The sequence below is a fragment of the Liolophura sinensis genome, chromosome 1 (genome assembly GCF_032854445.1).
Source record: "Liolophura sinensis isolate JHLJ2023 chromosome 1, CUHK_Ljap_v2, whole genome shotgun sequence".
Taxonomy (NCBI): domain Eukaryota; kingdom Metazoa; phylum Mollusca; class Polyplacophora; order Chitonida; family Chitonidae; genus Liolophura; species Liolophura sinensis.
In genome coordinates, this window is record NC_088295.1 from 9589628 (window position 1) to 9840849 (window position 251222).

General features: G+C 38.9%; 10 protein-coding genes and 1 long non-coding RNA gene across 13 annotated transcripts; 6 read left to right on the forward strand and 5 right to left on the reverse strand.

Moving 5' to 3' along the window:
• Nucleotides 1-3778: 3778 nt before the first annotated feature.
• Nucleotides 3779-11948, forward strand: LOC135462105 (ubiquitin-conjugating enzyme E2 2). Its single transcript, XM_064739465.1, has 6 exons — nucleotides 3779-3887; nucleotides 6595-6658; nucleotides 8322-8353; nucleotides 8855-8932; nucleotides 9770-9875; nucleotides 10760-11948. Exons 1-6 carry the CDS (start codon nucleotides 3864-3866, stop codon nucleotides 10897-10899), a joined length of 444 nt encoding a protein of 147 aa, XP_064595535.1. The 5' UTR covers nucleotides 3779-3863; the 3' UTR covers nucleotides 10900-11948.
• A 4769-nt stretch (nucleotides 11949-16717) lies between these two features.
• LOC135472729 (follistatin-related protein 5-like) lies at nucleotides 16718-64191 on the forward strand. The gene is made up of 16 exons (XM_064752382.1): nucleotides 16718-16853; nucleotides 23656-23777; nucleotides 30102-30747; nucleotides 46872-47090; nucleotides 47615-48229; nucleotides 49249-49452; nucleotides 49927-50087; nucleotides 52871-52988; nucleotides 54367-54525; nucleotides 56145-56285; nucleotides 56706-56989; nucleotides 57826-58011; nucleotides 58969-59149; nucleotides 59495-59695; nucleotides 60192-60356; nucleotides 60683-64191. Exons 2-16 carry the CDS (start codon nucleotides 23694-23696, stop codon nucleotides 60886-60888), a joined length of 3570 nt encoding a protein of 1189 aa, XP_064608452.1. The 5' UTR covers nucleotides 16718-16853; nucleotides 23656-23693; the 3' UTR covers nucleotides 60889-64191.
• Nucleotides 64192-65862: 1671 nt separating this feature from the next.
• On the reverse strand, nucleotides 65863-84818 carry LOC135466837 (kelch-like protein 2). Its single transcript, XM_064744563.1, has 12 exons — nucleotides 84734-84818; nucleotides 83761-83927; nucleotides 83237-83465; nucleotides 82493-82668; nucleotides 80964-81060; nucleotides 80187-80453; nucleotides 76736-76853; nucleotides 76026-76223; nucleotides 74369-74470; nucleotides 70255-70383; nucleotides 69837-69977; nucleotides 65863-69332 (listed from the first exon to the last, which is right to left on the reverse strand). The coding sequence occupies exons 2-12, from the start codon at nucleotides 83880-83882 to the stop codon at nucleotides 69157-69159; spliced, it is 1755 nt and encodes a 584-aa protein (XP_064600633.1). The 5' UTR covers nucleotides 83883-83927; nucleotides 84734-84818; the 3' UTR covers nucleotides 65863-69156.
• Nucleotides 84819-84889: 71 nt separating this feature from the next.
• Nucleotides 84890-104522, forward strand: LOC135466826 (uncharacterized). 2 transcript variants are annotated; one of them, XM_064744541.1, is made up of 13 exons: nucleotides 84890-84976; nucleotides 91693-91833; nucleotides 92896-92998; nucleotides 93450-93527; nucleotides 94055-94166; nucleotides 94634-94706; nucleotides 95168-95241; nucleotides 95366-95438; nucleotides 95859-95936; nucleotides 96791-99484; nucleotides 99829-101171; nucleotides 102091-102203; nucleotides 103345-104522. In XM_064744541.1, exons 1-12 carry the CDS (start codon nucleotides 84962-84964, stop codon nucleotides 102200-102202), a joined length of 4896 nt encoding a protein of 1631 aa, XP_064600611.1. In that variant the 5' UTR covers nucleotides 84890-84961; the 3' UTR covers nucleotide 102203; nucleotides 103345-104522. The 2 variants fall into 2 exon arrangements, with proteins under 2 accessions (XP_064600611.1, XP_064600619.1); XM_064744549.1 differs by lacking the exon at nucleotides 102091-102203.
• Nucleotides 104523-128071: 23549 nt separating this feature from the next.
• Nucleotides 128072-135891, forward strand: LOC135472324 (ubiquitin-conjugating enzyme E2 D1-like). Its single transcript, XM_064751787.1, has 6 exons — nucleotides 128072-128210; nucleotides 130184-130247; nucleotides 130764-130795; nucleotides 131435-131512; nucleotides 132902-133007; nucleotides 134348-135891. Exons 1-6 carry the CDS (start codon nucleotides 128187-128189, stop codon nucleotides 134485-134487), a joined length of 444 nt encoding a protein of 147 aa, XP_064607857.1. The 5' UTR covers nucleotides 128072-128186; the 3' UTR covers nucleotides 134488-135891.
• A 6948-nt stretch (nucleotides 135892-142839) lies between these two features.
• LOC135482022 (uncharacterized) lies at nucleotides 142840-149632 on the reverse strand. The gene is made up of 4 exons (XM_064761877.1): nucleotides 149611-149632; nucleotides 149099-149259; nucleotides 147850-147955; nucleotides 142840-145260 (listed from the first exon to the last, which is right to left on the reverse strand). Exons 1-4 carry the CDS (start codon nucleotides 149630-149632, stop codon nucleotides 145121-145123), a joined length of 429 nt encoding a protein of 142 aa, XP_064617947.1. The 3' UTR covers nucleotides 142840-145120.
• Nucleotides 149633-150500: 868 nt separating this feature from the next.
• LOC135481909 (uncharacterized) lies at nucleotides 150501-154404 on the reverse strand. Its single transcript, XR_010446197.1, has 3 exons — nucleotides 154330-154404; nucleotides 153139-153202; nucleotides 150501-150528 (listed from the first exon to the last, which is right to left on the reverse strand). It is a non-coding gene; the product is annotated as an uncharacterized LOC135481909 (long non-coding RNA).
• A 9626-nt stretch (nucleotides 154405-164030) lies between these two features.
• Nucleotides 164031-169575, reverse strand: LOC135481851 (coiled-coil domain-containing protein 137-like). Its single transcript, XM_064761589.1, has 7 exons — nucleotides 169421-169575; nucleotides 167925-168064; nucleotides 167569-167723; nucleotides 167213-167283; nucleotides 166493-166578; nucleotides 165627-165712; nucleotides 164031-165066 (listed from the first exon to the last, which is right to left on the reverse strand). The coding sequence occupies exons 1-7, from the start codon at nucleotides 169567-169569 to the stop codon at nucleotides 164863-164865; spliced, it is 891 nt and encodes a 296-aa protein (XP_064617659.1). The 5' UTR covers nucleotides 169570-169575; the 3' UTR covers nucleotides 164031-164862.
• Nucleotides 169576-170458: 883 nt separating this feature from the next.
• Nucleotides 170459-170836, forward strand: LOC135482113 (oxidoreductase-like domain-containing protein 1). Its single transcript, XM_064761994.1, has one exon. The coding sequence runs from the start codon at nucleotides 170459-170461 to the stop codon at nucleotides 170834-170836; it is 378 nt and encodes a 125-aa protein (XP_064618064.1).
• Nucleotides 170837-172738: 1902 nt separating this feature from the next.
• LOC135482144 (IQ domain-containing protein K-like) lies at nucleotides 172739-176919 on the forward strand. Its single transcript, XM_064761996.1, has 7 exons — nucleotides 172739-172931; nucleotides 173326-173580; nucleotides 173800-173897; nucleotides 174297-174349; nucleotides 174656-174733; nucleotides 175667-175751; nucleotides 176292-176919. The coding sequence occupies exons 1-7, from the start codon at nucleotides 172877-172879 to the stop codon at nucleotides 176577-176579; spliced, it is 912 nt and encodes a 303-aa protein (XP_064618066.1). The 5' UTR covers nucleotides 172739-172876; the 3' UTR covers nucleotides 176580-176919.
• A 345-nt stretch (nucleotides 176920-177264) lies between these two features.
• On the reverse strand, nucleotides 177265-239616 carry LOC135470184 (protein bicaudal C homolog 1-B-like). 2 transcript variants are annotated; one of them, XM_064748991.1, is made up of 21 exons: nucleotides 239407-239616; nucleotides 230299-230345; nucleotides 218294-218363; nucleotides 207172-207251; nucleotides 204208-204369; nucleotides 198056-198109; nucleotides 195499-195741; nucleotides 191702-191914; nucleotides 191433-191490; nucleotides 190836-190909; nucleotides 190349-190514; nucleotides 186789-186935; nucleotides 186317-186469; nucleotides 185852-185953; nucleotides 185330-185522; nucleotides 184813-185000; nucleotides 184352-184506; nucleotides 183881-183995; nucleotides 183506-183648; nucleotides 182549-182648; nucleotides 177265-182184 (listed from the first exon to the last, which is right to left on the reverse strand). In XM_064748991.1, the coding sequence occupies exons 1-21, from the start codon at nucleotides 239591-239593 to the stop codon at nucleotides 182060-182062; spliced, it is 2775 nt and encodes a 924-aa protein (XP_064605061.1). In that variant the 5' UTR covers nucleotides 239594-239616; the 3' UTR covers nucleotides 177265-182059. The 2 variants fall into 2 exon arrangements, with proteins under 2 accessions (XP_064605061.1, XP_064605068.1); XM_064748998.1 differs by having other exon boundaries at nucleotides 177266-182184; nucleotides 185351-185522.
• Between the last annotated feature and the right edge of the window lie 11606 nt (nucleotides 239617-251222).

Below are 251222 nucleotides of genomic sequence, written 5' to 3' on the forward strand. Positions count from 1 at the left end.
GGTACGTATGTTGTGTGGTACAGTCCAGATCTGTGTACTAAAGTACTAAGTTAACAAAAACAGTGATAGGATGAGTTGAACATCATTAAATTGTCCCTGTCTCGGATTGCCTCGTGTTGTGTTTTCGATTTATATTCAACCACGTTTTGAATAATTCGTCATTATCTCTAAAGAAAGAAGTTGCAGACATGGATATAACTGCCTATTCGATGACTGGGAAATTGAAATCATTCGTTTAACATCATGTCTTCTCATCAAAAGTAATCTGAAATAAATGAGTCACTGATAATGAAAACAAAAACTACACTGGCCTGTGTTAGGTAATTGTTCCAGTACCACTCTCCTCTGTAGGAAGACTTCACTGCTTTGTGCTTTTACCTCCGCAGAGTCGGCGTAGTGTTTCCTAATTCAGTCCTCCATGTGTTAAATCTCACCCTTCATTTCAGTCCTCCACTGACTTAGTGATTGAGGTTTAACACTACATTGGAAATATTTCAGCCAAGCAGTGAGGATCCTCCACCGAAAACTAGAGAAATGGCCATTTCTAACACAATTGTGGGAAGATAACAGTGCCAAACGATTGCTTGATTGTTGAAGTTCCACGCCTGAGGGTTAAGTGCGAGCCTCAAATGTCTATAATTCCACAAAAAAGCTCCTTGCAGAAGGCAGAAAAGTTAACATCCTGGTCACACATTTTTGAAATCACCAGGTGAATTACGTTCCAGTGAACGTGCATTAAACTTTTTTTGTTGTCGTTCGTAATTGACGTCTAAAAGCAAGGGTTTGTGGAAGTGGACCTAACTGTCAATGGGACCAGCCTGTCACAAGGAAACACCAGCCTGTCACAAGGAAACACCAGCCGGTCACAAGGAAACATCAGCCTGTCACAAGGAAACATCAGCCTGTCACAAGGAAACACCAGTCTGTCACAAGGAAACACCAGCCTGTCATAAGGAAACACCCCACTGTGGTGTGACAGAAACAGTCTTATACACTATGTTAAAATCCAAGCAAATGAATGGACGGAAAACATGAATAAAAATAAGATATGTGGCAGTGGGTCCCGGTGCCATTAGACCATAGGCAGTTAGGTTTGGGGTTCGCGTTGCTGTTTTCAGTGATCACTAAAAGAAAACACAGAGTCTCTTTGAACTGGTGGGAAAAGTTGAACCAAAACAGACAGGCCATAAATGATATGACGTTATTCACCATGCATTATCTCTCACCAACTGGAAAAAAAGCAAAGATCTTGGCTGAGGGGGTTAGCGCCGCAATGTCCAAGGAGCCTCTCATCAATGCAGTTGCTGGCTTCCTCTCCGGGTGTATGTGGGAAGGTCAGTCAGCAACGTGCGGATGGTCGTAGGTTTCCCGCGGGCTCTGCCCGGTTTCCTCCCGCCATAATGCTGGCCGCCGTCATAAAAGTGAAATCTTCTTGAGTACGGCGCAATACACCAATCAAATTAATTCATTTACAAACGAGGATATTTTGGCCAGATTTCCATGTCGAGGGAAAGGATAGGAACTTTCATGCATGGGGTATAACGACGGATTATTTTATTCGATTGGTGTTTAAAGTCGTGCTCGAGAATTTTTAACTTATGACGTTGGTCAGTTTATAGGGGGCGGCTAAATCACCGACCTTTGTTACGTATCTGGTAAACCTTCTGACTTACAAAGCCGCCGCCGAAATGGCAAGAACTGGGTCTGAACGTGCCATGCATCTCCTTGCTCTGGACCTGCATGACTGTCTCAGCCAACCAGTGCATGAGGGAGGTATATCGGTTTCAAAACTATCCATGCACGCAGACGCATATAGAATGGTCTTCGTATGTAGAATCAAATATTTTTCGTATGGCTTGAACAAAACAATAAAGTGATGATAATAAACGTGTTAAAAGTGAAAATCCAGACATGTAATCCTAATGGTACACAGGACACCGATGCCAATGTCAGATGTACAGAGTGAAAAAAGTTATATTACAAGCGTGATACTAAAGGGTCTCCTGCTTATCTTTTGAAATATCTCAATAGAATTTTTGGTGCAATTTGGTAGAAAGCTCCATCAAATCCCAATGTATGCGCAGAGTAAATCCTTGAGCCATTATACCGTTTTCGACGGTTTCCTTATACCCCATGCTTGCATCTGAGAATACTCACAGTCTTCCTGATCCTCTATGTCCATTCACCGATTCACAGGGAATACCTACTGTAAATATCCTGGTCACGGCACCCACAAGGTTGTCACTTTTGAGGTACATAAATACCATGGCTCAGAGTATATTATATGGGGATCTCCGGTAATGGCATATATGGGATATACAGAAGGCAAGAAATATTACCGTGTACAAAGAAAATTAATTTCCTCCAAACGGCTGAGAACGCATCTCCGGATTGCCGAGCTTCTGGGGCCTAGGTGCCTCCTGAACCCTCCTCTGATGTGCTGTAATGGTGTCCCCCACCCCCCACTAGATCCGCTCTTACACATATATGCATATATGCTGGAAAATAACTTCATGAGTAATCTCATAAGCATTTTGACGTACGTTAAGTCAATAAAACTCGCTATAAGGTGAAAATATGAGCTCTGTATAGGTTATCTCGAGTGCCATCAAGGTCTATATATATATATATATATATATATATATATATATATATATATATAGGGCAGACTGGAATTAAACACGCACCACTGGTCATAGACCGTCACCTACACGATATATGGTTTGATTTATTTATTTATTTATTTGATTGGTGTTTTACGCTGTACACAAGAATATTTCACTTATACGACGGCGGCCAGCATTATGATGGGTGGAAACCGGGCAGAGCCCGGGGGAAACCCACGACCATCCGCAGGTTGCTGGCAGACCTTCCCACGTACGGCCGGAGAGGAAGCCAGCATGAGCTGGACTTGAACTCACAGCGACCGCATTGGTGAGACTCCTGGGTCATTACGCTGCGCTAGCGTGCTAACCGACTGAGCCACGGAGGCCCCCCACACGATATATGGAGTTTAAACTTCGCGCCCATTACTGCAGTTTGTCACGCCTTGTATCACATGCAAGGGGTCTAGAACTGGTATCTTTTCTCGAAGTTTCTTGGTACAATGAGGTTTTTCCCTACGTCATGCCAAGTAAAATGCGATTGAACCTGACCGGTGGCTAGCTATAGTTAACACTCCCTTGGTTACACATGGTTAGGTTGGTGTAGGCGTATTCACCACGAAGTGTGCGACCTAAATATACACTATAACACAGCTGAACAATGCACAAGCACAAAAAAGGATAATTTATATTTATCCCCGCTTTTCCCGCCCGGCATTCCTTCAGAACAATTCAAGTCTATCACGGGCACTACATGTAGGCTCCTTCCTAACTGCAGGCCTAGGCTATAGTTACGTCATTAATCGACAATCGTACACTTTAACCGCCTTCGATTTCATTGTACAGTCATACTGGTGCCACGAAATAGCCTACCTATAGAATATTTTAAACAAAATACCTGGTTGTTAAAACAGTTCTAAAACTGTTTTAACTCATCTGTAGATAGAGCCTATTACAGGGCTACACGTGGATTTCATGTTGATTTATTTAGCTTGTTAACTTCGTTTTTCTTAATGATTGTCTGTCCTAAATCACACACATAAGAATCAATTTCACTCCCACGTCACATTGACACTATCTCGCGGTCGCTGTGAGCTCATGTATTTGTCAAATTGCAGTACCGTAATTCTCCGCTAGAAGGCGCTGCTATGGCATTGACTCATACCGCGCATGCTCATAAACTTTCCGCTTTGACGAAGGGAGAGACGGAAGAAGGGAAGGAAAGATACGACTATATTTCGGGTTTATAACATCACAAACATGGCTATGAAAAGAATAACAAAGGTTTGTATATCTTTGTAACTTCAGCATCGCTGGGACATAGATAGTGATAATCTGAACACGTCTGTAAGGGCAGAAACCAATACATTTTTGTGAACGGTAAAGCCGACATGCCCGGACTTTGGCTCCATATTTTCGTCTGGTTATTACCACGAGCGGAGAAAGCAACTGCTTTATGGTGCAATTGTATATTCTGGCGCTACATAGTTATGCCAATAGATCAGGGACATAAAAAATACTCTTATGGGTGAGTATAAGACCGACAATGTAGTTCTTTCGATATCAGTTTTTAAAAAATAGACAGTCACACATTGTCGTCTTTCAAGGAAGGGCTAGGTCACGTGACTTATGATATGAAGCGTTGAAGATGTCTTAGACCAGTTATCTGCTTTCTGTGTAACTATTAAACCTCACATAGATAATAAAAACAAAGGACCAAGAAATATGGAATGTGTAATCCGGATTTGCGATTTTCAGTCTGGTCATACAACATGTGAAAGAACAAGAGATTAAACATTGAAACCTGTTACGGTAAAACATTGTTTATTTGGCCAGGTGAGGAGACAGGCTGGCCAAAAGACTGAAATGACAGATCAGATGCATATAAATACCAGAATAAATAAGGGTCGGCTATATATGAGTAACCATAATACAGAATACAAAGTACCTATTGCATAGACATCCTTCAAGGATATGGAATCTTTCGAAAAACACATTTAAAGCTATGAAGAGATACGTTATATCAAGAATTTTCAAGATTATAACTTGGACTGAAGAGAGCGCACTTATGGGTTTGATTGTGAATTCTTGCTACAGGAGCCACATTGTTTGAGTGGTGTGACCAATTGTTAAATCTGGGATACACTGATAAACGATTCAATATGGCTTTTGACAATAGCAGTAGTGGTCCACCTATCCAACAAATTGAGCTAAATCAGGACAGCTGAAGTGTACTGTTTTGGAGTGACTTTCCCTGAAGGATGTCCTTACTGTGGTTTCATTGTTACCACCACATATACATGTGTATGCATAAATGTAATTCTTGTAATTGGGCCTCTGTTGCCAAGGTGGTTAGCATTCCAGTATCGCACAATGACCCATGAACCTCTCGCCATTGCGGTCGCTGTGAGTTCAAGTCCAGCTCATGCTGGTTTCCTCTCTGGATGTATGTGGGAAGGTATGGCAGCAACGTGTGGATGTTTCCCATGGGCTCTGCCCAGTTTCCTCCAACGTCGTATACCTGAAATGTTCTAGAGGACATCGTAAAACACCAATCAAATAAATACATAAGTCAATAGTTGACTAAAAAAATGCAGAGAAAGAAAGAGGGTAGGGAAGAGATAGTGGTCACCTTAATGTGTGTGACCATAACACGAGAACTACAGCAGGAGATCCATAAGGGAAGTGGTTTCAGAAAAAGCATGTGTCTTTGTGACCAAAGCTGGCCACGCAATCGAGGGCAAGCACTTCTGGTCATGCTCCTCTTTCTGTTCCTGGAAGTAAACCGTAATAATACGGTAAACTCTCTGGAGGTAATTTTTATGAAGCCCACTTCTCTGTTTGTCTCTCATTTCAGTCTTTAGATCAGCTCATTCAGTAGTGTGTTAAAAGTTATGTGACGTTTCATCAAAATGGACAGTGTGTTATTGTGATATTCATTACTACATTAAATCCAGTATATTCTCCCAATCAGTCTGTTGGAAAATGTGGGAGCATACTTTTCCACTCCAGGTGTGACAATCTGGCTTAAATAAAACTTATTCAGGCATTTCTGACTGTGAACATTCGTTTATGTATTTTAGTCACTGTATTGTATTCAATCTTCTAATGGCCTTGTAATGTGATTGATGCCAAGTCTGCTTTAAATAATGCGTAAAGATATACTTTTCCTGAGAAAGTGAAAGTGATTTTGGCTGTAAAGCTGGATATACCCTTTTACAGGAACATCCGGTAAATGCGAACTAGGGTGGTAAGTTAGACATTGTAAACTGCGGATCCTCAGAATACATCTGGTTAAATGAAAAGAATATACAAGTACTAAATAAGGAGAATGGAATCCTGTTACTAGAGACATCTGTAGTATACATACATGCCTGTCTTAAACTTTTTTCCCTGAGCAGAATGTCCCAAGTTCAGTGTTCGCCTAAAAATTCACAAAAACAAAATTGGGCTTCACAGCATCATTAAATAAAAACTCTGCTTCACTGACCATGACAATGTTGCGCTGGTAGTTCAGTTTGTAACCCTGTATGTGTTGGTTTATGGCTGGCATTGCCCTTCCAAATTCCATAGTGAAATATAGTTGCCTGTGTACTAAATGTGGTTATGGTTCGACTAGTTTACTCTGCTGTCTTGAAATGGCATCTACATGTTCGTATTATCAGATTTGAACGTTAAATATCATATGGGTAATACCAAAATGGTACTTGCTGCTGCCTCACGTGGTGCTCAGCACTGAGGTTGGATCAAGGGAAAATGACTGGTTAGCCAAGGTGTCGGTATAATGTAACTGGGTGAGGTGTCATGTCTGGTGTCTTTGACATGATACTTCAGTGGTAGTAGCACTGCCACAAGAAGACACAGTATATGTAGACACACCTAATGACTGCTCATTGTCACATAACTGAAAAATTAAGTACAGCCCAAAGCATTCTTTCGATCGAAAGCAAATGGTTGTATGGACTAATTTCTGATCTTGTCTTTTACCAAGGAGTTGCAAGACCTTGGTAGGGATCCTCCTGCACAGTGCTCAGCTGGCCCAGTAGGGGATGACCGTAAGTACATTTTATATTGTGAAGTGCTAACAGTGGTGTAGTCAGAGGAATTTGGTGACTGTTTTAATTCACTTGTCCTAGCAGGCTTTTAGCTAGAAATTGAAAACAGGGTGCCCACATCATTTCCAATATATGTCAGAGCCCATGGGGTGACCAGGATGGTTGGATATTGATTCTAAGCATTTTTCTACCCCTTATTTGTTGAACATAAATTTGCTGTACTTATTGTGTAGAGGAAGGACATGGCACAGCTGTATTTTTTAGCACCGCCACAGTGGCCCTTCAGCCCAACCACCTGATCTTTTCTCTTTAAAATGGGCAGCACACATGACCAAACGGGCGAGAATGTTTGAACTTCAAGTTACAATGACAGCGGCTAAATCATCGATGGGGGCCTCTGTGACTCAGTTGGTTAGCGCGCTAGCACATCGTAATGACCCAGGAGTCTCTCACTAATGTGGTCGTTGTGAGTTTAAGTCCAGCTCATACTGGCTTCCTCTTCGGCCGTATGTGGGAAGGTCTGCCAGCAACCTGCGGATGGCCGTGGGTTTCCCCCGGTCTCTGCCCGGTTTCCACTCACCATAATGCTGGCCGCCGTCGTATAAGTGAAATATTCTTGAGTACGGCGTAAAACACCACTCAAATAAATAAATCATCGATATACAAAATTTTAATGTACATATCTTCCAATCAGCACGTCACATGAGAAACCTGCAATGTTAGTTTGTGGCATAAGTTATGTCAAAGTCAAGATCTGAACTGACTGCCACTGCAGAGGAGCATGTGTGTAACTCACCTTGTTCCCAGGTTACTTTAACGTGGTCATGATTACATGGCTGTTGTTATACCTTGAATAAAACTTCCCGCAACAGGTGAAGGCAAGAACAGGTGTAAACATACACACAACTATTATCTGCTTTAACTTTTATTGTAGTTGTTGTCAACAGTTTATATGCATTTTGACGATCTACAGCCAGTTGAAAGAAATAAATTCATTGTTATCACACTAAGCCCATAGCAATAACACTTCAGGAGCATTCAAAAGCATGTTTTCCGCTCATTGTGCGGACTCGTCTAGGTAAATTTCTACCTCTCAAAATTTGAAATCACCTACCCAAATGATAATCAGATAGGTCTCTAGATCTAACTGTATAGACTAGCATATGAATTAACTTCCAAAGATCTGGTAAACTGGATAGTCTTCAAAACAGTTGAAGTAATCGAACAATTAAGAATAATGCTTTCTTGCTCAAAAACTTTCTTATATATTATATAAAAAGAGTCCACGTACATCTGGCTAACTCTATTGCCCCGAATTAGAGTTAAATAGAAAATTGGTGTGATTGGGACTCAGTTTCCAGCCAAAAGTTTCCAGCATCTTTGACATCTGGACACCTTGATGTAACCAGATTACCTCAAAAAGGCACACTCCCTTTCACTAGACTAGCTCTCTCTGGTAGTAGTACTTGTTTGTGTAAAATAATTTGAATGGAGGAATTTCCATTACATTTCTTCTAGAGAGGGTGCTTTCTAATTCTGATGACTGTTTTACAGAAATAAATTGAAGTATTAACTGACGACACGAACAGTGAATACATAAACTGATTATTTTTGACAGGTTTCATGGAATTTAACTTCCTTGTTTTCTTTGTTTACATTTCAGTTTTCCACTGGCAAGCCACAATCATGGGTCCAGTAAGTAGTACTTGAGTAGTAAAGTTCAGGTTATTAAGTACTGAAGCTAAATTGTCAGTGTAAGGAGAAAATGCACTTGCGATACAGGATTGAGGGCACATTATAGGAACTGCTTGTTCCCCAGGCCTACAGGTGTTCTACAAATGGGTCTAGTGTCCGTAGCATGATTTTTGGACATTTAGGCTTTGGTGGGACCATCTGTCCCATTTAAAAAATCCTGATGCAAGGAGTCACAATGAATATTCATGTACATATATGAAAGAGGCCATCATGCTGAAAGGACATTGGAAATGTAGCTGATAGATTTTAATGGTCGTTTATGGTGCATTCATTTTATAGTTTGATGTGTGTGTGGGGGGAAATATTACTACCTTTGTACTAATCTTCACAATGATATTGGTGCCAGAATAGGTATGTTCACGAAAAGCAAGTAATACAAATAAATTTGGTGTTGATACTGCCGTATGTATTTGTTTTTCATATATATTTTTCTTCTTTCAGCCTGATAGTCCATATCAAGGGGGTGTATTTTTCCTTACAATTCATTTTCCAACGGATTACCCATTTAAACCTCCAAAGGTACATGTATATCATAAGTATAAAGAACTCAATGTATTTGATGCATACAAATATTTACATTTGATTTCCAGTCCAAGAATACAGTTGTGTTGGTTTAATAAATGATCGTGTACATTTTTATCTGTATTAGCAATCAACGGAACTGTCTTCTGGAGCCCGTGCTGGCTCAGTAAGCTAGTTGTTCTCAGTGAAGTCAATCGCCCTCTGAGTAATGAGGTGGTAAGCTTAAATACAGTGACAACAGCTTAAAGTTAAAAAGGTTTGTCAGGTACATGTTGAAGGGGGATTGACTGCAGGAACTCTAGTTTCCACCATTTATAAACCTTACCATTATCATGTAATTAAAGTTTTTGAGAAGACCATTTAAAACCACTCAAGCAAATAAGTGGCTTTAAGATATATATAGGTCATCCAAGCCAGACATAACTATTTGGTCAATATATCTATAAATGCTGGACCAAATGTAACAAAATTAGGTATAAGCCTTAATTCCATAGGCCTTAAGAATTGGTTAACTGCAAAGGAGGACAATTTATGAGAACTTCTTTTACTTAAGTAAGTATTTCTAATTTGGTTGTGTCCATTCCTTTATCTCTTTAGAGTGCAAGTCCATCAGTGGGAGACATGTAATATGCTTTTGGATGCAAAGTTTTCTAGTTGTAAGAATTGTTAAAAGTGCTTGACTTCTACTCTTCAAGTTTTGTTAACATGAACTATGAGAAAGTGGTCCTTTAGTCCTCACTTTGCATTGAAGTTAGTGATATCTGTAAGCTATGGTTCCACTTGTGCACATTACCAACATTCTCTTTAACAACCTATGTGTTTGTCTTTGAACAGGTCGCCTTTACAACAAGAATATACCACCCAAACATCAACAGCAATGGCAGTATCTGTTTAGATATATTGAGATCACAATGGTCTCCTGCATTAACTATTTCAAAAGGTAACCTCAGGCACATTTCAGTACTGTCATGATTATCAATGTGTCTTCCGTGACGTAAAACCCTTTGTCAAGTGTCTTGATGAAAATACAATCGGTATTGCCTTTTTTTGGTTTTGTACATTTATCAGATGTGTTAGACTATGTGATGCGAATGCCAATTTACATTTAAAGTGGGAACACATAACCAGAATGTTTAGGACAGAATTAATTAGATGAATTGTGTGCTTTCATTAAAAAGGCATTTATACCCTTTGTTTTATTGTCTTTCTTAGCCTGCTGGAATCCTGTGGTGTGGGTTCAAACCCAGCCTTGGGAGAAGAATGTGTAGATTCCCCAATACTTTCACTGTTTGTAGGTGCAAGTGTGGCCATTTGTGCAGTGTAACATTTGTTGACAGTTGTCTTGCACCAATATGGTGCGAATATCTGTGCCTAAAGCTCAGTGGTTTACACTGGGCACATGTGTTTCCTCTACTCATAAAACTGACCTCTATCATACAGGCAAAGAATTCTTGAGTATTCTCACACAACAGTGAAATAGATAAAGGAACACTATAGAATAAAGAAATCCCATTCAGTCTGACATATTTTGTGATGGCAGATGATGGCAGATCTGCCCCACCAGCCCTTGATCAGTGTTGTTCATGTAAACTTCCATCTTGGTTTTCTTGTCAAGTGCATGGTGAGCTGTAGTGGTTTCCTGTAGCCTTTTGCCACATTTTTTCTTATGCATGATGAAATGTTCTTATTGAGTATTGTGTAAAACATCAATCATATAAGCAAGTTAGTGAAAGTGTTGGTTTATTTTAAAGTTTTATGAATTTAAGAAGAGACTTAAGGTGTACTTGTAAAATATTCAAAGTGCGTTGATATTTCTGCTTGCAGTGCTACTCTCAATATGCTCTCTGTTAACGGACCCCAACCCAGAAGATCCATTGGTTCCTGAAATAGCCAGAATCTACAAAGCAGATCGACAAAGGTACATTCAGACAGCAAAGGACTGGACCACAAAATATGCTATGTGACAGGATTTTTACTTTAAAAGCTGTCATATTTTCAAGGAAGAAACTGACTGTACCAGGTTGGGTGTGATATCAAACAGGGGAGACAACTGGTCAGTGAGGGATATTGGTCAGGATGGTGGTTTCCCCTTTCATTACAATGTCGCATCAAGACTGACAATATAAACATTTAGGATGAAGCTTGATGAACTAATTTGGACAGCACTGTATATGGTTGGCCTTGGCCCGTAGTGACTACTCTCAGTCCAGTAAGGGATTGCATTCTATAGCCTATCATAAAGTACATTGTACTCTTTCCTTGGAAACAGTGTGGGCAAAATTTGTGTTAATCAAGGTATTTCGTTAACTTGAAAAAAAAAACAAATATTCGTGTATTAAAGCTTATTGTGTACTGTAAATATTGAAGGCCAAGAAAGTTACTTAAACATTGGCCAGAGACTGTTTTAGAGAGAAAACGAAAACACATTGTTAGCCATTTTTTCCCATCCTTTGCTGCCCAAGCTTAATATCCTTTCCCTGATTTTCTTGTAATCTGCATGCTGTACCTAAAAATAGTTGGGAGGGTTTTCAAGATAAACCTGGTCTTTCTACTTTTCTGATACGTCCGACTGTCAATGGGTTTGAGTTTCTGGCATATGCCATATCCTCAACTACATTGGCTTCAAATTGTAGCAGCCTGCTATTTCACACACCATACAGTGCTCAATATTCCTACAAATAGGTTTCAAGTGCTTATTTTTGAGAAGTGTGATTTTTTTTCTCTCTGAAACTTTGTCTTTTAAAAAGATTATTCCATGGTAGTTTTGTGCTTCAAATGACAATGTAATAGGTAGCTTTCCCATCATCATGTGAGGCTCTGGTTGGATATTATTTGCAACAATTTCCAAATGCTAAACATTTTATTTCTACTCTTCTGTCAGTCCTATTTTTAAAGTCACTGTTGTACAGGTTATGTAGCATACACATTTTAAGTCTTTCCATCTCTCCCAATGACGAAATTGTGCATAGTTTGAAAAACAATATAAATCGTCATTATTTCTACTCATGGATTATCAACGTCTTTGTCTTGTTCATTCGTCATGTCTTTTAGCAGTAATAGGGTGTTACTTTGTGTCAGTCAGTGAATATCAGGTATTACTTGGATTTAGGGGATTAGGAGGATAGGATATACATTAGTGGGATTATAGGAAAAAAACATTTGTAACATTCATACAAGGTTACATTTAAACCAGATTAGCTGCATTTATACAAGGTGTTGTACTCATTTGCATTATAAGTGCCCATGTTGAAGCATGGATAAGCTGGAACATGCTATAGGTGTCCTGGAAGGAGAACCCCAGGACATGAATTGTTCTAAAGATCAAGGTGACACCAGTCTCTGTTTAAAGTCGTATCTTTCACATGCTCCCTGTCCTGACTTGTCAGATACTGCATCTGAAGTAAAACCTGCTTCATTCAGCCCATTTGATGCCACCTCTTTGTTTGGACAAGTCAAACCATCGTACCATTTGGTTCAAAATGCTGAAGAAAGAATATACTTGGACACAGAACTTGCCAGGTGGTAGTATAAGTTTCACTGCAGATCTAGTGCCATTGTGGGAATTGGGTATAACTTAACCTTACATATGAGTTGATCAGCAATGGAAACCATTCATGTAGTGTAAAAATCCCACTTCTCAGCACATATTGTGTCCAGTTACATGAGTGACTCGTGAACATGGCTCATCTGATAACCTGCCAAATACACATCAGTGAGGAATAGAGGGGCCTATTAGACTCGTTAAATGCCACAATGTAAGATTTACATTCTGGGTAAATGGGATGTTCATATCGCATGGACTCCAGACTTCAAGCTTCAAACATGTAATGCCAGCAAATTCAGAAAATCTGTATAGAATGATAAATTTCAAAACATGTTGCATGGATGAAGCCTTGTTTCAAACTTTATCGAAGGGGCCCCAAAATAAATGATGTGCAAAATTGTATCAAAATCTGACCTTGAATACTTACATAGACTATTTCGTGCATGGGGACCAATTACCAGTAATCTATCAATTAAATTCTTAAATAGGATATCAGAAAAACTTATACATGGGTTGTTCTGCTTTTCTAATTAATGAGAGGTTCAACAAAATGTACCTACATATATGTAAAGAAATTTTAGACTCGTGCAGCCCCATGCATGATGTTCATGTTCTCCTTTCAACACATGCTTTTCCTGGCATCATTTCTGTATCATCAGAAATGTAGTAGAAAGAGTTTAAAGTGTAAGAAACTGATAACTAAGGACATTCTGGTTCAACTTGGCCTGTCGGCGCCAAGGAATTTAAAGTCACAGAACCTGAGATGACAAAAAAAGCCCAGAAGCATTTTCCAAAGTAGCCACAATGCCACTTGAATCAGCTTATATTCAACATTCTGACTTTCTTGCAAGTTCATCAGCAAATATGGTCAACTTCAATTGAAGCAATACAATAGGAACATTCCTTGCATGAAAGTACAGGTATAGTGCTGGTTTACCTGAACTCGTGTTAACGTCAAGTATTGTGTGGCACATCAAGTATTGTGTGGCACATCAAGCGTTGTGTGACACATCAAGCATCAGATGACACATCAAGCATCAGGTGACACATCAAGCATCAGGTGACACACCAAGCGTTGTGTGGCACATCAAGCATTGTGTGACACATCAAGCGTTGTGTGGCACATCAAGCATTGTGTGGCACATCAAGTGTGTGACACATCAAGCATTGTGTGGCACATCAAGCATCAGGTGACACATCAAGCCTCAGGTGATGCATCAAGCGTTGTGTGACGCATCATGCATTGAGTGGCACATCAAGCATCAGGTGACACATCAAGCATCAGTGACACATCAAGCATCAGGTGACACATCAAGCATCAGGTGACATCAAGAATTGTCTGACACATCAAGCTTCTGAGTAATTAAAATTCCAGCGAAAGACAGAGACAATTTGATACACTGAAAACAATGATCTGCTAAACTTAACAGAAAGCCAGTTGTCCGAGTGATGCCGGAATATATTCTGTTGTAATACCACATTGTGTCATATTCAACAAAATACAATGTTAGTCTAATCGTCATGTTGAATTAATAGAATATGTGTGCTGTATTTAACAAAATAATCTGTTATGATAACAGAATACATTCTAGCATCACTTAGATAACAGAATATCTGTCAAATTTAACAGATTAATTTTTTGAACCAATATAGTACAGTTCGTCTATATAATGGCTTGTTATACAGCAGGTGTGACATAAGGACATAACAAGCCATGTACTACTGGTACATTTGACTCGTAGCCGTATAGCCTACGTGGGTTCAATGGTAGTCGAGGCATCGCCGCGTAAATGTGAAAGATTTCACAAGCTTTTGACCCACTGGCCCTGTGGTTTCACGTGGGTCGAAAGCCTGTGAACGTGTTACTTTGGAACGATTTTGAATGAGGTAAAGTCTTTAAACCTTGCAACCGACCGTGAGTAACTGCTGATAGCAGCTACATTGTGTATTGTATGTTCTTTAGTCTTAAAGACATAAATGTTTGTATTTGAATGACACGTCGACAGTTATCCAGGAATTTGTATGAATGCTTGCTTGGGGTTTTACGTCGAACTTAACAATTTTTCAGGCATATGACGAGGAGTGGTCATTAGGTGTGTGAACATATACTGTGTCGTCTTGTGGCAGGGAGGGTAGAGTCGCCAACGAGCTGCCAGCACTAAAGTATTATGCCGAAGACACCTTGCAGGCCTGACACCCCACATAGTCACATTATGCTGACACCGGGACAAACAGTCCTAATCTCTCGGTGCTGAGCGCCAAGCGTGGCAGCAAAAAGTACCCCTTCTAAAGTCTGGGGAATGACCCGACCCGGGTTTGACAGTTATCTGTCGGGAGGACTACGACATCTGTAACTATACGTTGTGATAGGCTTATATGCATATTTTCAAACACTATAATTATACTGCTATGAATGTCCGTTAAATAAACAGAACTAAATATAGAGTTTCCCAGGCCTATGAATGTCCACAGTCTAATGATCGGTTCAGTTGCACAGCTACATGTTAGCTTGCAGAGCCCGACTGTTTTGCCCGCCACACCCTGGCAATGGCGATGAACATAAAACACATGTATATGCATGCACAGGTTGGGTGTGTGTGGTGAAAGGTGTGTGCATGTGGGGTGTGATTATGGGGGGTCGGTAGGGAGGGTGGGTTGTGATAGCGACAAGGAAAGTTGTATTAAGGGGTCTTCCAGCATATGATTAGTAGAATAAACCTAACCTTCACATATAGGCCTTCTTTAAAATCTTTGAAATCGTATCGAAAATTCATTGCCCGTGAACGCATCTTGCTTTAAGGGATGTAACTCTATAAGAGTAAAGTTTTTACTAGGTTCCGGGGAGTTAATTCCCCCTGTTTAATCACATTGGGCCACATGTTTATACGCGCACGCTGTATTATAACTTTAAATTATGCTGTATTTCTTGTAAGGATTTCAATCTATACTTCATTTATACACAGCTTATTCCTTCAACTTTCCCGTCATTGTGGTATCTAAACATTCTGCCAACCAGCTTGCATTCAAGTTTTAAGGCCATCTCACTGCGCGCTTGCCGCAACATTAACTACAAAGTGAGAAATAAACTTGATTCATCTAAGGAAAGAGTACCGTAAGAAATTTGTATACAAAAATGAGAATTAAAAGAATACGGTTTTAATTTTCCAATGCGACTAGTACGCTTAAATCAAACCAACATATTCTTAGATATACCTTGTCAGACAAAACTTAATAAAAGGGTTGTAATAGTTTTCAGCTGGCCAAGGAAAAATATTTAAACAAAAGCAAACAGAAAGCGATGCATGTGGCAGGGGGAAAACTACTTTAAGATGAAATCAGTTAGGCTCTTTTTCTAAAATTGAACACCATGCCACACACAAGCATTTATTTCTAACTACTTCGCGATGAACATGTCGCTGAGACGGATTAAGCTACACCTGTTTAAATTCCTTCAGGGTAAACTGGCGACATAATATGTAAATGTGTTGGACAGTTCATATTTAGGGAGCCAGGCCAACTACTTCTGTTTGAATTTACATTCGCTTATACTGAAACGTCAGGAAGTATTGCCCATGCAGCTTCCATATCATAATTACAATACGTTACCTGCCAAAGCAGATGGCTCAAAAAGCCAATTATGTCGTAACATATTAATTTAAATGCATTAATACCAGATAGTGCGTATAGGTGCTTGGCAAGTCATGCAGGTATCCGTTGTGCTGTGAATCCGTAGCCTACGATGTAATGGTTTATGCCATGACATTGATTGAATTTGCATCGACCAGTGCCATTAAATTATCGTACGCTATTCTAGTTTCCAGCTGCGAATGATTGTTCTGTACTATGTTTTATTCTTTCTCGATATATAAATAAAGCCAGAATGGACTATAATCTACTATACGATATACAGCATCCTTTATTTATTAAGAATGAATTATGAAGGAACCGAGAGCATTCTATTTGCCAAGTAGGTAAGACCAGCCCATTTCACCTAGAGTCAATTATAATTCACATGACAGCGACGAGGTGTTTATTTGGAATAATACATTTTTGAGAGCGTCATTATTTGATGGATAATTAGGAGTGGATGCTTTCTGTCCAAGGGGTAGGAAACCGAAAGATCAATTGATGATTCACCGTATAAATTACAAGCTATTCACCCCTACGAGAGAAATAGGTCGTCCCGAAGCGCCACAGTCTTTCTCGCACCGACTAGTTCTCGGCTAAAGCTGGGGTTGAGGGAACCAGAGAAGGAAGAGCCGTCCGAGTTGACAGCGCCTGTCAGATTTTGCTGCAAGTGGCAGCAAAGCCATGTAAGCAGAAACTTCCGATCTCTCCGATTGGTATGAGGATTGCTTCCTGAATAATATCTTGGTGAGTATGCTTGCGATAATTTATGTTTAGCGAAGGGGTCGTTGTTGTTGTGCCATTGTGTGTGTAGAGTGCGGTATGGTGACTCCTTCGCGCGCCCATGTCGCGTCCAGTCAGTTTACAGTGGCGGTCCTCAGACCGATCGAGCAAAATCGGCAGCATTTAGTCTGGCGCCAGCATTATTAACGCTTCAACTCACGGAATGACTGGTACCAAACGCACCTGCTACTGTCTGCTGAGTGGGAGTGTTAGTCCAGCTTGATTTGATGATAGCTTTTGTTTAGACTTTTACTCATTCCTGTCATGGACTCGGAATTGTCTGAGGATCACGGCCAACTGTCAACTGAAAACGCGCATGCTGCTAAGCAAAACAGTGAAATGGGTAGATGTATTGGCAGAGTGGTTCAGACTGTAGACTTTCATACCCTAGGGCCATGAGGATGTGAGTTCAGTCCCCACCAATATCTGTGAATTTGGCTTCTCCACTCACTGTTCATGGAGACTTGGTGACATTAAGCTGTGGACAATGCACCTGTGCGATGTCTAGCATTCATTTTACATCAAGGCAGTGTGCATATACAGGTATGTACATCAGGAAAGATCATCAGTAACGTGCCAAAAGTCAGTGGTTTTACTCTAGGCACTCTGGTTTTCTCTACTCAATAAATGTCACTGCCATCATGAATGTTGAAAATTCTTTAGTATGGCTTTCAAGAACAATCGGAATATACATAAATGATGCAGTCCTAGTTAAATGATTACAGTGCTATTATAGGTGTAATATTTATAAGTTTTAATAAAGATACAACAAAGTGGACCTGTCTCTTGTTTGCTGGAGCTGCGTTGTTAATTATAGGAGGTGTAATGTTTTGGTTGCTGTCATTTGTCATTTACCTAGGGGCTGATTTATGACTCTTCAATGAACGGATGTTACATCCTCTAGGTGCATGTGATCAATACAGAAGCCTGAAGCACATGTATACGACTCGATATAATAGATATACAAACATTTTAAACAGGTATGCTCACTCAAATTACACCTTGTTTTGTCCATGTGTTCCATTATTCCATATAATTAGGTTGATGTTTTCCTGATATACCATAGTACAGTATAGATTCATGGCTCAACTGGTCTAACTTTAGGGGTAAACCTATACCCCCAGCAGACATGCACACTTTCTGCACTTGCTTTACATCTCTGCCCCCACTAAATTAGTTTACGAATGGTTGAGACTGAGTTTTTGTTTTTGCCAACATCACTTCACCCTCAGAACAGTCGGCTTGACCCCTGTGACCACAGCCTTCACAGTATTTCTGAATTTTCGCTTGTGGCGACAGTGTTGTAAAGCCAGCTTCAGGGGCAGTATGTAGGATAAATGGTACAAGTTCAACAATGTGGTCAATTTTTCAAAGCACAAAATTCGCTTGAAGGCTTAGAAGTCAAGTTCATACAGGCTTTATGACGATATGGATCTCAAAAGTACAGAAATGCAAGTGCTGAACATTATGAGCTTTACAAAGGAAAGACAAACGTATAGTCAGAAAGGAAGTTCAGATCTTCATGTATGATCTGGCCTTTAAATTCACACTTCCTAAGTTGGAGTGAAATTTGATAGAAATGTAATCGAGGTATATTCTCATTGTCATTCCACTTTAGGTAATGTCAAACACTTTCTATTGTAGTTGAATATAATCTAGATTTCGAACCAGTCCTTCATCAGTGCAGTGCTCAGCTTTTTAGCTTGAACATTTGAATCATTTCATTGTCTATTTAAGACAGAATAATTTGAAATGAGCAATATATCTCGGTGTGTCTTGAAAGTTCAAAATATAATGCAGTCATGTAAGGCTTGTACTGAATTTAGCATCCATGCAAACCTGAGGTATTAAATGAGTAATACACACAGCATGTTTCACCCTTACCAGAACAACATTCAGGAAAGTGTTCCCAGCTCTATAAGCCAGCTCCCATAATAACCACACAAGTCCACAACATCTCCCACAGACGCCTTCTGCTTAATGAACAATTATTGATATAATCCTTGCGTAAGTAGCAGCCAGTTTTAAGTAGGTAAGCTCTTGGGATTTGAAAGATCATTAATATGTACGTTCCAGGCTAGGGATGAATTTCCCTGTGGTATCCTATCCCGGTTTCTGCATAATTTCCTGTCATTAGTGCATGAACTGTGGCTGATTAAGTGGAACGGGGGATACATAGTGCCTGTACATACACTGGACAAGGTGTACACTTTATCTAGTGCTTATACAGCCATTCTGACAAAAACATTACTTCAGCAAGTCACAATGGCTAGGTGGTTTTTGTTTTTAATTTTTAAGTTGTACCAAAAGAAAAAAAAATGTACATGATTTGGTTCAAAATAAAACAAAAATAAAATGCACTATAGAATTTGTCAATTCAAAGAAGACATAGTGAGCATAGGCTTTAGTAATAAAGTAAAAATGGTATTATAATAGACGTAATTGTTAAGTAAGCATTTAATTGTTACATTTTGGGGGGAAGAATGTGTACAAGTGTGTAGAAATGTATTTACCTAGTCTAATATTGGAACTACATGTACTTTACGTCGATAAAAAGTGAACAGGTATTCCTAGATCAAATCTAAATCTCATTGTTTCATGGCGAGTCTGTTGGGAGAGATACATGTAGTTTTATTATTACCTTGGGCTGAAGACATTTGAGCGGTCAGCTGCTTTTTTGTATGACCGCCCCCTCTAATGGCTGTCTTCGGCAAAATGCACCTGCACTGATATGTGAAACAGTTCTGTTATCCACAAATTAATCTAAATTTTTATTGAAGTATGAAACTTCAATTATGTATATTCAGATCAGTCAGAAGATTTGGGCCCTGAATTTGCTGATCGGCTATTATGTACATGTCGTTGTGTTTTGGGTTTCAGCTCAGTTATGCACATGTAAAAGTATGGAATATTGCCATGATCATGAAGGTGTATAATATCCGAGTGGTGACTGGAGATCTTGGTCTGAAGGCAGACCTGAGATGATCATTAATTTGTCACTGGTGTCAGTGAGGTGTGTTTGTGTACATTTACAAAGGTCATTGTGTCCATTTTTTGATGACCAGTTAACTAGCATGTGCTGTAGACCTCATCCAGTGACCACAGCATGGCTGATACATGTACATACCACTTTCCCAAATCTGTCGGCTGTCAAGTAAATTTAACTTGAAAGTCGACTGTAAATTGCCTCCACCATGTGTATCTTTTTCCCATGCGATTAGCACATCTTTTGGTCAATATATTTGCCCCATTAATTGAAATACATGCATTATTACCTGTATAACATGTCAGAAGAGTCAATGGTATATGGCCTCTCCTTGACATGTACATTGTAATGTACCCATCTCTCTTATTTACATTTATTAATATCGTCTTCTGTTTATCTGTAATTTGTCAACATTTTATACAATGATGTGATATTACTTTGGATATCCCTATGAAAGTGAAAAAAAAATTTCAACACAAAGAAATGAGAAATGGTCTAGCAATTTTAGAGCAACATTTGAACCTGGACAAACTGTTTATACGAATACCTGCTGACATGAATTCATATTTAAGCTTGCTTTGCATAACTGCTGGATAAACGTCAAACAGTTACCAGAAAAAACTAATTCATGTCAACCTGAAGTATGTTGTTATAAATATGTAGCCTGTGAATGCTAATTTTTGACTGCACAGACATATACTGCTAAAGGCATTGTTCTGTTATAGCCTGCAGGATGCATAAGGAGACAGATTGTCAGTGTGGCCATTTGCAACAATAATGCTTTGTTAAATCTTTAATTAAATGAATGGCCTGCTACATGTGCTAGTTTGGGTGAGCCTGTACTTCACAGTTTAAATCTGACAGGTACAAATTAGATCTTCATGATGTAGTTAGCTGTGATCCACCATTCATTAGGACGTGGTCAGTCTAAGTTTTGTGATAGTACTTCCATTCTTGTACTGTTAAACAGGTGCTAAGTATATTTCACAGCCATTCCACTAGGATAAATTTAATTACCAGGTAAAATGATACAGACTTTATGATGATTGACGTAATAACAATTAGAGCTAAGTGTATGTTAAGAGATACGAGACATTTTCAGTGGAAGTACGTCTATTTCATTGTGGAATAAATAAAACAATGGGCATGATTGCCCCACATTTCTGGCGTGAGCACAGGTCAGTTCCAGTCACCCTCTGCTGTTAACCAGCAGTGCTTGTGGACCATATGACTTTACAAGCATGCAGAAATAGGGACATGTTACAGAAAAACATAAAGAGTGCACTGCCTGGACTGACTTGTTTTAGGCTGTTAATGCTTCAGATGTGAAATGCACTGTACAATACACGTAAAATCAAACAAAGACAGTATGATCTAGGAGGATGGAAATTACATTGCCTGGCACCCAGGGTTACCACCATTTTTCTTGGTGAGCCAAGCAATTCAGTTTGAACTAAACTTCAGCAACAACTAATCAGAAATTGTGTAAGAAGTGAATACTTTCAGGCAAATGCTAGTTATACTTGTGTTACTTGTTATGAGAGAAATACATCGAGGATGTTCTCACAAACTACATCATAGAGCATGTTTTTTTTTCTTCAGTACAGCATGTTAATTAGCAAATCTGCTTCAATTCTGTGTGCTCGCTCAGAGCTCGGTAGATCCAGGATCAATCCTGGATTGAGTCACACCTAAGACCTTAAAAGGAGAAGTTGTAACATCCTTGTTTGGCATTCAGCATGAAGGGGATTGTGGAACGACTGGTTGACCTGTATCTGTATAATGGCTTGGGCGGGCGGCTTACTTGCCTTCGGTGCCCTCAGTGAAGCAGCACTAGATAAAAGATGGGTGGAAATCCGTCTTGCAGCAAGGAGGTACATTACATACACCCTAAGGATTCCTTCGTCGTCATATGACTGAAATATTGTTGAGTACAACAGTAAACCCCAAGCACTCACTCACTCACACACTCAGTCACTCACTCACTCCTGCATCCTTCCAAGATTCTTACTAATTGTGAACCAAAACTTGATTGCTGTAGTTTGCGTGAAGTTTAGCTGTGACATGTGACACAATTTGCTTTATTCTGACAGATTCTTCCACCTTAGTTTTGTGATGTTTCATTTATTTTTTATCAGAAAAGCTTATGTGTTGGCATTGAAGTGTCATTTTAAGACCATAAAATGGTTTTAAAAGAGTATTTTTACAGGACAAACTTTAAGTGAAATAAAGTATTTTGAGGCATTACTCAGTCACCTAAAATGTTGTGTAATAACGCTTGTGGAACTGAATTTTATTAGTTGAATTGCATTCGCGTGTAAATTCTATTGATATTATTATATTATGAATATGAAGTTGCACAATATTTAGTTCGTTTTTTGTCATTTCGTTGCATATATGTATAAAGGCATTGCTTCAGAATGAAAATATAGCATTTGTATCAGTATTACATGTATAACTCATTCTAAATGCAGTTTTATAAAGTGATGTGTGTAAAGGTTTGTTTAGGTGGAGAGGGAGGTAGTCTGTGTGTTGACATAAACATGTATCAGTATACTGGGCTGACATTTGTTCTGTAGTCTGTTTGCTAGTGAACATCAGCTATGAAATGTACATCCACACTGCTAATCCCACTCTCCCCAAGTAGGCATATCTGCCAACAGGCGGGGGTGAATTCTTAAATAATCAACATATCAGCTGTGTGCCAAGTCTTGAAAGCACAGAAATATCAAATGTCAATTTGTCATTTAAACAGACTGATGGGATGTGCAAAATTTGCCTGTCAAAACTTTTATATAATGATAACCATACAAATAGCCTGGCTTTTGTTGAAGGTTTATTGAAACATTGCGACTGATTCTTTTATGCCAATATTTCCTGTATATGTGTTGTGCAAAGAGAAAGGGCATCTCAGACGCTATTTAAATTTGCTATGAAGGTATATTGAATGTGCTCAGTGGAACATTGAAGTGAGTGTCCGGTTTTCTTTGTGTGCTCTTCTTCTGTGTCTAGTTGTCCCTTGACGTCCACTTCCTGAAGAGGTCTTGTATGTGTCAATGAACAGCTCGCATTACCTTTAATGGAGGTGGACTCCATTTAAACTAAATTTTATAGACATAAATTATAAATTTTATAAGAATTCAAGATATCATTTGAGCACATCTGTGGAGCTCCATGTGGAGAACAGACAAGATATAATATTTTCGTGAATATACATTGAGTGGGCGTATAAAATCAATGTTTCATTTTGTGACGGCATTCCTCTCGTTTCACTTGAAATGTATGCGAAGTGTGGGTTATAATTAATGGGTGTCTGTAAATGTTTGTGGCCTGTATTCCCTTAATCCTGCGCTTTAAGCAATTCCCCACCTGTCATTGGTCTGGCCTATCAAAGACATAGAATCAAATCATATCTGTAGTGTAGTTTTAGTGCATCATCGACATGGCAGTGGAAGATTACTTTATAGCATTTCCAAGAAGTATCAGCAGAGATATTTTGTAAGTGACCATTATGGTTTTACATACCGTGAATACACATTTATATGATGTATCTCCTTAAAGGCATACAGAATTGTTTCTGATTGGCTGGTGTGAGAGATAGGCAAGTCTGGGCTATCTCCACGGTCAGCCAATCAGCATTGATTGTAAATGACCAACTTTTTAGATTCGTCATTACTACATTGCACGTGCTGCTTGTTTATGTGTTCATGCTGTATAACATGGAAACAGGGTACTGAGTGCAGCTGTGGAGTTAACTGTGGGATTATTGTGTGATTTCAGGTTTAGCCTATAGTCCCGATTCGCCCACCACTGTCAGTATGCAGCTCCTGGGCCAGCTTGCAGCTCCTCTAGTCCTAGGACTTGTCTGCCTGTCCTTCACCACAGCCCGCCCACATGGAAAAGTAAGTACTTTCATGGCATAGCTAAATGACTACATGAAATATTTGTCATTCTGTTTCTGGAATGGAAATACAATGTATACAAGACTTTCTTCTTTCTACTAGAAACATCAAAGCCATTCTATACATCTGTTTAAATTCTTACTTCAAATATTTGGTATTGTCTGTTCTTTGGCTATTTGGCTGCAGTTTTAATTCTATAGGTTATTCAGGCCTTTGGAAGGCACACTGGCTTACTTCAGGCACCCCAGTTTGTTTCATCCATGAATGTGACCATGAACATAGATGTGCTCAGTACACAATTAAACACCAATTAGATTTGTAAATAGATATTTTGTCTTTTCTTGTCTGTGATCAAAATTTTGACAGTGCACGTGAATGTTGATGATTATGTGTTTGCTTGAGAAGAAACCAAATGGAAAGCTCTGTAAATACTGGTTGGATCAAAATTTTTCTTTAATTTTATGAAATTGTTTGCTTTTGTTTCAATTCCTTGTAAATCTTGACAGAAATGAAAAGTTATGATGTGGATTTTCCATACATCTGCATCTAACCGTAGGTAGCAGTCAGGTACTAATCTGTCATGTCGTGTGAGATCTAACTTTGTGGCTGGACACATACACTATCCATCTGTTATACCAGAAGATATTTCTTTGATTGATAGAAAGTGTCAAAATTAGTGTCGTAGGGAGATGTATTTTACCGGCCATTTGGCGGTTTTGTTTGTCTGACACTTTGCTTGATATCCACGTCTGAATTTTGTATTTTGAATCAGTCCTAATGAGCGCAGCTCGATCATACAGATTGTGGCCGTAACACAGTTGAAGCAGATAACATGACCACTGATATTTTGTTCAAATTTACCCTGTGCCTCCACTTTGTGCACTATGTAAACACACCGTGGCAAATAGTTCAATTGATTTTTGGTGGGTAAACTTCTTGCGCTTGCTCTACTGCGGTGACTATCTGGTGATCGGTCATCGCACCATCAGGAAGTTTTATCATTCTGTCTCGGGCCGTGTATTATTTTTGCTCTTCTCCAATGATTGCCTATGAAGTTTGCGGAATTGGCTGTTAGAGTGGAGCAGGGTCTGAACATATCCCAGACACATAATAATCTAGCAGAGGCTCAGTTTGCCTTGTCATGTCTCTATCAGATGTCTCTTGTAAACCATATCTGTTGCAAGATCAGCTCAATCTATTATTGATGGTCACTCAGATGACGAACTAAGTCAACAGTTGAATAATGAGCCGTGTAACAAGAAATGTCAGTCTGGACTGGGCCGTTTATCCTGACTGCTGAACACTGGCATTAATCCACTGGTAGAAGCGGACTTCATCCATCAGCTACCCCCTCCCCCATGTACCCAGCACCCATGGGGCAGCCATGATCTGCTGAGGGGCTTACTACTGGCACACCAGAACACTGCTCCTTGACATGATGAAAGTCGTTCAGACTCTAATGAGGCACAAAGGCGGAACAATCTTCACAAGGATGTTCAGGAGATGCAGCTCATAATCGACATGTCTCTTCTCAAATGTCCTTGCTGAACTAATTTTCTTCCGAGTCGTAATCGGTTAGGCAGTTAATATAAGTGTCTCAGATCTGTTGCTATGGCATTCAGATGATAAATGTATGCTATAATTTTGCTTTCATTCTTGGTATGTGTGGAAAAAATTGCTCAAGTAAACTCCTTTTTGTCCTTAGAACAGATGTGAATATTTTAACACCAGTCTTGTGTTCAAAATGAACCTTTTGAAGAGGGTGGGTGTTAAGCACTAAACAAAGAAATGAAAACGCTACCTATTTTTCTGCAGTTCAAAGGGCATGTAAAGTTTGATATAAAACTTTCATGAAAATTCAGCAACCTGTCTGCCAGAAAATTGATATGAAACTCAGTGGAATTTTATAAGAAACCTTGTACAGTTTTTATCTGTTGATTTATTTATTTTGTGTGTGTTGTGAAAAGTGTACATATGGGGATGCATTTGTTTATTTTTTTTATTTGATTGGTTTTTTACGTTGGCTCAGGAATTATTTAACTTACAGAACAGCAGACAGTATTATGATGGGAGGAAACTGGGCAGAGCCCGGGGGAAACCCACAACCATCCGCAGGTTGCTGAAGACCATCCCACATACATGTGAAGAGGATAACCTGCATGAGCAGATGCAGTTGTGTCATTAAGCGTATATTTTCTCTTATTTGTCTTCAGATGATTAGTTGTACTGTTTACCGCTGGCTACAGTTGTATTACTTCCTCGGAATAACCAGCTTGAGATGAAATATATAAATATGGATCCAAATTAGGGAAGAGCAGAATATGGATGCAGTTGATAACTAGCCAACAGCTGAAAGCATTATGGCACGATACACATTTTCTGTGCATGTACTTACAAGTCTGTGTCTTTCTATGAATAAGAGGGAACCTAATGGGACTTCAGCAAGTTGTACAACGTGTACTGTACTGTCTTGGAGAGGCATGATCTCAGTCACCAGCCCATAATTAAATCTGTTCATGTTCACCGTTCTTATTGGATCAACCCCCCTAATGGCAAAAACCTCTCCTGCCTTTGATAGAAAATGTTCTCTCTTTGGAGGCCAACATATCTGGAAGAATTGAATATGTGGTGAGGATTGGGTGTAGATGTGGAACTAATGTCCATCAGGCTATGTAGGAAGGTGCCTACATGTCTTCTAGACTGTAGGAAATCCTTTTGTCTCATTTTCCAGCAAGCTTTTTAGCCGCACATGCACATGTTCGTTGGTCACATGCTTTATTTATAGCCTACAGATAAGCCGCTATTGATTTTCGCAACTCAGCACTCGTTTTATGTAGATGTGGGATTCCGAAGAGGAGAGCTTATCAGTGGTCGACACTGCAGGCCTGCTGCGAACTGACGGCAGCCAACGCCTAGAGGCTAAAATGCAAATCACATGGATAAATCGAAATTACTAGATTATTTTTTTTTTTTTTGCCCCCGTTTGGGTTCCCTATCATATTTGGCCTCACATACACGCGCATGTGTTATGGAGGATTTGTTTAACAAAAAGTCTGTTTGACAGAAAAAACAGAACATCAGTGCCGAAAATAAATGATATAATTATCACAAACTTTATTGTCCCTTGCAACAGCTTTTGTTCAGTTTTACAGAAAATCTGTGTACAAGAATGTTTTTCCCCCCGCATTGAGATCCAATAATCTATGCTGTTTTAATATTCTCTTGATCTGGTCACCAACCGGCGCCAGTCCTGAAACGCTGCTGTGTTTTTTGTGTTTGCGAAGCCCTTAGTGGCCCACTCAGATTTCGGGAGAGTGATTTTGACTTCCGACTATCCATTCTATAGATTCTAGCCATGGATTGGCTAGAAAATATTGGTTCCTTAAAAGAGTTGAACGTTTGGAGCTAGCTTTAGCTGCTCCAGGTCATTGCTGGGTTACTTCTGCAGGCTAGAATATCTGACTCTTAAGCTACCTGGGTTATCGATCCCTTCCCCACCATCAGAGATTGGCTATAGGTATTCCATCCATCCATGTACATCATAGGCCTGCCAGACTGAGATCAATATAACAGATTAAACAATAAATCTGGGATACAAAGGCAGCCCAAACACAATCCCCATGTAGACTGTGGCATTGGTATTGATATGCATGAAGCTGGAGATTTGTCATCTTCATGAAGAGACAATAAAACTAGTCTATGCTTTCTCACACTGTTATCAGACTTAATATTACAACATTGCCTGCACATTCCTAAAGAATCTCATGTTCCCGTATCCATGGTAACTGTAACAACATGTTGTGTTGGGAGTTGAGGATCCTTAATGGGTGTGCGACAATTTGATCTGTATTTGTAGCGTGCTAGCTAATGGTTTGGCAGAACTGAAATTGAAGTACCTGTTTATGTGTTGGCTTATGGTAAAGGGAGCCTGCATGAGAATTTTAGAACTAGCAGTGTCCAGTTGTGCTGTCGTGTTATTAAGTCTCCTAGGAAGATTTAGATTTCATCCTGATTGGAGGAGCCGTCTAAACTGTTCTGTAATTGGTCCCTTGTTTAGAGCCAGTAAATGACCTTTGATTGCCAGTTGAAAGTAATTCATGTGACAAGTGAGATCTCTGCCATTCTTTCTGTAATATTGTCTTGTGTCCTGACCAAAGTTAAGAACACAAGTCAATGGTGTGGTTTTGTTGCTGCCCTGATTATGGCTCTTGTAGCCAACTGAAGCCTTGATGACATGAAACAAAGCTGTGATTGGATAGGTGCTCTGAATTCAGATTACTACCTCAAGTGGCAGCCTGTACATGGCTGAAGTCTCTACATGCACACTGGAGTGAACATGTACTGTTGTCAATAATTATTCTTCAATACATACATGTACACACTGCAGGTCTCTCATGCATGTATATATACAAGTTTAGGTGCATGCTTGGTATTAAATCTGAAAACTTTCGGCCAAAAAGTTTCAAATGCGCTGTTTCAAACACAGCTTTAAGTGAGGAGATTTGGGCTGGTGGTTTTCCACATCGGGCACTCATTTTTCCCCCAACCATTAATCTGACCACAGGCCATGGTCATGTTCTACATCCAGTGACAAAAACTTATACATGACATCCTAGTTTTAAATGTTTCCGTTCCACATTTTGCCCGGGAAAACAGTTCATGTGTGAGAATCTGCTTTTGGTAACTTTGTTTTTCTATGCTAATTTATTTAGGATTTTTGCATGCTTTTATTGAATTTAACCATAACTTTAAAAAAAATGCTTGTAATATCGAGCAATCACTCATACATTGATGTTGTACATAATGTTATTTTTATGCAGGTTAGGTAGTACTTTGTGATGGCTTTTTTGTATCGCCTGTCATGGGTCTAGTGTATGCTGAGTTTTGTTTTTTTCTCCTCTCCAGGGTAAAGCACCATCATATATCATAACAAGATAACCTGTATTAACAGTATTGATGTTAGGTAATTGCTCTTTTGCTTCATGTATCAATATTTCACAAGCGTGATGCACACAACACTTGCAGTGTATTGAACTATGCGTCATTCTTTATCAGTCAGCTCGCATCAATAATTCAGCGCCTAACAAACATGTATACATCAACACATCATCACACAAATATGTGTGCTTGGTGTGTCCGTGAGACACTATTTTCTCCAAACATGACTGCAGTTCTACCGAAGTGGAGTATTAAAGGCATAATCATTTATCCATTCCTTCAGACTTGCCCTGATAAGTTCAGGCCCCCCCCCCCCCCCCCCCACTCTGACGTTGTAGTCACATATTTCAGGTTACAAGTGAGGTACAAACAGCACAAATCCAATCAAATTTTTGCTATTACTTCAGAATAGCCCAAATAAAACTTTGCATTTCACAAAATATCAGCCTCATCTGTACGTTTGTTAACGTTGAAAAGGGGTTATGATGTTCCTAAAATTTATGAAGCATTTAACCTTTAGAATAATTTCAACACCAGAAATAGTACAGGTGGGAAAGGCAATAATATGTGATGTTCTTGGTGGAAAAAAAAATACAAAAAAATCTGGTTAGCTAGTATGGATTTTTTGCCAAAACTCTCTGGTATAGCGTCTTTAACTTCATTTGTTTCTGTCTTTGAATATACAGGGCCTTTTTGGTCGTTCACGTCAGTGTTCATGCATTCATGTCTACTTTCAATCCATAGTGATTTATAGCCAAGTATATGTACATACTGCATGTGGAAAAAGAAACCACTTCACAGGGTTAAAGTGACAGCAGGTTTGTGTTCTTCTGAAGTGGGCTTCAGAGTCTAAAATAGTCAAATCACTGTTTTAAAATGAAATATTATAAACAACTCTATTCCACCTAATGTTTGGTATGTACAAATCCACTTTCAGAATCACATGGTTTTAAAATGATGATGCCAGCTTTTAGGTTCTTTTGATAAGAAAGTAATCAAACCAAAAATGTTGGCCTTGTAAGGTGGATGAATCAATCAACATCTGGCAAAAGGGCTGTTGAAACGTGTTGAACTTTAGGTGAAATAGTCATTGGAATTCGTATGTGATGTAGGTACACGTACTGTTGCTCAAGCGGTGTACATGTTGTTGTAGTTCTACATTGGGATCTGCTCTTATTTGGTGTGTACAAATACATCTATCACCAGTAGTATGCTAGTTGATATAATCTTTTTAACTCTGCACATGAAGATTTACAGATAGCTTCAATAATTCTCTCAGATCTTTCAAAGTAAGTTAATTTTGAAGGAGGAATTTTTTATTGAGAGTTAAGGAAAAACAAACTTCTGTAAAATATACTTATCTGTGATTTATTGTGTTTTTTTCAGAAATACAGACATCATGTGAAGTCACGAGACCATCTAGAGGATGATTGGTACAAACCTGATCATTCCAAGTCTCCTTATAAAAAAGAACCCTGGAAACCTTCTCAGTGGATGTCGTGGGATCCTGTCAAAGAGGACTCGGACAAATATCACAAATCCCATGACTATAAGGGCAAGTTTGATGTACCTGATGTTAAAGATGCTGAAGCCAAGGAAGATTGGAAATCCGAGCTAGATCCAATAGATAAGGCTCCAAGCTACCACACCAAGGGTTTGGAGGAAAACTTTGATAAAGGTGAAGAGTATACGAGTCCAGACAAGGTTGCATCCCCTGACAGTAAAGAAAATCATAAAGATCCATTTTATGAAGAACACTTTAAAAAACCCTCTTCCCTAGTGAAAAAACCTCCTCCTCCACCCACTGTAGAGGAGACTAAAAAAGACTCAAAGACATATCACTGGGATACGGAAAAACCCTCACAAAGCGATTTTACCAGTGAAGACAAAAAGAAAATCTTTGATAAATCTGAGATGAAAGACGATGGGAAGAAGTTTGACTCTTGGCCAATTGGTGATGATACGGACAAACTTCCACAACCCACTACAGCAGCAACCAAACTACACCCTCTTAAACTAAGCAAACCTTTAGGTAAGTGTTTGGTCATGTCCATGTAACCTTCACATGAATGCAGGTACACTTTGCAGGAAAAACAAAACACAAACTCTTACAGTTGTTTAACATAAAGCTCAGACTGGGTAAGCGTCCCAACAACAGTATGCAGGGTTAAGGGTGAATAGCAAAGCTTTCCAGCTATTCTGCCTGGTGTAAAGCTCGCAGGTAAGTGTCCAACTATGCAAAGGAAAAAAGATCTAAAGCTAGCAAAATAGAAAAAAACAGCTGCAGCTTTATTGAATGTTCATAGCAATAATACTTTGGTTACTTCATTGATAACTTATGGAACACCGTCATATTAGTCAAAAATTCTTGAGCATGTCTTCAAACATCTGTCAAATAAATGAGAAAATTGATGGAAGCATTTGGTCCATACATTAATGTAAATAAATTTTGAATCACTTTGTGACATTGTAACATTACACGAATGAATGAGATTACATTACACACACTGGATTGTCCCTATTATACATATATGGTTTTTTACTAAAACCTTAAATCTACATTGTCACACTAATACAAGAAATAATGATAAGATGGATCAGTTGATTACATGTAGAGGAATTGTTGATAGAAATGAAGAAGGTACATTTTTGTTGTTACCAGTTTCATAATATACTGGTAACACCATATATTTCATAGTATGATGTTAAAATTCACACCTGAATTTTTGCACATGAGGTAAATGGAGCAGTGATTAAGATTTCTTAATTTGTCTAGGAGCTAGTGCATGCAGACATTTTTCAGTGCATCTTGATGATTCAATCAGGAGCACTGTGTACATATAAATTTTTTCGCTAAATTCGTCCACTTTATTTGATTGTGGTTTAATGCCATGCTCATGAATTTTTTCACAGGTGTGTACATGTATATCTACCTATAACAGGATAGTACCCTGATTCTGATAGGATTGACCTTAAACTACATGGACGTAGATCACTTTGAACTCAGGAATTGATCTGTTCCCTTGTTCACCTCGCCTCCACCTCTCCGCATTCAAATGCCTTCCATGTTAAGGGCCAGTCTGGTCCCCTGAATGAAAAGGCTGTTTTCCAACTCTGAGAGATTTGATTTCAACCAAACACATCGTTAGACCGTAACTTGCTGCTTGAATCTCAGCGTTAAAGCTAGTTCCACTTTTGTCAGGTGTCGTTATGTCAACTATCCCAGGAAATCAAACCTTGTGCTGAGCTACCATTCCATCATGTCTGCTGGCCATGGTCATTTATGAATGTGCCTTTCCCAAGTGCGTACAATATTTGGGCAAACTTCAACCTGGGGACCATGCTAGAGGAGTTATGTTTGTTGGGTACTGACTGGATGAATTGATGCATGGTTGTGCAACGGTCAGGGTGTGAAATACATGCACTTGCTGGAATGGTTCTGGGAAGTCATTTTTAGTAGATGGATTGCACGTATAAACATGGAAATTCTCTAATGATGAATGCTGAAAATAGTTCTGTTTTTGGGAGCGTGCAAATGTCACAATGAATCTGTTTTTAATGAATGGATTATAAACATACAATGCTGAATGCACTTGTTAAAATAGTTCTGTTTTTGGGAGTGTGCAAATGTCATAATGAATCTGTTTTTAATGAATGGATTATAAACATACAATGCTGAATGCACTTGTTAAAATAGTTCTGTTTTTGGGAGTGTGCAAATGTCATGGTGAATTTGTTTTTAGTTGACTGGTAGATGTAGTATAAACCTTCAATGCTGAATACATGCACTTGCATATACGGATGAAATGTACTGCACATTGCAGTCTCGAGCAGGAATCAGATTTAAAAGTGAAAGCCTCTTTATCTAATTGCTCACAGTTGTAATGATATTTTCCAAATCTGCTTTTCCTGAAGTTTTGCTCACTTTGTAATTTAGATAACTACAGAGAATCTTATACCCAGAAAAATGCTCCTTGATTTATGGCGATGTGTATTGTCCTTTGATGTCTGCATGCCTGCAGGCATGGCTGAGATGGCTCAGACTGTAATAAACAGAATTTTCAGGCTACCAGATGGTTTGAGACCTGGCAGTGAACAATGACAACCATCAAGAAAATCATCAAGTTCTTCACACACTACTCTCCTTCAGACAGTTTCATAAGCTGCAAACTAAAATTTCACTCAAGCTCCATATGTTGCCTGAGTCTGAGAGGCCTGTTGATCTTTGGAAGGTTTGATTTGAAGGTAGGGCACTATTCTACTAAAAAATATGTCAGGAACAAAAATGCAACTTTTTGGGAAAAGTTTGAGGTCAGTTTGTCCTTAGATTTACACATACCACAGTATGTGTACATGTATGATGAAGTGATGCTTGTATGCTTAATAGAATATGGCTTACATACTAGAAAGATGAAGCAAATCGCATATAGATTTAGAATTGAGTTGCAGATCTGGCAGATTTCTCATTAGAGCTGGATTCCAAGAGCAAATGTGATCAAGCATAGGTATATGTGATGTGTGGTGGGCTGAACACAAAGTATATAAGTATTTAACAAAGTACAAGTATGCACTGGTATAGACTTGTAAATGGAATAGTTCGTGAAAAGTAGTATTTTCACAAAATAACACAAAGTCTAACATAGGCTGATTTATAAGGAGGTATAATATTCTTACACAATGGACTCAACATCTGACAGACATGTAGAAGTGGATTTCACATTCTCACACACATCTGTGTGCAATGGACTCAACATCTGACAAGACATGTAGAAGTGGATTTCACATTCTCACACACATCTGTGTGCAATGGACTCAACATCTGACAAGACATGTAGAAGTGGATTTCACATTCTCACACACATCTGTGTGCAATGGACTCAACATCTGACACACATGTAGAAGTGGATTTCACATTCTCACACACATCTGTGTGCAATGGACTCAACATCTGACAAGACATGTAGAAGTGGATTTCACATTCTCACACACATCTGTGTGCAATGGACTCAACATCTGACAAGACATGTAGAAGTGGATTTCACATTCTCACACACATCTGTGTGCAATGGACTCAACATCTGACAAGACATGTAGAAGTGGATTTCACATTCTTACACACATCTGTGTGCAATGGACTCAACATCTGACAAGACATGTAGAAGTAGATTTCACATTCTCACACACATCTGTGTGCAATGGACTCAACATCTGACAAGACATGTAGAAGTGGATTTCACATTCTCACACACATCTGTGTGCAATGGACTCAACATCTGACAAGACATGTAGAAGTAGATTTCACATTCTCACACATCTGTGTGCAATGGACTCAACATCTGACAAGACATGTAGAAGTGGATTTCACATTCTCACACACATCTGTGTGCAATGGACTCAACATCTGACAAGACATGTAGAAGTGGATTTCACATTCTCACACACATCTGTGTGCAATGGACTCAACATCTGACAAGACATGTAGAAGTGGATTTCACATTCTTACACAGAACTGTGTGCAATGGCCTCAACATCTGACAGGCATAGAAGCGGTTTTCATATTCTCACAGTCAGAACTGATGCAGTGGACTTGGCATCTCAAAGATGTACATGTATCAGTACATGTAGCTATAGTGGGTGTAGCAATTGTGTGCACAAAGTACCTGTAGTAATAGTGGGTGTAGTAATTGCACAAAGTACATGTATGCAATGCACTTGACATTCGTCATACCCACTAGTGGATGCAGTGATTTCACAGAGTTAGGCCTTGAAATGGGACAGATCAAGAGGTAGATGGAGTTTTTGTGAATATTAAACAGAATGAATATCTGATGGACATGTTTGTAAACCACTGTGCATATAGTACTCCTGTGAGGTATGCTAGCGCAGACAGTTACCCAGGAGCCACCCATTGATGCGGTTGCTGTGAGTTTAGGCCTAGCTCATGCTGGCTTTCTCTCTGGTTATAATGGGAAAGTCCTCCAGCAACCTGCAGATGGTCATGGGTTTCCCCTGGACTCCTTCCACAGTAGTATAAGTGAAATATTCTAAAGTATGGCATAAAACATCAATGAAATAAATAAGTAAATAAATAGGACTTCCACAGAGTATGCAATAAACCAAACATAGAATCTGCTTAGACATGGCTTCTTTATTACCAGAATTAGTTAAATTGTAAATATGAGGGCCTTCTGTAGATTGGGACTGTTGCCCCGGACATGAAGTGGTAACCTTGAGCAACTGTTGAGTGTGATTGTGTACCGTTACCTGACCTGATTAGCTGTCTACCCAATGATCTTTATTACGCACGCTTGAGGTGCCCTCAGGACATTAGACACACTCCGCCTAGTAATAAGTAGAGAGGTGAAATGTCAGCTGGAGCGTATCTGTTCAACTCTGATCATCCACACAAACCTGACACTTCCTGACAATATTGACCTCAGTCTCATGGTGAAGAAGGTCTGATAAGAAGTGTTGTACCCTTATAATTGGAATAGGGGAGCCAGCGTCTACAGGTGGCTGGGGGTTAATTATCAGGCAAACAGACAAAATACAGTACATATATATACATTTATACTGTATATCACAGATAAGAATACTTTGACACATTGTGTATACATGTACTTGTAACTTAACTGATGTATACATGTATGTCAGTTTAATAGGGTACACACATGTACAAGTGTGCTATGTGTAAAGTACATATATGCTAATCAACCGTACATGTACTTTTGTTGGTTCCACACAAAAGCCTATTTAACCTTTTATTTTATTGAAATCTTTTCATGGTACTTTGAAAAGTGAGCAAGGAATACATCAAATCTTCGATTAAGTTTGATGTAAAAGTATAATAATGAGTGTGCGGAAAAGTATCAGATGAGATGGATAACAGAGGGATTCGTTAAGTTGAGGTCACCCCTCCTGAAAACCTGGATATGTTAGTCGCCTGGCTGAATCCGTGAAACGGTTAGCAGTGTTCGGCAGCAATCAGGGGGAAGAATGATACCTAAATGGCCACCTTTGTTGCTGAGGGCACTCGCTTTGTCAGCCAGTCGCTTTGCACATATCCCCGACATTGCCTCAGGCAGTGCACTTCTGCCATTTGTTGAGAGTCCTTGGAGTAGCATTGAACACAAACATGCAGTGGCTGTGTCTTGCGTGTTGTAACCGGCCATGGTGTAGTCATGGTAGTGGTGTGATTGGTGCAGGCTGAGCCAGCCAGCTAGCTTAACAAGCCTGTGTATGAGTCAGCTAGCCTGAGAGCCTGTCCGCCAGTGTGTCTACTCAGCCACTCCCCAGGGGTAGGTGATTTCCTGGTCACACTGAACATACCTGTTGATAGAGGTTATAGTTTGATCTTCCTTCACAGTCTAAAGATTGCTTTTGTTGCATTATTAATAAACAGGGAAGGGTAGGGTTTACAGCCTTATTTCCACTTATGTGGGTGTTACATTGAAGGCTGTGCAGTGTTTATAGATCTTGGTGTATATATTGACTGAACATATGGTCACCAATAACACGATTAATATTTTTATCACAGCGTACAATTTTCATGGGCAAAAGAATGCTTTCATTCATGTCTAAAGTTGTAAATTTTTTGTTATACATTACAGTATAGTGTCATATCATGAATAATACAACTTAAACCTCAATTACTGTAGGTCATGCACAATGAGTTAATATTCATCAATTTTCTCTCATTCCCTGACAACACTGCAATAGATAATTTTAAAAAGAAAAGTGGCATATTCTGTTCATGCAATTGACATTCCTTGATGTCTAACAGATAGGGTTACAGTAATATCTGTCTAAACTCTGTGTTGTGCATACTCATATTGTGCTCAATAGATATAGGTTGAGTGAGTTCATTTAACACCCCATATAACAACGGTACATGATAACTTTTACCTTGAGGTATTGATATAGATGAGGACCTTTGTTTGAGAAACAATGTCAGTTGTCATATACATACAAGATACAGGTAAACTCACGGACTTTTTATTACCTTTATCACATAAGACAATGTTGTCAGTAATGAGGGCCACTGTGTAACAAACATTGGGAGAAAGGTGTGTGTAACAGGAGTGTGATGTGTCTGATGAGATTCTAATTGTCTCTTGTTGATCTCGATGTTTCATACAAATGCCTATTATTCCCTCTGTCGTCATGAGGTTTACTCTCTAAAACATACGCTTTTTTCTGTGTTTTGTATTTCTGTGTTCTGTTTTTCTGTGTTTGTGTTCTATATTTCTGTGTTCTGTATTTCTTTGCTCTGTACTTCTGTGTTGTTCTGTACTACTGTATTGTTCTGTGTTTCTGTGTTCTGTATTTCTGCTCTTTGACTCAAAGAACTAAAATAAGTGTTAAGATGCATATACATACATGTACAGGGTGAAATTAAAGTCGTATTAAAGATGCATATACATACATGTACAGGGTGAAATTAAAGTCACATTAAAGATGCATATACATACATGTACAGCGTGAAATTAAAGTCACATTAAAGATGCATATACATGTACAGCGTGAAATTAAAGTCACATTAAAGATGCATATATATACATGTACAGGGTGAAATTAAAGTCACATTAAAGATGCATATACATGTACAGCGTGAAATTAAAGTCACATTAAAGATGCATATACATACATGTACAGCGTGAAATTAAAGTCACATTAAAGATGCATATACATACATGTACAGCGTGAAATTAAAGTCACATTAAAGATGCATATACATACATGTACAGGGTGAAATTAAAGTCACATTAAAGATGCATATACATGTACAATGTGAAATTAAAGTCACATTAAAGATGCATATACATGTACAGGGTGAAATTTAAGTCACATTAAAGATGCATATACATACATGTACAGCGTGAAATTAAAGTCACATTAAAGATGCATATACATACATGTACAGGGTGAAATTAAAGTCACATTAAAGATGCATATACATACATGTACAATGTGAAATTAAAGTCACATTAAAGATGCATATACATACATGTACAGGGTGAAATTTAAGTCACATTAAAGATGCATATACATACATGTACAGCGTGAAATTAAAGTCACATTAAAGATGCATATACATACATGTACAGGGTGAAATTAAAGTCACATTAAAGATGCATATACATACATGTACAATGTGAAATTAAAGTCACATTAAAGATGCATATACACGTACAGCGTGAAATTAAAGTCACATTGTGTTTATAATTAATGAAACAAAATTGATGGATCAGGTCAAATGTGATGTATGTTAACATAAGGTCAGACATTAATACGCAGACACTAATCAACATTAATACCTGTAATATCAGCGTCTTCATGGTTGACCAAGTGGTTTTCAGTTCTCTGAAGTACCAAAAGTTATCAGGTACAGATACACTGCTTCGGAGAGCATATGGTGGAACAAAGACAGGATGGTTCACCTGTTCAGGTTACTCTGCATGAAGATGACATGTAAGCATATTGAATATACTTTGTAGATGCCTGAAAAACATACATGTAACCATTGACTTTGTAAAGAGCTTTATAGAGAAATTAACAGATTAGAACAAGGAAAGTTTATATTTTGACTTGTCGAACAGACCCATGCATATACATGCATGTTTATTGCAGACCCATGTATGTTTATTGCAGACTCATGCATGTACATGCATGTTTATTGCACACCCATGCATGTTAATTGCACACCCATGCATGTGCATGTATGTTTATTGCAGACCAATGCATGTGTATGTATGTTTATTGCAGACCCATGCATGTGCATGTTTGTTTATTGCAGACCCATGCATGTGCATGCATGTTTATTGCAGACCCATGCGTGTATGGATGTTTAAACTGCTGAAGTGTTGCTAATAAATTAGTAACAATTCACTGGGTCAGAAGACTGCTCCTGCATGCACATGTTGACTACAGGTTAGGTTTCCAACTCGAAAGTCATTAAATTTACACATAGGTACCTGGCTTTGTTGTCGTTCTCATGAATATTTCAAGATGGAATATTCGTTTGCGAGTGAATTGAGCATAAGTATGTACAGAAGTGAACATTCATCCCAGCCTAGAGACCTGCATACATTGCACGTGGTTTGTTGAATATCTACATATACTGTAGTTTTTCAACCTATTCGCATGCCTGCAAGGTGTTTATTCAAGCATTTTCTGAAGACAATATTAGGTGTAGGCTGATAAAATAATACTTTTTGAGAAGCCCTGAAACTGGTCAAACCAATCAGTGTAGTTAAAAATGTGCATAAATTGCACTGAAAGTTGCTTTTTTAAAAGTGAAAAGGTTGAGGAATTAGGGTACCAGAAAGCTGAAATCATGTCACCTTTGTCGACTATATATGTGCATTTATATTTCTGCTCATTGTAAACAAAGTAGACCTGACTATGATGATATGTTGGAGAAAGCATTGCTCTGTCTCTAGAGAGATAGCCATGTAGACGGTGTTTTGGGTTCATTCAGTCTGGGGAGATGCTGACCTTTAACTGTTGAGTACAGCTGTGAACAGTAGATGCTGAGAACTGGTTTGGCTGTAACAGCTGATTGTGTCTGTACAGGTCTCGCGCCTGAATACATCCATTATTATCCACAGGCCTGATGCCTTCGTGCTCTGGAAACCAGCCATGTACATTGCCTGGATAAGAAAATGTTTACTTTATTTTGCAATGTACATGTAGGTCTGTAAGCACGTTTAGCTTGATTAACTTGGGATTTTATGTTTGAGGATGAGGTACATGCAGTAAGCACGTATACATGCGCATGTCAAACACAATCACAGAAAGCAAGAAATTTGATCTGCGAAAACCCAAATTTTTTGTTTTACAATAATTATTCTAGATTTTAATTTTATTATGGACAATTGAAACATGTACATGTAGGGTGAGAAACTGGTAATATTAAATGTCTGGCCCGGGGATCGATCACGAAGCGATCTTACTGTTATGTCAAAATTTCAATCATTAATCTTAGTATATTCTTTTTTGTAATTTTAGCTGAAATTTGTTTCACAATAATTTACTCAGAATTTATATTGCCAAGCAATATTTGGATCTTGTTACGTAAGAAATAACAATGTTCAAGTGACTTGAAATTTTGACTTAAGTCTAAGATCGCTTCGTGATCCCGAGGCCTGAGGTTTAAACATAATGTAAGGGTTAAGGTATTGAGAGCTGAAGTTTCACTCGTATGGTATTTCAGTGGAGGAGCTGCGCAGGCGCACGTTGATTATACATGTACTGTGCACTACGTACATGAAGATAAACATGTAGATATTCAGGAACTCCGGTCAAAGCTTTCTTTTTTCAGGGAATTGATAGAGCATGGATTTTTATTTCTGTGTCAACGTTTTAATGACTTTATGAATAGAGGTATAATTATGGGATTGTAGCTTGGTGAGTTTGGATCTTGATAGATAAAAGACGAATTAGATCAACAAAGAAAAGAGCCAGATTTTGATACACACATATATTCATTCAACATTGTAAAACCTTCATCATCCTCTCCAGTGGGTGTGAAAAGCCATAAGAAATGAATGTCCTACACATACATACATGTACATGTAGATACATAGGATGTACACGTGTACATGTAGATACACAGTATGTACACTTGTACATGTAGATGCACAGTATGTACACATGTACATGTAGAAACACAGTATGTACATGTAGATGCACAGTATGTACATGTAGATACACAGTATGTACACTTGTACATGTAGATGCACAGTATGTACACATGTACATGTAGAAACACAGTATGTACATGTAGATACACAGTATGTACACTTGTACATGTAGATGCACAGTATGTACACATGTACATGTAGAAACACAGTATGTACATGTAGATGCACAGTATGTACACATGTACATGTAGAAACACAGTATGTACATGTAGATACACAGTATGTACATGTAGATACACACTATGTACACTTGTACATGTAGATGCACAGTATGGACACATGTACATGTAGAAACACAGTATGTACATGTAGATACACAGTATGTACACTTGTACATGTAGATACATAGTATGTACACATGTACGTGTAGAAACACAGTATGTACATGTAGATGCACAGTATGTACACATGTACATGTAGAAACACAGTATGTACATGTAGATGCACAGTATGTACAAATGTACATATAACTTTAGATGGCATCTTACTGACAGATACATGTACAATTTATTTATTTATCTATTTATTTGATTGAGTGTTTTACTCAAGAATATTTGACTTACATGACAGCGGCCAGCATTATTGTGGGAGGAAAAGGGCAGAGCCCAGGCGGAAACTATGATCATCCGCAAGTTGCTGTCAGACCTTCCCTGGTACAGCCAGAGAGGAAGCCAGCATGAGCTGGACTTGAACTCACAGTGACCGCATAGGTGAGAGGCTCTTAGGTCATTATGCTGCACTAGCGCGCTAACCGACTGAGCCACATAGGGACCAGATACATGTTCAAGTGGAGAAGGCTCCGTCTAGTAGTATATATGTAATTACAAGTACAAAAGCCTTTTTAGACATTTACATAGAGGTTTGAAAGTTAATTATTTATATATGTACATCTATGTACAGATTTATGTTCAGCTGAAGGTTGCATGTTACAAAAGGGACTTTGTTGAACTTAATGTAGCATCATGAGCTGTGCCAAATAGAAGAAAAGAGAAAAAAAAATTGTAACAATGAGATGTTTTGATTCCCTGGGGCTGGGGCAGCTGCTGGGCTGGTAGGAAAATTAGGTTGAATTTGTGAATGGGGTACAGACCTGTGTTATGTTTAATGGGACAGGCAGGTGGGTAGAGAGAGGCCCCAGGGCAAGTGGGACACCCACCACCAGGTAGCAGCATTGGGCATTAACTTAGTAATTACCAAATAAACTCCTTCATTTCTACCAAGTCAGTAAAACCGATCTTTATCAACATTTGTGTTGGGAAGGATATTTATTAGCATTTAATTTCTGAAATGTACATGTGAAGATAAAAATATGAAAAAATTCTTTATATGGACAGGTATGTAAATGCAATTTTCTGGTAATTTGATGAAAAGCAAAGGGATTTACTTGAATTCCGGCATCCTTTATACAGAACAATTATACTAGATGAATTTAGTCATAATTTAGTTCATGTTAGCCTTTGAGTAATAATCCTATACATATTGTCATGGATGCATATAGAGTCTGTTTCATGAACTTGTGTGTGTTAAAGTATGTAAGCAAATTTTACTTACTGGTTTACATATGTGTTATAGTCATTATTTCTCAGCTTGAAACAAGAATCAAAACAAATGTTGTTTGCAAACCTGTTATGGCACAGAACTGAACAGAAAGGCCCTCTTACAGCACTAAATACTAGAGTTTTTGTACCTTGTGTAGTAACCTTACAGCACTAAATACTAGTGTTTTTGTATAAGGTGTGCAGTAACCTTACATCACTAAATACTAGTGTTTTTGTATACCTTGTGCGGTAACCTTACATCACTAAATAGTGGTGTTTTTGTATACTTTGTGCAGTAACCTTACAGCACTAAAAACTAGTGTTTTTGTATACCTTGTGCAGTAACCTTACAGCACTAAATTCTGGTGTTTTTGTATACCTTGTGCAGTAACCTTACATCACTAAATACTGGTGTTTTTGTATACCTTGTTTTTGTATACCTTGTACAGTAACCTTACAGCACTAAATTCTGGTGTTTTTGTATACCTTGTGCAGTAACCTTACATCACTAAATACTGGTGTTTTTGTATACCTTGTGCAGTAACCTTACAGCACTAAAAACTAGTGTTTTTGTATACCTTGTGCGGTAACCTTACAGCACTAAATTCTGGTGTTTTTGTATACCTTGTGCGGTAACCTTACATCACTAAATACTGGTGTTTTTGTTTACCTTGTGCAGTAACCTTACAGCACTAAAAACTAGTGTTTTTGTATACCTTGTGCAGTAACCTTACAGCACTAAATACTGGTGTTTTTGTATACCTTGTGCAGTAACCTTACAGCACTAAGTACTAGTGTTTTTGTATACCTTGTGCGGTAACCTGTCTTCACAACAGAACCCTGTGGCTGAGTTTGCTGCAGAATTGACACAATGTGGAGAGCAGTTTTGGGAACAGTACCACTGCCATTATAGAGGATCCTTCAGTGCCATGAGCTTCTGTGGCAATATGTCCACACTGTGACAACAAATGTTTACTGGAAATTACTGAGATGTTGATCTGATGGACAAAACAGAAGATTGACAGCAACTGTTAAGCTTCTTAACAGGCTACATTTAGCTGCATTTAGGACGTGCCACATGTAAATAATGGGCTGTAAAAGTTAGAAGAAATTCAAAATGGTAGCTAAAATGTGAAAAGAAGCAGTATAGTAAATTGGTGTTCTATGGGTTTTAGATGCAGAGCCAGACCAGGTAACAGGCATCTGTGTCCGTGCAATTCTGTTGACTCAAACATCAGGACAGTTGTTTTTCTCTTGAACAGAATTCCGGATACAGACGAAAAAAGTTGAATCTGCGATAAATAAAATAAAAAACTGTTCCCCAATTAGCTCAAGTGGTTTTGTATGTCAAGCATTTTGGTGATTTTCTTGTCAATGGGTGAAATTGTGGATGGGGTTGCATTGACATCCATCAACGACAAGGTTATCGGGTGAGAAAAGTAGGATTGTACAGTTTGGAAATTGGCATCGGTTAATAGCTTTACTCTGGAATTGTGGTTAGGAGAGAGTAGCAGAAGTCCATCTGGCAGATTAAATGGCAGTTTGCACTCACCCCCCACACTGGGGCCTCCTGAGGTGACTCAGGCAGTCTATTGTTGAGCAATATGAGCAGGTGATAAATATGGATGGCTTAGGTCTCTACAGTTGTCAGGACAACAGATGTTTTCACGCTGTTCTTCACTGAGCAATGAGACTCTGCAACATAGACGAGCAATCTGTTCTGATACACTGGTCTTCATAGACGAGCAATCTGTTCTGATACACTGGTCTTCGTTAGCTTGTGCACAACATTGTATCAATCTGTTCTGATACACTGGTCTTCGTTAGCTTGTGCACAACATTGTATTCAAAATTAAAGCGTCTGTGTTATAAATGCGTACATGTAAGTGTAAATGTATTAAGGGGACTAGAATATCGTCGGTAGACCAGGTGTATAGCTGGAGTTCAGTGTTTGTGATGCATTAGGAAAGTTATGTCCTCAGTGTACCACAGCAGTCAAAAGGCCTTTGTTCTTCTCCCTGTCTTGTGATATGTACGCCCATTCATGCTGTCTCTCCTCTATAAATAACCCTAAAACAACCCTTCTCAATTAGCCTACTAATGTGAGGGTATCTTTTAAACTAATGTTTTCCTGCCACAACACGCTTAATGTCTGTCCTCCTTGTACCTGATTAGGGCCAGTCCTTGTTATGAAAGGCTGAGTCAGATGAAGTAGACAGTGTTAGGCTCAGATTGCTGTCAGGAAAAGTACAGTGTCACATCTCCATGGAAAATGTAGAGTATGAATATGAAATAATTATATTAACTGTATGGTGATATTTCGTGAATTCATCCACTCTTGTGGTGACAGTTGAAGATTACGATGTGGCAGATGATGCAGTCTAACATTCACAAGACCTTTCCTTTTCCACCTGTATGATGTGCATATCTGTACACCCCCTTCGAATGAATGAATGAGCATGGCCCCTTGGAAAGTTTATCAGTAACATACCAAAGGCCCATATTTTAGACCAGGCACTGTAGTTTCCTCCACTCGTAAACAAATCGCCATTATATAAGTGAAAAATTCCTGAGTATGTCATTAAATAACAATCAAATAAACATTAAATATTAAGGTTATTATTTTCTATCATTTTTATGATTTTAAAATCCTGAGATTTGTCATCCTTTTGACAAAGTACAACTATAGCACCAGGGTAGTTATTAGGTCAGAAGTAGTAATTTTTGATGATTCACGGCATGATGGTAATGGAGCGTACCAATTCCACTTGTAAGGGAGATAGGGATGTCAAAGGTGTCACTAGCCTTCTCATGTTAGAACTGTCGCTATGGCAGGCTCGATTTTTTTCAATGGCTACATCAATGATGGATGATGTGGCACTGTTAGAGATGAAGGCAATTTGAGTGTGATTAGTCCTCCAAACTTCTTCACAGATCCCAAGCAGAAAAAGGCTGTAAAATCCATCACAAATCTGATAGTTGGCTCTTCCTGTTTCAGTGCTGCTTATCCTTCCCCATCCATCTTGGTTTAAATTGCATTAAGTGGCTCTAAATTTCCCTAGGTTTAACTCAGTTACCTAGTGTAGGCTGAGGTGCACATGCAATAGCTGTGCATATATCTGATACAGTTGTGCCATTGATTACATTGTATGATTACATTTCTTATCAGGGATAAATCCTCGAAGCGTAACACAGAATATTCAATTGCTACAGGTTTTCATGTAACTGTAGGCCAGTAATTTCTATTTTTGCTAACATGGGCATCAAGTTTAGTTATCATTTGTGAGATAGTTGAATATCAGTGACCAGACCTTATTTGTTGTACATGTTTGGACTGGAAATTCGGCTATCCTCTAATCAAATCTTGTTTGGAGCGAACACAGCAAACATATCGCTACCAGTGAATGTATGCTAACAGGATTCTTTATCCTTGTGCTCGTTTTTCATTCAGTTACATAAATTGAATTCAGACTTTTACTTCAAAAGTACATCAGTATACCTGTACATCACTTGGTGATTTATCTACAAAATGGCTGAAATATTTGTGTGATGCACAGGCACACACACTAAATTAGTTTATTCAGTATAACTGCTATTGAAAGGGAAGCTTTAAAAAAGTAATTGCCACAAGATCCCAGATTTGAAGTCGATTCAAATTTGAGTAAGTTTTGATGAAATACAGAAGATCTGTTTATGGCTTGGGTTTTTGTGAGTAGTTGTGTGAGGATGCTTGCTTCATTCCCAGGAGTGGTTGACTTTGTCTGCAATAATCACTCTAATATCCTGCTGGCAGTACTGCATGCTTTTCACCAAATGATCTCTCATGTTAATGACCTTTTCATAAATTAGAGGCTACACAAAACAAGCTCATTTTTATATCTGTATCTTTAAAGACTCGCTTGCGGTTTGGCGATATCTTCTGCAGATCTGATCAATATTGTCCAAATCATATCTGTTAATTTCCTGTACAGAAGGGCGCCTTGCTCTCATAAATTCGTTATACAGTTAATAGGATTGCCATCTTTTTGCCCACAAGTGTGCATAATTTTGATGACCTGCCCCATTTGGTGTAAACATGATCCAAGTCAGTATTTACACGTTATTCTGCTGGCTTATGACATGTCTGCCAGTTCTGAAATTACTCAGATATGAATCTCATTCTAGACCAAAAAAAAAAAGCATATTCTGCCCCTTGGAACTCTTTTTATCACCATTCTAATCTTTATCCTGTCAGAGAGTTTTGTGTTCCATCACTCAGTTCTTATGAATGAATTACTGGGCTTTAGTGCCCAAAAACTCTGAAAACACTGTAAAAAAAAAAAAGGTAGTACTGCCCTAACAAAGTGAGGGGCATTTGTTTTTTTGGTCCGAAAAAAATCAGTTTTATCTTTTACATTGCTCTCCCGCTGTACGTGGGAAGGTCTGACAGTAACCTGGAAACCGGACTGTGCCCGGTTTCCACCCACCATAATGCTGGCCTCCGTCGTATAAGTGAAATACTCTTGAGTACGGCGTAAAACACCAATTAAATGAATAAATAAATTTACATTGCCAGGAAGGTTTTTAACAAACAGTACAGCCATACAAGTACATACAATACATACATTGTTGTGTGGAATTGTAGGCTTTACACACAGATTCATACACAGCCTAAAAGCCCTGAAAATGAAAATGAAAGTAAAAATTTCAGGTGAAATTTCACCTTTTGATTTTGTTTATCCTTTGATGTGCATTTGTCATCATTAAGCATTCATTGACATGCCTGGACATTAAACTACTGTGGTTCAGCTGGTGAGAAGTTTGTTACACACGTGTCTATGTGATGTCTTGTATTTCTGACATGTCTTATTCTATATTTCCGATGTTTGATGTTTACATGTAGCTGTTCAATATGTGATATGTGGTATTTGCAGTGAAATGCAAGTCGGAGTTGGATTGTCCTATGAGCCGTGTGTGTAAGGATGGTTACTGTCACTGTGCAGAGAAGACGTATTGTGCTGGTCACTCCAGCCCTGTGTGCGGGTCCGATGGCATCCTCTACCCTAGTCACTGTGAACTTCACCGAACAGCATGCCTTAAAACCATCCACATTAAAATTGACCATAAGGGACTCTGCTTCGAAAAAGAAAAAGGTAGGTTTTGGGAAGCTAGTTTTTCTTGCCCATATTTTCATCCCCCGAAGCTCTAGCAGACAACTTAGCCATTAGAACTGTCTTAAGTAAAAAAAACATGTCTTTTTTTTTAATATCATTTTGCATTTTTATGACAAGTTGTTATTCTGATGTTAAGTCTGAAACTTGTGAAAGTTTTTTTTTGTTCTTGACATTTTTTCCCACTTGTTAACTGAGCTGTCTTTACAGAGCAGATCGATCATGTGAATGTTTTTTACTGAAGCAAGTAATGGCTATCTGTTTTACAAGTACATCTTCTAACATGTGTACAGGCTCAGAACGTGTTTGTATGTCTGCACCTACATGTATGTGTACATCTGCTTGACAGATATCAGATGTCAGGATTTATCATAGAGGTAAATGCTGACAACATTCACATGGTGGTGGTGGTTGTGGTTGTTTTTTCCAGTCACCTTTCATTTTCCATGGTCAGTGTATTCTCGATGCCTATTTGTAAAGAACCTTTTGATTTGAACGGTTTCCAGGCACTGAGACTGTGGGATACCTACCAGTTGGAACAAGTGATCAGAAGTCAAAAGACAGCTATGACAAAAAGATTGACACAGAAAAGTTCAAAGACACTAAAGAGGTCAAGGATACTAAGGAAGTCAAGGATACTAAAGATGTCAAGGATACTAAACAGTTCAAGGATTCTAAAGATGTCAAGGACATTTGGTTTAAGGACGTTAAAGATTTTAAAGATGAGAAGGACTTTGTCTCCAAAGAGTCCAAAGAAGAATCTTCAGAAGAGGAAAAGGGGAAAAAAGAAAAGTTTGAAGAAAAGGAGGAAAAAGCATTTGATGAAGCGGACAGAAAGTTTCAGAAGGGGGATAAGGAAGCTGAAAGTACTGAAGATAAGCAAGTGTTTGATAAGGCTATTGAGTTTGATGACAGTAAAGAGTACTACGATGATTACGAAGATTCAGAATATCGCAATGTGAAGACCATTGGCGATGTCAAAGATAAGCTGGAGAAGGATGATAAAGCTCAACCACCTACCATCTGCTCGGATGATGAATACAAGAAATTCAAAGAGGAACTCCTTAAATATCACTGTGCAAAGTTTGAAGAGCCAGACTGTGAGTCAGAGGTCCTAGAAAGTAAGTCCTGTACAGCTGTATCGACTTGACACCATTGTTCAAAAATGCGTTCGTTGGGCTTGATCTGTCTCATCAGAAAAAATTGGGTAGAAGTCAGTATGGCACTTTTAAGAATTCTGAGTGATAAAAAAAAGGGATCTTTAAGAAATTAACGCTGAGAGAAAAAATTTACTCTGCCTCGGAAAAAAAAAATGAAGTCCGAAAAAGTTTTTGACTTCGGCCTTTTTTTTACTCCCAGCGAACATATTTTTAATGATGGCCTTACCCAACTTATGATAAGGATAACAGTGAATGAAACCCTTCATGTTGGCATCCATAATAATCCGTTACCAATGGAACTGTGAGTTTACAGTCTTCATCTTACAGATTACAGGAGTTTCCTCCTCCTGTTTTACCCAGATCATTGTCAGTTAAGGGCACAGTGGTCATCAGTTTCTTTGTAATAAACGTCATGGGCGAGTAAAGTATTTTGCCAGACGCCATCCAAAATGTAGTATGCATTGCCCTGGGCATTAAGGCTGAGGGTCAGTGTTGATGACAGAGCTGTGGCATGGAGACCAACAGCAACACTGTTAATATCCAAACTGTGGGTGAATGGAGTCAGCTGTAGTAAAGGTGGCTGTCAGGGGCCAGACAGTGGACTGAATCAAAATCCGCAGACAGCACCAATAAGCTTAAGGAAGGTTCAATTACCTGTCATTCTCAAGTCAATAATGAGCGGTCACTAGTGGCAGCGGCTAGGGATATATGTAGGCAGTTTGATAAAGTCCCCTTCTGAGCCTTTCATCATGCTTTGTCCAAGTTAGTTATACCCTGCTTTATATGCTATTACCATGGTAACATACATGTAGCTTTTACCTTATTTCAGAGATTGAACAGGAAGGTGCTTGAAAGAACTGTAGTTTATCTTCCAAAGAATCTTGAACCTTCAAACAAAAAACTTGATCCTTGTAATAAACTGTATAATTAGTCTGTCTCCGGACAGTAGATTGTGATGTATTCACGATTTTATTTTACAGAGAGGAAGTTCCTAGCCTCGCTCATGTTCAGTTATTACGACCGGGATTTTGATGATTACCTGCAGAAGGAAGACCTTGAGCAGATCGAAATGAATGAACATTATGAAAAATTGTCAGCTTCCTGTATCCTTATGGATATCATGAGATTTGAGGATGCCGCTAAAGACGGGAAGCTGTCCATCGATGAATTCTTTGAGGCATTCAGTAAGTTCTTTGTGTCTTGCTGTTTTAATTAAGCTCAGTGGTTAAATTCCGACAGTAAGCAATTATTTCTACTCCATGATGATTTGGAATGAACAATTTTGAGGTGATAAGTAACCAGGAAATAAACGTCAGAACAGTAGGAATTGATGTTAGAGATGTTTGTGTAGTCTGCACTGGGAGGAAAGGTCATCATTGTAGAAATCTCATTTACCTGCATTGCCCATCTTCCCCCAAGGCTAATGATGTCTGAGTCACATGACCTTCTAGCCTCAGTATTGAATAGTTAAGTCAGCACATTACGTTATAAATTCTTATAAACAAAATTCAGGGAAGTCGTGATAGGTTGGTCATAAATACAAGTTTCTCGTATTGATAGAAATATCCATAAAGCAGCCTGAAAACTGCAATTGGCACTTATTATGAAAATGAGTGATAAATATGAGTTGATGTTAACAACAGCTGAGTTTGTTCCAGGTCTTGACAAGAGTGTACTGGATGAGCGGGTGAAAACGCTAACTATTCTGGCCACAGTGGGCCACGGGCTAGAACTGACCTGTGGTATTATAGGGGTTAAGGATGTCATCTGGAAGAGACATGGTGTGGATGTCAATGCCCTTCATATGGACGATATCAGTGTAAGTTAATTCTACAGTTACATTAACACATGTACATATGGGCTAGGTAGCTTTCTAGATGAACTTAGGATGAGTGTAAAATGCTAAATGACCTAAAAATTATCCCAAGTTGCACATTTTGCTTGATTGTTAGGGTTGTATTAATCTTATCAAAGTGTTTGGAGGTTTGTTCAGAAGGTAAGATGATATCCTACTGGAAATTAGTATACTTACAGGTATTTGAAGTACATGTACCAGCATACTTACAAGAATTTGTACGTACATGTACCAGTATACTTACAGGTATTTTTAAGTACATGTACCAGTATACTTACAGGTATTTTCAAGTACATGTACCAGTATACTTACAGGTATTTGTAAGTACATGTACCTGTATTCTTAAAGGTATTTGTAAGTACATAGCACCAGTTGATCTTTAGCAAGCAAGTACATGTGATTTCCAAGATCAAAAAGCCAATCATACGGGTCGATTAATCAATCTGTCACTCAGAATATTTTGAATTAATAAAGCTATTGTTCAGTGAAGTAGAACTTATTTGGACATATGTAAATATTTTGTTGAAGCAGTAGTTAATAAATTATTTTAGCTGGAGCTATGTTTCATCTTTCCTTTGTATGTACAAAGGACAAGAGCAGGGCTGTTTGGTTGACACATGCTAAAAGGCATGAATAGTCCAGGAAAAGAGTTGCTCATGCAGTGCACATGTATTCTGACCAAGAATTGAAACCATGAGATCAGTTAAAACAATTCAGATTACAAGTTTTGTTTCATTTCAAAGCTCAAACAGTTTCACGTACTCTTAAAAATTGCATTGGTTACACCAGTGAGCAACCATACACTTTGCTGATCAATTCCATTTCAGATCTGTGATAAAGAACTGAATTGATATGATGACGGATCCTGTGGGATTACCCTGTACACATAGTGAACTGAACCAATAGTTCTGCAGTCACTTGCCACATTAATGTGTGCAGGAAATAAATGGATTTTTCTGATCAGTTTTCCTATTATTTTAGCTGGAGCTATGTTTCTGCCTTTGAGCCAAGACTGCGAAGTGTCCATTTCTTTAATGTTTTTTCTTTTTTTTAACTCTTAAAATGAAATGTCGCAGACACACTGGAAGCTCATGCTTCATACATGGAAAGTATTAATGGAAATTTTTTTCCTGAAAAAACATAATTGATGCACATGTGAAGACCGGGAAATCATTCTGACATAATCAATACGCCAGGTTCAGTATAGAAGAGCAACTGATTTTGATATCGTAATGGTAGAGACAAGCATGTGAATCCTTGAATGTCCATGTTATTGACATGAGAGCTCATGGAGCACTACAGACCCACCCTGAGTGGTCTATCTTGGGCTGTCAGCCTCACCAGTATCTCCCTTAGGGAAAACGAACTGACCTAAAGTGATTATTGATTGAGGACCAGCACCGTGAGCCCTACTAGAGGCCAGCTGTAATGGTCACATTGAAGACCTTCACGCCTACAACACGCTCCCACTTCAGGACATATATCACTTTCCTTTCTGTAGCAATGACAAGAGTTGTTTACACAAAGCTCGTAGTCATTAAGAACTTCCCGTCCAGAGTCTGCGAGGATTTGAAGGACTAACAATTAATTACACCATTTTATTACAACATAATAGAGCATTTAACTTATTCTTTGTAGAACACCTTTTGTAAGTTTATACTTCGTTAGCATGGATCAATTGATGGAAGTGCTTATCTTTGCTACTCCGCATGTGTGTTAAGATTTAGGTAGGTTTGGTAAAGGGATACGAAATGAACATGGTTTAGCTGAATGGACAGAGCTACAGTATATGACAACTCCATACTTATTTTTGTAATAGGAAAGATTGTGGATGCTAAAAGATTTAAATTTTTGTCCATGATTAGGTTTGGCGTTTTGCCTAACTTTGGGAAAATTGTGAAATCCTGTGTTGGTAGTTATGGAAACTATGAAACAACAAATAGGCCTGCCTTGTTTGTATCAGCGTATGATTCCCACAGGGATTCCACCTGTGTATAGTTCATGTGACAGTTCAGCACGTGACTGGCTATTGTTCGTGCTGTAGGAACCCTCTCAATCTCTTAGAAGTGTTTGATTCTGGATTAGCATCAACACTTACATTCCATGTACATGGGGAATTTTGACACGCTTTTATTTATTTCTATGATTCTACCCTGTTGCGTAATATGATCTAAGCACGACCAGTTTACATTATCCGTTCTTTCATGAAATGAAATAAGGCTTGCACACTTGTGAATTCATGTGGATGTGGATTAGATTTAAATCTATGTTGAATTTCTTTTTCACATTGTCTTTCGCATTCTTTGATGATAAACTAGTGAAGGAAGGTTGCGAGTTAGGCGAGAGTGATCAGTGTACATTTCACTTTTGTGGCTAACGTTGCATTCACATTTAGTTATAGAGACATCAGGATTTTTAACCGTGGTCAGGAGATACCTTAACAAGTCTAAATGTTTGTTTGTCGCCTCACACTTCAGCTGTACTTTTCGACATTTGTATTATTGTTATCACTATTGACCATACCTTTATTCGTACAAATAATATGTTGAATAATAAATCATTCCTTAATGAGTGGCACAACCTCATAGAAAGTAGAACATGTGTCCAGTGATATTTACATTAAATTACCCTCTTTAAATAAAGGTTTCATTCATTTATTCAATAATGATATAGTCTCTCTTGGTTGTATTACAGTATATTTTTCCCTCCCCTCTCTCTGACCCTCGCACATTTTTCTCTCTTTTCAGGCGTTTGAAGACGGCACCCTATATATCTCTCATGTGGCTGTACATCACATGGGCAATTTCTCCTGTCATGACCGCAATAACCCGGATGTGGTGCAGTCCCATATGATCAAAGTTCAGAGTGAGTTCACCAATCAGGACCCTCATGAGAAACAACTAATCTTTATTTTTACCTAAAGCACACAGGATCAAGGAAGATTTTCCTTCACTCCATTTTGTAACCAGTGCTTTATTTCAGGGTTCGTTCATGTTTACTGCCTTTAGTCGTAAAAAAGCTAGATGTATGCGTGCTGCGAACACAAAAAGCTCTAGATAGCTTGGCCTAATGCAGATTTATGCCTTAGTTTTTCCACAGTTTGCTTTATCTTCCATTTTTATGAAGCTCTGCATTGCAAATAGAGGTGTAAAAGAAGTGAATCAGTTCATTCATTTCCAGTAATGAAATTAAGTAAATCTGCAGAGTAAGTTTATTCTGAGATACAGTGTAATTCTTGTACAGTTACTGGTCAGAGATGATGCGAAAACTAAGTCCCTAACTTGGATTGACTTGTGTACATTTCGCCTGTCGACCTCTCATGAATCTGGCTGCTTATAAAGATGCTTTAAACTCCAAAATACTAATACCATGGAATTGAGAACTTTCTAAAATATGCTCCAATTATTTATCAGTATTGAATTTGCTTGTGATTTGCATAGGTGGGATATTTTGTAGAATTGTGTATACTCAGCATGGGCTTAATTTCTAACCTATCTCATTTTGAATGCATCTTTGTACGCCAGAAAGAACAAGAAGCGGTGGTTAAAATTAAAATTCATTGAAATTGGAGCCAGTACTCTGAGTTTGTAGCAGCATTTCGTGTAAATTACAGTTTACTGATGTAAATCTTGGTTAACACTGCATTGAACTACAGTGGTAATATGTCCATTTTTCGACATGCTTCTTTTAGTGATTTTTTTTTTGTCATTAAGCAAATGGCAGTTGTGTCCCCCACAATGTCTTATTTTAAGCTTTGAAAGGCGAAGACCAGCTCTATTTATTTGTTCCAATCTTTAAATGTTAAGACATATATTGAGTGAAACAAATGTATAAATAAAAAAAAATTTGATGAAATTAGGACATCTAGAAAGATAAGTGTTAACATAGAGGTGTCAATTATGTGTGTAAAAAAGAAAAAGTAGAGGTGTTGTTGATTCTCCAGCTCTCCTATGTCCATACGAAGTGATATGCAAATTTCCTGTTGACCAGTCTTCATTCAAAGTATATATAGTAATTGAAGTAAATGTATAAATAAAACACAATTTCAGTCAAGAACGTGAGATGTTTTGTCAAAAATTTGATAAATCTTGGCATCTGGAAAATGAAGAGGAATGGTTAGCATAAAAAATATCCATTACATGTGTAAAAGAAGAAAAAAGACCAGTCTTGAAATTCCACAGCACACCCCCCATCCCCTAGTGCCTCCCCGTTTAACATCTCTGTCATCTCTCTCTGTTTACAGTGTCCCCACAGGTGAAGGTCATGCCCGGAAGCCAGCTCCACCGCTCTCACACAGATGTGACCCTTAAGTGTCATGCAGAAGGTGTGCCCACTCCAGAAGTCACATGGGAAATCAACGAAGTTCAGATTCCAAAAGATCACAAACACTTTGAAAGACTAAGTAAGACATTCATTGTTCATATAGTCTTAGATTCACCAAATCTAAGCTAAACTAGCATCTAAACTAGCCAGAAGTAAAATTGAATGACAGATTCAATAAAGGTGCTATAGCATCTCGTCCATCAGATCCTTAGTTCAAGCCTGACCATGCAAGGTTTTAGTTTTCTTAGTTAGTTCACGACAAATTTGCTCCATATATTCTGTAATGTTAACAATACATTACCAGATCAAAGCAATATGTTCATTTTATTAATTCAAGTCCTGGTATTTTTATGCTGTCCATGGATCCATAATAAAGAATATAGATTGATTTCTTGCTGACTTCATTAGTTACCACCAGCCATGCTTTTTTCCCTATAGCATTGTTAGATCAATATGTTGTATGTTCTGCTGTAGCCCCGTACAGTCAGCAGTCCTTATCATATTTCTCAAACCCCGGCCTGCAACTCCCAAGAGGATTACAAGCTGTTTGACCCAAAACAAATTCAGATTGGCTGTGTGGTTTGCTAGCAGTGTACATTGAACGTGAAAAAATTACAGTTTGCCTACGCAGTGGATACTGTTATGTATGAAATAATAGTGCTGGCTAATAATCAATAGCATTCTACTTCAAATGTGTGATGTCAAGTGAGGTAGTCTACGTCCTGTGTGCTTAGCAATGATAAATGATCCTTCTCTTCAGCTACATGTTGTGTGAGCGCGACCATTTTGTGTGATATCACGGCATCTGTCAACATAACATGAAGATTTGTGTATATAATAATGTTGCCCTTGGGCTAAAACCTTTCCCTTGAACTTTGCATCTGGATACAGATATCTACTATCAGCCTGTATTAAGAAGACATTTGTCATTCCATGAATGACTTGTAGGGTAGTTGATGACTTTCAGAAAAATAAAGTTTATTTTTTTATCTCATTGGTCATTCATATTACAAGATGTAATCTTGCTTTTCAGTGATTGATAAAGGGACCTAGCTGAGTGTTAAAGTGCTTCCAGCTTAAATATGGAGGTTGCATGAGACAGGGTTCAACCTTAGACAGGGCATTTTAGGGATTTCCCCACTCTCAATCCTCTTGGGGCCAACAGTACTCTTTTGTGTGGTATTACATGAAGTTTGCAGATCAATTGCCTTCCACCAAAATAATATATCAGACTCGGGTATCCTCCCCCCTTAAACTTTTCAACCATAATGGCGTGATGATTTGTTCAATATGACACCCAGCAACAATAGTTATTTATTTAATTGATCAGTGTTTTACGGCATACTGAAGAATATTTCATTTATACGACAGCAGCCAACATTATAGTGGGAGGAAACCGACTGTCCACAGGTTGCTGTCCTTCCCACATATGAGCAAAGAGAAGGTCAGCTTGAGCTGGCTCAGCAACAATACAACAAATATATAAATATGTTTGTGGGACTGATTGTATTGTGGAATTCCATGGTTGGCCACAATTGTGTGTAGAATTATACTCCATTGCATAGAGGGGTGCTTGGAATATTTATCCCATTCACACCAAGACATGAAATTTTAGAGCAGTGCTTGCATGCTATCAGATGAACTCATGTCCTGGTGTCTGATCTACAATCTCAGATTACTTCTCATCCATTGTTACAGATAACAATCGCACCCTTGTCATCCACAACACAGACTACCAGACGGATACAGGGGCGTACAAGTGCCGTGCATCCAACATGGCTGGTGTGGCGCAGGACATTGCCACCGTGTTCATACAGAACTACAACAGCACGCATCTCAGTAAGCACCTGGATGGTTGTACTAAAATCCTGATTATGAGTCAGCTTAAATACAGGAGTTGTGTCCTTTTATTTGGCATTATAACAACAGGAAATGTTTTTATCTTTGACTTTGTGAACCAGTCTGTGCTCCCTGTGCAGTGGGGCAAGACACAGCATAGACAGCCTGTCAGTCTTACAACTTCAGTCAGAGTTAGGAACCTTTGGATGATGATGTTAACAGATGGAGTAATGTGTACAAAATACTGAAGTGTCCTGATGTGCACCTAAGGTGTGGCAGTTTGTGTCTTCCTAATCTCAAATTTCACAGGATACCGACAATGTGAATGTGTGGGCAACCTGATCCTTTTAAGTTTTTGCTACAGGAATGAAACTATGAGTTTGAGTTTTGAAAGATTCAAATTTAACATTTGTCTTACAGATCCAGAAACAAAGAGCGCTGACAACATGTTTATCGTGTTCCACAACAAAGGATATGATATTTACGAACCGCAGCATTGCCTTGTCCGTCATGAAGTCAGCGGAGACTTTACCCATATGCAGTACTTCCCCGAGATGATGGATGGTGTCCAGTCCCTATGTGGTGACAGGGACTGTGACTGGGGTACTGCCATTAATGTAGCCAATAAGTTTGTGTACGCCAGTCAGCCTGCTATGAACAGGGTTGTCATCATTGATGTTACAAAGCAGTGGAATCCAGTACAGGTAATGGTCTCAGGGGAGATAACTCACAGCTACTTAAACAGAATATACTGGAACTAGATAAGTACTCAGTTATTGTATGGAGTACAAATTAACACTGAACCAGTGACCTAGGAATAAACAGCAGATAAATGCCTAGAATTCTAATATTTTTGGGAACTTTGCTTTGGTCTGGATACTGCAAAGGCAACCCTGTCCACACAAAATACTATAGCTTTGTCTCCCAAGTGGATTTGAAGGCTGTTACTGTTAAAAGCACACTGGTTGTCTAATGCAGTTTTGGCCCTGTGGTAATGCTTGAGGACCCCCATGACACCTTTTTACTTCATGTTCTCAGACTTTTAGGAGAAGTAGCTAGTGTAAAATTACTTTGCCTTGGCACCAAAAAGGGCAAGTGATAGTTTGACATTGTGATTAAAATAAGTGGCTTTTGCCAATAATGTGGAGGATTTCCTTTACTCACCAGTTTTTCTGTACAAACAAGCTAAAATGTGTCCAAAAATGACAGTTGCATATATGCATTTATATTGAAGTGAACCCAGAAGTTGAAAGTCCTTAATAAAGAGGTAATAAAGTCCTTCAAAGTTCTTAATGCCAAATAAATAAGCCACCAATATAGTATCCGTTAATTTCCACATGAAGGTTTGTACTGTATGCACTGTACGGTCTTTGAAAGTACAGGCTGGATTGTATAGGATGCTTGGCCCAAAATAAAAGTACATTGAAAAACATTTTCATTCAAGAGTAGGAACGATGATAACAGATCAGATGCAACATGGACAAAATCCTGTGAAGGCACAGCCCTTTGTACAAACTGAATGTCATTGTGAATGTTACAGCTGGTGGACACAGATAAGGAGCCTGTGCGTCTGCACTATGTGCCCCATCTGGACCAGGTGTGGGTACTCTGCTGGAATGGGGGACGGGACAGTGGCTCTAAAACCATGGTGGTCATCCGGGATGCCAGCAAGCCCCAGAGACATCAGATTGTACACACACAGCCTGTGGGCAACAGGTTTGATCTGGTATGTTTACACTCTCCACATAACCTGTCTTAACACTGTAATAATATTGCATAATTAATACTAGTCAGTACATGTTAGTATCTCACATTCTCTTCCTGCCTGTTCACAACCTTTCTGCCTATTTACAACCATTCTGTCTGTTCACAACCTTTCAGCCTGTGCACATCTTTGTCTGTTCACAATCTTTCTGTCTGTTCACAATCTTTCTGTCTGTTCACAACATTTCGGTCTGTTCACAATCTTTCTGTCTGTTCACAACATTTCGGTCTGTTCACAACCTTTCTGCCTTTTCACAACTTTTCTGTCTGTTCACAACCTTTCTGTCTGTTCACAACCTTTCTTCCTGTTCACAACTTTGTTTCTGTTCACAACCTTTCTTCCTGTTCAGAGGTTTTTTTCCTGTTAACAACCTTTCAGTCTGTTCACAAACTTTCTGCCTGTTCATAACTTTGCTTCTGCCTGTTCACAACCTTTCTTTTGTCTGTTCACAACCTTTCTGCCTATTTCGCCTTTCTGCAGCTGATTAGTCATTGAACCCATCAGTGTACCCCTTAATCCTCTTGTTTGCTTGTTAAATCAGCAAGACCTCACTGGTTTACTACTTGACCTAGGTGTTTTAGACTGGGTTTGAATATATGTATTTACCTCTTCATTTAGGCATTTGACACCCCAAGACTACCACACCTATGTACACCCTGCCTTTACATTCATGTGTTTACCTCTTCTTTTAGGCATTTTGCACCCTAAAGTTACCACACCCTATGTACATCTTGTCCTTTCATGCATGTGTTTTATTTAGGCATTTTACGCATCACGGGGAGTACATGTACTTTAAATCTTCGAACTCCTTTTATGCATGTGTTTACATGTACCTGGTGAGTTAGGCATTTTACATCCCAAGGGTACCACACGTATGAACACCTCAAGACATCACCTATTAATTATTTCTGTTTCCAGGTCCAGGACATGTTCCTACCACCAGCTAATGACTTACAGCATCATTTTGAATTTGGCTATGTGGTCCACACTGGACAGAGAGGCCTGTACAAACTAGAGCTGGAAGAGATGAAATATATCAAAGCCATTGACTTCAACAAACACAACTGTCACCCCAAAGCTGTTGTCTTCGTACCATTAGGTAAGCCACGGTTTATGCCTTGTTCAATTTTGCGAAGTAGGTTCTTCATCAGGAAATAAACAAAACACAAGTAAGTATAGTTATTAAAGTATCATTAGATATTGTTCTTGGACTACTATGAAAATGGCCACTGTCATTTAAATTCGCATCTTTAAATCCATGTTTATGTATGTATTGTTTTGCATAACACATTGAATTAGTATCAAATATGACAGAAAAAGATTATCATTATTAGGGCCAGAATATGTATTTGTGGAATTGCTTGAATGTGTGAGATCTGTGCTACCTTCTCACATGTTACACAGGTGTGTTTCATCATTAAACACTTCAGTTCTTCCCTTCCAGGTGGTATGATCGTAATCCAGTGCCAGGCGGAGACCATTGATTCCACCCATCACTTCCAGGTGGTTGTTGATTACCTGTCTGATATAGTGCTACACAATTCCAGCCTGAGAGGGGTGCCCCACGTCTCACCAGATTCCCGACACCTGGTCACCGTGGACAGTATAACAGGGGAGGTAGATGTGCAGTCCGTCACTGATGAGGGTAAAGTGTAACCATGTTTACTATGTTGTTCTAAGTGTGTGTAATACAAGTGACGAAGTAACAAAGTGCACAAGTGTATGGATTTTTTGATAAATTTGTTATTTTCTGGGATTAGAATTGTTAGTTGATCAGCTGATTTCAGCTAATATTAATGGAAAAAGGAAATTTCAAAGTATCTTATGCCTTAACCAAAATGACCAAAACTGTTCATTTTACTATTAACGGGATCAGCCAGAAGGAGCGATTTTTATGTAAAAGATGCTGTTCCTTGTATATTATAACCTGCTGATACACATAACTGTTAAAAGACGCAGTGTTAATATCTGATTCTGTCTGAATACTTCTGATATAAGTACATGTACATGTTTTTAGAATTGCAACCAAATGATTTTAAGTTTATTTATACAGTGTACTTATGTTGTCTCCGTCCATTGTAAACTTTGCATTTTTGTGTTTTGTGATTTACCTGTATTTTATGATGGTTCGTATCTCCCAGGTGTGCTGAAGAAAGAATACTCAGTGAGCACTGGTTCTCCCATCAGTGAGGTGGCCTTCCATCCATCTGACACCCACAAAGGTTATAACCTCTACCTGAGCTCCAGGACTAAGGGAGTAGTGTACTTCATGGACCTGGCCACAGGAAAGCTCATGAATGTGGAAGGTAACAGCAGACATACCATAAGAAATTGTCAATTAATAATCAAAGAGTTGACATATAATCTTTGAATGAAAAACATTATTCCATCTTTGCCGAAAATCCATCGTAAGAAGTTTTGGTTACAGATTATGTGACATAGCTGTACTGATACCAGCTAGATCTTGATGGGCACCCTGAAGCACATTGTGCTGTGTCACTAGACATTGGCTTGTGTGCCAGATATGTCATAATCTTTACATTGACGGGTTAGAGTTTGTGGCGTGAAAGTTTTGTTAGGGTATTGAAGCATTGGATGTTGATTCTATCATCTTGACTTCTTGCCTCTGCAGGTATTGAGGAGCGTGTGCAGGACTCATGGCTATGGGACGGTATGAACCACGCCCTCGTGGGCAGTGGTCTGTTTGGTGATTATTTGCTGACCACTACTGATTCCTCAGCCATCATCATCAACGGCAGGCTGCAGAAAGTCGAGTGTGAATTCCGTGATCTCAAAAACAGCCACGTGGTTGTCTGGGTACAACCTGAAACCTTATAAGACTTTGACACACCTTTTGTTAACGCCAGCCGCGCTGTTTTCTCATCAAAGCTTGGTATTTATCAGCTTTAAGATATCTCAAATAACTGATATTGAAACCATTGGTTGTATTGCCAAGTATGCATCTCAACAGCTGGCTACAGCCTGTGTACTGCAAATTCATAATGTTATGTAATACAAACATCACTGGCTTGAAGATTGACTAATTTTCTCATGATGGTCGGTACTGCCATAATACATATAGTTCACAAGGGAAAGTTCATGGTGGTGATACCAGTTGTCAATGTTCTATCATCTAAAACTTTTGAAGTACACTTACCTCTGTGTCAATCTGTTCATTTTAAGTTTTGTTCTGCTTTAGAAAGGGAGAAAAGTGGAAGCAAACACTGCTATGATAGCGAAGACCAACCAAGCTATAATGTCGTAATCGTTCACAAATCTGTAAATGAACTGCACAATATGTCAGTTTCAGAGAACACACAAAATGTATACTGTGTGTTGATAGTTGTTACCAGAATGTATGGGACATATAGGCCAGTTTTCTGGCCATTTAATATACACCAGCATTCCCTCATTTAGTAGTACCTGGCTAGCTTCATACTTATTGTTCAAGGTCTCCTGTAAAGGCATGTATTTCACTCCCGATTTCTATGCCCTAGTGTGTCATGTAACACATACAATATGCCAGTCTCTTCATTCTCTACCCCATGTATCATTTAATACATTCAGCCAAAGCTTATTTTCACATGCTTTGGCATTTTTGGCAATACTTGAGAGTCATGTATCCTGATTGCCTTGTATTTTTACTGTATATTTTGACCTATAGATTTGATCTGGTGTATTATGGATAATATAGTCTCATTTGCATAGTGTGTAGTGTGAAAAGATCCAAGGCATATCTTGCTGTCTGTGGTTAAAATGCCGTGAAAAAGCATTGACAAGTCATTGCAATTACAAATAGCATTCATGGTTATTGTTTTGGGTTTGTTTTTTTGTATTGTTATTTATTTTTAACTGATAGTATTCAGTTATTTAGTGTTAATTCTTGTTGGTTATTATTGCAACAGAAATACAAAAATTTCACGTTCTGAAAGTCTTTTTCCACCCATTTGACATGCCATTTTGCCCTGGCATTAGATGTTGTAAAAGTGTAGTTGTACATTTTTATTTGAAAAGAATCACTTGCTAATCATTAGATATTTTCTGCTGCTTAAGTGACATGTTAGACTTGCACTCCATCTCTGTATCTCTTCACTATTGGCTGTTTAATACAGCACATTGGGAATGAAACAGTGGATCATTGAAATCCTGTATGTACATGTACGATGTTTTATGTGAGATAGAAGTTATGTGACTGGGGATTCTGTTACTGGCTTCACCCAGGGCTGTCTGTGACTGGGAATTCCGTTACTGGCTTCACCCAGGGCTGACTGGGGATTCTGTTACTGGCTTCACCCAGGGCTGTCTGTGACTGGGAATTCCGTTACTGGCTTCACCCAGGGCTGTCTGTGACTGGGGATTCTGCTACTGGCTTCACCCAGTGCTGTTCGTGACTGGGAATTATGTTACTGGCTTCACCCAGGGCTGACTGGGGATTCTGTTACTGGCTTCACCCAGGGCTGTGTTTGACTGGGGTTTCTGTTACTGACTTCACCCACGGCTGTTTTTGACTGGAGATTCTGTACCTGGCTTCATCCAGGTCTGCTAAAATACAGCCTCAAAATGGATAGATGTTTGGTAGGAAGTGCGGCAGAGTAAACCAGACTAGACATTCTCTTAAGTTGAGAACCCTCCTCCAAAACCACCGTAGACTACTATGATTGTTACTACAAGCACAGTGGTAACTTACATGTAGATCTTCAACATGTCTACAATCAAACTAGTCTATGGTATCTTTGTGGAATAGGGATTTATAGATCCAAAAGAGTGCTGTGACCCTCTAAATCACAGGGCAGTGCAGATATTTTACTTACTATGTTCTGTAACTGATATTTTAATGTCTGTCCTTCAACTTGTTTGTGTCTTCGTGGTACCCGGAGTAGTTTTTATTTCTCTTGCTCACGATTAAATAATGTGGAACTGTTTTTGCCAAATTTGTATTTTTGACTATTTTCAACAAAGGAAAAAAAACTTTAAAAAAAAGAAAAAAAATCAAAGAGAAAGGTGGTTGATTTAAGGTAAAGACTGTTGTGTATATATGTAGGCATCAGTGTGTGTGCGCGCGAAGGCTGTTGCTAAGACAGTGGTGATGGCTTTGAATAACGTGAATTCAGTTGTGTACGCTCAAACAGTGACGATATTTTGATCTGTGCATTGATTGATATTCAGTACATGGAAATGTACATTGTGAAAGATATCATGCTTTGGTAGACAAAAAAGTACATGCCTATACGTTAATAGCGAACAAATTTGGAATCCTGTCAGTGTGCTGATAATTAAGAAATGGCATAATTAGAAGATTGCTTAAATGAGATGTAATCATTATTGTTAAAATAAATTAATCTGTTGATTGACTCTCTTTCGTAACCTCTGGTACATGTGCATTTTATGACTGAAGCTGTATATAGTTTGGAATCAAATCTGCTGTTGTTGTTGTGGGCTATATTTGTATGCCATGTATATTTGGCTCCAGATTTGCACTGTGGCCTGATAAAAAATACAGCTTTTAGCACTGTTTTGTGTCCTTCATAGTTGGTGTGATTGTAGCCACAAGAAACCATTTTTGTATTATTGTACTAGTGTCTGTTTCATTAGATTTGTTGTCGTTTATAATTTATTTGTAGAATCCTTCAATTTCTGGGAGCAAAAACCTGTTACATATACTTGAGTGTAAAGACTATGAATGTTGACTGCCATTACGGATAAGTTTGACATTAAATTTTGGTTATCTGGGAGTTTTCGGGTTATGGGATGGATTGTTAAGGTATCTAGATGGGCTGTTAAGCTGTGTGCATCCACTGTTCCAGTTTTCAAATGTTGCTTGGTGCACAGATTTTTTTCCAGAAATTGAGGGCAATCACTCTGCCGTGTCACCGCGTAACTGTGTGCCTTCTCCAGGGGACATAACCTATCCACCCTGGATGGTGTTTTTACTTGTGGTGACATCCCTTGTTATTTATCTCTCAGCATCTTGGTGCTGCTTTTTGTTTTTGAATTTTTGTGAATTTTTAAATTGTATAATTTATTTCCATCCAGCACAGCCTTTTGTGATTAAAACTGTTCATAATGCTATGGTAGGTGTTGATGTCAATTCTGCCATTTACACAGTGTGTAGTGCTTGTCAATAAAGTGGTCGAACACACAGCTTTGCCTTGCTGTAATTCTTGTGTGATGTGAAACAACCTTCAACAGCTATATTCACCTACATGTATGCAGAAATTGCCTTGTGTAACACAGGTGGACTGTACACCTGGAATGTATAACTACGACTTATACATAAATTAGCTTGTAATTTATTTACTTATTTGAGTTTTACACCGTACTTGAGAATATTTCACTTACACGACAGCCAGCAGTATGGAAGAAAATAAATTAACTTGTGTATGAGTGGACTTTTCACCTGATAACCTATACATGCACATAAACTGACCTGTATAATGCTAGTGGGAGGCCTCCATGGTCGAGGTGGTTAGCATGCCGGGGTGGCGCAATGACCCAGGAGCCTCTCTCACGTGAGAAGGTCTGCCAGAACCCTGCGAATAGTCGATGGTTTCCCCCAATGTTCTTCTTGGTTTCCTTCCACCATAATGCTGGCCGCCCTCGGATAAGGGAAATATTCTTGAGTACAGCATAAAACACCAATCAAATAAATAAATATAATACCAGTGGACTGAGATTCTAAACAAGGTCTGAAAGTGTTGATAAAAGACGTCTCTTATTGAGATGTGTCCCAAAGATCTGAACTTCCTTGTCTGAATCCAGCTCCAAGGAATCAGCCGCAGTTTTTACGTTGTGGGACTTGTTAGGAGCCTGAGGGCGTGAAATTCTTGTGAACTCCTATTCACTCCCATCATTTTGAAGAAAGTTGACTTCAAAAAGCAGAATTTTGCATTGTATAAACCAAGGTCTTCCATTCACCCATAAAATTGTCTCCCACCTCAAAATTAGCGTATGCTGGAGTAAGGCTTGGAGTCGGTTGGGCTCGGTGGTAAACGCTGTGCAGCACCACCAGCGAGGAACAAGAGGTGAAGGTTCAATCCCAGCCTTGATCTGGGAATTTATAGATTCTCCTCCCATTCTTCATGGTTCTTGGTGACAAATTAAGTGGTCAATAGAGTAGTGGATAGCCAGTCCTAGGCTCGTTGAAGACCAGTTGTCTTCCAGCACTATGGCATGTATGTCTTAGTCACCGTGGCCTGAGCCAGGGACTATTTTTCAGCGACTTGTCAAAATTTTGTTTCCTCGGTTGAGGAAACTGACCACCTCTGCATAACAGTAAAATTCCTTTGTATTGTATTAAACAACAATCAAATCAAATAAAGTGTAAAACTTTTTATGTAAATTACTGCATTTCACCTGAAGTTTGGGATGTAAAAATGCTCTTTCAAAACACTTTAAAATGATACTTTTCAAGCCAACACTTAAGTTTTTCTAATTTTGTCTTATCAACATAAATGTGCACTCGCAGCAGCTTTATCAAATAAGAGGTGAACTGTAAACTTTTAAGCCTGACTAAAACCTTTGGGTGATCAGATTTTAGCACAGAGAGGTAAGCAATATATCTCTTTTGTATTATGTGTATTCACACCCAATGTTTAAGTTTCTTGGCATAGTTTGCAATCCAAGGGAAACAACTCCTCATGAAAGCATATATGCTATAGACATAATCAGATATACAGCTTGGCCTAAGATTGTCTGTTTTACATAAACGTGCCTGTCAATCAGCACTGGATCTGGTTCTCTGTAATACCAATTGTATCAATCTTTGTTCATACCAGAAATCTTCACAACAAATACAAACAAAACACTGTGATATTAAAATTTGATTAGACATTTTTCTCACGCCCAGTGCTTGGCACTCAAGTCATTTATTTCAATAAGGAAACACATAAGTTAATAAATATTTGTTGAATGTATCAGTAACACAGCTCAAATACACTGATAAAAACAAAGATACAAGTCTGAGGTGATCAACTATAAGCAGTAACACAGGTTCAAACTATAACACATGGGCTTCTTTTACCTATCACTAAGCCACTAAAGACATTTTATATTAGACATCATCATGGCCATCAACCTACCTCCCTTACCCTATATATACAAGTACTATATATAACCTATACCCTCACTGCCTGGCTGGGTCCTTATTAAAATACACACACAGAAAGGTCCAGAAATACCCCAGTCTTCCCATACTTTGTACATTATGGTTTAGGTTTTGATTTATGCATATGCTTCTTCTATACCTACTACACTCTCAGTGGCCACACAACTGCTAGTGTATGAGAATGGTCCCGCATACAACATTACTCCATGAGCAAAATAAAATCTCAAAATGACCATCTGTGCACTTTGTAAGTACAAAACAGAGAGAATGCAGGAATTCTGAAGACTGTATTCACTCATGACAAAATGACCAGTCAACAGGGCAAACACTTGCACTGCTTAATACATCAAAACACTTGAAGCTGTCACACACACAGGTGAGACTAACATTGAATTCTGAGGCTACAAGCCTCGCACATGTGCACAACTTAACACCGTGGAGGAACAAGAATTTTAAATCACCAGAAACAGTTACAATCACCCCACAGCAGGTAATTAACTGGTCACAGTTGACAGCAAATACACTACACCTGACGTGACAGAGAAATGCTGGAGATGTAATAAACACATTGCATGAGACATTCTGAAAATTCATCTCTTCGTAAATAACGTGAAGTTTCACATTCTTGCCGAATCAGCAAATTACTAGTTTGTGTGTCATGATCATGTGATTGATTATCAATACATCATAGACACTGTCAGGTTTCAACCATAAAGACACTCCATAGCATGCCTAATTTCTACATTATAAAATTTATACCACCATGTGCAACTGGACACACACATCTGCAATTTAAAGACACATTATTCCCCATACACTGTACAATAAAATTTGATCAAAATATTCAACGCCCTATCAGAGAAAGGGGTAAAATACAATCATGTAGACTAAAAAGTTGTTTTGCCAGGAGAAAAGACAATGAACCTTACAGAATACTTCCCACCCATTTACTGCACGAAGCTTTCTCTTTTCATTATCACCACAACATGGATAAAATGCTGACAGGTGATCTAAAGCCATAACCATTCACTGCTCATTCTCAATGTGCTATATGGCACACGTACACATGTACCAAGCTACAATGTTTATCTTATTTCTTTACATGAAAGGCGTTTTAAGACACGACACACAAGTTAAACTGTAACCAGCCAAAATCCTACAAGCACTAACTCCCTAATACAAGTAGGTTATGTTTTATCAACATTTATTTCCACATATGTCTGTTATTCTGTCCATCAGCAACTTTAAGATACAAGTAATGCAGGGACTTGCATAAAATCTTCTGCATGATGCTATTACACTAAGGATATCCCAAACATTTTGATGGTGTCGCAGATCTCCACCAATGTGTAACGCATTATTCGTTGGCAAACATTACAGAAATGAAGAGTTCTCTCCCTTTGTCTATACACCCTATTTCTTCTAAAATTTGCAACACCTGGTCTGCTGACTTTAGCCAATATATATAATTCTGGCAGGAATATTGAGTTTCTTTTTTCTCATTTGGTTAGACCATCTAATGAACAACATACTCATATCTTTACTTTTCCAAACGACTGGTAAAGAAATGTAATATTCTACTTTCAACACTACTAATATCTGTCCCAAATTTTAGAGAAATTAGGGTAGTGGCATTTAAACACTCAGATGGGTTTCGAGGTTTGCACTCTCCGAGTTTTAAATGAAATTTTACATTCATACACTTAATTAACATTACAATGTTTACCAGCCATTTATACATTCAGCATTTTAACACTGCTACCAGGTTAGTTCATTCAAATCTTAGACCAATGTGTAAACAGCACTTCACTCATTCAACACAATATTATTTCAGTGAAAAATGAAATGTTCAGACATGAACTGATTTGCTTCAGTCAAAATAATACTTGTGTCTCAAGATTTTCATAAAAAAATGAAATAACAATCATTTAGCTAAAAAGAAACGTTTTTGTAACACTAATGTGTTATATGAATTTGCGCTGAGTATCTCAGGGATTGGAATTGTCAATTTTTGGTATGTACATGTATACAATATTAGTGACCTATCACTGACTGCTTTGCTAATGGGCTTAATCACATCATCAATATCAAAGCAATTATCACTTAACCTACAAGGTATGACAAGGTTAATCCGATGAAAGTAATACTATCCATCTCAATTAAAATGGATTAAAATTGTATAAAGATTAAAACCATCTCCATCCCATACGCAGTATGAAACGATGTGTGCAGTACAAGTACTTACCTTGAAACAGGTCAGACAAAAACTTCACCTGATCCAACATATGAGAGAATATCCTGCTTTCACCTGTTACCTCTACAGGTGAAATGCTCTAGTTTTTAGTTATTCCTCAGAACTTCAATAATCCTCTCTGAGATGTACAACCTTTTCAATTAGTATTTTTATCTTTTTATATACCTACCTTTTAGCTGTAAGACATCAACTTTCCCATATTGAGCACTTAACAGCCTTTATATGTACATGCTTTTCTGCATAAGGTCTGGATGTTTGCTAAAATGACCAAAGACTATAGCACTGAATTTGACAAATGTGAACCAGGTTTGCTGATTTCTGTTCATCACTTCAAAGCTTGCTACAGGTAATAACAATGTTCTTAATAGCTGATCACCTAATGAGAGCCAAGAACGAATACGTCGGGTGTTAACTGGTACAATATTCTATTAAATGCCATTTCCGAAACAAGCAAAAAAATAAACAAAATGACTGTGTGCATGCCACAAATACTGATGCTTCATCTGTTGACCTCTTCTACATTATCTGAATGATGCGGATGAATACCACCAATTCCTAATCGAATTGAGCTCTAAGCACGTTCTTAAGATCACAAAAGCAGTTGTAAACAAAGCACTATCACCAAAGTCACATATTTTACACATTTAACACATTTATATCACCCTCGTGCTGCACAGGTTCACACACTGACAATCTGAATAAATAGTACAGTTTTAGGCATTTGCCCAATAAATTATCACTGTCACTGTCAGAGCATGGGCTTGTCAATCACAGCTACGCCAGCATAGCTTCGCCCCGTCATCATGCTCGAAGGTAACATGTTCCATACATTACTTTTGGGGTCATAGCACTCGAATGAACCCAGGTTTGAAGAGCCATCATCTCCGCCTACCACATACAACAGGCCACCATTAGAGAGGACACCTGCAAAACAAGAGAAAAGCAATATCAGAGACAGAATGGAACACTGATTTCTTCATTTGTTTAATACTATACTCTAGCGCTTTTTACATACATGACTGCAGTCAGTAGTATGGGTGAAGGCAACTTGATTGCCCCTGAAAACCACTGACCTTTGGCATGTTACTGACAGACTTACATACTGAAGTACAGTCATGCACACACCATATTTCTGGTAGACAAGTGGTCATCAACGGCCTGCAGAAACAACCATATAGGCGTCACTGATGGCTTATTGCCACCAAGGCCACTGATGCAGTGAGATAAGAGAATTTACAAATTCCCTGTCCAATGTCAGTGTCCTGTCTGCACCTCATGTCCTAGCAACTGAGAGATCAATGAAACAGAAAGTTAAAGACCAATGTTAAAATGTATCTGAAGACACCCTGAGAAGCTCATGTGTTGTGCATTTTACTATACTTTATAATCTGCTTCAGCTATAATTTGTTTCAGACATCTGTAATTTACCTGCATTCCGTCTACACAGGTGCATCTCTGCCACCTGTGACCAACAGTTTGTTTCTGGGTTATAAAGCTCCACACTCTTCCTCACCAAGGGTCCATCATGCCCTCCCACTGCGTACAGCAACCCGTCAATCACCCCAACACCTGCACAGATAACCACAGCAAGACAGGATCAAGATAAGGACAGTAGAAAAACAGGTATACTCTTCTGTTTTTCTTCAAAGAAAAGCTGCCATGAAATCAAGTTTTCTGACTTTTAATGATTACACAAAGATTGGTCGATTTGTGAAATGGTAATACTCAGGCCTGTTAAATATTGAAGGACATCCTCGAGCTAGTCACCAACTAAGACGTATCAACATTTTACATGATGCCTTGAATTCTGTGGTTACCTTCGGGCCAGGTATGAACAAGATCTTACCTGCACCACTCCTCCGGCATGTCATCTCTGCCACAGGTGTCCACATGTCAGTCACAGGGTTATAACACTCCACAGAGCTGAGGCACTGACGTGAGGCACCATCATACCCCCCGACTGCATACAGCAGACCTTAACACATAGATACACATGTCAGTCACAGGGTTATAATACTCCACATAGCTGAGGCACTGACGTTAGGCACCATCATACCCCCCTACTGTGTACAGCAGACCTTAACACACAGATACACGTCAGTCACAGGGTTAAAATACTCCACATAGCTGAGGCACCGACATGAGGCACTATCATACCCCCCTACTGTGTACAGCAGACCTTAACACACAGATACACATGTCAGTCACAGGGTTATAATACTCCACATAGCTGAGGCACTGACGTTAGGCACCATCATACCCCCCTACTGTGTACAGCAGACCTTAACACACAGATACACATGTCAGTCACAGGGTTATAATACTCCACATAGCTGAGGCACTGACGTTAGGCACCATCATACCCCCCTACTGTGTACAGCAGACCTTAACACACAGATACACATGTCAGTCACAGGGTTAAAATACTCCACATAGCTGAGGCACCGACATGAGGCACTATCATACCCCCCTACTGTGTACAGCAGACCTTAACACACATATACACATACATGTCAGTCACAGGGTTATAATACTCCACAGAGCTGAGGCACTGACATGAGGCACCATCATACCCCCCGACTGCATACAGCAGACCTTAACACATAGATACACACGTCAGTCACAGAGTTATAATACTCCACATAGCTGAGGCACTGAAATTAGGCACCATCATACCCCCCTACTGTGTACAGCAGACCTTAACACACAGATACACATGTCAGTCACAGGGTCAAAATACTCCACAGAACTGAGGCACCGATGTGAGGCACCATCATACCCCCCTACTGTGTACAGCAGACCTTAACACATAGATACACATGTCAGTCACAGGGTTATAATACTCTACACAGGTGAGGCACTGACGTTAGGCACCATCATACCCCCCTACTACGTACAGCAGACCTTAACACATAGATACACATGTCAGTCACAGGGTTAAAATACTCCACATAGCTGAGGCACCGACTTGAGGCACCATCATACCCCCCTACTACGTACAGCAGACCTTAACACATAGATACACATGTCAGTCACAGGGTTAAAATACTCCACATAGCTGAGGCACCGACATGAGGCACTATCATACCCCCCTACTGTGTACAGCAGACTTTAACACATAGATACACATGTCAGTCACAGGGTTATAATACTCCACAGAGCTGAGGCACCGACGTTAGGCACCATCATAACCCCCCTACTACGTACAGCAGACCTTAACACATAGATACACATGTCAGTCACAGGGTTAAAATACTCCACATAGCTGAGGCACCGACATGAGGCACTATCATACCCCCCTACTGTGTACAGCAGACTTTAACACATAGATACACATGTCAGTCACAGGGTTATAATACTCCACAGAGCTGAGGCACCGACGTTAGGCACCATCATAACCCCCCTACTACGTACAGCAGACCTTAACACATAGATACACATGTCAGTCACAGGGTTAAAATACTCCACATAGCTGAGGCACCGACGTGAGGCACCATCATACCCCGCTACTGTGTACAGCAGACTTTAACACATAGATACACATGTCAGTCACAGGGTTATAATACTCCACAGAGCTGAGGCACTGACGTTAGGCACCATCATAACCCCCCTACTACGTACAGCAGACCTTAACACATAGATACACATATGTCAATCACAGGGTTAAAATACTCCACATAGCTGAGGCACCGACGTGAGGCACCATCATACCCCCCTACTGCATACAGCAGACCGTAACACACAGATACACATGTGAGGCACCGACATGAGGCACTATCATACCCCCCTACTGTGTACAGCAGACCTTAACACACAGATACACATGTCAGTCACTGGGTTACAATACTCCACATAGCTGAGGCACTGACGTTAGGCACCATCATACCCCCCGACTGCATACAGCAGACCTTAACACATAGATACACATGTCAGTCACAGGGTCAAAATACTCCACAGAACTGAGGCACCGATGTGAGGCACCATCATACCCCCCTACTGTGTACAGCAGACCTTAACACATAGATACACATGTCAGTCACAGGGTTATAATACTCCACAGAGCTGAGGCACTGACGTGAGGCACCATCATACCCCCCGACTGCATACAGCAGACCTTAACACATAGATACACATGTCAGTCACAGGGTTATAATACTCCACAGAGCTGAGGCACTGACATGAGGCACCATCATACCCCCCTACTGTGTACAGCAGACTTTAACACATAGATACACGTCAGTCACAGGGTTATAATACTCCACATAGCTGAGGCACTGACATGAGGCACCATCATACCCCCCTACTGTGTACAGCAGACCTTAACACACAGATACACATGTCAGTCACAGGGTTAAAATACTCCACATAGCTGAGGCACTGACATGAGGCACCATCATACCCCCCTACTGTGTACAGCAGACTTTAACACATAGATACACGTCAGTCACAGGGTTAAAATACTCCACATAGCTGAGGCACTGACATGAGGCACCATCATACCCCCCTACTGTGTACAGCAGACTTTAACACATAGATACACGTCAGTCACAGGGTTAAAATACTCCACATAGCTGAGGCACTGACGTGAGGCACCATCATACCCCCCTATTGTGTACAGCAGACCTTAACACATAGATACACGTCATTCACAGGGTTAAAATACTCCACATAGCTGAGGCACTGACGTGAGGCACCATCATACCCCCCTACTGTGTACAGCAGACCTTAACACATAGATACACATCATTCACAGGGTTATAATACTCCACAGAGCTGAGGCACTGACGTGAGGCACCATCATACCCCCCTACTGTGTACAGCAGACCTTAACACACAGATACACACGTCAGTCACAGGGTTAAAATACTCCACATAGCTGAGGCACTGACGTGAGGCACCATCATACCCCCCTACTGTGTACAGCAGACCTTAACACATAGATACACGTCATTCACAGGGTTAAAATACTCCACATAGCTGAGGCACTGACGTGAGGCACCATCATACCCCCCTACTGTGTACAGCAGACTTTAACACATAGATACACGTCAGTCACAGGGTTAAAATACTCCACAGAGCTGAGGCACCGACGTTAGGCACCATCATACCCCCCTACTGTGTACAGCAGACTTTAACACATAGATACACGTCATTCACAGGGTTATAATACTCCACATAGCTGAGGCACTGACGTGAGGCACCATCATACCCCCCTACTGTGTACAGCAGACTTTAACACATAGATACACATGTCAGTCACAGGGTTAAAATACTCCACATAGCTGAGGCACTGACGTGAGGCACCATCATACCCCCCTACTGTGTACAGCAGACTTTAACACATAGATACACATCATTCACAGGGTTAAAATACTCCACATAGCTGAGGCACTGACGTGAGGCACCATCATACCCCCCTACTGTGTACAGCAGACTTTAACACATAGATACACGTCAGTCACAGGGTTAAAATACTCCACAGAGCTGAGGCACCGACGTTAGGCACCATCATACCCCCCTACTGTGTACAGCAGACTTTAACACATAGATACACGTCATTCACAGGGTTATAATACTCCACATAGCTGAGGCACTGACGTGAGGCACCATCATAACCCCCCTACTACGTACAGCAGACCTTAACACACAGATACACATGTCAGTCACAGGGTTATAATACTCCACATAGCTGAGGCACTGACGTGAGGCACCATCATACCCCCCTACTGTGTACAGCAGATCTTAACACATAGATACACATAATAAACAGGTTTACTTAAGAGGTCTTCTCAAAACAAACAAATCTTGTGAGGTAATGATCTGCTATAATTATGGTACTAAAACAATAGTATGTCATATTTGTGATAGACCTTTATTTAATGTGATAGCAATCACATCACAAAATGGATTGTGTTTTCAACAAAATTAATCTACTGAGGTTATATGACTCTTGGCTTTACCTCCCACCACTCCAACACCAACACTGCTACGACGAGTGCTCATGGACGCTATCATCCGCCATTCTCCATTCTTGATGTCGAAATATTCTGCACTGTCCAGACCTGGGAAATAAGCACACAATTAAGCACATAAAAAGGCTAAATGAAGAATCGATGTCACAAGAGCTAACACTACTATCAGGCTTCTTGAAATACTCTGGCTGGATTCTTTTCCTTGGTATTTGACGCCAAACTTGATTACACTTTCATGCCAGCTAGCATAAAGCCTTGTCAATCTTAAGTGTATGTAACTACCATGGCAGCCACGACTGTAGGCATCACATTGCCAAGGCAGTTATGTGATTGTTAAGTTAAGAGGGCAACCTACAAGTGTTTCCAGTTATTTCATACAGCCCAATTCCGTCTTTATATGAAAGCTACATGTAGGCATAGTCAATGCAACTAACCTGTCCCCAAAATGCGTGATGCAGAAAGTATCTAGTGTTAAATCCGTAACATTTTTGTGACACACACAAGTTGATTTATTTATTTGATTGGAGGTTTACGCCGTACTCAAGAATATTTCACTTCAGCTAGTATTAAAGAGGGGGAAACTAGGCAGAGCTTGGGGGAAACTGTGACAATAAGAACAGTTGCTGTACTTCTAACCAGTTGTTTAGTGTTAGCTATTCTCTAGCAAAGTCTTAGATGAAGACATCTTACGAAATACACTTTTCATTCCGTTCCTATATATGTATGCTTGGGGAATTACATACTTAATTTTTCTGGAACGCAGCGACATGTCATTAGATGTGTGTACACATACTGCGTCTCCTTGTAGCAGGACTGTCTTCAGTGGTGGGTTCTCCTGACACTGAAGCATCATGTCCAAGACAGCAGCCATGACACCCTACCCAGTCACATTATACTTACACCATGCCAACCAGTCCTGTTTCCTTGCTCTAACCTCTCTGTGCTAAATGCCGAGTGAGGCTGCAGCAAGAACCATTTGTAAGTCTTTGGTATGACCTGACCCAGGTTGAACCCCAGGTCTATCAACTTCAAGGCTGACACTTTAACCTTTAGGCCACCGAAGCGGGCCATTTAGCAACAGAGATCTATTCTATACCCTATGCAGAGCAGCGTGTTAGGTCAGTAAATACATGTATGAGTAGTGTGTTAGGCTACTGACTAGGACTGCAGCAGGAAACCAATCTACATGTACTTCAACAAACACTTGACAAACCCCTTAACAGAAAGGGCAGACAATCCTTTAAAACACTGAATCTAATATCTGATTAGTCCCAGTACATGGAATTGGACGTTGAGAATAACTGGATACAAGATGATCATGGCTCTATTTAGAGACCCAGCCATTCGCTGAAGTTTTTAGCACAAATAAGAACTCCACGTACCTCTAGCAAGGTACTTATTACAAAATTGAGTGTCGTGATGTGAAGGGGAGTTGTTAAGACGAGTATCTGACCAGCTAGAGATATGTGGATTACTTATGCCATGTTTCTCGAAACTTGTGCAAATGGCTGGGTCTCTGACTGGAGGTCAAGGAGCCACAATTACGGCGATTCCAAATATATGTATTTCTCAACCTAATAGTGCATCTGGACTAATACCTGACCTGGTGTAACCAGAGTGAAGGATAAGCAAAGTGGTAACATACCTGATGATCCATCAAATCCTCCCACGGCATAGATCAGCCCATTTAGCACAGCCACACCCAGAGTGCTGCGCCTAGCTTCCATGCTGGGGCAGTTTGTCCAGCTGTCCTTGAGAGGGTCGTACATGTCCACTGTCCTCACCCTCAATGAGCCATTAAAGCCTCCCACAGCATACACCATACTGTTCACCATGGCTACACCTGTCAAACATAAAGCACATACATGTCACCATGACAACACATAAAACACATACGTCAACATGGCCACATGTCACACATAAGGCATGTATATGTTACCATAGTCACTCCTGTCACACATAAAGTACCTATATGTTACCATGGCCACACAAAAAGCACTCATATGTTACCACATGGCCATTCCTTTCAAACATAAAGCACCAAAATGTTACCACGGCCATTCCTGTCACATAAAGCACATACATGTACATGTTACCATGGCCACACATGTCACACATCTAAAACACCTATACGTTACCATGGCCACACATGCCACACATAAAGCACAAACATGTAGGCAGGAGATAAGGATAAGGAGCAAGTTGACACAGAAGATCAAAACTCACCATTAGCTATTTTTGATTATGACTATGACTTGATAAATATACATGCTGTATACCAAAGAAAACACGTTCTATGTTACTCACAGTCGTAATATGACATTCTAAAACACACTATGAACCGTCTCTACTTACCACAGCGACACCTTCGTGATGGCATTTCTGCCAGCTGATACCACTTCTCCTCCTTGAAGTCGTAGCACTCAACACTACGTATAGCCTTCGGAGCCTGACCTCCTATCACCAGCATCACCTGAGACGTCAGAGCAGATGGTTATACATTCATGTAATGATAAACAACTTCATCTCTTTAGTTCTGATAACTTGAGCCAATACAGGATATACATTTGTCACTTGCTATTATCCATTATATATATTCATTCATTTGTGTTTACTGCAGTACTCAAGAATATTATACAGTGTAGCCTGGCTATGAGACACCTCGATATAGCTCGCAATTGGATATAATGTGACCCAAATCTTGTTCCCTAAAAATCTGTGGTGTACTTTCATATGAGAATAGCTAAAACTGCGAAAGGATAAAGATTTTTCACCGACAAATATGCGTAATTAATGCAGCATCATTTCCTACCGTTAGTGTGTGACCCATGTGTCATTTGATATTTTAGGCTTAATCTTCTGAATATTACGTGAGTACAACCAAAAAAAATGGATTTTCTATGAATAATGGGGGAGGTTGTAGCTGGTTACATTTTCTTTGTGAGCGATTTTGATTCCAAACGTACATGTGGTGCAGTTGTTGTTGCAGCATTACTTCCTTGTGAGTGTGGCTTCGTCAGCAATGCTGAACACATGCTGCTCACTGTGACAGGCATACCACATAATGGGACTAATGTTTGCACACTTTCAGTAAATGCTGATAACTTTATTCAGATTAATGAATAGCTATAAAGAGAGGTGTGAAACTGCAGGGAGTGAGATTTGGCTTACGGCATGCTGACATGTCAGAGTTGAGATGAACTCACTCAAACGTTTCCTTCATTTAATACACTGATTTAGCATGGTATATATTAAAACACTGAACATTATTTTTTTGTGCGTGTGTGTTCAGTATCTGTAACACGGTCAGGTGATCGAGTTGACAGTTGCCTGCAGTAGGCCATTTTGAATCCGAGGCATCTACCAGACATGATTGTGGTGAACCAAGAAAATAGCTGAAATTTACTATCATAGCCCAAAAAAGCCGGGGTCCAGGGGCCGCCTAGGCCCCGGAAGCTAGAAAAATCTGCGGAAAACAGGTAAATTAATCGAAACTGAACAAAGAAAAAGCGGAATTCCTCTAAAAAGCGGAAAAAAATCATGTCTGATCTAAGTTCCAGGCGTTACTTCTGATATGAGCAGACATGGGCGAAATGGATACAAAATGCGTTGTAGCTTTTTTTTTAATTTGAAAATGAAGTGGATGGAACTACTTTACTTGAATTCAGCTTGTGGAAATGCTTAACATGCACTGAGTTCTGCAGGTCAGTCCGTGCCTGTGATTACACGATACGAGGTTAGCTTTGTGGGATATGACTTCTGGAATGCTTGAATCCTTAGGAACCAAAAATCTCATGAGTTTATATTAAACTAACAATAATAAAGCATTTGCCAAAACACATTTTGCATTGATAAAACTTATAACACACACAGGAACCTGTCTGCAAAGCAGCATGCTATAGCCAGGATACACTGTATTATATTTATATACTATCCAAAAAAAGAAACGCATAACCCGGTTTTTTGCAGAGGTGATGCAGTCTTTTCAATTATGCATAACTAAATAAGAATTGCTATTCTGCAAATATTTTTTTACACAGATTAAGGAAGGGTCCATATCTAGACAACAAGGCCATCAACTTGAGGTAAGACACTCACAATGAGTCTCCCACTTGAGTGGAATGTCAGTATCTGTTGTGACCACCACGGGCACAAATAACAGTTTTGACACGCCTTGTCATGGACTGGATGAGACGCTGGACAGAGGCCTGGGGAATGTTCTGCCACTCCTCCTGCAAACATGCAACTTGCTCTTGAAGCGATTGGGGTTGAGGCTGACGTTGGCGTAGACGTCGATCAAGTTCATCCCACAGATGCTCCATTGGGTTAAGATCCGGGGAACGGGACGGCCAGGGTAGCACATTTACATAGTTTTCGGTGAGGAAGTCCCTTGTGACACGTGCCGTGTGCAGTCTGGCGTTGTCCTGCTGGAACAACTCCCGCTGAACGTCAATGACAGGTAAGCGGTGTGGCTGCAGGATGGTGTCTCGGTAGCGTACGGCCGTAAGATTTCCCTGAACGTGGACAAGATTTGTACGACCAGTATACGATATTGCTGCCCACATCATCACACTCCCTCCACCAAATCTGTCCACTTGGCGTACGCAGTTAGGGGCATAACGTTCGTGAGCATGTCTGTAAACCCGGTTTCTACCATTACGTCTCTGCAATAGGAATCTGGACTCATCACTGAAGCAAATGCGTTGCCAGTTGCGTAGATTCCTTGCAGTCACGTTGTTACACCATCGGAGGCGATTGGCGCGATGGTGAGGACGCAGCACGATCCCAACATAGGGCCTCCTGGCTCTCAGTCCATGTTCCCCCAGCCTGTTCCGCACTGTCTGACCTGATATCCTCCTCAGTCCCGGTATGCTGGCTGCTGTGCTTTCAGCTGTAGCACAACGGTCACGCAAATGGAGGACCCTTATGTAGCGTTCTTGGGCTACTGTAGTGACACGTGGTCGACCTGAACGCCGACGGTCATTTGTTGTCCCAGTATTGTTGTAGCGGGCAGCAAGCCGTGAAATCATGCTCTGGCTGAAGTGTAGACGCCTAGAAATGGACGACTGGGACTCTCCAGCTTGAAGTCTTCCAATGGCAATATTTCTTGTGACAGTGTCAAGACGTGGCATGTTGAATCAGCTTGAAAACACCACTTGAAAGACGCCGATTTCCGGCCCGAAGTTGCGGTTTTATAGTCACACACCGCATGCTTTCCGTGCGTAAGTTCGGCGTGTAAGACTGCACGTGATGCAGTGTGGTGCTGTATTTTTTACTTCTTCCACAAACGGCCCCCAAACTCAACATGTACTCATGTAAGAAATGTTTTGAGGAATAAAATGTGTGCTAACTGTGACTATTAACAATATTAAAACACATTTTGCTCATGAAATGAAGACAAAATGTATTTATTTCATTTTAAAATAAAACAAAACACCTATGCGTTTCTTTTTTTGGATAGTATATCACAGCACTCACATGCCCTAGGCTATGTTTACTTTCAAATGTGATCTTTTATACTTAACTCATTACTGAAGTTAGATTTGATCTTCAATGCTAATTTTCTTTTCTTTTCATGAAGGTGAAAGACAACAATTAGTATTACAATAGGAAGCCTAACAGATGGTCAAAATTTCAGCACAGCGAACTGTTTAGAAGTTAGGACCAAGTTTCACTTATGTCTAAGACTGCTTCATGGTCTGGGGATCACAGAAAGTAACATTTTGACAAAGAAAAAAGGTACCTTTCCTTCATATAGGACAGGGTAGGGATAGCTATGTACAAGAATGTATGATGAATTACAAACCTTTGGAAGGCCTATTGGTGTCCTCGGGTTTGTCCTAGGCGTCTTGTACACCATCTTCTGTTCAGGTTTGAGCAGGTGGTACTTCATGGCCTCTATCAGGTAGTCCTTACAGTTACTGTTTTCTTTGATCAGGGGCTCTGCCTCTACTCTCTGTACTAAATACTCCTGCGGCATCAGAGGTAAGCGCACATGCTCCACCAGCTGGGCAACATTCTCCCCCCTATTGGGCAGGTCGTGTTGTAACCAGGTAATCACAGCCTCAAACACCTGAACAAATGTAATTAGCTTGTCATTCTGGAAATACATTAAGCTGTTCATGGCCAAGCTGACGAGGATAAACAAAACTTTACATATACATGGTAAAAAAATTTTATCAGTCACAAAATTCACAAAAGAGCAATTTTTTTTATATCTTTTCATATTTTTATTAAGGGGTATATAATCATATACACATAAATCTTAACAGTTCTAAACAGAAGAAAACGTATACTGAAGAAAAAGTATCACATTATTTAAACAGCACTTCTCACAAATTATGGGATGTTGACAACATGCTCAGAAATAAACAGGAATTATCTTGTAATGTTTTCTCTTTGTGACAAAATCTTTGTGAATCCAAATACCAGGCATCCCAGGAGTACTTTTCTTCAAATGCCAAGTCATACTCAAATTTAATATAACTATCATTCTGACAGAAAATGAAGACATAAAACTAAACACTAAGTTTAAATCTTGATACACAGTTGAAAAATTTTGTCAACGTCAGATATCACCCACCTGCTCCTCTGAGGTTACGGTCAACCTATCACTGGAGATGAGTTTACACACATGAAGGGCAGGCAAGGAGAGAAACTCATCATAATGTACCACCTCACTGTAACAAGACACATGTTCATGATGCCTCATATAAACCACTGTCTTAAAATAACCAGGTACCTGATGAGCGAATTTATAAGATGAAGATGAAGCCAAACCAGCAGAAAATGTATACAAATCCACAACATAGAATTTTTGTGAAAATTTATGTTATAACAGATATTTAAATAAATATAAGTTCTACAAACAGGCAGCAAAATTTGGCCTGTCGGCGAAACCCAGAAATCGGTTACGTCTTTTCCGCCTCGCCTAACAGATCATTCGGTTACGCCACGTATGTTTATCAACCCGATCGGTTACGCTAATTGTTTACGTGGTTTATGTTTCAGGCATCATTATGGATCATTAATAAAAGTATTCAGCTTAATGTTATGTTTGTTTTTCTTTTCTATATCTAGCAGCTCATACCGTAAGGTTGGTGAACAAAAGAAAGAGAAATTTTACACTCACACGGTGTTTCAACGTTGTGTGTTGCCTGGTTGGTACTTGACTCCTGTGGCACATTTTTACGTGAAATTCCGTTATACAGGCTTATATGTTTGCAATATGCCCAGTCGAACATTAAGTACTTCCAGTAAGTGTCATTACGGTATTGGGGAGCGAGTTTGGTATCCCTGATTACTGATAATTAACGCAGTTTCCAACGCACGTGGTGTGAGTCTTACCACAGTGATATATATATATATATATATACTCGCTACAGGGCCGGGAGAGACCTTGACGTCACAGGCCAATGCGTCACAGGCCTGTGCTCTAAATCAGAACAAAGCCGGTGAGGTCCCGTGAGGATCCATCAATCTGTACGGTAGACTCGACTAATTTGGGCTCGAGTAGCAGTTAAACTACATGTACATGAAAAGGTAACCTTGTTTTATTTACTTGCGTGATCGTGAAAAGATAAGTCAAAATAAATAATTTGAGTATTATCTCAAAGCCTGTAAAGCATATATGAATGATTACATTTCCATGTGACCAGCACAGGCAGCTGGCTGTGGCTGAAATCGATGTTTCTATTTTTAGACGCGTTGCCATACTGGCCGCGTTGTGATTATGAAAGCTGTTCAGTCCAGTTTATCTGTAGTTACCTAATGCACACTGACTCTAAGGGCGTTCTCGTTGGACAGTTGGCCTAACCGATTTTCCGGTTAACCAAATTGAACCGCACGTAACCGTTGCGCGACCGACGGTTTCGTTCGCGCCAAATTTCGCTGCCTGTACAAATATATCAATAGACATAATAAACTTACTCTTTGCTTCAAGACAAATAAGGAAGCCAGTCGCAAATACTACTAGTTAATCTGTTTAAAGTTTTATGGTGGCCAGCAATTCACTCTAACCGAAACAGATTCCACAAAACACTAAGACATTTGCCCCTGTTTAATCAGGCCACATGACAGCAAGTGGGAAGGTTCAACAACTGCAGTAAACACCTGAAATGTTGTTCTGTATAGGTCTGGGAGTAAGAGAGCAGCTCTGTACAGGCATGAAGGTCAGCAAAGGCCCGGATACCAAGGCAATTAGACGGGTGCAGCTGAGACTGTAGGAAATCACAGCAGGCATCACGCACTTCTGTAAGCTGTAACAAGTTGGCCGCTGGGAGTAGCATCTGCATCGACAAAGGTAGGCACATTTAGAGGTATCACATGATTACAAAGAAAAGATTTAGAAGTGAAACATATACAGCTTAAAACCATTTGAACACTTGATCAGTACTGGATATTAAAACCAATAGACTACATGTACACACTGTACAAGTAAAACACTTTTTGTTTAAATATTGACAACTATAGTAGACATCTTAGTACTGTTTTCATACCTGTGCATTTTCCTCTGTGACCTGTTTTTCATCTCAGTACCATATACCTGTATATTATCCGCTGATCCCTTATTTCATTACAGTACCCCATACCTGTACCTTATCCTCTGTAACCCATTTTTCGTCCCAGCGCCCCACACCTCCACACTATCCTCTGTGATCCATTATTCCCCATACCTATATATTATCCTTGCTGGCTTGTTTTTTATCCTTGTACATTATTCTGCATGAACAATTTTTCATCCCAGTACCCCATACCTGTATATTATCCTTCTTGACCTATACATGTATTTCATAGCAGTACCATATACCTGTATACTATTCTTCATGATCCATATTTCATCCCAGTACCCCTTACCTGTACATTATCCTCTGTGACACGTATTTCTGATGTGTAAACGAAGTCTATCAGCTGTACTAGAGCATTAGACTCTATCTCCTGGAGGGTGATTCGGTCAGCTTTAGCCTCCGTCATCTCCCCAGTGAACATGGCGTAGAAATACTGACTACAGGCAGAGAGCACAGCCCTGTGGGCGGGGATCTCGGTATCGTCCACCACAAGGGTCACGTCACACAGCAGGTTGTGCCTGACAAGATACACCATTTACAACATCAATTATCACCATTATCAGTATAAATTCAGGTTGATGAGAACTAGAATAAAATGATTCAAGGTGTAACATGAGCAGATAAATAGACCATTGTAAAACTGTACCATGTGCATTAAAAACAAGCTTTTGTTTTCTTTTCTCTATCCATTACTTATCTTTACCCAGTTTCAAGAATTCTAAACATTATCATTTACATTTCAGGTCAGTAATTTGAAAATCATTATTTATTCCCTGCAACATTCGTTATCTAATAAATGCTGGCAGCACTTACTTCCTCATCATATTCAGCGTTTCAAAAGCCTTACAGCTGTGCTGTGGATGTTTGTAAGCTGGACGCTCTCGGCCTCCCAACATTTTAGGCCTTGCTTCCATGGCAATGGATTGTAGGACCATCAGCCTTTAATGCTGCTATCCACTGCAGGACTAGCGACTCCTCAACTGGCAAAAAAATATTCAAAATGAAGAATGATATTCTTCTCGCCAGCTAACTGTCACTGATAGCTGTACACGGTATTTAAAAAACTCTCATTAGAATCTTTCGCACTGCCAGAGCTTTTCTTTTTAAGTGTAATACAACACAACCCACCCATAACCCTCATCCACCCAACAACTGCACTCATAGGTACAGGGAATAATTATCATAGACAGTAGTGAATGACAGCATCGCTTTCATCAGAGATGAAAAAAGTACCGTACCTCTCTTCTTCCAACTGACAAAAGCATATATGCATTTTAAATGCTGACCAAGCCAGGGGGTGACCACATTATACAATAACCTGTCAGCAATCATAAACTGAGAAAAGCTTTATCTCAAAATTACAAAGATTACAAAAAGGTAGAGCTCCATATCACTAGACTGCCATCCCTATGAACATCTCCCAAACTGTCAGATCTATGAAAGAGTAAAAAAAATCACACACATTAAAATAACAGCTGTTTGCTTGCATGCAAATCTTCATTCTTCGCTACTTACTGGATCAGTCTGGATCCACATTATTTTTTTTTGGACAGATTAAATAAAGTTTTGTGAAACAATATGTCAATGCCATAAACATGGTGATAACAACACATATCTAGAGTGAAAGAGAAGCTTGTTCTGTTGTAGTTGTTGCATGAAGCAAATATCCCAATGACTTGTCCGCTGTCATTCTCGCCCTGAGTGTACCTCTTACATCGCTGGTCGTACAATGTTGTAAGGAACATTCAGCAACACTTACCAGATAAATAGACAAAAACATACTTACTTCAAGTTTTACATGGATGTGTTTTACAATCATTTTCATTTTCTTGTCGCCCCCAAAACAACCCAAAGCTAACTTCCGATCTAACGCCGCATGCGCAAAGGTCAGGGGTCACGGTTTCGCGTGCCGGCGATGGCGATGGCTTGTCAACGTGAGAGAGTTTGACAGGCCAAGATTTCACATTAAACCTCTCTCTGGATCTTTCGACCTTCAAGTGCTAAGTGCTGTAGTATGTCTGTTTTGAGAGTAAGTATATTTTTGTGATATAGTTACGGTTTCAGTCAGATTGCTTTTGATACAGGTCGATATGCAGTGGTATTGTTCCGGCGAGCCGGTGGTCGGCCGGTCGGTCGTTGTTGTAGGCGGTTGGAGGCACACAAGTCGAGGCTTGTCAATGCGTCGATCAGAGCTGTCACTTCTCCAAGTCCCACTGCCACACTACAGGCAGGACTTGTATTAGAGGCAAGGTGATTGCTTGTAGCTGGGTTGAAGGTATGCATGTTTATCTAGATAAGGATTGAGAAATATTGAATTAGGAAGTTAAATGTTTTGCCTACATCATGATGTAACTTCATTTAGGCCTAATCACGATTTATTACTTATTTTTGCTGTACATGCAGGGCTGTAGTGGGTAGTTCGAATAATGTGTAGGTCCTGCTTGTACCATGGAATGGTGTATGTTACCTGTGCTGGCCATAGTAGTTTTCGATTAAGGGGACTTTTAGCTCGAAACATTTTTGGCTTGTATCCAAAGTAACCCTACATGTACCACCACATAACTAATTTAATTAGCACATCAGGGAGTAAGGGACCTATTTTCTGCACACATTAAGTACTCTAGCTAACTGACAAATACAAGTATTTACAAACATTGATCATATTTTAAGCCTGGTACACCCAGGTGGATGATGCCAGTGGCAGGTGGTTGAGTCCGCCGGGACTGGTGACTCGAGTGTTCTCATGTGCACACCGGCGGTGATCGGAAAAGTTGGACACGTTTTAACTTTACCTGTTCCGACTGCCAGTGGCCATGTTCTCATACTGCTGTCATGTACCGCTGGTGGGGTACTGCCAGTTGTATGAGAACCAGTATAGTTTTCAGTTGATCCTAAAGCAAACAGAGACACAAACATGTGACAACTTAAGATTCTAGGAATATATATAGACGTAATAAATGGTACCACTGAGTATAGTTTAAATTAAGAGTGTTCAATGTCATTGTTGAAGATCACATCTGCAGTTCATGGGTGTTCCATGTCAGTATATATTTGCATGCAGTTCATTTAGCCATAATTTAAAAACACTTTGTTGGGCCTAACTCAACCCAATCAGAAAACATAGGAGTGGTTTTTGAGGGCATTAGTTAATTGTGATAGCCGCTTATGACAAATACAGAGATTTTAAAGAAACTGACATGCAGAGAAAAATTTAAGAAAACAACTTTTATCACAACCTGAATAAAAACCTTTAAAATTGAGCATTTTTTGGAGGGTTGGTAAAATTAGGCTTAATGGTGACATTGGTGTTGTTCAATATTAATGTTCACATCTGCAGTTCATGGGTGTTCATTGTCAGTGTTTGCATCTGCAATTCATGGGTGCTCCATGTGCATATTCACACCTGTAGTTCATGGGTGTTCCATGTCAGTGTTCACGTCTGCAGTTTTTGGGTGTTGCATGCCAGTGTTTACATCTGAGGTTCACAGATCTTCCGTGTCAGTTTCCACATCCACAGTTCATGGGTGTTCCATGTTAGTGTTCACATCTGCAGTTCATGCATGCTCCATCAGTGTTCACATCAGCAGTTCATGAGTGATCCATCTCAGTGTTCACATCTGCAGTTCATGGGTGTTCCATCTCAGTGTTCACATCTCCGGTTCATGGGTGTTCCATCTCAGTGTTCACATCTGCAGTTCATGGATGTTCCATCTCAGTGTTCACATCTTCAGTTCATGGGTGTTCCATCTCAATGTTCACATCTGCAGTTCATGGGTATTCCATCTCGGTGTTCACATCTACAGTTCATGGGTGTTCCATCTCAGTGTTCACATCTCCAGTTCATGGGTGTTTCATCTCGGTGTTCACATCTACAGTTCATGGGTATTCCATCTCAGTGTTCACATTTTCAGTTCATGGGTGTTCCATGTTAGTGTTCACATCTGTGATTCATGGGTGTTCCATGTTAGTGTTCACATCTGCAGTTCATGGGTGTTCCATGTTAGTGCTCATATCTGTAGTCACTAGTTTGTGAAAGGTATGCACTGTTTAAGTGGCATAGGCTATCTTTAAATTGTGTGCAGAGCAGCAAACCTGTGATACACATTCAGTAGTTATGTTGGAATGTGTCCAAAGTCAAACATCTAGGTAGACTTAGACCTGTTTGTAGACTTCAGTGTTTAAGGGAGCTTTGGATTACTCTACTGGAGCCTGTTGAATTTGAGGCCAATGGCAAACAAGCCATTTTGAATTTTGTATACTTAGAACTTTGTGAATGTGTAGCAGTATTTCTTCAGCCTCATGTGTCTAATCTGTATGAGAACAAGACACAAGGCTTCCAACTTTTGGAAGTTGCAATGGTAGTACTGTCCTCATGGTGGACATCTTGGATTTTTGCAACCAGCAACATGTGGATTATCACCTGTTTTTCCCCGGCCTCTGGCTGTTTTCCACCATAATGCTGGTCACCATCATAAATGAAATGTTCTTGAGTATAGCATAAAACTCCAATGAAATAAATAAATAAATAACAATTGTGCACAGAATTACTGGCACTTAGTACTACCTAACTGCAACAGGACTACCATCCTTTTGGTTGTAATCTTGAGCTTTTTTCTAAGTCCTTCTTGATGTGTTTGTCTTCTTCAGGCTTTCCTGTGAGTGGCTTTTAGATTAATATTGGTCCAAATAAAATTTTGATCGGTAATAAATTTAATTTGGTGAGTGTCTTAGACTTTAGGAAAAAGCAGTGACATGAATGTATATACCGGGACTGATTAAATGTGTGTGATTTTCTCACTCTTCTATTGAGCAATTGTCTTGCAGAATTTTTGATTGAGAAGAATGTTCATATGGTACCATTGGAGCCATCTCATGTTTTACTTGATTAATGTCTACCTTACTTCATTAATTTGTCCACAAATGATATAACTACAAAGTGCTACATGTATGTGGAAGTGTTAGGGAAAACATGAGTGCTTGTTCAAGCATAGCTGTTTATTTATTGTAATTGATACACTCAAAATCAATCATGCAAATGTATCAACAAAACGGACGATATTTTTTGGTCCGACAGTTTACATTGATGTGCTGTAGCCTGTGAGTCACATACAATATTTACCTTAAAAATTAGCCTTAAAAGATGCATTTTAGAGGATGGTCAAGGTAATAGAACATTACTTTTTGTGCTGAAACTTACATTTTTTTCTCTAGTATATCATCCTATTTTCCTTGGACCGTTCCAAAGTCAGTAGAATTCTCAGAATCAGGAAAACAGTTTTGGACGTAATTTTCCGTCAGAAACAGTATCGTTTACATGTGTGCTAAATTGACATAACACATGGAGTATGATATATTAACCATCAGTTGTGCTTGCAGCAATCGTTCCATATCACTTGATATCAACACAGGGAGAAAAGGGACGTATGTATCAGGCTAGATTCAGATCAGTCACTGGGAGGGGATGTTGGCTGCATAATTAATGCTATTGTGATGAAGTCACTGTGTGGTGGTTAGCCAGTTTGGAAAGGACATGTAATCATGCAGCCCATGATACAGTTTGTATATGAACAGTTTGGGTTTGGAGGGATAGTCAATACACATGGAAAAGTGCACTGGATGACAGAAAAAGTGTGCATTTAATACAAATAAATACATTTGCTGTAAAGAAAATTTGCAGGAAATGAATGTACATTTTACAGGCGAGTAATGGTCATAAAGTATTGTTCTTGGCTCTGAAATTCATTCATCATTCTTTCTCCAAACAAACCACAAAGGTGGTTTGAGGGATTTGTTTCATTTAGTCAAGGGCTAAGCCCATTTATTCTGAAGCATTATTTAAGATGCAGCTGTGTAGGTAATGGTATGTTGATATAGTGCTGGGCAAATGCTCGTCACACCATAGTGACTATACAGTCCTGTAGGCATATATTGATATTTATGTACTTCAGTCATATTGATATACAATAGTATTATGAATGTGCTTTTTGCTTGCTCAGCATTATTTGGTTTAGTCTGTGAAGTGCATGGATACCTTACGCTCCAGGACAGCGTAACATGTACAACAAGGTGTGGCTGCTCCGCAGAGCTCCAGGTATTGTTTCCACAGGTGCTGTGTATGTGAATATATGTGCCAAATAGGACGAATGCAAGAACTGGCTCAGGCGTTAAGCCACAGGCGAATGATTCGATCATTTCCCAAAGCTCTTCGGCAATTAAGTACAGGTCAATTTCTGACCAATCTGTAAGTCGATATCTCTTTTATGCACAGACGACCTGTCGTGTCAGTGTTGACATTACTCTATCGCCTTTCCTCCCGTGTTGTTAAGGTTGACAGCATTCACACACAAGTGACCAAGCATTATGTACAGATAAGTACAGGTCGCATTAAGGTATAAGCAGAGGACTGGTCAAACACCCCCAGGCTCTCAATGGGCTGTTTGAGTATAGACAAGCACTAACCAAACAATCAACAGATTTGTTCTTAAGGACTTACCTTTATGCTAAGATCTTAACAGTCAAAAGATTTCTGAATAAATCTTAGGCTATAGCTTTATATTTAAACTTTTATACACTTTTAGACTCTTGTTTGATTATCAACACCAGAATGGAGAAATCATTGGTTGACTCTGATAGAAAGCATATTGTCGTATGTGTATCAGTTGAAATTTTATATTCAGCCGGTCTATGTAATTGACACCTTACACAGGTGATAAGGTTTGAGTAAACATGTTTTACCTCAGATTTCACTCACTGCATTTGATGTTGTTGAGATGAAAAAATAAAACTGAGAGCTTTGATAAACAAGTAATTCATGCTTACATGATAATGTCAGATGTTAAAAACATTTAGTCTATAATCACACTTTCCAGCCAGTGTCCTCTTCTCTGCACAATTTATGAAAGGTCACAGAGGCAAACTGTCGCTAAGTCGCAATGGCGATTGTCATTCATGGAGACATAGATCATGTACACTGGCTTGTAGCTGTTATTGTAGGTGTTGGTGAAATTGGAAACTAATTAAATTCCGAGACTTTATTGCCTCAAAATTTATTTTGTCGTTTTATGTCACTGAGATTGGTTTTACCAAAGCATGACCCTTCACTTCTAGTGTACCTGGGAATTGTCTGCAATGCGCTGAAGCCTAAAGTCTTTGTGTGTTTTTTATGGCTAGGTTCTAGCCATGTAGAAATTATATAGTCCGTCTGTGTATTTACAAGCTGCGCCTTAAGAGCCCGTGGAAAGGGAGCGCACAATTGTCATATTATTCGTTTGTGGATGTATTGAGTACACTTTTCTGGGGATATTCAATCAATATATTATGAGCAGTCAGGCCAAAGTATTAGGCAGCCACAAAGCAAAGTACACAGGTACTTGTCAGAACATGTTTTCTTCTGTGTACTAAATAAATAATGCCACATACATAATACATACATATAATACTACCTTGACCATTACATGCTAACATTATAATCTTAGGGGTTGACTTCTTCTTCGGGTGTCTGACAGTTAAAGTGATTTTGTTATCATTGTTTAAATGGGGTGTGTAATGAAATTTAGTGTAAGATGCTGTTAAGTGGAAACTTGTCCACGTTCATTGTTTACCTTTGGTGAAATTATGACCTGCTTGACAGGAAAGTCAGGTAAATACTCTGGTTGATGCAAACATGCCACCTGAACAGCGCTGATTTTTATTTCACGCTGAATAAAATGAACATTTATTCACCCTTTCGTATGGTGATGTGTCAGAAGAATTATTTTATACACACCTATGGCTAGGGAACAAGTTTTCATTACAAAGAGGATAAGTGAATAGCATTAACCTACTTGTACCTGGCTTTTCAGTCTGTGAATTTAGACTAATCTCTGATAGTTTACTTTAATTTCTACCTGGGTAGATTTCCCATTTAACCTTGTGACAGTGACAGAGTAGGCCTGTTCCAGCAAGTTGCTACATGCTTTGGTCACTTTCTCCTGGTGGGATCGAGAGTTATCTCCCCCTTTACAATGATTAACAGCCCTACATGTGGGAACATGTTATCTGTTGTTAATTAAGTTAGACTAATAAACAGTGGGAGTTCACCTGGTCAGTATAGCCAATCTCTAGCTCCGTGCAACACACTTATTATAGCTATCATAGGATAAGGGTAAGGGTTATGTCAGGTTCACTCACCGATTAACCTTAAAATGTACCGTAGTAAACATGGTATAAGCTACCCAAGTCATGAGAGGGATGACGTCATCAAGCTTTTCATTTTGAATTGTAGGTCAGAGTTCAAAAGTAGGCCGCTGAACTGAAAGTAATTAGGTCACAATTACTACTGATTTAAATAGTTAGAATATTCAAAGTAGGCAGCTATGGGGATGGCAGTAGGCAGCTGTCTGCAGCCTGCTACTTGCCCTTTATGAACACTCTGCATCATGTGTACTTATATCAATATTGAGCTGTATCATGCACATATTTCATATTCTGGTGTTTAACCAAAAAAAATATGTCAATGGATGCATTTGAAATTTAGACTTGTAATGTTCTGGAGACGTTTTTAACACATACCAGTGTGTACCTGAAACATTTGATCATTTGTGAATATCTTTCTTCAGTTATAAGTATTGCAAATGTATGTTTAAATGTTTACACTGCATGTATATCATGTGCCGCCTGGAATTGATCTTTTCAGCATAAGTAAGTGTAAATCAATGTTTATTAGAAACCCGATGTTAACCTTTCACCTGTGTTTTGATTGGACAGGTGTATCTGAACTGGGTGAACTCTGTACTAAGCGACACAGGGCGGCAGGTGGAGGGACTAGCTGACGTCCAGAAAGGGGAGGTGTTGTGTCAACTGCTCAATATCCTTAGTCCTGGAGCAGATCTTCACTACACAGTCACAGTATGTCAGTAGTTTCATATGAATTGTATTTTACAAACCATCTATCATATCTTCTCTACAGTGTACATGTATATGTATGTGAACTTCACTGACCAAGAGCTCTTACTAACTCATTCTGTTAAAATTAAAAATATTACTCTTCAGCAGTCAATTAACACTTGATGACTACTCAAATCAAGATGAGGCATAGGTTTGTTGGATTTCTGGCAAATTCTGCTGTTGAAATCATTATTCTTGAGTGTGATATAAAAAATATATCCACTAATATACCAAACTTCCATTTTCATTCACTGAGATTAAAAACAATTTATAAAAACATTTTTCACTTTTTTATTCCCATGTCCACTTCATTAATTGAACAGTGATCTTGAGGTTTGACTTAAAAAATGCCAGATTTTTTGGATCTGATATACATGTATTTCCTGGAGGAATACTTCATAAGCTATATCCATGTATGAACATGTATGACTTCTGTGGCTAGATCAATTTACACAAATTTTACTGACGCCATTGAAGAATTACGTCCAAGGTCTTCAGAGCACACACACAGTCTCAAGCAGATTTTGTAATTCTATGTAAAGATTGCAGAGTTTGAAATAATAAAAGGAATTCTTACTTACGTAGAATTAAATACAACTATGCAGAACAAATCCTTTGATTTGCCCCAATACTACATGTTTTCACAAATGCTCTTTGCAAAGCATACTCAAATTTGCATGGGACTTGTATTCTGGGATTAGCCGTAGCATTAATGGTAACTCATTACAACATATTTAAGGTGGAACGTGCCGTGCATGATAAAAGACCTTTACAATACAGGTGAAAATTTATCAAATTACCTTCCCAAGAACACCTTTATTTAGTGATAAGGTTATCTTTTGTAATTGGTTTATTATTTGGATGTTTGAAACAAAGAAACAATGTAGCTAAGCAGTGGCTTAGTTTTGTCAGTGGCTAGTTTGGAGAATGTAATATCCTACCCATGAGGAATTAGGCATTAAGATCTAAGAGGATTTAACATACCCAGCTAGAACTGACCTGTATACCTACTGACTGTTACAGGCTGGGGGTGAGGTAGAGGGGCAGGGGACGATTCTCAGGTACCTGGACCAGGTCATTTCCTACCTGACCAAGCATGGAGTAAAGCTCAGTTTGACCAGTCAAGGTAACTGACTTATATATATATATATATATATATGTACCAGCAATTCTAGTATACACAGCCATAGCACCATGTAACACAAGTTATCTGTAGATACTATTCCAGAATACTTGTGCACCTGTTGACAGTTATTGTCTCTGATTACATATAATGACTATAATATAAATGCATACCACAAGGTAACCTAACCTTGTCATTTGACAGTTTGTTTTTTAAATCCAACTATCTGGAGCGATCACCTCATGTAAATTTGCCTGCTGTCTTATTCATGCGGTTGTCTACGTTCGTTGATTTTGTCAGTTTGTTATTTTGTGTTTGTGCTACCCTAAATAACAACCCTTCACCATGCTTACATGTATACTACAGCACTGTGCTGAACAGTTGTATGTAGGTTAAGAATAATTGGAATATCTTTTTGGATGCATACTGTAATGGTTTTTGTATCAATTTTCAGATGTTATTCAGGGAGATGTGAAGTCCATATTGGACCTTTTGTGGGCTATCATACTTCATTTTACAGTCCATAATCCAAGTAGGCATGACCTTCCGAGCATGTAATCATTCCATAATAGATTGTCATTCACTTGCCTTATCTCTTATACTGCTAGATAGCAAAAGGGGATTTTCAGATAAAAGAAATATTTCATGGCCTTTATTTGCTTCTAAAAATACAGTTGTAACCTTTGTACTTTGTTATAGTCACACCTGTTTGAAAGAATATTTGTTCATGAACTAAGCCATAATTAATTTAGTTACCGGTACATGTATTTATTTAATATTATCTATTTGCATTTAGGAATACCGAGAAAATACAGTTGTAACTTTTGTACGTTGTCATAGTCACACATGTTTGAGAGAATATTTTTTCATGAACTAAGCCATAATTAATTTAGTTACCTGTAAACGTACTTATTTAATATTATCTATTTGCATTCATTCTGGTCAGCTTACATATACCTTTAAGCCGAGTTACCTGTAAGTATGGTGTCAAGTAAAGATATTAAGTGTGAGATTCAGCATTGATGTAATAAAGAGTAACATTATACGATTCTTTCTCAGAAAGAAGTGTTGATAAAAGAACCATCAGAAATGGGAAGAAATTGATTCTGAAGTGGTGTTGTAAACAACTGCCATCAGGAGTCTGGAACCCGCAGAAAACTGTGACAAACAAGTGAGTGCATGTGAGGGAAGCTGTCATTATTTGTGGTGGTTTATCTGTTGTTAACATCATGCTACTGTTCCTCACTCACTCACTGAACAGACACAGTTGACATCTGTGATTGGTCACACAGTTTGCATTGTTTTGTTTTTACAATAATTGGTTAATGGTTTATCACTGTGTGATGACCAATTAGTATTTCGCTGTCTTTGAAAGTTTTAAAGAATGTAGATAATTGGAAGAATTGATAAATCACTGACTTCTGATTACCAGTATAGCACATTGCACACATAGGTAACATGTACATGCAAAACAGAATGACTGAAAAAAGTTAAGGCGACATGTCTGCCAAATTTGTGTATAATTGGGCAAGAAAACACAGGCAATGTGTAATAGTCAGTCAAAAATTAAAGCTGATTTGTTTGCTTTTGTCTCATGCTGTGACACAACTTTTCTTCAGGATTTTGTTCTGATTTCAGCCTTTGTAGTCATGAGAACTTTTCGAAGCTTCTGCAGCAAGTTTGTGGCAGTCCAGTGAAGAGCACTACAGAGGTAGGAGATATGTTACTTAGTTTCCAGGCACATGTTACTATTGGTTCAGAAACTGTCATGTTCACAATTTTGCTGTGATAAAATTTGCAGATGTATGTTCTAGACGAAAGTCTTGATCATTGTGGGACATTTTTGTCAGTAGGGTAGAAGATATAGTACAGGTCTTCAAATTTATTTGTTCTGAATGTAATTTATAACCTCAGGAACACTCAATTTTTCTGTATAGTTATTTATCTAATCATTGGCTTTGCGGAAAAGCTTATAGCGTATTGAAGAATGGTGCATTCATAAATCTCTCATAATTCAAGCTGCATTTCCATATGTAACCAATATATACCGTGGATTCCTAATGGCGAAGGTATTGATTGCTGCGATATGTGTGTGCAGAGGGACTTGTGAAACAGGAACCTGCCAAAAATAAATGATAAGTGTGTAATAAATTCATTACTTTTGTCTGTCAGGATAAAGAAGAACAGATTCTGAGTCTGCTGTCTCAAGTGGAATCGAAATACAAAGTCAAAGGGGAGATAATCAAGTAAGTATGTGAAGCTCATAACATTTCATAATTAATTGAGTATTTATGTTGGAGAAGTTCATGGTTTAAATTAATAATTGTGTAGTGTATACCACATGATTATCTCCGATGTTCTGTGTTGCAGACCTAAGGAGTTACTAGATGGTACAATAGAGGACCATGACCTGTTGATATACATTGCTCTGCTGCGTTGGAGGGTAAGCCCAATTTTACTCTAATGTCAGTCTTATAGCTATTTTTTAAATTTATTTTATTTATTTATTTGATTGGTGTTATTTTTTTTAACTGATCATGCTTTATTTGATTTATTCAAATGTTACTTATGTTTAGGATTTCATACCAAAGCGGTTAATTAAATATTCAATTCAGAATAGTGATATCATAAAGATGACATAATGTGCAGTGGAGGATTTCAATGCTGTTGTTGTAGAAACATTTGTCTGATGTCCTGTTTGACACATTTCCTTGATTAGCAGAGTGTTATTCATCCATATTGGCAGTACATGTATATAATAATTTATATGTTTATCAGATAGATAACATCTGCATGGCCATTCTTATACAGTATGTGCAAAAGATAAGAGACACCAGGAAGTAATATTTTATGTTTTGTACAGATAGGAGAGACACAGGATTCAGAGAGCTCGTCGGAAGAAAATAGCACAAGGACAAGCGATGCTCTGCAAGATAACTCGGTAATAAGTAACTCAGTAATGTACAGATTACATTTTGTTGTACATGAGCTTATTCTCCAATCAGACGGAGGTACTAAGCATTGTTATTGGCATGACGTGACCATTAAATCTCGGTTTATTTTTATCCGGACTGAGAATTAGTTGTATGTTAACATGCACACAATTGTACTGGCATGGCTGTTCTGGATAACTGAGATTTGCATATCAGTATTCAAATCAACCCCACACTGGTTCAGCATCAGTTTTACATCAGGAGTTTAGTTCCTAGTTAGATGCCGTAGTTTACTTCGGGCTCTGTTTGGTTTCCATTTCTTTTCATCTGACTGCTGCCGTATTGAAATGTTTTCAGCTGTAAAACCTGATAAAGTACATGATGAGCTCTATAAAAGATAACTCTATAAAACTGTTCTACTGGACAATGTATATTATTTACTGACGTTGGGGTGACAGCCTATCACCTTGAACAGAGTAAGGTGTTAAACAAAAAGAATTCCTGTTTATACTAAAACAATTTGCCACCAATTCAGGATGTGTCAGGTCTGGTGAATTCCCATTTTTGTATAAAAAGGAATTCTTTAACACTTACTCTGTTGAAGTCGATAGGTTGTCGCCTCAGTAAATAATATACATTGTCCAGTAGAACAGTTTTATAATGTTATCTTTTATAGCATATTAACCTGGATGTCTGAAAATCTACATTCCTATATATGTGATGAGTAGATTCCAATGTTGTGTTAAAATAGAAAATTTGTTATTTAAACATCTATGTCACTGTACTGGTTTTCTCAATTGTTATTGTCAACACATTATTGTTTTCTCCTTAGTAACTTTTGGAAATTGTTGTGTTTTGTCAGAGTTTTCATCCGAGTGATCTAGGAAGAAGAATCTACCCCATGTCCACAGAAGACAACCAGTCTGGTGTGCCACTGTCGGTTATGCTTAAAAGTTACACTAATGGACAAGATAATAACCACAGTTACATGAACAAAATGTCTGATAAGAAATTTGTCACTTTCTCTGGTGAGAATGATAGTCTGCTTGAGAAAGGAAAAAACTGTTCAGCAGGAAGTCTGAGGCTTTCGAGGCCTAACAGTGCACCTACATCAAGATTTTCAGGTTCAGAAAGCAACACTTCTGGAAAAAGTGGCGCTGGCAGATTTGTCAGAAGTTTTTCTCCTTCACGGTATGCAAAAAGTTTCGAAATTCCAGCAGACAAAAAGAAGGAGTTGGAAAACAGAAGTGTGAAGATTAATGGGCAAGTATCTGGTGTCATTACTCCTCCGCTAGGGGGCCACACATCAGACACCAACGGCTTCTCAGAGGACACATCTGATTGGCTGTCTTCAGACATGGAGTACCAAGGAAACACTGATAAGGGAATCGTTAGAGATACTATCAATTTAAAGGTAAAAGAAGTAGTCACAGGATGTGAAGCAAAGTCACTTGAGAGTGAAAAGTCCAGAGATAATCCAACATGCAGTGATAGCCATTGTAACCAAACCAGACTCCCTTCAACCAATAATCCAGGAATTAAAGGATACCAAAATGGAGAGCCAAAGAATAATTTCAGAATCCCCGTAGGTGGCGTACCATTGTTTGGGATGACACCTGGCGCACCCATGTCATCGGGGGTAAGTGGAGGAGTGCCGCTGTTCTTGTTACCAGGGCACGGCCCTGAAGTGGCACGACTACTGGAGGTTCTCCAACAACAACAACATACCCGTCAGACATTGGCTGACATGACAGACGGGGCAGTCTCATTGGGTGACACATCTCAATTTGAGACAAGTGAGAGGATCTCAGAAGGGGACTACACAGAGTACTCAAACATTGGAGACGAAACTTCCTCATCCAGTGATTCTCGGGGAAAGCTTGAGAAAAACCATTCTCAGGATAGCTCTGAGGCAGAACTGAAACACCTTGGAGGTAGTCGGACTCCTAGTGAGGATCTAGCTCACTACATGTCTAGAGAATCTCGCTTAACAGATCCCCAGCGTCTGACAGATTCGGGGTGTGAATCTCAAAGTCGACCCGAGTCTAATCAGGGATGTAAGATCCAGGAAGATGAAAGTCTGAAGAAAATCCGACTGTTAAGAGAATCTTTGCAAAAACCTATGGAAGATGATAAATTAAATGACAGGTCTTTCGGATCTGGGGATCTTCACATGGATGACTTAAGCTCAGGAAGAAGAGGGAATGTTTCTCCAGGAATGTCTTCCCTGGAAACAAAACCATTAGCACCTAAATGTAAACCAGAACAGCATTTTACAAGACGATTGATAGAAGATGTTGATGAATACAGAAGTAAGAACAACACATCTGGTGATGGCTACAGAGAAAGAGCAGAAAGATTCCCAAAAGGTGAAAAGCAGTTTGATAAAGACTTGGTTCATCTCTTGACTGATGAGATAAGAAACCTGAAATCAAAGGTTCTTACTTTGGAAAGATCTCAGGAAGGAACGGGGCCTGACAGTTTGGAGCAGCAGGAGCGAGGCAGGAACACAGAAAGGAGCCGTTTGCCAAAAGGCCCCTCAAAGAGATCCTCACGTGAGTCACCTCCAAGATCTCTGTTACGCTCTCCAGAACGTACTAGTCTCTCCAGCATAGAGGCCAGCAGGAGAGCTCGAGACACTGTCAGTGATCTCCTAGTTACTATGCAAAGTCCTTTAAGTCGGAAGACTGCTGAAGATGATATAGACCAAAGATCCCGCCGAGACTTGAGCAGACGGCCATTGTTATCATATCATGGGTTTGGGCGATCATTATCAGAAGATAGACTTCACAGGAATCAGTGTCGCCGAAGAGAAAATCATTCACCAGTTGATGATTGGAGGTCTAGAAGTTTCCATGGACACAGTGAACAAAGTCAGGATCCTGACTATTATCGTGAAGCCCGCTCCAGAAGTTTGCAAGATCTTTCGGGAAGGAAGATTCCCACGGGCATACTGATGGATGATGAGCTGATTGTAAAGCCTCCATCTGCAGCACCCATCAAATATGGTTACAGCAGCCCCATACAGAAAGTCTCCTCTGACATTTGGGGTGTGGACATAAAAGATTTGGACAGTCTAGAACCTGGAAGGCAGGAAAAATGGAAGCGGCTGACAGAGCCCAAGAAATTCATGACTGACAGTCAAATCATCGAGCTCAAGCAATGTCTGGCCAGCGCTACAATGGAGAATGAAATCCTGCATGCCAAGGTGGGCAATGCCAGTCATGAGATAGGTGAAAAGATGACCAAAATGGCCCAAGTTTTAGAGGAAACCAAGCTGTCCTTGATTAAGACTCAGGCCGAGAATGAAGAGTTGCACACTCAGTTGAACAGAGAAAGGTTAAGGTCAGACACTTTAGAGGTCAGGGTGGCTGACCTTGAAGGCTCTCTGACCAAGTCAAGGTCAGATTGTGAGCGTCTTGAACAGGAGCTTGAAGAGGCACGGACCCTGTTGGGTGGGACCGACGCTGATGGTATTCACAAGGTGGAACAGGAGAATTATCAGTTAAAGAGACAACTTAATGTCAGCAAACAAGAACAGAAGAAAACTAAAGAGGTAAGTGTCTGCAGTTGCTTTTCTTCACAAGCCTGTTGTAGGTGAAGGCCAAACTTTTAGATATCACAAATAATAGTTTTGAAAAACATTCACTCCTTCCAGTGTAAAAATGTATCCTTATCCTTAAATCACAGTGTATGAAAGTATGTCACAGTAAAGTAAGGTAAAATCTAAAAGCCTTGCTTATTGACATGAACATATATAAACCACATTATTACAGTATAAACGAGCTGTGTATTGGTAGTATGTTAAGCTGTTTTTCTTTACACTCAACCATCTAACAATTTGAAAAATTGTGCAATACATTTAGCGTTTTACCTTTACTTTGCCTTTGTTATTTGCAGGAGCTAGAGAGCATGAAAGTGAGCCGGGACCGAGCCCATTCTGCTGTGAAGGATCTGCAGGTTAAGCTTGATGACACAAGAGAAGAGAACCACTTCCTAAGCCAAGAAATCAATGAGGTCAAAACACAGGAACGATCTTACAGGAAAACAGCGACACTTCTGACACGGGCTGCAGATATCAAAGAGAGGTTTTCCAACAGGGATGAGAAAATGAGTGCTATCACTACCGAGGATCGACTCCAAGCTGATCGGATTCATTCCTTCTCCCCCGCCACCCCTGCACACACCTATACCACATCTACACCATACTCTAAGCTGAAGAGTTCTGAGCCCTTGATGACGAGTAGTCCCTCCAGGGGGCACTTTATACCACGATCTGTCTCCCCAACAGATATCAGCCCAGTAAAGAACTACCCATCAAGACCCAAATCCTACAACTATGAGGAGATTTCGCCCGCTGTCAAGTCATCCTTCAGAGAAATCTACCCACATCGCAGAGGAAAGACTTCAGCCCTCCATACAAGAGATGCTTTTCAAGATGTTACCCCAGGGGATGAAGGGCGTATGAAGTGGTCTCTGACCGGTCAGCTTAACTACTCAGACAGTGACCTGGGTGAGAGTCAAGCAGAGAAGCCATATATAGATGGGTACATGGACAGTCGGCCACCCCACCGTGACCCACTGAGAGAATCCCAAACCTCACATACGTCAAGGTCACGCCAAGGTGGAAGCAGAAGTTATGCCGAAGAAATAGAAAATCTCAAGTCCCACCTCTCCCGGTCATATCTCAGTGAGGACAATGGGCCTCGACAAAGACCTCGCTCAACAGATCCTCATTCCTTAGCACTGCATCATCATTCAGGGCTCAACAACAGTTACCATGGCAACTCAGGGTATGACTGGGAAATGAGAACTCCTCAAGGGAGATCACTGAGTGAGTTTACTCCACAGAGACCGTTCAAAGCTGCAGGCCGTTCTCCAGTAAGAAGTAGTGGTCCAGTCCGAGGAATTCTCAAACCTGCCAGTAGCGATCAGGACCTCAGGAGAATTGGCAGGAGTTCTCCACCCAGCCGGCGGAGTGCTAGTCCTAATGTCACCTTCAACATGGAGGTTGCATCACGAGCCATCTCCCCACAGAGTACGATCAGTCGCCATGAGACGGTGGGACATCTGAGAGGCCATTCGCATTCCGGAGGGGTTCCACTGTTTGGGGTTCCAGCCCGTCGCTATGGCATCGTTCGAAATCTAAACGATGAGTTTGAAGACGAGGAACCAGTCCGAGACTCTGAGAACCATTCAATTCAGGGGTTCCGTGCCAAGAACTGGTTTGAAAATAAAAACAGGTAAGGAATCTTTACCCAGTTCACACATTTTTAACAGCTTCTACCATAAGTTGATGTTTTAAAACTGTTGTCAGTAGTGGTTAAGATACATGTAGTAAGGTGAAACTGTTTAGTGCTCTGGCAAGTCTAAATCTATGCTCTGTTATTATAATCCTCTAATATATTTGGTATATTTTCTCTTTTATCACATGTCTTGAATGACTTGAATGTTTTGTTGTAGTGAGTATAGGTATTCTATCTGCTCCTGACTATTCCCTTGTCACCTGAATGATGGCTCTGAATGTAAATAAATGTTGTACAGTACAATATGTACGTAACCACCAGTATATTTTTTCTTGTGAAAAATATAATGGGTGGACAAGTACATACAAATGCATGTACATGTAGCTAAAACTTTTTGACCTATTTCTTGTAATCATTGTATTGAGTGTTACTGGTAGTTTTGCATTTTCTCAAATTTAAACATGGAAATAGCTACAGAGTGCTTTGTCAACACTCTTCATTCTATCACTATATAGGTATAATGGAAAGAGAGAAAATTCAGGGAATTTTTGAGGCCGCATGCACAAATAAGTTAACAAACTGGCTAACAAAGCAAACCAGAACTTTGACATTGATTGACTGAACTATTAGAACTCTCAAATCTGTTTATGTAAATTTTGTCTCCTGGCAGTAAACTAAGCTAGCATTTTACCTGTATAATCCAGGACTTAGCAATGGCACCACTTCACAAAATATACCTTTTTTATACTGTGTTTTAGTCTCGATAATTGATTTTTTGAGGGCTACACTGTCTTTCTTGAAATAAAATTTTGCAGACAAAAGACTGATTTTCTGCAGTGGTGCGTTTTACTGGGTTACCTCCCTTGTTTCCTCACTAACTTCCCCCCTCTCTCTGTCTTCCTGTGTTTCCCGTCAGCTGTGACGCCTCTGTACTAACCATGGACCAGCGGCAGTTCGCTGATTTCCTCATTGATAAATACCTGAACCATCGTGTACCCTACCTGGACTCGGCCTGTCCCAGTGTCTAAGGTACTGCTCAGGTGTGTCTGTTCCACATAAACCAGCTGTCATTCAGTAACTATATTATTCCATTGTGCTGTACGTGTATCTTACCTAATGATACCTCTGTCTACTAAATTTATTGTCAAGATATAACTTTGCATATGTATACATGTACGCTAAAGTGGTTTTGAAAATACATGTTAAATTAATATGTGCATGCAAATTTATATACTGATCTTATATATTTGTTCAATTTGGCATCTGAAGAAAAAAATCATATATATTTTTCTTCACCTTCACGTTAATAAAAGCATCTATCATAGCTTGTAATGTACTGTGCTTTCTTAAAGTCTTAATAGCTTAATTATGCTAAAGATTATTCAAAAGTTGTATCATATGAATTTATGTCCTCAATTTACAGTATTGGTTAGCTGATATAAAGTGGAGTGAAAGAGAAATATGTAATTTAAAATTTAAACCAAACACGTTTCATGAGATCTGTTATGATCCCACAAACCCAAACACATATGAGATCTATTATCATCCCACAAACCCAAACATGTATCATGAGATCTGTTATCATCCCACTAACTTACGAGTTGTAACTTCCCCATGCAGCTCAACATGGTAAGCTGGGTTTTGTAAGAAATCCATCATAATGGCTGTCTTTTTTTTTTTTTTTTTTTTTTTGTCTTTGTACCATTAACATAATTACCTATCTTTTGCGCAAGTCTTTGGTGTTTGTTGTTTGTTTTTCCATGTGCTTATAATGATGAAATTATATAGTGCGAGTTGAGGCCCATGGTGGTTAGCATGCCAGCGCGGCGCTATGACCGAGGAGCCTCTCACCAATATGGTCATTGTAAGTTCAAGTCCAGCTCATGTTGGCTTCCTCTCCAGTCGAATGTGGGCAGGCCTTCTAGCAAGCTGCGAATGGTCATGGGTTTTTTCCTGGGCTCTTCCCGGTTTCCTCCCACCATAATGCTGGCTGCCATCATCTACATACATATACATGTATGTGGACTATTCTTGAGCACAGTGTAAAACACCAATCAAATAAATGAATAAATAATGGTCTAATTTTTTAATAAACTTCTCACAGGTACGCATGAGTTGCTAAATGCCCGAAATGCTTAAGAATTTTTTTTTTTTTCTTTTTAATTTGCAGAGATTTGAGGCACAGAGTTTGCTAAGAAGTGTGATGTTTATTTGTGGCAGCAGCCAATGTACATTTGGAGGTCCAGTGGATAAGCAGCATTCACAAAGGAACATTCAAGTTGAAATTGTAGTCCACTAATATAAAAGCTCTGTATGTGGCTTACAGGAATTTGAAAAAAAAAAGGGAATACAGACGGAAGGGGGAGGAGGTCTTTTTGTTATGAAATACAATGTTAGTGAGTTGTCCCCGTTTGTGAATTTTGAAGAGAATGATAAAGTTATTACATAATTGTGATATTTATATGTGCATGTACTATGCATAACTGCTATTGCTGTTTCCTGTATTAACCCTACAAAAACACCTATGCTAACGATGCCTGTATGCAAATGAGTAGTACTGGGCTTCAGCAGACGCGTCAGTATTATAGCATGTATAAGTTAATGAGGGTATGTCAGTACTAGACTGCACGGCAGTATTAAATGTCATACAATTAGTACTGTGGTTGTTCCGTCATTGTTGGGTAAGGAGTTTTTTGGAAGGCTTCCAATTCTGCATTGTTATGCTGGCCTTTGTATTAACCAGATACTGTCATATCATTGGTTAGGTCCTAAATGATGCCACTGTCAAGATTAGAATGTTATAGACTGCTGAGTATTAGGGTTACGGTTGCAGTGGGCTTCATACTGTACGATTCACGTCAATGCAGGACAAAATTGTCTCTTGTGGACAAGATACAGATATATGTATCAAAGAAAAACAAACGAATAGCGACATGTATGTGCGCAAATAAAATGTATGTTAGAATGGAATTCTACCTCAAAACATTATGAGTTTTGAATTTCAATTTTTCTGGTATCTTTCTGAGAGCTCTGTTGTTTTGTTCATTACCTTATTATGGTACTCGTGGAGGAATTAGCCAACTGCATTTTTCATTATTTACATGTAAGTTTGATTTTAATATTGTGCTGTAAGTTCTTGCATGTTATATGTTAAATGTTATAACCACTTTTGTATTCCTTTTTACTTATGACATAATATATGTTTGTATATATTAGATATGTGCACATATTACAACTGTAGCATAAGGGCACTTATGTTTATGATGGTATTGTTTTGATGTTTAAATTTTAATGAAATTTACATGTAATTATTACCAGTCTGACTGGTGCTGATTAGAGCAAAAGCTGTGATACAAGTTTAGATTCGTAGTAGTTTATTTATTATTGTATGTATACATACATACATATATATCTTTTATATATATGTGTGTATATATATATATATATATATATATATATATATATATATATATATTCCCCTTCCTTTAACCTTTAATTGTATGTAAAAAATATTTCGTCAACATTTGTATCTTCAAACATTTCTGAATAATGTTCCAGCTTGTATCATTCCAAATACGTAATAGAAATCATTTTGTGAGCTCTTTAATCCTCTGGTTTGAAATCCATTTTTTGTGACTGGAATATACCTCACGTCTGTCTGTTTTTTGACAGAGTGAAAATTGATAAGAAAAAAGGGAATTTTCAGATTCATGGATGCATCATTTCCAATGTTAGTCATGAGCATTCTTCCCGTTTACAACGTCTCACCTTTATAGTGTACAAAATGTTGACTCCTCAGTAAAAATATTGTGACCATTTGCCATTAGTTAGTTACCAACTACATATGTACATAAGGCTCAGTTACTGTACATGTTATTTTAGGTTTCTGTGTTCAATTCTAACAGGAGAAAAAACTGTGGGTTCCATTTTTTTAATGGGTCTATTTTAAATGAATTTATTACACATTCTTCAGAGAGAAACTTTGCAGTATTATTGGAACAGTTTTCAGTCAGATTTTGGCACTGTTGTCTGTAAATGATGTAATGGATCAAAATTTGTTGTATTGTTTGGTTTATAAAATAAATAGGACTTAGACATTAAACTAATAATGGATAATTTTTTATATCAGAAGTGAAATTCTTATGGATAGATGTTGTAGACAAAACCATTTTGATATCAGATGTATTATGCCAGTTACAACAGAATTCATCCTCTATAACAAAGTAGATCAACATGTGCTAGTAAAGTGGTGAGATTTTCATTTGAGGCAGATGACAGTAGTGACCTTGAGACAGCACCAGATTGGACAAAAAGTGATCTGGCCAAAATAATGTTGGTAGTCAAGCCTGTTAATTTAATAAGGGGTCAAGATAGAAAAAAAAGATCAGGTGTCAGAAGTGGGATGAAGGGGAAAACAGTACAGTTATCTGCTGAAATTCATGCTAAAAAGGTTTTCTTGGGATAAGGGGTCTTCCTTATAAACTCATATAGATTTTGAACTTTTAAGATCTGAAGAGTTAGGTGTAAAAAATTAAATCCCCTGGGTCTAAACGACTGTGCCTTAGATCAAGTTTCTTGGTCAGACTTGATTCAGTGGAGCTAAGAGTTAATTGTTGTTCAGTGGAGTGAACATTAAGAGGAATCGACACGGTTTATTTATGTACCAGACGTGTTTGAGAATAAGTAGGTGTTGAAATTCAAGATCAACAAGATTTGGTAAAAGTTAAATCCTGTACAACTGGATGTGGACATTTCAGATTTCAAGGCTTGATGTGAAACCTGCTCGCCTATGTACAAGGCACAATATTCTAGATGAGAAAGGGTTGGTGTCTAACTTGGAATTCAGTGTTGCTAAAAGAGTTAAATTACAGACGTAAAAGCTTGTCAGACAAAGAACTGGGTGTTGTTGCGTGTCGACTCTTTGGGGGGAGATTGGAATTGGGTGTCGGATGTGAGAATCCATATGGTACCGTGTTGGTGTTCAACATGGGGAGCGTAAGATTTAGTGTGAGATGTGAAATTCGGTATGATTACTTCCTAATGCCCTTGAAGAACAAGGCACGTTTGATGTCAGATGTAGAATTAGGTATAATTACGTGTTGGTGTGTGATTCTGGTGGATGACGCCATTATGCTCAAGATGCACAAGGTTTTGTGTCAGATGTGGGATTCGGTATAATTACGTGCTCATGTGCTATATCAACTGTATTTTTACGTGTTGATCTATATTTTGGTATTCTTGGGTTAATTCGATGGTTTGACGGTTATTTCCAATATACCCCACCTTGAGTTTTATTTGACTAATTATGATGTGCTGTTTTACACTGACGGGAGTAATTAACGCCATACCAAACCTTTACTGAATTACTATATACTTTGTCACGTGTCCTGTGTACAGAATTTTCTGCATTTGGGAGTAATTTTCCTCACAGTCCGTCCACATTTTCACTCTCACATTTTATACTGTATATATGCATGATCTCTTATCGTATTATTTAGCATTTGCCAGACTTATAAGAAAATAACAGAGGTCAGCCAGATGTTATATAGCAAAAATATCTATTGGCTCTTTACTAATTCGCCCTTTATAGAAACAAGTTTCACTGGTGCCCATCTTGGAATATAATATTCAGTCATACTTTGGGCTGTTTGCAGTGTGAAGTGAGGTAGATTTTACAGCTGAAATAATGTTGTCATGCTTTCAATCGAGTGCCTTGGTAGATTTTACCCATTTCTTCTCAACCTTTGTAAACAGCATAAATATACCAGCACTATAATATGAAACTCTGTGTTGCTTGTCCTTTTTCTGTCTAGAGTAAACGGTAACAAACTGACATAACTTTTGTAACCCATTATCTAGATGTCCAATGAGTCAGGTACCTAAGAGAAAAGTATTTCTTTTGGCCCCTAATGAGGTTGCCTTGACCGATTAGAAGTAAGTACAACCACAATGTTTCTGAACTACTCTCGCTGAGGTAAGACTTTCGGTACGATGCTTGCTCTTTGGATGCATTACTGGGATAGTTATAGTAGGTGCATAAAAATGATGCAAGTGACAACACTCTAACCTTTAACCTCCACGGAAAATACCGACAGACTTTGGGCATTAAGCTCGTGCTCAAATGTAAATCAGTGAGCTGAAGCCATTATCTCGGTTTCTTTGCGCTTGATGGTATCCTGTGAAGTCTGTGTCAATGCTTGCCAAGTAACCTACCTTTACTATATGCCTATTTTGGCACTGTGTTCGTCCTTGTCAATTCATATAGCCTAATGGAGGCTTTGCCTTCATCGGTCTGAAATTTAGACCGTGAATTTGAAACAGATGACCCCACGGGTGCAGAACAGACCACATACCACAAGTCAGTGGGTGGAATACAGCCGATTTGAAATGATGACATTTTTAGTATATCGAGGGATATACCAAAATAAATTCAGGGAGTAAAATTATTTCGGGGCGTACTTAATATTTCTTCCAAAATATGTTTGGAATTAGTACCTGTGAAAGAGGTGTTCGAAAACGGGCTATGCGACCCTGCTCTGGACCGGAAGCCATTTATGGCGTTGAATATCACTTTCGGAACAATTAGATTTTCTGGTCGGATACATCGATTTTTTAACATAGATTGGCGGGGACATGGATTCTAATGTGAACCAGAGTCCCTCGATTTGCAAATGGCAAATGCATGACATCAATTTAGACGAACAACCTCTGGCGAGTGTGATTGCTTTTTCAGTTGTGATATATGGTAGATGTCTTAACCAGCCACACGTACAGGTTCTAAATGCATTTAGTTAATTGTTGGTGTTCTTTGCCCTATCAATTACGAAATGACAAGTGCTTTTTGAGGTTCCCCTACCCTACCTTTTACTCACTTTTGTCCACCAATAGACAAACCACAGGGAATAGTCGTACCAACGGCATAAAACAGTTGTGAAGCAAATAAATAACATATCTTGTGCCAGGCATGTCCTATTGTCGCGAACTGTTGTCTAGCACCGTTATAGCTGATAATGATTTGTGTGACTTGATGGTAAGCAGACAGATCTCATACTAGTATATGCAAGCATTGTATCGATTCAGAGTTTGTACATACATGTCATGCAGAATATATACCTTGCTTGCAGTTGATGTGCTGTATGTTCCGGCTTAACATCATAGCCTTATTCAACATCAGATAGCCCTGATATCTATTGTTTTGAATGCTGTCGGTCAGGACAAAAACCGTCTATTTTCTTTACAATAATTAATTCTGTAGTATGGGTTCAGAATCAGCTTTGGCAGATCCTTCAGAGAAATGAGTAAATTTTTTGTCCGTTGTGATTAAATGTCAGTGAATATACCGGTCTTTACTTCACACCCAGGGTGTAGTTATACTGTTTCTTCTGACGCACCGTGCTTAGATTGACGTCATAATACTACGTCACAACATTAGAGGCCAGGCCACGTGTCTCACAGACCACGTGTCAGGAGATGCCAATGCCATCGGTTGCAGACTGGCCAGTAAATCACAGGGAAGCGCCGCCTGCAGATCGATGGGCGATGATAGCAAACCGTTCGCAGTAGCATCTTTCACTTAAACCTCTCGTAAAGCTTCTCTCGGCGTTCCAAGGTCAGTCCGCCCGCTCGCAGACTATTACATATTAACCAGTTACACTTGCCAATGTAAGCAGATGTTACTCGGTATTAGTTTGTCATTATCTCGAACACAGTCGTTATATTGGAGTAAACTGGTTTTCACTAGTATTCGCATCTCTTGCATATATCGCGGTTGACAGCACAGATTAAGCAGGATTTACTGGCGATGAGAAGATTCATGGGTTGCTTTACATGGGCTTACCGTTGTCTAATGTCCATCTATGATAATTATCAATGCTGACTGTATTCAGCAATTACCTTAACGCTTTATTGCCACTCAGAAATGATTGCATGGATTATACTAAGAGTCTGGGAGACAGGGTCATAGGTTGTATACCAGTTGTATAATGTTAACAACGAAAAGTAGACGGGGGATGGGGGAGTGCTGCTATCGTTCTTACATCCGCCCTTCTCTCAGTCCGTTCCATGTGCATTGCGAAGGCGATATCTAAAAAGCAATCCAGAGCATCACTTTCAAACTTGAGTATTGCCGAATTAATCCCAAAGATGGTTGCTTCTTGCTCTGATCCGTGACTCAAGGTGGTTGCTGTGACTATGCCTACTGTGAATGGAATATATTGAAATCAAATCAGTGAATTGATTTCGAACTTGTATAACGCCTTTTCATTGTTCAGACGATGTGTGAAAATGACCCATCAATGTGAACGCGATATTCATTTTGTCTAACTTGCTCCATGACGAGGAACCTGCAAACTACTCACCTTGTGGCACTTGGATGAATGATATAACTTAAATGATCGGAAAGCCCTATATTATTTGAGCGTTTCAAATCCCTTTCAATAAAGATGCGCTTTGCTATGTAAAAATGTTCCAGAAATATGGCGACCATGTCTAGGCCAAAATTTATACACATGTGCCGTGCTACATGAGTTTAATACATTGACTGGGTACATTAATGGTTTAGTGATACCCGGCACACGCTCATTTACAGAATATATATTTTCACCTGAGTGTCCTGCGAACACAATAATAAACAAATTAAACCAGATAATCTGTGTATATATATATATATATATATATATATATATATATATATATATATATATATATATATATACAGATTAACTGGTTTAATTTGTACATAGACATGTGCACAAAAGTTAATTGACCTGGTTTGTGTACAGGGGGATTTACATGCGCGCATCTCTAGGGACGGTCTAGAACAAAGAAATACACAGTCACTTTGAAGGTCGTAACCAATAATATTTCAGGAAGACGAAATCCGGACGGATCTGAATGGAAATATCCTATCCTAAGCCATAGATTTGGAAAAATCAAAACTTGCTTCAAACACATGATCTCAGGCCCATCAGCCTGTGTCCTTTAAGGAGAGCGAAGCCGCAGCTACACCGACAGTTTTGCTTTCATTATGCAATTAGTACATGAATTGAGCTCTTTGCCACACAATAATTAACAACATTTCACTTTATTGTCGGCGGTCAGGTTTAATGATTGGAGGAACCCGAAAAAAAAATGAAAAAAACAAACACTGTCGATCCCACCAAGCAGGTAGCAGGTTCGCGAATAAAGCTTATGTTAAACCAACAGGATCTAGATTCGATACCGCGAGCACATGCACACCTTATTCACTCGGCCAGCGACACTGCTAGAGATGGACAATTCGGCACTGATTAATATATATATGGGTACACTTGGGAAGAGAGTTAAGAGTAGGCATACATGTCGGTAAAAGAATACCCAGGTTCTATTTTCCATTTGCCTAATGCAGTCATAAAATCTCTATATTTGTGTGCGAACACAATTGCTCCTGCCTGATGCATGCTTGGTGAATGACTCGATGTGTGAGCTGTAAATATAAATTAAACTCATTCAAGCATGCACGACAAATAGTATAAATAAGTCGCCAGTTCAACGTTCGCCCCGTAAAGCTTTGCTTTGCATGAAATAAAGTTTTACGTTCGAACAATGCGATTTGTCGTGTATCGACTCGTCGACTGGAAATAGGACACGAGCTACTTCATATATTTCGAATAAGTTGCACCGTTTGAAGGTGGCTTATGAAAAAGTGCTTGTTCAATTTTCGTTCGACTAGTCCCACAACATATGGCACCGACTCAACGCCGTGGGCGAGGGGTTAAGCACGCCAGCACGGCGCAATGACTTAGAAGCCTCTCACCAACGCGGTCGCTGTGAGTTCAAGTCCAGCTCATGCTGGCTTCCTTTCCGGCCGTACGCGACGTCTTTCAGCAATCTGCGGATGGTCGTGCTGGTCGCTGTCATGTAAGTGAAATATTCTTGAGTACGGCGTAAAATACCAACGAAATAAATACACGACAATCACATCCAAATTCCGCTTCATAATATTACATATACACCAATATGGTGTTACCTCATCACAAACTAAGGCCAAGGCACGGGTATGGTCAACAAACTTTATTCTATTCAAACAAGTGTGGTGAAAAATCTCTGAATAACACAGCGGTGACTGACAACGTTTACCTATATAGCTGTATACACGTCTAATAATGTGAGTGTTCCTATACGCTTTCTGATACAAACACAAAATAGTCAGCACAACAAAACCATGGCCCTGGGATGATCACGTTATTGACTGTTTGCGCATACAGGAAAACATGGTATTAAGTCCTATCCCCTGCATGCTATGATTCCCGGGCATTCATTTTCACCATACCACTTATATATGTACACACGCGTCTTTATTTGATATACAGTATGTATTTCAAAACACCGCGATGATTGACTATCGTTACCTATAATACAACACCAAACGCTATATTATCAACTACTCCTTCATTAATGGTCTTTTCCATTTCTTACCACCAATCATGCATGGCGGTAGGCAAAGCAATTGGATACAGGCCAGATTCAGATTTATATGAATTTGCACAAAATAAGAAATCAAAATTTTATAGATTTTATGTACACAGACTTGCACTAAAAGTTTCTTGTACAGAGATATCTATATATGTATACATTTGTAGTATTATAACATAGTGGAAAGTATGTATATTTAACACCTACAGCGTGGAACCACATGATGTGCATTATGTCATGTAACATAACGTACTTTAATGTTAAGTAATGATTCGTGTGTATACGTTTTTTCCATCACATTTTTTGTTACTTCCCTTAATATGTACATACATATATAGTGCATAAATCCTGTTATTTATTAATAAGTTTACAATCATATTAGCTACATGTCTAAATCTACAGTCATGCTATTGGTACATGTCCACAGAAGTTTACTCTTAGCTGAAAGCTTTAGTAACGGTGTTAATTGCTACCGGCCTGCACACATGTCTTTTCGGACTGGATACATAATACTGCCCGACAGCTCTGACACAGCAACAGCGCAATACTGTGTAAAGCAGAAAGTTTGATGTATAATGCGTTGTCAACTGCAACTAAACATATGTACAGTATTTTCACTAGACATGATTTTAGCAGATTTGCTGCCCACCCGGATCGATTATGTTATATAGCTTATTTGAAACGCGCAATACTTAGTCTATAAGAAGGACATATCAGTTACACATTTCTAATATCAACGTATTATAATCTGTACAACACGTATATGTTTTGGCCATAAAGTTCCTGCGTTTATAGGTTTCGTATATGTATAGTGCCGTATAAACAATGTTTTCATAGTCAAATACGGCCACAACTGCCGAATATCGAACAGTGATTGAACTCGAATCTTCCTATAAGTGTGTTAACATGCCAGTGGACGTGTATATAGATTCTCCCTAAAAGACTTAACGATGCCTCGCATTTTAGCTAGACAAACACAGGAAGAAGACAAAAACGACAAATCGCACGGCCGCTAGAATATCGAACGACTTTAAATAATTCAGCGATACTTTTTTTCACGTTGTATATTTATTATTTACACGTTGTGTTACATAGATCAATACTGGAGTCGGATTAATTGGCCCGGCTGACACAAAAGCTGACGTCATATCTACGTCATCCTACACGTAACCGTGGCACACACTATCTCTGTGCTCACAGTACCGGTTCTGATCTCCGTATGTATTTTAAACACAGTCAGAAATAATCGTCTATTTTTGACAACAGCTTGACGGCCAGTGGCTTTCCTACGTGGGGTGCGCCTAGGTTACATCGCAAGCAATCTATACATAGTCCATCTAACCATAACAAGAGCATTTATCTGACAGAATAACGATGATTGACTGAACTGCATGTTCTTCATACCACACAAATGATGAGTTACACATAAAAAAAAAACTTTCATGGAAGCACGAACTTTCATGGGTGCAACAAATACAAAATGTTGGATGTGAAGCAGAAGCCTGGAACACCGTATACATTCACATCATTTGGACACAGCAGGCGGATAATCACAAATTCAGAATGTGTACATAGTGAGTGCATATAGTGACACGGTGATCTAACGTGAGTAATACGGGTGTCTGTGTCCTGTGTCCAGGGAGTGAACGGATTCACAAAACTCATCCAGTACCGCCAGAAGGCAACACTACCACCTTTATAAACACATATACAGGCCTATTTACAGGTATTACGTTGGTCCTCCAGTCACAGAGGCTCACGCAACTCATGGTATCTTCGTTAACATATAGACAGGTCTAAACAAACCATAAACGCCCACAACACAGAATTTAGAATTTCTCTTCGGTGCTTCATATAGCAGGGTATGCTGTAACATGAATAGTAGGTCTATTGTGCTTCACAGACGGAATATTCTATGAAAAGAAGAGGTCACAACACCCTGGAGACACAAACCACATGTCCAAATACACAGACACTGGGGTGAGGTAGAAGAATTTCGAACAATGCCACTCCATTCACTGTCTGTATGAATATTGGGATAACGTCACCAAAAAGTCAAAAAGCAACCATATCGTATTGTTTTAGTACACAGGACACAATAAACGTTTCTAGTATACAGGCTAAGCAATGCCTTCCCAAATAATCTGCATAGATAAGAAAACGGCAATGCCACAATTCCACAGCGTATATCTTACCTGTTCAGTCCCATGCAATGTAACGCTATCCCTTTGAATAATCACATGAGACTGTACACAGGGTGACGTGTGCTGACGAGATGGTGTCTATATTGTGTCTGGGACATTTACATTCTTGGAACATAGAAGGTCTATACACTCAATGTGCGGACACCCAGAAATTATTGGCGGATAATGCAACAGTTCCCACCATCCAATCAGAGAAACTTGACTGATTTTCGATACATCGAAATGTACCCAAATATGTAAATGATATGCCAGTTCGTGTCAGGTTAAGTAAACGTGCCGTCCATTAGTGTTGACAACCCAGAATGCTGATGAAAACGTTGGTTTGTATCACCAGCAAAGATATGAAACATGGTTAACGACTGAACGCCAGTACCAAGAACGATACAAGATGACACAAAAATTGGTGTATTGACAAATTTTTCAATGTGCTGTTGTACAAGTGCGCTATGTGCATAGCTGTGACCCTCACCCACAGACATTCAAATGGGGTTTCGAATGTTTTAATTTACAACCCCCAAGCTATATCACACCTCCATCTGCAGAAATAATGAAATACAACTTTCCCGTCGTCCAGTGTGAGTTCGATCTCAGCCAGCCACCATGCTTGAGGCCCCATACTCTCCCCAATGCCTGGTATAAATCCACCTGGTAACTCCATTCGTCCCCACAGGCTTGATACACACCATACAGGATGTCTCGGATTAAAAATGCCTAGATGTCGTTTTTCAACCTTTTAACATGTAAATATATGCTGTAACATATTCAGATATCTGCGGAAAGCATTTCACAGTCCAGCTTGCGCACATTCTCACTCTTCTTCTTTGGAGCATAAAGTTAGCCGTAGTCGACGACTATGTTTAATGCTCTAAGGTAATATTATTCTTATATCCTATCACATTTGCCGTGCTAGATACTGTTGTTCAAAGGTGTGTGAGTCTGGCCTATTCATTGGTTTTGTACAAGGATGTAATTGGTACTGAGTTTTATGTCCGTCGTAATTTTGTCTACGCTTTTGACAACTTTTCCAAGTTAGACGCCGTTATGTGACCATCGAAGACTTGGAGACATGTCTATGGGTCAACTTTTGTCACTAAGATACTTGTATAACCAAGCAATTAAGTGTGATCGTCAAAAACGAAAGATATCACATGCACGCTCGGCCAATTATAGTTAAACTGATGGTCAAATGTACAGATGCATCGATAAACCTACGAAATGCACAGAAGTTATGTACACATATTCATACTGTCAGGAAAAGTCATGGTCAAAGGTCAAGGATGAATTCTATGGTACTTCGTGTATAAGATTCTGAATCTAGGGCGCCAAGATATTCTCCCAAGAGTTCGGAAATCGAGTATTCTCTTTCTCCTCACAAATCTTCGGCTGTGAAATGACATACAGATCGACGAGTAATTGCTCTGACCTTGATTACAACAACGCTATTACCATCGAGTTACTGCCAGATTCACGGCAGTGCGTCTTGATCCAGTCTAATCGGAGGACTTGGTGTGATGGCAGTGTCATATTGGATAAATCAAAATAAGACACATAACAAGATCTGCCTGCGTTTGATTACAAATTTTACCTGGCATTTCCCTGTTGATTTCGATTGTCATATGGAGGCCTAACATAAACCATGCCGGATCAGACAGTATTAACAGGCCTTAAGTTACATTGTTAAGGTGTATAAACATAAAAATATGCAATAAAAAAGATGAAAAAGACATACTAAACAAAATGACAGTGATATCAGTCTTGTCGACAACACATGTGAACGGCAAAACAAAGGGATACTTCGTGCGACATTGTTTATATTCAAAGAACCAAAAAACAAAAGAAAAAAGGAAAGAAAAAGTTTCAATTATAGAACAAAAGGGAAGCATTATGAAAGTTTCAGCATATATAAAGGTGGTTAGAGCCTACATCAGACATCTCGCTCCGACACGAACTGCATCGCCGCCATGATGACAGCAACTAGGAGGAAGGAATGAGGTACTGCTTGGCGAGCGGTGGAGAGCCGTTGCACCTGTCCGTGTCACAGTTGCAATAGGTGCTCTTGATCTTGTAGGTCCCGGCCCTCTTGATGCATCCCACGGATCCCAGACTGGCACAGCCGTAATACACTCTGGGTCCCCTTCAACTGAACAAAACAAAGGCAAACCTCGCATCGTATCAGATATTCCGAAGTATAAAACAAAGGTGAACATCATGGAATACATACGCAGAAGGAAAATAGTTTCACAATTTTGAGACATATATCTCAATATTCCGTTACCAACATAAAGCACAGTATTTCAGTCCTACATTTACATCCTTTGTCCTAATTTGTGGCAGGGCAAGTACATCTTTACATTTTACTGCAGTTAAACATGCTTAGCTGACAAAGCAAGAATAAAACGGGCAAAATCTACATGCATTTGGGCATCTGTCCATACCAACCTTTCATGAAATCCTCCAGCAAATTAAGCATTACATTGGGAAGTGTAACCTATTGCTTCCTGGGGAAATGCACCCCCCCCCCCCCCACACACACACACATACGGAAATTCAAACAACTAAAGAACAGGTAAGTGTACGTACTGTCTTGGTAGATTTTTGTACACATTGTATAGTTTTTGTTGTAAATGTCACAGTTTTGGAGATGATCTTTCTTTTCCTCTTCTGGAACGTTGGGTAGATTCTCGCAGAATGCTGCTACCGTGGATATTGGCGACGGAGTGCATAAGTAGCATTTTATACTCAGACCTGAACAAAAACTACCATAATGTAATCGAACAAATAAAGGTTGTACTAAATCCGGGCTAGCCCACCAGTTAGAATCACCAAAAATGATGACAGCATCTGCTAGACGAAAAACGGCTGGATGACTGACTGATGAATACAATAGTAAACCCATGCAAACCCTCATGGTGTATGTATATACCACTTTGCATGAGCGCAAACTACAATCAGTTGCAATCACACAATTCAGCACATGTACATTATGTACGCTCAACCCAGGATTACGGAAAAACAATTCAATTTAGATTTTGACGTGCATAGTTCTCTACGAACAAAATTGGAAAATTCGACACACGTTGCAGAAAAGAGGGAATGGATATGCAGTTTTCTTGGGAGTCCTGTTCCGGGTGTTCTTAATTTTACTTTTCACATAGGACCAACTTCAAAAACATATCATAATAATTTGAAATCTACATACCGGAATATATACATGTTGGAAAGAATATTTCATGTTTTTTGTATTAAAGATTGAACAGTCTGGATATACGTTCGTCCTGGACACAGTGTACACGTGCACGGCGTTTTCTTGAGAGCAAACATGAGTAATCCACAGATAAAGAGATACAGAATCCACACTGAATGGCTTACACAAACTCCTTAGAGCGCAGGCGTTGCTCTCTACCTTTCGGTTTGGAGCACTGCCACCAACAGACAAGCTTGACCTGTGTTGCATGCGAGACGTACGTAGGCTTGTTAAGGATTAACCTCATCACTTGTGTCCTCCCGCGGAACCATTTAATCAGCATTCATTAATAAAACTGTTTTAGGTGTTGATTAGAATCATATTGTGCATCCTCTAGATAAAGAGAACGCGCGTGTATAGAGCATCATTAGAGACGAATGTTGAGACGGATTGTTTGTATTTGCTGACATCACTTCCTGCCTCATCATCGTGACCCCAGTCACGCAAGGTTGAACCACGCAGTCTTGGTCACGCTTGAATAAATATGCCTTACCTAAAATTCAGTTTAGGCTATAGATGGACTTGCCCATCTTTCACATCACTTAATCAAAATCAAAATCAAAAACAAGAAAACGAGTTTTATATGAGACATCTTGGGTTCGTAGTTCTCACAAGCTACAAACTAGAGCCCAAGAGTTGTGAAATGGGTCTATTTTTCGTCTTCTATTTTTATTTCTCTCTTAACTAAGGGGCCAATTGTCTTCTAGTACAATTCACATGTCTTCTCCACCCGTAAAGGGCCTATCAGTTATTCTGTCTGTAATGAAGGACCTAGCCCCCACCTCATTATGACATGACTTTAAAAAGAATCCACTGCACCAGAACGTCATGTTATGATATACTGTAAGATTGTAGACATTTTCCCGAATTTTTTTTTGGCAGCTAATTGCTATTCATTCGGTTAGTGTGAGCATGAAAATGTTCATTATTTGTAACACTGCAATATCTGGCAACAGATCAAGGCAACATATCGCAATACACGATTTTGGCCCTTACATTATATAATTGTATATCAACAGTACAACTATGGCAAGGACACATAAAATACATGTACAATCTGTCGACCTTTTTATCTCCAAATGTTCATCACGTATAGCACACAGCTCATTTCACAATTTAACAGATACCTTCAAAACTTTGTTTAACAAGTTTGTTGACATTCACGCAATTAGGAAGATCAACTATTGGGCAGTCACCCAAGGGGCCCTACTTTTCCAAGAGAGGGAATACTGGGTAAGCCCACCGCAGTACAGATTTTTTAAAATACTCAACACTTCACTATTTTGGGTACCCGGCAATGCACCTGGAAAGTATGAACTTGACTGAGTGTATACACGAATAACTGCTGTTTTGGGATCAAAACAAGATACGCTTCTTATGCTAAATCCAAATGTAGGCCTACATTAGAAGACAAATTATTTTGTGCACTATTTATTGGCAGTATATAGTATAAGTCTAAACTGTTTCTGCACACTAGCTGTTCTCGCGATCGTATTTCATTTCACTGGTTCCTCTCGTAAGTCACCGATACATGTACGTGTTGTAAACTTGACCCTCGATGAAACTTTAACACAGTACAAATAACTGATGATCGGTGTAGAATTAAACCATACATTGGCAGCGATATTAGGTTGATTTAATGCAGTAGAGTGGCAGAACTTGCTGTTTAGCAACCCAAATATTCTTCATCGCAAACACCAGAGAATGTCACAAATACAAATATCACAGTAGTCATTCTCCTTGACTACGGGTAGAGGTACATGAGACTTTGCTGTAACCTTCCCTTTCGGAAAACTAACACGTCGCACACGTAAACTACCTTGGAGATCTGCTTTCGATTTTGACAGTGCTGTTTGCTTTAAACCTCTTGTGTACTCTATAGCTTCCAGGTACTAAGACGTACACACAAATCGTCATGCGTATTCAGTACGCTCTGTTTTAATTTTAGAAGCGCGCCATTTAATTTTACGCGCAATTACACCTGAACGCCCTTATGTGAAACGCTATGTCAAGGTCAAATGGCATACCCGCCGTCTGATAACTTCCACATTCTTTATTTCACCATTTTGATGACTAGCAAAGCGCTCGATTGCCGTAAGGTAGGCCTACATATTATCAGGAGCTGTTAAATACATGAAAGCAGGCTACCTTACATGGTGTAAATCTTTTCGCTACATATGCTATCACAGGCAATCAAGGTACTGACTGTGTGACCGTCACGATCCTCAAAATCGCGCAAACGCATTCGATAACCTTTCGTGACGCGAAACTAAACGAATAATATATGAAAGTACGACTTCAAACATAAATAAAATTTTTTATTCAATGCATAATCATATAAATCCCAACAAAACATTAAAGAAAACTCGTACTTGAGTGAAACTACGTCAGACAATTTCTTCACATTTTTTGATGCCTCTATAATGAACCTCTGGTGATTCTCACCAATAGACCCAATAAAAACAGCGAATCAAAAACACTGACATCAAAGGCATTCACTCTAAGTTTCTTCAATTTTACAATTGGTACAGTTCTCCTGTAATTAAATATGGACGGATTGTCCAGAATATCTGATGTTCTGTCCCAGTACCGTGTCTAATTCCGCTTGATCCGCCATAAGAGGGGACGAGTCTGTTTAAGCGCCTAGACTCACACGCTGCATTTCGTAGTTTATTCATGAGCTATAATATATGGGTAAACGCGGCTCTCCATGTCATCACACTATCATGCTTTATGATTAGTATGTATTGTTGGCTAAATGTGTTGACAACATTTTGAGTAGACCTAATTTTAGACCAGTGACGTCTAATAAATTGCAATTAACATTATTGCATTTTTTTTACTCAATTCTACTTAAGCCATGATGCTAGGGGGCATGTAATTTGCTGCTTTTTAAGCATTTACATGAACAGTTAGAATAAACCTTGAATGAGGTAAATTGACATGAGGCTGTATTTCATCGGTTGCGCGTGACCATTTGCCAGCTACACACTGTCGACCCTCCTCTGGTTTTACTCTGTTCTGTACGGCTTTAATTATATCTTATGAATTCACTTGCCCTTGCTACCCACAAACATCAAAACTGACAATCGCGGAAAATATATGAACTGCACGAGTATATTTGAATTGCAGAGTCTCAAGATTATGTGAATGGCTCCATGTTAAGGTTCAACGAGTACTAACACGTGTGGACTCGTGGTGAGCAAAACCCGTGGAAAGTTACACCGGCAAGTTATATGGCACATATCTCGTATATGTGCACATTCTTTAACACCAGTTGCAAAGCTGTCGAAGCTAAGCGGAAAACTTCTACCCGGAACTATTTAGTGATGTCTTCAAAAAATCATGAGGTTGTTTTTCCTAGGAATTGCACAGCTGACAAAAAGTGTTATGGCGAAAATTGTGTTAACAAGTAGAAACATATCACACAACTGAATGGTACGGATCAATGCGCAATCCAACAGTCAGATAACGGGTTCATAATAGCCTATTTATATTTACACCCGTGACTAATCAACAAGATTCACCAATAGTCATTAATGGTGTTTCCATAGTAACTGACAGTTTCAGAATTACTCTTCCACAGATGTTCGCCCAGGGGCTCAAAGATACGTGACATAATGGTCACTTTCAGATTTTCATCATACTCCAGAATTTCCAGCCTCGGACTGCTTGATCTTGTATTGACAAGCCGGCAGTTCCGTCGTGTTGGTTAAATGCTGATGTTGTACTCATTTAAAGTCCCTTGAGGGCGTCCATATTCATTGTCTCGGTAAATGTTTTCCTAAATTTCAGACGTGATGCATGTCTACAGCTATCGCACCAAAACCTCTGCATAGAACAAACCATTACACCGACAACAAAACCGTATCACAGTCATACAAGCCGCAGATTGAACAATAGCGGAAAGCCAGTCGACGGACAATTGCATCAAGGAATAGTCAGTGTGTATATACCGAGTATTGCATGACACTCGTCTACATACCAGCGAGCTACTGTGTACACCGCTTTTAATTAAGATATACATGCAATATCGGCTTCCAGGAAATGGCTTTACTATATGGTGTTTGCATGCCTTTACATGGAAATTTGGAGAGACAAAATACTGCTTTATGGATTATACCCTGTTAAAATTGCTGGTAAAAGATTACTGAAAAAAGGTGCAGCTGGGCTACGTTAAATTTCACAGCACACAAAATTATATCTGTACTTTTGTGATGTAATGGTTATAATGTAAAGCATTTACCTTTACCGATTCTGACCTTTACTGAAAAATTTACTTTAAATGCTGCAGCCTAGATTTGTAGTCCTGGCCCACGCATGCTGCAGCAGGCCTATGTATGTCAGCTGGCTTTAGGAAAGGGTAGCAATTTAACATAGGCCTACATAATTTAAAAACACAAGCCTCTTACATGGTCAGCTGTAAACGTTCAGCTATTCGGGTGGAGAGTAGGATACACCCGTACCTGAATATGTATATGTACATGTTTACTGACTGTTACTTACCCAGTGTAAAACATTACTACATCAAGTAAAAATACATAGTCCTTCTTATAAATGTGGAATGTTTGCTGTAAAAGGTATACAAACTTATATAAACTTATACAGTATTCGCTGAGCGTTTACTAGAAATTCTAACACTGTTGTATAATAGACTTTTTGGATTGCAGGAGCTTGTTATATTACATTTGAACATCATGATAGAAAAGCCGGTGATACCCAGTAGTTTCCGGTGCAACACTGGAAATCCCTTTGCGTATGTGGTGCCCCGAGTTTCCGGTGCCAGATCCATGTAACCCAAGATTTGTGGTGTTGTGGAGGCCATTTGCATTTTGGCTGTGAAGAACTGTAAGTCATCAAAGCTACATGTATCTTCACACGTTGAATAAGATGGCGGACTAAGTGTTAGGGAACACAACTGCAGGTGCCCAAACCGTGTAAAAACGATTGGAATGTATATTTCTGTTTGCATTTGATTTTGGTCTATGATTTGGAATTTTAACATGTGCCTTGTACAAGCTTAGCTTGAATGTCGACTTTGATCACACTGTTAAAGATTGGTGACTAAATGCTGGGATGGGTGTGACGGTTTCTGTGGCGTGAGGTGAATTCCTGCTGGCCGAGGTTCAGTATCTGGCACTGATTGATTTCAGTGGTGATCGATTAAATAAGCACGATGATCAGTGGTTCATTATAAACTGTGCGCTATAAACGAAAGACTGTTTAAGTGTTAGAAACCACCCGCTTTGAGCAACAATGGCAGGCTTTGGCCAGGTGCATGTATAGTCCAATCAAGACGTTCCTTTACGTCACGTGATGTTCTGATAACCTGGAATGTTGCCAACCATGACCCATCGGTAAGTTTGGCTTAGTTCTCCATTTATTTACCAGTGAGAACAGCACCAAATTAACTCATCATTGATTAAATATCGTATTTAAAACAACTATACATCTATATATAATCACCTCAGACGATGCATGCAGGCTCTGCATGCAGTGTGGATTTTAGTGCTGAAGATATTGTGCGGGTACACATCCACCCTCGTCAGACAAATAAAACTGCATGTCTTATGCCCTTTGCAATGGATTGTTTGGTCGTGTACACGAAACCACACAAACAGTCGCATGTTGAATAAAAGCCATGCGATACCTTAAAAAGAGGTCTATTGGTATCTTTTCACCGCGTAGAGCCCGTATGCGATCATACACTTTCCTATCCCATCTTCAGCCTAAATAACAAACTGAACGATGTCTTGATATTTCTCTAAGCATGGAGCAAGATGTCTTAGATACGTAGACAAATATATGGGATACATCAAATGTGCATGAGGTGGGAGTGTGTGTGTGTGTGGTGGGGGATATGAGTTCAAGTCCAGCTCATGATGGTTTCCCCTCAGACCGTTGTTGGGAGGGTCTTCCAGTTACCTACGGGATGGTTGTGGGCTTCCCCCAAGCTCTGCCCGGTTTCCTCCCACCATAATACTGATCGCCATCGTAAAAGTGCGGCGTAAAATATCAATCAAATAAATAAATACTAAATCAAATTTGCATGTATTTTGTATCCAAACACCAAGGTGTCAAAATGTTACATCCATGTATACGCCTGACAAATGTTTTCCGTTGGTTTGGTTGCGGATTTATTGCACAAGGCTTGCTTTGCTGTATTCATAACTAAAATCAAATATGCATGTATTTTGTATCCAAACACCAAGGTGTTAAAATGTTACATCCATGTATACGCCTGACAAACGTTTTCCGTTGGTTTGGTTGCGAATTTATCGCACAAAGCTTGCTTTGCTGTATTCATAACTAAATACATTATAGTTATCTAGTTTTAGTCTCACTTTCATGCTATGGATTAGACTATTGGATTATTCTTCGCAAGAGATCGAGGTCAAAAATAAAAATAAAAAAAATGTAAGGAATAATTTACAATTGATCACTCAATGAATGAGGCTGTTATCTTGCTGATAGCAGCTTATTGACTCTCTATATGCGTTCGCCCACACTGGTCCACATAATGTTTGCTCAGTTCAAACTGTTATAACCACGAAAGTTCAGCACCATGGGAATACAAGATATATAATTACAAGGCCCACATCCAAAGCACAAACTCGAATTGTGCTAGGAACATCTCTTCGCTCCATACCAAAACACGTTTTCTCCACATGTTCAAGGCTGATTGCATAAGCATATGCAAATCTCTAAATTAAGTCATATTTAATTTGAAAGCTTTCCATCGTTTCTGTTTTTTGTAGCCGGGTTTTGCTTTCTGGACGCATTGGGACACTGGATATCCAAAAGCGTATGGGGATTGATTCAGAATGGAGCGAGCCTAGGCTCGTCTTGATAACGTTAGTGGGGATTTTAACATGGGCTGAACGAAGCTGTCAGATCGATTCGTGGAATACTGACGCGTAGCCTGCCATACTGCTTTGACCAGCCCTTCTCCAACAGCATGAATAACCGGCTTCACCCAACGAATTCCACTCATTGGTCACAGTTAACAATAAATATGTGGGATTAACCATTGTACAACGTACGCAAGTTGCAAATCTTGCGCTCAGCCTAAATATACACATGTATACACAGAGCTTAGCTCCGCGGGACTACATCAAACCTTTTATATTAATGGTTCCTGCTAATCCGTAGCTAGTAACCAGAGTCGTACGACCTTCAACCATCACTTAACCCTTGGCAACTTCACCCGCTTCAGGCAATCACTATATGCACACATGAATTTGTACCATCAAAGCAGTGCACAGTTATTATAGAAAATGTTGCAATGGTGACAAACACTATAGAGTTATCCTAGCTGACCATGTGGCTGATAAGCAGATACAGCCAGCTTCCCAGGGATGAGGTATCAGTTAATAGATGCCACATGCTCGCTCCATTTTCTCGTCTCCCCAAGAGTATCTCTGTGTGGTGGACCGGTTCCATGTTTCTGAGTCAAACATGCAGAAAATAAGTTGTGTGTGGAAGCCTGAAATGGCCACAACCAAATGATGAACAAAAACACACAATGATCATAAAGAACTCACCCTTCTCCACGAAACAGAGACAGAATACAACCAGAGTTGAGAGCGCCGATACTAGACTTCGCCTTGCATCCATCTTTCCCTCACAGCAGCGACCGCTTAACCACGAGATTGTACATCCGGGTAGTTGGGAACTGTGTGCAGGCGCAGAGAGTAGAGGGTGCTTATGACTGCTAGAATCTATTATCCGACAAGGCGAGCGAAGGACCGGCGAGGGCGCGCTATTTGATTGGCTCATTAGATGATTTGTATAATCTGTAGGCCTATACAGAGAGCTAGTCGTATGGGTTAACAATGGGGTGGCGAATGATTACACTCTATGGCCACACGTCTTCTACATAGCTCTGTACTGTACATATAACCACATTTTACCTCTGTAAGTCTGCTATATACCTTTAACAGATTGGTTGTATCTAAACAGAAGTGCATACTGGATCCAGAATTGCACTACAGACCGTTTAATATCTACCGTGACATAAAATTCTTACGTACACACGATATATGGTTCCCACTGCTTCTGCACATGTCACGTGTACTTAGCACATAATTATATATAGTGATTACATTAAATCTATATCCATTCCTAATTTTAATTCTTCTGCAAAACTTATCTAATGAATCAAAAAAATATGTTTTTTTAATAAAATAAAACAGAAGTCAGACTTATGAAAGTGTCTAAATAATAGATGATAGAGGTCAGATATATGGATCTTCTTTATAATATCTAATAGAACTCAGAGGAACTTTTTGCATCGTATATACATGTATGATAGATTTAGATACTCAGATATATAAACCTTCTTCATAAAATATTACTACGGCCTCCTTGGTCGAGGCGGTTAGCGTGCCAGCGCGGCGCACTGACCCAGTATCCTCTCCATACTGCGGTCGCTGTGAGTCCAGCTCATGCTGGCTTCCTCTCCGGCCGTAAGTGGGAAGGTCTGCCAGAAACCTGCTGGCCGCCGTCATATAAGTAAAATATTCTTGAGTATATAGCGTAAAACACCAATCACATAAAAAAATTTGTACATGCAGAAATCATACACAATAGCTCATGCAAGTCAGATATGTGAACCTTTTGCCCCACATCTATAACAGAAATCAAATATGGAAAGTTCTGCTAAATATGTAAAAGAAATCAGACACAGTTATGTAAAATTTCTAATAGATGTGAGATATATGGAGTTTTCTGTATAATATATGATAGACGTCCGATGTACGGACATTTTTGCACAATATCTAATAAAAATTAGGTATATAGAGTTTTGCACTCTATTACAGAATTTAAATTAAGTCAGACAAATGGAAGGTTTTATGGATAACATGTAATGAAAACCAGATATATAGACAATTCTACATAATAACAGACCCCAGAAATGTACTTAACATCGAATGGAAACCAGATATGGAGACATTTCTGCATACTGAATAATAGACCCCAGAAATGTACGTAACAGCCAATGAAAACAAGATATATAGACAATTCTGCATAATAACAAACCCCAGAAATGTGAGCTTCTATACAATATCAATGCAAAAGAAATCAGATATAACCACAAAATTTTTTACATTCTTGTATCCAACCGCAGTTTTGAACTTGTCGCTCTCACGAGGAATACTAAGTGTTAGTAGTGTGGACGTATAATTATGCAAGTATGATTATATACAGTGTGGTCAGTGTTTACTTGACCACAGTGGTTACATAACAGGAGAAACACAGAAGCGGCGAGTACTGACTCGAATTTAATACTTTAGGCAAAACACAATGGATAGATCAAACAGCATAATCTTAGCAAAATATCTTACATGAATAGGCCTATAGCATGACTATACCCTGGAGGAACTATTTAAAGAACACCAGTTTTTTGTCAAACAGTTTTTTGTCCGTACATTCCCGTCACACAGACATACAGCAACTTTACCGGATTCCAAAAATGCATAAATCCCCATACAAATCTCGCTTTATTGCAGGGTCAAATAGCTGTACCACCAAGCTTATATCCACTCTTTTTAGGCGCTACATGCAGGAAGTACAGTCATTTTGGAACAAGTACTGTTATGGAATTACCGAACATTAAGGCGTCAACTGTATGTGAATACTTAAAAACTCTACAAAGGCTCACCGAAGAACAAGACGCTGTAATACACGTACCGTATAAGGACATATTTACTTAGGATTTCCCCACTCTATATACTATTATTCTTCACATAGATTTAATAGATAGACTCTAATCATTAATTATTTCGGTGTTTAATAAAAAGCGTTCACCGCTATATTAACATCAGAGGCAACAAAGCCTTCTCCAGTTCCACTACAGACAAGGGTGATCATGGCCTATGTCTGTTCTCATAGGAATACGACTATACATGCAGAAACTATAAAGGAGTAATCCTCACCAGGCCCGATTCTTTCTCATTCACTAAATAGTATATTCATGATCTGCTAGCTTTAAACCATCCATATATAGCAAAGGCTGTAACAGATACTACCCACCTTCGCTGGATTTAAAGGAAACCACAGACTCTCCAGATGGTACATTTTATCTCGAACTGTATTTGTACAAAGGCCAAAACGGTTTCCTCTCTCGCAGACTTTACGAAAAGGGGGATAGTTCCCATTTTGTTATTGTAAATTATCCTTACTTGGACACCAATATACCGAAGGGACCTGCATATGGAGTGCACTTACTTCGCCTTGTAGCATTTGTTAGATCCTGCGTGTTGTGTGACAACTTCAATCAACGTCACAAGTTGTTATTGCAAAATCTAGTGTGTCAAGGTTAGTCCATCAAACGCCTTCATTCCAGGTTTCTGAAGTTTTACAGTGAGTATAATTCTCTTGTAAATAAATATGGACAGAGTGCCTAAAATCTCTGGAGCTCGATTTCAAATCTTTTATTCTATAGCGCAATAATTCAATATGAGTGAGGTATTCATGACATGCAATCGGAAAAAGGAAGGAGCTGTAATGTTTGGTTTAATAAAATATTAATCAGTTTCAAATTTTAACACACACATTTCTGGAATTTGTCGACTTTCCTACTGGGTCTATTAACAAACCGTAAATAGATTAATGCTACACGACTACATTTTTGCCTTATCTGTAGCCTTACATATACCGGTAGTTCATTTGCTCTTTTCAGCAGGCTCATCTGTCGGCGGTGAATGACGGATGGGATTAAAAGTGGTTTGTGTCAAGGAAATCAAGTTTGTGTTTAAACGAAACACAGAATGGAACAACGCCAGCCATTTCTGTGCGTTTTTAAGACCATTTCTACCCTGTCGGTAAAGTATGTCATCGGTACACCGTAGAATCTCAGGCCCGGTAGGCCCATGGGGGACACAATATGTCGTGGCTCGGTATGACATCCGTGCCAGATGCCGATGACTGCCGAAAATACCCGAATCCAGACCCAGACGTCATCATCACAACTTCCGGCTGCGCATACGCAAACAGGTGGACGTATAGAAATAGGAAGTTGAGACAAAACTACTGAACTGGTTTGTTTAAGAAGTGTCAGAAAGTGTCATTTTTGTGGAAGAGGTGTGAGTCCAAAAAAGAGCTACAGACATGGCGTTGAAGCGAATAACTAAGGTAAATAGAAAAAATGGCCAAAAATACATTTTCTTCTTATCTGAAAGAGAAATGATAACGTGGAGCGTGCTTTTGAAACCCAAACAGCAATTTTGGGTACTGATTTAGTGCATGATGTCATCTACTGTTGTACTGTTCTAGTGACTGATTTACTTGTATACTGTCGTACATATATGTGTGATCAGACTGTCATGTTGTCAGTGGCATATTGTTGGCCTTTGATGTTGACTTGGGCTATCAAAGGCGATCTGTTAATCTACATGACGAACTGAGCAGTCTGTTTAGCTCTGTTGGGCTGTGATTACGTATACAACAACAGCCCTGTCATGTTCTTTAAGCTTACCTTGAACACTTCTGTATTTCGTTTGCTGACTGTTTCGATATACTTCTGCTGGGCACCAAAGAATTTGTCTGTCCATAGTCATAGTGGTCTCAGCTATCGATTCCAGGTAGGTGTTCCCATGTGTCATCACTAATAAATCCACACAAGCATGAAACTAGTGGAAACTGGATAAATTCTAACTCCAGCCACCTGGAGATCGCTCTGACATTGGGCTTGGCAAACATTGTGTTCGGCCCAGGTTGGCCCAAAACCAAACATCCGATTGCGCTCCATTTGAAAACCTGATTCAATTGACAAACCTGCTGCTGGAAGTTTGAATTCCTGTTCGATTCAAAAGTTTAAATGGCTGGATTACTGTTGAAAGATGGTTTATTGATGCCGACTTTGACATATTTACATTTCGAATGTTTTAGGGAATGAATCACAAAGGCGATTGATAATTGATTCTTGTTTCTATTGGTAATTGATGCCAGCGGCAGAGCAATTTTCAATATTTGGGCTATGTTTTATGATAGTCTCACCTTCTGTGACAATTTCTGGCAAAAAGTGAGTTCTGATGCAGGGGCAAATTGGTGTGGAAGCGGTCATGTGAAAATAGGAATCTATTGTGATTAGCCTAATGGTTTCAATTTTTATCTAATTTTCAACAAATATTTGTCCTGCAAAAAGATTCGTCTTTATTACAAAATGTTGTATGCACAGCAGAGCTGTGACCTCATGATACCAGGTCTACTGTTCGGTTTTAAACTGTGCTGTACTGCTCAGAGATCCAAAAATGATCAGTACTGTGTGGAGGTTGCATATCGGTACAGCTCAGCCAATAGCTTGCACGGCACAGTGCGATCACTAACCTTTCAGCAGGTGTTCAGTGTTCTGTGATAATAAACCACACACTACAGTGGAGCAGCTACACAGTAATATACACTCACCATGAAATAACATGCGGGCTGCATTGTCACCACAGACAGAATGTCTTGGTTGTCCAACATTTTATAAAGTTTAATCTAGCATTTATAATCATTTTAATAGTTTTGTCAAGCTAAAATAGGTACATGTAAATCATATTTAAATTTAATGTGGGATGTAGGTTCTGCTTATCATTGCAGTGGTTGTAACATTTAGGTTGTTCACAAAGAAGACAGCTGATGTTCTTGATTTTCAGGAGCTTGTATTTTTACTGGGAAGTGAATTATTTTGAATACTAGTACATAACGTCTTCATGTATGTATTTAGTCGGACATGCAGAACACAATTCTTTCTTGCCTATTAACACTTCTTGTGACTTTGCCTTTGCAGTATCAGCCATATGTCTCTATCAGTTTATTAAACAATTATGGTTGTGAAAGTGCACTTGAAAATCACTAAAGTTTGCTAAAACATACATATAGTTGCAAGAAAAGCTTTGTAGGGTTGTGTTGACTTACATGTATTACATTAGCTGTCCAGAATTTTCTGTGCACTGGGCTATGCAAATACTGACATGAAGATTGAACCCATTGATTTCTAAATGGTCACACATATCATGACAACAAAACAAAAAAAAATGTAGCCCTGATTTTGGAAAGTGGTTTAGAGTTTCTGACTTGAGAAGTGATAATTGTACACAATACCTTTTTCTTGGTATTTTCAGGAATGTAAAGAGATGACAGTTGATCCTCCTTCAGGCTGTTCTGCGGGTCCAGTGTCAGAAGATAGTAAGTACCAATCTGTAGACATGTTACTGTTTGTGTTGTACATACTTACTTGTTCATGACTAAAATTCAAGCCAATCAAAATGAAACCCATGCCGGTACCTGTAATGTATCAAAATGAAACCCATACCGGTACCCATAATGTATAAAAATGAAACCCATACCGGTACCTATAATGTATCAAAATGAAACCCATACCGGTACCTATAATGTATAAAAATGAAACCCATACCAGTACCTATAATGTATCAAAATGAAACCTATGCCGGTACCTATAATGTAATAAAATGGAACCCAAACCTGTAATGTATCAAAATGGAATGATTCATGCATTTTGGTGTTCCCAACATGCATTTAATTTTACATTGTATGCATGTGTAATATAAGATATTATTCAGTAAAATGTTCATAATTGAGAAGGGATTATAATTACAATGTATTTTTATAAGGACAGATGAATTGTCTACATATCTACATATTGATAAAGGTTTTACCTTTATGTTGCCCTTTATGTTTCAGTGTTTCATTGGCAGGCCACAATTCAAGGTCCAGTAAGTGTCATCGTATTGACTGTCCGACACTGTCCCACATAAATCTGAACTCTAATCTTTGCAATTTAAGTGTCTTGAATTTGAATGAATTTAAATATACTAGTGTTGTAGCAGTCTGATACATTACAATAGAGAACACCTCTACACAGGTGAGGTGTGTAAACATTTTTATGACACATTGTGCTTGCTACATTACACACTTACATCACAGATCTCTAGACATTATCAGGTATTGATACAAAGTGTAGTGCTCTTCATAACGGTGTGATGAAAGCTTTAAATATAGCAAAACGTGCTTTGCAATTTACTTTGTAGTGTTTCTTGTATTTTGAATCAGGGACAATTTTCACAAAGTCAATTGGGGCTGAAGCCGTTAGTATTCTTCACAATACAGAATATTTGAAGCTGAATGCTCAAACTTGGCTAACATTATCCTGCCACATTATAGAATCAGCACCTCAAAATATTATTGATTTTTGTACATATATTTAAGAAATTGAGTTGATTACAATTTTGCGCTAAAGCCAAATTTTTTCAAAAACACTTTGTGAAATAGACCCCTGAAGCTAAATTCCCCTGACACTTGTATTCTGATTCGTTGCATTGACAGTTTGTTATTCCACATGTTCTCTTCCCCAGATGGATAGTCCATATGTTGGTGGAATTTTCTTTTTAACAATACATTTTCCAACAGATTATCCCTTCAAACCACCAAAGGTGAGGTGTTCTGAAGTTTGAAGTAACTATGAGATGCTTCTACATTTACAAATAAAATTTACGTCCACATAACTTGAATTGGTTGTTAACAGACAGTATTGTCGGTTATTGTATATCCCTATAATAAATCCAAATTGGTAAAACTTTTGTCTAATAGATTTATTTTAAAATCATTCACTGACTGTTTGACTGAAAAAATGATAAATTGAACATTTAACATTTCAGAAAATTACTTCCAATGTGTGTTTTGTATGGTTTTAAAAAGATGTTGAATCACAATTTTCCTGCCTAGTTTCCTCCCACCATAATGCGAGCTGCTACCTAGGTCTGAGATCTGTTTCATTCTTCCCAGCTTAGCTTTCAGAAATACAGATTTGTACTCGTTATACATCATTCACTAACCTGGAACTCAGTGTTTTCGAGTATGCCGTTCTCAACATGTCAAAGATGTATGCTACGAAAACATGTTTCCTGTAATCCTTCAGTAATCCTTACTTCATGTTACCTAGTTATTCCTGAATCATAAAGATGATAACATCATAATTAACGCAGATGTATCTGTTACATTGACAGTAAGCCAGTTTTCACTAACCGCCATTTTCAATTAGAGTCGACCGCACCCGGCAGCGTCCGGAAAAAGATACACTCAAGGAATGATTTCATTCAAACCGTTGAGATGTACACCATATAAATGGTGATTGACAAATTGTTTGGGAGTCTTAACTTTAATTTGTGTGTTAATAATGAACAGAAAGGAATTATAATATTGTGTAAAAAGATGATCTTAAGTTTGGGAAGAGCAGTCGACTCCACCCTAGCAACTGTGTCGCGTGATTTGAAAATGGTGGCTTACCAAGTTCTGATGCTGTCTGATTGGGTGTGTCGGTTACATTTGTGTTATTTGCAATGTTATGGTCTTTATTATTCCCACATAATAAGGTGATATGAATTCAGAATTACTTTAAGATCACAGGACACCTCTTTTTGAGACGTACAAGCATTGGCACTTTGGAGACAGCACAGGTGACTGGACAGAGTTCCAGGTTAGTGAATGTAACGGTTCAGAGTGGTTAATGTGGAAGCTAAGCTGGAAACCTGGCCAACCCATATCAGAGCTAGCTTACTCATAACTTATTGAGTATGGCGTTCAGGATCAGTCCAAATAATGAAATGAAACAATGAATTGTGATGTTGGTATTGTCTCCAAAGCACACGCAATGTTATGTGTATGTATGTTCCATTGACGCCAGTATTGTAGGTATTAAGTGGCCATGGTAGTTATGTAGAGGTAGAGCTACGTGCACTTTGCAAAACGGGGCCCAGCTAGTCCATTCCTGACAATTCGTTGTGGTTTTATAGTGCTGTACTATTGCTCTTTCTTTTTTTCAGATTGCCTTTTCCACAAAGATATACCACCCCAATATAAATGGTAATGGCAACATCTGTTTAGATATACTCAGGTCGCAGTGGTCTCCAGCTTTGACAGTGTCAAAAGGTAAGTTTAGTTAAAATTGCATGTGTATCTAAACCTACATTATATATATAAATTACACGCTGTGTCACCCTGGCGACAATAAGCGGTCAACGACATTGGTGTGTCCGTTATCCATATCTAACATTACATTGAAGACCATTTATCTTATGTTGTACAAATATGTTGTACCTGTCTGTATGTCACGTGTGACAAAACCTTATCACTAAACTTGCAGAAGTCTGCGGTTTTGCCCAGACACGGTGGTTTCTTCCAGACACTGTGTTTTCTCTCACCCATGGTATACATGAAATATTCTTGGGTATAATGCTAATCAAGCATGATATAAGTATTAATATTAAAATATGTGAAGTGTAGGCCTATTTTTATGAGATTACATCTTTGTGGTAATGCAAAGTGTTGTTTTTCTCATCAGTTGAGAGTAAATGCTTGGGTATAGCACTAATCAACCATGATATAAGTATTAATATTGAAATATGTGAAGTGTAGGCCTCTCTTTATGAGATTACATCTTTGTGGTAATGCAAAGTGTTGTTTTTCTCATCAGTTGAGAGTAAATGCTTGGGTATAGCACTAATGAACCATGATATAAGTATTAATATTGAAATATGTGAAGTGTAGGCCTCTCTTTATTAGATTGCATCTTTGTGGTAATGCAAAGTGTTGTTTTTCTCATCAGTTGAGAGTAAATGCTTGGGTATAGCACTAATCAACCATGATATAAGTATTAATATTGAAATATGTGAAGTGTAGGCCTCTCTTTATGAGATTACATCTTTGTGGTAATGCAGAGTGTTGTTTTTCTCATCAGTTGAGAGTAAATGCTTGTGTATAGCACTAATCAACCATGATATAAGTATTAATATTGAAATATGTGAAGTGTAGGCCTCTGTTTATTAGATTGCATCTTTGTGGTAATGCAAAGTGTTGTTTTTCTCATCAGTTGAGAGTAAATGCTTGGGTATAGCACTAATCAACCATGATATAAGTATTAATATTGAAATATGTGAAGTGTAGGCCTCTCTTTATTAGATTGCATCTTTGTGGTAATGCGAATGTTGTTTTTCTCATTAGTTGAGAGTAATACCTCTTGAACCTTCAAACGTTCATTCATTTCTTGGTTTATATGATACTGAAGATTATCTTCCACTATGTGGTAACTGTCAGGAATATGGGTAAAGAAGTTGCAGCAGAACTATTAAAGAAAGAATTGCATCTGGTCATGTGCATAGATCAAGATGTAGTCTGTGCATAAAGATACATGATACCAATGCTCTCCATCTTTGTGAGAAAATGTAGGAAGGTTTATTTTTTAACATATTTTGTTTGTTTTTTCTTTCTAGTTCTACTCTCCATCACATCACTGTTGACAGACCCAAATCCAGATGATCCCTTAGTACCAGATATTGCAAATTTATACAAAACAGACCGAAAAAAATACAACGACCACGCCAAAGACTGGACCCAGAAATATGCCATGTGACCTAACTTTGCTTTTACCATGTGTCTGCACAAGTTCTCTCCCCTTATCCTTCCATTCATGAGCTACTGTTAAGTATAAAAGTATTCATGTTTAATTTATGACTGGCATCACATGTGGTGATGGTGGATTTCTGTCTTATTTACTCAGTGCTGTAACATCACAAGGAGGTCTTTAAGAAATCTGGGGTCATATATGCGAAGCGCTGAAAGCTTTACATGCACATAACAAACATGACAAACAGCACTGTAGGCATTATGTTGCCATGCCAGTTAGATGCTCTTAAAGTCAGTATGGATTCGTGAGTCAGATACCTGGATGTTTTGTGCTGCAAAGTTGAAGTAATTCTGTTCAGGTGTGAATAGTCCTGTTTTTGTTTAGCTGAGGTGAGGTTTGGAACCTGAGCTATCTTCATGATCCAGCTCTGTGTACAGAAAAATAACCAGCTAGCCAATAGCTGTCTCCTGCATCAGCTTAAACGATCAAATCTGAAAGGGTGTTTTTCCCTGATCCAAGTCACTGTAATTATAAAACAGGCATTTAAGAAGCGTCTGTTGGTACCTGCATGAAAACCAAGGAAATCTATATGGTCGATCTTATTTTTGGTTTTTGTTACAAGTACGTTTAATGGTTGATTATCTCATATCCGTGCTGTTTTATTTATTACATGTAAGCACCCTGTAACTCTCTGCCTTTAAAGGCGCAGTCAAAGGTTTGGGTGTTGCAGAGATTATGTGACACATTTGTTGATATTCCTAACAACAGAGTGGTAATTTGAAACGTATTCTTTGTATTGCTCTATTACTCATGTATGTGCAGCAAATATGAGTTTGTATGGTCCATTTGATCAATGTGCTGGAGGTGTTCTCAAGTGTTCAAAGTGATGCAGTAGTGAGAATATGGGAGATGTGTTGTAGATATTTATAACTGCTGATCTTTGCCTAATCATGCATGTATCCTGTTAACCAGTTACAGTAAAAGCTATTAAATTGTGTGGCCGACAGTTTTGTACAAGTACTAGTCATATTTGTCAAGGGAAGACAGCAGTCGCTGTCAACAACATTTCGTTACTAGCTCAAAAAAATGTTAACTTACAAATTTCAGTCGTTCCACATTCAGAACCAGAATTTTTCTTGAACTTGTGTTTTAGGAGATATTTTCTGTTGTGTTGAAAGCTGTTTTGACATTTACATTTGGAATATTATGTTCAGCCTGGTGTGCGCAGATTGGTCTAATTGTCAAATGTTTCTATCATCTCAGCTTGCTTATGTTAGTCCATCTTTCATTTTGCGAACTCATCTAGTGTCTTCAGGCATTACTGACACAGTGTATTTATTATCTTACAACTACCTTGGGTTGTATTTCCTGTGTAAATATTTCCTCTGAATAAACCTCAGTATAATGACACAGGTGAATTTGGTTCTGCATTCATTTGAAATCTCAGGGGTATTTACCATATTTCTTTGCCATTGAAGGGTATTGCTGGCTAACGTGGTTGAGGTGCTGGCTTACTACAACTATCAGGCCCTTGACCAGTGACATTGCAGGTGAGATCCAGGTCTAGCATGTTCAAATCATTATCAAAAAAGATCATGGTCAATCCATCAACTTGGTATACCTTGCTTATTACGCATTAGGAAAGTTCTATGGCAGATTACTTTGACATTTGCATACATAAATTTGTTTTGGGGTATTGTAAGTCTATTGCATGGTGTTTTTTTTGTGTTTTTTTTCTTAAATAAACTTCAGACTAAATTTAGCCCATTATTTCTACTTGTCCCATAAATATACTGTTAATAGTGCCAAAATATGAAAAGAGAAGCACAATTCAAAAGTTTATCACTTCTTTAGGCTTGTGGCACTAGGCTTTAATCCACATTTTGCGCGCCTCGACCTGTTCTTTGGCAGATAATGTAATATGCTTAACAATGAACAAAATAAACTTGCCTTCATCCAAGATAGGTGGGAGGAGACATCACTTTAAAATTGTATACGATGAATGCAATGAGACATAATGCTGTGAAATGAGAATCTTGCCCCTGTTTATTTCAGTTTTCCCATTGATCAAGAAGTTAAGAGTGTCTACCTTGCAAGCATGAAAACCAGGTCCGATCTCAAATCATCTCACAGCTAAGACTTAAGAACTTGTAATCTTGGTACTTCCTCTCATGGCACTGGGATGTATTTACTTGATAGTTGTTTAAGTCATACTCAAGACTATTTGACTGATACAATCACAATCAATTTCTAAGGTTGAGAAAATGGCGGTTCCCAGGATAAACTTTCCCAAGTGTGATTTAATGACGTTTTTGACATACCGGTGGAACATAATGGATCTCAAACAATTGTCAGACTACATTGTGAACATCTTTTGATGAACCCACAAATTCAATCTGTACCTGAACGAGTGAAAGGTGTCCTAACCATTTGGCCACGACTTCCAGCTCAGATTTAGGGGATGTGCCAAGTACTGGTTTGTCTTGTGTTTGCACACTATGACTGAGTATTTAGTTAGTTATTTATTTGATTGGTGTTTTACACCGTACTCGAGAATATTTCACTATGTTGGCCAGCATTATGACAGGAGGAAACCGGGCAGGGCCCGGGGGAAACACAGGACCATGAACAGGTTCAATTACTTTCTAAGACGTATGTCAACAGCATGGTATTTAACTCAGGTAGCACATCATCATATATGAGCAATGGTAAAGGCCTACACCAAAGAGACACTTATCACATAACAGCAATCCTGCTGAAAGCAACATTACATCCCAAACAAACAAAACAAAGTGACACTTTTGCAAACAGATAATACAGTACAAAGCTGTTTTGTGATATAATTCTATATATTGTAAACATCTTACAAGAATGTCACATGTATACGAAGACAAATTTTGACCTGTATACCGAAGTACACAAGTTGTTGTGTTGGTTGACGCTAGTTATGGTGGTATGTTATCCTCACATACACACTGATCCATGTCAAGGTCAGCAGAAGAGCAGCTAACATGCTACTACAATAACAAAAGTGACTGTACATGTTACAATTTGCTATGGGTGAACAGAATGCCACATCAGCATTGCAACATAAATAAACAACAATCATACAATGGATACAAGGCTGAACTATTGAAGAAAGTGGCCAAGAATTACTTTTACAAATACACAGGCATAGTATTGCTTAGGTGTATCAATCAAGAAAACAAATAAAACTCACGAATCTCCTACTGGCCAAAGTCGTGTTTACACACAATGCCTGATTATAAACAATACCATAGTTGGTAAAACTACAAAATACTGCAGACATTGCATTACTTTCATATCACATTAGAACAGATTGCGTGGGGGCTATTGCAGAAGCCATAATACATTTTCATACAGACTACATGTAGTATGTTACACTGACATGATGGATGGGAAAATCTGACTGAAGGCTCCACATATTAGATTATCATGGGGTATAATGAGGTACATGTGAATAACTGAAAAAAAGCATCCATATATCACACTCTAAAGTGAAAACTTAAAGCAAATCATCAGTTCTGTGGACATCGCCTCAGAGCAGTAGCCCAATATTCATTCTCTATTTTCCATAAAGTCTTGTTTGATTTTAAGGTCAGGATAAAAAGATGCTATTGTCCCTTTCACTATGAAACTGTGGGTTTCATGATCAGATCAAAGTAATTAATCTCAATGTCACACCATAATTATTAACATCAAGGTCAAACCAAAATTATTAACATCAAGGTCAAACCAAAATTATTAACATCAAGGTTAAATCAAAATTATTAACATCAAGGTTAAATCAAAATAATTCACATTAAGGTCAAACCAAAATCAATAACATCCAGGTCAAACCAATTCACATACATTAAAGTCAAACCAAATCACAGACATAAAGGTCAAACCAAAATCATTTCACATCAAGCTTACAGCATAACAGCCTATAAGAAGCCTTGCTGCAAAATTACATCATGGGTATATTATATACTTTCTACTGCACCATATTGGTGGTTTCATCCTGTATGATATTGGATCACCATAACGTGGGTATCACTTCCCATGAATTGAGATTAGAGAGCCATAGCACAGTCCACACTAATCCATAAGTGCTGAACCATGATGTTGGCATGTGTTGCCAAGGGTCATGCTGGATGATTGTACCCTGTTAGGTATCAGAATAGTACTAGTCAGAGTTACCAAATTACCATAACTGGGCATTCAAATGCAAACTTGAGGATGACAACATGGGCATTTACAGGTAGCCTGCAACCAAGCCAAAGGACAGCATTATCACCACCAAGCAAAATAGGAGGAGTTCAAGATGGTGGTGTTCCCACATCATGGTGACCATCAGGATAACACGAAAGTCACAAGGCTATATATGGGGGTTCAGCTGTAACCAACTCAAACTGGAGGGCATACAACATGCTACCTCACCATCTGGCAACATGAGTGAGACATGTTACCAGTAGTAACATCACAGGAGCTCAAGATGGAAAGAATTGCAACAAAACCATATTAAGCATCACAGCAGCATAGGTGTCACATGGCCATATTGGGTTATAAGCAACTCAAGCTCCAAACATGCTTCAAATTACCAAAATGTACAAGTGTAGAGTTGCCAGCAAGCCATACTGTAGAGAACACATCACTGCCAAACTAATGCAATTGATAACACATTGGTGAGGGCGCGCCACTTCAGACCGGCACATACCCCCATTGGTAAGGGCATTTCTTCAGATTGGCACACACCAACATTGGTAAGGGTGTCACTTCAGATTGTCACATACCTACATTAGTAAGGGTGTCGCTTCCGATTAGCACACCCCCACATTGGTAAGGGTGTTGCTTCAGATTGGCACACACCCGCATTGGTAAGGGCGTCGCTTCAGATTGGCACACCCCAACATTGGTAAGTGCGTCGCTTCAGATTGGCACACACCCGCATTGGTAAGGGTGTCACTTCAGATTGGCACATACCCACATTGGTAAGGGTGTCGCTTCAGATTGGCACACACCCCAACACTGGTAAGTGCATCGCTTCAGATTGGCACACAGCCGCATTGGTAAGGGTGTCGCTTCAGATTGGCACACACCCACATTGGTAATGGCGTCACTTCAGATTGGCACACACCCGCATTGGTAAGGGTGTCGCTCAGATTGGCACACCCCCACATTGGTAAGGGTGTCGCTTCAGATTGGCACACCCCCACATTGGTAATGGCGTCACTTCAGATTGGCACATACCCACATTGGTAAGGGTGTCGCTTCAGATTGGCACATACCAACATTGGTAAGGGTGTCGCTTCAGATTGGCACACACCCCAACACTGGTAAGTGCATCGCTTCAGATTGGCACACCCCCACATTGGTAATGGCGTCACTTCAGATTGGCACACACCCGCATTGGTAAGGGTGTCGCTTCAGATTGGCACATACCCACATTGGTAAGGGTGTCGCTTCAGATTGGCACATACCCACATTGGTAAGGTTGTCGCTATCATGGGTATGTGGGAAGTCATCAAGGTTAGAGGGATGGATAAAAATATACATGTACGAGAGAACTACAAGCACAGGTAGTGCACTTCATTCTGAATTAACAAAGGTGAAAAACAAAACGATCACACAAACAGCAGAGCGAGTTTCAAAACAAGAAAGCTCGTAAGGACACTGTCAATCTATCTGTCAGATTTTAATGTTACACCTATGCCAGAATCTGGATGTAAAGCTGTGTGTGACATGATCCTCCTGGAGCCCATTTGAGTGGCACCATGGAAGATGACTGTATTTGCCTTAAACTTCACCTTAAAGAGCTGGCTTTTGCCTCTGGCCTAATCTGCAAATAAATATCTCAAACTTTATGCCATGCACAGTATATTTGTCAAGATCAAAACTGAACTCACAAAACTGTATAGAGTTTGCAAATGGCTCTAAGCTGCTATGGCCCATAAATGACCAGAGGATTTCAAGGATAATGTACTGAAACTAGGAAACTGAACGCTTATTTGAAATGATATACTAACCCACCTATGTACATAATAATGATATTATCAACATTTTTTACACCACTAGAACAAACTATTCATTGAAAACACAGAAAAAAATGTACAAATCTGAATAGATTTTAAAAAACGATTAACAGAAGATATACCATAATACATTTACAGAAGAAAAGAAATAACAGCCAAAATAAAAGGAAATTTTCTTTATAATGTCAAATAATGTTGTAAACAATAAAAACCATGGAGCATTTTGTTATGTGGTGTGACTTTTCAACCTACATTTATGGTCTTCAAACTATATAACTAACTCACCACAATAAATACTATTATATATAGTAAAAGTATTAAATAGTTCAACAGCACAAAGTGAGTGCCATTAAATCTGTTCTTCATCTTGTCAGACTGGACATATGTACTGTTTGATCAGATTGGACATGTGTACTGTTTGATCAGACTGAACATGTGTACTGCATCATCAGACTAGACATGTATTTCTTGATCTGACTGGACATGTGAATTTCATGATCAGACTGAACAAATATACTGTTTGATCAGACTGGACATGTGTACTACATGTTTGATCTGAATGGACATGTCCTGTTTGATCAGACTTGACACGTGTCCTGTTTGATCAGACTGGACACATGTACTCTTTGATCGGGCACACACCTTTATCAGACTGGACATATGTACTGTTTGATAAGACTGGACATGTGTACTGTTTGATCGTACTGACCATGCATATATCTTGATCAGACTGGACACGTGAACTGTTTGGTTGGACAGGCCATGCATACAGCTTGATCAGATTGGACACATGTCCTGCTTGATCAGAGTGGACATGTGCACTCCTTGATCAGACTGTGTACTGCTTGATCAGACTGGACCTGTGTACTGCTTGACCGCACTGGACATATGTACTGCTTGATCACAGTGGGCATGTGAACTGCATGATCAGACTTGGCCTGTGCACTGCATGATCAGACTGGGTATGTGCACTGCATGATCAGATAGGGCATGTGTACTGCATGATCAGACTGGGTATGTGCACTGCATGGTCAGACTGGGTAGGTGCACTGCATGGTCAGACTGGGCACGTGCACTGCATGATCAGACTAGACATGTGTACTGCTTAATCAGACTAGACACGTGTACTGCTTAATCAGACTAGACATGTGTACTTGAATATGTGACAAAGATTGATCTATGCCGGCAATATCTTTCACACTGTCAAGATCTACAGTCCATAATACTATGGCAACTGACTGGGAATGTTGAGAAATATTACCTAAAACACCTGGTTTATCAAGCTATGTTTAATCCCACCTTAAAAGAATTCTGGTATTTAACATATTAAAAAGACCTAATCTTGCTAACACAATATGTTATATCAAACTGTACACAAATAACAAAAAAAGATAACAAAATAAAAATCAATAAAAATGACAAAAATGTATACCATGTGATAAATAAACAAAGGTCAAACACACACACATGTGAACCCTACTTGAAGGACATTATTTGTGGGCACAATTTACACCTATAACACAGGTATATGAAGTGAATGATGAGGTCTTAATTAACCTACATCTACATACATGTATGTGAACATAATGGATTTGTGAGTCAAATCTGGAGGAAGAAATAAAATACCTACCGGTAGGAGAACAAATTTAGTTGGATTCATTTTGCAAAAAAAGTAGAATATACATATGATCGAGAAACATAACAGCTGATGATTTATTGCAAGATTTGGCTAGTAAAATTAATTAAAATTATACACGACAGATGTACATGTAGCTGCTGTCAAACGTAAAAGTTACTGGAAGGTTGCTTCAAAATGGTGCTAGAGATGCCCTGAGCCATAGCATTACCTAATACTATCATCTTGAAAGTGATGCCATAACAAAGTTAACAATACTCCGCACACTTTTTTGGGTGGCTTTAGTACTTGCTTTGGTAGGTTTAGTACTTGTTTTGGTAGCTTTAGTACTTGTTTTGGTAGCTTTAAAAACCAAGATTTATAAACCCTGAAAATGTGTCACTTCCTTCTGGAATGTGAACAATCTCACAAAAGTGGGTTGCCTTGGCTTTATTTTTGTCATTTACAAGTTAGTATTTGTATACTGGAAAAGAACTGCATAAACCACAACAAAAACAACCAGAAACAAAATACACTAATACAAAACAGCAAAAAAATACATAGTTGGCAATGAAAAGATTTTTAGGTTCAAACAATGAAACTTTAAACAGCAACTTCTATGATTCTGCCATGTAACGTACTTGTATGATTCTCCCATGTACCGTACTTGTATGATTCTGCCATGTACGGTACTTGTATGATTCTGTCATGTACTGTACTTGTATGATTCTGCCATGTACGGTACTTGTATGATTCTGCCATGTACGGTACTTGTATGATTCTGCCATGTACCGTACTTGTATGATTCTGCCATGTACCGTACTTGTATGATTCTGCCATGTACCGTACTTGTATGATTCTGCCATGTACCGTACTTGTATGATTCTGCCATGTACCGTACTTGTATGATTCTGCCATGTACCGTACTTGTATGATTCTGCCATGTACCGTACTTGTATGATTCTGCCATGTACGGTACTTGTATGATTCTGCCATGTACCGTACTTGTATGATTCTGCCATGTATGGTACTTGTATGATTCTGAAATTTACTGTACTTGTATGATTCTGCCATGTACCGTACTTCTTGAGTATATTTGTATTGTAACCCTAGTATCATTTTAAGCATGTTACATCTGCCAATATTTCATAATCATTTCAGTACACAACCATACCAGCTCATACACAAGGTATGATGCTGCTTATGTCCTAAATAGTATTATATCAAAAGTTTCTCTTTAAAGAACATAACACAATTCCTTTGTACGAAAGATTGACTTTAACGGGACTTCTTCTTTTTATTGCATGGCAATGTTTAATTGGTGTGAAATAAATCCTGTTGTTGATTAACTGAAGAGAAACCTGGTTAAAACACTGTCAGCCTAGGAATGAGATAATCTCATATGAAAACATTTAGCAAGAACATACATACTTTATTTTAAAACACAATATTTATTTTTCTATCACTTAAGATATTTGCATCAGTATATTGTAAGCCTACTAATTAAGACACAGTTTGTCAAATAGTCAACTGCATTTGTGACCTGTGCTGAGTAACAGTTTTACAGCTTGGATTCTTACACACAAGGAACACTCACTATTATGGCACTAAAATATTCCTAGCATAATGGCGAAGACGCAGCGTTACTATACCGTCAGTATTCTCTCTTTACTAAATATTAATAGCTATGCCAACCCAAATGGTTAGAAAAACACATGCTTGGACTACATGTATTATTTTTGATTAAACATCTTGACTGAGAATTAACACTAACAACAGTACCAAAAACAAGTGATTTTTTAAATATTATGACTGTGGCCTTACATATCTGTTCTCAGTGAGGTTTGTGACAAGACTGAATGGTTTCCCACCTTACACATTCATGTAGCATTTGGTCCTTCTTTAATGCCCTGGTAATCTGTTATTCTACATTGAGATCATGATGAGTATGAGATTCGTGCACACCTGACAATCAGCATCTGTGTTGGACGTGGAGCTCACGTCCAGCTAACCTGTGTTACAGTTATCGATATTCCAACATGGTCTGTTCATACAAAATATGACCAGTTATATGATTACGTGTGCTGTGAAACAGTGCCAGGTTATAATGCACAGAGTGGAAGGTGTATATTGGTTTCACAGAACCTGGACACGGTTTCACAAAATATCTTAAAGTTTTTCTTCACATTAATAAGGAACATAACACTACACTTATGTAGTGTTTGACTATCCAAGAAACACCCCACGTTCGGGGAAAAAAACTATTAATTTCACCAGTGAACTAAACTTTAGAAAATTTGTGAAACCAGGTCCTGGGATTAAAACAGATCTATCTTAATCCCACAAAGAACCAAAAAATTGTTGTACTTTCTCCTTTGGGTCACTCAAGACATTGTATTTGTTCTAGCACCATATATACCAAACTGTGGAAGAAGATTGTCAACAGTAAAATAAAACAACCCTGACGCAATTCAAAACCACCTTCTAGGAACAACACAATTATCAACAGATGCCACTAATGTAAGGGAGGCAACTGCTGACCTTCCAGCACAAACTATTGTTTTGGCTCAGTGGGTTTAGGCAACTCTCATCAGTAGTACTTATGCTATAGTATACACAAACAAATTGCTAGACAACTGTACCTGATACCACTCACAATTCAAGTTGTAACCTGCGGGGAAATCTATCACAGGCTGCTACTGTCTGATCTACCTTGTATAACAAACAATTTTAAATCTACACCTTTCAACACCTACTGTGACATACATACATAAAAAGGCGCTGGGCTAAACAATGAGTATGAATACTTTACAGCAGCCCTAATAATATGACAGTGACCCCTGACCTTTGGTAATGATAAATATTTATATAAAACCATCCAATAAAAACCTGGCATGCCAGAACCAATCTAACTTTCAGCGTTACACATACACAATTAATATGGCACATCTGTTGCAATGCTGGTCTTCTAGCAGGTTAAAGCTTTGTGTCAGTTAGCATACTTCTTGGTCCATTCCCGCGCTGTGTGTTTGTACAGAGCCCTGTCTGTTTTGTACACTATGGCTATGTCTGGCACTAAGGGGTCATCAGGGTTAGCATCTGTGAGTAGTGACCAAATCTCCAGCAGTACTGCAAGGTGAAAAATAGCATGTCAGGTGAGTGAGGTGAGTCAAGTAATAATAAAACAGTAAAACTTGTTAAACAAAACTTACATGTACCTAAGTATACAGCTGACCCATGCGAAATGCACAATTATAAAACCAAGTCCTGCATGGCTCCAAATGGTCTACACAGTACTCTAATTGTACTACATATGCTAATACATGGAGAAGCGTCAACAAATGTGCAGACACAACCTCCACGCTTCTTTTATGCAATAATTTACCTTCATGGAATTATACCTTATAACTCCAGTATCAAAGCTTGCAACTCCGTTATTGAGTAATGTTAACTTACCTGTACATGCAGATGGACTCACCAGTCATACACAAATCCCTGATGCAATAACTTACCGCCATCAAAGTTATCTTACATCTGGTGATGGCAACTTACATGTGTCTGTGTACAAAGTTATCTCCCATCTGGTGATGGCAACTTACATGTGCCTGTGTACAAAGCTATCTCCCATCTGGTTATGGCAACTTACATGTGCCTGTGAACAAAGTTATCTCCCATCTGGTGATGGCAACTTACATGTGCCTGTGTACAAAGCTATCTCCCATCTGGTTATGGCAACTTACATGTGCCTGTGAACAAAGTTATCTCTCATCCAGTGATGGCAACTTACATGTGTCTGTGTACAAAGTTGTCTCCCATCCAGCGATGGTATCTTACATGGGCCTGTGTACAAAGTTATCTCTCATCTGGTGATGGCAACTTACATGTGCCTGTGTACAAAGTTATCTCCCATCCAGTGATGGCAACTTACATGTGCCTGTGTACAAAGTTATCTCACATCCAGTTATGATTACTTACATGTGCCTGTGTACAAAGTTATCTCACATCCAGTGATGGCAACTTACATGTGCCTGTGTACAAAGTCATCTCACATCCAGTGATGGTTACTTACATGTGCCTGTGTACAAAGTTATCTCACATCCAGTGATGGTTACTTACATGTGCCTGTGTACAAAGTTATCTCACATCCAGTGATGGTTACTTACATGTGCCTGTGTACAAAGTTATCTCACATACAGTGATGATTACTTACATGTGCCTGTGTACAAAGTTAGCTCACATCCAGATATGATTACTTACATGTGCCTGTGTACAAAGTTATCTCCCATTCAGTCATGGTTACTTAAATGTGCCTGTGTACAAAGTTATCTCACATCCAGTCATGGTAGCTTACATGTGCCTGTGTACAAAGTTGTCTGCCATCTGGTGATGGCAGCTTACATGTGCCTGTGTACAAAGTTGTCTGCCATCTAGTGATGGTAACTTACATGTGCCTGTGTACAAAGTTATCTCCCATCCAGTGATGGTTACTTACATATGCCTGTGTACAAAGTTATCTCACATCCAGTGATGGTTACTTACATGTGCCTGTGTACAAAGTTATCTCACATCCAGTCATGGTAGCTTACATGTGCCTGTGTAAAAAGTTATCTCCCATCTAGTGATGGTACCTTACATGTGCCTGTGTACAAAGTTGTCTGCCATCTGGTGATGGTAACTTACATGTGCCTGTGTACAAAGTTATCTCACATCCAGTGATGGTTACTTACAGGTGCCTGTGTACAAAGTTATCTCACATCCAGTGATGGTAAACTTACATGTGCCTGTGTACAAAGTTATCTCACATCCAGTTATGATTACTTACATGTGCCTGCATACAAAGTTATCTCCCATACAGTGATGGTTACTTACATGTAACTGTGTACAAAGTTATCTCCCATCCAGTCATGGTTACCTACATGTGCCTGTGTACAAAGTTATCTCACATCCAGTGATGGATACTTACATGTGCCTGTGTACAAAGTTATCTCACATCCAGTCATGGTAGCTTACATGTGCCTGTGTACAAAGTTATCTCCCATCCAGTGATGATTACTTACATGTGCCTGTGTACAAAATTGTCTCACATCCAGTGATGATTACTTACATGTGCCTGTGTATTTATCTCACATCCAGTGATGATTACTTACATGTGCCTGTGTACAAAGTTGTCTCACATCCAGTGATGGTTACTTACATGTGCCTGTGTACAAAGTTATCTCACATCCAGTGATGATTACTTACATGTGCCTGTGTACAAAGTTATCTCACATCCAGTGATGGTTACTTACATGTGCCTGTGTACAAAGTTATCTCCCATCCAGTCATGGTTACTTACATGTGCCTGTGTACAAAGTTATCTCACATCCAGTCATGGTAGCTTACATGTGCCTGTGTATAAAGTTATCTCACATCCAGTGATGGTTACTTACATTTGCCTGTGTACAAAGTTATCTCACATCCAGTGATGATTACTTACATGTGTCTGTGTACAAAGTTATCTCACATCCAGTGATGGTTACTTAAATGTGCCTGTGTCCAAAGTTATCTCACATCCAGTCATGGTTACTTACATGTGCCTGTGTACACTCTGGATATAGAGACAATAGGTGACTATCTGTTAGACAACCAGCCGATGTAATACCTTACCTCCAGTAAAGCTAACTCTCCCCTGGAGTGGTAACTTACACGAATATGTACCTGTCTACACAGATAACTCACCTCTGGATATAGAGATAGCCGGTGACCACCTGTCCTTCAGAATTCCCAGACTTACAACACCACAACTGTCAATGTTTGGGTGATAGATCCGGGTTGTGAACAACACCTGCACACAAACAGCCAGTGCCATAGATATAAGATACAACCAAATTTGTGGATTCCGTACAAGCAAGTAGGTCTTGAGTATTGAACAACAATCAAATTAATAAAATTATTCATTAAGATTGATCATTTTTGACACAGATGCTTATAAATGAAATCAGGATTACTGCATTTTGCCCATTCTAACAACTACTAGAAAGAACAACAATTCTCAAACAATGTTACACTTTTCTGAGAATATTGCCCTTCTCAGAGATTTCACATACTATGACTTCTCAGATATTTCAGACACTATGACTTCTCAGAGATTTCAGGGAATAGGAGTTCTCAGAGATTTCAGATAGTATAATGTCTCAGAGATTTCAGATATAATGACCCTTCAGAGATTTCAGATGTTATAACTTTTCAGAGATTTCTGGGAATATGACCTCTCTGAGATTTCAGATAATATGACGTCTCACAGATTTCAGGGAATGTGACCAGTCTCACAGATTTCAGGGAATATGACCAGTCTCACAGATTTTAGATATGACTTCTCTGATATTTCAGGGAATATGACCATTTTCAGATATTTCAGATGATATGACTACTCTCACATATTTCAGGGAATATGACCATTCTCAGAGATTTCAGATGATATGACTACTCTCAGAGATTTCAGGGCACATGACCATTTTCAGAGTTAATAAGAAAAGGGTTTTTGTGGATGACAGCTGAACACTGTTTGTATATGCTATTCAAATCTTGTAACATCATTGTACTATCAACAAGCGCTTAATGTAAAGACATACTTAATGCCATCAGGAGGCAACATTTGTTAGTTGGAAACATGGAAAAAGGAATCTAACCGAAGCCTGCATGTTGAAATCAAAATAAATTGAATACCGAAATCATTTCCATGACAAAAAACTGGGGAAAACATTGATAAATGCATAAAACAGTGGGAATGTACGTGTGGATATACATTTAACTTGAATCATTAAATCCATGGTAACACATGTATTTTACATCTGGTTTACAAATCTAAGATACATATCTAAAGCTAAACGCACTGACACAGATCTTAGAATGTGCACTTGAAAGATTTCATTCATTACCAGTGACAAAGGCAGCAGAGGATATTGCCACACCAGAGGCACAAACTCACCTTTGGGGGCTTAAACGGGTAATCTGATGGGAAGTTGATTGACAGCTGGAAAACTCCTCCCTCATAAGGGCTGTCAGGCTGTAGACACAGGTATAATGTGACATGTGAATACTTAAATAAAACTAAATCATCTTGTAAACAAAGTAATGGGCCTATATGGGCTTATTTTATGGAAGGAAAAGATTCACAGAGATCAAGTAGCTATTTTGTGGGGGGTTTTTGTGGATTTTTTGTTGTTCAGTCCTCCTAAGGGTACATTTACATGTATATAGAAATAACTCATTTTAAATAAGATTGGTTTCTCTTTTTTATTTAGGGTTGTTTGTTGTGGTTTCTTTTTCCTCAAAAGGCACATTTGTATGGAAACAACTAATTTTGAATATCTGTTTTTTCTCTATACCAGAAGTCTTACAAAGGCAATGCTATTGCTTAAATGTTTGTAAGCTTGTGATCTACATGCCTTTCAGCCTTACAAGTAAAAGCCACACTCCATAATGCTGATGTTTCCTTACATGATGAAGGTCCAATGGCCATAATATATATAGTGCTGCTTCACTGGGCTACCATGTCAAAGGCACCAGATACACTGCCACCACCAGTCATAGTATACATATACATATTCCAAGACATGGCCAACTTTTCTCTTTTATAATACTGAATGCAAGGTGAGGAAGAATACTTCACCAGAATTTACTTGGCAAATACTGTACTTTGGGGAAATGTTACCCCACAACATTAACGTCTTACTTTTTTTTCACACATGTTAAGCTTCAGTAGCAGACATGCTAAGCAGCACTATGACAGACACTTAATCATACACACTCTGTCCTCTGGATACATGCCTACATGAAGATCACATGTATTTAACAGCTCATATTTTTTGGAAAACACGACTCTGTAATTGTAACAGCAAAGCTTTTCAGTGATCTATGGTAATCTACAATAGGAGGAAAACATTATATCTGTTGTATTCGTCCCAGCCTACAAGGACCATTTAGAGCATTGCATGTCGTTAATGTCCCCATCAACCAATTAATGCAGGTCTTGTCGACTAAAGATCACGATGAAGTCTATTGCTCACTTCATACACTTGATCCTTTTATTTCTTCTTTATTAAATTTATTGGAGACTGTGAGTCAGGATTTGATGACCTGAACTCATAAACTCAGGCAAGCTCTGAAACGTTAACCTCCATATTGAGTCAGAAACTAATAGTAAATATGATGAGGCAAATAGCACCTCTCTAAACGTACATGTATATGTAATGGTTGCCTATGCGCTTAGGTGTAGGAAAACATCTTTTTTATCAACATAATGATGGATTATGAATTCTCGCTTGTGATCTGACTTTAAAATAAGAGCTGTGGGCTACAGCAATCTTGTATACATGTACTTACCGGTCCCCAGCATGGAGCCTTCCCAGTGATGCACTGTAAACAGATAAAACATTACATCCATCATTCAGGGCTGTACTACAGCGCCGCCCTGTAATCTGCCCACAGTTTACCTTGGTCATACATCATTCAGAGCTGTTCTACACCACTGCTAAGTCATTTCAATGAGCTGACTGTTCACCAGTTATGAAATCAAAAACCGTTTTGTCTTAGCTTATTTGACATTCAGAACTGACACATAATTAATCAAGAAAATACATGTACATGTATCTTCCAATGCAACATCCAACATCTAGTGACCAATAGGCTTCTGTTATTATACCCTATGGTGTAAAAACACTGTTCTACGTGACTTGTTTGTTTGTTTGCTGGAGATTTTCTTCAGCTTTAACATCACTTCTAACTTTAACAGAATAATATCTCCTTGTAGCAGGTGGAAACATTTATACCACTGCCTCACAAAATGTCCTACATGGGCCAAACGTGACACCCCAACTAGTCACCATATGTTGACACCCCACATGAAGCCTCACCTAGTCACCATATGTTGACACCAAATGTGATACCCCAACTAGTCACCGTATATTGACACCAAACATGAAGCCTCACCTAATCACCATATGTTGACACCAAACGTGATACCCCAACTAGTCACCATATATTGACACAAACATGAAGCCTCACCTAGTCACCATATGTTGACACCAAACAGGACAACCCACCTGGTGATCATAGATTGACATTGGTCATACATTTATTTATTTATTTTGATTGGTGTTTTATGCTGTACTTATTGTATGAATACGAGCTGACCTGGACAAGTTATATTTTTTCGAGCAGGTTCATGCTTTGGGGCCACACAAAATAGAACGAGTCCACATCAGCCCATATTAATGCAATAACCTATTTATTATGCACTAAACATGAAACACTTCAAAAAGAAAGGAAAATTTAATTAACATCAATCGCCGAATATTAAAATTTGGCACACAAATGAAAGATAGTAAAGTCCGTAGTAATTTTTGGCGAATGGCGCTAGAATATGTACACAGTGAAAAGATTCATCAGGTGACGAATATTGAAGCATTCTAATGTTTGTAAACAGGAAGTAATCCCCGTGTGACGTCACACTGCTAAAGCGGGTGTATAATAATCCAAAATATTTCACGTATATGACGGCGGCCAGCATCATAGTGGATGAAATCAGGCAGAAGGGGAAACCCACGAACATCCGCAGGTAGCGGCAGACCTTTCCACTTACGGCCAGAAAGGAAGTAAGCATGAGTTGGGCTTTAACTCACAGCCGCTGCATTGGTGAGAGGCTGCTGGGTCATTGCACCGTGCTGGCGTTCTGACCCAATCAGCCATGTCACCATACATGACACCCCAGCTGTGAATACTGACACTAAACATCATGACTCACCTAGTCATAAGATGTTGACACTAAACATAACACCAACCTAGTCATCAAATATTGACAACAAACATGAAAACCCATGTAGTGATCATATGCTGACACCATACATGACACCCACATTGTATATATTGATACCACAGATGATACCCCATTTAGTCACCATATACTGACACCAAATATGACGCCACACCTAGTCACCAAATATATTTATCTATTTATCTGACTGGTGGTTTACGCCGTACTCAAGAATATTTCACTATACGACCGCAGCCAGCAATATGGTGGTAGGAAAATGGGCATAGCGTATGGGAAACACCATATATAGAAAACCAGATGTAACTATAGCTAACCCCATATATCACAAAAGTATCTCCCTGTACCAAAAGAAAACATTTATAGTGATGCCTTACTGGAAGAAAATGGCAAAGACACGATATTGTACATAGCACCCAATTCACCAAGTCACCCCACACTTCCACCAAACCCAAGGACCTCAACCTATACACACCAAAGACACATGTACCATACACTGACAGCCAGGACAAGAACTACAGCTATCCCCCTATGGCAAGTCAGGAGAAGGTCTGTGACATGACCCCATTGTCACAAATACAATGCTAACAAACTTAATCTCTCAGTCTGTTCAATGAGGTCCACAAAATGTTCCATAACATAATACTTCCAAAAAGGAGCATATAAATGTAATGATAACTATCAATATGTAAAAAGTGCACAGACGTAAAAAAAGTACAACCCTGTAGCTACCGATATACATATATATTCATTTTTTTATCTAGTTTTGTGATTACAGGCATGTCAGGAGAGAAATAGGCACACATCCTCCAAAGCCTTACAATTAAATATATAGCTGATGTGGCATTATGCTATTATCATTCATTCCAAGACCTGTTTGCTAGATGTCAGCATAATATGACCGAATCACACATCACACTGCCATAATGATCGCCCAGTGGCACTACCTACACCATACATTCACAATAAATGTCAACAATTCCTAGGCAATCATTGGCCAAGACCTCATATGTTGCTACAATATGGCTTTAATACAGCCAAAGCTATAATCACTTATTCATTCCAAGACTGTATATGTATGCTGCACACGTATGTAAGTATGTCACAACCGTATCACACGTTATCCATCCACCCACAATGACAGCACCTGCACCAGGCGAACAATAATGTCAACAATTTCCCACTAATATACTTACTGTCATTTTCTCTTGGTCCTGCAGAATATAATAATGATCTTTGGGCCTCTAGTTCCTTCAACTCCTGCCAGATCAGAGCACAAAAAATATCGGTAAATAAATAAATACATTTTCCTATATATTGATACATTTATACCTAAGTAAGTAGCTTATATTAAATGTACAAGTACTTGGTAAATATAGGCTTGCGGTATATCTCATACCTAGATACCTACATGTGGATGTACAATATAATATTTCACATTTATACGGTCCATATACAGGAGTATTTCACGATTTTGTTTCCTGAGGATGTACGACTAAGAAAATCTTTGTGTCTGTAATCTTCACGAAGATATATTGCTGGCATAGACATAGACAAGCTGACGTTCTATAATGATATGCAAAAATGATGATGACTTTTGGTTAATAAAGAAATGGTGCAGTGTAAATCTATGGCACATGTCTATCTCTCAGCCTCAAACAGTCCTTGCAGTTATTTCATGAGATACTGGTTTGATGAATTCTGACTGGTGACAGTTTTCATCGTAAGATATAGTATCTGGGTAGTGGTAAACATGACCTAGTTATTGAAATTCAACATCGGTACCAATATATCAACAAGTGCATTCACCATTCTATGACCTATATTATACATATCTGGCCAGCAGGTCACCACAGGATTATTGATTCTTACTTACAATGTGAAGGTTTCACACGTAATCTACTGTATTTGATGAATTATGTATTTTTGATATCCTGGCCAGTATATATGCATATCTAATGAGCAGCAGCAATACGACGTAAACATTGATCCAAATGATTGATACGCCAATGCTGCATACGCAGTGCAGGGAAATCAGGGATAGTTTTTTTCTCTCGCCATTACACGTATTCTCGGACATCAGGCGAACGTTCATCTTTTCGCCAATGCGATGCCGTCAGATTTGGCCTAATTTAGAATCAAATCCAGTTAGGGTGGATAACAAACCGCGGAATAGCGTATAATGACTGTCACGTGCATGTGTGATAGCTGCAGTTTTTCTCGAGAACTGCGGGCCGACCTGACATGAACCAGCGAGAAAAACACGATGTAGGCCACTCGGCCAACCCAACACGGGCTCGTCGTTTCTTGCTGCTCGGATTACAACGACATTAGTGGCTCGCATGGATTCATGTTCATTTCACGAGACCAAAGTGTGCGCTACTTACCTTCTGGATCCGTTTAAGCGCCATTTAAAGGCCGCAGTTGGAGAGCCAAGTAGCCCGTCCCAGTCACTGTTGTTGTTTACAACGCCTACGCCTTGGTCAAGTCGAGTTACCTCCCTTATCAGAACTGAATCGCGTATTAAGCCTTAAAAAACACAGCAATGCATCATCTGTGTGGAATAAAAAAGAAACAGGCGATAAATGTTAATGCGGTCACAAAATTGTCTGTCTTTATTTTAATGGTAGTGCAATTAGTCATGTTAATACCTACAAATACTTTAGTGGATAAAAATAAATACCGGTACACAAAAACTGAAAGAGTATTTTAATGGAGTTTTTTCTGTCGGAAATTGTGACCTAAGCCAACCGAAGTACAACCATAATAGAAGTGGAAATCTCGTATTCCACTGGAACCACATAACTGACAGGTAGCCTAAATGTACGCTCCCACCTTAGTACGGAAACTGAGATTATTCTGTCCCATTTTAGGCATATAGACCTGTAGGCCCTCTATACCAAATATACCAATCGGCCTATAGGCCTATATGGATAGTGCAATCTGGTGTACCCTACACTGTTAGTTTGTAATATACATGTACCAGTGAGTAAATCGAGCTGGAATCGACAGAAAGACACGCTGTACTTCTCCCACGAGTGAACCTTGATTGTTAACTGCTTGTCAAAAATTTTGTTTATTTGATTGGAATCCAATAACGACCAATTGCTTTGTCCGATCCCGATTTTACAAATCTTCGCAGGCCTACATGTACGCAAATATTTATTTGAAATCTTCTCGTAACAGGCCTTTTTGAACTCAGCGGCTCTAAACATCCAGGAAAGATCGTATACTAGTATAGCTTTGCATCCGTCAGGGGCCTCCCTAACAAATTTTCCACCCACCATAATGCTGGCCGCCGTCGTATACGTGAAATATTCTTGAGTACGGCGTAAAACACCAATCAAATAAATAAATAAATAAATACGTCCTGCCTACATGTGTGTTGCCAGTATGTTTAAAACACCGTTACAAAGGTGTAGCGCGTTGTAATAAAATACATTTTTCTATCAAAGAAAACCAAATCTATGCATGGGCACATGGCGGTGGTACAGAAAATTTCTTCTAACGCTGGAAGTCCCATGAAAGTGGTTTGTAACTTGGCGTGAAAACGATTATCTTTAATACAACTAGCAAGATGACAATAGTTCTTCCATGAAGTTGGTTTCCAAGACCTGATGGTTCTCCTATAAGTTTGCCTTGTAAGGTAAGATAACAATGATTCTCCCATAACACTGGCGTGTAAGGCAAGGTAGCAATGGATCTCCCATAAGACAGGCATGGCACTCAGGGTAGCAATGTTTCTACCATAAAAGTGGAGTGTAAGGCATAGAACAGCAATGGTTCTCACATGAATGTGGCTTGTAAGACAAGGTACGCGGCAATGGTTTTCCCCTAAAACTGGCGTAGAAGGCAAGGTTGCAATAGTTCGCGCAAAAGAGTGGCGCGTAAGGCAAGGTATAGCATTGGTTCTCCCCTAAAACTGGTGTGCATAAAGGCAAGATAGCAATTCTTCTCCCACAAAATGGCGTGTATGAAGGCAGGATAGCAATGGGTCTCCATAAAACTGGAGAGTATAAAGGCAAAACAACAATAATTCTCTGTAACACTGGCGTGTATAAAGGCAAGACAGGAATGGATCTCCATAAAACTGGCGTATACAGATGAAAGGTAGCAATGGTTCTCCGTAAAACTGGCATGCCTAAATGCAATGTGGCAATGGGTCCCCATAAAACTGGCGTGTATAGACGAAAGGTAGCAATGGTGCTCCATAAAACTGGCGTGTATAGACGAAAGGTAGCAATGGTTCTTCATCAACCTGGCGTGTATAGACGAAAGGTAGCAATGGTTCTCCATAAAACTGGCCTGCCTAAAGGCAAGGTAGCAATGGTTCTTAATAAACCTGGCGTGTATAGACCAAAGGTAGCAAGATAGCAATGGTTCTCCTATAACATTCACACATAAGGCCTGATAACAATGGTAAAATGCTAAGGCATGATGGCAAAAACACTTCCACAACACCGGTGTGTATGGTATGATGGCAATGATACTTCCACAAAACTGGTGATTAAGGAATGATGACAGACACCTCCACAACACTGGTATGTGAGGCATAACGACAGCAATACTGTCACAAAACTAATGTGTATGGCATGATGACAAAGATACATGTATTTCCACATAACTGAGTGTAAGGCACGATGTCAATGATACTCCCATACTTCTGGTGTGAAAGGAATGGTGGCAAAGACACTTCCACAAAACTGGCATGTAAGGCGTGATGGCAATGATACTCCCACAAAAACTGGTGTGCAATGATACTCCCACAAAACTGGTCTGTGAGGCATGATGGCAATGATACTCCCACAAAACTGGTGAGGGAGGCATGATGGCAATGATACTCCAACATAACTGGTCTGTAAGGCATGATGGCAACGATACTCCCACAAAACTGGTGAGTGAGGCATGATGGCAATGATACTCTCACAAAACTGGTTTGTAAGTAATGATGGCAATGATACTCCTACAAAACTGGTGTGTATGGCATGATGGCAATGATACTCCCACAAAACCGATGTGTAAGACATGATGGCAATGATACTCCAACAAAACTGGTGTGTAAGACGTGAGGGCAATGATACTCCCACAAAACTGGTTTGTAAGTAATGATGGCAATGATACTCCTACAAAACTGGCATGTATGACATAAAGGCAATGATACTCATACAAAACAGGTTTGTAAGACATGATGGCAATGATACATCCACAAAACTGGTGTGTAAGACATGAGGGCAATGATACTCCCACAGAACTGGCTTGTAAGTAATGATGGCAATGATACTCCTACAAAACTGGCATGTATGACATAAAGGCAATGATACTCCCACAAAACCGGTGTGTAAGACATGAGGGCTATGATACTCCCACAAAACTGGTGTGTAAGGCATGATGGCAATGATACTCATACAAGACTAGTGTGTACGGCATGAAGGCAATGATACTCCCACTAAACCGGTGTGTAAGACATGATGGCAATGATACTCCAACAAAACTGGTGTGTAAGACATGATGGCAATGACACTCCCACATGATGGCAATGATACTCCCACAAAACCAGTGTGTAAGACATGATGGCAATGATACTCCAACATAACTGGTCTGTAAGGCATGATGGCAACGATACTCCCACTAAACTGGTGAGTGAGGCATGATGGCAATGATACTCCCACATAACTGGTATGTGAGGCATATTGGCAATGATACTCCCACAAAACTGGTATGTAAGACGTGATGGCAATGATACTCCCACAAAACTGGTTTGTAAGTAATGATGGCAATGATACTCCCACAAAACCGGTGTGTAAGACATGATGGCAATGATACTCCAACATAACTGGTGTGTAAGACATGATGGCAATCATACTCCCACAAAACTGGTGTGTAAGATACGAGGACAATGATACTCCCACAAAACTGGTTTGTAAGTAATGATGGCAATGATACTCTCACAAAACTGGTGTGTATGGCATGAGGGCAATCATACTCCTACAAAACTAGTGTGTAAGACATGATGGCAATGATACTCCCACAAAACTGGTGTGAAAGACATGATGGCAATGATACTCCCACAAAACTGGTGTGTGAGGCATGATGACAATGGTACTCCAATAAAATTAGTATGTAAGGCACCATGGCAGCAATACTGTCACAAAACTAATTTGTAAGTCATGATGGCAATGATACTTAAACAAGACTAGTTTGTATGGCCTGATGGCAATGATACTCCCACAAAACTAATGTGTAAGGCATGATGGCAATGGTACTCCAACAAAAATAATGCATAAGGCATGATGGCAATGATACTCCTACAAAACCCGTATGTAAGTAATGATGGCAATGATACTCCTACAAAACTGGTGTGTATGGCATGACGGCAATGATACTCCCACAAAACCGGTGTGTAAGACATGATGCCAATGATACTCCCACAAAACTAATGTGTAAGTAATGATGGCAATTATACTCCTACAAAACTGGCTTGTAAGTAACGATGGCGATGATACTCCTACAAAAGTGGTGTGTATGACATGAAGGCAATGATACTCCCACAAAACCGGTGTGTAAGACATGATGGCAATGATACTCCTACAAAACTAGTGTGTAAGACATGATGGCAATGATACTCCCACAAAACTAGTGTGTAAGACATGATGGCAATCACACTCCCACAAAACTAGTGTGTAAGTAATGATGGCAATGATACTCCCACAAAACTAGTGTGCAAGTAATGGTGGCAATGATACTCTAACAAAACTGCTGTGTAAGGCATGATGGCAATCATACTCCTACAAGACTAGTGTGTAAGGCATGATGACAATCATACTCCTACAAAACTAGTGTCTAAGTAATGATGGCAATGATTCTCCCACATAACTGGTGAGTGAGGCATGATGGCAATGATACTCCAACAAAACTAGTGTGCAAGGCATGATGGCAATCATACTCCCACAAAACTCGTGTGTAGGACATGAGGGCAATGACAATCCCAAACTAGTGTGTAAGACACGATGAAAATGATATTCCCACAAAACTAGTGTGTAAGGCATGATAGCAATGATACTCCCACAAAACTAGTGTGTGAGTAATGATGGCAATGATACTCCCACAAAACTAGTGTGTAAGTAATGATGGCAATGATACTCTCACAAAACTAGTGTGTAAGGCATGATGGCAATGATACTCCCACAAAACTAGTGTGTAAGGCATGATGGCAATGATACTCCCACAAAACTAGTGTGTAAGGCATGATGGCAATGATACTCTCACAAAACTAGTGTGTAAGGCATGATGGCAATGACACTCCCACATAACTGGTATGTGAGGCATAATGGCAATGATACTCCCACAAAATTAGTGTGTAATGCATGATGAAAATGATACTCCCACAAACTAGTGTGTAAAGCATGATGGCAATGATACTCCCACAAACTAGTGTGCAAGACATGATGACAATGATACTCCCACAAAAATGGTGTGTAAGGCATGATGACAATCATACTCCAACAAAACTAGTGTGTAAGGCACCATGGCAGCAATACTCTCACAAAACTAATGTGTAAGTCATGATGGCAATGATACTTCCACAAGACTAGTTTGTATGGCCTGATGGCAATGGTACTCCCACAAAACTAGTGTGTAAGACATGATGGCAATGATACTCCTACAAAACTATTGTGTAAGGTATGATGGCAATGATACTCCTACAAAACTGGTGTGTATGGCATGAAGGCAATGATACTCCCACAAAACCGGTGTATCATTGCCCTCATGATGGCAATGATACTCCCACAAAACTAGTGTGTAAGTAATGATGGCAATGATACTCCCACAAAACTGGTGCGTGAGGCATGATGGCAATGATACTCCCACAAACTAGTGTGTAAGGCATGATGGCAATGATACTCTCACAAAGTAGTGTGTAAGGCATGATGGCAATGATACTCTCACAAAGAAGTGTGTAAGACATGATGGCAATGATACTCCCACAAAACTGGTGTGTAAGTAATGATGGCAATGATACTCCCACATAACTGGTGTGTGAGGCATGATGGCAATGATACTCCCACAAAACTAGTGTGCAAGGCATAATGGCAATCATACTCCCACAAAACTCGTGTGTAGGACATGAGGGCAATGACACTCCCAAACTAGTGTGTAAGGCACGATGACAATGATATTCCCACAAAACTAGTGTGTAAGGCATGATGGCAATGATACTCCCACAAAACTAGTGGGTAAGGCATGATGGCAATGATATTCTCACAAAACTAGTGTGTAAGGCATGATGGCAATGACACTCCCACATAACTGGTATGTGAGGCATAATGGCAATGATACTCCCACAAAATTAGTGTGTAATGCATGATGACAATGATACTCCCACAAACTAGTGTGTAAGGCATGATGGTAATGATACTCCCGCAAACTAGTGTGTAAGGCATGATGACAATGATACTCCCACAAACTAGTGTGTAAAGCATGATGGCAATGATACTCCCACAAAACTGGTGTGTAAGACATGATGGCAATGATACTCTCACAAAAATGGTGTGTGAGGCATGATGACAATGATACTCCCACAAAACTAGTGTGTAAGGCACCATGGCAGAAATACTCTCACAAAATTAACGTGTAAGTCATGATGGCAATGATACTTCCACAAGACTAGTTTGTATGGCCTGATGGCAATGATACTCCCACAAAACTAATGTGTAAGGCATGATGGCAATTATACTCCTACAAAACTGGCTTGTAAGTAACGATGGCGATGATACTCCTACAAAAGTGGTGTGTATGACATGAAGGCAATGATACTCCCACAAAACCGGTGTGTAAGACATGATGGCATAGATACTCCTACAAAACTAGTGTGTAAGACATGATGGCAATGATACTCCCACAAAACTAGTGTGTAAGACATGATGGCAATGATTCTCCCACAAAACTAGTGTGTAAGTAATGATGGCAATGATACTCCCACAAAACTAGTGTGCAAGTAATGGTGGCAATGATACTCTAACAAAACTGGTGTGTAAGGCATGATGGCAATCATACTCCTACAAGACTAGTGTGTAAGGCATGATGACAATTATACTCCTACAAAACTAGTGTCTAAGTAATGATGGCAATGATTCTCCCACATAACTGGTGAGTGAGGCATGATGGCAATGATACTCCAACAAAACTAGTGTGCAAGGCATGATGGCAATCATACTCCCACAAAACTCGTGTGTAGGACATGAGGGCAATGACAATCCCAAACTAGTGTGTAAGGCACGATGAAAATGATATTCCCACAAAACTAGTGTGTAAGGCATGATAGCAATGATACTCCCACAAAACTAGTGTGTGAGGCATGATGGCAATGATACTCCCACAAAACTAGAGTGTAAGGCATGATGGCAATGATACTCCCACAAAACTTGTGTGTAAGTAATGATGGCAATGATACTCTCACAAAACTAGTGTGTAAGACATGATGGCAATGATACTCCCACAAAACTAGTGTGTAAGGCATGATGGCAATGATACTCCCACAAAACTAGTGTGTAAGGCATGATGGCAATGGTATTCTCACAAAACTAGTGTGTAAGGCATGATGGCAATGACACTCCCACATAACTGGTATGTGAGGCATAATGGCAATGATACTCCCACAAAATTAGTGTGTAATGCATGATGAAAATGATATTCCCACAAACTAGTGTGTAAGGCATGATGGTAATGATACTCCCACAAACTAGTGTGTAAGGCATGATGACAATGATACTCCCACAAAACTGGTGTGTAAGGCATGATGACAATCATACTCCAACAAAACTAGTGTGTAAGGCACCATGGCAGCAATACTCTCACAAAACTAATGTGTAAGTCATGATGGCAATGATACTTCCACAAGACTAGTTTGTATGGCCTGATGGCAATGGTACTCCCACAAAACTAGTGTGTAAGACATGATGGCAATGATACTCCTACAAAACTATTGTGTAAGGTATGATGGCAATGATACTCCTACAAAACTGGTGTGTATGGCATGAAGGCAATGATATTCTCACAAAACTAGTGTGTAAGTAATGATGGCAATGATACTCCCACAAAACTGGTGTGTAAGACATGATGGCAATGATACTCCCACAAAACTAGTGTGTAAGTAATGATGGCAATGATACTCCCACAAAACTGGTGCGTGAGGCATGATGGCAATGATATTCCCACAAACTAGTGTGTAAGGCATGATGGCAATGATACTCTCACAAAGTAGTGTGTAAGGCATGATGGCAATGATACTCTCACAAAGTAGTGTGTAAGACATGATGGCAATGATACTCCCACAAAACTGGTGTGTAAGTAATGATGGCAATGATACTCCCACATAACTGGTGTGTGAGGCATGATGGCAATCATACTCCCACAAAACTAGTGTGTAAGTAATGATGGCAATGATACTCCCACAAAACTGGTGCGTGAGGCATGATGGCAATGATACTCCCACAAACTAGTGTGTAAGGCATGATGGCAATGATACTCCCACAAACTAGTGTGTAAGGCATGATGGCAATGATACTCTCACAAAGTAGTGTGTAAGGCATGATGGCAATCATACTCTCACAAAGTAGTGTGTAAGGCACGATGACAATGATATTCCCACAAAACTAGTGTGTAAGGCATGATGGCAATGATACTCCCACAAAACTAGTGTGTAAGGCATGATGGCAATGACACTCCCACATAACTGGTATGTGAGGCATAATGGCAATGATACTCCCACAAAATTAGTGTGTAATGCATGATGACAATGATACTCCCACAAACTAGTGTGTAAGGCATGATGGTAATGATACTCCCACAAACTAGTGTGTAAGGCATGATGACAATGATACTTCCACAAACTAGTGTGTAAAGCATGATGGCAATGATACTCCCACAAAACTGGTGTGTAAGACATGATGGCAATGATACTCTCACAAAAATGGTGTGTGAGGCATGATGACAATGATACTCCCACAAAACTAGTGTGTAAGGCACCATGGCAGCAATACTCTCACAAAACTAATGTGTAAGTCATGATGGCAATGATACTTCCACAAGACTAGTTTGTATGGCCTGATGGCAATGATACTCCCACAAAACCGGTGTGTAAGACATGATGGCAATGATACTCCCACAAAACTAGTGTGTAAGTAATGATGGCAATGATACTCTCGCAAAACTGGTGTGTGAGGCATGATGGCAATGATACTCCCACAAACTAGTGTGTAAGGCATGATGGTAATGATACTCCCACAAAACTAGTGTGTAAGGCATGATGGCAATGATACTCTCACAAACTAGTGTGAAGGCATGATGGCAACGATACTACCACAAACTAGAGTGTAAGGCATTATGGCAATGATACTCCCACAAAACTAGTGTGTAAGTAATGATGGCAATGATACTCCCACAAAACTAGTGTGTAAGTAATGATGGCAATGATACTCCCACAAAACTAGTGTGTAAGGCACGATGGCACTCCCACATTACAGATATCTCAAAGGGATAGACGTCTTAAATTCCAAGCTGATTTGCTAGAAGTGGTGGCTTCCAGGATTAAACGGTTGTAATACCCGACACATAATATGCCAAACCTAAAATTCAGCCTAGGCTGGGCATAGTCTAGACTTGCCTATCCATTACACCATCCAGTCATCTATGATATTACATCCCTCTAGAAGGCTGTATGGTCTTCCTCATCCTCTTGCAAATGCTGTTTGCAATAGGTCATGGCAATAGATTCCCGTCTCAAAAATTTACACATTTGTCTGTTGTTTTACACTGTGCTCAAGAATATTTCACTTTCAAATAAGGTTCATAGAGGTGGAGAAAGCCACACCTAAGGACGCCTTCATACCTCATCAGGTGCCTTAGTGACAAATCTCATGAATGAGCTGATGATTTAATCTGCGAGAGCTGGATATGAGCATGTAACTCATTGTTCAAGAGCTACAATTGTCTTTCAGGACAGTCTATTAGAGGGATCAGTCAGTAAAGTGCAATGATTTTGCTGCGTGAAAAAAATAAACAACAATTTGAAAATTTGCTTAGATGAGCTAGACATAAAAAAGCTAATTTATTTATCTGAGAGGTGTTATACTCAGTCTTTCACGTTTTGCTTGCATACACTAACCACGTTCTCTTCAAGGATGAAGGTTCAGCAAAACCACTACAGGAACCTGTTCTACCTTTATATGTAAAGCTGCGTACCAAAATCATACCAATTTAAAACTTTTAATCATTTCATTCATTCATCAATACTTTTAAACATTTGATTCATTCAATCGGAGTCCAGTGAGTTGGCGAAAAACTGGACACACCGAGACAACCTCTGTCCACAGGTACCTGACAAACCACTTGACCACAGCTGATCAAGCATTGGCTATATCTGAGTACATTTTATCTGAAAGACTAAAGGGCCTCAACTATATGTACGAAATGAAATCAAATAATCCATATAAAGTGCCTGATAAATCACAGTGATAATTCTCTTTGAAAATATAAATTTTCAATGCCGGTTTCAAAAGAACAGGATAGAAATGTATTTATTCCCATCACAGCAGTACCTGCTGGAATTACAGACCACACAACCTACAGACAGTAGACTGCATGCCAGGTGTTGAATGTAAAAGACAGCAGAAATGCCTGGAACTTGAATAACAGCTTCCACACAAAAATGTTCAATATGATGTTTTGTGTATAAGGATATTCTGTGATGTGTCAGGTAAAATCACACAGATTTCCTAGTGCATATCATTATTTTATGGGTCCAATAATGTTCAACGTCATCAATGAACTGGCCAGCCAGCACCATCCACAGCACTTATCCCATACTACCGCCTGTGTGTCACGGAGTCCGCAGTAAACATCATATTCCAATCCTCTGGGAATCATGTGTCAGAGAGTTTCTGTTTTTTGCCCTTCAAGTGTCTGTACATGTCTATAGCGTTCTGTCTCTCTAAGTCTGTAACCACCTGCTGAGCTGGGGTCAGGTGTTTCCTCTTTACTGTCTCCCCGATTTTCCGCTTGGTACTGCTTGTACTACCCAATTGGTCTGACATTATCTCTTTTAACAGCAACGACCTCTGACCAGGCTGAAACAGATATTGACAAAATGTTATGACCGAACAACACATCTTGACTTGAATGCTGTTTAACACCATAATATAGAATTTCATTGGTGAAGGTAAAGAGTACCCAGAAAAAAACACAGATCTCTGGAAAGTTACTCATGAACTTTCTCACAAGTGACTTTTCACAAGTGGCTTTCAAAACAAACTTTGCACTAAGGAGGAGGGCACAAGAGCAGTGAGATAGGGCAATCCAAACATACCCTGTCCAATACTGAGTCTGAATCTCAACATTCTGGATGATGTCAATAGTTACAGTATTACCCTGCACTCAAACTACAACAGGTGGGTAATTTACATTACAAAATTCACATTATCCCTACACTTAGCTCATGTACAATAAAATTTCTGGACATATAACAAGACACATGAGAAATCAATTACTCATATATAATTATAAAAGGTATCACTAATCGTCCAAAGAGTTCGCCTATCACTGGGTTCCCAAATATCTGATAAAGCTGGAGTAAACCTGGGGCTAAGATGTGAAATCAAGGGTATATAACCATGTATGAGAAATAAACCTTTGTATGCCCCAGGGTCTGACTTTTCCACGGCTTAGCTGTAAGGACAGGTGGCTGTGACACTATCTCACCGAACTGGACCTTATCTGAAATGTAACACAAAGCTAGACGTTTTACCAATGTACTGATATATTAATGCATGGGTTACATACTGTAGCAATGTGCATTTTGGAATGAAACTGCAGATAAATGTAGTTTGGAGAGGAAAGTGTAAGTTGTCACAGTGAAAAAATTGGCATAAATGGATGAAAAGACATTTGATACAACAAAGGTTCTCAGACAGATCTAATGGTTACTGGTCACAGAAACTGCAGAAGAACCTGGCAAACTTTCTTACAAGAGACCAGAGAGGTGACAAGGTTTATTCATTCGTATTTCCCTTACAGCGCTTGACCATTTCCCTCTTAGTATGCTTATATATTATATACTATACAATTCGGAGACGGTAGACCTCGGGATCAGGCCCGGGTTGGGTCATAACAAAGACTTTAACATTTGTTCTTGCTGCTACCTTGCTTGGCACTCAGCTCTGAGAGGTTAGAACAAGGAAACATGACTGACTGGCCGGGTGTCAGCATAATGTGACTGGGTTGGGTGTCATGTCTGGTGTGTCTTCGACATGATACTTCAATGGCGGTACACTTTGGGGGCACGAGTTCGCCCTGCCACAAGAAGACACAATATATGTGCACACACCTAATCACTCCATGTAGCCACACCACTGAAAAATTGTTAAGAATGACGTTTAACTCGAAGCATACATAAATACATACTGTACAACTGACATGCACACAATACATGACTTTGTTATTTAAATCCTACAGTCTGTTTATCATTATATATTTATTATTTTAAAATATGGAGACCTGTTAATGCATCAAACTCTAGTTTCTTCTCTATACTTTTCTCCTGTTTCTGTTCCTTCTTCTTCTGTTTTCTTTCTTTCATTCGTCTGTAAATCAAAGATAATACAAGTTGTACAGCTCACTCAACAAATTCAAACGACCAAGTTTTTTGTATAGTTTATACTGAAAATTAAAACTGGATCTCTTATGTGTGGGCTCCACTGGCAGTTTGCACAAACATCTCAGTCTCAATCTGTAGGCATTCTTCATACCATCAGAATAAATTTCACAAGGATCATTTTTAGTTCTTGTGGAAAATTAAAAAATGGAAGGCCTCCCATTGAAAATTATAAAATCTGTTGCCCTGTGAAAATATATATGTATATATTTATTTATTTCATTGGTATTTTACGTCGCACTCAAGAAAGTCACTTATACGATGGCGGCCAGCATTATGGTGGGAGAAATAAGGGCAGAGCAAAGGAAAGCCCACACCTGCCCGCAGGTTTACATGTGTGTAAAATACAGAAGCTATAAGCTATTTCAAATCCATGAAAAAGACCAATGGAAGTGAACCTGACTTAATTACATTAATCATTCCTTCACATGGCCTCCTATATTTTTCCTTTGCATGTTTTTCTGACTGTATCCCATACTGACCTCAGTAAATTTAAATTTTAAAAGCCAACCAAATGGTAGATGAAAACATTGTCAGAATTCTACCATGCACAAATGACTTACTGTTTTTTCCTTTTACTTGGACCTTTCTTTTGAACAACAATTTCTCCTTTTGCATTCCTTTCAAATTTCACCTGAAAAGAAAAAACTCATTCGATGTACTAGTCTGCTTGCCACATTTACTTTGCATAATACAGCTCTACATTATAAGATTACTGTATGTATGCAAAATGTATGCTTTAAAACATTAAAACAAATACATTCTTAGAATAAGCAAGGTAACATTCATCATTTATACCAGTGACCAGTTAAGTGTGAGTTTGGTAAAGTATGTCAACTGAAATAGAGGTGTGCAGGTGGACAGAACCAGTTATATTATACCACTGATGACTAACACTTTTTTTTCGGAAGTCACAAACCTTGAATTTGTCCTCTAGTTTGGACTGCTGGAGGACTGCCTGTGTTTCTCTTTCCACACGACTCATGAACTTGTAATCAGATTCATTATTTCTCTTCTTGAACTTTGGAACAGCTTCCATGGGCTTCGTCATGCCAGGGTGCACATAGTTCTGCTCTGAAAGGTAATTTAAAACTTTCAGAGAAATCTGATATTTTCAGGAAGCTCTTGAGAGACTTAATGAGGCTATTTATGTAACAATAATATTGTCCTATAATGTTTCAAGTTGGGATGTGATCTTAGTCACTTAGTCAGATAATAGCTCATGAGAACATCATGCCAGCAGCTGCAACTGCATCTTTGTACCACCAATCTCACCAACAAAGTGCCGCTTTCTGTTCCTCTTCTTTGAAGATAGGTTCCTGACATCTAAAACTGAATCCATTAACCGTCTGACTTTCCTGGGCATTTCTTGATGGTCATCATTTGCAGGCCTTTGATCTTTGTGCTTTGTTCGGCTGAAACATGGGTGACGATCATAATATGGAGGAGCAAATATCAAAGCTTTTACATAGCAGCAGTTAATGAGATGGATAAAAAAGTGCCAAATTTGAACTGAATTTGAACAATGTATGGTTCATGATTTTTATTTTCAAAAATAGCCAAGCAGTATTAAGCCTAAATGTTAAACCGCAATTAACATAATGATAGTTAACTTATTACACTAAGGCAAATGCGCACCAACACACATAAACCTTAAACTTGCGTTGAGATTCATTTAGAACAGCTTAAAATGCAGCAGCATATTTTGGTTAGGATTATCTATCCCAAGTTTATCTCTTCCTTCCACATATGAAAATGAATCTTGTGATCATCATTTTTATGCAATGCTCTCAGAGAATATTTGTATTAGAATAGTTTAGTCTAACTGGTGCCAGACAGATAGCCACCGTATCGCTGTTATGGTTTCTTCTCAGGTAACACCTTGGTTGAATCTTTGTGACACTCTCTTTGCTAAACCTAATTTGTTTGTGCAAATAATAATCAGAAAGCTACCCCAATGGTTTAAAAAAATCTCAAAGTATATGGAAGTAATCACTGCAAAGACACTTTTTGGACATGTCCCCTTGCAGTGGCGAAATGACCGCCGCAATTAAGACAGTTCCCACTTGATATCTGCCTCTTCTGATGTTTCTCCGGTACTGTGTAAACAAAACCATGTGATGCAAAGATAGCATGTGACATGAAATTGATTGCTGTGTGAAATTTAGTTGAAACATGGTGGAAGTATACCAAAGTCAATATGTTTCGTCAAAACACCAAGGATTTACTCTACCTACCCGTTGATCGTACATAAAACTGAAACACAGTTGTATGCAAACATGATTTATCGGATATAGGTTTATTCAATGCATAAATCTACAAGGTCAGGGTTTAATACTTAAGATTTAAGCCCGCTGTTAAGGCAGAACTGTGAGCGCATTTGGGATCATTGCATACCTAGCAGCTCGGTATGGTAGTACACTGTTAAATCTGCTTCGCTCGTGGAGCTGCAATAGTTTCATGCTTGTGTGGATTTACTAGTGATGACACATGTGAACACCTGCCTGGAACTGATAGCTGAGATGACTGGGACTACAGACAGACAAATTATCTGGTACCCAGAAGTAGTATACTGATGCCAGCAGGTACAGAGGTGTTCAAGGTAAGCTTATGGAAAAGACTGGGCTGTAATAGTATACTTAATCACAGCCCTACAGAGAAAGGTACAAACCACAATGCTTGTCAGTTATTGAGCTTGTTTGGTTTCATAAAACAAGTAGCAACGCATCATTTAACAACTTGATCAATGCACAGTAAATCACAATACAAACCTATCTTTCCTATCTCCGATGTAAAATGGGTCTACTGATTTAATTTTCTTGTTTTTCTGTGTCTTCTGTGGCTTTCCAATGCGACCCATCTTGCATTTGCAGACGAATTTCGCCACATGGGAAACACTTCCGGTTGTTCTTCTACGCATGCGTGGATTAGTTTGTGACGTCATCTGGGTTTCCCCTTGACATTGAGTTGACGGACGAAGATGAAAGTTATCACATGTGAGATTATTTGTTAGCTACTTTAAGTGAAAATATAAATGGTTGCCTTTTGCCTTTGAATGTGCATTGCAAGCGAAAGTGATGTTTGACAACAGCTTTAGTTGGTTGATGAACTACAAATACAATTACAGTGCGAATGTAATAAATGGAAGCCTAGCTGCCCATTTTTAAAAAAATAACCTGAAGCACTGGCAGCAAAGTAATACCTTATACCGGTACTGATTGTTTAATTGTGACATTCGGCTTTGCGTGCCAAAATGGCACGAACTGTTATTCCATGAAAAGATGAAATATATTTCACAGCTGTCATCTTCCTATTATATCTGTACATTTCTGATATTATAACTTGATATGGATTACTCCAACAAGTCTACCTCCTGATTTGATATTCTCACACTTATCGGTTGGCATTTGCGACATGGTCAGTGTTAGATATTGAATAAGGAGAGAGAGATCATTAAGCTAGCTGAATTAGATATCAGTTTTTGTCTGAAATAAATTGTTTATTATTATTATTACTATAAAAGTCCTGTGAGATATAGAAATGGTGGTTCGATTGAAGTGGGGCATATTAACACAGATTATATATTGTATAACCCCTCTTGTTTTTATTTCAGATGTCCAGTGTGAAGGTATGATAAAAAAAATATATTTCATTGATCAGTAACTGATGGTCAGATCTGAAAGAAGAATATGTTTTCTAATTACAGAAATTTGTGAAATTTCAATGATGCTGCATGACAACAACTCACAGGTTCAGCTAAGCAGTCAGATTTGTTCCATGATCAGATATTTTCCAGCTCACAGGGGTTGATGGCTATGTGTTGCAGGAGATTACCATTGTGCTTACTGAAGAGACTTTCAGGGCAAAGTGATGTTAAAGCTTGCCTGTGCACAAACTCAGATAATTGTGTGACAGACCAGAGTGTGGAAAACTCGCCATCATTTAAAGCCATAGCTCCAGATCACCCTCCCAAAATGGCCTCTGAGAGGATAGTTCCTGGCAAAGGTCCCCCACCTGAGGAACCAGTCAACTGCTGTATGAGCGGTTGTGCTAACTGTGTCTGGATACAGTATGCTGAAGACTTGACTGAGTACTACAAAGACGGTGGACAGACAGCTTTGAAAGAGCTGGATAAAATAGAAAATATAGGACTCAAAGCATTTATAAAACTTGAGCTGGGGCTTTGATGGAAGTTTGATGTAACTTTTGTACAACTGGCAAATACTGTTGTGGGAAATTAGTGTTTCTTGCACCTTCAGACAATCGTGGATTTCCAAGTAAGAAAAGTTTTGTGTGATTTTAATCATTGAAATTAGCCCCAGTGAATACTCAGGGAGGGGCTGTGTGGATAAACTGTGAGTTTATCATGTTTGATATTAAGAAGCTGTCTGATAGCAGTTACAGGTATATATGTTCTGTTTTGTTTACAAGGTAAACTTAGCAGACGGTTGGAAAGGGTATTGTCAAACTTCAGTAGGGAATTTTGCTCATAAATAATGCAACCATTTGAATTGTAAATCAGGACACGTATATTATAGAAAAATATATGCACAGGTTTGGTGAATGTTGCTTCCAGGTGTGTAAGATGAAATGGTGATGGGAAATGGTTTTATGTACTTGCTGTATACTCTATGTAGAGGTAGATATAATAACATTAAATTTTATACAATAAGCAAAAAATTTGAGTTTCTTCATGTTCATTTTGTGGCATGCAATCAATTTTTAATCATTAGGTGGAGAAGCAAGGAATGTGTTGTTGTTTCGGCGTACCTTTTTTCCTTTCTTTTTGATGATCTTTTATTGACCTTGCAACCCTGAGTAACTGGGGTTACGACCCCTGAAAGCATTGATCTGGGTGCATCTGGATGCAACTTGGAGCATCCGATTAGGAGCTGGTTTTAGTGGATCTCAGCAGTTACAGACTGTGTCTAGATCTGTTGATCATTACATGATTGCAGCCAAATGATTAGGTTACATGCCAGACATCGCTGGCTGGGTCACTGTTCACAGATGCCACAAGTTGTAGTCAACTTACATGTAACAAGATTCTATCTGAAAAGACACTAGGAGATGCAGATCACAAGAATTTGTCACTGAAATGAAGGATCAGATGAAAGACAGTTAAACAGTTTAGCAAATCCATAGGTTTTCTTGAAATAGTTCACTTCAAGGCCCACACAGTGAATGCATTCACAGATCTACTTGTATAAGCATTTATATTATATGAAGTGGTAAAACCCTGATATGACATCGCTGGTCCAAAAAGCGTCAGAAAAGGTCACCATAAATTTCCAAAGTAGAAGTTCAAATTCCTTTTTCGTGGGCTGAAAAAATTCCCAAAAAATTAATCCAACTGTTTATGTGGACAATTTTTATTGGGCTTTCATCTGAAGTATATCTCACATTAGTATTTTCCTTGCCTTTAATCTTTTGGACACTGTTGACAACTTTTTGAGAATTTATGACAACAATGCAACATACATGACAACATATAGGGAAGACATATGCTACCACAGACTAGAAAAAGAATAAAAAAAGGTGAAATATTATGCAATGAAAAGCTCATGGAAACTGATGGCATTTTTTATTCATTTGTTAGGGAGATAGAATTAAATTTCAGGGGTCCGCCAATGGGCAAAAAAACTGAAGGCAGCCTCAGAAGCGTTTGTGTGAATATATTTTAAATTAAGGGAGATAGTATTAAAGTTCAGAGGTCGGCCAGCCGGCCCATAGACTGATGTCTGCTGAGAAAGGAGGAAGGACTTGAATGACTGTAGACGCAGAGAACCTTGTACGCTTGACTCTCATCTGATTCAGGAAATTTCCTTCCGATGAATTTTACATGTTTATCACTATGAGGAGTTTGAGAACACGTGGTATAGAAAAACATCCGGTGGCACATGTGCAAAGTACATTTCCGGAAACAGTCCCGTTGTCATATCAACTACATATTCCTACACATATCAACTGTAACGCACAAATTTTGTTTATATGGGAATAATATTTGTACAGCGCCATCCACTGTTTGAAACTGATGATATAATTTGCGATTACGTTAGAGAAAAAGAACATAAAAGTGTATTTGTGCCGCACAAAGGTGGAACTATGTTCAACGTAGGGTTGGCATAGTCAGCAGTTATTCGGCGAGGACTAACCCGAGGATGTTAGAAGGTGTCAGAAGGGTGATGTGACAAACTGATGACTTTAGTTATTCGAACTTAAACACAATGTCTGTTATAAGTCATGTACAAGAACCCAATCTGTGGGATTTGATCTGTAAAGGTAAGGTTTACTAAATGTAAAATTGGACTCATTAAATTGAGTAAGACAATATCAGAATGACTGCATCAAGCACTAGAAGTGGTTATACCAGTACTCAAAATCTGATGCAGTAAACTGTTGAAGTATTTTCGTTCCTGCGCTATTATCAACACGACACAAAAATTACTAACTGTAACATTTTCATTTGTTCTCTATTACAAAAACACCCAGTTTGCGTTAATCGACTAGTATATTATGTGACTAATTCACATTCAGTCTTGTTCTCTTTTTTTCATAAATATCCAAAATCAGGATCAAACCAATAAATTTATTTATAGTTACCATAGTTTTTTGTGTTCCTCCGATTTCTCTGATCACTTCACCAGTTAATATTCCTCCATGTGTTTGTTCCCAGATTTTGCATCCCGCAAGCCCCCATTTCAAGATGATGATGCTATGTCAGTGCACACAGAATATTCTGACTTTGACCCAGGCAAACATAATCCTGTGTTTTATGGGAACATGCACCAAAAAGTTGAGGTAGACTCAGAGCCTTTTGAAGAGGTAGACATTTCCATGGGGCATACATCATGTGCTGGCTATGCCTTTGTTGAGAAACCACCCAAGTCGCCTTCACCACCTCCTCCTCCTGCACCCAACAAAGACACCTGTAAGAAACTGATTATTGAAACACCTCTGATTATCCTTTTTTCATGCTGCTTTTTTGATTATACTTTCTAACCATATTTCCATGCCATGTGTTTGAAAGAAAAAAAAAATAAAACAAATATAAACATGTTTGTTTTGTTGTTTGTTCATGCAAGTTCCTCATTAATAGGTCTATAGAATTGCATTTCCTTTATTGAAGATTTGTATTTATCATTTTTAGGCACACACAGGGAGTATTTGGAACACTATATATTTCCTATATTATTACCTGGTTTAGAAGAAATGCTAAAACAAGCAAAGTTGGAAAAATGCTTTGAGGTAAGTCTCTTTTAGCTTGTTGAAGGATGTAGGTCTTTTACAAGAGAAAGGGTATGATGAAGTACTCTAGAATGAAGACTGGTTTAAAGGAACATGAAGAAAGATATGCCAAAAGATGAGAAAAAAAATAATTTTGAGGCAAATTTTATATTTCTTTTATTCCTCCTCTCATATGCATCCCCTCTTTTATGCATGTTTTCCGTCAGTTGTCAGAAATACACAGAAGTGATGTCATTGTTGAACATACCTGGACTAGTTTAGCACACCCAATTAAGGCTCACCACCATCTCCACTCCCCCCTCCCCCCCCCCCCTCAACCCTCAAACAAAGTTGTATAGATAACATGTCTCTGAGCATTAAGTTATTTATGAGTTTCTTTTTATTTCTTGCTTTACTTAGAGGAAGAGAACAAAGTTTAATGCGCTGGATTTCTTAACAGAATATCTGTGGGGGTGAGTTACATTAGTTAATATGAATAGCATTGATTGTATATTCAGTGCTTATCACAGACCGTACTTTAAGTAGAAGTGCTATATGTTAATAACGGTAAGGACAGTCAACTGAAGATAGTTTACATTTCAGTCTGTCATTAAGTGATTGTGAGTCACAGTGAGTAACTGTATATAGAAGGCTTACACATGCTCTACATCTTCAAAAAGCTGCCGTAATATTAGAATGCAAAGTGAATTTAATGAATCAAGATGTGATTCACAATTCAAGTTTCATGATTTATCAAGAGTAATATTTTGACATTACAGATGGAATCCATTATATAAAGACAGAGATGGGATACCCCTTTTAGAGATACCCTTTGTAAAGACATGGCTCAAGGACCAGTAAGTATTTAGAAACATGGCCTAAGGTTGACGTTGTTGACTGGGTTACCTCCATTTATAGTCTAGACGACAGGAGATGTTTAGTGAACTTCAAATGTCAGACATAGGCATTCTTTTGCAGTTTTGCAGGTAACCATATAACTTCAGTTCTGCTGTACAGATCAAGGGGAATTACAAATAGTTAATAATACATTAATGATAGAAAGGAAGTTCGTACTTAGTTTACTATACTTATAGTTGGCTTTTTGAAGTTGTGATATTGCTTCCACAAGCGAACGTTGCATAATGGGAATCTTTGTGCTACCTCATGTGCTTGTTATCTCGTCTGGCAGACAGTTTAGACCAGTGATGGATTTCCCCTTCTAATTCTTTTAGTTGAGATTTTTTGGAAAACACAGGCCAAAGGCATTTATTTAGGAGTCAAAGCAACTCTTTTTGTATTTAGCTGAACCAACTCAAAAATTCTTAATTTCTTTTGGTAGCTTGTCCCTTTAAAGGAAAAAGTGTGTCCAGCTGTGTTTATCCTTAGTTTATTCAGCAAAGGTTTCAGTTTATTTTGGGCTCTAGTTGAGGGTTTTGATCATGGAGTTCCCATCTATTTAATCACATCTCACGGTAATGAAAAGGTGACAGGTGAGTTTGAACTTTTTTATTTGGTTCATATACCAGAGTTTGGGTTTAATATTAGAGTTGATCCTAAGGAACAGTGAAGCGGAGGTCATGTGGTACACAAATTTAAATCAAGGTTTGAGCTGGCAGAATTGGAATAAGAAACAAAATCTGGTGTTAAAAATTTGGCTGTTTTCTGAGTATAGCGTGTTCAGAATAATATGTTTCTTTCATTTTTCTTTTTAGTGAATTGTTTAACATGTACTTAAATATTTATATTTGTAACATCAGGTCTTTGATGTGTTACCCTTTGTGTTATTGTAGTCCTCGTCCTCCATTGCCTTTGTCACTTATCTGGACGGAAGAGGAGGCAGCTCTTGTCATCCAGTCCTTTTGGAGAGGCTATCAGGTGAGTCTAATTCAGAATTGTCTCCCTTGATTTCTCTGGCTCTTCCATGACACTTTGCAAGTGCATCAGGTTACCCATAATAACAAGATAAGCATCACCATGGCAATCTGTTTTGGACCCTTAGGTGTCTCTGTCTTAGGTGCAGTAATATTCCACTTTGAGCAAGATGCTGTTTTATCATAGTCTCTTATCAAAGTCATGGTTTTATTTACTGTGATGCAGGTACATATTTCAGGAGCATTTTTAAAGTTTTCTTTACACAAAGATCTAATTTAAATTCTTCAGTTGTAGTATCATGGCCTATTCTCGCAATGGAATTTTAATTGATGTACCATTCTGTTCTTGTTTTTCAATGTAGTGCAGAATATGGACCATTTCTTGCAAGCTGCAGAAGTTACTTTTGTCTTACAACAATTTAACTGATTTTTTCATCTAGTCGGATGTAATAAGGTCACATCTTTAGCTGACATCCATTTCCTGGAGACCACTCTCCAGGCTTTATCATTGTATAGTAGTCATTGTCCTTATGGTTTGCTTCAGGTTCGTAAAACTCCAGAAATTCAAGAGTTAAGAATTTGGCAGAGAGAGTGGCGAGAAGAGAATGCAAATGTCACCATCAAGGTTAGCGATTTCTGGGCTAAGCAGATGCCTGAAGGGGAGGGGTTCTCGCCCTGTCAATCTGATCAGGTTATTCCAGATAGCAGTGCAACAAGTAGCCAGGTACAGGATAAGCCCGACACTGTGAACTCTTCAGATCCAGACACAAGCCACGTACAGTTGGAGGTAGATTCAAGTCAAGTTAGTCAGCACGCAACAGATGCTGATTAAAACACTGTAAAAACACCTGAGGTGATGCTTACCACATTATAGAAACATGTATTGAAACTGGTTTTGGAGGCACAGAATTACATGTACTGCAAGTTGAACTGTGGTCATGATTACTGTTTTCAAACCCCACCAAAACAAGACATTGCTTCATTAGAAATTCTGCTATGTTGAAATAGCCTCTGTGATGTAAATAGCACCAATAAACTTTTTACGTGTAAAAATTGAGATATTCAGACTTGTGTATGTAAAATGGTAACATTATCAGTTCTCAGTTTTGGAACTGATTAAGGTTGGTAGTCTGTATTATCTGATGCTTGTGGTTTGCCAAATACTTGCCTGGGACAGTGGTCTGTGGAGATACCTAATAAGGACTACATGACAAAACACATAATGGTTTCATCACCTTGTTTGAGGAAATATCTCTTTAGATTACAGTAGTGAAATGAACAATTAAATGAACCTTTTAATATGAATAACCCAGTCTATGCACCTCATATTTTTTTTTTTTTTTTTTTTTTGATGACCTGGGTATTGTGATATGCAAGTATCGAGATTTGACGTTACAAAACACAAAGTAACATCCCATTTTGACATGACGTCACTGTACCGCATGGTAGGATCAACCTGCCAATTGTAACATTGGGCGGTATATATATATATATAGAATATAGAAAAACAAAAGTAATTTAACAATATCAGATCACTCTTTTGAATTATATTCTTGGGTGAGTTTTATCTTTACTCAAATACTGTAATTCTTCTATTTTTTTGTTAGAATAGATTTGTATATGTTGTAGGACAAACCACGAGAGAAATGGGAAACTGTATTCCTGTTCAAATTATATGTGTATTGGCAAGAAAGAGAATACCAGCCGGGTAAATTCTAATGCCTCTTTGCATGCAGTTGGACAGTGCTTTTTATTTTGTTCATATCAAAAATGTTCCCTTGTAGGCCTTTTGCAGCTAGTATGAACATTTACAATGCTGGACTCCTGTAACACCAGTTCACCTCACCCAGGCAGAGTATATTGACGCCAAGCCCACGAGTACTTAACATATCCTTTTGTTGCAAGTGCATAATAATCCTAAATCTAACTATTACGGAATTGATCAATCGAGCAGGATTGAACAGCTGTAATGAACACAAAAAGATTAGGTGTTAAAACGATATGGTTTTTGGAGTAATGTGGAACTTCCATCATAGAACAGGAACAAATGACTACATGTCAATATTAACTGAAAACAAATATTAAAAACAGACATTTTTCGTGCAAATTTGTTTTTTTTTTATTGCAAGAATTACTGATCTGTATCACATCTTAAGAGATTTTTGCACCATGTCACTGAGGTGACCTTAAGGAGAAATAAGAATGTGGGTATGGTCCTCCACATGTAAAATGGGATAGTACCAACAACTTCTTGTATGCCAATGTCCTTAAACCTGGTTTTCAGAAGACGGGTTAAGTCACTGACCAACTGTGCTTTGAGCAGAGTACAAAATACAAATTCACAAGAAAAACAAAGCCAAGTTACAAAGTTTGTGATCATGTTAAATATTATTTCTGGTGGAATCCAACACCAGGCAATAAAACAGTAAAATATGGCACTGTACTTAAGCCAAACTTAAGCTCCTAACATTAAAAATACACATGAACCTTATCGCATCAACTAGCATCATAAAAATTGTTTATATGTATAACAAAACATAATCATGCAAAGCATTTCAGTGATGATATATTTGATAAACAAAACAGCTCTCCTGCCAAACTCAGTTTGGACTGACACTTAAAACATCTGATATATGAACATACATGTTAATAAACAATAAACTTCTTCCTAAAAAAACCAAAAGTCAAAATACTTTTGTACTCGAATATAGACATTGTATACTGTGACGGGCACACAACTCTTGGTTATGCCCATACAACATAATGCTCTCATAAAGCAGAATAACCTTATCCTACAATGTCTCTACATAGAAAGTCGAAATAAAAATCATTGGCTGCTTTAGGCCTATTGCATGTCAGTCATTTATCAACATATTTATAACAGGCACTGTGTTTGTTGATGCCTTACATAAGATTATTCCTGGCTGTTTCTCATACTGCATAGTGTTTCGTCTCGTGGCATTTGGCATTTGGACGGAGTACATGTTCATATCAAACAGAACCTACAACCTTTTCCTTGCATACTTGGACTGGTGTCACAAACACAAGTTCTCGTGAACAAATAAAAGCAATATTAAGGAGAGTAATCTCCCCTTGAATGAACCGACATGCAACAGGCCTCCTCTTACAACCTGTGTACAGTGTGTAGCATCATGCAAATCTTTGTCAGCTGTTGGAGCTCTCTAGGTACCCTGCACTTGCTGGGCAATTTCTTTTAACAAATTTGTGGTTAACTCAATATCTCTAAACAGAATAAGAATACGGAAATTTAAATTCAAGAAAATGAATGCAATGGTACAAAACAAGGGTTGCTTCAACTGAAACAACTGCCATAGAGGCATAAAAGATTAATTTGAATTTAAACTGAGCTCAACTTGCTTCAGTCTAACAAAAATTCACTAACAATATAAAAAAAAGTATCGAAATGAAAATGAGGGTATTGACACACATTGATAAAAACCGGTAAGACAAGATCACAGTTATAACAAGTAACGCGAGGCAAGGTAGAACTATGTTTTCAACTATCAAAGTACTTCCAAAACCGGAGATCCCTTCAAACTGTAAGTCTGAAACAACAACGCTATTCCTGTAACAAACAACTGCTCTAAAGTGTACACTAACATACCATAAACTTTTTCACAATGCTGTAACCTGCAGCTAACAACTTCCACAGGCCTCTAGCCCACTACACTAGAAAGTTCACTTGCTACCTAATAGACCTACAACTAGGCTACTCAGATCCTTTATTTCCTTCGCATAGATTACCTTTTGTCCAATAAAACACACAGAAAATAACAGTACGCCAAACAGGCTGTTTCTCAAAAAGTTGACATCAATACAAGAAAACAGAAACACAAGAAAGGTCGATTTATAAAATACATATAGAATATGTATAAAACAGTAAGGTTTTCCTAAGAGGCAAAGAGAGAGCACTCAGTATCATTTAGTATGATTCTGACACACCTTTAGTGTATGGTTGTTACCTTATAAAGAAAAGTATCAAAAAGTCAAGATTGTTATATTACATTCATATCAAAGTATGAAGTGTTTCAGAAACACAGTATTTGAGTATAGTGTGCTTAAGTAAAGATGGCACTTTTATGGGTTTATTACAAAAGTACATGTTTAGTACTTTTGTTGTTTATTTGTACAAAAGTAAATGTATCATACCTTGATGGGTTTATTACAGAAGTACACAGAATGTTACTTCTATGAATCTGCTACATAGACAATACTTCTCAATTTTATCAGACGTACATGTGTGGTACTTCTACAAGTACATTTTCTCTACGGGGAGCATCTCTGATATAAAGAGGCAATGGTACTTTGACAAAGGACCTTTCACCTTTGAATTTTATGTTATCAAATTGTTGTTATGGCAACAGCCATACATTGTTACATGTGGTAGAATGTCACAACCCAGCAGACAAGGTGTAACTTTATTTAAAACAGTACCCAGTAAGTTATAAAGACATGAAACATGGTTACAACTTTGAGTCAAGAAATGTGTATGTGTTATTACCCTGGTTAAAACAACAGAAGTGTGTGATAGCTGTGTTTAAAACATGGTCAACTGCAAAACCAAACCTTTTTCTCACAAACTATCCCAATCTGTAAATTAAAGATATACAAAACCCATACTACACACAAGACGATTTGGCAAACAGAACAGATTCTGACATGACCCAGTCCAGATGTCTTCAATACTGGTAGCTATAGTAGTTATGCACATGTAACAGTACAAACTGCCCGTGATACTGGTTTCACAATAAGAATTCTGATCTAACGGCAATGAGATCTCTGTGAACAAGAAGATATTCAACTTGTTTCAAAATGAATTAAGAAGATACACTAGAAGGATAGAAATCTGTATCCTACTTTATCTTTACCCTAAAAACCAGTGAGATTTTGATACGTAATAACAAAGATGAATGACAATATGCACCAACTCTTCGCGTTATGGTTCCAAGTTTATATCCGCACATGCATATTAAGATGCATCGATGAACTTCATCACCTTTACGCACATCTATATTCAGATGAAACTGTATACATACATAAGTATCAATAACAATGACACATTACAGGCTGAAGTACTCAGACCTGAGTTAATTAAAAAAGACATAATTTTCTAGTTATCACATCTGTATTGTGTATAGGCACGCTGTAACCATTTCCTGGTCTGAGAGACCAACCAAAAGAAAAGGGAGAAGTACATGTATTTAACTACATGTTTAAAAGCACCTTGCAGCTACTGTTACATAATGAGAACGGCAGCTGTTTGAGGCTTATTTTAATACAGCATACATGTATGTGACATGCACAGCGAAAGACAAAGACTGAATTAATGTGCCTGGCTTAGAAATTCTGCTCCTGGCAGAACACCCATTTGAACAGATGTATACAATCTCAAAGGCACTCAATGGACAGCACTTTAAATGCAAAACAAAATTAGAATATATCCTTTCATACAGATTTCTTCTTTTACATTTGCTATTACTATAAATAATTCTTCTTTACTTTAAAAATTACAAAATCATAACTAGATCTTTCTCTACAACTAAAACTAGATCCACTAGCCCAATATACCTACTGTATTGTTTGAAAACCAATTTTACCAAATTGATTAATTTAAGAATTTTTAACACTCCTCTCTTTGAAATTATTAGTACTTCACTGCATTTTGCAGAAAACATACAGAGTAACTCTCCATGATACTAAGAAGCCACATTACTTAACCTTTGATACATCTGAAATACAATTTCACTGAGGAAACATTAGGAGGTGAACTGTCAAGTGGGATTAAGTATCACAAGAAGAAATGCTTGCTCGGAAATGGACGGATAAAATGTCAGAACTCGCTGAGTAGAAAGATTTAAACTTTTATAAAAACGTACTTTTATGTTCCAATCTCATAAACTACATTTACTGTGCTCTGTCAAGCACAGTACATGCTGTCAGCCATTTTTACAGATAATATCCTATGACAGCAACAGACCCTCAAACTAGTGTGTAACTACTGGAAATCTAGGGGGGAAAAAAGTTTCTTTTATTCATTTATACTGACATATATATTGACAGTTGCTGTGATATTCTGATATACCACAGTTACCAAAAAATTCCAGCCTGAGGTTCTGACCTGACAGCAGTTCGTGTAAAGATTAGCTAATGTCAGCAGCTCCAAGATTTTTGTCATGTTCATACAGGTGAGACTGTTACCATCATCCTCTCACACTGGCTAGATCAGGTTGCCAGGTGTGCACGGATTCCTCACCATTGTCCCTGAATGGATAGTTCATACAGGTGAGACTGTTACCATCGTCCGCTCAGACTGGCTAGATCAGGCCACCGTGTGCGCAAGGATGCCTCACCGTTTTCCCTGAATGGGTTGTTCGAGCCAGGAGTGGCAGAGAATAACGTCTGTCTTTTGTTCATATCTGTGACACAGACAAAACAGCTTATTAAAATTTGAAATGTAACTTACAATGACAAAATAATTAGCTGTTTAATACAGAATAATATGCATTTTGGACAAAAATTCCTAAAACAGTACAAAAATGAAGAATACCCATAACACTTGTATGCTGCATTTCTAATGACAAATTTTCTAATAATTCATTTCAACAATCCAAAGAAAGAATGAACGATTAAATGATAATGGCTTAATGCCAAGTCAGCAATCTTTTAGTTGTATCTATGTGAGAACATGTTAATGCAAGAGGCAGTGAACTCCAAAGAAAGTTGACATCTACAAATCCAAGGTAAAAATACTGAAATCTGAACACTATGGATCCAAATTACCTGCTATTGCTAGTAACATTTTCCGCCTGGCTCCAAAAGTTGTAATGCCGAGTTCCTTCAGATCTTCATCAGTCAACGTTCGGAATGTTGCCAAGTCAATCTGCCAAGTACAAACCCACACATGTCATTCAGAAAGATATTTTCCATCATACTACAAAAAGACTTTGCCCTGTATTTCATCTGGTTGATTCATATGTTTGCTGTGTGCACAAGGACTATGGCAAGGTTTGAATTATGAATTCTGTTTTTTTTTTCAGATCAACAAACGACCATTATCTGCATCCACAGATTAGGATTCAGCCTTGGCAATAATGTATCAAATATATATTTATCATCAACAACCACCAACAGGCCCTGTTGAGCAGAACAGTACAGCCAGAGAGAAGCCATACAAAGATATTGTATTTGTGTATGAGAGCATCCAGCTGCTGGAGTATTTGGTAAAATAACCTCCTGTTATCAACAATGAATAGGTTCTGAATTTGGCAGGAATTACCTCTTGCCATAGAAAAAGTGGGAGTATTTGTCTGAGACTATCTTTAGTTGTTAAAAAAGGGTACTGGTGTAACAAAATCTGTTGTTGGAAAAGGTCTGAGTATTTGTAAAACAAAACCTCTTGTTGTTGGACAAGGCCTGGGTATTTTGTACTTGAGTACTCCGTGTTGTTGAAAAAGATCTGAGTATTTTGTATTGGAGTACCTCTTGTTGTTGGAAAAGGTCTGAGTATTTTGTACTTGAGTACTCCCTGTTGTTGGAAAAGATCTGAGTGTTTTGTATTGGAGTACCTCTTGTTGTTGGAAAAGGTCTGAGTATTTTGTACTTGAGTACTCCCTGTTGTTGGAAAAGATCTGAGTGTTTTGTATTGGAGTACCTCTTGTTGTTGGAAAAGATCTGAGTATTTTGTACTTGAGTACTCCCTGTTGTTGGAAAAGATCTGAGTATTTTGTATTGGAGTACCTCTTGTTGTTGGAAAAGGTCTGAGTATTTGCCCAGTCCCATTTTACTGAACAGCTCTGCCAGATCGGTTTTCGGGAGGTTGACAGACTTTGGTGGTAGAATCGCTCCATCAAGATGATTACTGCTGTTCATGCTGTAGTCATCTGTCAACAACAATAACAACCATCTTCTAAATACAAAATACTGAAAAATGCCCTGGACATTCATAAGGACAACATTCAAAACTGGTTAGATAAATTTATTTCTGATTAAGTATGTGTAACATTGAACTTTCGCATATATCTTTCCACATAAAACTTGTCTGATTCACAAAGTGACGAATGAATCACAATGAGTGTAAAAAGAAAAGCAGGTGGATGATAAGAGGCGACTTACATCTTCTCCTAGGGCTGGGATATTCCCCGGGGGCAGGGTTCACAGGGGCTTTCGCACTGTCCTTCCATGGGTCACGATCCACATCACCATCCCCATTCATTTCTGGACTGGGATGCTGTTCAGCAATAATGCGACACTGATACATATGTTACATAAAACTGCAATCATTTATAATGAAAACAAATCAAACATATAACTGACAGACACGTCTGTAAAGTCGTCTCTAGGTTCACTTTCAGTCCATAATTTTTTAATCATGATCCTCTGACAACTCCCATAATCTCTTTTGATGACTTGAAAATCAAGCAAATGTGTCAATCTTGTGCAAGCTCTGATCCTAACCTTGGAATGTATGGTAACTAACACTGAAACTATCTATAATGTGTACCTAGACTACATTCACAAGAACTAGACAACAACGGAGTGATATTCACTCACAAATCATGGCAAGAACAAGTAACTGTGCATTACCTCGAAAGTGGTGGCCATATGATTGCCACAGTATTTCATGTTATTCTGGTACAAGCATTCTCGGATTGCAGATTCAGGCATGGATTTGGAGAATCCCAATCCCGCCCATACATTGGTCGGCGTCCGTGATTCACCGATTGGCTTCTTCTGCATAGCTGCGTAACAGAACAGAAAGCACACATTAAGAACACGATAACCTTCAAACTTATTTTCTTTTCCCGTTATAAAAATTGAAGACATCCTATTTTTGCAACCAACATGCTCTCCTCTAAAATTTATTTTTCCCCTCCTTAATAAAAGCTTATGATCTATTGCCTGGTTTCTCAAAGATCTTGTTCCTCGAAGTTCAACTTCTTGTTTTTTAACATTTGCCTTATGTACTCAACACCTTAATTCTCTACCAGAATAATCACTCACACCTGTCATCCAGACATGCAGAATCCTGTGTGACGTTGCCTTACCTTTTGTTGCCATCAGTTTCTTCTGTTCATAGTCCACACTCGTGCCCATCATCTTTTTCTGCTCATATTCCACGGATAATGGGTGTGGGCCTCCAAACAGGGAGCAGGAGTTCTTCCTCTCAATGCCAGGTGCTCGCTTGTCGGAGCTGTCTGAATCACCACCTGATTCCGATGATCGGTCGCCATTACTGAAGAAAGATGCAAAACCAAGCAATCCTTATTATATTGCCATATCCCCAACAGGTTTGAGTGGGTACTGGTAGGTAACTGATAACACACTGTGACTTACTGAATTCAAGCCAAACCTGGGCCAACAAGGTATAGAGACTTCATGTCATTATGTCTTATTAGGTAAAACATGCTAAATCCATGGAAATAACCCCAATTCCTTATGCAATGTAAATTCCCTTACATAAGAACTTCAACAGAGCTACAAACATAGCTATTATGTGCGGCCATGATCTCTGGTTCCAGTTAGACTTTCATCTACCTATTTACAAGGATATACTGTTCATACTTCAGAGTGGTATTGACTAACAGGAGATGACTGGGTGGGACTGGGCTGTCCATGAACAGAGACTGGCTGAGCGGGGAGTTGGTGGGCTTACTGAGCCCCAGCAAGTCAAGGGTGTGGCCACTATTGCTTGGGGAGGTATTCTGGGATATCATCTTCACAATCTCATCAGCTGTCTCTGAGCTCGCTATATCAACTGTAGGCGCAAAAAAAAAAATAAATAAAAGACTAGATAACTTTACGGCACATGAAATTCTTGTAGACACATCAGCCAACATTTCAGAACTACATATTTATGTGTGGCACACTGCCTGGATATTGCATGAGCATTGATGTACCAACTTCACCATTTACTACCACCTATGTACTGGTTAATCAATGACAGTGTTATTTACATGCGCTAATAATTCATTAAACATTTCACTCATCATCCTGATTTATTTTCTTTTTTTCTTGTGGATATTTCAGTACATCCTTAGGTATTATTTATTTTATTTATTACTATGAGACAATACAATGGAGTACCTGTGGTGGGTGGAGCAGACATCTCTAGGGGCGGGCTATCACATGGACTGTGGGAAGGGCTGTTCACACTGCTGTTGTTACTGCTTGGGTCTGGAGAAAACACTGGAAAGGTAACATTATCACATACAGTATCAGACATAGAGGTATGATGAAACCAAGGACACAACTCAGAAAACGGATGTTATGACTTGACAACAAAAAAACCCATTATGACAAAGCTAAATCTCTATCTTCAAGAAAAAGTTTTGCGTTCTACACAATGATATTTTTTTACCGATGGATGCCATTAGAAACCATATGTCATGCTCATGACATAGGTAATAAAAACAAGAGTAGAGTTACTTGAATACATTATTTGATTATTTTATACTTGTACATCAAGACAACTGGGTCATCTACCTACAGCAGTCAATTGTGCAGCTTTTTGTCAGCACTGTTTAATACAGGTGGCATGTTAAGACCTACCTCTATCAGATGGTGTAGGCACGCGTATCAAGGCACCGTTCTGGCTGAGCTCCTTGTTCAGGCCATTGCACTGGGTCAGCATGTTCAGCCCATTTTGGGTAGCGTTGGTGAACACTGAGGGAGGAGTCACCATCATCATAGGGCTGTAGATGCCTGGTAAATACAGACAATAAACATGACACATGAAACACCTCATACATTCATTGTCACACCTGATTTCCACAGAAATGACCTTGTGGACTAAAAAAAATTGGAACCTTAAAAAACATTGTGTTAATACCAACTGGAATGCTTTAGTAGAACTATTGTATATCACCTAAAGTTTGGTGTGTAAAAATGCACTTTTTTGAAGAAATTTTAATTGGCCCAAAACATTGTATGAATCAAGCAAAATGTGTCAGTTCATGAAATGATTTTTTTTCTGCCTTCTGCCATTTGAGGTGGTGTCTTATGAGGTGGTGTGAATCTTTACCTGGTGGAGGAGGGACCCAGTGTGAGCATGGGCTTGTGGAGCCAGGGCTGGGGTGGGGAGAGACCAGGTTTGATCCCCCACAGTGACCATTCAGCAGTAGTAAGGAGTTGGTTGTTGTGATGTTCAGTAGATTCTGGCTTAGCAGACCTGGAAGAAAACAAGATTAACCATCGTTATGTATCATGTCAGCAATAATCCTCACCTAGGGTGTCATTATTATTAATAGCAGTAGGACAAAATTCTGCCCATGTCTGACTAAATATAAAGACAAAATGGAAAATGAAAATAGTTCAAGATATTTGAGGATGGAAGGGTGTGGGCAGGGGAAGGGGTGGCTCAGTGAGTTAGTGCTTGGGGTTTAACGTAGTACTTAACAATTTTTCAGTCATATGACGACGAAGGAATCCTTAGAATGCTTGTAATGTGCCTCCTTCTTGCAGGACGGATTTCCACCGCTCTTTTATCTAGTGCTGCTTCACTGAGACGGCTTACTGATGGCAAGTATTTTATTTGTTTATTTGATTGGTGTTTAACGCCATATTCAAGGATATTGCACTCATACAACGGTGTCCAGCATTACGCTGAGAGGAAACCCGGCAGAGCCAGGGGAAATTCACGACCATCCACAGGTTGCTGGCAGACCTTCCCACTTACAGCCGGAGAGGAGTCACGACCATCCACAGGTTGCTGGCAGACCTTCCCACTTACAGCCGGAGAGGAAGCCATGAGTTGTACTTGAACTCACAGCGACTGCATTGGTGAGAGGCTCCTGGGTCATTACGCTGCACTAATGCACTAACCGACTCAGCCACAGAGGGCCCTCCCGAAAGCAAGTAAGCCGCCCTGCCGAAGCCATTATACTGATACGGATCAACCGCTTGTTGCCCTATCCCCTTCATGCTGAGTGCCAAGCGAGGAAGCGGCAACTTAGGTATGACTCGACCCAGGATTGACCCTGGATCTATCGCTCCCAAAGTGGACGGGATCGCTGAGTATGCATGTAAATACGCTTGTAAACCAGACTAGACAATGAGAAATAAAACTGGACAAAATGAATATGCCCACAAATTTGAGTGTCAAGTATGATTCAAAGTATATTGCATAAATAAATCTAGCGCTAAGGATTACTCAAATATGTCTGTCACATTGTCTTATTTTTAAGTCACTCATAAATTTGCAGCTTACTGCAAATATGTATGTATCAACAACCCACAGGCAGGTCCACAAAGTGTACAGGTATCTACTGCTACAGTCACTATATTAGAAGCATTAGCCTTGATCCACACTTTCCAAATCTGTCAGGAAAGCATGTTGCCATGGTAAATTGGAACCTGCTGTCTTGTTTTCTATTGGCATGATTTTTAAGACAGCTGACTGCTACAGGCAAAAACCTCATCTCAAGTTCTGAACAAGTAGTAAAGTTGTACTTCTAGTTACATGAAGTGATACATGTAAATGGTACAATACAGTCAGTAGTTTCTGAATTAGAAGCACTAACAGTAATCAAATCATATTTCACTCAAATGCAGAAATTGGTGTTTTCTGCAGGAGATGTGTAGAGAGGTTGTGAAAGAACATGAGAGCTGCTCAGCATGTACATGTACACTGTAGGCTACTGAGATGAGGGAGATGAGCATGTTTTAGGCATCACTGGACGGTTAGTACAGAAGTATAGATACCAGCAGTCAGAACATGTTCATAATGGGGTCAACTGGCACTGGTCCCATAGCAGCCTCAGCTGTTCAATCAGCCCTCCAGCAATTAGGGTAAACCTGTCACCATTTATCACATTACACCCAGCCACTACCATCTATAAGCACTTGTTGGTTGGGGAGGGGAGTGAGGGAGTGAGGGGAGAATGTAAGGAGGGGATAGGATTATCAGGTTGAACCCCTAATTAAACCCCAGGTTATTTTTTGTCAGTTTTTCAACAGCTAGGGTTAAAAAGGCACATAGTTGTGAGTTAGGGGAGCCAGGCGGAAGGCCAATTCAAGCCGTGTGTTTGTTTGTAGCTGTGTTATGGGGTCAGCACGTTCTCATCAGAGTCACATGTTTGGCCCCTCACATACCAAACCTCCATGGTGGGCTAGGGCAAAACAAGCCCTATCCTGTAACCACTCATTATCACCCTGCCCCACCCAACAACATCACTACAGTCTTCACTCTCACATGCTACACTTGCATGAAGATAGTATCAGTCACACTTAAGGTACTCCAATGAGGAAGTCACTAATAATATATTTACATACATATGCATGTAACATTTCTTATCACACTCAGTTTGATTTACTCATTTCTGCCATACACATGCTACAGGTTAGTGAAGTTGCAAACTGCAAACCCGAAGTATGAAATTAATAACTGGATGATTAACATCTAGTCTGTTTGCCCATAATTACTCACTGCTGACACCCTACAGCAAATAAATACCTTACATGCTCTGAAAGCTTGAATTAATTAACTCTGATGTAAGTTTAAACTAAACAAACAGCCTGCTCTGATTAGCTAAGGTGCAGTGTATTTGTGAAGATTCCTTTACATGCCACATTTCAGGCTGGTTTCTTATTTACACAGACAATAAGTGCTACCATAATTCCTGGCTAATCTGACTGGTAGCACAGAAAACCTTGTGTTGCCTTTACCTCACACATCAATCATCCGTCTTCTTAACCCTCATTAATTACCTCACTATTTCTTAACACCCGATTTATCTTCTCTTACCAGGATTGCTACACACTTTTTCTGCCAACATTCTTGGTAACTTCTTTCACCTTGCACACTTTTGAGATAATAATAACACGATGGTGGTATTTCTATGATGTAGAAACAAATATACAAGCAGTTCACATAGGTGATAAGATAAGGTTTTTCATCTGCACATCTTGACAGATATGGCTGCATGTTCCCAAATGCATGTTCAGGGATATGTCTACACGCTCAGGGACATACCTGCATGTTCAGGGATATGTCTGAATGTTCAGGGATATAACTGCAGGTTCAGGGATATGCCTGCATGTTCAGGGATATAACTGCTGGTTCAGGGATATGTCTATGTCCCAGGATATGTCTGCATGTTCAGGGATATAACTGCAGGTTCAGGGATATGTCTGCATGCTCAGGGATATAACTGCAGGTTCAGGGATATGTCTGCATGTTCAGGGATATAACTGCAGGTTCAGGGGTAAGTTTGCATGTTCAAGGATATCTCTGCATGTTGAGGGATATAATTATGTTCTGGGATATGTCTGTATGTTCAGAGATATAATTATGTTCAGGGATATGTCTGCATGTTCAGGGATATAATTGTATGTTCAGGGATATGTTGGCATGCTCAGGGATATGTCTGCATGTTCAGGGATATGTCTGCATGTTTAAAGATATGACTGCTAAATCTGACATATGGCTGCATGTTCAAGATTCATGTACATACATATTCAGCTCTCCTTCATGATAAACGTACTTATTTACTGATTTCATTTGCATAATATCTTGGTTGCGAGACAGAGGGTGGGTTCGTGGATGATAGTGTGAGTGGAGAGTCAGAGGCTAGCAGGACTTACCGAGGCCAGCGAGTCCCAGGCCATTGGTTGGTGGGGAGGTGGGTCGACTGGAGTTGTTGGACTGACAGGGGGTGTAGCTTGAGTCATCACGATCTTGACCCAGAAGTGTCAGGCGTGCCATGTACATGTTGGTGGCATTACGCTCAATACTTTTCACTATCACAGACTACAAGAGAAAGATGTATCAACTCTTAGCTACGGCATTTCCTCTTTTGATAATAATTAGGAGTATCTTAATGGAGGTGAACAAAGAGCACAAACACCTGAGATCAAGATACCCGAAACATGACACCTGACACTTATCCAGAAAACTTTCCACAAGAAATCATGTGGAGCTTATTAAGCAGAAGAATTTCTACACTGACAGATTAAGCAAATATTATCCTCTCTCAATACAAAAATTAATATTCTAAAAGTGATTTACAAAACTTTATGGATTTATTTTTATTACTATGTGAAGGAGGACATATACAGGACGTATACAAACCTTGCTTGGCTGTTTTGGTTTAGGTTTGACACTGATAAAGACATCTAACTGTTCCATTAAATGACCAATACGAGCTGGAAAAATAGCATTTTATACATAATGTAATATGGTAGATTTCATGGGCTGCTGAACATGACATTTATAAGAATGCCAGTCAGAGACGTGATCTTTCATTAAACTCACAAATTCACTCACACTCGCTTTTCACTCACAAATAACCAAATGTAAAAATGCAGCTTTTTAAATTCATGGACTCCTTAGTCATAAACACTGGACTCTAGTTCAAAATTTTATATAACTGGGCCAGAAAAACTTTCTTGACCCAAATGTTATCAGTAAATGTCTCAAAGCCAGTAAATAGCCTCATCTACATACTGGGAAAATTGAATGTTTGAACCAACAGATCACAACACAAAAATGTTCTAATGAATATACACACAAGTACCGCCATTCACGATACCTTTTTCACTTCAGTAGCAATTAATTGTATGTGATAATTTCTTATACAGGTACTGTTAAATTTACACTGGCAATTAATCTAATCATCACATTTATAATTACGAAACAAGACAATATCTGACCTGGTTGCAAACTTACTTTGATCTACTTCAACATCTTCTTTCACATCGAACATCAGCACCAGGGGCAGACAACCCTGCAAAATTCACAGTATTCACAATAATAGGTAAACAAAATGAAGGAGAAACTGGGGTTCAGAGATGGGGAAATATGAATGAATAATTAAATCCCAATTATAAGAATAAATCCAAGCACTAATAATAAATAATATATAATGATAAAGTGCTCATGGTACTGAAGAGTGAATGTAAAACAAGACAATGCGACTGTGGGTGATATGGACTTACAATTAACTGTTCCCGGGCCAAGTACACGCTCTCTATACTGCCTGTGATAAACACTGTGCCCTTCCGCAAAGGGGTGACATTGTTGGGATCGGGGAAGTGTATGGTGGCCCCTGTCCGCTGCATAATCTGTTTCACATTCATCCCCCGCTGACCAATCATGAACAGGTGGTGCTGTGGTGCAATTTCCAACTGCATACTTACTGCCATATTGGCCTGCAAACAACAATAACATAAACAAATGAAATGATTGTTGATATTGGATGTTTATGAGAATAAAGAATATCAGATTAAGTTATACAAAAGAATAATGTTTTCAAAACAAAAACTTCATATTTGGATCATCAAAACATTGTTAGTTGCTACAACCATCACGATAAGTATGTACCTGAGGCATAAATAAACAAAGTTCTATAACCTGTAGCGTCTGAGCAGACCTACTGGTATGACCTACTGATATGAAGTATTGTATACACCAAGGAACAAAGTAAAACCTAGAAGTTACATAATATATTATTCCACTCTGAAATCAGTACTTTTTCAAAGAGAGTAGGAGTATTTTAGGTGAAATGCAGATGTACATAAAGTAAATCTGTTTACAAAAGACTCACATGTTTCACAATGGACAAATACAAAAGACATATCACCGATTCCACTGTTGTATTTTATCTAGGGTAAGGCTTGTATCATTAAAGTATAATAAAATTAGTAACAAAACTTCATATGCTTTACAAACAAGGAAGTGTTTATCTAAGAGTGAAGATGCTTTAACTTGATGTCAACTACACTGAGCTGAGCATGAGAATGGCTGGATTGTTACAGTTTTTGAATCTCCACATCAGTCATTCAGTTTTGGATTCTGGGCAAAAATGCCATTACCAGGTCTTGACAGTAAGGAGGATATAGGTGGCAGAGACTGCATTATCTACATTCTCCACTCAGGACTGATCAATGCCAGATGTTTAAAGGCTTTTGATGTTGACCTCCAAACTGGCCAAGGTGTCAATCTATCTCTGCTTTTATCTTCTCCCATACCACTGCCACCAGTCACAACAGTTTAAATGTACAGATACATCTGGTTTATGCATTCAGGACAACAATAGATCAGCTGACTGGCCTGGAAGCCAGAAGCCTTAACACTGGCTCCATGCTCATACTAGACCAACAACAAAACTGAAAGCCTCTAAGCACTGGTGAAGCAAAAAAACTTTTTGTGACATTCAAAAAGCTTCCTAGACTGAACTTGGAAAAAACCAGTTTCCATATTCCACATCATTATTCCTTAGAGACAAAGGGTTCTTTGTTTATTAGATGGCCTGACAATTATAAATCTGTCTTCAAAAAACATTTCAATAAATGTATCTCAATGATATTCTTCTTCCTATCATGATGACGAAATATTAGAAGCCTTGACATTTAAAGATAATGTTTATCTTAAATCTAAAACTTGTTATAGAGACTCTAAATCACTCCATAATATTTTTCTTTACAGATATCATAAGTCAACAAATTATACACAATAACTCTGCTGTGAACACCACATCAACTCTGAAAAGAAATCATCAGAACAAAATAAGTTAATTTATATCATGAATGTTTTTACAGCTGCTGAAAAGTTATTGGTAAATGTAAGTATGTTAAGTTCATTTCAAAGTCCTGACTGGATATTAAGAACTGCCAATGATATCTTATTCCATGGATAATTTGAGCCCTTTATATAATGTTGCCAATGTTCCCTTACATCCCTGCCTATGTTAAACTGTACACCATTGGCTAAGCATCAGCACTAGGTGAACTTCCATCTGAGAAAACCTCAAACTGCATGTACCTTGTGATTTACTCCCAGTAAAACCTGGAATTTGAAATCTATCCAAGTTTTCTTCTGTGTATTAACGCCTGCTGACAAATGACCTAGATATGCCTCACAGCCTCCTCTGAGAGTCCATCTGGCCTTAAACTTTTTCTTTACATCCAAGCAAAAGTTTGTTTATATCCATTCAACTTCAGATGACAAACTTACTGGGACAGATTTACTTGAATTGTCCTAAAAATCTTCACTCTTCGCCAAGCTTCCCAGTGGAACAGATCATGCATACTACCCTAATTCCTCAGTATGGTCGCATATGAAAAACCAACTTTCAGTGCAATTTATACTTATAAATCTGGAAACAAAACTACACTGGTTAGATTGGCCCATTTCAGAGCTTTAACAAAAAGTATCATTTAACAGTCTACAAAAAGTGATGCCTTCAGAATACGCTGGAAAAAACACTTTGCACACATGCAGAAAGGTTGAAGAATTACAGTATGTAATACTATTTGATAACTAGACCACCAAATTGTATGTAAGATGACACACTCATGTACAAGATTATGAACTCGTAAATTCTTGTAACAGTCTATCATTAAAAAATATTTATTGTTAATGAAGTAGATCCTGAATAGAATTCTCTCCAGTTATACCCACAGCTATATGTTTATGGCTGTTTCTCACACAATCATCAATCACTCGAAATACAGAGACTTTCACAAACTGCAAATTTCACAAATTCTTAGGACAACATAGCTAGTGCAGCAATACCATAAGATTAATCAACTGTTCTATCCCATCAGATAAGAGTTTGAGTTTATATACATGGACTCCATGTCTATCAAACCATTCCTCAGATTGGCATAACTTGGCGTAATAACGCCGGTCTGCACATAAGCACTGGCACCAGGCTGCAGCAGCTGTGAGAGAGGTTTTATAGTCTCCTGCAGATCTGCTCTCTTATCACCACTACTTATCTCAAATATTAACTTGAACTTCTCTCATGAGGCAAGATTGAACTGTAAACAGAGGCACGATTTGACAGATCTGGACTATCTTGGAGAGGATGTGGGTAACATTAGGCCCTAGTTCCCTGCAGTTTGATGGAAATGTCACAAAAATTGGATATCCCATGGCGAGGAATCATTTAAACCTGCTTTTCTTGATAGACTGATATTTCTTTTCAAACATTTTTAGAAACATCCTCTTGCATCTCCTAGGAGAAATTACCAGTACTTTTTGTATGTATCATGCAGTAACAAGCAAAAAGTTAAATACCACATTTACACACAAATTCTGGATGAATTCTTCCTCAGTAGAAGTCTTTTACAGCACTAGATGGGCCAATTCTTCATTATCTCAAAAGCTTCAATAACTGATTAACTATCAATACCAATTTTCAATTTGTTTATGTTAAACAGGCTTCTTTACAAGGAACTTTCAATATTTTCTACTACATATAGCAGGCAAAATAAAACAAACATCAGATTTTTCCCACAAACAACAGGCTTGCTTATTTATATTAAGATAGCTGAGCCAGTTACCTGCAACTACACCTTTTCTTTGAGCAGGGATCACTTAATTACTTCAGAATACATAAAGCTCAACACAAAATGTGGTGGTGGTGGTGTGTCCTTCAGTCACTATATGCTAAACAGCTCTCTTATACACCTATGTAGTTTTTCACAACATCAATCTGTACTTTATTTAAGTTGTAGTGGCAATGTGGTAAAAACATTGATCACCATAAAATCAACAAAAAGGGTTTGTCTTCGTACCCTTACAAACTGGTAAGAAATTTCCTAAAATTTCTAAAGCAAGTCACATATTAATTTTTTTCGAACTAATCATGTTGAAACTATAAATAGTACAGACAGACATTCACTGAAAGACAATAATTTGAACTGTTCTTGGTAAATACAGAAAATTTGACACTTTTTTTTTTTGGCAAAAAGCCTCTTCTGCACTGTTTACCAGCCGCATCACTTACACACGAGATGTTCCCTGTGAGTTGTTCCATCAGTCTTGACGTTGCTTCCTTCACCGATATCGCGTTGAAGACAGACCCTCTGACTATTATTGTGGTTACATACATTCGAGGACGTTGTCGAAACGAAACGGTTACGTTGTAATTTTGTTGTAGTTGTTGTATGGCAGGTGAAGAGACATCGGGAAGGGGCTGTAGCATGGCTCCCATTGGTAGCTCAAACATGTACACGAGAGGCAGCAACTCCTGCAAAACATCAGTATTATCATCACCACATACGTAAATATTTAACATGTACTCACTAAAACAGAAAACCATTGCCTAATGAGAGCCATGAAAAGTACTGCTACTGTTTTTCAAAGGAAGTTCAGCACTTTTCAAGTGGCACATTTTGCTTGATTCTGACTGATTTATCCACCTTAAAGAGACACTTATGAGTTTGTTGTGAAAAATTTAAATGTTGGCATCATTTTAAAGCTTTGATGTGCTTCTGAAAGTGCATTTATGTAGGCAAATCTTTAGACGAAATACAGTACCTATAAGAATTTCTCACCAATTACAAACTCTTGACTCAAAACGGAATTTGAACCAGTGAGAGCTGAATTTCAGTCCATGATCTGATTGGTCAAGGGCTAGTAGCTGAAGTGACACAGTCTAAACCCCTCTCCCCCCTGCCTCTCCCAATGAATATGGCTTCATGTGTAAAATTCAACAACAAACTTAGGACCCAACACATTTCACTGAAAACATAGTTGTGATCTGTGTGTTCTACTGGTATAGTAAATAGACTACAGCTGTCCAACAGATAGCTCTCTTTTCAATATGTAATGGCTGATGAACGGAAGCCATTGTTTCTCAAATAGGTCGCTTTCCAATATCTGCCTGTTAATTGGAAAGTACATATCATTACAAACAGAGATTCTGGCTTGACCAAAACACTTTTAATCAGTCATTACTTGTGTGAAGTTACCAATGGCAACAGAGTTAGGAATCATCAAGTTCCATCTTATTGCAAGAAAGAGAGGAAATTAGTCAGAGATAGATGAGTTCTAGCAGAAATGAATTTAAAATAAAAAACCATCTGTTGCAGTCAATCTCTGCCTGTCTGAGTGAAAATGTGTGTCAGTTATATTCGGTGAAACATGAGCAGTAGCATGCTGAGAGAAAAGCAAACAAACCAGTCATGTGGCAAGCAGCTATGTTAGCACACAGAACAGGGGCAGGACCTCCAGACACAGACTCTGTTAAAGACTTGACCACATAAGGTCTGTGACTGACCAATGGGCTTAGCTGATACCAACTGTCCACAAGACAAATCTTGTAACCTGTCACACACAACAAACTACCTATTTGCAGCCTGAACACTCACATGTTTGGAGCCTGGCAGAGATTTATATTACTTTGAGGAACATTTTTAATTTGGTATCAACTAATTTTTCCTGAAAAATTAACGTATGCCACAACTGCCTGTTTATTAGTTACAGGTGGCTGAAAACTACCATACCATGTACCGTACATATTATGTCATCTTTTCCCAATAGTTAATTACATTTTGCTATAGCGGCCCTAAAAATGGTGTAATCACCTCTACAGACACCATTAAAGCAGACTTTTTCTTCAAGTTTCCCACATGGAGAATCAATCTTGTAGATATCAATTTCAATAAACCTGTTCCTAATCACAAACACTGCACACTATTTATTGTTCACCAATATTTGCTGGTAGGTTAGAATCCCAGAATAATAAACAACACATTTAACACTGTGTTGATTTTGCCATGACCTCAAAGTTTCTGTTTCAGGCATTACTAAGTTGTATTGAAGGTCTGATAAAATTTCACAGATGTGTAACTGGAAGGCAGAGCACAAGTGTTTTTGATTTTTAGATAAAATGCTTTTGTTTCCTAGTGTCCTTAAAACAACAGTAATATATTAGTCCATTTAGCTGGGTTGCAGCTGACAAAGCTAACAATAGATACAGCTCTATACATGGTGCTGGGCTATCTAGGAGTTACACAAGCCAATTCATGGTCTAGACAAACTATTATAAATCATGATTTATAGAACTACTTCAACAAAGCTTGATGTCATCTAAATCAGCTTGACCCCAGTTATAAGTTATAATTGTCAAATACATATTTGTTTCCATATTCAATAGTTTCCCATATTTTTTAATTCTGCACTTGAGAGTTCTCTGAAAAATTCACATATAATAATAATAAAGTTTGTCCTCATATTCCACCAAAATTGTCTGAATAACACTATCACATTTGTGTGCTGCAATACAAAAAGTTAGAAATGCCAAATTACCTTATCACCACTGCTGAGTACACCAATTCCTTGCCCTTGTCTCAGATAAAACAGCAACATGTTTGCAAACTTGAGCAATTTATGCACATTTCTAATCTGATTTTGGAGACAAAACTACATTGGTTGGATTGGCCAATTTCAGCGCTGCACAAAAGGTACAATTTTAACAGTCAACACAACAAACTGCCTCCAGAATATGCTTGAATAAACACCTTTTAAACAAAGGTTGAAGAATTACAGTACATACTTACTCGTATTTGCTGCCTGGCACTCTCCACACCCGTGGGCTGACCAGCAATGGACACCTGCAAAAAATCACAAGGTGGAGATTCCATTCAAGCATCAAGGTGATCATCAAACATTAGTAAACTGCAGATGATTTTGTGCTTATTCTGGCTAGATTATAGACCAGCTGTTGTTGAGACTAAGCAGGTGAGATAATTACTTCACAGTTTACCAGTTTAAGTCTAAACACCTGAAAGACAAGGCCATCCAAATAAACAGTCAGAACAGGAGCACCCGTGTACCATGCCGTAGGCCATTGTCTGTATCCTTCACATTTGTACTATGTACATATAGTACACCTTGTGGCAAACACCTAAAAAGTTTGACAACCAAATGTGATCCAACTATAAAAAAACAGAAGACTGTCTACTGCCTAAGAGCTTACATGTGTATGAACATTTGCCAATCACACTGTGCATGCATATATACGTCCATCTTTATCTTAGAAAAAAAAAACAAAAAACACATGGATAATTACCTAATTGGGAATGAACATCATATTCATAAATTTTCACACATATGACTGAGGTCAGTTTTCTGAGTGGAGCAATCCTGATATGAAAACCATCGCAAATCAACAGGTATGCAAAAACCTCATGATATGGAAAGTGTGGCTGGACCAGCAGGAGGTGGATTTGAACCTTGGCTGAGGGAAGAAATGGTTTCTTTCACAGTCACCGACCAATGTGACTGAAGCATATATACAGTACACGTATATCAATGTGTCAACCAGTACTATCTGGCAGCCTTAAAACCACATAGACATCAGCATATACTAATAAACATGCAGGATGGTCAACTATGTAGAGCATGTTTTTACATGGACACTTTTTACGTGTACATCACACAAATGTATGTAACATTTCTTTCTCAACCACCCACCAACCACCTAAGGAGGTATAAGCAGGACGAGGTCTACTAATATAATGTGCATGATATCCTGGCAGTTTCTGTTAAAATCAGCCAAGTGGGATTCACTAAAATCTGCATGCCCAGAAACAAATTAAAATCTGAAGATTACATTAGGGAATGAATGCAGACGTGCAATACACACAGTCATGTTTGTACATCTCTGATCAAGCTTTGTTACCTGTTAGACTGCACTGTCCCCGTAAGCTGACGTGATTACCTCCCTTATGTCAGCCAGGTCAGATCACTGTCCTCATGAGGTCAGCTATTTCTGCCCCAGTTCTATCTGGTTGACTTGACAAGGAGAAACACACCACTGTGAGTTCCACAATACCTGGCCTGGCCCGTGTCATACTCTTTCTATCACACATCGTCCTACAACTCCTCATAACACCTCTACATTCAGGTTGCTATGATCTATCAAGCCATATCAGATATATGCCCATTAAATTCCCCCACCATTAACTGGTGACAAGGCTCAAACAATCCCTATTATGGCAGCACCATTCAACCTTTCCTAACACCTTAGAAGTTTGTTATGATTTGGTCAAAGCGAAGGTCCTCATAAAATCTTCTTGGTAGAGATTGCAACCATCTTACAATACAGCGTGGTCTTTGTTGTTAAGAAAGGTGTTCATCAAGACTAACAAAGATGTCCTCTCTAACGGAAAAAACAAACTATGCTTGTCAGCACTTATACAACAACAATTCCACTTCAATTCATATCTGACATGGACTCACTGAGACAGAATTTATTAAGACATAACCACTTGTGTGTCCCCAGCAGGCACTGGTGCTTGTTACATGTAAGTGGCTCAGCCCTCTACTAACAGTCAGAATACTGATTTTCATGCAGTACTCTGCAGTCAGAAATACATGCATGGTAGAATAAAGTAACAATCAGTCACAATTATAGTTCTAAGCATAAGAGGTATGCAGAAGGTATTTCTGCAGTTCTCAGTTTGTATCAATCTGTGAAGGAACACAGTTTCAGACAACTGTTTCATGTTTCACAACCAAACTTTTTACCAACTGCAATTTTACCTACTTCTCTGTGCGATTCTCAGGAAAACCAATATTGCACTAGAAAGCTGAGCAAAAGTTAGGATTCATTTCAAAGTAAACGAATCACTTAAGTATTCAAACTAACAAAATACATCTTTATTCTAACTACGGTAAATCTTCAACCTTTTCGCATGTTTACAAGGTCTTTATTTAAGCATACTCTGGTGGCATTATTCCGTGTTATCTGACAAAATTATACTTTTTGTCCCCTACTTTGTGTGAAGCCCTGAAACTGGTCACTCCAACCAATGTAGTTTGTCTCCAACATCAAATTAACAATATGGATAAATTGCACTGAAAGCTAATCTTTCACATGCGAAACAGTTGAGGAATTACGGTTCTTCAGGATCGCATATCGTATCTTCAGACTATTTATCATGCATGTTGATGACAAGGACCACTTAGAAGCTGGGAATTAAGAAAAGACTTCTGTAACAGTAGAGAGTGACTAGGTGTTTTCTTACGACGGTGAACAATAGTTCCTCTTGAGGGGCTTCTAGGACTATTTTTTTACGTCATGAAGTTTTGTAATGTAAGGAGTGGTTGTTATAACAGTTGGTCACCACATGTACTTCTCTGTAAACAGACTATTGCTTCCCAGCTTCCCCCACGCCTGTGTGCATGTACAGGGGTAGAGCGGGTCCTGCTACAGGGCAAGGGGAGGTGGGCTCTGCACCCTGCTCTGCTGTGTGCAGGTTGAGTTCAGCCCACTGCCCCAAAAAGCCTGCTGACTGAGCCTGCTGCTACCCTACCAGAGATGTCTCCACACTGCTGGTGCAGAACAACAGGAAATGTGGAGGGCCAGCAGCCTGGCCCTGACCCTCAGTATAACCAGTAAAGAACAGGAGCAAAGCACAAGCACATGTGTGTAGATTGCTGTTCTATATTGTGTATATTAATGGGGGATCAGTGACAGGTAAAAATCAGTCCACTAATAGTGTCACTTATCATGCCCTTAACTCTAAATAGGGATATTGATCTAAATGACAATGCATGGTTTGTATTTTCTGTTGGCCTAGTAACTCACACAGGTCAATATCAATCATAACTTCATAGTCACCACATGAAATCAGAAAATAACTTCACATAAACATATTTAAGCAGAATAAACACTTTCAGGTATCAAGACGATCATGCAACGTTCACATACAAGAAGACCCCTATGCATACAAGAAGAACCCTATAGATCAGAGGTGTAAAATTTGTGTTTATTAATGTTTTCTAATATCAAAAATTTGATCTTTCAATAAGTGGACAAAACAAAACCAACACATGAAAATGACAGCTCTAAAGGAGCCTTCCACACACAGGTATATAGTAACCTGAGCAGACCAGTGACACATGGATGGTGTAATAAAAGTAACCCAGTGCATTCTACCGAGCGAGGAATCCTTTCTTAATGGTTCACAAAGAACCTCTAATACAGTCAAAACCCTATCACTGCAGGTAAACTGGGTCAGCCATTCAATCAGTGCTGCAATCATGCAGTTAATATATGTGTCAATCCATCATACAGAGAACCACCACCAGTTTTCTCAATCACAAAGCAAATCTAAACATGTCTCCCTTCATTGTTCAACCATTAACATATGATTTACGCTCACAGACGAGTTTGAAGGGCAAGGAAATTAGCAACACAAAAATCCTCAACAGCTATAAAGGGCTTTCATAACGAGGTTGGCACAAAATGATCTTCACAGATGACAAAGTGGTGGATCAATAAACCTGACCAGAGTTTGTGCTTGTAACAAGCCTACTTGTCCTTTGTGTGAGATCACCTAGGTGGACGGGTAACCTGTGCTGTAATATATGATACCTAAGAGTTCCATCACAGCTTTAACAAGGACATCTGAAAGTCTGTACCAAACATGCAAATAGAGAGTACTGATATACTATGTTAAATTTGCAAACTTATGTTTATTACAAATACTTTTTTCAAGCTTAACTGATGTTACATCACATGAACATGTTTGTCACTTTTTTCATAATCAGACAATATTTGAAGCCAGATACTGAAGTGCGACAGACACCTACATTCCTGTGATCTCTCATTTTTGCCTATGTATGAGATAATAAATGAAGGTAATAATGTACATTATGTTTAGTGTGAGTGAGTGCTTGGGGTTTAACGTTGTGCTTAACAATTTTTTCAGTCATATGATGACGAAGGAATCCTTGGAGTGTATGTAATGTTCCTCCTTGTGTAGGATGAATTTCCACGGCTCTTTTATCTAGTGCTGCTTAACTGAAATGCCTTACTGAAGGCAAGTAAGGCATTATACAAGGCACAATCCCATTAATGCTGAATGCCAAGTGAGGAAGCTGCAACTTCCTCTTTTAAAGTCTTAGGTGTGACCCGACCCAGGATTGACCCTGGATCTACTGCTCCCGAAGCTTATCATTATGTTTAGAGGAATCATTCATTTTTCTGCATTATGTCCCTTTACTTATCAATGTCATACAGACAGTAAAACATGTAACCTGCTGACATGGTACAGGTGTATGTACTGCATGTGTGTTATATGACAGTACTACATGTCACCTGCTGACATGGTACAGGTACATGTACTGCATGTGTGTTAGATGACAGTGCCACATGTCACCTGCTGACATGGTACAGGTACATGTACTACACATGTGTTATATGACAGTACTACATGTCACCTGCTAACATGGTACGGGTACATGCACCACCCATGTGTTATATGACAGTACTACATGTCACCTGCTGACATGGTACAGGTACATGTACTGCATGTGTGTTATATGACAGTGCCACATGTCACCTGCTGACATGGTACAGGTACATGCACCACCCATGTGTTATATGACAGTACTACATGTCACCTGCTAACATGGTACAGGTACATGTACTGCATGTGTGTTATATGACAGTGCCACATCTCACCTGCTGACATGGTTCAGGTACATGTACTACATGTGTTATATGACAGTACTACATGTCACCTGCTAACATGGTACAGGTACATGTACATGTGTGTTATACGACAGTGCCACATGTCACCTGCTGACATGGCACAGGTACATGTACTACACATGTGTTATATGACAGTACTACATGTCACCTGCTGACATGGTACAGGTACATGTACTGCATGTGTGTTATATGACAGTGCCACATCTCACCTGCTGACATGGTACAGGTACATGTACTACATGTGTTATATGACAGTACTACATGTCACCTGCTAACATGGTACAGGTACATGTACATGTGTGTTATATGACAGTACTAAATGTCACCTGCTAACATGGTACAGGTACATGTACTACACATGTGTTATATGACAGTTCCACATGTCACCTGCTCACAACGTACAGGTACAATAGCACGGACTAAGGTTTACCAGGCCATGATACAGACAGGGGCAGGACCAACTTCACAGCCCATGGGCCCTTTTAACAAAGCACACATAGCGCTATGTCCTCGTAACTATCATGGCGAATACCTTCAGTACTGGTCGCCATGGAAGTTAAGTGCACACAGCGTTACGTGCGCTTTGTGAAATGGGCCCATGTCACCATGCCAAATCACGTGAAGAGCCAGCATTACATGTATGATCTCATAACCAGCTATCTCCATCCAGGACAGAAGATTAGTCTGTCTTACGGGGTTCTATTCTTGGATCATGTGTACCCCAGCCAAGTCCTAAGTGTACACACACACATACACAGAGCATCAGGGTAAGTTACATACAAGAACAGGGAGGGGATGCAAGTTCTTCCTGTATCCTGTATAGACACAGTCATACACAGAGGTGCAAAATGGGATATTTTACCTGTAGTTTACAAGTAAATGTGCATAAACATGTCAAAAAATTATTATTTCACCTTCTTGTTTTATATACATCAGTTACTTGAAAATAACAGAACTTCTGTTTGCGTTCTTTCTGACATTCAAAGAAGAAAGAAATACTATGTCAGCTGAAATCACAATATACACAACACAATATATACCTGTCTAAGTACTTATGTTTTTCAAGTTGACCACATCATACCTGTACCAACAAACGCTCCTCACCCTGCACAACCAGACACAAACACCCTCCACCCCCGAATCCGATCCCACACTTGTATGTCCGTGGCATGTCACTCTAATGACTCTAATGAAAGCAACACCCACCTGATTGCTTTTCTCCTGGACATTGTTCCCCCTGTTGGAGTCTGGGAAGTGGATATGACAGCCCGTCCCCTGCATCACACGCTTTATGTTATTGCCACCTTTCCCTATCACATGAGAGTGCTCTGTATGCGACACATCCATTTTTAATGTTACACGATTACTCTGAAAAATAAACAGAACAACTCTGAATCATTTAAACTTTCGAAGTTTATCATAAATCCAACAAACCATCTACTAAACGATAACAGAATAAAGACATGTAAAACAAGCAAAGCAATGGACATAATGTTTGCATGAAGAATGCAGTGACTCTCATTTTATTTATTTATTTGATCCTGTTTTACGCAGTAATCAAGAATGTTTTACTTTCAAGACAGCGGCTGACATTATGATGGGAGGAAACTGGGTCACCCACTATCATTCGCATGTTGCTGGCAGACTGTCCCACATACTCCCATTTAACACTCAAATCTTCTGCAGTATATGTAAGCAAACAAAACAGAATTATGTACACATAATACTGCAATTAGACACATTTTAATTATATTATCATCACTCCAAAAGGCCAAATAATACAATGGCAATGAACAGTATTATGTTACATATCAATCCTGACATTTACAACACTTCAATTAACATGAACTAATTTAATAACCACAATACCACAAATTATTGTTGTATAATTAAGGCCACAAAGAGGAATGTCACCTAAATGTCACATGAAATGACTGAGCAAAGATGGATGACACTAACGGCCCATTCCATTCTCACTGTCTACCATATATGTGTATAAAAGTTTTACCTAATGAATGATTTTGCTGCTACACAATGTAATGCAAATTCCCTCATGACAAAACTGTCGCAAAAAAAAAAACAACACGATCTCAAGAAGAATGGAGCTGTCAAATAAAACATCAAAAAAACAATGCCATAAACTTTTACACAATGCATCTATGTGCTTTTTGCGTGACAGATAACAGAGCAATAAACCAAGATCCACTTGTTTTATGAGAAAAATCAGATCGGAAATGTGATTAAATACTTGCACCTTTGATGATGAATTTATTTTCTTCAAACACGTCATGCAAACTTCACCAGTCCAGGTGATAATCATATGAAAAGCAAAGCCTGTTACATACATGTGGCATGTCGTCAGTGAAGTTTGCATATCTACATGCTGAGGATAACACAAGTGCAATCTGACTGGTAGTGTCTGAGCTGACTCAAAATTACCAGCTTATTAATTAGGTGGTGACAATTGACACTTATGGGGGGAACTTAAGGCTTGCTATACTTACATCTTAACTTATATGACTTCCCCATTTTGTGCTTGTCTTCACAGTATATGGGTACACAAGTATTATCCTCTGTGTCACATACATGTACACCCCCTCCCCCATTTTGTGCTTGTCTTCACAGTATATGGGTACACAAGTATTATCCCCTGTGTCACATACATGTACACCCCCTCCCCCATTTTGTGCTTGTCTTCACAGAATATGGGTACACAAGTATTATCCCCTGTGTCACATACATGTACACCCCTCTGCCATTTTGTGCCTGTCTCCACAGTATATGGGTACACAAGTATTATCCTCTGTGTCACATACATGTACACCCCCTCCCCCATTTTGTGCTTGTCTTCACAGTATATGGGTACACAAGTATTATCCTTTGTGTCACATACATGTACACCCCCTCCCCCATTTTGTGCTTGTCTTCACAGAATATGGGTACACAAGTATTATCCCCTGTGTCACATACATGTACACCCCTCTGCCATTTTGTGCCTGTCTCCACAGTATCTGGGTACATGTATTATCCTCAGTGTGACACACTGAGCGAGAACATGTCTGCAGATGACATGAATCCCTACGGCACCAGTTAGATATTATATCAGAGGGTTGAGTAAATGTCACCCTGTACACATTCCCATTCATCATTTTTCCTTGACATTTACAAGCAATTCCTGAGTATAAAGTAGCTGGCAGACATGGCCACTGTCTGCTACAGCTGACAGCCCCTTCCCCTCCCCCATCATTCCGCCATGATAAATGACAAGTCATAATCAGTGGATTGAGACACATCTGATCTTATCTGGACACTAACTCCCCAGTTTATTATCATGCCATAAAGCAGCCTTCCTGGATATTGAAAACGCAAACCCAGCTCTATAGATATAATACCTAAGCTCACAGCAATCCTGGATGTTAATCAGCTTGTGCTAAATTGTTCCGGCCATAAGACTTTAGCACTTGATATATATATATGTACAGAATATAGACAGAATGAGGTTCAAGCTGAAAGGAAGAGTGTCAAAGGTCAAGGTTACATCCAGTCAAGGGTCTCATTTCCCCATATCTTGCCACTTTCAACAAACCACAACTGGGGCTTTCTATTTAGCAGGCCAAATCCCCAAACACTACTCCTAACTAGGCCTTCTGTTTGGTTTGTTAAGTTAATAAACTATCCTTCATTCAAGCAAAACATGTAAACTGCTTGCATCTGTGCATATTCATTTGGACTTGAGATAAATAAAGCGTATGATACATGCATATAGCATCATTGCTGGTACAGGACAGTACAGCTTTCACCAGTAGCAATCCATCACACTGTATATGTTTACATTTGTGTACACATACATGTATGCTGATATCATTAGATAACACAAAATAGCATATATATGTTCAACAAATAGCAGATTTCCCTATTCAACAAATGATAGATTTAACAGGTTAAGGAATTTATTTACTGTACACTGTTTCGTTCTTTCCTCACACAAAGCACAGGCTGTACCTTCACATCAAAAAAACATCTACATGTGTTTGTCATGGACATTTCTGTGTACATTACATGTACATTGCCTACAGGGAGTACTAAAGATTAAGTTTCTTTCCTCTTGGGGGATTTTGTGAAGCAGTTCATCTCATTGTCGCACTCCACATTTTCGTGTTCTTCACTTACTTTTGTGTCTAGAACAGTCATGATTCTATCCTTGGCTGACCGCACGTCCTCTGGCATACCGACAACTTTTATATGTGGATCTGCAAATACAGAAATAGTGACTGACATTAATTTCACAAAACAAATTGAAGGCATTCATTTCCTGAAAAACTCAATTCCAGTAAATCTTGTCACGTCTACATGTAGATATAACCACAATCTTGTTTGTTCAAATGCAAAAAGGAAATACCATCAATATAAGGCTATATAGTCAGATGTTGATCAGACAACATATATGTAGATGTAATGTTGTAATTTGTTTACATGCAAATCTGAAACACCAAGAAGTCTACACAGTAAGATGTAATAGTGAACAATGTCCATGTATGGAGTTGTTTGTATAGTCATTTGTACGTCTATATTCATGACCCTTTGTTCTGTCAACTTGTTGGATCTGTGGTTATTTTAGGAGCCCTTCACAAAAATGCCAGACCTAATTCAATTAGACAACATACACAGTCATAACACAAACTAGGTCACTCAGTTCAGAGACTACAAAGTCATTAATAAAACATAATAATGTAAATAAGTAAACACCCTAAGAGAAGGAAATAGCAGATTAAAGCCACAGTGCAGAATAATTTATGATAATCTGAATCAACATACCTAAATCTGAGCTGTCACTTACAGGGTCAGAGTGCATAGGCCCCCACCCAGAAGATTTAAGGGTTAACATCAAGTTGAGAGGGGCATTCAGAATGAGCTAATCATATATAACCCTTCAACTGACTTCCTATTATAAATCATATAGGGTACCTATTTATTTATTTGCCTGATTATGTGATTTATTTACTTCATTGTCCTTTAACGGCATACTCAAGAATGTTTCGCTTTACACGATGGGGTCAGTTTTATGGGTGGAAAAAGGAGTTCCTGAGATAAACCACTGACCACTGGCAAGTTACAGACAAATTTTCCCATGTGTTATACAGAGACTAATTGTCTTCTCTGAATACAATCCTATTGTCTGAGTTGGCATTTACTGATAGTGTAAATATAGAAAAAGTATTTATTTAACTGTGTTTGACCAGCGTACTTAATGTTTCCCTTATATAACTGTGGTCAAGTTCATGAGCGCAAGAAACCAGGCAAATCCTTTTAAATTGTAAGCTCATATGTACATGTCATTTTATGATCACGCCACTGCTTTGCAACACCTGTAGCTCTAAAAACACTGCAACCAAGTGTAACGTGTCATATTGCACACACATGTATGCAAATCAGGCCATGATGATTCTGTTGCTATAGTAATATTTCCAAACATTTATTCAACCACATGTATTATATTTATACAATTTTCACATCCTTTCTATCTCTTGCCTATAAAACCATGCTGACGAGCAGCTAACAGAAAGCCAAGGCTCTGCCTGTATATAGAATACATGTACTTGTATGTGGAATAAGTTTGCTTCTTACATCAATGTAATACAGCTTTTCTGCGTGTGCCAGACCCAATTCTCTATCTTATCTCCATAATCCCACCCCCACGTCAGATAAACCACACCATGTAGCCAAGAAAATACTGTATCATGTACGTGGACTTTGCATCATTCCTATTACCATGTGCACATGGGGGAAAAGTACAGACATGTAGCACTGTTTAGGATGCTGTGTGCCAGTTTACTCCAAACAGACCCACATATGTACACTTGTGCATACAATGTTAACACCACCTTCACACTACCTCCTCCCTATGTTACCAGAACAGCCCCAAAACACATGTGATGTAACAGAAATTATATCTACATGGTGTACATCCCGTTTTAGAAGAAGTTCCTCGTAGAAGAAACAGACATGCAAGTGCTTGAGAAAGTTAACAAAGTCAGAAAGTATCCCATAATTATGCATACATATTATATGCATATTGACTTCTTAATGTAATGCTGTTAATGTCAAATTTATTTATTTGACTGAAATTTGATGTCGTATTCAGGAATGTTTCTCTTATACCATGCCAGCCAGTGGTATGATGGGAGGGAACTGAACAGAGGCCAGGTGGGGATGCGGTAGTGGTGAGAGAACCCATGACCTGTTCTGTTACTGTAAGAACTCAGTATAATACTGTGCATGTACTTTCACAAAACTAAAACACAACAGCTACACAAATCCTTGCCTACAATATTAAGCAAGGGGCACTTTTTATGGATGTTTCACTCAGCTTCAAGCACATTAAAATGACATTTTCATCTGCCTAATGTTTTTGCCAAAAGACATACATGTACCTGAAGATACAGATCAATTCATCTAACAATTTTTTTTTTTACATTTCACTAATTCACCATACTAATAGGTCACATACTTTGTATGATCTCAAATATAACCTAATGTACATACACCTGTGAATACTAAATACCAGACACAGGGTTGCGAGGTCGAATCCAGCCCCGGCTGAAACAGCTGTGATTTGTCAAGAGCTTGGTCAGTTACCTTGCAAAAGGCAGTGGTTTTGCTCTGTGCTTTACCTAATATTCCAGACACATAAATCTGACTGCCATAGTATGCAAAAGAAATAGATGTGCCGGTTTTGTCAGTACCTCATCATTCATTTGTTTCTGGTGGATATTCTGGATACTAAGACATCACCAACAGAACACATCCTTTTGTCATGTAATTTTCAGGTACATGTTTTCAAGATGCTTGTGAAGATATAAGATGTTTTCCTATTATATTTATTTTTTTTAATTTAGATTTATTATATATTTATCTACATGAAATCACAAAGAAGAAATACCTGTATGCCCTTGTAGATACACCAGGTACATGTACACGTACATGAATTAACTTTTCTCCACAAAATAGAACACACAGCGATACGTATAAGCAGCCAAAGGGGACCAGGCTTAATGCCCCGAGTCCCATGTGTTCACAGACCATATCTGTTGTTCACGGTACAACACACACACATCTTATTAACCTCTTTTCCACATTATCACTTTAAATGGATAATAATTTTTTTTCCCTACTGTCCTATTTATTGTTCTAGTTTTGTTTTCTTTACAACTATGTATCTTACTAAGTTGGTAATGAACAGGGATTCATTGAAATCCCTCCACATCCACCTGTACTTGATTCTGTAGACCACAAGAACACAGACAGGTGGTTGACCCTTTCTGACCGAATTGTTTACAAACGGTTATTTACAAACAAAAGTTTCACTGTAATGCAGATTACCTGCCGGGTTTTACACAGAAATTGGGTCATGAGGTAATACGTGTATTTGTCTAATACAGCCTCAAGAAACCTCCAGCCCTCCAATTTTATTTCTGCCAGGTTCTTAACAAAACAAACAGGGCATCCCATTGGCTTATGCAGCAGCTGTGTTTGTGTTTATTTATGTCCTCAGGGAAATAAATTTCCTGTCAACTCAGAAGCACATGTCTTTTTCACACTGCATGCAAAAATTTTAAAAGATATAAAACTTAGTGCCTGGTTTGCAATGTCTGAAACAGAATTGATGCATTTACGGTGTCAAAAAAAACCTGTCAAGTAGTGAAACAATCTTGGGTAGTCCTGCATGTAAACTATCGCTGAAATAAATATACAAATATAACAAAGTCTGAACTAGGAATAAAACATTATCCACATGTTATTTAGCAGAAGAACAACAACTAACCAAGTTGAGAGAGGTCCACAAACAAACACGTCCTACGTGCATATACATGTAAATCAGCATTATGTGTCATGAGCTCTGGGCAGAGCAATCACACATGGGAGTAAAACAGTGCATGTAATGCATTCATCAACTGACACAATCTATGCAACTATAACTTTGAAGATAACCCAATGCAGATCAAGGTATAACGTGAGGTAATGCAGTCCATCATATACAGTACATACATGTGTCTCTACACTTCTTTTTCATACACAAACAACTGCAGGGACATACAATACATGTTCTGTTGAGTCAGAAGATCATGCTTCATTTGCTACAAACAAACCAGATGTAACAATTACTACAACTCTGGTACATTGTACATGCACATGTAACTCCAATGCTTTTGATTAGACTTTAAGCCTCTGTAACCTACATGCTACCTGCCTGAGTGTTCTAGCTTTGATTCAGTTAAGGTTTTCCTGGCTACATTCTGCCCACAGCTGTTGTATGATTGTGATGTAACTAGACAGGGTAGAATAAGGCAGTAACTTTACCCTCAGGTTAGGCAGTGCAAGCTTACACGATACTGCCTGCCTTTACTACTCTCAGGAATAACCTTAGCAATGGATAAGTGAGAAACTAACCTTAGCAATGGTAAGTCAGCGGCCAACCTGATTACTGATTGTGAGGGGCTAACCTCATTAATAGTAGTCAGATGCTAATCTGCTGACTGGTTAAGTGAGAAACTAACCTTAGCAATGGTATGTCAGCGGCCAACCTGATTACTGATTGTGAGGGGCTAACCTCATTAATAGTTGTCAGATTCTAACCTCCTGACTGGTTAAGTGAGAGACTAACCTTAGCAATGGTATGTCAGCGGCCAACCTGATTACTGGTTGTGATGGGCTAACCTGCTGACTGGTTAAGTTAGAGGCTAACCTGTTGACTGGTTAGGTACATGTTAGAAGCTAACTTGACTACAGGTTAAGTTAGGGACGGATTTCATGTGAGAGGTTATCCTAATAACATGATTTAACTGTAGATATTACAGATGCAAAAGTAATAAGCTGGAATACACAAGAAACAACACTACTGTAATTCTTTAACCTTTTTGCATGGTTTGCAAGGTGTTTATTCACGCCTATTCCGAAGGCATTATTCTGTGTAGGCCAATACAACTAATGTAGTTTTGTCTTAAATTCAAATTATACGTGTGTATCAACAGCACTGAAAACTGCTCTTTCATAGGCCAAAAGGATGGGGAATTAAGGTGTTATAAATGCCTAATGGGCCTGAAGCATATTAAGATGTACACAACAAGCTTGTGAAGGGTGCTGTAGTGTGCTAGCTATATGGCTCCATCTAGTTTTTCTACTATGATTTGTGTTATAGGTTTGGTTATCAGTACACAAAGTGATTACAGTCTCCTACACCTCGCTCATTTCAAATAGTACCTTGATATGATGCAACACTGATCATATCTCCCAATAAATCAGAAATTACAAAATGTATTTACTGACTCGTCAAAACCAAAAATAGTAAATACTTGTCTAGTAGGATATCCAACACGGAAATTAAGCGATAGAAGGAACAGGTTTTGATTAACTGTCTTCCTGAAATGACTATCAAGTAGCTTGTCTCCTATATGCTAACATACATGTAGGTGTGCCAATCAGTAAGTAATGCAAGACGCTCTGTTAGTGGGTTATCAGTTGTGATATCAGTCAAGAAATAATCCACTGCCATTATGACAGAGCTACTGAAGCTTATCTGCTCAAACTCGATCCACATGGCCGATCACTGTTAGCGATAACAAAAGATACAATCTATAATGACTTTTATCAGAATACTAAAGAACTGCACATAGCTTTAATTCTGAATACACGTACCATTCAAAAGAAGTTAAATTAAACTACTTGAGTTTTCCATGACACAACTTTGTGTACAACTTAACTAAACAAAAGGCTACAATGAATATGCATGCTGGCTGATCTTTGTGTAAAGAAACACAAAAACTTCGGGCACCCTTTACACAAATGAGCTCTTACTAAGGTTGATATGATTATCAGTATCATTATTACCATTTGGCCAATCAGTGTCCTCCAATCATGAAGCAGAAACACATTCATCGAGCCACACCACATAATAGTGATTCTGATTGGATAACTGGATAACCATCAGCAGCCAACAAAAAACTGCCTTGTGATGAGGTCAATGTCTCAGGTGAGTTAGAGCGAGGAAGTAATGATCTGCACACCTAAGCTAACCAAACCGTGGTCCTTAAGGAGATAATTTAATTAAGCACTACTATGTTCAGAAAATCAACCCGTATGTATTTTAACCTCTTATTAATACTGACAAGAACAACATGTAGCATAACCTGGCAGGACTTTTCCTCGTACATCTAATCCATTAAAAAAAAAAAAGACTTCATGAAATTTATGAATTGGCGCATTTTGACTTTGCACACCAGAAAGTAAACTCAGTATTAATCAATGCTCAGGTCTCTGAATCTTTTTTTTTTTAAAAATGCTAATTTGCATGGAACTACATTTATAACCCAGGTAGAGGTACATGTATCCTAGTAACACAATTACCACATTTAACATGAGCCTATATTTTCAAACTTGCTCTGACTGACTTTACCTGTACAAGTGGCCCTGAGCACCTGAAATGATTCTTGTGTAGAAGGCAATACATGTATAGCTCCAGTACACATAAATCTATGTAGATCTATTGAAGAGACATTATTACTGCATGCAATACTGAGCCTGTATTTACAAACAAGCACCCATGTATAAGTGGAGCTTAACCCCTGAGACTGTTAATGTTAAGGGAGATGGATGGATGCTGACCAGTGTATATGTAAGGCCTCTCTGAGCTACAGGTATGTGTAGATTGGCCAGTGAAGATGACCTACCAGCCCAGGTACACACATATATATAGAGTCTAAAGAGGGCAAATCAGCTGGATCAGAAATCTGACAAGTCTTCACTGGGTAATTAGGGAGGCGTGAGTCAGAGGTGTTGGGCCACTGAGGCAACCTCCTTAAACACTGCTGCTACTACTTGTAGACAGACCCCTTTTAAAATTTAAGCTCTCTCCTAGTCCTATCCATGCTACACAAATTTCCCCAAAATCCATCTTAGTATGGAAGTGGTATACCTGCTGAACATATATTCACATGATAAAAATCTCATCATACTGAGTATCTACACAGACTAACTATACCAAAACCCCACACATGTCCAACACTGATCTTGACTTGTTCAGCCACAGTCATGTCCTGGTGAATATCAACACACTAATTTATCGTAATCATAAAGCATCTGCCATTACCAAAATGAGGTTCTAATATACTTTTAATATTCTGCAACAGTTCAAAAAATGATGGAAAACCTCTTCTGTGAAATTCTCGCTTCATCTGTTTCACAATGTATGACCACAGTCAGACAATAAGCTTCCCATAGCCTTTAACCTGATGTTATCAACTTTTTGCGTAGTATTCCACTATTCACTGATAACTGATAATTCCAACTTCACATTGGTCTACATTTACAATAACCAACAGGTAGCTGCACTACAACACAAACCTGAATACAAAAAGCAGTGTATGCAACCTTAACATAAACTGCTCAACAACTTAAGTTAATCAGATGATACAAAAACACTGAGAAGGGCAATCAATCCATAAATTAGAATCACTCATGGTGCAATAGAACTAGCACAATTCCTACCAAAATGATCCTTAAATCAATACATCTGCACCAGATTCAACCAGGATGTTATTGGATATTTTTTCCCATTCCATGGTTTAACAAAGATGGCTGTTTGTAGCATCGCACTGTTCAACTTGAGCCTAAGGGACATTCATTAGCCAGCATATGAAATGCAGTCTGATTTCAGAATCAGACAAATGCTACATTGACAATAAATCGAAACCTGTTCTCCATGTAGCTGGTAGCGAGAATGCTCTCTTTTTTAAATAAGAAAAATTTTATAATCTGTATACCAAGTCATAGAGATGTTATTTCTCATCTTAGTCATGACCAATTCAGTTTAAATACAGATTACTGAACTTCCAACTTGCTCTAACGAGAATACTGGAGGGAAAACTAGAAGAAGTCTGCCATATAAAATGTCTACTGCATGGAAGATGTCAACATAAATCTGTGATGCAACAATCAGTTCTCAACATACCACATAGTGGCAACATAAATCTGTAATGTAACAATCAGTTCTCACCATACCACATAGTAGCAACATAAATCTGTGATGCAACAATCAGTTTTCACCATATCACAGGGTAGCAACATAAATCTGTGATACAACAAGTTCTCACTATACCACAAGGTAGCAACATAAATCTGTGATGCAACAGCCAGTCCTCACCTTACCAAAGGGTAACAACATAAATCTGTGATGCAACAATCAGTTCTCATCAAAACCACAAGGTGGCAATATGAATCTGTGATGCAACAATCAGTTCTCACCTTACCACAGGGTAGTAACATAAATCTGTAATGTAACAACCCCAGTTCTCACCATACCACAGGGTAGCAACATAATCTGTGACACAACAATCAGTTCTCACCATACCACATGGTAGCAACATAATCTGTGATGCAACAACCAGTTCTCACTATACCACAGGGTAGCAACATAAATCTGTGATGTTACAACCCCAGTTCTCACCATACCACAGGGTAGCAACATGAATCTGTGATGTAACAACCCCAGTTCTCACCATACCACAGGGTAGCAACATAATCTGTGAAAAACCAATCAGTTCTCACCATACCACATGGTAGCAACATAATCTGTGATGCAACAACCAGCTCTCACTATACTACAGGATAGCAACATAAATCTGTGATGCAACATTCAGTTCTCACCATACCACAGGGTAGCACCATGAATCTGTGATACAACATTCAGTTCTCACCATACCACAGGATAGCAACATAAATCTGTGATGCAACAATCAGTTCTCACAATATACTACAGGATAGCAACATAAATCTGTGATGCAACAATCAGTTCTCACCATATCACAGGTTGCAACATAAATCTGTGATACAACAATCAGTTCTCACTATGCCATAAGGTAGCAACATATATCTGTGATGCAACAGCCAGTCCTCACCTTACCAAAGGGTAACAACATAAATCTGTGATGCAACAATCAGTTCTCACTATACCACAAGATAGCAACATAAATCTGTGATGCAACAGGCAGTTCTCACCTTACCAAAGGGTATTAACATAAATCTGTGATGCAACAACCAGTTCTCATCATACCACAGGGTAGTAACATAAATCTGTGATGCAACAACCCCAGTTCTCACCATACCACAGGGTAGTAACATAAATCTGTGATGTAACAATCCCAGTTCTCACCATACAGCAGAGTAGCAACATGATCTATGATGCAACAATCAGTTCTCACCATACCACATGGCAGCAACATAATTTGTGATGCAACAATCAGTTCTGAGTATACTACAGGGTAGCAGCATAAATCTGTGATGCAACAATCAGTTCCCATCATACCACAGGGTAGCACCATGAATCTGTGATGCAATAATCAGTTGTCATCAAGACCACAGGACAGCAACATAAATCACTGATCCCTGAAAACTTCAAGTGGAGACACAGTAAAAGTACATGCAATGTGACAAAACAATTCGGACATGTCTGAGCCTGAAAATACGTGGCCTGACAGTCTTCAGAACATCTCTTTGGAGGAAGTGGTACGACCTATCACGTATTTCGTCCATGTTGTATATTACTGGATGATGGTTTATGTATCAATTAGCCTATGCTCCTAAATTACATAACATGGAGCAGGATGATACGAATCTGACTGCTTTCTCCAACAGGCTGTTAGTCACCTACTTTAAGGCATATAAGTTGCAAGAGATGTCCTGATGAATTGCCATCAAGAACTCAGACTTAACAAGTACATGTAACCAAGTACTTACATAATAAGAAAGATATCTACAACTGCCGCCACACATGTATATATGTACTTCACTTAATTACTGAAAGTAATACCAACAGGAATGAAAAGGCACACAGAAAGCAATGATTTATTCACATCATACTAGCCTATTACAAACCACAGCCTACACACAACACTGCCCCAGTCAAGAGCTAATCCTTCAATCTTCCAGTAAGATTTCCTCAGTGGAAGTCCAGTCAGAGTCACTCAAACAGGACAAGTTCCAGATGAAGCTCATTGATGTCAATAAGTACATTCTACAAATCTGAAACACTAAACTGGACGCTGGAGATAGCAGTGGCACGAGAAATTTGAGCTGAATTCCGAGAAAAAAGGAGCACAATACAGGCATCAGTGATGTGAATTGGAATACCTCCATTTTCACTCTCCTCATCACTGACCTTAACCGATACGTTATCAGGTATCCTTGATAAAGTACGTGCTACAGGGAAGGTCCAGTTACAGCTTTATTCAATTATCCTCCACACACCTTGTTTTTCTCAGCAAAGCTATTGGCCAGGCCAGCTTTCCAACACTAGGGTAATAGAGCAAGGCAGTGGCAGTCAAAATATTGCATTTGGCAGAGGGTAACTCCTTAGCTCGCACACATGTCAATGGTAAGGGCAGACTATCCATCTTGTGTTATTTACAGCTGTTATAAACAGACTGGTATCACCAGCAAACTGATCAGTGGCTTTTCTGTCCTCTATTAGTTATGGATAGAGGAGATACTTCAACATTTTAACAGGAAACCCAAGGACTTCACTGGGACCTGTTAGAAAAATCACAGGGAGGTGTAAAGGCACTAAGCCACTTGAGTAAAGGAAGTAGAAACACAATTTAGTAACACCTGTGCACAAAGAGGTCACAAGAACATCCTTAACTCTTGCACAATCTGACTTTCCAATTCTTCTGAGGTTCACAAGCAAACTTATATACCTGACCAATCAAAATAAGGTAGAGGCAAAACATCATTTTGCAGACAGGAGCACTCTAAAATACAGGATATGACTTGTGCAATTCATGACAATATCCCCAATACTCCTTAATATGCCACATGAATTTGCCCTGATATCTCTTTACAAGAGAACAATAATCACATGCCAGTAACTAAAATGAAAGTTTTAGATGAAGATACATGTGCAAACAGTACCACAGACAAGCACATGAAACGAGAAATACTAATACTATGGACAATCCCTTTGGCTGAGGAAATGATACGGGAATGTATGACCATGAGTTAACAGACTTCTAAATGGCTGCCCCAGTGCATCAAAGACAACTTGAAAATCTTCAGAAGTTGCCAGACAATATGTCTTCAGGTCCTGATGCACATGTATAGTCCTCTATGGTATTCCAGCAGAGGCACAAAGTGATACTACATCAAAGGAACACCTGTAAGGTACATAAATTCCACCTTCAGTGAAATATCTTTGTGTTTAAAGGTAAGTCTGAAGCCGAAACACGCTGCTTTCTTTACCTACCTTTCTTTGACTTGGCACCAATTTTTAACTTTGAGGGCCATGTAATTTGAGTATTGGTTTCATCCATAACCTGAAGAAAACAGAAAAACAAATTATCAAAGAGACTCAGTATGACCAGTTCAACTTCGTTGTAAACAGAGTTATGAACACGCAAATTTGAAAAAAATATAATGATCAGAGGAATAATGATCACAACAGTAATTCAGTTTAACCACAACAAAAAAAAAAAACACTCTGGTTTTTGCATATTTTTCATAAATGCATCAATGAAACCTGAAGAGCGTACATGTGCAATCTGAGGCATTTAATAACGATGCATGTACAAATAGACACAACAATTCCATTTGTCAAACATGAAAACAAGTCAATAATACATCACTACATACATCAGCTAAAATAAATAAATCTGTTCCAATCTACTGGTTGAAATATTTTTTCAAATATTATGACCCTGTACTATACTTCATTTACCGAATTCATGGAAACATGGGCAAAATCATTTCATTAAAGAAACCCAACAACTTTATTTTCACACTACATGCTCATTACACACAATATTTGTGCTATGTCAGTCTGTAAATACTCCCCTTATGTAGAGGACTGTAGCCGTAAGTCTAGTCAACCTCTGCTGAAAAGCCTATACATCTCGTATATGGTGATGTAAACATAGCTATTTAACATAATCCTGTCTGACCAATGGAAATGATTCTACTATCTCCTGGTGGGAAGTCATAAACAGTAAATGACAGTTAAAATGTGCAGAAAACTATAGCTCTATATACGACAACCATGCGATTCGATGGCCACGCCAAAGAAATGGAAAGATTATGTGGATTTCAAGGTACTTTGGCCGGGTGACATCATGCCGTGAATACTTGAAGGGATTGTATATTCAAAAGTCCTGCAAAGCACAGCAGAATCTATGCATTAGGTCTACCGACTGTGGTTTTCCAGAAGCTATCCTGTGACTTAACCTATAATATCCCCTACACATACACCTATTACATGTAATTAGCAAACTAAAGGTACTATAAGTACATGTAAAACAGTTTTGCAACAATTATTTTGAAGAACAGGCTATCAGAGTTGCAGGCCTACTAGATCCAGGAAAAACGTGTATACACCACAGCAACTTGGCGATACGATGACCAATTTTTGCTCACACATCAGCCACGTAGATGATACAAATGTGCTCCCGTCTGGTTTGTCTGACATGAATTGGACATCCACCAAATTATGGTAGTACATGTGGAGAATTTGGCACGGTTTTGCAAGTAACAGACAGTAACAGACGATAAATTTTATAGCCAAGTTGAGTGATACCGGTTGTGACACAAGGATCCATGCAGTCGGGCTAGTCCGGCCAGTTGATTGTGAGTTACACTGATGACAACTGGGTTCCTGTTACAGGCTTCAAGGTACGGCATGGTGGGGTGTATCAAGCAGATGGATCTAATCCATCTTTAAAGTAATTCAATGACTTACTTTAGATATTGTATGTATTTTAGAGACTGTACTTATGTAAGGCACTGATGAAATATGAACCAAAACTAAACCATTTTTTTAAATGTAGAATGAAATTCAGTGTTAGTGTACATGTACGGGGTCAAAAACTTTGGGGCATTTTTCCAACTCTGGAGAAAATCAATGTGCATGTACACTGAGGTTACAATTGACAATTAAGTGGGTTTATTCTGATGTCTCGACAGAGAGTGGAAATAAATGGTAACCAGATTATGGCTACTCTGTGAGCGTACATGTACGTCCATATCCAGGTTTATTCACAGTATGAACACCTGAATCTGTACAGGTACTGTGTCAGTTTGCCCCGCGTAACTCACTCAAACCACCATCACAACTACACATACTCGCTTTTAATTTAGAGGCTGAGCAGTTCTGCACACGCCAACTCATCCATGAAATGCTTTTCACAATACAAGTATTAAGTGCTGTACCATCAACAGTCAAATCCTAGATGGTGTTAGGTTCATTCTGTGTAAACACCACACACAGACGCTCAGATAGTAACCTGATACAATCGAATTTGCCTATTTTAATTCACAATTTGCCCTGTTGCAGGTAGATTCATTTATTTATAACGGGATTGGTGTTCATGCCCTGCAGGTATATTTAAAGCTGCTTTGTATTCATGACATAGCATTATAGCCTTGAAATCCAAAATAGCACCTACACTTATACTGACCTAAACAGCCCCACGTACATGTGCATGTCAGCAGAGATATCTTGGTGAACACAGCTGATGAGAATTGTGTCATACTTTCTTCAAGCAACTCAACAAATTAGAGAGACAATGAAAAACTGACATACCAAAGTGCAAAGTGACAAACAGCATGACAAGTACACATAAATTATCTCAACGTCTTGGGACCTAAACAGCCTTATGTACATGTGCATGTCAGTGGAGATATCTCACCGTCTTGGGACCTAAACAGTCTCATATACATGTGCATGTCAGCAGTGATATCTCACTGTCTTGGGACCTGAACAGCCTCATATATATGTGCATGTCAGTGGAGATATCTCAACGTCTTGGGACCTAAACAGCCTTATGTACATGTGCATGTCAGTGGAGATATCTCACCGTCTTGGGACCTAAACAGCCTTATGTACATGTGCATGTCAGTGGAGATATCTCACCGTCTTGGGACCTAAACAGCCTCATATACATGTGCATGTCGACAGAGATATCTCACTGTCTTGGGACCTAAACAGCCTTATGTACATGTGCATGTCAGCAGAGATATCTCACTGTCTTGGGACCTAAATAGCCTCATATACACGTGCATGTCAGTGGAGATATCTCATTGTCTTGGGACCTAAACAGCCTCATATACATGTGCATGTCAGTGGAGATATCTCACTGTCTTGGTTCCTGAACAGCTTCATATACATGTGCATGTCAGTGGAGATATCTCAACGGCTTGATGACGCAAGATATACACATCATCTTGATGAACACAGCTGATGAGCAATATGTCACGTTTTCTTCAAGCAACTCAGCAAATTAGATAGACAATGAAAAACTGACGCACCAAAGTGCAAAGTGACAAACAGCATGACAAGTACACATAAATTATCTCAAAGCTCTCTTTTTCTCCTCAAAACATGCTCCCTTCATGAAGTTCATATATCAGTCTCTGAAAGAGTCTAATGAACCATTTCTGAAACTGTAAATTAGATGCAGATTTCCCACCTTATATAAATTTCATCTCACCTGCATTTCATTTACTAGACTTATCTCAACCTGTTCATAGATATGAATATTATCCACTGTATATGAAGCTTTTTTACTTCACCTGCTTGATCTCGCATTACGCCATTTTCAGATTTCTTTAAACTCACCAATAGTACTGGCACAGTGTCTTTCTTGGTTAAGACGCTGTTCATTTGGGGACACTAGTGATCTACATGTATATGCCCAAAACTATACAAAATGCAAACAAATCATCAGCAGTCGGATTTGGACAGATGTCTTCATGAGACTCACAGATTACAAAAGTTACCTAACTGACCAGATGGGGCACAAACACATTAGTTTATGTGTGTTTTGTTCATATTTTTACTTAACTCAAATATGTAACAGTATGCTGTATCTGAAAGCAAATGCCCATAGGTTAATCTTTATATATTTATATATAGTAAAACCAGCATGAAAGAGGTGTACATGTATATGTTAACACCTGTAAAATGACTCCAAATACATGTACACAAGTGCAAGCAATTTTATCACGTAAATTACAAATGTCCCAGCCTTAACATCTGAGTAGGGCTTACAAGATCTTAAGTTAATTTTGTCAACAGTTTTGTACCTGTTCTGGACCCATCGACCCTAAATTAAGTAGCCTTGGTCACCTGATACAATTGACAAGCCCAACGCAGGATCCTTTCTACAATGTTACTACATTCCCTGTGGATGAAGTCTTTGTTCAAACTCACGTAGCGGAACCATTTCATCCCGTATAACAGATTTACTTTCTATCTCCTAAATTTGATCTAGTTCCACTTAAACTTGCTTGCTGTCTTCAGACAAAACCTTCTGACATCATTTCATATCTGTCACTAAATGTTTGAGATTGTTCTTTTTTTTTAAACTCAAATTGTGTGGAAGTTATTCTATTGTTTGGCAATCACTTAAAGTACATTAACACATTCATAAGAGGTCAACTAATATATACAGCTTTTAAAGCTGACTGCAGTAAAATAGGCTTCATGACCAAAGGGCATAGGAAAATAGTGTCAATACAAAGCTAGCACTACCAGAGTATTCTGTCTACAAGAGATATACTTAAAAGAGTTCAGGTAATTGAGTCTTCAGGTAGATTAATAGAAATCCAAACTTTCATTAGGTTAAGATGTTATTCCAAAACAACACAAAACAACAAGATAATAGACAAGTACTTTAGGCCATTATCAAACATAATTTTAGGTGTAGACCATTTAAAGATCAAAATGTCTGAAAAAAGAAAGAGCCGTTCAGGTGATTCGGAAATACCAGACAATTTCAACACAATGACAGTGCCGGCAACACTTGCCATAGACACATTACTCATAAGCTGGTTAACATACATAAAAGGCTGAAACCTCACAATGTTTAGACTCGGATACTGGTACACCTGTTGTACCTTTACACAAAGATCCCTAAACAGACCACGTGTGACTAATTCTTTATTTGAGCAAGTATTAACTTGTGATTTTTTATTTTGGAGCAGTTAGGTGTAGGCATTGTGTGACAGGTATATCCCAGAACAGCTTCACATCTACATTTATGTGTACAGTCAGCTGACATCACCCACCATTCTTAGCACAGAAATCTACCGGTTAGCTGTCTATCAGACTACACCTATAGCTTAGATAATTCAGCGAAGCAGCTGGCATTGAAATAATCTTACTAATTACACATGGTTTTCTACACTGTATTTAAGACATGAGGTCATGGGATTCTGCATTCTCCACCCAGTTCAATTGTACATACTGTAAAACCTTGATCTTGACAATTAGTGGTAGCTTTTACAAACAGACATCCAAATGTAGATGTAACCTCTAAGATACTCCATTAGCGATACACAAGTGGACGTTCTTCCACTCTACAGTGTCTGTCTAAAGTCATGAATGTAGTGAACTGCTCCAACAAATTCAAAAAAGTAATAAAAAAGCATCTTTTTACAACTCAAGAAATCTTTGGGTTTTTTTTCATAAACAGCTTCTGTATGTATGTGTGTACACTCTGGTTTTTACATGACTCTTAACACTCAACATTTCAGTCATATGACAATGACAAGTCATTCGGTGTATATCCATATACTGTGTCTTCTTGTGGCAGGGTGATTCTAAAGTGCTGCTGACACCAAAGTATCATTCCAAAGTCACGAGACATGACACCCCATCCAGTCACATTATACCCAGCTCTAACCTCTCAGCGCAGTGCGCCACATGAGGCACCAACAAGTGCCATTTGTAAAATCTTTGGCATGACCCAACCTGGGTTTGATTCCAGGTTTTTCTCCACTTTGAGGCAGATGCTGTAGCCATTTGGCCACAGAAGCGGTCTTTGATAGCTTCTAAAAGTTGGCTGAATGAAAATATTAAATATGTATAATACTGAAGTATGTATCCTGTGCTTGCTAAACTGTCACTTTCACAATGACAAAAAAATACAACTGAACAATATTCCATACATAACTTAGCAGGTCTGTCACTGTATCAGCTTAACACTGCATTTTACTTTTAGTGGCAAAGGAACTGAACATTTACCAGATCTAAACAAGAACAGTAGCCATCTATCAGAAACAGGAGTAATGGCTGTCAAACACTCATCCCCTCTCAGATGACATCTGTCCACCTACATCCTGGAAAAATGTGGTGGCTCAAAATCTCAGAAACCACTTAAAATAAACAAACCACATACTAACAGACATTCCTTAACAAATCTGTCTCCTTGTTCCACAGATTTGAGATGTTATCAGGGATTTTTCCTGCATAACAGATTAAAATGACCGAGCTCAATTTAACACCCACTCAGCAAAGTTTCCCAGTGACAGATACAAGCATTTAATCTGGAGATACATGTATGCCTCAGCTACACTTGAATATTTCAAATATCTCAACTGCTCTCCACAAATATGCAACAGCCTGCTTCACACGTGTCAGCAGGAGGTAATCCCATTGACCTCTGACCTCTGATTGAAGAGAACAGCCACTCCTTTGTCCAACCACCATCTCTACTTGGTAATTATTCAACAACAACAAGTACTTTCACTGTGTAGTTTTATATGTCTTGAAGCCTGTCAAGAGGCCTAGATTCCCTGAAACATAAAATGCTCCAGTCCTCACACATTACTACTATGACGAAGTACATGTATTTTAGCAATTACTCTACTTTTTCCATCCTATAGACACTTTCAGGTCTCTTCTCAATGCTATTTATGTCTTGAGGAACGTAATAAATTTACTTTGATGCTCAAATTATCAGTGAGCCTGACTAAATAGACAGAAATCGTAATCATGCACAACAATAATTACATAAATACTACTTTCATGATGGTCTGACTATAGTAACTGCAATGAGAGAAGTGCTGCACAACCGCATCTGTACTAACACAGGTCAAACAGACTGAAACATTGAATTATCTATATGAAAAATGATCATGTTCAACAAGATGTCCTTGAATGTAATTTTTCACATCTTCATTTTTGATGATTTCCCACGCATACATGTTACTTACCTAATCCTAACCATGTTGCAACCTATATTCAAGAATCAGAATTTCTTCAGGCTATTATTAATACTATCTTCAATCATTCAACGCTCTACAAAAGGGCCCTCCTCTACAAATTTTATCAGGCTCTTATTGAATTTCTGTTTTTATTTTTCTCTTACTGTTGATTTCTTTAAAGTCTAAAAAGATATTCTTAATGACCAACTAATATTCCTGATACAGCTGTGTTACCCTCAGTAAAGAATTTTTTATTACAGTCTTAGGATTTTAAAACATAAGAAATGGTCACACATCCAAGATCTATATATCTGATTGGTGTTTAATTCCGTACTCAAGAATACTTCACTTATACGACGGTACCCAGCATTATGGTGGGAGGTAACCAGGCAGAGCCTAGGCGAAACCCACAACCATCCACAGGTTGCTGACAGACCTTCCCACATTGGTGGGAGGCTCCTGGGTCATTGCCCAGTGACTGGCGCGTTAACACCCTCAGCCACACCAATCCAAGATCTTTCTGCAATATATGTAATATGTACCGAACAAACCAGTTAAGCTTCTCAGTGGAGTGTTACCAGAGCGCCACCAGAGAATCTAGCCGTCCAAGGTTTAAACTTAGCAAAGTACTGTGTCCACAGTATTCAGAATTCATTCTAATGTACAGTCATGTGCCCATGATGATTCACAATGCTGAGGAACAATAACAGCATCAGAACAGATAAGCTAATACATTACATCAAAATATAAAAAATGACCGATCACAACATGGTACTGCACTCAAATTCCTTTTAAATTAACAACAAACTTTATAACCTGTGCATTTTGGTATACAAGTATGCAGTTTTGTCATCCTTTGCTTTTGAAGAAAGTGTATAACAGGAAAAGTTTACACTGCATCAGAACCACTGCCTCAGGGGAAACTTTAACAGCTGTTAGCAATTATACTGGAAAGTGGTTTGGTTCTCTGTAACATATACTATGTGTATGAAACAGTATTTATATGACCGTACAGCACTTCAACGCGCTCTGATCAGCTTACATGCACCCTGCTTCGGGGCTTTCTGAATTACTGATTACACAAGTAGGTCATGACAAACTCAGGACAAAAGCAGAATACAGAACAAGGGTTTGTGCTAACCATGTATCTGTTTGAGACAAAGATTCCAGTCATAACTAGTCTAATAACATACATGTACATTCACCCATTAATAAACAAAATCAATCTTGGGAGCATTTGGAAATTTTTGTTTTTTGAATGTCAGCTGATATCCCCTTTGTATTGAGAATCTCACCAACATCAGCCTATTTCATCGTAAGTTGTACCACTATGTATAAGTCTGGAGGTGGATAAACTGATCAAACCTTACACATCCCACACACTAAAGGAAAATTAAGTTGCATGTGAAGAAATATGGCACTGATTTTCACACACACAAGGTTGTCAATTTTATATTTTGCTAAAGTTTTAATAACTCCAGGTCAAATGTATCAGTGAAAAATTCTTGAGAATGGTGTTCATGAAATAAAAAAGAATTTGTGTTCTGTGAACTTTACATGGACATGCAAGTCTACAAGTACACCAGTCTATAATGCACTGTATCCACAGTTATGGGTATCTACATGTACATCAGTCTGTAATGCACTTTATCCATTATAATCGGGTACCTACACGTACATCAGTCTGTAATGCAGTGTATCCACAATAATGGGGTACCTACACATACATCAGTCTGTAATGCACTGTATCCACTATAATGGGGTACCTACACGTACATCAGTCTGTAATGCACTGTATCTACTGTAATGGGGTATCTACATGTACATCAGTCTGTAATGCACTGTATCCACAGCAATAGGGTAACTACATGTACATCAATCTATAATGCACTATATCCACTATAATGGGGTATCTACATGTACATCAGTCTGTAATGCACTGTATCCACAGCAATAGGGTAACTACATGTACATCAGTCTGTAATGCAGTGTATCCACTATAATGGTGTACCCACATGTACATCAGTCTGTAATGCAGTGTATCCACTATAATGGGGTACCTACATGTACATCAGTCTGTAATGCACTGTATCCACAATAATGGGGTACCTACACATACATCAGTCTGTAATGCACTGTATCCACTATAATGGGGTACCTACACGTACATCAGTCTGTAATGCACTGTATCTACTGTAATGGGGTATCTACATGTACATCAGTCTGTAATGCACTGTATCCACAGCAATAGGGTAACTACATGTACATCAATCTATAATGCACTATATCCACTATAATGGGGTATCTACATGTACATCAGTCTGTAATGCACTGTATCCACAGCAATAGGGTACCCACATGTACATCAGTCTGTAATGCAGTGTATCCACTATAATGGTGTACCCACATGTACATCAGTCTGTAATGCAGTGTATCCACTATAATGGGGTACCTACATGTACATCAGTCTGTAATGCACTGTATCCACTATAATGGTGTACCTACACGTACATCAGTCTGTAATGCACTTTATCCATTATAATGGTGTACCCACATGTACATCAGTCTGTAATGCAGTGTATCCACTGTAATGGGGTACCTACACGTACATCAGTCTGTAATGCACTGTATCTATTGTAATGGGGTATCTACATGTACATCAATCTATAATGCACTATATCCACTATAATGGGGTATCTACATGTACATCAGTCTGTAATGCACTGTATCCACAGCAATAGGGTAACTACATGTACATCAGTCTGTAATGTACTGTATCCACTGTAATGGGGTATCTACACATACATCAGTCTGTAATGCACTTTATCCACTGTAATGGGGTACCTACATGTACATCAGTCTGTAATGTACTGTATCCACTGTAATGGGGTATCTACACATACATCAGTCTGTAATACACTGTATCCACTGTAATGGGGTACCAACATGTACACCAGTCAACAATGCACTGTATCCACTATAATGGGGTACCTACATGTACATCAGTCTATAATGCACTGTATCCACTATAATGGGGTATCTACATGTACATCAGTCTGTAATGCACTGTATCCACAGCAATAGGGTAACTACAAGTACATCAGTCTGTAATGTACTGTATCTACTGTAATGGGGTATCTACATGTACATCAGTCTGTAATGCACTGTATCCACTATAATGGTGTACCTACACGTACATCAGTCTGTAATGCACTTTATCCATTATAATGGTGTACCCACATGTACATCAGTCTGTAATGCAGTGTATCCACTGTAATGGGGTACCTACACGTACATCAGTCTGTAATGCACTGTATCTATTGTAATGGGGTATCTACATGTACATCAATCTATAATGCACTATATCCACTATAATGGGGTATCTACATGTACATCAGTCTGTAATGCACTGTATCCACAGCAATAGGGTAACTACATGTACATCAGTCTGTAATGTACTGTATCCACTGTAATGGGGTATCTACACATACATCAGTCTGTAATGCACTTTATCCACTGTAATGGGGTACCTACATGTACATCAGTCTGTAATGTACTGTATCCACTGTAATGGGGTATCTACACATACATCAGTCTGTAATACACTGTATCCACTGTAATGGGGTACCAACATGTACACCAGTCAACAATGCACTGTATCCACTATAATGGGGTACCTACATGTACATCAGTCTATAATGCACTGTATCCACTATAATGGGGTATCTACATGTACATCAGTCTGTAATGCACTGTATCCACAGCAATAGGGTAACTACAAGTACATCAGTCTGTAATGTACTGTATCTACTGTAATGGGGTATCTACATGTACATCAGTCTGTAATGCACTGTATCCACTATAATGGTGTACCTACACGTACATCAGTCTGTAATGCACTTTATCCATTATAATGGTGTACCCACATGTACATCAGTCTGTAATGCAGTGTATCCACTATAATGGGGAACCTACACGTACATCAGTCTGTAATGCACTGTATCTACTGTAATGGGGTATCTACATGTACATCAATCTATAATGCACTATATCCACTATAATGGGGTATCTACATGTACATCAGTCTGTAATGCACTGTATCCACAGCAATAGGGTAACTACATGTACATCAGTCTGTAATGTACTGTATCCACTGTAATGGGGTATCTACACATACATCAGTCTGTAAGGCACTTCATCCACTGTAATGGGGTACCTACATGTACATCAGTCTGTAATGTACTGTATCCACTGTAATGGGGTATCTACACATACATCAGTCTGTAATACACTGTATCCACTGTAATGGGGTACCAACATGTACACCAGTCAACAATGCACTGTATCCACTATAACGGGGTACCTACATGTACATCAGTCTATAATGTACTGTATCCACTATAATGGGGTATCTACATGTACATCAGTCTGTAATGCACTGTATCCACAGCAATAGGGTAACTATAAGTACATCAGTCTGTAATGTACTGTATCTACTGTAATGGGGTATCTACATGTACATCAGTCTGTAATGCACTGTATCCACTGTAATGGGGTAACAACATGTACATCAGTATGTAATGCACTGTATCCACAATAATGGGGTACCTACACGTACATCAGTCTGTAATACACTGTATCCACTGTAATGGGGTACCAACATGTACATCCGTCTGTAATGTACTGTATCTACTGTAATGGGGTATTTACATGTACATCAATCTGTAATGCACTCTATCCACTATAATGGGCTACAGTATCTACATCCATGTGCTTTAATGGATTCTATTTTCTAATTTGAACATGCAATTTAACCAACAAAGATGTGTGTTTAAGTACGTGTAAAGATTAACTTCAATCACTTCTTTATCAGGCATCTTCTTTGACAATTACATATTCAAACAAGTAGTTCTGTTCAGTATCTTCCTATATCGGTATGTCTAAAATCTAGTTAGAACACTACTTCCACAAATTCACCCATTTATTTACAAGCATAAAGTTTCGAGCTGTCTGAATTCCACTTTTTCTCATCTTATGCAGCTATGCCTAATGTTAATTTCACAGGGAGTCAGGCATATTAATGATTCCATGAAACTCTGTGGAGTAAAGCCTATGTCTTTATACTGAGTCTCAAAAGAGACCCACGCAGGGTTCTGCCCATGTAGAAATGATGACTGTAATTCAAGCAAAACACGCAGTATCCAAACCATCATTTATACTACGTGCACTGTGTATATCTGTGTAATTGAACGCGGTATTCAATCTACTTACCCTTTGGAAGAAATCTTCCGCACTTTCATCTGTGTGTTCCCCATGAACTGAAAGAACAAGATCAGAAACTTTAAATACCTGTTTAAATAGAAAATGTGGGGTAAGGTGACATGTGAGGACGCTCTTCATTCAGGGAGGTACAAAGCATCTGTCACAGCAGGACAATACATCTCAAGTGCCAGTTTATGGATGCTAGTTTATAGAGATGAAACTTACCCTTTAAACAGCTTAAAGCACACTGACACATATCACACAATAGCTACAATAGGTAAGCATTTTAATACGATATTTTATAACTGGCTATAACATCATTTGACAACATCTTAAGTCTGTTATTTACAAGAAAATTTACAACACTATTACAGTGGGAGGCATACATCATAAATTCTATTTTAAACCGTTATGCATACTGAGTGTTGTTTGGTTACTGTTTGTTTCGTATACATTCATGCTAAGACTCCACTGGAATGTACTATGGCAATACTTTTTTGGTATTAGAGCACATCTAATAAATCCACAGCACAAAGTTGTTAATGAGTACAGATACATATAATTTAATTAAAAGGAACAAAAGCACCTAACAATTATAGGCAAACATCTAAAAATATTACATGTTAATATATTTTGAGATTTTTTTCTTTTATTTTTTTAATATACATGTATGTTTTCTGATACGTATTTCTTACTCATTAGCACACTGACCAATCAACGTACAATGGTACATATCAAGACAGGGAAATACAACTTCCTATAAACCGATGATCTTAATTACACCTGCATGCTAGGACTTTAAATAGATGACATGTCAATTGAGGGCCTATTGTTGAAGTGTGTTGCTATCAGTTGTTTTTTACCACTGTGATTCATCCACAGCCTTCAGTTTACAGTGAGGTTGTGAGAGCTCACAGACAGCAGTCTATATGTCAGTATGATCAGAGGTTCACCTGAGGGCTTTATACCCCAGGTGAACCACATCCTCTCACAAGCTAAGAGCTTAACACCATGAAAAATATGCAACTTAGGACAGCACTGCTGCTTTTATCGTGCAGAAATAAGTTTTCTTCCTGCATTAGTGTGTGTTATGCATTGATAATGGATACTGATTATGGCTGTTAGTGAAAGCAGCAAATATTTTATAACTACATATAATGTATGTGCCTGTAAATATTTGAAGACAATGAACTTGAGACTGTGCTCAAACTGAAATCCTTCTAAATAAGGTGAATATACACACAAACTGTCTTAATTACCAGAGCCACTTTGACCACTGTGAAATATTTCCTGTGACAGTAAGATTGACAACTGCAACGCTTATACCCTCCTCTCATACACACATGTACAGGTATCATATAATGCCCATTAAATGCTGTATAAAAAACAATACAAAGTAAATTTTGCCATCCCGTGTATTCTTGTGTGTGTGTGTTTGTGGAGGACGGAAGGATGTGGCTGCTTGGGTGGGGGGTGGAGGGGGATGAGGGTCGGGGTTTGGTGTTGAGAGCTTGTCACCTTCTAGTAATCTTAGTTGCTATCTTTAATACCGTCTGCCATTACCCTGTTCCACCTGTTGATTGGCACAGTTGTGCGGACAGCACAACTGCTTGTTAAGTAGTTTTTTGCACACAAGAGACACTGCATTTCATTACTAGATGTTTTTATCTTGCATGTATTAGACGTATGTATAGCAGGTGCCTATCTAAATGTACACATGGGTAACTTACAAACAGCAGTTACTTATACATGTTAATTCCATATTACAACTCCACCTATTCAGAATACAGAACTTTAAAACAGAGTACACCTATGTTCTGTGGAAGAGTGTATAGGTATTTATAACATACACTTTACATGTAAGCTTTGCTTTGTCAGTCAGAGTCTAATGAATATTGAACTCAACAACCAGTATTTGTAAGACGAGATTTGACACGTGTTGACAATCAACAGCTACAGATTAACCTGTCTAATTAAGCTATTATCCCAGGTAATTAAACAACTATGACATGTATCTCGGTATATCATCTTACAAACACTTCAGCTAAGATTAAATAAATAATTACTCTTGACCAACTACATGTAATCAACAAGTTGGAGTAATCAAAACATGGATTTAATTTGTCCTTATCGTTTTCAGGAAAATAATCCAATACCATATAATTAATTTAGCACAAGCACTAGATGTACTTGATAATGTAAATAATCAAATATGGGAAAAACATAAACGCACATGTATCCAGCAAGCAGAACAAAATATGATGATCTCTTATCCACATTAATCTTTTTTTTTTTTTTTTTTGCTTTCTTTTCTTCTGTGTTTAACTTTGTGTCAGAAATCCTCTCCATGAAAAATACTGGTAGCTAAGAACCTTTCAGACTGCAGGAAATCAGTAAGTATTACTGTAGGTATATAAGCATGTTGATGGTTGCATCTGAAATTCCACCACATGTGTACCAGGTATGCAAGGGAAAACTACATTACAACCAAAGCACCACAATACATTTTAATTAAGAAATGATCAGCAAACTAATGTCCAATGTATACCACTGAAAACCTTGGTGATTATGACATGTGGTATATACTGTACAATGTAGAATGACTGGCTTTTGCAATATCAAGGTCTAACTTATTAATAGTTCATTCTGTTAGAGCATGTTAACACAGATTACAGGAAAGGTTAAATGAAAGAGGCATAAGACATTAGGTTTTGATTCATGTTTGATAATTAGGTCAGATGACAGTCAGCATCAGAATACAGCAGCCTATTGAATGGCATCTTGTAAGGCCTCATCCCAGAGAATACCTGATCATCACAGGTAACACTCAGCCATTCACTGTAGAGCCAGTCTTTCCACCTATTATCTCATTGTTACTCAAGACAACCTCTGAAGAGATTCATTCACCGAATCCTGGGTAAATACTTCCTCAAAAAGAGATTTGTCCTTTCCTTGGGAAGACTTTTGTCACACCTGTACCAGAGCTGCTTGAGAGGGTAACCTCTCCTGTCTACTTAATCAGGTCACGTTTACCCATATCTGATATTCAAGCCATCCTCATAATTAAAATACACATCTCCATGAAACCAAAACCAGAGCATGAAGATATTTATAACATAAAAATGCTTGCAGCATACCTTAGCACTTGGTATATTGCCTGTGTGAGTGGTAGCACCAGTTACACATACCACCAAGGTGCTGATGACAACCCAGAATTATCATTTGGACATACAAATCAGCAGAGTGGTGACCATGCATCTACATGTGCCTTAATTTGAAAATGAACACCCTAAATGCAACTTACATGTTGGCCCAAAGATCAATGAGATAGTTAACAGACTCAGACTGGGGTTAGACCAACATCTCCCATTATAACAACCAACAACTGTGATACAAAGATATAAAGCTGACAGTCCTTTTGTTATGAAGGGGCTATATCCTGTCTGAGGCCGAGTGATATGTCACATGAGAAGGAACATTAGTATCTATATGCAGCGAGTATTCAAGGTACATACTGTACTAGTATAGCATTATGATCAAGTAATACATGCAGTTACACTATATCTGTACTGTCATATGATATGGAGGTATAGAGTAATATACATGTACGGATGTGAATATGGAATATCGAGACTCCCAGAAGGGTGGACTGGGGTTGTCAGCTCTCCAATGGTTCAGACGCAAATAATAGTGATAATGGCAGTCTTTGGAAGATTACACACAGGCTTGCTGTTAGGGATAAATGAAAAAAGAGATTGGAGTGCATCATGACAGTTTTATGACATGATGGCTATCATTACCTGTACATAACTAGCTTACTCTGCTTACAGCAATACATGCATTATGCACTATAATACACACACTGACACACACACACACACACACTGTCTGACTTGCTAATATTAAAGGAGAAGAAAATTTGAATATCAATCAAATACCATTGAAAAGAGTATGTATTTCCTCACAGGTGCATGCCATAAAAAAAAAAAAAACATGTACCTCAAGTTGATAAATTATAAATAAAGTCAGCGCCAAAATCCGCTGTGGGCGACTCCATTTTGCCTAAGAATTAGTCCTGAAGTCTTCTGTGTTAGGAGGAGAATTGCTGTCGGAAACTGCTGAAGTGCAGTTCGTACATTTCCGGTAGAACTCTTCTTCCCAGAAGGTAACAAACAGTACAGTTCGTTTTCCGTTGGAAACGGTGGAACTCTTCTTTCCAGAAGATAACAAAACAGTACAGTTCGTTTTCTGTTTGACGATCGGGAAACCGAAATGTTGGACGTAGGTTCTGAGTTTACCCGAAGGAGCCTCATTGGCTGAGAGGCAACACACTCCCAGCATAAATTACAGGGTGTTAAAGATGGAGGACGCGATGGACTCAGTGATTTATACCAGCTTTGCTGTTTTCAGGCTTTACATGTATGGGTTAGGAAATTACATTTCACCTGTCAGACATGACAGGCAAAACAAGAGTTCAATATATCATGAAGCATCTTACAAATGAGCTACTCTTCTTGAATAACAATTGTCATGGTATCATGGCCTATTGGTATCAGTAATTATCATGGTATCATGGCCTATTGGTATCAGTAATTATCATGGTATCATGGCCTATTGGTATCAGTAATTATCATGGTATCATGGCCTATGAGTATCAGTAATTATCATGGTATCATGGCCTATTGGTATCGGTAATTATTATCACGTACAATATTTATGTGAGAATTGAATAAATTGAGAGGTCCACTGTTCAACAAACAACTGCACAGCATTAGCAAAATGCGTAGTTGTACCTATAGACACCCTCACACTGTTTACTAACTGGGCAGCTTGCCACACTAGTACAGCTGGGCTTCTTGGCGTATCACAATGGTGTACGAAACTTGCTCACGATATACAGTACATAGAATAAGACCATGTGGCTAACACAATGCCTTCATACAGCCATCAATCTTATGTTATACCTTTCCCTTCTTGACAGAAGCTATACAGAGGCATTATAATACTGAGATAATACAACTCCTGAGCCCCAGTGTTGAAGTCTGTGAATGAAACCAGTCTGACAGAAGTGTCCTTAAAATGAGGTCAGGTCGGGGGAAGTCCTGCTGGCAGAAAATCAATGGTTCACATAGTGATGACTACTAAACAAGATCATGCTGACCAAACAAAAGGAAAAGAGTACGGACTTGTTAGCTGTAATACACTGGTGTCATCAATGCCTACTAGTAGGCTTATATCAAACAGCTAATCACACACATGCTCCTACAATCGATTGGGTACTGATGCCTTTGCTTCATTGGTTGATGCGATATGAAGTAGAATATGTGTATGTTGGCAGATTTACCTAGAAAAACTGACAGACCTGTACATGCATGTGTCACCTCACATGACTGGGTCAAGCAAGCATATGTAAGAGCAATCTATACCCTGGATTCACTTTTTGTATTATATCAACTGTTGTCAACAATTTCAGCAGTTACTATCAATCAATGACAGTACATAATTTTTGACCTGTGTTTAATGTTGTCATTAAGATTTAAGCATCTGAACAGTACCCAATATATTGAGACCTTTAGCAAGTAACTGTGAAATTATCCCAAGACTAACACGTCAGTTGGGATGCGATGCCCCTAATATATGTGCACCCTGCACCTTTTATGATAGGTAAAGTGTTCCTAAATAGGTAGTGGAAAATGCCATTCTGTCACTTTTTGAGGTTGTGGGTATGTTGAAAGTATACCTTTGCTCCCAATCCCTATTGATTTATTTGACACCATTCTCAATAATACTTCACTTATACAACAGCTGCCAGCTAGCTAGCATTATGGCATAAGGACACCAAGCAGAGCCCAGGGGGAAACCCACAGCCACCCGAAGGTTGCTGAGGAACCGTCCCACGTACGACCAGAGCAAGCATGAGCTGGACTTGAACTCACTTTAATTTATAGATGGGGGTTTATTTTGAAAGGCACCTTTGAGCTTTATGTATGACAACCTCAACTGCCTCACAACCGCTGTAATCTGCTTATTGTCACACAGACTTGCCCTGAGAACAGTGGAGGTCTTAGAGTCTTGAGAATTGAACCACACCTTTTGTGTTCTAGGAAATAAAAGACAAACATCTTCACCACTTTGCCACCTGTTACTCACTGTGACTAACTTACATATATGTCACATTTTGATTTAGGTTTGTTCTATGTAGTAATGCTGGAAAGTTTGAACTACTTGCTGTGATTTTCACTAGTGAGCATAGATGTATAAAATGTCAACCTAGCAACTGACACCAGGTACTGATGCACTTTAGGCAGCACTTGAACGTTGACCATTTGCCTCTTGTAAGTCAAGCATGTCCCTTGTCCAACTGAACTGATAAAATAAACTGGTGAGCCACAAATGAGCGAAACATTATCATATGACAAGAAGTTGTGGGAAGTACATGTAAAAGCATGTGCATCTACTTGGGTCCTACACAGAGAAGTGGTCACTCAATCAGCTGCTACTGTAACTATGGAATCCTATAAGCCAGTGAATGGACAGCTATGGTACATGTAGCTGTAGATGTACACACCACTCTGTCACTCAAGCATTCAACCTCAACCTGGATGGTGTGCGACTACTGGGGCACCCTGTATATTTACTGGTATCTCGCTGCACACTTACAGAGAGAACATGTCAACCAACGTATGTCCACCAATACAACCATGAAAGTGTTCTTGATTGTTAATTTATTATTACCTCTGCCTAGGAACTTATGCTTCTGCTGGTCTCTGCACGCATGTGTGTCTGTCAGCAAATGTACTGAAAATGGTGTAGTCAAGCTAAGTTCCATTCAATTCAACCTTGGTGTGATCTCTATTCAGATCCAGGAATTCTTCACCATTGCCGCAAGGGGCCCAAATGCAGAGTGAGCATATAATATACACATATATCACAAAACAGTAAAATGCTGTATGTATATAAGACTTTGTTGGAACATGCCAAATGGAAAGAAGATGAAGTGCATGTTGCTGGGCTCTCATATGATAAACATTTAATCGGTGAACATTAACATAACATTCAAATTATTTAATTGTCAGCCTTCACTTGTTAATGGGTGTCTAAACTATTAAAACCATTCAAAGAAAGTCATCATGTTGTGTAAATTGACACCTGTTTCTAGATTTAGTTTAGAACACAAACATGCAAGGCATAATTGAATATATGAGACATGTTACATATTTCAGCAAAAATATATTGTTCTCCATTTCTCATGATAGCTATTACAGAAAGAATGGTAGTAGTAATATTATATAGCCCCTAGGTTCATTCCTCATTGTAACCTTGCAGCATACATGTACTTCATTATTTCTAAACAATAAGATACATGAAGGCTAGCTCTCCTAAATGTTAAAGTTTCCTCCATTTTGACATTCACTTATTACTATGAAATTCATACAAAAAAGCATGTTATCCTGTTCAGCTTATCTAACCAACTGGTTTTCGAATTTGCAGATTTGAAGACAACCAGTAGGCCTTCTGCAACCTGGAAATTGTTACTCCCCTCTCCTATAGTGTGCATTCAAACTGTGGCATCAACAGTTCAAGAAGACAGATCTTTCTTGCCAATCCATTAGCCAATCTGCACTTTGGGCAAACCAGTATTTCCTCAGCAAAGGACAGTGTCCACATAAGTGATGGAAAAGTCTCTCGCTCTCTTCTTCCAAAACTAGTCACTGGACAATATTTTCATAAGCAAAATGCAATGACACAAGTTTATCAGTAAAAGATAAGAAGTCATCAAGACAACGTGTGGAGATGTGATTTTCAGTTGATATTTTATGATGAACACCTGTCGGAAAACTCCACCTGCTGTGCCATTATAACAGACTATACCTTGGATGTTGTGTGTGCCAGCGAGCTGAGAGGTACATGTAAGAGCCACTGTTGACGCCTGTTTTTGATAGCAAAGATCGTTCAGAAAAGATTAATCAAACTCACTGCGAAACGGTGTATGGTTTACCATAGGTAGCCCCTGTGGTTATGACACTCTGCCAGTCCAGTATAAAGAGAGGAATTAAAATCACCAACTGGTGCTAATCACAAGCCAGAATGAGCTGGACTTGAACTCACATCAACCACATTAGTAAAACGCTGCAATGCACAAATGGATTACCCACTAATTAGGTCAATTTGCAATATGTTGTACTTTCTTGAATATATATCTTAATTAGCACTATGAGATGTGTACATTCATACTGAAACACTGCTCTTGAGAGCTGAGCCTAGCCAATCATGTTACGTTATTCGCCATTATAAGTCCCATTTGCATTTCACATAGCAACCATTTTTTTACAAGAAATGTTGCGAGATCTCGCAGTACACAGGTGCTGGGTACTAATTTTTACTAGACGGCCTATGCTTAACCTAGTGGAGGCATGCTTACTACATTAAATATCTGTTTATTGAAATTCTGCATTGGAAACAGTGCCCTCATTCACAGTGACTTACAGTAAAAAAAAGGAGAAAATGAAAATGCCAAGAAGACAGTTTTACAATTAAATGTCGATGTTTCATTGACCATGAAAAGCAGCTGCAACCTCGAACTTCAAAGGCCACTGTCAGTGACTGGGTGCTTGTTTGACCATGGCTGCCCTGCTGTGGCTTATTGTTACGTGATTGGTTCTCATAAGCTGGAAACACTGGTGTTTCTGCAAGCATAATCGTAAGCTCCCTAGATCGGCTATATTTTCATGCCGTAAGAAAATGAACAACGTATTTAGCCAGTAAAATCTTTAGCTCAATAAAAGTTTAAAGATGAACGCTAAATCACAACCTGGTATAAGAAACTGGCTTCCCACGGTGACCTCCCTTATTAAGCCTGCTCTGGTCAGCTTGAACATCCTCAGATGCGGCAGACGGCTAGCAACAGGCTTCCACTCAGTTTGATATTAGTTTCTGTTTATTTACCACCTCGCTCAAACTGTTAGGGTGGTGGTTTAAACAAGCTATCTATGTTGAGGTTTGCAAAACTGTTTGGGGTAGGCCGTAAACATTGGCTGTCAGATCGGCTGTGAACTTAGCTATTAGATTTAGCCTACACTGGCTGCAGCTAGCAGGAGCCTGCAGCCGTCAGCTTACCTTGTAACATGTGCTCGAGCTTCTTTCGATCCACTCGGAATCTGTCCTCGACAAAATCCGGATCTCGTTGTATACCATCCTCATTATGTCCCTGAGAACCGTTATCACAGCAGTCTATGTTACAATCACTCCTGAACGTTGAATCCTTCATAGTTGTCGAATATGAAACTCGTAACCTACCCGCCATGGCATTCTTGTTGTTGTACTGCCGTCCTCTCATGGGCAAGTAGACAGCTTCCCTCTCCAACCGCGACAAAACTTAGTTCTAGAAGAACTACTTTAGCAAACGCATCGGATTCACTGTATCTTGAATTTGGATAGACCCGATGATCTACATTAGGCGATGGTTCAGTAACAAACATACCGTCGGATCAGCGCTCGAACTAAAAAGTTTTCCTGTCATTTCACTACGCTATGAAGTGGCGGAGTGATACAGGTCTTAACTGACTTGACCTGGGAACTCGGCTGTCACCTAAGGACATCCCCGATGACGTCCTATTGGGAGTTTTCTTTTTTATGGGTAAGCGTCAATACACTGGTGGTACGATCCGCTTGTGACTGTTTCGTTAAACTTAGAATGATACATTCAATAATCCCAAAAACGAGTAAAACAAATATATAAAATGTCGTTTTAAAAGCTACATGCATTCTAGTTTTCAAATCCATCTAGGCCTACATATAGTTCACAAGCCTAATTCTTAAATCGGAGGCCTGTAAACCTATTATGGATATTAGACTTTTATCACAAGGGCATGTCAGATGACATCTCAAAATATGATTTATTTCTTTTATTTTTTTTAAATAATAGGTCATATGTTCTTTGCAGATAATAATATGTAGGACCAAAGGCCTTGAGAAATACGAAGTGTAGGCTAGAAGTTTGTATAGCCTACACTTCGTATTTCTTAAAGGCCCAAGAACTTTATTTTTCAGTCTCTCTTCAATATTCAGTCCATGTACATATACACTGTACATGACAGGACATATACATAACCTACGGTCTTTCGGTCATGGTTAAATTCATGCAATGTATCATGTAGTCTGTAGAAGTTGTTTTGGTGGGAATGGTGACCGGCATGACTAGCTCAGATCAGCTGACTTCCGCGTATAGCTAGGCCTACCTAGCTCTGTTTACCACCAACAAGGACACAAAGTGCTGATGGTATCCTTCAAACATACAGAGTAAAATGAAATAATATCACTGTTTACCGATCGTTTTCACATCATTTACCGTGTACATGTATAGCTTGTTCTTTGTGCTCTTTCCTACCGATTTTATCGCATGTAGTTTAACCACATTTGAGGATAATTTAATTCAGCATTGCTCCAGGCGTGCATCTGAAATGAATATGAGTCACCCTTGGCAAAAAGTCCGCAAATTTCCTTAAGACCTATCGAGTTATACGACAATTTCGTGTAAGACGTAGGCCTAAACGTGCAGTGTTTGCCATAAACATGTGTTATATACAGGTTACGCGCGTGCAACCCGAATTAGGTAGACCTACTCGGATTCCAACGTTGACCAATTCCAAGGACTATAATATACACGCATGCACTCGCAATTTTAACGCGTGTGCGAGCTAAGTAAGCCTACCGCCCACAAGGTTTTCTCAGTATGATGTCGCAAAGATGTAGGCCTGTGCATGTATATGGCCGAAATACTGCCAATGTGCATGGCGCGAAACCATGCACGTGCATTTATGGGTTGATTATATATTAGGTTAAACTGGAAGTTGTCTCATTATTTTTTCTCGGATGCTGCGTGAATTTATTGTCTACTCAAATATATTCAGACACATGAAAATTTCTTCTGGAGTTAACAGAACATACAAGATTAGACCAAATGTATGTATGCATCCATAAAGTATCCAACAGTAAGTTTAAAATGTATACGTTTCATTTTGTGAAGTTGCATAACCGAGATATCGCAATTTATTTATTCTTTTATTTAATTGGTGTTTTACGCCGTGCTTAAGAACATTTCACTTATACGATAGCGGCCAGCATTATGGTGGGAGGAAATGGGCAGAGCCCGGGGAACCCAAGACCATCCGTATCGCAGTTTAAACGCAGCCAAAACTGACTTCAAGGGGAACATTTCTTTGCCTTTAAGTAACATGGGTGTGAGTATGGGGTACGAGAATTTCAGATTAAAAGTTTATTGACAGAATTATATATCGATCACATTGGAAGTCTCTTTTCATCCTCAGGTTATACTGTATCTATAAGGTTATAAGGTTATATACAAATATATATAAGGTTATATCATTTGCTGCATTTGTTTTTATAACTCATCTACAAGGCTTATCTGTCTATATATGACAATTGTGGCATTAACTCAAAAATATATAGGCCTGTCATCATATTAACAATTAAAAAAAAATGAAGAAAAACAAAACTCGCTTAATAAACAGGAAGAAATTTGGACGACACTTAAGTCTTTGCACACAATTTTACTTATTTATCTGATTGGTGTTTCGCCCGGTGCTCAAGAACTGCCCATAATAAATTGTCGACCCTGACGAGAGCAGAATTTGATCTTGCGGCCTCATTAACCAGGGGCCTGATAGTCGCAGCACTATCCCTGCCCACAAAATATGCATGCATATCCTACCCGTAAGATGATACCAAAGGGGGGAAATGAACATCCAATATTCGCTTCCCTTTGCACGATATGAGACCTCCCCCTCCCCCCCCCCCCAAAAAAAAAGAACACACACAGAAAAAGAAAAAAAGTACATAAAATGATAATAAAATCACTAGATGTTATCTCACTACGCTGGTGTATAAATTCATGTGCATGCAGACCTATAGTGGTCAAAATGTGGGTGTATGTCTTTGTTATATGCACTATATATAAATGCGCGTAACAGAAGTCTGGGGGATTCGTGCTGTGTAAGCCAGCGTGTGTATAGGCCCAAATATGCATCACAGGAGGCTACGTGACTGCATGTAGGCGGCAAAACCATTTACAGAATTGCCCCGGGGTATATCTAACATTAATTACTAATAAAAAAAAAAATGTAAAGTTTGATACTAATAGCCGCACGCCGACGAATTAAGGAGTCTTCTACTGGAGACGGAAATGTATAGACAGAAGTACGCGCAATTTAGATCTGTATAGCCTAGTATGTAGATATATATTGACGTTTCTTGATGTCCATATATCCTATCCATGCATGCAAGAGCAGGTAGTGTGTCCATAAAAAGTTCAGCATTTTGTACATCCATACATTTTATAATTCAGGTCATCACAATCATTTAAAAAGAATGTCGATCTCGAAGTTTTCAATTTGTATGTCTATATTAAACAATGCAATTTTAATTGTTATTGTTCGTATGTTGTCTTCAGTCCCATGTATGCATATGTACATGGTTGACGATTGGTTTACGAATGTCTGTTAGGCGAATGCAGATACAGAACATAAAGGTATAAAGCTCGATGGAAATGAGATTTCGGTTTGACGACCACAGTAACAGCAAAGATTGGAAATTCACATTAGTTTAGCTTGTGATATAACAGTTTCTGCTATTGTGTAACAAAAAAAAAACAAAAAAAAAACAACAACAAAGAATACATTCAGTTGTGAAAATATTTCCCCGGTATGTAAATAAATTAACAACAAATCTTATTAAAATGAGTTTAGCAGATCATGTGATGTCATCCATGCAGATGGTTTAGTTGAAATCAAGTTTTATATAGGCTTAGATTTAAATATATATGCAGAATTATAAAAAATTATGCGTGGAGTTTGTTTACTTTGTGTCCCCCCCCCCCCCCCCACACACACATATATAGGCACACCAGTGTTGTTCATTGCATACTTAGAGATTGTCAATTAAGCTCAGGTATAGGTATGGGAAATAGGCTTCCTCTAGTCGTCCAGTTGCATACTTAGAAATTGTCAAGCTTAGGTATAGGTATGGGAAATAGGCGCGGATTATATAGCCTCAAAAGAAATGAAACATTAAAATGTACATTATTTATTTGTTTATTTATTTTATTGGTACTTTTCACCATTTGACTTAGAAAACACCAATGAAGTAAATAAATAATAATATGATTTATTGCAACAAACAGCTAACATGCATTTCGCCTGATAATCTGCGACAATGCATATGTAATTAATCCGATAGAGGAATAAGTAAAACGTTATTACAGACACCATTCCAACGGCATGCATATACCTTCCGCACCACAGTTCACGCGATTCGTGCATGTGTACTCGCGTGTGAACCGTTCTACTGCGTGACACAATCAAACCAAAGATCTGTATAATTCACGGATGTGCACACTAGCGTCAAGCTGCATGTGGCAAATCGTGGCGCTATAATAAATTGTTTATATACCTCACAGTCAGCTAAATCAAATCACAGACGACAACCCATAGATATCACCTCCATAGAAATCGACCGAGTTCAGCAAATTAAACGATTTGTTAAGCATGTGTGGTTTTCCTCCGACAGTTCCAGACAACTAATTACTCCAATGTTTATCATTCATTACAACTATCACATCCACGATATCATGAAACCTCAAAGCCGCGAAACAGCACGTGAAGTCAAACGTACGCCCATTTCCATTTGTATCATTCATCTTTCCTGAGCATCGGAACCGGGGGTCGAGGTGTCAAGTGGTGGGGGCCCAAATATGCTTACCACCCCCCCCCCCCCCCCCATCCCAAACACACACACTTTTTACGTGCTAGGGAGAATTGTATCCCACAGGAAATGCAAAGTATATACTGCAGCGCCTTGTTCTAGAATTTCAGTTTTTCCACATTGACTGTGCTGAAATGAATAACTACGACTAGATAAACATCATTATCTCTCAATCCAAGAGATTAAATGCCTACATCATTGATTCTTATTTATCTGTAACTGCGCCAGAGTAATTACACAACTTAGGCTACAGTGCAGTCTAGTGGCAGATTCACAAATAATATAAAGTAATAAATTATTCAAATTTCGAAATTCTTTACTTTATGTCGATCAGATAAAGCTCTCTTTTATGAAGACTTTTACATAGAAAAAAAAAGTTTGTCAAAAACGCTCATCTGTGAATGTCATATTGAAGTCGAGGTCCCGACTTTTAAACTCGGAGCTCCAATATTTAACTGCGAATCACGATTCAAAAACTCGTCAGACTCACTTCTAATCTTTCACTTTTTAGGCAGTTTTCGGCTCCTTACCCTTTTAGACCCCACATCTCGGGGCATCAAATAACTTGGTTGAAAACTCTATACCAAACTTAACAGGTCGCACAGCTTCCGGGCCCTAGGCAGCCCATGGACCCTGGCCAAATGGGCTCACTTTTATCCTGCACCCCACCCCTCGATTCCATACTTTGTCTTTTAAGAATTTTGAAAGGCTGTGTACTTTTTAAACCAGATGTCTCGGCGCTTCAACAACAAAGCACAGAATACCTCTGTGGCAATCAAATTTCGGGGATCCAAAATAGCCGCTTCCATTCAATGTACTGATTTAAGCTTACAGTTCTCCTCTGTAGGCCTACCTCATTTTCCGCCATGAAATTTGGCCTCCCCACGTGTATCCACCGATCTCCATAGTAAGATAAGTCTGATAATCCTGCTATATCCTTACTATGTGCTAAAGACCATATCCAGTCTAATTTGTCTGAATATTTGCAAATCTATACCGATGCATCTAAATGCCCTGACACTTGTGGAGTGGGAGCGTCATTTTGCGTGACAGAAATTAAGTATAGCAAGTCCTATAGAGTGACAAACTCGTTATCTGTGTTCGCTGCCGACCTCACTGCAGTGACACTGGAGTGTCTGTGTCGTCTGACTCGGTGCCGACTCATATCGCTTAGCCAGTTGGCTAAGCAGGCTCTTCTGTTGCCTGATATGACCCTCACTGTCCCTTCATCGTTGGAAGAGACAATTAGTTCAATAAAGCAAAAGTTCACAGGTATCTGGCAGAACGAATGGGATAATTCTGAGAAAGGGAGGTTTTTCCATGAACGTAACGCATCTGTTAGTCTATACTATGACCTGTCGCTTAATCGTCGTCAGGATGAAATACTATTATTTCGACTTCTATCTGGTCATTTGGTCTCCACGATGGGGCTTTGCGAGGAGTGTTTTGTCGAGGACTCGATCTCCCATCTCATATTTCGTTGCCTACGTCACACGTACCCTCCGACACCCGATGTGTTGGGTTGTGTTGAGCCCTCTGCAAAATCATAGTAAGGTATTTCAGGCTGTTGCCAAATTCCCAACTCGATGCCATAGATTCTAGCTGACCTAAGGAAATGACATAAATGATTATGGCCACTTAATGTATGGAACCACTTTTTGTGTGTGAGTGTGTTTTTTTTTTGTGTGTGTGTAATGTATCTTTAATTGAATCTAGGTTAATGAACTCCAAGCGCTGGCTGGCGTGCATCGCCCCATCGGGGCGGAAAACGCAATTACAAATCAACACCTCCCCCCCACCCCCACCCAATGTCACGGAACCTCCATGGTCTACTAACAGCCCCTGTACCCTTCCATAATCAGCTGGGTAAACTTTTAAAACTCTTTGATTTTCTACATGTCACTTTTAAGGTTATATAGGCTACTCTGCAGACACCATCCCTCGGTGCCCCCAAAAGGCTGAGATCTCATCTACGACAACCTTGTCCCGAGCTTCCGAGGCCTTGGCGGCTCCTGGACCCCCGCAATCGCTTAATGTGCTGTGATAGTTGAACCAATCTCTTGTTAAGGCTTTAGGAGCGCGTCGTAGTCGAGTGGTTGAGTTGCTTAACTATCAATCACTAGGTCACCAGAGATGTGAGTTCAGTAACAGTAATGGATAGGGAAAATCCTAGATTCCTTTTATTCCATTATTGTCGGGGCCTTGGTGGCAATTGGCTGTCGGCGGTGCTTTCATGCATGTTCGCCGAATGCACAAATATGACGTATGTCACAACACGTGCCGAGCGAAACTCACCAGTAACTCGACTAAGGTCGGTGGCGGTCTAACCCGACTCCCCCCGCCCATACAACAGGCCACCATTGTATAAGTGAAAATGTATCTAATATTCGTATGTATCCGCACTTAAAACCAAAGAAAGGCTATAACCATGCATCTGGCATTCGCATACATGTACTCTAAATTTAAAAAAAAAAAGCTACTCAGTCGTCTGCATTCTCCTACCTGCACTCTAAACCGAAGAAAGATCATTCAAGTACCTGCTATTCGCCTACCTGCAATCTAAACCTAGGAAAAGACATGCAAGTGTCTGGCATTCGCCTACCTACACATTAAACCGAGGAGAGGCCATATCATTGTCTCGCATTCGTATTCCTGCAATCTAAAATAAAGAACGGCAAGACTGAAGTTGTCTGAAGTTGGCCTACCTGCACTCTAAACCGAAGAAATGCCATGCAAATGTCTGGTATTCGTATACCTGCACAGGAAACCGAAGAAAGGCCATGCAAGTGTCTGACATTCGCTTACCAGCAACGGAAAACCAAAGAAAGGCCATGCGATTGTCTGGCACTCGCATACAAGCACTCTAAACTGAAGAATGCCTAATTAAACATATGGCATTCGTACAGCTGTACTGGTAAGCAGAAGGAAGACGAGCCAAGTGTTTGGCATTAGTATCTACAGCGGTATAAGGACTAATAAGCGTTTGGCTTTCGTATATTAGAACCTCTAAACGAAGCGTTTCGCACTCGTATCGCTGCACCGAATGAGGCTGCTGGTCACCTCTAAACCAACCGGCTATCCAGCCGTCTGGCATTCCTATGTCACTAGTTTGCACTTTTAACCCAAAGAAACAAACTTCTGGAATTCGCATGTCTGAGCCTCTCAACCAAAGCAGCACCATCCAAGCGTCTACATTTTTCATCTGAAGTCTATCACATGATCTATATACTTCAGACTGGATAATACCTGGGACTAATATAATACAATATAATATAATGTTATATTAATCCTAGATAATACGCTGACACCATGCAAGAGCAAAGGTGGTATCAGTTTTGATTTCAGATAAACCATTTCAGACATAAAACCCCATTCAAATTCAAAAGTGCAAGTCCATAATAACTTTTCATATCAACTACAAGACATATATCTGATTGGTCATTTATTTATATGGTCAAATAATTTTTAACTGTTAATATATCACGTTAGCGCAAATATATGATTATTTTAATTAGATTTACGGTAAAGTACCAATCGTTTTGTCCATATTAACATGAATTTAAAATCTGTGCCGCACACACGTTATGCCATTTATGAAAACCTCCAGGTAGTCAATGCACATTGGAAAATGCCAGTGCCATCGCTGGTCAAAAAGTCGATCTAATGGTTATTTCTGTGAGGATTAGATCTTGGCCAATGAGGTTTTGGGCTTGGATCATTTTCTGACTGGTTTGGCTTCCGGTCCATGTCATGAAGATTGACTCAAACTTGACGAGAAAGATGTCCTCCACTTAAAAACTAATACCCTCCTCCCCCCCCCACCTCTTCGATACTGAGATGTTTTTGGACGTGCTTTTTAAGTGAAGAAAGGTACATAAATTAATCAAAACCAAGCAAAATGTGCACCGTGAAAAATGCTTAGCTTAAGGTGAAATATAGTGGTCTTAATTTTTATATTTCGCTAAGCAGAAGTTTTTCTGTAAATCACCACCATGTACTCAAGTCATAGAAAGACAACCCAACAGTTTTCGCTCGTTGGCAAACAAGGTATATACGCATACATACATCTTGTTGCAGATATTAGTTTTCATCGTGCATGTGTATCTGAACAAACCTGACAATGCAACGGTTCACCTGGCAGTGAAGACTGTGCCGGAAAATCAAAAGCTGAATATAAAGGACACCTGGCATGTCCTACTGACAAATAATATTAATCGGGAAGTCGTAACAAAAAACACTCTAACCCACAATTCCAGTCAGTTACAAAGAGCGATAACGGGGATTGGGCGATGTACCTGATATCTCGAGGCACAGGCTAATGAAAGTCGTAGTCGACTAAGAGGCGACATCATACTGATAGTCGTCTGTATGGGCAGGGTGGCAGGAGACGGGGTGTGCTTATTAGACCGGTGTTGTATAGGTCACCGTTCACGCATTTCCGCTCGGCGGACAGGGGCACAAAACCACCACTGTACATACGCAGGTAAACAAAATAATAGCTGAAAGCACATGTACATCCATTAAAAACAAAGAAAAAACCCTCAAGGAAATATGATAGAAAACGCTCCCTTTAAATAGAAGTTCATACAATTATTCACATGCATTGTAGTACACAACTGTGATATTGATAATCTGGATACGAGAAGAAAACTATTATCATAACGGTCATGTACGCTCTCTATACCACAAATTTTCATAACATTAAAAAATTATATACGTGTACTTTGTGTATACAATTACACAAACGATAAACTTTCATCCGTAACTTGCTATGATTGAAGGGACCTTTTTAACAATCCATGTATATTGATACTAAATAAGACAGTGATCAACAGGCTAATCAACATGTACAGATAGATATTAGAAAAATATTCATATATGTGAAGTTTTTCTTTACTGCTGTACATAGAATTCAATTAAATATTGACACCAAATTGATGAATATAAGTGTAAGAAAAAAAGGTCTACAGTGTATTCAGAGGAAACCGGGCAGAGCGTGGACGAAAACCACGACCATCCGCTGGTTGCTACAACGACTAGAAGCCAGCATCAACTGGAATTGAACACAAAGCGATCGTGTTGGTGAAAAACTGTCGACTCACTCTGCTGTCGTAGCAAGCTAACCACTCGGTCATGAAGTGAGGCAAAACAGTCTGTTCACAAAATACACATGATACTAGTTTCATCCAACTTTTTTTCTTCAACAAATGGATCCTGTTTGGGCTCGACGACAGTTATTGACGGTAGATATATATGTATATATTATTACACCCAACCATGACGGCGAACAAGTAACGACTGGCTGAACAGCTGACTTTCAGGATACAAGAGTTCATAAAATAACTCTTTCTCAGTGGTAATGGTACAGATAAATATTAGCAAACAATGGTACTTCACTTGAATCACCAACAAACGGCTATCCGCTGTATGTTGTGCGACATACTCTATATTTAAGCATAAAACCCGCAAGTCTCAGGTGATACATGCTTTGACCACAACATGCAGCTTAACCTGTCTACACTATAATCAACATGTGCAGCTTAACTTAGATTACGGACATTTCCAGAGTTGATGGCTTGTCATTACCTTGGCCCCCAATGTACTCAAATATTACACCGTTTCTGGCTGACATACATACTATGGAGGATAAAATAAATTAGCATTTTTCTCAAATTTATTCGATTAAGCTCGAACGCTTACTCAAGAAATCCGACATGTAAATGTACCTTGAGTGTCAGTCTTAGGGGTAGAGGAATTCGGAGTCCCCGGAATAAACCACTGGCCTTAGAAAATTTACTGACGATCTTTCCAATAAGTGGGATGCAAGTGATCGTTAAAGAACTTCATGCAACACAACCTAAAGGGCCTTACAAGAGCTGCTGACTGCTCACTGATATTAAAGCCTTGAAGCTGGGAATGAATGAAGATCTCAAATCCCACTTCAAGCATGTATGTTGACAGTCTTTCCAGACACAAGCATTGGAGTGAGTGAGTGAGTGCTTGGGGTTTAACGTGGTACTCAACAATTTTTCAGTCATATGACGACGAAGGAATCATTAGGGTGCATGTATGTGTAATGTGCCTCCTTGTGGCAGGACGGATTTCCACCGCTCTTTTATTTAGTGCTGCTTCACTGAGACGACTTACCGAAGGTAAATAAGCCGCCCCACCCGAGCCATTATACTGATACGGGTCAACCTGTCGTTGCACTATCCCCTTCATGCTGAATGCCAAGCGAGAAAGTTACAACTACCTATTTTAAAGTCTTAGATGTGACTCGATCAAGTATTGATCCTGGATCTACCGGTCCCGAAGCGGACGCTCTACCAACTGTGCTATCCGGGCCGGTCACAAGCATTGGAAGGATTAGACAGTCCAATCCAAATAGCTCGAGTTCATAGTTTTCCGGGATAAAGTACATTAAATTGCCCATCATGCACTATCCTCTAGCTTAAACGCAACTCTGTGTTTCACATCAGAGGTGTGTGGCAAGAAACTTAGCCCTGGATAGGTGCACATGTACTTGGCGATATTCATAATCATCTGAGCTCAATTGTTCAAAACTGTTTTAAGACTTAATACCAGATTTAACTTTAAGACTTTTAAGTCTTTAATTTTGTACTTTGTGGACCAGTACATTAATGTGAACTACAACAGCTGCTGTTATACTTTGACTTTGAGTCAGTAGGCTGTTGAGTTTGTATAAAGTTTTACATTAAAAATTTGACTTAAAACCAGTTTTAGCTAACACGTTTTCAAACAACTGAGTCCTGCTATTGGTTGAGCATGTGGAAGCGATTTCATCTTATCTCATAGGGCAGTGACGATCTTCCTGACATATTCAAAATTTTATAACACATTCTATTTTCAGTTCATATGCCTACATATATATTTTGCTTTGCTAATCATTCCCTGCATTAAGAGAAAAGTCTGGCTTTAAGCCTACCTCTTAAGGTTATATCCATAGCGAAAGCAGTGTTGGTGGGGAGGGGCCGTCTTGTGGTGGTGGGGAGGGGCTGTGTTATGTTGGTGGAGAGGGGCTGTGTTGTGTTGGTGGGGAGGGGCTGTGTTGTGTTGGTGGGGAAGGGCTGTGTTGTGTTGTGGTGGTGGGGAGGGGCTGTGTTGTGTTGGTGGGGAGGGGCTGTGTTGTGGTG

Bases quoted from the DNA above. Each gene is read 5' to 3' on its own strand.
- LOC135466837 (XM_064744563.1), bottom strand. From the start codon at position 83,882: ATGGTCCTACAATCCATTGCCATGGAAGCAAGGCCTAAAATGTTGGGA. The intron at 80,454-80,963 runs GTGGGTGATATC...ACATTTGTTCAG, and splicing joins CCGTAACCTCAGAGGAGCAG to GTGTTTGAGGCTGTGATTAC. The intron at 70,384-74,368 runs GTAAAGCCAAGA...CTATGTGTTAAG, and splicing joins TGGTGTTGGAGTGGTGGGAG to GTCTGCTGTATGCAGTCGGG.
- LOC135462105 (XM_064739465.1), top strand. From the start codon at position 3,864: ATGGCTATGAAAAGAATAACAAAG. The intron at 8,354-8,854 runs GTAAGTAGTACT...TTCTTCTTTCAG, and splicing joins AAGCCACAATCATGGGTCCA to CCTGATAGTCCATATCAAGG. The intron at 8,933-9,769 runs GTACATGTATAT...GTCTTTGAACAG, and splicing joins ACCCATTTAAACCTCCAAAG to GTCGCCTTTACAACAAGAAT.
- LOC135466826 (XM_064744541.1), top strand. The intron at 95,242-95,365 runs GTAAGTATGTGA...TCTGTGTTGCAG, and splicing joins GTCAAAGGGGAGATAATCAA to ACCTAAGGAGTTACTAGATG. The intron at 99,485-99,828 runs GTAAGTGTCTGC...TGTTATTTGCAG, and splicing joins AACAGAAGAAAACTAAAGAG to GAGCTAGAGAGCATGAAAGT.
- LOC135470184 (XM_064748991.1), bottom strand. From the start codon at position 239,593: ATGGCGGGTAGGTTACGAGTTTCATATTCGACAACTATGAAGGATTCA. The intron at 191,915-195,498 runs GTAAGTGATGCG...TGTTGTTTGCAG, and splicing joins TCACAGGGAACATCTCGTGT to GCCAATATGGCAGTAAGTAT. The intron at 190,910-191,432 runs GTAAGTTTGCAA...CTATTTTTCCAG, and splicing joins AGATGTTGAAGTAGATCAAA to CTCGTATTGGTCATTTAATG.
- LOC135472729 (XM_064752382.1), top strand. From the start codon at position 23,694: ATGCAGCTCCTGGGCCAGCTTGCAGCTCCTCTAGTCCTAGGACTTGTC. The intron at 49,453-49,926 runs GTAAGTTCTTTG...AGTTTGTTCCAG, and splicing joins TGAATTCTTTGAGGCATTCA to GTCTTGACAAGAGTGTACTG. The intron at 59,150-59,494 runs GTAAGCCACGGT...CTTCCCTTCCAG, and splicing joins TGTTGTCTTCGTACCATTAG to GTGGTATGATCGTAATCCAG.
- LOC135482022 (XM_064761877.1), bottom strand. From the start codon at position 149,632: ATGGCCATTGGACCTTCATCAT. The intron at 149,260-149,610 runs GTAAGGAAACAT...CCATAAAATAAG, and splicing joins GGCCATTGGACCTTCATCAT to CCCATATAGGCCCATTACTT. The intron at 145,261-147,849 runs GTGAGTTATCTG...TTCACCTTGCAG, and splicing joins GGCTATCTCTATATCCAGAG to TACTGCTGGAGATTTGGTCA.
- LOC135482144 (XM_064761996.1), top strand. From the start codon at position 172,877: ATGTCTGTTATAAGTCATGTACAAGAACCCAATCTGTGGGATTTGATC. The intron at 173,581-173,799 runs GTAAGAAACTGA...TATCATTTTTAG, and splicing joins TGCACCCAACAAAGACACCT to GCACACACAGGGAGTATTTG. The intron at 175,752-176,291 runs GTGAGTCTAATT...GGTTTGCTTCAG, and splicing joins CCTTTTGGAGAGGCTATCAG to GTTCGTAAAACTCCAGAAAT.
- LOC135481851 (XM_064761589.1), bottom strand. From the start codon at position 169,569: ATGCGTAGAAGAACAACCGGAAGTGTTTCCCATGTGGCGAAATTCGTC. The intron at 167,724-167,924 runs GTGAGATTGGTG...ATTACCTTTCAG, and splicing joins CAGAAAGCGGCACTTTGTTG to AGCAGAACTATGTGCACCCT. The intron at 165,067-165,626 runs GTTTATTTCTCA...TATCTGTTTCAG, and splicing joins AGACCCTGGGGCATACAAAG to CCTGGTCAGAGGTCGTTGCT.
- LOC135482113 (XM_064761994.1), top strand. From the start codon at position 170,459: ATGGCTATGTGTTGCAGGAGATTACCATTGTGCTTACTGAAGAGACTT.
- LOC135472324 (XM_064751787.1), top strand. From the start codon at position 128,187: ATGGCGTTGAAGCGAATAACTAAG. The intron at 128,211-130,183 runs GTAAATAGAAAA...TGGTATTTTCAG, and splicing joins CGTTGAAGCGAATAACTAAG to GAATGTAAAGAGATGACAGT. The intron at 130,796-131,434 runs GTAAGTGTCATC...TCTCTTCCCCAG, and splicing joins AGGCCACAATTCAAGGTCCA to ATGGATAGTCCATATGTTGG.